The sequence below is a fragment of the Hypanus sabinus genome, chromosome 30 (assembly GCF_030144855.1).
Source record: "Hypanus sabinus isolate sHypSab1 chromosome 30, sHypSab1.hap1, whole genome shotgun sequence".
Classification (NCBI taxonomy): domain Eukaryota; kingdom Metazoa; phylum Chordata; class Chondrichthyes; order Myliobatiformes; family Dasyatidae; genus Hypanus; species Hypanus sabinus.
The window spans coordinates 31,496,825-31,785,182 of record NC_082735.1 but is presented as its reverse complement, the minus strand read 5'-3'; the positions used below and the strand labels follow the sequence as shown (position 1 = coordinate 31,785,182).

Sequence of the window (288,358 nt, the reverse complement as noted above, 5' to 3'; positions counted from 1 at the left end):
CCTGCTGTCACCATGGTAACCCCAGCCTTGGCTGAACAAAGAGCTGCTTTAGGCATGTGATAATGAGACCCCATTCAAATGTAATAGAGACTGAAGCAAGTAAAGTCAAGCAGGAAAGGTAACATCAGATGTGACTGGTTATGAGCCTTTTCGTCTTAGGTTGATCGGGAAAAGTATGTGTGAATAAATGTATATTCTGCATATAAATGTAAATCTTTGCTTAACATTTTAAGCACAGATACATATATAGCTAGGGTGTGATGCACCATCAATAACTCTCGATTTGGGAGGCGAACGATAGGCTTTTATTAGCTGCAAGAGACCACCACACAACATCTTGGAGACTGAGGGAGGAGCAGTGCCTCCAATCGCCTTTATAACGGGGTCTGTGGGAGGAGCCACAGGAGCAGTCAGCAGAGGGGCATGTCCAGACAAGTATATGTAGTTCACCACGGGGTGCCAAAGACTTTTGCACAGTACTGTATTTGTCAACTAGGAGCAGAGAGCGAGCTTGTAAATCTGGTTGGAGCAAAGGATGTTGGAAATGGTGAGGGTGGAGAGCTGCAGGAGGGGGTGTGGAACAGGTGGCAGAGAAGGAGTGCCAGGGGTGGTGGGTGGGATAGGTGCAGACTCACCCAAGACTGATAAACCAGCCAAGGTAATTTGATTCCAAACTCTTGGATTATTGATCATTACAAAATGCCTCTCTGTTGCCTCTGCTTTTCCCAATCATGATTCCCCTTCCCACTCTCAGTCCACAATAGAGACCCATATCAGAGTCGGGTTTACCATCATTCACATGTGTCATGAAATTTGTTGTTTTTTGAGGCAGCAGTACAGTGCATTACATAAAATTACTACAATGCAGTGCAAAAATCTTATCTAAAGTATATGTGCCCACAACATTTGCACAGTACTGTACGTAAACTGCTATGTACAATCGAAAAGCGCATGCGTAGACCACCTGGTAGAAGGACCATGGTTCTCTCCATCTCTTGATGATGAAAGATTAGTCAAATAAATGCATCTGTATCTGCACTGAGATATATATATTTGTAAGATATGTTTGGTAGCCCCAACACAAAGGTTCAATCTAAGGCACACTGTCTTTTCTGAACGTTCATCTAGAAGTCCCTTGGTTCCTCTTGGGATGTGGAGATATGAGCAGTTTCTAGTCGATGGTGGATTTTCCTAAACTAGTCAAGCTTGCGGCAGGTTAGGCTGATGAGGTGGTGAAGAGATGAAAGACAACAGGTGGATGGATTGAAAGCAGAAGATAGGTACAGTAGTTTGAGTATTGTATTGACATGAAGAGGTTGACCAGGATGCTGCCTGGTTTGGAGGGCATGTGCTATCGTGAGAAACTGAACAAACTTGGGTTGTTTTGCCTGAAATGGCGGAGGCTAAGGGGAGATCCGAAAGAGGTTTATAAGATTATGAGAAGCATTGATAGAGTTGATAGGGTAGAAATATATACTGCCAGAGGGCATGCACTGACAGTGAGGGGGATAGGCTCAAAGGAGATGTGAGGAATAAGTTTTTTTCACTCAGAGATTGCTGGATGCCTGGAATGTGCTGCCTAGTATGGTGGTACAGGCTAATATGTCAGAGGTTTTTTTTTAAGAGCTGTTTGAATAGATACATGAATATGAGGAAGGTGGAGGGATGTGGACGTTGTGTCGGTGGGAGGGGTTAGCTTTCGGGGGGGATTTTGATTGACTTTTTAGCTGGCTCAGAACAGCATTGTGGGCCGAAAGGCCTGTTCTATGTTCTATGTACTGTCAATAGATAGATAGGCTGGCAGTGTCATTGCAGTGTGTGTGAAGACAAAGGCATTTGGTACCATTAAAGTAAAAACTTACTGTTTGCTGTTCACCTGAGCTGCACATTACATATATTGTGAATTATATTTTTTTTAACTTATTTATGGTAATATTTTGGTTTATGTACTATGTATGATATACAGTATGTATGCCTTGTGGGTGCACTGTCGTCTGGAGGAATTTTAGACCGTATGATATAGGAGCAGAATTGGGCCATTTGACCCATCAAATGTGCTCTGCCATTTCATCATGGCTGCTGATCCACTTTCCCTCTCAGCCCCAGTCTCCCGTATCTCTTCGTGCCCTGAATAATCAAGAATCTATCAACTGCCTTAAATATCCCCAATGACCTGGCCTCCACAGCTGCCTGTGGCAATGAATTCCACAGATTCACCACCCTCTGGCTAAAGAAATTTCTCCTCATCTCCATTCTAAATGGACATCCCCCTATTCTGGTGCTGTGTCCTCTGGTCTTAGACTCTCCCACCATAGGAAACATCCTCTCCACACCCACTCTATCAAGACCTTTCAACAATCGATAGGTTTCAATCAGCCCCCTCATCCTTCCGAATTCCAATGGGAAGAGACCCAGAGCCATCAGAGGCTCTTTCTGTTTCGGTTGTGTTCACGTGCAGTCAGGTGACAATGAACTTGAACTTAAAGCATCAAGATAACAAAAGAGTCTGAGACTTACACTAAGGTAAAGAAGGTGCTCCAAATAACTACCTATCCCTAAAGCCACTATCGGTGACCAGAGTCAGGTTTAATACCATCGGCATATGTTGTGAAATTTGTCGTCTTGTAGCAACAGTACATTGCAATAAATAATAGAATTTATAAGTTACAGTAAGTATATAAAGAAGGAAATTAAAGTATTTATTATTTAAATGTATTAATAATTAAATATTTTATTATTTAAATTAAACTATTAGCCACACAATCGTGGATGTAGACAGAGCAGAGCAGACGGCTAACCACATATTCTTGAGATGCGCTGGTGCTAATTGTCAGCGAGAAGGAGATGTTATTTCCGATCTGTACAGACTGTGGTTTCCTGATGAGGAAGTCAAGGATCCAGTTGCAGAGGGAGGTACATAGGCCTGGGCTTTGGAGCTTGTCGATGAGAACTGAGGGTAGGATTGTGTTGAACGCTTTTCAGTCATTGTTTTTTGTTTCAAATTGTTTAAATATTAAACATTTAACTCTTCAGATTGTTTTAAGATGCCATTTATTCTGTCTGTCTGGCAGATTCTCATCATAGGTTTCCACCGCTTCTTAGAGAGAAGCCAATGCCAATGCCAATGGGTGGTGGGTGGAGATAGGTCTCTACTAAGGAGGTGTAAGGCACTCCTTCCCTCCAGTAGCCCGCAGGTCACCCTTGGGCAAGGTGTACCGCCTGTTTAGATAGTAACCCCCCCCCCACCCCCGATCAGGGTCACATGAAGCTATGGGAGCAGGTGGTGGATGGTTGTATGAGCAGCCGGTGCATATCACAAGCCCTGGTTATGTGACCACTGACGCCAGGCAGATAACCTCTGAAGATAATGGCTGGGGTCACCCGTCTTGTAAAGACACTGCCCAGAAGAAGGCAATGGCAAACCACTTCTGTAGGAAAATTTGCCAAGAGCAATCACGGTCATGGAAAGACACCAGTCGTCCACATCGTATGACATGGCACATAATAAATGAATGAATCAATACCAACTAACAAATATCCACCTTTCCAAATCTCATTCACCAGACTTGTTCAGTAGCCATCAGCGTCTTGGTTAATAAATGCTTGTCTAGATACTTTTAAACATTGTGTCTCTGCCTCCATCGATCTTGCATTCCATACTGCAAATAGCTTCTGCATGTAAGATTCCATAAGACCATAAGATATAGGAGCAGAATTAGGCCATTCTTCCCATCAAGTTGCTCTGCCATTTCATCACGGCTGATCCATTTTCCCTCAGCCCCAATCTCCTGCCTTCTCCCTGTATCCCTACATGCCCTGACTAATCAAGAATCCATCAACCTCTGCCTTAAGTGTACCCAAAGACATGGCCCTTACAGCCACCTGTGGCAACGAATTCCACCAATTCACCACCCTCTGGCTAAAGAAATTCCTCTGTTCTAAAGGATGCCCCTTCATTCTGAAGCTGTGTCCTCTGATCTTGTCTCTCCTCCACCATTGGAAACATATCCGCCACATGTACTCTACTGAGGCCTTTCAACATTTGATAGGTTTCAATGAGGTCACCCCTCATTCTTCCAAATTCCAGTGTGCATGTGCCTAGAACCATCAAACGCTCTTCATATGACAGCCTCCAGTCCCAGAATCATTAACGTGAGCCTCCTTAAATCTTCTCCAATGTGAGCACATCCTTAATAATGGGCCCAAGACCTGACAAAGGGTTTTGGCCTGAAATATCGGCTCTGTATCCCTTTCCATGAACGCTGCCTGACCTGCTGAGTTCCTCCAGCATTTTGTGTGTGGTACTCTGGGTGAAAGACAATGTTTTTTATAATCCCTCCGCACCTCTTTCACCGTAATTTAAACAATCGGCTGTGCGGAGAAATTTGCCACCATCCACACTATCCAAGCCCCTCATAATTTTGCAAACCTCTATTGGATCTCCCCTGCTCCAGTTTATCCTATCAATGCCCATGATACTCCATCCCAGAAAACATCCTGGTGGATATTCCATGCAACCTCTCCGGAACAATAAATCCTTTCTGTACTCTGGCCATCAAAGCTCCATTCAGTATTCCATATGTGGCCTGACCAATGTGTATCATTACTTCCCTGCTCCTGTATTCTACGCTCTGGCTAATGAAGACTAGCATCTCACATGTGTTTATCATGACATTTACCTGTGCTGCCCCTTTCAGGGGTAGATGCACTTGGACACCAAAGTCACTCTGTTCCTCAATGCCAGATCTGGAGTATTGCTTACAGTTGTGGTCACCCCACTGTAGGAAGGACGCTGAGGCTTTGGAGAGGGGGCAGAAGATGTTTACCAGTATGCTGCCTGGTTTAGAGGGCATGTGCTATCATGAGAGGCTGGATAAACTTGAATTGTTTACTCTGGGAGTGGCAGAGGCTGAGAGCAGATCTGGCAGAGGTTTATAAGATTATGAGAGGCATAGATAGAGTAGACAGGGAGTATCTATTTCCCAGAGTAGAAATGTTTAATTCCAGAGGACATGCAATTGGGGATGAGAGGGGGTAGGTTTCGAAACATAGAAAACCTACAGCACAATACAGGCCCTTCAGCCCACAAAGTTGTGCCGAACAGGTCCCTACCTCAGAAATTACTAGATTTACCCATAGCCCTCTGTTTTACTAAGCTCCATGTACCTATCTAAAAGTCTCTTAAAAGACCCCATCATATCCGCCTCCACCACCATTGCCGGCAGCCCACTCCACACACTCACCACTCTCTGAGTAAAAACCTTACCCCTGACATCTCCTCTGTACCTACTCCCCAGCACCTTAAACCTGTGTCCTCTTGTGGCAACCATTTCAGCCCTGGGGAAAAAGCCTCTAACAATCCACACGATCAATGCCTCTCATCATCTTATACACCTCTATCAGGTCACCTCTCATCCTCCGTCGCTCCGAGGAGAAAAGGCCGAGTTCACTCAACCTGTTCTCAGCAGGCATGCTCCCCAATCCAGGCAGCATCCTTGGAATGTGAGGGGCAAGTTTTTTTACTCAGGGAGTGGTGGATGCCTGGTGTAGTGGTAGAGGCAAATGCATTAGAGGCTTTTGAGAGAGCTTTATGAGGAAGATGGCAGGCTATGGACATTGTGTAGGTAGGAGGGATTAGTTTTGGGGTTTTAAAAAAAAATTTATCTTTTAGCTGGTTTGGCAAAACATCATGGAATGAGGAGCCAGTTCTTGTGCTGTACTCTTCTATAATCTATGTCTAATCATTCATTATGTCCGTCCTGACCTCATTTGAGCTTCCAACACCAAAGCTTAGCTTAATTTGTCACATAAACATTGAAATATACAGTGAAATGCATCGTTAGTGTCAAGTCTTACTAGTAAGGGTATGGTTCTTACCACGGAGCATACCCACATCTCACTAACCCTAACCGTACGTCTTTGGAATGTGGGTGGAAACCGGAGCATCTGGTTTCAGGAACTTATCAGGGAAACCTTTGCAGTCATGGGGAAAGCATAGAAACTCCTTCCAGACAGAGGCAGGAATTGATCCCTGATCTTATACCTGGTACTGTTAAGCATTGCTATGCGCCACCCGTCAGGACTGTAACCTAGGCAGGTGGTTCTCAACACCTTTCTGAATGGTTTTGCTTCACCTTGCACAGTCACAGGGGAAAGGTTCCCAAGCGTTAGCGAGAAGGCAGCTGTTGTCCAAGGAGGGTTTGCGCACGTTCCTGCATCTTCTGCTCGATCTACCTGGAAGTGTCTAATGATGGAGCTCAGGATAGTGAGCGTTCTTCAGGAATCTGGTGTCAGGAAAGTAAAAGATATGCCCTGCCCACTGCACCTGACTGAGTGTAACTGAGGCCTATGCTAGGATGTTGGTCTGGGAGAAGATGCTGACATTGTTTCATTTATCCAGAGCCTGATATACTGCAGGCAATCTTGGTTTCAGAAACATAAAGTACTAGATGAACATAAAGTCCTGACGAAGGGTTTCGGCCCGATACGTCGACAGTGCTTCTCCTTATAGATGCTGCCTGGCCTGCTGTGTTCCACCAGCATTTTGTGTGTGTTGTTTGAATTTCCTGCATCTGCAGATTTCCTCATGTTGTGTCCTGATGAAGGGTCTCAGCCCGAAACGTCAACAGTGCTTCTCCTTATAGATGCTGCCTGGCCTGCTGTGTTCCACCAGCATCTTGTGTATGTTGTTTGAATTTCCAGCATCTGCAGATTTCCTCGTGTAAATACTAGAGGAACTCAGCAGGTCAGGCAGCATCTATGGAGAGGAATAAAGAGTTGACATTTCAGGCTGAGATCCTTCATCAGGATTGGGTTCAAAATATTAATGTAACTGTAAAAGAACCAGGTGGGATAGAGTTTATCAAATGTATTCAGGAAAGCATCCTTCATTAGTAGTAGAAGTCCCAGTGAGAGAGAGTGTGATACTGGTGACAGGGCAGGTGTCAGAAGTTTGTGTTGAGGAACACTTTGCATCCAGTGACCACAATAGATGTTTGTCACCTATATCAACGACCTGGATGATAACGTGGTTAACTTGTCAGCAAATTTGTGGATGCCACCAAGATTGGGGCTGTAGTGGACAGTGAGAAAGGTTATGATAGCTTGCAGAGGGATCTGCATCAGCTGGAAAAACGGGCTGAAAAATGTCAGACGGAATTTAATGAAACAAGAATAACTAGCATATAAACATAATTAATGAAATAAGCATTCCAGTAAGCATAACTAAGTGGTCAACAAAAAATGTCACCCCTGGCTTATCCTCTTTCAACTAGACTAAACTAACTAAGATAAAGGGACATTACATAACTATACTCATTTACTTCTCTACCATGCCCTAACCCTTGTGACAAATTACCCATAATAAAAACAACATAAAATACAATACAGACAGAAAACAGATACATGACTCCTACTGTACAACACTGTGCCTATGAGCCTACAAGGCATCAAAATCGCGTGAAATTTAATTTTAAATTAGAGTAGGAATAGACAGTCACATTTTTTCCTCAATAGTAATGTTCTCCTATTTGAATCAGGTTGCAATTGAAATATCATCCGGAGAAAATGGTAGCATCTTGTTAGGTCTATTGCTTTAGAGTTGTGAGAGAACACCCAGCAGAGGTTGATCTTCCTACGCCGGTTTAGGAAGCCTAACGTCTCAGGGTGTATCCTGATGAATTTTTACTGGAAGTGTTGTCGCCACCTCTTTCACTCTTTTCCATTGATGCTGCCTGGCCTGCAGAGTTCCTCCAGCATCTTGTGGTGTGTCACCTCTGTCACTGTTTGCCTCCCCCCTCTGCAAGTTCAGGTGTCCACTTGGTGGAGAAGATCATTGGCTGCCTGCTGCCAACATTAAGAGACCTGGTCATCGCCAGAGCGAAGGAAAGAGCTGGAAACATTACTGCTGACTCCACCCGCCCTGGCAGTCACTTAATCACTAAATTGCCATCAGGGAGACGCTACAAGTCCATCACTACCAGGACTGTGTCATCTCTGAAGCTTCTTTCCTGCAGCCACCCAGCTTCTCAACAAAACTCACTCAGGTGAAATACCCTAACTGTCCCTGCACAATATCCATTCTGCAGACCCTTCGAATGTTCAGTTATTTCAGTTTGATTATTGACATTTGCATGTGACCATTCTGCTAATTGTTGCTTGCTCATGACTGTTGGCACTATTGTCTTGTAAATAGTTGGTTGCTATTGTCTTGTCCATTATGATATTGTCCTGTGTTTTATATTTGGCACCGGACCACAATCAATTCTGGAAATTTCACATACAGGAAATGAAGTGGTTCTGATTCCAATTCTCATTCCATAACACTCTCGGAAAGGCAGAGAGATTCCCTGTTGTCAAAGTCACCTTCATTTTTTAACAAATTCCAGTACAGAAACAGTCTTTAATCAGCTGCTCCCCCAGTTTGCCTCAGTTCCCAATACACATATAAACACGTCTTCTTTCTGAAAAATACAACATCCTTCATGGTTAATGACTCCTGGGAGATCAGCAACCCCTCCCATAGCAGAGATAATCCAGCCTTCCCTTGATAAGAACTAGACTGACCTTGGTTCCCAGCATGGCTGTCTGCTCACGCCTCACATCCCAGCATGATTTACAGCTTCCCATATTTCTGTGAGATTTGCTTTTGGATAGAAGATGCTCAGTTCTTTTGCTGTTTCTCCCACAATCTGATGGTTGTCTGGAAAAGACCAAGTAGTTTCTGAAACTACACAAGCAGAATTGCACCACATTAACACAAGCTTGGAAACGGGCGACACAGTAACGTAGCGGTTGGCATATCGCATTACCGTGTCAGCTGGAAGAACACAATTCAAATCACAAACAAGAGGAAGCCTGCAGATGCTGGAAATCGGAGCAGCACACACAAAATGCTGGAGGAACTCAGCAGGCCAGGCAGCATCTATGGGTAAAAGTACAGTCGATGTTTTGGCCCGAAACCCTTCAGCAGGACTGGAGAAAAAATGCTGAGGAGTAGATTAGAAAGGTGGGGGGAGGGGATAGAGAAATTTGGAGGGGGAGGGATGAAGCAAAGAGCTAGGAAGTTGATTGGTGAAAGGGACAGAAGGCCACGGAAGAAAGAAGAAAGTGCCCCCCCACTTTCCCCCGGGAGCTCCAAAAGGAGTTGATGGGCAGCAAGGAGGTAACATGAGAGAGGGATAAGGGGATGGGAAATGGTGAAGGGAATTACTGGAAGTTTGAGAAATTGATGTTCAAGCCATCAGCTTGGAGGCCACCCAAGCGGAATATAAGGTGTTGTTCCTCCAACCTAAGTGTGGCCTTATCCCAACAGAGGAGGAGGCCATGGATGGACATTTTGGAATGGGAATGGGAAGTGGAATTAAAATGGGTGGCCACTGGGAGATCCTGCTTATTCTGGTGGACGGGCTTGGTGAAGCAGTCTCCCATTGTACATCGGGTCTCATCGATACACAAGAGGCCACACCGGGAGCACCAAACATAGTATGTGACCCCAACAGACTCACAGGTGAAGTGTCGCGTCACCTGGAAGGACTGTTTAAGGGCCGGAATGGTAGTGAGGGAGGAGATGTAGGGGCAGATGAAGCACTAGTTCTGCTTGCAAGGCTGAGTGACAAGAGGGACAAATGGACAAGGGAGATTATGATTCAACCCTACTGCTGTCTGAAAGGAGTTTGTCCATCCTCCCTGTAACCACATGGGTTTCCTCTGGGTCCTCCAATTTCCTTTCACATTCCAAAGACATGCGGGTTAGAATTAGTATGGAGTGGAGAGCGAGCTTGTGAAATTGGTGGAGCAAAGGATGTTGAGAATGGCAAGGGTGGAGTGCCGCTGGAGGGATGTGGGGCAGGTGGCAGAGAAGGAGTGCCGGGGCGGGCAGGGATTGACGTGAGTGCAGACACACCCAGCCCTGAGACGCCAGGCAAGGACATTTGATTCCAAACAATTGTTTTATTGATCATTACAGAATGTCTCTTTGGTGCTTCCTGCTCCCTCCCATCTCCCTTCCTGTTTTCCCAACCATGATTCCCCTCTCTCTGTCCCCTTCCCACTCTCAGTCCACAATAGAGACTCATATCAGAATCAAGTTTATCACCATTCCCACATGTCATGAAATCTGATTTTTTTTTGTGGTAGCAGTACAGTGCTATACATAAAGTTACTGCAAAAGTCTTAGGCATCTGTGGTGAACTACGTGTTCCTGTCTGGACACGCCCCCTGCTGACTGCTCCTGTGGCTCCTCCCACAGGCCCCTGTATAAAGGCGATCGGAGGCCTATGCTCTCTCTCAGTCCCCAGGACGTAGTATGATGGTCACTCACTTCTGGTTCCTTCTTCCAGTCAATAAAAGCCGATATCTCGCCTTACGTCTCAGAGTGAGTTATTGATGGTGCATCAATTTTATTGACTGGAAGTTTTAAAACATGGAAACCGTTTTACGTCCGGAAAGGTTGGATTTGGACCCTCAAGACCCTGACGCAGCTCTTGCTTTTGAACTCTGGCTTGCATGCTTCCAATCATACTTGGAGGAGGTTCGTGCAACTGACCCTGCCGTTATGCACTGAATTCTCCTCTCGAGGGTCACCCCAAAAGTTTATTCTATTATCCGGGACCTGCCGACCTACGATGGGGCACTGGACGCCCTCGAAAGACAGTACCTGCGGCCAGTGAACACCGTCTACACAAGACATCGTTTAGCTACCCGGCGACAGCAGCCTGGCGAATCGTGCGCTGAGTTTCTCCAAGCACTACAGACACTTGTCCGAACTTGTGACTGCAAGACGCTCACGGCAGAACAGCATGCGGAGCTGCTAGTGCGAGACGCCTTTGTGACAGGACTGAGGTCAGTGTACATGCGCCAGCGGCTGCTGGAAAACGCCGATCTGACCTTACGCTCAGCGATCGAGACGGCCGATGCTCTGGAAGCTGCTTTGCACAATGCTGACGCTGTCCAGTTGCGCGATTCCCCGCCGGTTCCGTGGACACCTCAGACCCCGCCACCGGCGGCTCCCGGGAGCGAATTCACCAACACCACTGCCAGTCGCGATTCCACGAGCTCCCCGAACCTGACCACGGCTGCGGCCCGTCAGAAGCCCGTGCTTTGTTATTTCTGCGGACTCAAAAAGCACCCCCGACAACGCTGCCCAGCGCGAGAAGTGACTTGCTCCAGCTGCGGAAAGCGGGGCCATTTCACCAAGGTCTGTAAATCTACACTACGAGCGGAGTGCAGTGCTGCGGGTGAGACGTGGGGGCCGCCATCTTGCATGCCCGGATGTGGGCGGCCCACGGGTTGCCGGTCTCTCGATGGCAGGAGGTCCTCCCTGAGGCACTCCACTCTATCCGCTCTCTGTTATGTACGTCCACCAATGCCACCCCTCACGAACGCCTATTCTCTTTTCCCAGGAAGTCTGTCACTGGGACCACCCTACCAGTTTGGCTGACATCCCCGGGGCCAGTGCTGCTCCGGAAACATGTGAGGAGTAATAAATACTCCCTGATGGTCGCATCTTCTACATGCGAACCCCCAGTATGCCTACGTGGTCTTACCTGATGGGCGGGAGGACACGGTCTCCATCCGCGACCTGGCGCCCGCAGATGCAGCAGACCACTACCCTGAAGACTCTCCGGTAACTATGAACCCTGCACCTGAGGAGACACCGTACTCACCAGGCCCTACACAGACTCCTCACGACACTTATATACTGGGTGTTTCGTACGCATACATACCAGGCGCCTCGCACATGCGTGAGAGATCACTGGCGCCTAGTGGGCTGGAACAAGCACAACCTCTGTTTCCTGTGCAATCACCAATGTCGCCGGCGTCTGTGCAATCACAGCTGGTGCTACGTAGATCGCAGCGACAGATTCGACCACCTGATAGACTTGACTTGTAAGAAACTTCGCCACATGGGGACTCTTTTAAGCAAAGGGGGGGGGTGAATGTGGTGAACTACGTGTGCCTGTCTGGACATGCCCCCTGCTGACTGCTCCTGTGGCTCCGCCCACAGACCCCTGTATAAAGGCAATTGAGGCCTGATGCTCGGCCTCAGTCCCCAGGACGTAGTATGATGGTCACTCACTTCTGGTTCCTTCTTCCAGTCAATAAAAGCCGATATCTCGCCTTACGTCTCCGAGTGAGTTATTGATGGTGCATCAGCATCCTAGCTCAACATGTGCCTAAGACTTTGCACAGTACTGAATGGGTTAGGATTAGTAAGTCGTGGGGATACCATGGTGGCAATAGAAGTGTGAAGATATGTGGGGGCTATCCTCAGCAAATCAGATGCAATTGAAGAATTTCACTGTATGTCTCAGTGTACATGTGAGAAATAAAGATAATCTTTACCTGTAATCTTTACATTTTACACCTTGTTGTACAGCAAAAAAAATCACTTCATTTTGTCTGTTTATATTAATTGTCAAGTTCAAGGCATTTTATTACTTCAAAAGTCTATTAATTGGGTGGCGGGACATAGATCAGTCTCCATCAAGGAAGGTGTAAGGCGCTCCTTCTCTCTGCTAACCTGCAGGTCACTCCTGGACAAGGTGTCGCACCTGCTTAGTCCCCGATCAGGGTCATGTGAAGCCATGGAGCAGATGATGGATGGCCATAAGAGCAGCTGGTGCAAATCACAAGTCCTAGTTATGAGACCGCTGACGCCAGGCAGACAATCTCTGAAGAGCATTGATAATAACTAGGGTCACCCATCTTTGTAAAACTCTGCCCAGAAGAAGGCAATGGTAATGGCAAAAATTTGCAGAAAAATTGTCAAGAATCATCATGGTCATGGAAAGACCATAACTGCCTGCGTCGTAGGACACGGCACATAATGACGATGAATAATGATCAACACCCAGGTATGTTCAAAGTTCATTGTTTTTCACCTTCCAAAGACATAGGGTAGGGGTACGTTCTCCAGGAAACATTCTCCGGGGAACGATCATTCCTCTCTCCGTGGTGAAGAGGCTGTGAACTAATCCGGCAGCTGGTGCGAAAACTGGGGAACAAGGCCTGGTTGGGGAAGCACTGCAGATACATTGTAACTGTAGAAGTTGTCCTGCCGTTACCTTTGATCTTCAGCATAGCAAAATGTGATGTAATGTTGGGTCAGGGAGCCTCTCTCCCAAGTGACTCCAAATACTGCCAGCTTGTGTGCGCTGAATGAAGACTTTTATACTGCAAGCTGTGTGCCTCTCTGGTGGCTTTCGTTGACAATCACAACAGTCTTGCATTGATTCTTTCATGTTTCTTGGATTTACTGAGAATGCCGCAAAAAAATGAACCTTAGAGCAGCCTATGTAATTTGATAATAAGTTTACTTTGAATTTGAGGGCCCACATCTCTGTTTTATAACATAGTATATTACTTTAGTTATTTGCCTCTACCATGGTCAACCCCAACCAAAGCAAAAAAAACCTTTCCCTTTACCTCCTAATCCACAGACCAGAGATCACTGAGATCAATGGGGTATCAAGTCCAGTCCCTGTCCACCAAGGCTCGAGTGACCGAATCACCCTCTCACAAGACTGGGTGAGAAACCCAACTGGATCGATGACATCTTTAGAACGCCTGGTCACATTACTGCGAAGAACTGCAAAGCATTTCGCGATGTTAATTGCAGTGTGCAAATAAAAGTTTTTGCTGTTGAAGTTCAAAGTATGTGTATTTCACTAAACGCTACATTGAGATTAATTTTCTTGCTGGCGTCCACAGAAGAACAAAGAAACGCCACAGAGTCATCAAAAGGGAAATTACAGGCTACAAACTGCAGAGATAGCAGTTCAGAAGATGTGTATTTAGTAGCTGCCCACAAAACATTGTCATATGTTGTCAGTGGCATCTTAAAATGATGTAAGTGTAGACTCAAAGGAAAATCGGTGCGTGGGAGGATAGTCACAAATATCTGAATCATTGCAGGATATTCAGAAATGACAGTACCTTTTAATATAAAGGAACAATGCTTGATGATTAATACTTCTTTAAAACTAAATTATATGAGATGAAGTCTTATATTTATTAGTATGGACCCTGCACGTAAGTGTAATTGTGAAGAGAGCATGGCAGTGACTCTCCTTCCTTAGAAATCTGCACAGATTGGGCACGACATCGAAAACTTTGACAAACTTTTATCGATGTGTAGTGTGTATTGACAGGCTGCATTAGAACCTGGTATGGAAGCACCAATGCATTTGAATGGAAAATCCGACAAAAGGTAGTGGCTTCGGCCCAGTACATCATGGATAAAGTCCTCCCAACTGCTGAGCACATCTACATGAAATGTTGTCAGAGGAAACCAGCGTCCATCATCAGAGATCCCCACCACACAGGCTATTTTCTCACTGGTGCCGTCAGTAGCAGTGGCAAAAAGGCAACTCGTTCCAGACCAGGGTGGACTTCCTCTTCACGTCCAAGTCACTCACAGTAGGTCCAATGATGTTCTTCCCTGACCTCTATCGATGAGACTGCCACCTCCAGGAAGACCAGAGGTTAGAAAGGAAGTTGAAAGTCATGCTGCTCTTGGCTATCTCGCAGCCCAACTGAGACATTGTTGAGGATCCCTACCCCACCCATCCCACAATCCCTTTGAATCAGGAGGCCCTGGCGGAATGCACAGGTGCGCTCCCTACTAAAAGTCTGATAAGCTGCCTCCAAGTCTGGAGACACAACAATTCTCAGAGCAGCCAGAAGGAACCAGTTCTTAGGCATCAAGATGGCAAAGATTATCTATGCACAAAAAATTCAGGAGCACCTGTCTGGTCACCAAGGGCATTACTGACTATACAAGGGAAAACAGCATTGACTGTATCAGTGGTACTTCCCTCCCTGATGCTCTTAGCGACCATTCAGGGCATGCAACACAACGCCAGCTATGAAAGCCAACCCTTCCCCAGGGGAGCAGCTGCTGTCTGTAACTGCAGCAGACATGAGAAAGACTCTACACAGAGTCAACCCCTGGAAGGCAGCTGGTCAGATAACTTTACAGAATGAGTACTCAGGGAGCGCATGCACCAGCTCACCGATGTCTTCATGGATATCTTCGCTCATCCAGCTTGCTTTTCCCACATGCTTCAAATCAGCCACCATCAACCCTGTAGCAAACAACTCTACACCTTCGTGACTACCATCCAGTGATACTGATGCATTGAATGGCTGGTATGCATCAAAAACTCCATTTCTGCCACACTGGACCCTCACCAACAGAACTGTTCTATGAAAGAATCCTCATCATCTGTCACCCACCTGGCCCTGACACGCCTTGAAAACAAGGACCCTTATGTCAGAACGCTGTTTCTGGATTTTAGTTCAACTGTTGTCCCACAGACCTTGGTGAACAAACTCCTACTCCTTGGTCAAACTACACCACTGTGCAACTGTGTGTTGGACTTGCTAACCAGTAGACCTCAACTAGTTCACCATCCTCGACACAGGTACCCCCTTCAGGTCTGTGAGCTGATCCCAGTGTTGTACTCTCTGCTCGCACGCGACTGCACGGCTAAACACCCGGGTAATCACCTTGTCAAGTTCACTGATGACACGACAGTGGTGGGGCTCATCGCTAACGACGATGAGACGGCCTACAGAGAGGAGGTGGAAGAGCAGGGGGCCTGGAGCCAGGCAAGTAACCACTTCCTCACTGGCGACAAGACAACTTATCAACTTCAGGAGAAATCGCACCACCCACACCCCCGCCCCCTTACAGTGGAAACTGTGAGCTGTTTCAAACTCCTGGGAGCGCACATCACACACAGTCTCTCATGATCCCAGAACGTATCCTACACATTCAAGAAGGCTCGCCAAAGCCTCTACTTTCTGAGGAGGCTGAAGAGAGCTGCATATCTATACTCAGGTGTGCGGCTGAGAGAATTCTGACCTGCTGCACGGTCGGAAAACTGCGCCGCGGTGGAGAGGAAGGTTCTACAACAAGTAGTCAAAGCTGTCCAACGCATCACCTGCACCACCAGGGACAGAAAGATGCTGGAACAGGGCCAGTAACATTGTGAAGGATCCCACCCACCCTACTCATGGACTGCTTGTCCCACTCCCATCAGGGCGGAAGCTACATAGCATCCACACTAGGACTACCAGGCCCAAAACAGTTACTTTCCCCAAGCAGTAAGGGTGACCAACACCCCCATCCCTCCACAACACCCACCATCACAACCTTATCACTTCCTGTCTGTCACCTTACGTATAGATGCCATGTGGATATACAATCAATCTATGTGTGTAAGCTATCATTCTTGTTTTTTTTTTATTATTGTGTTCGTTATCTTCTTGTGTTTTTATTTGCTGCATCTGGTCTGGAGTAAAAATTATTTTACACTTATGTTCCGCAAATGACATTAAACAATCTTGAAACTTGCCTAGCCCGGAAACCATCGAGCAGTTAAAAGAGGGCCTCTTCAGACCGGAGGCAGCGGCATCCATACTTTCTGAGGAGACTGACGCATGCAAGTGTCCCTGTCCCCACTCTAGCGGTTTTCTACAGGAGCAGCGTTGACAGTGTCCTGTCTGGTTGCATCACTGTGTGGTATAGAAACCGCGAGGTGGCAGGCCGCAAGACCCTTCTGGGGATGGTATGAGCTGCCAAGAGGGTCGCCAGGGTCTACCTCCCTCCTGTTTGTGACCTTCAGCAGGAGCTTTGCAGACAAAGGGGCCGAAGCTCGTTGAGGATCCCTACCACCCATCCCACAATCCCTTTGTCCCACTACCGTCAGGAAGGAGGTGCAGGAGCATCAGGACTAGCACTGCCAGACTGGGTAACAGCTCTTTCCCGCAGGCTGTGAGACTACCCTGCCACCAACAAGGTCACATCCATAAGGTCAGTGAGCTCTTTACTGTTCACCTGCGCTGCACACTTCAAATGCATTTTGAATGATATTTTATTAACTTATTTGTGGTAATTTTTCGGTCTATGCGCAGCACGTGATACGTGTATTGCGAGTGCACAGTGGTCCAGAGGAATGTTGTTTCGTTTGGTTCAAAGTTCAAAATAAATTTACTATCAAAGTACATATACTGTGCATCACCATATACAAACCTGAGGTTAATTTTCTTGTGGGAAAACTCAATAAATTCATAATAGAATAATAAGCATAATAGTATCAATGAAAGACTGCACCAACTGTGCGTCCAACCAGTGTGCAAAAGACAACAAACTGCGCAAAATAAATAATAAATAAGCAATAAATATTGAGGACATGAGATGAAAAGTCCTTAAAAGTGCATCCATGAATTGATGGAACCAGTGATGGGACAAGTGAAGTTGAGTTTGGTTCAAGAGTATGATGTTTGAGTAACTGTTCTTGATCCTGGTGGTGTGAGTCCTAAGGTTCCTGCACTTTCTTCCTGATGGCAGCAGTGATAAAAGAACGTGACCTGGGTGATGGGGCTCGTTTTGATGGATGTGGCTTTCCCGTGACAGCTCTCTCTGTAGAAGGCTTTACCCAGGATGAGGACAGGAAGTTACAGGAGGCCATACAGTCTATGGCCTTTCATTGATGATCAATGCTTCTTCTCCATGACAGCACAACTGTAGATGTGTTCAATGGTGGGGAGGGCTTTACCCATGATGGACTGGGCCGTATCCTTTACTTTTAGTAGGAAATGATAACACAGAGGAATTTAAAGTTGCTAACCTACTTCTGATGACCATTGGCTCATGGATCTCTGGTTTCCTCCTCTTAAAGTCAATAATCATCTCCTAGGTCTTGCTGACGTTGAGTAAGAGGTTGTTATTGTGGCACCACTTTTTCAATCTCCCTGTATACTGATCCAACACGGCCATTAATTTGGCCTATGACAGTGAGGTCGACAGCTGACTTGAACATGTCTCTGGAGCTGTGCTTAGCCACACAGTCACAATTGTAGAGCGAGCAGAGCAGGGGGCTATGCACACAGTTTTGTGGTGCACCTGTACTGCTGGAGATGGTGGAGGAGATGTTGCTGCCAATCCAGACTGACCGGCTGTCTGCAGGTAAGGAAATGGAGGATCCATTTGCACAAGGATAAACTGAGGGCAAAGCCCTGAAGCTTATTGAATAGTTTTGAGGGGACGACGGTGTTGAATGCTGAGCTTTGGTCGATAAAAAGTACTTTGATGTTCAGATGTTCCAGGATTGTACAGTTAGATGACAATAAACTTGAACCTTGAAGCCCACCTTTGACTTCTGGTGCATTGGTGGGAAGCAGTCAATGAGAGACTTTTCAAGGATGTTCATACAGTGAGTTCATAGGGAATTGCAAGACCTCCAACTTGCAGTATACTTAACACAAGAAATTCTGCAGGTAGGATCACTTTGGAGGTGGTGGATGTTGCAGAGGGTGATGTGTTGGATGCAGAGGCTCATGGGGTGGTAGATAAGCAGCTGGGGCAGTGGGAAGGTGGGGTGGAAGTACCTTGCCCTTCTGCAGTCAGGGAGGAGGATATTGAGAAAGACACTCTAAGGTGATGAGTTGGAAAGGCTTCGAATTTGCCCTGTAATCACCCAGGTTTATCTTCTAATGCAGAGTCTGTTCCATGTGTTTATTCTTCCAAAAGACTCACACGTACGTTCTGTGATTCACAGCCTCCAGAGAGGATGACTCAGTACATCCAGGGGCATTAAATCCTTCTGTGGCATTGTGTTTGGCAGAAAGGCTGCAGACAGCACAGCCTCTTGTAACTTTCTGCCCTCATTATGAATAAAGCCCACCCTACCATTGAGCACATCTACACAGAGCACTGTCGCAACACCACCATCCAGATCACGCTCTCTTCTTGCTGCGGCCATCAGGAAGACGGTACGGGAGCTCTCTAGGACGAAGTTCCATCACAACCTCGCTAGTAGGGAAAGGACAACAGCGACCATCATGTGCTCAAGGAGAGCTAATTTGCCCTGGAAATTTCTGGCCAACTTTTATCGATGTGCGATAGAGAACATACTGACATACGGAATGACAATGTGGGACTCCAGCTGCAGCAAGACAGATCACAAAGCACTCCGGGGGTGATTAGGACAGCCCAGCACGTCATTGGGATTCAACTGCAGGACTTAGAGATAACCTACAACTCTTGATGCCCACTGTGTGCTCGTGACATTATTAATAAGCCATCTCATCCTGAACGTTATCTGTTCAATCTCCTGCCATCTGGTAGGAGTTAGAGAACCACCTCAGCAAAAACAGTAAAAATGAAAACAGCTTCTTCCCCAGGGCTGTTGTGTAGCTGAATAATGCTACACCCTGGCTTACCAGTGTTATGGACAATAACGTCAGTTGTCACATGTAAATATGCAATTAAAAAAAAAATTAAGCCGTATTGCATGCTTTGTAAATATCAGTTTTGCAAGGACTGGGGTGGGGTAGCAATGCAATCTCATTGTCCTGAGCAATGACAAAGTTCTGTTTTATTTTATTTACCACCAGGTTCAGGAAGTTGTTACCCTACAACCGGAGGGGATAACTTCACTCACCCCATCACAGAACTGATCCCATAACCTATGGATTCATGCTCAAGGACTCTACAACTCATGTTCTCAGAATTTATTGATTATTTATTATTATTATTATTACCATTACTTTGTTTTTTTCCCCACAATTTGTACTCGCACATGCTGTTGTCTTTTGCACTCTGCTTTTTGTCCGTCCTGCTGGGGGCAGCCATTCACTGATTCTGTTGTGGTTCTTGTACTGGCTGTGTATGCCCACAAGAAAATGAATCTCAGGGTTGTATATAATCATAGAAAAGAACAGCACAGAAACAAGCCTTTCAGCCCATCTAGTCCATGCCAAAACCAATGAAACTGCCTACTGCCATCGACCTTCACCAGGATCATTGCCCTCCGTACCCTTATCATCCATGTATCTATCCAAACTTCACTTAAACTTTGAGCACCACTTGTGCTGACAGCTTATTCCACACTCTCACTACTCTGAGTGAAGTTTCACCTCAGGTTCCCCTTAACCCATGACCTTTGAGTGTGGTCCCACCCAAACTCAGTGGAAAATTGGTGAACATATCTATATTGATGAAAAATTTGCTTTGAGCTCTGAACTCTATCGCGGAATTCTGAGAAGCAAGATGGTCTGGATCAGCCGTTGAGTGGAAGGGCTGACAAGTTCCATTGTTTCCCTTGAGGTGAATAAAACTCCTCAAAGTGATAGCTTACAGACTGGTTGTGATCTGGTCTGTGGGACTTAATGAACTCAGACCTGCAGAGGTGTGCAATGCCCTGCTTCTAGTTGGTAGCATAGCAGAAACCATGAGGACGGCTTCATCTCCAAGCAGGAAGAGGGAGCAGACACCAGGGATTAGTAATCCACTGTCTCATTGAATGTGGATGACAAGATGAGGGACGGAACGGTAGTGTAGCAGTTAGCGTAACACTATTACACGCCAGTACTGCAGGTTCAATTCGGCAGCCATTTGTAAGGATTTTGTTCTCTCTGAGATTGGGTGGGTTTCCTCTGCTTGTTCCAGCTTCCTCCCACTTTCCAAAGACGTATGGATTAATGACACATGGGTGTCATCGGGCGGCGCAGGCTCATTATGTCGGAAGGATGGTGCAGGCTCGTGGGCAGGTACTTAGCTACCATGCGGCATCTCTGAATAAACAAAAGATCTTGTCCAAGGTCATTGCCAGCCTAATCAGGCCTACTCTGGGACTAATGACCTACCTAGACCAAATCTGTTCTGTACCTGGCAGGAGACACAAAAGGCTGTAGATGCTAGAACCCGGAGCAACACACGGTCTGCTGGGGGAACTCGGCTGGCCACCACAGGGAAAATGACAGGCATCATTTTGAGTTGAGACCCTTCAGCTGGACTGAGAGAGAGGAGATGCAGACAGACAGACATACCTTATTGATCCTGAGGGAAATTGGGTTTCGTTACAGTCGCACCAACCAAGAATAGTGTAGAGATATAGCAATATAAAACCACAAATAATTAAATAATAATAATGAGTAAATTGTGATAGTGTTACGAAGGATGAACAGCTCTGATGGGCAGAAGGGTGCAGAGTTGCCCACTTCCCCCCCCCCCCCCGGGAGAATCACAAACGGTTACTGTTACCACGCTGCTAATGAGAGAGAAAGAGATGGAACAAAAACATACTGAACTTGGAACATCTGCTACTGATAAGAGAGAGAGGAGAGGCCATTGATTTACTGTTATGGCTCCGGAGAGGGCTGTTTACTTGGTACCAGTCTGTTCATTAAAATTCCTCAGTGGACAGCCGGAGTGGGCTGGTTTGATGGACTAAGCCATTCAAAACTGATTGACACCTGAGACCCCATGAGTGGGAATAAAAGTGAGGTCTGGGGAGACACCCCTCAGACACACTAGGAGACACACTAGTGAGCACTGCTTGAGTGTTGGAACCCACATAAAGGTGTGGGGCATCGGGACCGAACAAAGGATTGGTCAGTTTAACTCACAGTGTTATAGCGGGGCCGGTGGGGGCTTGTGTGTGTGTCCACCCTTGCCTGGGTGACGAGTCCACCACAGAAGAACGGTCTAGCTAAAGGACAGAGGGGTCATACCTGAATGGCCACAACAACACATCGATGGATCAAGAACGTAAAGGAAGGTTTGCCTGGCTGTAGCTGTTACCGTTTGCTCGCTCTCTCTCCAACAATTACAACAAAACCACCAACTACTTCAGCCTGTATGAACTGAACTGAACTTTATATTCACATTTGACTATTCATTATCCCCTAGACATCGATAGAGCTTGTTTATTATTGATTATTATTATACCCACACTTTTAGGTTTAGTATTGCTAATGTGTATTATCTATATATTTGCATTGTTGATATTGATTTGTATATTTTACTAATAAACACTGTTTGAAAATATTACCATCAGACTCCAACGGATTCTTCTATCTTTGCTGGTCAGATACCCAGTTACGGGGTACGTAACAATAGCTAGAGATATCTACTATAGATATATAATGTATGCTATAGAGATAGATAGCTAGAGAAAAGAGGAAGGAAGGGGTGGAGCAAGTGCTGGCAGGTGGCACTGCAGAGGGACGCCATGGCCTACGTGTAGGACAGGGTGGGGGGGTGTGGCAGTGGACACTTCTCTGGTCAGCTCAGACTCTAATCTGGGCTGTGGAGAGGGATCAGGAATTGGATCCATAAGACCATAAAAGATGGGAGCAGAACTAGGCCATTCAGCCCATCAGGTCCATTCTGATACTTCATCATACCTGATCCAATTTCCTTGTCAACCTAACTCTCCTGCCTTCTTCCCGTAGCCTTTCACACTCTGATTAATCTGGAACCTATCAACCTTCGCCTTAAATACACTCAACGACCTGGCCTCCACAGCTGCCTGTGGCAACAAATTCCACAAATTCACCACCCTCTGGCTAAAGAAACTACTCCTTATCTCCATTCTAAATGGACATCACTCTATTCTGAAGTTGTGCCCTCTGGTATGAGACTTCCCCACTACAGGAAACACCATTCCACATCCAGTCTATCTAGCACTTTCAACATTTGATGGGCTTCAGAGAGATCCCCCCTCATTCTTCTAAATTCCAATGAGTACAGGCCCACAGCCATCAAATGCTCCTTATACCACAACTCTTTCATTCTCTGAATCATTCTCGTCAACCTCCTCTGAACCCTCTCCAACGTCAGCAACTGCTCACAACAACCGAAATGCGGCCTCACCAGTGCCTTATAAAGCCTCAGCATTACATCTTTGCTTTTCTATTCTAGTCCTCTTGAAATGAATGCTAACATTGTATTGCCTTCCTCACCACAAACTCAATCTGCAAGTTAATCTTCAGGGAATCTTGCATGAGGACTGCCAAGGCCCTTTGAAACCTCGGATTTTTAAATTTTCTGCCTATTTAAAAACATTAATAATTTTGCTCCTTCTACCAAAGTGAATGACCATACAACTCCTGACACTATATTCCATTTGCTACTTTTGTTTTTTTTTTACAAATTCTCCTAATCTGTCCAAGTCCTTCTCCATCTTCCCTGCTTCCTCAACACTACCTGCCCCTCCACCGATGTTTGTATTGTCCACAAACTTGGTCACAAAGCCATCAATTCTGTCATCCAAATCAATTACATATGATACAAAAAGAATCAGTCGGAACACCACTAGTCACTGCAGCCAACTAGAAAAGGCTCCCCTTTATTTCCACTTTTTGCCTCCTGCCAGCCAGCCAATCCTCTATCCATGCTAGTATCTTTCCCAAAAAACCACTGGCTCTTTCCTTGTTAAGCAGCCTCACGTGCAGCAATTTGTCAAAGACTTTCTGAAAATCCAAGTATGCAGCATTCACCAATTCTCTTTTGTCTATCCTGCTTGTTATTTCCTCAAAGAATTCCAAAAGATTTGTTAGTCAAGATGTTCTCTGATGGAAACAATGCTGACTTTAGCCTATTTTATCATGTGCCTCCAAATACCCCAAAACCTTATCCTTAACAATTGACTTCAGCATCTTCCCAACCAGAGGTCAGACTAACTGACCTCATATACCATTTGGGTCGTCTCCAGCTCCTTGGTATGAACACTGAATTCTCCAACTTCTGGTAATTCCCTCCCCCTCCCTTCCCCCATCACAGTTTCACTCTGCCTCCTCCTCCAGCTGCCTATCACCTCTCTCATGATTCCACCTTCTTCTACTACCCATAGTGCTTTCCCCTTACATTCCTTCTTCACCTTTCCTGCCTATCCCCTCCCTGCTTCCCCTCCCCCACCCCTTGATCTTTCCCCTTACTGGTTTTTCACCTGGCACCTACCAGCCTTCTCCTTCCCACCCTCCCCCACCTTCTTTATAGGGCCCCTGCCCCCTCCCTCTTCAGTCCTGACGAAGGGTCTCGGCCCAAAATGTTGACTGCTCGTTTCTACGGATGCTGCCCGACCTGCTGAGTTCCTCCAGTGTGTTGTACGTGTAACTGGCCTATAGTTTCCTTTCTTCTACCTCCCTCCCTTCCTGAAGACTGGACTGACATTTGCAATTTTCCAGTCCTCCGGAACCATGTTAAAATCTGGTGATTCTTGAAAGATCATTACTAATGCTTCCACCATCTCTTCAGCCACCTCTTTCAGAATCCTGGAGTGTACACCATCTGGTCCAGGTGACTTATCCACCTTCAGCCATTTCGGCAACTGCCCTCACAGCTGCTCCCTTACATCTCAGACATTCGGTATATTGCTAGTGTCCTCCACAGTGAAGATGGATGCAAAACACTTATTCAGTTCATCTGCCATTTTCCTGTCCCCCAGAAACCCCTTGAATCCAAGTGCTTTACAGATGGCAGTAGTGCAGTCCAAAAGAGATAGAAACAAGTAATTAGTCTGCTTGTACGGTGTTAAGCAAGGGCGGCCTCACTCCAGTTCCATCTCTGTGCTGCAAACTCTTGGCCAATCTACCAGGAAGAACTCAGGCATGAGGAGGGTGGAGTTTGTCATTGGCAGGTAACGGTTACATTCAGATCAAAACCTCCCTGTACTTGGACAATGCAATCTCCTCCTGCTCATTCCTTGCTCTGCAGCTTGATAAGAATCTCCGACCAGCCTTCTGTCCCGGTCACTGTAGAGCGGTGGGGGGGGGGGGGGGGTTCCCAAACTCGGTTAATGGTAGGGGGCCATGGCATAAAAAGGGTTGGGAATCCCTGCTGTAGAGTCTGACTGCCTGAAGATGCTGGGAACATGATTTAGAAGAGCCAAGGTACATGGGAGGAGATGGCTGGAACAGATAAACATAATCCAACAAGAAGGGGAAGTGGGGAGTGATGGTGGACAGAAAGCTGGTCATCAGGTGGGCAGTGTATTTGGCATTTCTATACATGGCACAGGTATGGCCCAAACCCCAGTTCTTTCCTGTGGCAGTCACCGGAGACACTTCCCAATTTTTTTTCTGAAGAGCCAAGATAGAGAATGTCTGATGGGTCTTGATGCATAAGTTCCCCGAGAATGGGAGAAAAATTGCACCAGACCTTGCTCTTATCCTGAAGGCCACCTTTGCAAGTGGCTGCATCAAGCCTTATATTGGACCAAGTACGCAAGCACCATGTGCTGAGGTTCTTCCTGTCCCATGGTGTTGTGAAGGACGGCCCTGGCCTTGTTTCTGTGCAGTGCACCATCTGCCCTTTGTAGAAAATTTCTTTCAAAGAAGCACCTTTGATCGGAATCCATCAGTCAATGGTCAGCACAGAACAGCTTGTTCTCCCCATGGAAGTCGAAAGTGATAGGATGTTTCCTGAGTAGACACTCAAAATCATCCGACAGAATTTCCCAGTGTCAGAACTCACCAACAAGCACCAAGATCTTGCTCAGAGAAGCAGCCCTCACCTGTGGGAAGGGGCTGGAGTTGGCAGAATGTACACAAAAACTGTTTGCTAAAATATTATAAGGGAAAACCTTTGGCAGTAGTGCATTTATTGTGCATTGTGAAATAAGGCAACGACATTTTCACCATTGGAAAGTCAGGTATCCGCTATCAGCTATTGCAAATAACTCAATGGAAATATTTCAGCAAAAAAAAATCTATTGCATGAAGCCAATCTGAATCCATCTTATCAGATATAATCTACTAAAGCTATAATTAGATTGTTACAGTTGTGAACCATATTTTGAAATGGAAATACCATTTGTAATAAATTAAGTCTAATAACTGTTAATAACCTAATAACTAAATCACTCAGTGAAGGAAGATGGTTTCGTTTACTTATACTTTTAGGCACTTTTGTTACTCCATACTGGTATCATCAGAGTTTGATGAGCACAAAATCTAAAACTACATTACAAAATGTTATCTACTGTAATACGCCATTCAAAATCAAAGTCGGCAAGTTTGTTTTTTTTAAAGTTAATTTTTACAATAAGTACACTAAAAAAATTTGAGATTATCTGAATGTTCTTAAATCTTCATAGATGCAAATTGGCTACTGATTCTATCTGTCCTCTATCAATTTGTGGGCCAATTAACTGAAAACCACAGCGGTATTACAAAACTGTTTGCAAATAAAACTACATTCCAAATACAACTCTGTCAGTGATAACTTATCCTGTGGAGAATATTAAGACCAGAAGATATAGGAAAATAATTAGGCCATCACTAAGTCTGTTCTGCTATTTCATCATGGCTGATCCATTTTCCCTCTCAACCCCATTCTCCTGCCTTCTCCCTGTATCCCTTCATGCCCCGACTAATCAAGAATTTGTCAACTTCTGCCTTAAGTATACCCAATGACTCGGCCTCCACCGCTGCCTGTGGCAATGAATTCCACAGATTCACCACTCTGAAGAAATTCCTCCTCATCTCCATTCTAAAAGGACGTCCCTCTATTCCAAGGCTGTGCCCTCTAGTCTTAGACTCCTCCACCATAGGAAACGTCCTCTCCACATCCACTCTATTGAGGCCTTTCAACATTCAATAGATTTTCAATGAGGTCACCCCTCATTTTTCTGAATTGCGGTGAGTAGAGGCCCAGAGCTGTCAAACACTCTTCATATGACAAGCCATTCAATCCCGGAATCTTTTTGTGAACGTCCATTGAGCCCTCTCCAAAGTAAGCACATCCTTTCTTAGAAAGGGGCCCCTAGGGGCCTAACACTGCTCACAATACTCCAAGTGAGCTATCACCAGTGCTTTATAAAGCATCAATATTACAGCCTTACATTTATATTCTAGTCCTCTTCAAATTAATGCCGACATTGCATTTGCCTTCCTCACCACTGACTCAACCTGCAAGTTAACCTTCAGGGAATCCTGCACAAAGACTCCCAAGTCCTTTTGCACCTCGTACTTTTGAATTTTCGCTCCATGTAGAATCGTTTGCAATATTAGTTCTTCGCTCTACAGATGGCGTCAGCTTCGTGGTCTCGCTACTCATTTTACACATTGACAGAAAAATACATCTACGGACGTCTAAAGTTTCTGCATCTTCACTTTTACACAAGTCATAAGCAGATTCTATTAAATCAGATTACTATATTGTAGAATTACTTCTGTTTACACTCTCCAAAACATTTTAGGGGGAAATCACTATCCAAACTACTGCAAGAAAACAAGAAGTTGGGAACATAATAGGAACAAAATTTTTAAATAATATTGTGCATTATAATCATTAGCTATATGAAATACAAAAGGAAGAAACTAAACATGGTTATAACAGTGGAATATTCTAGAAACACTCAGGAGAGTCAGGCAGCACTCTGAAAGAGAGACAGAATTAACTTTATAGGTTGAAGACTTTTTTTTAAACCAGAATGGAGGAAGAGTGAAGACCAGTTCCAAGGTGCCTAGGGGGTGTGGAAAGATGGACAGGAAGAATCTGAGACCAGAATTACCATGGAAGCACGTGGTAGATAAATCCACTGGGTTGATAGGTTAATGATAGGTTAAATGCCCAGCGGTCCTAGTATGAAGAGAAAAAAAAAAAATGGATTGATTACCTAAAGCAGAATTAATCAGTTGTGTTGCAAAGAAAGAAAGCAAATTACCTGGAGTTGCAGAGTTGACTCCAGAAAACTACAAAGTGCCCAAATGAAAGGTGAGATGTTGTTCCTCAAGCTTATTTTGGGTCCTGTCAAGACCATAAGTCATAGAAGCAGGATTAGGATATTCAGCCCATCAAGTCTGTTCCACAATGCCATCATGGCTGATTTACTATCCCTCTTAACCCCATTCTCCCCATACCCTTTGACGCCCTTACTAATCAAGAACTTGTCAATCTTTACTTGAAATATACCCAATGACTTGGCCTCCACAGCCGACCCTGGCAATGAATTCCACAGATTCAGTACCCGCTAGTAAAGAAATTCCTTTTCCAAAGGAATGTCCTATTATGAGGCTGTGTTCCCGGTTCTAGATGCCCCCCCCCCACCCACCACTATAGGAAACGCACTCTTCACATCCACTCTATCTGGGCTTTTGAGTATTTGACAGGTTTCAATGAGACCCCCCCCCCCCCTCATTCTTCTAAACTGTAGCAAGTACAGGTGAGGGCCATCAAATGCATCTCATACTTTAACCCTTTCATTCCTGAGATTATTCTCCTGAACCTCCTCTGGACCCTCTTCAATGCCAGCACATCTTTTCTTAGATAAGGGGCCCGGAAATGCTCACAATACTCCAAATTGGGTCTCAGGACAGCCTTAGAAAGCCTCAGCATTGCATCTCTGTTTTTCTATTCTAGTCCTCTCAAAATGAATGCTAACATTGCATTTGCCTTCCTCACCACCGACTCAACCTGCACAGGTTAGGGAATCCTGCACAAAGACTCCTAAGTCCCTTTACACCTTTGATTTCTGAATTAAAACAGTGCAGGAATCCAAAGATAAAAGAACTTGGAGTGGGTGCATGAAAGAGAGTTTAAAGAGGTGGGCACAGGAAGCACAACATCATCCCTGCAAATTGAACACTGGTGCATTGCAATCTCAGTTTGCTCTCCCCAATATACAGACAAAGAATGCAAGACACCAGCTTGAAATTTTTAGCAGAATTGGCGCTTCCCTTGGATGGAGTGCTTGCATCCTCAGCCGATGGAGAAGGAAGAGCTAAACAGACAGATTAAGATTAGTTTTATTTGTCACAATACGTCAATGCATACAGTGAATTACTCCTTTTGCAGCAAGGAGCAGCAGGGTCTGAGGTTGGCCTGGGAACAGCCGGCGAGTGCTGCCACACTTCCAACATGCCCACAACTTTCTTGCCCTGACCTTACTAACTGGGGTACCTAGAGAAGACCCACACAGTCACGGAGAGAACAAGCAAACTCCTCACAGACAGCGGTGGGTGCTGTATCTCCTACAGTGAGTGCAGATGAAAATCACAGACATACCACTAAAGGAATGGTCATCTCAGAATGCTGAAAGGGGAGGGAAATCTATGTCGTGCTGGAATTTGTAAAGGCTGAATCCAGAGGCTCGTGGGGTGGAAACCGAGAGCTAGAAAAAACCCCCATCCTTGTGCAAGGGGATAGGAGGGGTGAGGGCAAAAGAAATAGTATGGTGATGGGCTCTTGTCATCCATGGAAGAGTGGAAACTAGGAAGAAGGAGGACCTACACAGAAAGTCTCATCCGAGCTGACACAATGGGCCTGAGGAGGCAGAGTGGGAATAGTCACGGTAACTGTGGGAATCTGGGGAAGGAGCCTTCACCTAAAACAGCAACTGTTCCTCTTCCACACACACCGCCCGACCTGCTGAGTATTTCCAATTTTTTTTATATTTCAGATTTCCAGCATCTGCATTTTTTCTTGCTTTTCCTAACATTCAAAGTAACAATTGTTTACATCTGAAATGTAACAAAGAAGGTTACACAGTTTTGATCAGTCCTACTTTAGTGGCTTGGGTGAACAATGCAAGAGTCAAAGGTAAAATAAGATGCTTGTTCATTTAGTATGAATAATTATTGGAAAAAATATATAATTGGTTAGCATTCACTGGAAATCCATTTTCTACATAGATAAAAATCTGTAGTTTTTTAAAAAAGATTTATTTTGACCAATAACTTCTGAAATGAACAGCCAACCTAGGCTGAGATGTGTGCCACTGGCTGGGTCTAGAAGCTTAAATGGTTTCTTTCCAAGGCATTTTGATTGCTTTGGTCTGGACCTCCCTAAAGGCAGCACCACAAGTGTTAACATCATTATTTCTCCATTTCAGTCCCACAGCAACACAGATCAAAGTTCCTTTCACAAACCAGCCTTCTTGTATTCCATCTGACTGTCAGAAGGCATGGTGTTCCGTTTCAGGGTGGGGGAGTCCCTCCTTTGGGCCGAGCTGTTTATTCTCCACGGCCCTCATGCTATCAGAGTGCAAACACATCATCTTTTTCTGTGACTCCATTGTCACTTTTCTCCCAGTCCGATGGAGATAAGCATTCGTCCGTCTGCACGTCCTGGGGGCTCACGCTGATGTCCAGAAGCTGAGGGTTTGTTCGAGACTGCGCCAGCCTGAAAGAGATCAGAATTTTACGTTAACTGCTGAGTTGCACAAAAAAAATCAACACAGAAATGTAAAAAGAAAAGTACTACTGAAAACAGTGGTTGCTTAAGCATCAAATCACCCAGGACATGTCCTGTTCTCACTGCAGGAGGTACAGGAGCCTGAAGACACACACTCAGCAATTCAGGAATGGCTTCTTCACCTCTGCCATGTGATTTCTGAATCGACTATATATATATTTACTGTAATTCAATTCTTTTCCTCTATTATTATGCATTACATTGTACAGCTGCTGCAAAGACCACGGATTTCATGACACATGCTGGTGATTCTGAAATGATTCAAATCTCCCTCAAGGAGAGTTGGATGCCAACAGATCAAAAGCATTCACTATGGTAAGAGCGCCACCTACAGGAGTTTTCACTTATTTACATAACATTTGCCAACTTGCGGACAAACATTCTTTAAATGGCAACAAGTCATAGGAATTGTATTGAAAGCAGAGGAAATTTAACTTTAGTTGACAACTGATAATCGGCTTTAAAATATATTTAGAGTCATAGAACAGCACAACACAGAAACAGGCCCTCCAGCCCATCTAGTCCATGCAATTTAAATTGCCTACTTCCCCCATCAACCCACACCAGCACCACAGCCCTCATTACCCTTACCATCCATGTACCTACCCAGACTTCTCTTAAATGTTAAAATCGAGCTCACGTGCACCAGTTGTACTGACAAATCAGTCCGGATTCTCAAGACCCTCTGAATGAGAGGGTCCCTTCCTACAATACTCCGTGCATTGAAATACACACAGCTCAGGACACAAGTCGCACCATGCCCAACCTTTTGATTCCTGACTTTGTCTGAGGTCTTACCGCACTCTGACAACCCTGAGTGAAGTAGTTTCCCCTCATATCCCCCTTAAAATTTCCACCTTTCACCCTTAATCCACGAGCTCTAGTTGTAGTCCCACTCAACCTCAGTGGAATAAAGCCAGCTTGCATTCACCATATCTATACCCCTCATAATTTTGTATACCTCTGTTAGATCTCCCCTACGTGCTTCTATGTGCCAAGGGAAAAAAGTCCTAACCTATTCAATCCTTCATTATAACTCAAGTCTTCCAGTTCCAGCAACAACCTTGTAAGTGTCCTGGGGAGGTCTGTAGTCTAGTGTAGTTGTTTTTTTTTCTGTGTTGATTTTTTTTTACGTAGTTCAGTCTAGTTTTTGTAACATGTCATGTAACACCATGGTCCTGAAAAACGTTGTCTCATTTTTACTATGCACTGTACCAACAGTTATGGTCGAAATGACAATAAAAGTGACTTGACTTGACTGTAATCTTTCAACCTTATTTACTGCAGGTAGGTGACCAAAATAGCACACCCTACTCCTATTTAGATGGGTACATGGACAGAACAAGGTTTTAAGAGAGAGTTTAACTTTGTTTATCAAATATTTGGTCCATTGGCCTTTATAAATCAAAGCATTGAGTATAAGAGTTGGAATGTTATGATGAGCTTGTACAAGACATTGGTGAGGCTGAATTTGGAGTATTGTGTGCAGTTTTGGTCACTGAATTACAGGAAGGATATTAATAAGGTTGAAAGAGTGCAGAGAAGGTTTACAAGGATGTTTCCGGGAGTTGAGAAACCGAGTTACAGAGAAAGGTTGAATAGGTTAGGACTTTATTCCCTGGAGCGTAGAAGAATGAGGGGAGATTTGATAGATAAAATTATGACGGGTATAGATAGAGTGAATGCAAGCAGACTTTTTCTACTGAGGCTAGGGGAGAAAAAAAAAATCAGAGGACATGGGGTTAAGGGTGAAGGGGGAAAGTTTAAAGGGAACATTAGGAGTGCTTCTTCACACAGAGAGTGGTGGGAGTGTGGAATGAGCTGCCAGATGAAGTTGTAAATGCAGGCTTACTTTTAAGATTTAAGAAAAACTTGGACAGGTACATGGATGAGAGATGTATGGAGGGATATGGTCCAGGTGCAGGTCAATGGGACTAGGCAGAAAAATGGTTCGGCACAGCCAAGAAGGGCCAAAAGGCCTGTTTCTGTGCTGTAATGTTCTATGGTTCTAAATGGACATCAAAAACATTCAGTGGAATGCGACAATCTACACAGCCCGAGGATAAGTGCTGGGGGCAGCCTGCAAGCTTCTCTAAGCTACTGGCGCCAACAGAGCACACTCACAACTCACTGACCGTAACTCGTAGGCCTTCGCCACATAGGAGGGAACCAGAGTAACATGGAAGCGCAGCGGTTAGCACGGCGCTTTTACAACTTGTAACGGAGTTCTGCCACCGTCGGTAAGGAGCCTCTGTACATTCTCCAACCGGAATGGTGAGATTTTCCCTCCCACAGTCTACAGACGCACCGGGTAGGTTCATTGGTCATTACGACCTGTCCCGTGATTAGGTTAGGGTTAATCAGGGTTGTCGGGGGTTGATGGGGCGGCGTGGCTCGAAGGCTTGGAAGGACCTTCTCCATGTTTTAACGCTAAATAACAACAAAAAGAAGAATCATAGGGCAAATGTACAAATTCCTTACAGACAGTGGTGGGAATCGAACCCCGATTGGTGATGCTGCTACCGGGGAGCGATTGCACCAACTGTCGCAACCATGCCTTCCTTTTAGAGGGATATGGGTCAAACGCAGGCAGGTGGGACGAGCTCACTTTGAGAAGTCGGGCTGAAGGGCTTGTATTCATGCCGAACCACTCAATGACTCTAACAGTGAACAAGGCAGCGCTGTGTCTTCTGTCATAACAGGGCCGCACTGTCGCACAGTGGTTAACCTAATGCTTTAAAGCGCCAGCCAACCCGGGTTCAATACCCGCCGCCACCCGTAAGGAGTTTGTACGTTCTCCCTGTGATCGCCTGGGTTTCTCCCACAGTCCAAAGACCTACTGATTGATGGGTTAATTGGTCATTGTAAATTGCCCCATGATTAGGCTAGGATTAAATCGGGGAATGCTGGGCAGGGCAGCTCGAAGGGCCAAAAGGGCTTATTCCAAACTGTATCCCCATAGATAAATAAAAATAATAATATTGACACGAAATCACCATGACTACAGCTTGCTTTACACTAGAGACCACCTCTATTGCCGACAGTAATAGAACACACTCACTGATGGGAACACGTCACGATCGGCAGAGCACCCTGGGTGAGACAGAGGGTGAGGCCGGATAGGGCTCCATTTTAAATACAATGACGTCAGAAGAGATTAAAGCATCAGCAGTGGCGGCTAACGTCAAACAAAACGTGTTTGGGTGGTGGTTGAGATGAGAGGTGACATACAAACAAGGACAAACATGGGAAACTCTGCAGTTGCTGGAAATCCGGAGAAACACACACTCAAAATGATGGAGGAACTCAGCTGGTCAGGCCGCATCTGGAGAAGAGTAAACAGTCAACGTTTCAGGCTAAGACCCTTCTTCAGGACCAAGGACACTTCCTTAGTCCTGAGGACAAAGGATGATTAGCAGATGAGCTGCAGGAGCATCTTAGAAAGAAGCTGGAACCATGACAGCAATAGTCAAGCAGGTTTCGGCATAGATGGACATTCCACTGGCCCTGTAAATAGCTGTGACATCTTTACTTAAAATACTCTCCTACAGCAGTGGACAACTCAGAATCTGGTTTCTTTAAAAGCTGCATCAGGTTCATATTGCATTTGTTTCCACAGCAATTAAAATTGGAAGGGAATACTCAACATTGTGCCTCGAGTTTCCTCCGTCTGCATCTTAACCTAACTCCCTTTTCACACTGCGGTTTTATAGTTCCACAATGTTGCAATTCTAGAACTGTTGCACAGACACTGAGCACATCTACAAGCAGTGCTGCCACAAGAAAGCACGATCCATCATCAAGGACAACACCCTCCACCCCCAACCATCCTGGTCATGCTCTCTTCTCACTGCTGCCATCAAGGAGGAGGAACAGAAGCCTCAGGACTCACACCACCAGGTTCATGAACAACCATCAGGCTCTTAAACCAGTGGGGATAACTTCACTCAACTTCACTTGCCCCATCACTGAGATGTTCTCACAACCTATGGACTCGCTTTCAAGGATTCTTCATCTTATGTTCCTGCTATTTACAGCTCAATTATTTAATATTATTATTCTTTCTTTTTGAATTTGCACACCCAGCCCAAGACACCAGGCAAGTGTGCGTCTTCAGGCTCCTGTACCTCCTTCGCTAATAGTAGCAATTATTGATTCTCTCTCTACCTTGCGGCATCTTGTCGTTCCTTTATCAGTTGTCTTTCTTTTTAATGGGATGGAGATGCTAGCTGGATGCTCAACCTAGCAAGGGTCGAAAGCGAGCAAGGAGCCGGCCGAATTCGAACCAGGGACCACACACCTTGAAGTCCTGTGCAGATGCCACAGCACCAGCAGGCAGTTAAACAGAGGAAATACAGGCACCAGAAATCAGTTGACGTTTTGGGCCGAGACCCTTCATGGCCCAAAATGTTGACTGTTTACTCTCTTCCATAGATGCTGCCGGAGCTCCTCCAGAATTTTGTGTCTATTGCTTTGGATTTCCATCATCTGCAGATCTTCTTGTGTTTGCAGTTACCAAAAATACTCAGCAAGCTTACCAGCATCTTCATAAAAAAACATTCTGTGCAAAGCATCAAATCAACAGCGTTTATGACATCACAAAAAAGGAAGTCAAGAAATTGCATTTGGTATTTTCTTATACTCAGTGTGACGGTCCACTTTCGTGTTATTTTCCCCAGATTTAACTATCGAACTAATTTCAGGCTTATGAATAAAACTCATGGTGAATGGATTTCCAAACCTAAAATGAGTGATATGGTAGCAAAGACGATTTTGTATGCAAATCAATTAGTCACATAGATGAGCCACATTCCATCTGCACAACAGGATAACTTAGTCACATTGGCAACAGGCAATGAATGTCAGCAGGGATGAAGCCCGCGTCAAGTATCACAGCACAGACTCAGTGGAGAGATGAAGATGTGCCGAGCTGGCTGGCTGAACAATTTAAAACATACAAGTGATTTATTTACCTTCAGCTGGGTCAAAGCTGTCCAGACTGCAGCTTGGAAAAGTCAGAAGCAGACAGAGATGAGACAGGCACACAGTAATGTGAACTGGTCGGCGTGACAAGTGCTCAGCAGGCCAGTTTACACATTGGTTAGACACTCAAAGCAAAAGAGGAGGGAGTTTTGTTTTACCTTGCAAAAGCCTCATCCAGATCATCATTCATTTCCTAAAAACAAACAAAAGTAGTGTTTTTATAAGACCATCAAGTCTGCTCTGGCATTTGATTTATTTTTCCTCTCAACCCCATTCTCCTGCCTACTCCCCATAACCTTTGATCCTCCTCCGATCAAACTCCACTCTAAATACACCCAATGACTTGGCCTCCACAGCGTTCTGAGGCAACAAATTCCGCAGATTCACCAACCTCTGGCTAAAGAAATTTCCCCTCATCTCTGTTCCAAGTTAGAGATTCCCAACCTTTGCTATGCCACGGACTCCTACCATTAACCGAGGGGCCTTTGGGCCCACACCTGTTCTAAAGGGACACCCTTCTGAAGCTGCGCCCTCTGGTCCTAGACTTCACCGCTCTTTGAAACATCCTCTCCACATCCACTCTGTCTAGGCCTTTCAATATTCAGTAACCTCCAGTGAGATTTCCCCCCCTCATTCTTCTAGAGTCCAGTGAGTAATGGTGGATAGATGATTCAAATAGTACACCTGTGTGACGGAGGGTTAATAGCACAGCATAAAGGAGTTTATTTTGGGCAAGATGATGGTGTGTGCTGGAGAAAGAACATTAAAAAGAATCTGCCTGAAGGGGGTGATCAGCAAGGAAAGTAGCTCATACTTAGAATGATCTCAAAGTCATTCTAGTGGCTACAGACCAGAATTACTGGTCTGGACGTGTATGAGTTGTGTGATATTGGCAGGGGTGGGTGGAAGGTTGAACAAGACACCAAACTAATTGTTAGGATCAGCATTTAGACAGGTGGGGAGTATGACGGAGCAGTCTGCAGGAGTGGAGAAGGGGATTGGGATTCAGAACAGACCAAAGCAGTCCCCTGCCTCCTGGCCCACCAGGAATTCTTCTCCACAACAATTGCCTTTTCTCACTTAACCTTTATTTATTTGTTAGATTATTTAGCAATACAGCATTGAGTAGGCACCTCTGGCCCTTTGCGCTGTGCCATCCTAGCAAACCCACAACTCCAATTAACCCTGACCTGGTCACGGGACAATTTGCAATGACCAATTAACCTACACAGTACATCTTCGTGGGAGGAAACCAGAAAGAGATCACACAGGCATTCCACGGGGAGAACATGCGGCGACTCCTTACGGAATGGTGCTGGAATTGAACTCTGAACTCGGGAACTCCCCGAGCTGTAATCGCGCCACATGAACTGCTACGATATCATGGCACCAAAGGTCTACTGGGAATCCCAAGGTCTGGGGTCACCCGTCCGCCCGGAGTGAAACCTGCAAAGCAGGCATTTTGTGGCCATCCCCTTCAGAACACAACGCATTATCAATGCTAATCTGCCCCTTAGAGTTCCTTCACTCACTTCAGTTACCTCCATAAGGTTCAGCAGCTGCTATTTTGTACCAGGTTGCTTAGAACTCCAACCTATACTCCCAATTCCATGTCCTCAGCTCGGTTAAAATTGCCCCTTGCTGGGTTGAGTTGTTCATGGATCTTGGCAATTTACTTGCAAACATTTCCTCACCGTATGAGGAGGCATCATCTACACATCATCATCAATAAGTCCGCTGCGTCCCCCGAGTGCTCGGCCTTTATATACTTATCATCAGCTGACTGGTCATCATTTCGGAAACTCAGCTGCGACATAGGGAGGAAATCTTGTCGCTGATTGGCTGTGTGGCGAACTTCACAAGCTGCGGTCAGGAATCTTGCCCACGCTCGGTCATAAAGAGGGTCGAGGTCTACAGGTTGGTCTAAGGATTGTTCACAAAAAACCACGCTTCTAGGAATTCCCTTGCATGCCGCTTGCACCATGACTTTCACTGTTGCCCAGTCGAATTTGTGTCCCTCTCGATCTTTATAAGGAGAGACTAGGGAGAGTTCATCATGGCGTTTTACAACTAGATGGTGTTCACAGATCCTTGTGGATCATTTCCCCCTCGTTCCTTGAACAATTCTGCAAACTGACATGTAGATCTTCATCCTATTTGTGAGCCAATGCAGGCCAAATTCCAGACCACAATGCGCGAAGTTCGCCACACAACCAATCATCAACGAGATTTCCTCCCACATCATAATTGAGTTTCCAAAATGCCGACCAATCAGCTGACTGATAGCCATATTAAGGCCAAACATTCGGAGGATTCACCACAATCGACAGCACACCGAAGATGACTCCCCGTATGGTGATGAAACGTTTGCAAGTAAACTGCCAAGATCAGTGAACAGCTCAACCCAACTATCAACTGCCCGAGCTACACATTTTCCAAATTATTGCCTCTTGTGTTTCTGCTTGAGGATCACTTGGGAGCTGTAGCCAAGTGCCTCACAAAAAGAGTATTTACTTCAGAGGCAACCCACGCAAAATGCTGGGGGAGCTCAGCCGGCCAGAGAAGAGTAAACAGTCAGTGTTTCCGGCCGAGACCCTTCACCAGGACTCTGGAAAGGTCGACTCTTTACTCTTTTCCTCGCCTGCTGAGTTCCTCCTGCACTTTGTGTGTGTGGCTTTGGATTGCCAACATCTGCAGGTTTTCTCATATTAGGAAAAGTATTTACTCGTGCAACACTGAGGATCATAAGAATTGAAGGAAACGCGTTCAGGGTTGTGTCTGAGGTGCACCTATTAGTTCCTTCTACAATTCTTTTCTAAGACTTTATTTCAAGTGCAGTGAAGCAGGATTCCTCCAGCTATAAGCTGATGACTAACTATGCTGTCTTCCTTGGTCTTACCCACACAAGGTTGTCACTGATCGAGTACTGTTTATCTGCATTGGAGAGCTCACTTCTGCGGCTTGCTGGCTTGGCTCCTTCTGTTAAGTCCAACAAATCTGCCGTGGCCACTTCTGCAGGGAAGTTTAAAACAACATAATGTATTACTTGTTAACGAATGGCCCAGCCACCACAGAAGCCAAAAAGGAGACGTAATGCGTATAAAGTCTCAACAGGGATTGCCACTCCCACTCCACATCCAAAGAACAAACAGGTTTGACAGTCAGAGAATGCAACCATGAACATCACTGCAAGCTCATACGGAGGTAGGAAAGTGTCCTCAAAAAAATAAAGCTTGAATTAATCATGTGCAAAAGGACACTCACCTCCTGCATTTACCCCCAGTTAAAAAAACTAGTTGAATTTAATAGCAATTGAGCAAGACATTGCAAGGAGAGCAGCATATGTAAATACTGTCTTGTCCATGCCACCTCTGAGCTATAAACATACAGGACCAGTGTGTGGTTAAGTGCCTTGCTCAAGGACACTCACGCTGCCTTGGCTGAGGCTCGAACTAATGACCTTTAGATCACCAGCCCAAAGCCTTAAGCACTTGGCCACGTTGACTGTATGAACAAAATTGCCTTTACTACGAATTAAGAATCCTACGCTGTGGATGGTGAGTTTAAAGATTCAAAATATTACGGCCTTCAGGCTCCGAAGTATTGTTCATATGCTGCAGTTATTGCACACGCCCTTCTTTTAAAGCAGAAATTTGAAAGCAAAATCCACAGACTGCACTGCTTTGTCACTAGACTGGAGCTTCATGAGAGGAAAATGGAGGACAGAGCAAAATAGGAGCCACTTACATTAGCACCAGGGGTTCCCAACCTGGTCCATGGACTCATTAATGGCATTGCTCCATGGCATAAAAAAGGTTGGGAACTCCTACCTTGGGCTCTTCAGATCTTTGCTCTTCATGGTTGGGATCAAAGTTCAAAGTAAATTTATAATCAAAGAACATATAGCACTGTACAAAAATCTTAGGCACCCTAGGTTTTTCTCCCCCATATGGTTTCAGACGGTATGGCCACCACAGAGCCCTGATCTCAACCACATCGAGACTGTCTGGGATTACCTGGAGATTCAGAAGCAAGCAAGACAGCCAAAGACTGCAGAACTGAGGCAAGTTCTCCAAGATGCTTGGAACAGCCTACCATATGATTTTCTTCTAAAACGGCCTGACAGTGTACGGAAGAGAATTGATCCACTTTTAAAGGCAAGTGGTAGTCACACCAAATATTCACTCGATTTAGTTTTTTACTGTTTACTGCTCTTTATAGTAAATGTTTTGATATTTAGAAACTTGTTTACTTCATTATTTTTAAAGCACCTTCACTTTACAGAATTTTTTTTACATGTGCCTAAGACTTTTGCACAGTTCTGTAAATATCACCACGTACTACCTTAAGATTCATTTTCTTGTGGGCATTCACAGCAGAACAAAGAAATACAATAGAATCAATGAAAAACTACACACAGACGACTGACAAAGAATCATAGTGCATAAGAAGACAAACTGTGAACATACAAAAATATATTATTAATAATAAATAAATGGTAAATAAATAACACTGAGAACTTGAGCTGCAGAGTCCTTGAATGTGAGCCCATAGGTTGTGGAATCAGGTCAGTGGTGAGGTGCGTGAAGTTATCCACACCGGCTCAGGGGCCTGATGGCTGATGGATGACGACAGGAATCACAGGTTAAAAAAAAACCCTACCTGTTTTGAAGTGGTTATTGATTGATCTTTCCAGTGGAGGTTTATCAGCTGCCCCACTGACAGAAGACCCAATTGCTGCTCTTTTCTCTTTCTCTACAAGCAAACAGAATAACACAGCCTTCACACAATGGAAATAAAACCATTGCAAATCTCAAAATCAAACGTACTATCAAAGTACGTATATGTTAAGAAGCCTTATGAAATGCTTGCTTTTATTAGTTGAGACACTGAGTTCAAAAGGCAGGAGGTGATGTTGCAACTTTATAAAACTCCGGTTCTGCCACATCTGGAATATTGCGTACAGTTCCGGCTGCCCCACCCTTGGAAGAATGTTGAGGTGTTGGAGAGGGTGCAGAAGAGGTTCACCAGGTTTAGAGGGCATGTCCTATCACGAAGGGCTGGATAAACTTGGGTGCCAAAGGCTGTGGAGAGATCTGATGGAGGTTTACAAGATTATGAGAGGCACAGAGAGAGTATGAGAGTATCTGTTTCCCAGGATTAAAATGTCTAATACCAGAGGGCATTCATTGATGGTGAGAGGGGGTAGGTTCAAGGGGGACGTGAGGGGTAAGTTTTTTACTCAGAGAGTCATGGATGCCTGGAATGCTCTGCCTAGTGTGGTGGTAGAGGCAAATAGAGGCTTTTAAGAGACGTTTGGACATGGAGCAAGGAGGATGCATGGTGTAGGTCATAGGACTTAGTGTTTGGGTGTTTTTGATTTGCTTTTTAGCTGGCTCAGCACAACATTGCGGGCCGAATGGCCTGTTCCTGGGCTGTTCTCTTTTATGTACTATATTATATACTACTTTGAGATTCATTTTCTTGCAGGCATTTACAGGAAAGTAAAGAAATACAGTAAAACTTACCCTGAAATGCCTGCGAAAAATGCTATGGACCTATTTCTTTCCATGAATCCACTAGGTAAAGGCTTAATATCAATCATCCGAGATAAACTAGTGGCCTTACGACGGGCCCCCATGGATAAAACCAAAATGGCCTGGGAGCAGGATTTAAATATCTCCTTTTCTGAGGAGAGCTGGGATTCAGTTCTCAAATCGGTTAACTCAACCTCTCTTTGTGCTCGCCACTGCCTTTTACAGTTTAAGATTGTTCATAGAGCCTGTATGTCTAAATCTAAACTATCTCGATTCTACCCTAGCGTTAGTCCGCTCTGTGATAAATGCAAGAGGGGCGTGGCCTCTCTCATCCATATCTACTGGTTCTGTCCTAGCTTGGAGAAATTCTGGAAAGATGTCTTCACTACGTTATCATGTATTCTGAATCAGCACCTAGAACCAAACCCCTTAATTGCTCTGTTCGGCTTTTGGGGCGAGACAGATTTATGTCTGGGTCTGACCAAATGCCAAATATTATCCTTTGCCTCTCTTCTGGCTAGACGCTTGATCCTCCTCAGATGGAGAGATGCTGCCCCGCCCACTCATGCTCAATGGCTTAACGACATCATGGCCTGTTTGGACCTCGAAAAAATTCATTATTCAGTTCTCAATTCAGATCTAAAGTTCCATAAGGTCTGGGGACCTTTTTCTTTTCGGTCCCTTGCTTTCAGCTCCTTTTTTTATTCTGATAGAAGGCATTATTATCCTCTGTTGCTGAGTGTATTCACAGTCTGGGAGCTTGGCTGTCCTGACTTATACTCTCTATATTGTGTTGTGGTTGGTCTGGAGTTGCTGTTGTTTTTCCTTGTGTTGTGGGGCTTGGGGAGGACACTAAGCTTACTTGTCTTTAATTTAGGTGCCTTTTTTTTTGCTAAATTCTCTTTCTTTGTAGCATATTGTTATTGTATGCTTAATTTTTGCACTATTTTAATGTTCCTCATTGGGATTTGGGGTTTTTAATTTGTAAAATGTTTTGAAAAATTAATAAAAAAAAAATTAAAAAAAATACAGTAAAACTTATGAGAAAACATCATCAAAGACTGCGAAACAACCATTGTGCAAAAGAGGACAAATTGTGCAAATTTTAAATAATAACTGATACCGGGAACATGAGTGGTAAAGTCCCTGAAAGAGAGTCAGTAGGTTATAGAATCAGTTCAGTGTTGTGGTTTGTAAAGTTATCTACACCGGTTCAAGAGCCTGATGGTTGTTGAGTAATAGTTGTTCCTGAATCTCATGGTGTGGGACCAAAGGCTTCTGTGTCTTCTGCTTGATGGTGGCACGGAGATTAGAGCAAGGCCTGGATGGATAGAGGGGGTCCTTAATGATGGACGCAGCTTTCTTGTGGCAGCGCTCACTGGTGGGAGGGCTTTGCTCTCAGAGCAGACACACTATATTCTTAAGAGCGTTCAGCTTTGAAATCGTCATGAGGCATACAAAACAGAACTGTGAATGTGCGACGGGAAAGAAAAAAATTAAACCAAAAATACAGCACTGGAGCTCTCTAGCCAGGGTGTCTGGGGTGCTGGAGGATTTGGCATTACATTGAAACTGATGAGGATCTGCCTCATTCTGAAGACCAAAGAAACAGTTGAGATTGCAATTGCCTAAAATTAAAAAGTAAATCAAACTCCCCTGATAAATAAACGGTGTTTCTTTTTTCAATTCAATTGAATACAGAGATAAGTATAGTAAAAATTGAAAGTTTTAAATACAACAAGATTGCAACATTGGAACAGCAAGTTGCTGGTCTCCCACTCTCGTTGTGGGAGGAGCGACTTCTCTCTTGCTGGAGAGAGAGAGAGCCTGGCTGGGATACCGAAGTGCTGGGTTATGGACTGCAGTTTTGATGGATCCTGGAGATCGAGGTTTTTTTTTGGAGGTGGCTTTTGCTTGTATGGTAGGGGGTGGGGGGCATCAGTCTGCTGGCCCAAGTAGGAGGGAGAGGGGTTTTGATGCTTTTGCTGCTGCAAGGGGCAGACTTTGGGGCACTAATGCTTCTATCATTCATACTAAGTGATTTCTTGTTTCATGGATGTCTGTGAAGAGTAGGATTTTCATTCTCTGATATTAAGATAAACCCTAGAGCCTTTATTAAAAAGAAAGTCACTCTGTAATAATTATACAGTGCATTGCTAAAGATGAAAGCAAAACACCAGTCTGCTACCTAGAGTACACCTAACAAAGGAAAAGGCTTGAACTGTCATCTCCATCTCAAGCCAGTGCATAATCCATCAGTGAACAGCAATATAATTAAATTTCACACCTTCCGACGAGGAGGATGATTAAAAGCATCAACAAGATGTGAAAAACAAGCCTTTCCCGTCACCTACTTAAACACAATTGCTTGGTCTTCTGATGTTGCTAGCATAAGTCAACCTCAAAACTGAAATGATGGGAACAATTTCCCTGATGAAGTTATTTTGGGTGTGTGGGGGGGGGGGGTGGGAGAGACAAATAAACATTATACTGCAGATGATCATTTCTTGCTGAGAGGGCAAGACATGATTCATTGCCCCTGAGACTAAAGGATAAACTGGATCAGCTGTGGTTGCTCATCGCTGTTGATCACAGACAGGAGCAGAGCATGAATCTTTTTCCCGGCCTCTGCGGTTCTTCTCCAGCCTTGGATGAATATGTCAGGTAAAATCAGAGACCTTCTGCTGCCACGTGCTGCTGACCAAGTCTGGCTAAGGCAGACTTTTTCAGGTCAAACTTTAAAGCACAAGAATGTCTGCAGATGCTGAAAATCCAAAGCAACACACACAAAATGCTGGAGGATCTCAGCAGCATATATGGAAATGAATAGATAGTCTATGTTTTGGGCCAAGACCCCCCTCCCCCTTTATTCCCCTCTCCAACCATTTACTTTGTCTCACCTGCCTGTTACTTCCCCGTGGGTTCCTTCTTCCCTCCCCTTTCTCCTGTGGTCCACTCTCCTCTCCTAGCAGATTCCCTCTTCTCACCTTTGACCTTTCCCACCCACCTGGCTTCACCTATCCAGCCAGCCTCCTTCCCCTCCCTCCACCTTCTTGTTACCCGGCATCTTCCTCCCTTCCTTCTCAGTCCTGAAGAAGGGTCGCGGGGCCAAAATGTCGTTTCCGTGGATGCTGCCTGACCTGCCGAGTTCCTCCATCATTTTGTGTGTGATGCTTGTAGTTGTTCAAACCAACTTCTAAAAGTAGAGACAGAGTTGAAGGAGTTAGCATCCTTCATGTGTGGGATCCAAAAGAGCCATCTTCCTTCCTCGTGACATTGAGCAGAGGACCAGGGACGAGGGACTCCTCTCTATCAGCAATGATAACAGAAATACACACAGAGATCTGAAAAACTTATTCTAAATGTAACACATACAAGCTGCTGGAGGAACTCAGCAGGTCAGGCAGCATCTATGGAAATAAACAAACGGAATACGTTTCAGGCCAAGACCCCTTCTTCAGGACGGGAAAGGAAGAGGGAAGACACCAGAATTAGAAGATGTGGGGGGGGGGGGGAAGGGGAACAAGGATAGCTAAGGTGATAGGTGAACCCAAGTGGGTGTGAAAAATATTTTTTTATTTATTCATTGACATACAGCGTGGAGTAGGCCTTTTGGCCCTTCGTGCTGTACTGACCAGCAACCCTCCCCCCCAATTTAATACTAGCCTAATCACAGGACAATTTACAATGACCAATTAACCTAGCAACTGGTATGTGGGAGGAAACCAGAGCACCTGGAGGAAAACCACGCGGTCAGGGGGAGAACGTACACATTCCTTACAGGCAGTGGCGGGAACTGAACCAGAGTTGTTGGTACTGTAAAGCATTGTACTGGCCACTGCGCTACCATGCGATTATCAAAGGGACAACAACAGCAACAAAGGTATCACAACGTTAATGGCACTTGAGTTCAGAGGCAGCTTGTTTTAATTGCAGAACCATTTTGTTGCAACTATAGAGGGGTCAATAACAAAAATCTTTTTTTAAATGTTAATTTTCATCATCATCATTTGATAACGAAAACCCACCTTCTTTGGCAGCTTGCCAGAATTCGAAAGCTATTTTGAAAGCTTGGGCCACGGTTAATGTCACTGCCTGAGCCTAGGAAGACACAACAGATTAATCAGGGTCAGGTAGCATTCCTGCCTATCACAGGCATAATGGAGAAAGGAAATCTCTTCAAATTTTCATAATATCACAAGCTTTTCTGTTGGATTAACCAAAATTGTGCGATCACTTTACCTAAATTTAGCATTGTAACTTTCCACCATCTTCACAACAACCTCCAGCACGGACTGGTGAGGAAATGTAAGATCATGAGCTGACAAGAAACTATCTCTGAAGGAAGGAATTTGGAAAATGTATAATTCAGGTGGACGATGGTTAGGTTGAGTTGGTCTCCTATCTTGTCAATTTACTTGCAAATGTTCCATTAGCATGTCTTATTTTTACAAAATTTCTTTATAACAAATATCGGTGCTATACAATATATACAAAACACTGACTAACACAATGACTTCACTACACATTACACATTAAACCAAAATGTTCCCATCTCTATCAATGATGGCATTTACACCCCGCGGAGCCCAGCGGTCCCGGAACACCTCTAAGGTCGCCGTGGACTGCGCGCGTTCCTTAGCACGTCAGGAGACATCGTCAGAGCACAATTAACAGTGCATTGTTGATGTCTCCTCGCGTGGTGATGAAACGTCTGCAAGTAAATTGCCTAGACTGGAGAACAACTCAACCCAACCACTGAATTTAATTTGTTGACTGATGACACAAAAAAAAACACTACCATGAAAGATAACAGGATTCCACTTTCGTAATTCTACCAGGTATACATTCCAGAAAGGGAAAAAAAAAATCAGAAACTGAACAAAAATGATCCTTGATCTTCGAAAGGCATGCATTTCAAATGTACTGTACAGGCATCTCCTTAGCTGTGCTGCCTGAACTTCTTGCTTCTAATGACAACATCTGCAGTTCTCCTTAGTGACACACTGAGGGGTGGAAATGGAATCCTCGTTACAAATACAGAAATACAGAACCTGATCTGGTCTCATGGGGATCCTTTTGGAGATAACAATGTGATGTATTTTGACAGAGCCCATAATTCAGGCGCTTTTTTTTAAAACAAAAAGAGGACAAGCCCTGTCTGGGATTAATTAGAGACAATCAGAGAAGAATTTTTAGTATTTTTCCTCAATAGATTTAATCTCAGCTCTTTGCAGCCACAGCTGACAGTGGCACAGTTTACATAGCAACTGGTAATCTCCAAAACAAACCAGTACAGGGTGAGAAAAAGGCAGATAATGTCTGCAAGATTGCTTTGAATAACCATTCGCATTGCTCATGCCACTAATTAGGAGAGAAACATAAAGGCTTAGGCTACGTCCACACTACACCGGATAAATCCATAACCGAAGCTTCTTCTCTTCGTTTTTACCCTTCGTCCACACTAAAACGGCGTTTTCGTCCCCCAAACCGAAGCTTTTCGGTAACGCTCTCCAAAGTGTGTATTTTTGAAAATGCTGGATTGGCCGGATCAGTGTGGACGGGGTAACCGGAGAAATCTGAAAACGCTGTCAGACGGCAGCGCGCTATTTCATTGTTTTCCTGAACACAACTTAACAATTTCAGAACAGACAGCAACGAATCTGATGCCAGAAGAGTTAGAGAGGTACTCACCAAATACTTTGACCCATAACTTACTGAATAAGTAAGTATACTCACTTTCCCGTTTTCTGTCCTTGCTCGTATGAAGTTGGTTTGCCTATTTATACAAGTACTTCTCTGACAATAGATGTGTAACAGCCTAATGTAACATTGTATGGAAATATAACACTAATGTAGACGTGTTTTACACATTTAACAAGGTGTTTTATTAATGCAACAGAGTTAGTCAGTTTTTCAATGTTCATCGTCAGCCCGTCCGTGAACTCCCTGTTGGTTGCCTCCGTACGCTCCAGTATTTGTTTTTTTTTTTACTTTTAATTTCTCCTGCGCAAGAGCCAACAGCTGTCCGTTGTTTAAGCTTTTCTAGCCTGTAACTGAACAAACACGCACCGTCTTTCACAGCGAGATTCGACACCAAACATGTCACTTGCTTTCTGTAGATGTGTCCTGCGCATATGCAGTAGCAGGAGATTCACTGAAATTTTCATTTCAATGTGGACAGAGATATTTCTAAAAATGCAGAGTGTGGACGCCTATCGTTTTTACGCAAAACCGGCGTTTTCAAAATTATCCGGTCTAGTGTGGATGTAGCCTTAGAAGCAGAAGAGGACATGAAGGATAGAGAATGAATCATCAATAAACACATGAGAACTTACCAGTTTTTTCTTAGTACAAAGGAAGGCGTGGCATTCTAATGTCTCATTCAACTGGCTCTGAGCAATGTAGGCAAAAACTTTGTCATGCACTTTGTCTGCTGTGCAATAGGATATCCTGGTTTAAAAAGAAGTTTAATAAAATGGATAAGAAAACAAATTTAAGACAAGCAAGAAAGTAACAAGGTAAATAGCATCAATCTGAATCTCTATGCACCGAATTTAGTTTATTTGTTGAAGAAGATGATAAAGGTGAACAAACCTTGGCTTGCAATGCCCAGACCATTAGATGTCAATTTAAAATAACTTTGAGACCTTGCCCACAATCAGTGTGCCTATGGCTGAGTGGACTTCGGAACATGAGGTGCCGGATTCGAACCCGGCTGGCTCCTTGCGTGCTTTCTGCCCCTGCTGGGTTGAGCGTCAAACCAGCAACTCGGCCTTGTAAAGAACAAACACTAAAGAAAAGGCAAGGTTGTTGCCCGAGGCGTGGGGAGCAACTTTACCGCAATCTCAAATGCATTTTCCATTTACATAAAAGTTAATCCACTCTTGCAATATAGCGTCCAGGCGCCGTGAACATCATTGAAAGTAGACTCACGTGGAAAGCTGATGGGGAGGGGGGGCAGGTGAGGTGAAGAGCAGGAAGGAAATGTTTATTTTATTTTAAAGGGGTGGGCCCTCCTGGCAGTGCAGCCCAGCAGTCCCCTAATTTAACCCTAGCCTAATGACAGGACAATTTACAATGACCAAATAACCTACCAACCGGTACGTGTGGACTGTGGGAGGAAACACAGTCATGGGGAGAACGTACAAACTCCTTACAGGCAGCGGCGGGAGTTGAACCTGGGTCGCTGGTACCGTAAAGCGTTGTGCTAACCCAACACTACTGTGCCGCTCCGTGTTCATAAAGGGAGTTGAGCAAAGGGAGGGGTGAAACTTTCTGGTAAGAGCAAGCCAGGAAAAAGAAGCCACAGTAAGAAGGGGGGAAAGAGTACAGGCTGGCAGGTGATAGATGAAACCAGGAAAGGACTTCTTATTCTGGCTTCTGCCCTCTGTCCTTCCCAGTCCTAGTGAAGGGCCTCAAACCAAACTGTATCTACTTATTCTCCTCCACAGTTGCTGCTGAGTTCCCCCCCGGCATTTTCTGCACCTCGCTCCGGATTTCCAGCAGCTGCAGAATCTCGTGTGTTTAAGATCGACAGGTGTACGGGTGGAGAACTCTAGCAGAGGTAAAATAAAGGACCACATGCAGAAGAGCTAAGCAAACAGAACAAATGAGTTTTCATCTGGAAGGACATCTCACTGACCTTGTAGAAATTATTAAGGAAGCTGAAGGTGAAGGAGAAAGTGGAAGATTATACCTTTATATATACTTAGCAAAAGAACTTTAAGTAGGCCCTTCTGGCCGGCTCTTTGAACTGCCCAACCTAGTAACCCCTGACAATCCCGATTAAACCCTAGCCTAATCACAGGACAAATTACAATGTCCAATTAACCTGCCCGGTACATTTTTGGACTGTGGGAGGAAACCGGAGCATCCGGAGGAAACCCACACATTCCTCGGGGAGGACGTACAGAGACTCCTCACACAATGACACCCGCTTTGAACTCTGACCTTTGACACCCCGAACTGTAAAAATGTTGAGCTAACAGCGACACTGCCAGGGAGCCTATTATGTAAGAGCAAATTGCTTACAGAATAAAAGGCCATGGGGTTCAGACCAGATAGCATATCACTTTTAACACAGAACAGAGAAGTGTAGAGCACAGGAACAGGCCACTTGGCCTACATTGTTGTGCTGAACCTGCTAAAATGCCAATCCAAAACACACAAATACTAATGCCTCCTATTATTTTCTCCAAATAATTATCAAAAGAGACTAACATGAATTGGCTGGATAAAATAACAATGTAAGTGTTTAAGACTCCGGTGAATGCCACAATTGATGGTGGCGAGATTGGAAACAGATGCAGAGTGGAAATTTTCGTAGAGGCGTTGAAATTATGATGGTTTAATTACAGCATCCACCTCCTTTCTGATGATCTTTGAGTTCAGTGAACATTCAAGGAGTAAAGTCAGGATTCCAGCCTCCCCGAATCAAGATTCATTAATCATCATAAATGTGATTCACAACATCCGAGGCAAGATTTTCTTTTTTTCTTTAAATTAGTTTTTTTTATACATTTTCTACATCGCTACAGATAAAAAAAAACCCCAGATCAAAATGAAGAACATTGATACAGTGCAAAAATAAACATATAATAACAACATGGTACAAAGAAAGATAATTGAGAAAGCACCCAAATTGGAGACATGTAAAATTAGTATCCTCCCCAAGCCCCGCAACAAAAAAAAAAGACTCCAGACCAACCACAACACAATATAGAGAATATAAATCAGGGCATTCAAACCCCCAAAACTGTAAATACACTTAGCAACAGAAGATATTAATGCCTACTACCAAAAAAGGAGCTGAAAGCAAGGGACCGGGAAAAAAACCTTAGTTAAGAGGAAGGTTATGAATGTACTCAATAAAAGGTCCCCAGACCTTATGGAACTTTATATCCAAATTAAGAACAGAATAATGAATTTTTTTCAAGGTCTAAGCAGGACATAATATCGTTAAGCCATTGAGCATGTGTGGGCGGGGCAACATCTCTCCATCTAAGGAGGATTAAACGTCTAGCCAGGAAAGAAGCAAAAGATAATATTCGACACTTAGTCAAACTCAGACGTAAATCTGTCTCACCCCAGAAACCGAACAAAGCAATTAAAGGGTTAGGTTCTAGGTGGTGATTCAGAATATACGATAACGTTATGAAGACATCTTTCCAAAATTTCTCCAAGCTAGGACAAAACCAGTACATATGAATGAGAGAGGCCTCGCCCCTCTTGCATTTATCACAAAGCGGACTAATGTTAGGGTAAAATTGAGATAATTTAGATTTAGACATATGGGCTCTATGAACAATCTTAAACTGTAAAAGGCAATGGTGAGCACAGAGAGGTTGAATTAACCGATTTGAGAATCGAGTCCCAAGTCTCATCAGATAAGGAGGAATTTAAATCATGCTCCCATGCCATTTTAATTTTATCCACAGGGGTACGTCGTAAGGCTGCTAATTTATCACGAATAAATGATATTAAACCTTTACCTAGTGGATTAATAGAAAGAAATAAATCCATAACATTTTTCTCAGGCATTTCAGGGAAGTTAGGAATTAAAGGATTAATAAAGTGTCTAATTTGGAGATATCTAAAAAAAAATGAGCATTGGGCAGATTGAACTTAGCAGAGAGCTGTTGAAAAGAAGCAAAGCTATTATCAATAAAAAGATCTTCAAAATGTCTAATGCCCTTCCTATACCAATCATGGAATGCTGAATCATACGTAGTAGGTAAAAAAAAAAGGTGATTATGTAAGATAGGGCTAGAAAAGGAAAAACCATGGAAACCATAAAATTTCCTAAACTGAGCCCATATACACAAAGTGTGTCTAACAAGAGGATTAACTATTAATCTGGACAAACTACTAGGGAGTACAGAGCCAAGAAGTGCAGAGATAGATAAATCTTTAGTGGAGCTCAACTCCATTGCCACCCAGTTAGGGCACTCGGGTTGGCCATGGAAAAAAGACCAAAAGGTAGCACAACGTATATTGGCTGCCCAATAATATAAATGAAAGTTAGTTAAAGCCATGCCACCCTCTTTTTTAGATTTTTGGAGATAAACTTTATTAATTCTAGAGCGCTTATTCTTCCACAGATATGACAACATAATAGAGTCTAAGGAATCAAAAAAAAAGATTTAGGAATAAAAATTGGGATTGATTGAAATAAATATAAAAGTTTAGGGAGAACAAACATTTTAACAACATTAATACGACCTACCAAAGTCATAGATAGAGGTGACCATTGTAACAGACTCTGTTTTATAGTATATGAAAGATTGGCAAAGTTTTCACAAAAAAGATCTTTAAACTTCCTTGTGACTGTAATCCCAAGATAAGTAAATTGATTATGAACTACTTTAAAAGGGAGACCACGGAATGTTAATTCTTGTGCTTTTTTATTAATTGGTTAAAGTTCACTCTTATGTAAATTAAGTTTATAGCCAGAGATCTGGCTAAACTGATCAAGAAGTGAAAACATTGGAGGTAAGGATGTAGACGGATTTGAAAGGAAAAGTAATAAGTCATCAGCATAAAGAGAAACTTTATGCTCAACACCCCCTCTCCAAATCCCGGTCAATTCAGGACAATTTCGAATTGCTATCGCCAAAGGTTCTATAGCCAAATCAAAGAGAAAGGGACTTAAAGGGCATCCCTAACGGGTGCCACGTTTGAGGTTAAGTAACTGGGATTTCTGAAAATTAGTCAAAACAGAGGCAGTGGGACATAGATACAGCAATTTGATCCAAGAGATAAAACTTTGACCGAGGTCAAATTTTTCTAAAACTGCAAAAAGTTAGTTCCACTCTATACGATCGAATGCTTTCTCCGTATCGAGGGAAATAACACATTCAGGAATCCCATTTGGAGGTGAATATAAAATGTTAAACAAATGCCGAATGTTAAAAAAAGGAAGACTGTTTTTAATAAAACCAGTTTGATCCTCAGAAATAATAGAGGGAATAACAGTTTCTAATGTATAAGCCAAAACTTTGGCCAAGATTTTAACATCAACATTAAGCAAAGAAATCGGCCTATACGAGGAACACTCTGTTGGGTCTTTACCCTTTTTAAATAAAAGAATAATAGATGCCTCATTAAAAGAGGGTGGCAATTTACCGTAATTAAACGAATCAGATAATACTGAGAATAACTGAGGAGAAAGAAGTGAAGAGAATGATTTATAGAATTCTATGGGGAACCCATCAGGTCCAGGAGATTTCCCTGAAGACAATGCAGAAATTGCAAAAGATATTTCTTCTGATGATATAGGCGAATTAAGTTTAGCTTTAAAATCAGATGAAAGCGAAGGAATATTCAGATTATTTAAAAAATGATCAACAGAGATATTCTCATTCAGAGATTCAGAGGAATAAAGTCGAGAATAAAAATTTTTAAATGCGTCATTGATTTCTAAGTGATCCGATGTAAAGTCTCCGTTCTCCTTCCGGATCTTTGCAATATGTTGTTTGGCTTTGGAACGCCTCAGCTGATTGGCTAGAAATTTACCAGATTTATCCCCATGAATATAAAAGCGGCTCTTACTTTCAAGAAGTTGGCATTCGACAGGTTGAGTAGACAGAAGATTAAATTTAGTTTGAAGTTCTACACGCTTCTTCTATAATTCAGGATTCTTAGTTTGAGCATACAATTGATCCAATTCTTTAATCTGATTAATGAGGTCTAATCAATCTGCACAGGACTTTCTATTAAGATTTGCTGTATAGGAGATTATTTGACCCCTCAAATATGCTTTCATGGCATCCCAAACAATCTGGGATGACATTTCAGATGATATATTAGTGTTAAAATAAAAGGTTATCTGATCTTTAATAAATTTTAGAAAATCATCATCCGATAATAAAGTCGAATCAAACCGCCAGTGTTTATTCCTCTGAGGGAGACCAGGAAAATTTAAAGACAGAGTAATTGGGGCATGGTCAGAAATCAGTATACTCTGATAATCACAAGAATAGACAAATGGAATAAGTTGATTATCGAGTAAGAAGTAGTCAATTCTAGTAAAGGTATGGTGAACATGTGAACAGAAAGAATCTCTCTCAGTAGGATGAAGGAAATGCCATATCTCAGAGATACCATAATTAGAGAGAAACAATTGAATAGCTAAGGCAGATTTAGTAGGTAGTCTAGTAACAGAGGACGATCGATCCAAATTAGGATCTAACCAACAATTGAAATCGCCACCCAGTATAAGAGAGTATGAGTTTAAGTCTGGTAGTGAGGAGAAAAAACATTCAAAAAAATTAATATCATCAAAATTGGGAGCATACAGGTTTGCTAGTACAACTTTAGTATTATATAATTTACCAGAAACAATAATAAAATGGCCATTTGTATCAGATATCTTATTATGGAATTCAAAAGGAATATTTGAGTTAATAAGGATGGAGACCCCCCCCCCCAGCTTTGGCGGCAAAGGATGAATGAAAATGCTGACCCGCCCACTTTGACAAAAGCCGAGAGTTATCAAAACTACGAATATGAGTTTCTTGAAGGAAAGCAATGTCAGCTTTGAGTTGTTTAATATGTGAGAATACCTTCCTTCTTTTAACAGGGTGATTCAATCCCTTTACATTCCAGCTCACAAATTTAAGTGTATTAACCATTATCAATTGTTAGTGCATAGAAGGCAGCAGGCATATAAAAAAATCAAGCAGTACAATAACTATCTGGGAGCAAAAATGTAAACATAGATCCGTAGAATCAAAACAGAGACATGTCCTGAATAACTAAGGAAAGCAAAAGAAATAGTGAGTAGTGTTGGAACTGGAGAACCCACCCCATCCTCACAACCCAAAACTAGACGGCTACCTAAAAAAGCAGCTAGCTCTACCAAAAAAATTAACCCAAGTATGACTTCCAGTTCTGTGTCGTTAACAACAGTTCCGTATAAATACTATAGCAAATAGTAACTAGTTTATGCACTAGAAAATATAATTACAAATAGGAACAACTTCAACAGAACTTTAAAACTTAATACAAATAAAATCAGAAGAAAACCAAAACTAACCTACCTGCGAAAAATTATAGAAGATTAAAAGCAAAAAAAAGGAGGGAGAAAAGGGGGAAATTATAGATTCGAAGAGAGTACTTATCAACCATTTACAGAAAAAAAAAGCAAAACTTAAACTGTGAATCAACCAACAGGGAGGCCCTCAATAAAAACTCAGAAGCAAGATTTTCGCAATCGGCATGTGGTTTAGGGAGTAGACTGCTAAAACAAACCCACATCCTGAAAGGATATATGATCCTATAGCATCTATACATGGCATCTGGTGTGAATGCACTGTAATTGGGTTACTGAGAGGCATGTAGTCTTCCTGCCCTTTGGAGAAGAGCTGGCCTGACGTCGAAGTGGTCAAAGTTCATGCTTCTGTGAATGCCAGGCTTCAACGGCTCCTTCTAAGCTGTGCAGTAACTAAGATGTCCCCCCACACATAGCTTTCATCGTGATGTAGCAGGAAGTTTTCTTCATATATTTCAAGTGTCAGAGTGGTGGGGTCTCTACCAAAGGAGGTGCAAGGCACTCCTTTCCTCCGCTAGCCTGCAGGTCACCCTTGGGCAAGGTGTGGCCCCTGCTTAGCCTCTGATCAGGGTCAGGTGAAGCCATGGGAGCAGGTGGTGGATGGTCGAAAGAGCAGCTGGTGCAGATCACAAGTCCTGGTTCTGTGACCACTGACACCAGGCAGACAATCTCTGAAGGGTATTGATAACGGCTGGGGTCACCCGTCTTGTAAAGACACTGCCCAGCAGATGGCAATGGCAAACCACTTATGGAGAAAAAATTGCCAAGAACAATTATGGTCATAAGATCATGATAGCCCAAGTCATAGGACATGGCACATAATGATGATGATAATTAAAGTGCCGCACAGTTTTCAGGTCTTACAAAATTCCCCGCTCAGAGCAATGAGCTGAAAAAAAAATCAGAGGAAATGTTAAAGACAAGGCAAGATTGTTTCTTGTTTTTAGTCTAGTAGTTCTAAAAGAACCCAATAATGGCAGGCAGTGGAATGGCATGTTCCTCTTTTGAGATGTGGGAGACTGGTGAGCTGTCAGGTGTACAAGAAACCTAACAACAGCACCTCCTCTCCAACCACGTGTATCAGATGGACCCCCTGAGGGCAATAGGCCGATGAGAGTTACATCAGTGGTAGGGAAATTTACTTAAGGCTCTTTGGAACAGGATCTATTCAGAGGGGGGATAAAATCTTTGCTTTATTCAGGATAGTCAGCATGATTTTGTGCAAGGGAGGTCATTTTCTTTAAAACATGATTGAGAATTTTTGAGGAGGTGACGAAGATGATGAGAGTAGAATAGAGGATATTATATATACAAAATTTGGTAAAGCTATTAACAGGGTCTCTTGTGGTCAGTTAATCCAAAGGATTAAGGCACATGAGAGATGCATAGTGTCTTCATGGATTGGATTTTACAATTGCTATGGAAGACAAAGATGGAAGGGTGTTATTCTAACACACGTGGCCTATGAGTAGTGCTGTCCTGCAGAGGAGAAACAGGCAGGTGTGGTCAAGTTCAGTTGTTGTTCAGACCAAACATCAGAATTGGGAAGAAATCTGATCTAAATGACTTTGATGGTGGAAGGGGTGTTGGTGCCTGACAGGTGGTTTGAGTATCTCATAAGCAGTTGATCTCCTGGGATTTTCACACACAACAGTCTCTAAACCAGGGATTCCCAATCCTTTTTATGCTACAGACCAATATCACTAAGCATGGGGCCCACAAGAAACCCCCCCGCTCTAGAGTTTATGGAGAATGGGGCAAAAAACAAATAAAAAACATTCAGTGAACAGCAGTTCTGTGGGCAAAAACAGCTTGTTAATGAGAGAGGTCAGCGGCTAGACTGGAAGGCAACAGTAATTCAAATAGCCACGTGTTACAACAGTGCTGTGCAAAATACACCCATGTTGCACTTTGAAGCAGATAAGCTACAGCAGATGACCGCAAACATATACTCTGTGGCTACTGAATATATATCATTTGGATGAAAAAGTAGATCGACTGGTTAGTAAATGTGCAGATGACATGAAAATTAACGGAGTCCTGGATAGTGTGCAAGATTATAAACAGGTTGAAAATATGCATGGAGCAATAAGGGCATTTGGAATTCAATTTGGACAAGTGTGAGGCGTTGCACTTTGGGAGGTCATATATACAAAGAAAGTGTTGAGTAAATGCCAGGACCTTTGACGTACAGAGGGCTCTTGAATATTTCCAGGCAGATATCCATCGGTCAGGGAACTGAGTATAACACTCAGGAAGTAATGCCGCAGCCGTTCAAAATTTTGGTTGGATTTGAATATTGTTTGCAAGTCTGGTCACCACATTGTGACAAGGATGTGGAAGTTTTGGAGAGGGTGTAACACTGCATTCGGGTGTTTCAGCTGGAAAGGAGAGGTTCAACAAACTCGGACTCTCTTCTCAAAGCGTTAGTGGCTGAGAGGGCAATGTGATAGGTAGTTATAAAATTATGAGAAACCCAGATAAGGTAGGTAGGCAGGGTCTTTTTATACTCTGGGTTAGAAATCTCAAATACTAGCAGGCATATCTTTGAGAAAGGGGTTTCCCAACTCGGGGTCCACAGACCCCCTGGTTAATGGTATGGGTCCTTGACATAAGAAAAAGGTTACGAGCCCCTGCTTAGAGGTGAGGAAGGATAAATTTAAAGGCAATTAACAAGATTTTTTGGGGGGTGAGTGTTAGGTTCCTGAATCGCTCTAGCAGGGGAGGAGGTAGATGGTAGGTACAATAGAAATATTCAGGTGGTATTCCGGCAGATATATAAAGAGGCAAGGGAAGTAACAATTGTGACTGCAAGGATTTCCTCTGGGTGCTCCGATCCTTTCCCCACAGCCCAAAGATGTACCAGATAATAGGTTAATTGGTCATCGTAGATTAGGCTACAGTTAAATGGCTGAGATGCTCGTTGGAACGGAAAGAACCGTTCTGTGCTGAATCTCTACAATGACATATAGACCATGCAAGGGCAGATGGGATTAGTTTAAACTGTCAGGCCAAACTGTGGGCTGGAGGTTCTGTTCCTGCGCTGTGTTTTGTGTCTAAGAACAACTCCAAGAAGAATTTTCACCAATATATCCTCGTCTTAACTGTCATGCATTTTCTTAAGTGATGGAACACCAGAATAATCCGGCTGTTTGGCAGCAGAGCATGCTCTCCAGTTACTTTTGGAGCCATTGAAGAGACTGACTGACTTGGCTTGCTTACTTCTCTCTTCCGGCCCTTCGAGCCACACCACCCAGCAACCCCCAAATTAACCCCCGTCTGACCAGGGGACAATTTACAATGACCAATTCACCTACCAATCAGTACAACTTTGGACTGTGGGAGGAAACCAGAGCACCCGGAGGAAACCTATGCACTCTGTGAGGACACTTTACACATCACATTGAAATTGAACTCTGAACTTCAATGCCCCGAGCTGAGATAGCATTGTGCTGACCGCTACATTGTCGTGGTAGCGGTATCATTTACCGCACAGTGAAGGCGTCAGCAATTCCCCAATTATATCAAGCACTAGTAAATGAAGGCAGCTGGACTTGCCGTGTTGTCTAGAAGACGTCTCGCCACTCATCCGAGAGGCTTCTTCAGTTCCGATCCATGGCGGGTAGTTTTCCGGTTTATAAACTCCGTGAGTTGTGAGGTACAGCAATCACATGAGGGTCGTTAAGAGTTAAAGCAGTAATGAGACCTATCTTTGCATGAACTGAGGTGCAAATTGTTGTGGAGACCCTGGGACAGAGATGTCAAGATTGCATTAGATGTTAGCTGGTAGGTAGTGTTGTACCCCACCCCCTCTGTTCAGGGATGTTTTCCCAGTGCTTCTTTAACCCCTCTTTCAAACCACCCGTCCTCCCTGTAAAAACTATGCACACTGTTATCATCAAAGAAGTGTCCCTTGTCCTTTAGATGTAGATATACGGCCGAGTCTTGAGCTGAGGTGTTAGCCCCCGTGTTGGGCCATCCACTTGTGTGAAGTTGTTTTGTCTCACTGACACACAGATCTGTGCAGTTCTCATTGCACTGGATAACACGTGCAATATTGCTCTGTTTACGACTGGGTGTAGGATCCTTGGGTGGACGAGTTTCTGCCCGAGTGTGCTTGCAGGTTTGAAAAAGACAGGGATTTGGTGTTCGTTGAAATTCCTTCTGAGTTTCTCTGAAACTCCAGCTACGTATGGGATGATGATGCTTCTCTGTCTGCCTTGCTCCTCACCTCGGTTGGGATGATGTCCCTGCTGGTTTTTGTTGACGCCTTGATGAAGGCCTAGTCAGGGTGGCAGCAACAAGTTTACCCAGCATGGATCAGAGCTGAAGAAGCCTCTCGGATGAGTAGCAAAATATCTTCTACACAACACAGCAAGTCCAGTTGCCTTGATTTACGACTGCTTGATATACAATGACCTGTATGACTGAGAACCTTCATAGACATATTGCCAGCTCACCGATCACTTTTTCTGGAGGAGTGATAGGTGTGCTAACGTAAAAGGACCCACAACTTTTAAAAGGTTATCCATAATTTTTCTGTTAAGTTGGAGCCAGGATAAAACAGAGTATGCATCACCAGCAACAGAGCTGCAAGAGGTGCTGTGACTCCAATGACCCAGGTTCACCCTGACCGCTGGTGCCACTTGCACTGCTCCCAATGTGTCTGGGTGCTTCCACTTCATCCCATGTGTAAAAACTTGCAGGTTGTGGAGTCTGAAGACTGAATATAACTTTAATGCTAAGACACTTGGCAGCGTGGAGGATCAGTGAGGTCTTGGCATCTGCATCCACAGGTCCCTCAAAACTGCTGTGCAGGTTGACAGTGTTGTTAAGAAGGCTATCTTGAGTTCAAGAGCCGTGAGGTAATGTTACAGTTATATTGACCTTAGTTAGAACCCTCTTGTGGAGTACTGTGTTCAGTTCTGGTCACCTCACTACAGGGAGAATGTGGATACTATAGAGAGAGTGCAGAGGAGATTCACCAGGATGCTGCCTGGATTGGGGAGCATGCCTTATGAGAATAGGTTGGGTGAACTCGGCCTTTTCTCCTTGGAGCGACGGAGGATGAGAGGTGACCTGATAGAGGTGTATAAGATGATGAGGGGCATTGAGCATGTGAACAGCCAGAGGCTTTTTCCCAGGGCAGAAATGGTTAACAATGAGGGGGCATAGCTTTACGGTGCTTGGGAAGCAGGTACAAGTGGGATGTCAGGGGTAAGTTTTTCACACAGGGAGTGGTGGGTGTGTGGAATGCACTGCCAGCAACAGTGGTAGAGGCGGATACAATAGGGTCTTTTAAGAGACTCTTAGACAGGTACATGGAGCTTAGAATGTTGGGCTATGTGGTAGAGTAATTCTAGGCAGTTTCTAGACTAGGTTAGTTGGTCTGCACAACATTGTGGACCAAAGAGCCTGTAATTTGCTGTCAATTTCTATGTTCTGTGTTGCTAGGTTACTGGCTGCTGCGTGTGGGCCGCTGTGTGCCATGAGGGTAAAATCTGGGAGAGAAACGATGGAAATGCAAGTTGGTTAAGTTATAAGGAAAATATAGGTAGCGTAGTGATTAGCACGATGCTTTACAGTAACGGTGACCCGGGTCAAATTCCCACCGCTGTCTGTAAGGAGCTTGTACGTTCTCCCCATGGGATTTTCAAACACAGCAGTCTCTAGAGTTTACAGAGGATGGTGAGAGAAACAAAACAGAACGTCCAGCAAGCGGCAGTTCTGTAGGTGAAAACGCCTCATTAATGAGAGAGGTCAAAGGAGAATGGTTAGACTGGTTCAAGCTGACAGTAACTCAAATATCCACGTGTTACAACAGTGCTCCTAAAAATGTCAAATGTGCTTGTGAAAAGGAACAATCTATTCCTCACCCCACACCACCAAGATTGAGAACATTACTTCATAAAAGTTGTCACAATTAAAGCCCAGCTCCTTAAATATCTGCTTCTAACAGTCACTTTTGTGTAGACTGATTGCAGGAGATGATAAACACATAAATTAGGCAATCTCTTCCTTTTTCAAAGATGATACATAATAATTTTTTTAAAGAAATGCCACATGACCATAAGAGTTCCTCAACCAATTCGCTAACTAGTGTGTCAAAGTGCTGGAACGGAAATGGCCTGTACCTGTAGATGGAGACGTTTTCTATTAATTCATTACTGGTCCCATCGTGTAGAATTATTCCTCGTGGTGACACAGTCAACACCACTTTCTGAAATTTCTTCCCACTTGCTTTAGCCTATGTGAAACAAAAAGCTTCATTTTCAATACAATTCCTGGTGATGGGATCAAAGAACAGCTCTTTGAACACGTTTCAATAGTTTCAGCATGGCTATTTCCGGCAGAATTCCAGATTTTGAACGTTCACACAGCCAGGAGTGGTGGTGGTGATCAGCTCTCACTACCTATCAAATACTCCCAGTGACAATCGAGTCCAGCTCTTAGCCTTCATGAGTGTCTTGGCTACTAATCCCGACAGAACGATTTCTACTGATAGGAGAAGGGGTAAAGTTGGGTTATCGGCGCCTTAAAATGAGTTGCGTTGGGCAAGTGGGCCTCATCGGCTGTGGTTGGCAGCTCATCTAGAAGGAAAACTCTGATCTCAAACCTCCGCTGCCCTGCGGCTATTCCCACTCATGGGGAAGGCTTCAGGAGTAAACACTGAGGGAAATATCTGGAACTGGAGTCCCTAAGGCAGTCCTACATTAGTGCCAAGCTACTTCAGTGCCTGCCGTTCCTTTGGTTTCATCAGATGCGCGGAGAAGGGGAGCTTGCTGTGTGGACAACAGCTTGTACTGCTCTGGCTTTGGGTAGCTAGACACCAGGAACGTGGCTCCCATGGTCAACCCAGTCCAATGCGGGCCTCAGAAAATAGGACATGACTGGGAGACAAAAAAGGAACGAGGAAGAAATTCCATTATTTCTAGCCTTAATCAAGTTGTCTATTACCCGTAAGCAAAAAGTGAATTAGAATTCTGTTGGAGAAACTGTTAGCATTCCCATGTCATCAAAGTCTAAGTCGAGTTTATTATCACAAGAGAAACACTTTAAAGATAAGTTTTACAAGTTTATGAGTGAGTGAGTGAGTGAGTGAAAAACCCTGTCATGGGTTCATCAGCTACGTGGAGAATGAGAGCCTGCTGTCTGGTCATCAGCTTGCTCTCCATGATGTACTGCCCTGGCTGCGTATTGGTCAACGTGTCATGTGGACAGGTAGGAAGCAATATCCAGGTTCGACCCCGAGCAACGCAGAATCAGTCATTCCAGATTTTGTTGACAGCAGGATATGTTTCTCTGAAACTACGGAATATTATTTAGAAGGTTTAGTGTGCTGACTCCAAGTAATAGCAGAAGCTAGTTTTCAGTAAATACAAGTTTTTGATTAGTTAAGCAGAACGGGTTGTCACAAGAAGAGCATACAATCCACTACCACACATTACATCCGTCAGCTGGGTCACAAGAGATTTAAAAAAAAAGAGAACTCAAGAATTGTCCAGGATCAGAATTGGGATCCACAAATTTTTTTTTTTAAAAAGTCTGCATTTTAAGTTAACTCATTGATTTTAGCAGTGGAGTACACATCACTATAGACATCACTTCGTAGCGATTTGGCCCGCTATATGCTGAACTGAGGTCCAGGCTTTTGGGCCTACGCCAGTAGCCCTGGCGATTCGGGTCTATGGACTCAATTTGGTTCAGGATGCTGTTGCTCGCTTCTACTGGTTGCATGGTTTGTGTTTTTTTCTCTTTCTCCGCGCATTGGGCGTTGGTCCTTTCATTTTTTTAAAAATTGGATTCTTTCGGGTTTCTTGCTTTGTGGCTCAAGCTTGTATAATTTATACATACTTTGATAGTCAATGCGCTTTGAACTACAGGCATTGGGTAAAGGTGGCTGCAAGTGTCAAATATTTAGACCTGGAAAAAACATTGAAGAAATTGGTTCATTTCAAAAGAATGGGTTCAAAGAAGATTGAAATAAGACAGACATTCAGCTACAGGTAATGGAACGAAAACCATGGTAGAGTAGTGGTTAGCGTGATGCTGTTACAGCTCGGGGCACTCTGGAGTGCAGAGTCCAATTCCAGCACTGTTTTGTAATGATGGTCAATCAGGGTTGTGGGGTTGCTGAGGCAACCTGGCTCAAAGGGCCTACTCTGCACTGTATCACTAAATAAATAAATGCTTGATAAATAAATATATAAAACTGTAAAATGCTATTTAAAACAAAGTTTAAGAAAATGCTGGAAATACTTAAACGGGTCAGCCTGCATCTGTGGGAAGTGAAACAGGGCTAATACTTCTGGTCAGAATAGACACACAAACTTGGAATACTTTATACAGAACTCCTGAATATAGCCTTCATATACCATCCACGTACCTATCCAAACTTCTCTTAAATGTTGAAGTTGAGCTCACATTCACCACTTGTGCTGGCAGCTCATTCCATACTCTCAGAGTGAAGACGTTTCCCCTCATGTTCCCCTTAAACTTTTCGCCTTTAACCCATGACCTCTAATTGTTATCCCACCTAACCTCAGTGGAAAAGCCTGCTCATATTTGTCATTTATATCCCTATACAAAATTATGAACTCTTGTCAAATCTCCTCCTTTCATTGCGTATTTAATCAGTGTGCATCAATATATTATTACTAATATAAACAAGGACCATCTTCATGATCTTGTTTAATAATGGGTAAATGCTATCTTTATTTGTCTTTCTGCTCTGTGTTGTTGGAGTTCATAATCTCCAGCTTCAATCAGACTACATTCATTCATATTTTCTTTCTCTCTCTCCCCCCCTCGAAATAAGCACCACTGCAGATTGTAACGTCAAAACAGTGAGCTGTTGGCCTCCTCTCTCGCTGTGGCAGGAGTGATAACTCTGTCTCCCTCATTGGTGAGGGAGAGGGCCTGTTGAGGTGTTGGCATGAACAGTAGTTTTTGACAGGCCTACTGATCGTGGTCTTTGGCAGCTTGCCATTGCTTTGTAGGTAGTGGGAGTCAGAGGCTTTCTGCTGGAACAAGTGGGGAGGGGAGAGGCAGGAAGGAAGGGTTCATCCTTCGTTGTTGCTTGTGCCTGGGAGGGAGGAGTGGGGCATTGGGGTTCTAATATTTTTCTGTCATTCATTCTTTGCTTTTTTTTCCTCTCTGTTTCATGAATGTCTGTGAAGAGTATGTATTTTAGGTTGTATACTGTCTACATTCTCTGATATTTGAGGATGTCTGTGAAGAGTAAGAAATTCAGGTTGTATACTGTATACATTCTCTGATATTAAATTGAACCATTCATTTAGTTAAGGTTTTCTTTTGCAATACCTACAGTACCTCAGTGCAGGATGGTCTGCCAGGATGACAAACCAATGGATGTTTTCCACTGCAACTTGGTACATGTGACAATAACAAATAACAAACCAATTATTAATTTTGGTGTTTGATCTGGTGCTTGGTTCGAAGGCTTAATATGCCAGTTCCTGATAGTGACAGGTAAGTGAAGGTAATTTTGAAATTCATAAGCTCAAGCACAAATGCAGAAGTGGACTCTGCATAAGTGACGTGTTCCACAATGACACATCATTTTGTTCAGGTGTTCACTCCATGCTGGTACAAGCTTGGATGTCTAATCCCAGGAAAACTCCATGTTTTCATGTCCCCCTAATCAAGCATTCAAAATGTACAATGTAGACAACAAATCAAGTATTACCATAGCAACTATCCTTCGGACAGCGGCAGAAGACATATCCTCCCCCTTCGGTTCTTCAACTAGGGTCATGCCCAGATACTTCAGATTAAATATCATTCCTTCCTGGAGTGATTCCCTTGTATCTGTCCAGTTTTCTGGCAACTCTTGGGAGTGGAAGAAAAGGAAAGTAGGTTAAGACATGCAAGTTCAAAGCTGCCGTTAGCAAGCAAGTTCCTTGTTTAAATCAGAGGCTACAAGATTTAACACAACTTTGCAGTAGATTTTCCGCTTGTTCTTGCTGGAGGACTTCTCCAGTTACCCAAACTCAGTGATCCGATGGGAAAGGATTACCTGTTGCACTCATTCGAAAAAACACTAAATGAGAAACGAGTCACCGAATCAAGTTTGGGTGGCATCGTTAGCACAACGATTTACAGTACACGGGTTCACTTCCCAATGCTGCCTGTAAGGACATTTTCCCCCTGACCACGTGGGTTTCCCTTGGGGTGCTCCGGTTCTCTCTCCCGACCACCCCCCCCCCCCCACCACAGTCTGAAGACATACTGGTCGGTTGGTTAATTGGTCATTGTATTAGGCTAGGGTTAAATCCGGGTTTACTGGATCTACAGCTTGAAGGGTCTATTCTGCACTGGATCTTAGTAACTACTAATATCATTCAGCAGCTTTATGAACTAGTTCATTTGTAAAGCCTTGTAAAGGCTTTTAAACCAAAAGCTCTATTTTCTAGGTGCAAAGATATCAATTCAGAAGAGTGAGGGACAACTCATTGACACCTATTGAATGTTGAAAGGCCTCGGTAGAGTGGATGTGGACAGCATGTTTCCTAGTTGGGGAGTCTAAAACCAGAGAACTTTCTTTAGCCAGAGAGTAGAGAATCTGTGGAATTGCTCTATGTAACAAGTTACATTTTGTTAATCCATGATAATCTTTTTGTACTTGCACAGTTTGTTGTTTTTTGCACACTGGTTGAACGCCCAAGTTGCCACAGTCTTTCATCAATCTTATTATGGTTTTACTGAGTATGCCCAGACGAAAATGAATCTCAGGGTTTTATATGGTGACGTATATGTACTTTGACAATAAATTTACTTTGATCTTTTTGAACTTTTGAATAAGGTACACGTCCAGGCGTGCACATCAAAACCTCAAAGCATGCGATTTTCTGAAGTTAACATTCAACCATTTCTACTTCACAACACATTTCTTAAGATAATTAACATGAAAGATACTTCAAGGCATTTTTTCTAGCTTACTCCAAATGATCAAATCATTTATGTACAAATAATATTATCAGGAAGAGATAATCTAATAAAATTGACATTGTTAAAACAGACATACCATTAATTAAAACTTAAATATGTATTCTTTATCTCTTTTCTTCCCTCCTTCCAATTAAGACCACATAATTATTTGCACACTTTATCACGCCTATAGTCAGATTGAGGAATTCAAAAAAAAAGACGCAAAAGCTCATTCAAGATCAAAACACCTCTCTGCATTGTAAATACCACTTATACTGGGGAATGTTTCTGTTGATGAAAATTAAAAACAATTCAGAAGTTGAAACAAAAAGACTATAGAACAGAATTAGGCCATTCCGCCCATTGAGTCTACTCCACCTTTCAATCACAGCTGATTTATTATTGCTCTGTTTCCCTATTCTCCTGCCTTCACCCCATAACTTTTCACCCCATTACTAATCAAGAACCTATCGACCTTTGTGTTGAATATACCCAATGACGTGGCCTCCACAGGGGAGATAACACACATTTGCCACTAAAGAAATTCCTCCTCACCTCTGTTTTAAAAGGGACACCCTTCTGTTCTGAGGCTATTGCTTCCAGTCCGAAGCTCACCCAAAATAAAAACAAAAAATGCTGGAAATACTCCACAAGTCAGGCAGTAGGTGTGGAAAAAAGAAGCAAACATTTCAGGTCCAAGACCCTTTGTTATATTATCTGTTGAATAGCCCTCTCTGGTTGGACCACACACACAGGGAAACAGTTTTTACACTTTAAGTGATCAATGGAAAGTTCCAGCACCTGCAGATTTTCTCTTGCTTGGGAATGGAAAGTACTAGATGACAGTAAACTGGAAAGATTCCTGCAAACCACCTCACTTAGAGAAACTCTCACCCTGCATACAGATGCAAGGTTAAAACTTTGGAAATTTTTAACCTCACATCCAACCCATCATTCTCCGCAACTTCTGCCATCTCCAAAGGGATCCTGCCACCAAACAGATCTTTACCTCTCCTCCACTCTCCTCATGGATTGCTCCCTCCGTGACTTCCTTGTCAATTCATCCCTCCCCATTAATCTCCATCCCCTCCCCCCCAACCCCGGCACTTATCCCTGCAAGCGGCCAAAGCACTCCTTCACCTCCACTCAGGGCCCCAAACTGTCCTTCCAGGTGAGGCATCTGCAAATATGCTGAGATCGTCTATCATATCCCTAATATGGTCTACTCTACACTGGTGAGACCCAATGTAGATTGGGGGACTGCTTCATCGCCCCATCTGCCAAAGCAGAACTTCCCAGTGGCTCAACATTTTAATTCCGATTCCCATTCCTGTTCTGACATGTCGGTCCACGGCCTCCTATTGCGCCAAGATGAGGCCACTCTCAGGGTGGAGGAGCAACAGTTTATATTCCATCTGGGTAGCGTCCAACTTGATGGCATGAATATCAATTTCTCCTTCCGGTAATATTTTCCTCCCCCCTCCCCTCTTTTTCTATTCCCCATTCTCTCCTCATCTGCCTATCACCTCCCCTGGAGTCTCTCCTCCTCTCCTTTCTCCTGTGATCCACTGTCCTCTCAGATTCCTTCTTCTCCAGCCCTTTACCTTTCCCACCCACCTGGACTCACTGAGCCATCCTCTTTCCCCTCCCCCCACCCCTTTATTCTGGTGTCTTCCCCCTTCCTTCCCAGTCCTGAAGAAGGATCTCGGCCTGAAACGTCGACCGTTTGTTCATCTCCATAGAACCTGCCTAACTTGCACAGCTCCTCCAGTGTTTAGTTCAAAGTAAATCTATTATCAAAGTACATATACGTCACCACATATGATCCCGAGATTCATTTTCTTGTGGGCATACTCATCAAATCCACAGAAAAATAACCATAATAAAATCAATGTAAGTCTGTACCAAAAGTGTGCAAAAGACAACAAACTGTGCAAATACAAAAGATACAATAACAATAAATAAATAAATAAATAAACAAACAATAAATATCGAGAACATGAGATGGTGAGTCCACTGGGAACATTTTAATGATAGGGCAAGTACAGTTGAGTGAAGTTTTCCCCTTTGGTTCAAGAGCCAAATAGATGAGGGGTAATAACTGCTCCTGAACCTGCTGGTGTGGGTTCTGAGGCTCCTGTACCTTCTCCCTGATGGCAGCAGTGAGAACAGAGCATGTCCTGGGCGGTGGGGGTCCCCGATGACAGGTGTTGCTTTCCTGCAATAGCGTTTCATGTAGATGTTCTCAATGGTGGGGAGGGCTTTATCCGTGATGGACTGGGCCATACCCACTACTCTTTCTAAGATGTTTCCATACCAGGCTGTGATGCAGCTAGTCAATATACTCTCCACTACACATCTGTAGAAGTTTGTCAAAGTTTTACATGTCATGCTGAATCTCTGCTGACTCCCAGGTAAGTTAAGCTGTTGCCATGCTCTGTGAATCAATGCCTACCCCACCACAATCATTTACTATCTCTCCAGTGCGACAGATACCAGACTGTAATGTTGCCTCAGAGATTATGTTGCATTCAGTTGTACATTCCATAGCAAACACTGTGAATATTTGAATTTCCATCTACTCCAGTACTCAAAGAATGTAAAGGAAAGGAGATCCCTTACCCTTACTGAGGCTGAAAGCAAACTGGTATAGTTTCAGCAACTTTAATGACTGAAAGCCTTAAGCCTGAACTGAAAACACTGAAGATGCCAAACTGGTCCAACTTGAAAACGCATCAAGGGTGCTTCGGACCAGAATGCACGATTAAAGAAGAAATAAGAACCCATTCTATTACAAAGATGGTCGGCACACTTTGAAGCATTAATTTGTGACTTAACCCTACAGTTTTAATATAGAGCACACGCACACAGAAGAGTATATCAGATTTCTTAGATATAAAATTGTTTTTTGCTGTTAATACCTTTCCCATGCTTGCCCCAAAGGCAACTTGAGTTAAAAATACAATTAGATGCGATTCAAAACAAAACTGAGTAGCCAGAGAATCTTTACACACATTATTGATATTAGCAAAACTCATTTTAAGGAATTCATTGGCCTAACACATGTAGCTGGGGGCGGGGTGAGGGATAGTTAGAAGAGAGATAAGCAGCAAAGCCATAACTGGGAGCTCTGCACAGACAGAAAGAGTCAGTAGAGATCAGAAGCATGAGATTCAGTTTGAATATGGGGCAGCATGGCAGCATAGTGGTTAGCACAACTGTTTACAACACAGGCACCCCAGGTTCAATTCCTGCTGCTGCCTGTAAGGAGTTTGTACATTCTCCCAGTGGACCATAGTTGGTTGGGTGGTTGGTCATTGTAAATTGAATAGGCAAGGATTGCTATGCAGCGTGACTCAAAGGGCCAGAAGGTCCTATTCCATGCTGTATCTCAATAAATATTCTTAACATAAAGAAAGATTTGTAAAAAAAATCATTGTTAAAATCCAATTGATGCACAAGAGTAATTATACAATAGGTAATACATGAGTTTGTCTCCCAAGTCAAATGCAAATAAACATTAATTCCTTTCTGCTATTTTTTTTTTCTTTCTGCACTTTATGGCACATTGGGTAGCAACCTTACTGCTTCTTTAACATTTTGTCTATTGTTTTTTTACGAGGCTGAGTTACTAGCTCAACACCCAACCCAGCACTGATGGAAAGTGGGCAAGGGGCCGGCCAGATTTGAACCCAGGGCCCCTCGCCTCGAAGTCCGGTGTGGATGCCACTCCGCCAACAGCCGGCTTTTTGCTATTAGTGATGTACAAACTAAAACGGCGTTGAATGATTCCATCTGGCTATTCACACTGACATTAATAGATATTTATTCCCCCCCCCCCCCCCCGAAGTTGTTACTTTCCACATTTGAGCTGATACCAGAAAGACAGACCCAACAATGTATTAGCTACTGAACAACAGTGTGGACCATGATACACACAGTGGACTTTCCTCTCAATAACCAACCACATATTGATGTCTGAACAGCTTCTGATAAGAAACAACAATTGTTGCTTCCTCCACGGATGCTGCCCAAGTGGATAAAGATGTTCAACATCAGTGATATTGTAAACTAGTTTGCAGTCCACCTGAATTTTGGGGCCAAGAAATAACCCTGGGATATTCAGGCCAGCTCCCCTTGGAAGGTCCCAAGTCTGGCTGCTAAAGGAGGAGAGTTGGGCACGGGGCTAGCTCATAAAAACCCAGAGCTACAGAAATGCCAACAGAAGCTCCAAAGACCTCATCCCTGGAAGAGGAAGGATCTTCATCTAATGCAGGAAGATGAACTACACTTGAGGGCAGCATGAAAGACTGGCCTAGGCTAATGGACTCTGGCAAGCTGCTTTCAGTAGCTCATGTCCCAGTGGGGGCAATGGGCTTAAATCAGTGATACTTCAGGTCAATTGACCTATTCACATCCATCATCATCACCTAATCACAAACAAAAGAAAATCTGCAGATGTTGGAAATCCAAGCAACATCCTGCTGAAGGGTCTTGGCCTGAAATGTCATCTGTACCCTTTTCCATAGATGCTGCCTGGCCCGCTGAGTTCCTCCAGCATTTTGAGTGTATCACCTAATCAACTGCCTTTTATTATTAACTTCTCATGATACTGCTGGCATTTAGGGCAGCAATGAAGGTCCTCCATCTCTATCTGTCCTTGGCCACATAGAAGGATGCTTCATTGCTGTTTCCATAACAATTTTTTTTTGACCAGTAGAAGTTGTCAGCCCTGAGATGAACCCCTGAACCTGGAGGATCGATGGACCACTCTTAGTCTGGCCTCTACCCTTTGAGCATTTCAGGACTGTTGACCTTACTAAGAGTCAACAATTTGGCACAAGGCCCTGACTCCAACCAACATAACTCTCTGGGTCACTGAGGGACGCAAACCTCCAAACCATGACAAGGTTGTGGTCCTCTTGAAGGAATGAACTGTTCTGGGGTTGATGGAAAACAGTCAATGTTGTCTTGGTAATGGATTAGAGCCTACCTTAAAACAGGGGTTCCCAACCTGGGGTCCATGGACCCCTTGGCTAATGGTAGGGATCCATATCATACAAAAGATTGGAATCCACTGATCTAACATAAAAACAAAACTTGGCATTTAAATAAAGTTATAAAAAAAAAGAGATATTAATTAAAGGACCTTCAGTAGATTATTTATAAATCTCAAGAGAGATTCTGATATTTGTCCAGAGTTCTGTTCTAAGGAGATATTGGAAGAGCTTAAAGTAAGGTTTAGATGACTGGTTTAAACCATAACCAGATTTGAAACTTCATCAGCAGATTGGAGACCCAATTCAAAGTTCTCTACGAAAACAATTCAACCTCAAATTTGAACATATTTTGCCACCAAGGGGAACTGGAACATTAATGTATGAAGTTGCAAACTGTAGCAAAAACAGAGAGTCTGCTCTTCCCCATTCAGCCACCAACCACAGTTCCCAACCCAAAAGTGGCCTGGCACTCTTATACAGTGAACCTCTGTGATAATCCAGTGTTCAACCATATGGTTTGGGTGGCGGTGTGGAGATATGTAGATTTCTACCAAATGAGGTGTAAGGCGCTCCTTCCCTCTGCTCTCCTGCAGGTCACCCTTGGGAAAGATGTAGCACCTGATTAGCACCCCCCCCCCCCAGTCAGGGTCACATGAAGCCAAGGAACAGGTGGTGGATGGTCATATGAACAGCTGGTGCATATCACAAGTCCTGGTTATGCAACCACTGACGCCAGGCAGACAATCTCTGAAGAATAATGCTGATAGCTGGGGTCACGAGTCCTATAAAAGCACTGTCCAGAAGAAGGCAATGGCAAAACACTTCAGTAGAAAAGTTTGCCAAGAACAATCATGGTCATCGACCATGATCATCCATATCAACTAACACAGCACACAATGATGACGTCATACAGCATGGAACATAATAATATTTGGTTAAGCTCAAAGTTCAGAACTTGGCCCACTAAATGTTTGCCATTTTCCTTTCCAAGGTGCTGGTGCCCTGGATTCCATGGTCCCTTCCACCTGTTGTGTATTTAATATTTCAGTAACATTTGAGTAATCATGTATACATATAGGTTGATTAAGCATTCTTGATCATTTAAGAAATTAATTACAGGTTATAAGCATAATCATATGAACTGCATATCTCACCTCACTACCACGTGATACGTACATGCCTCGCTTAAACCCAAAGGACTCACGCCTTCCTTTGAATTAATTTAATGTTTCAAAGTAACAAACCATAACACAACAGTGTCATTCCCCGGGCTCTCTTTATCCTTACTGTGTTTGCTGGGAAATTTATATAATCTAAAAAACTGAATTTAGTAATTGTTCTAGTATGAATAGCATCCAATAATTCTGAAAACCTGCTCATCCAGTACCATGCGAATGTCTCAATTCCAGGACAGGTTGGTGGGTAGGATTTTACCACATCTCAAATCTGAGGTAACCAGGAATTAAACTAAGTTCAGAACCCTTTCTGTTCAATTCACAGGTCTATCTTTCATCATGAGAACTACTTGCAGCTCTAACTCGACATTGTCAGAAGAGAAAAAGCTGAACTGAAGAAAATGGTTCAAAATAAATTTACCATCAAAGTGCATATACGTCACCATATACAACTATGAGATTCATTTGCTTGCGGGCATAAGCATTGCTGTGGTTCACTGGCGCCATCATGGAATGCAGTCGCAGCAAAGCTCTAATTCACAAGATATATTCCATTCCATGGGAACCAAGGTGCAACCAGGTACAAACACAGACAGATTAGTGGCATTGGCCAGCATGGGACATTTCAGGATAGGACACATTTGTGGCATATGCATGCAATATGGTTAAATATAAACTGGGGCCATGCAGAGAGCACAAAGTTCTGTATTTCTAAGAACTGACTCTAAAACAAGTTAATCATAGAAAAATAGCTTAACCACATTTTCCTTTATGCTAAAGGCCAAACTTGTAAGATACTTCACCTGCAATATTTCTTATCAGAACCGGCTGAATTATTTAGATTTATTGTATAGATTATCCTCATAAGGAAACAGCCTTATAAGGTAGTCACAAGAAGAATCAAGAGATGATAACAGTATGCTGTTTTGTTTTACAGGGAATGCAGATAATGTGGAAGAACTTGTTACAGATGATTGCTGAAGTCCATAAGGTTATTCCAAAGGAATAACAGAGCTTCTCATAAAATGCTGGCGTCAGTGAGCAGGAATGTAGGATTAAATCAGGAGCTGGTTCGGAGAAAACCAACGAGACAGATCTGATGGCAAAATCGCAACTTTCACTCTTTAATATAACAAAATTCTGAGGAAAAATGTTCTTCAGGGACTGAAAGAGGTCCATGTCCTTTCACAAACAAGAGAAAATCTGCAGATGCTGGAAGTACAAGCCATGCACACAAAATGCTGGAGGAACTCAACAGGCCAGGCAGCATCTATGGAAATGAGTAAACAGATGTTTTGGGCCTAGACCCTTCACCAGGACAGAGTCAATTTTACTGAGCCTACGGATGGAACATACTCGAGGTGCATCTATTGTAACAACACAAAATACTTCCTTTATCACTAGTTACTTTAAATAATAGCAATAGATCAGCAATCAATTAGTATATTCGGTCCATATTTATCACCTCAAACTGCAGTCCAATCTGGCACTAATCTACATCATGAGTTTCTTCATGACGGCAATACAACCAGGAATTCAGATTCTAGGAACTCTGAGAACTTACCCAAGAATAGACTTGTTTTTTTTTCCCCATTTGAACTCCATAAAAACTGTAATTATTTTTAATTTTGTGGAGCTTTCAGGCAGACTAAACGTCTGCAACAGATAATTTACTGTAGACGGGATTTGAAAATGACCTCCAAATCCCAATATAGTCATTATCTTAAAAGCACAACAAATGGCCAACAGCTAACTTTAAATCCACTGTACGTTTAGAAAACAGCTCTTTATTCACCATACTCTCTGAAATGGTAATCACGTTGAATTTAACGGAGCGAGGTGTCTGCACAGTGGGAAAAGAATTAAGTGCATCGGTACGCAGATAAACTAATGTCATGGGTTAAAAATTTATCACAATATAAGAGGTGGAAAACTGAAATTAACAACTGTTAAAACTTTACCCAAAAAGTGTGTAGTGATTTTATTACAATTTTTTAAAAAGTCAAGAAGTCAAGTCTATTTTCATTTCAACCATAAACTGCTGGCACAGAACACGATAAAAACTAAACCATGTTCCTCCAGGACCCTGGTGGTACATGAAACAACACAAAACTACACTGGACTATGCGAGACAGCACAAGGCTACACTAGACTATGTAAAACAACATAAAAACTGCACTAGACTACAGACCCGCACAGGACTACATAAAGTACACAAAACAGTGCAGGGCAGTACAATAATTTATAAACAATAGGCACAGTAGAGGACAAATTACAATATAATAATAAATGATGTAGATCTCAGTCTAGACTCTGGGTATTGAGGAGTCTGACGGCTTGGGGGAAGAAACTGTTACATAGTCTGGTCGTGAGAGCCCGAATACTTCGGTGCCTTTTCCCAGACGGCAGGAGGGAAAGAATTTGTGTGAGTGGTGCGTGGGGTTCTTCACAATGCTGTAGCTTTGCGGGTGCAGCGTGGTCTAAATGTCTGTAATAGTGGGAAGAGAGACCCCAATGATCTTCTCAGCTGACCTCACTATCCGCTGCAGGGTCTTGCGATCCGAGATGGTGCAATTTCCAAACCAGGCAGTGATGCAGCTGCTCAGGATGCTCTCAATACAACCCCTGTAGAATGTGGTGAGGATGGGGAGTGGGAAATGGTCTTTCCTCAGCCTTTGCAGAAGGTAGAGATGCTGCTGGGCTTTCTTGGCTATGGAGCTGGTGTTGAGGGACCAGGTGAGATTCTCCGCCAGGTGAACACCAAGATATTTGTTGCTCTTAATGATCTCAATGGAGGAGCCGTCAACGGTCAGCGGGGAGTGGTCGCTCTATGCCCTCCTGAAGTCAACAACCATCTCTTTTGTTTTGTTCACATTCAGAGAGAGGTTGTTAGCTCTGCACCAGTCTGTTAGCCATTGCACCTCCTCTCTGCATGCTGACTCATCGTTCTTGCTGATGATGGTCATGTCATCTGCGCACTTGATGATGTGATTTGAGCTGTGTGTTGCAGCACAGTCGTGGGTCAGCAGAGTGAACAGCAGTGGACTGAGCACGCAGCCCTGGGGGGCCCCCGTGCTCAGTGTGATCATTAAAGCAAAGAAATTCTTAAATCCACCTCAAATTGACAAGTTAAAAATATCAACTATACATTGGAAATGCTACCATTATTTGAAATTTTATACTGACTTATCTCAAAGTTCATATACAACCTTGAGATTTATCTTCTTGTGGGCATAGTCAACAAATCCATAGAACAATAACCATTACAGAATCAAAGATTCCGTCCAAGTTGGGTGTTTAATCAGAGTGCAGAAGACAACAAACTGAGCAAATACAAAAGGAAAGAGACAATAATAATAAATAAATAAATAAATAAATAAATAAACAATATGCTATCAAGAACGTGAGATGAAGAGTCCTTGAAAGTAAGTCCATTGGCTCTGGGAACTTTTCAATGATGGGGTAGGTGAAGTTGAGTATAATTATCCCCTTTGGTTCAAGAGCCTGATGACTGAGGGGTAGTAACTGTTCATGAACCACTTGGTGTGAATCCTGAGGCTCCTGTACCCTCATCCTGATGGCAGCTGAGAGAAGAGAGCATGTCCTGGGGGGCGATGGTCCCCGATGATGGATGCTGCTTTCCTAGACAGCGTTACATCTTGACGTGCTCAATGGAGGGGAGAGCTTTACCTGTGTTGGACTGGGCTGTATTTGCTACTCTTTGTAGGATTTTCCATTCAAGGGCATTGGTGTTTCCAAACCAAGCTGTGATGCAGCCAGTCAATATACTCCCCACCACACATCTATTAGTTAACTCCCTTCACTGAAGCACTGTAACAAGCTTGTAACATCATTGCTGGAACTCACCGAGACTCATTAGACAGCATCTTCCAAACCCATCGCACGTACCAGACAGAGGGAGAAGGGCAACAAAATCATGTGAACACCCCCAACCAACTGGAAATTGCCCTCCAAAACGCATCGCCAGTTGCAAATACATTGCCCTTGCTTCATCATTGCCGGGTCTAAATGCAGGAACACCATCCCAAAGAGGAGTTCAGACGTTCAAAACACAGTAAAGGTTCTGAAGGTTGGCTGGAAGCTCAACGCAGCACTCACAAAGCGCTGGAGGATCTCAGCAGATCTCTGGAGGGGAATAAACAGTCGACGTTTTGGGCCGAGGCCCTTTTCAGCCCGAAATGTTGACTGTTTTCTCCCCCCCCCTCCATAGATATTGCTTGACAGCTGAGTTCCCCCAGCATTTTGTCTGTGTCGCAGAGGTTCACGAAGAGATATCACCAGCATTTTCTCAAGGGCAATCAGGCTCAGCCATCACAGCCCACATCCTTTGAATGAATATTTGAAAAAACACCTACTTCTACTGCTATGCTAATCTAACAATACCGTCTGGTTCAACTGGCTTCATGATACATGCACTTCAACTTTACAAATAAATAATCTCCCTTGAATCAAGTTGTGTTCAGTACATAGTTAACCAGCAGGCATTTTAAAGAAAACTGCTCAGATGTGCCTAACCGCAGTTATTTTTGTGCTCCAAAGCAGGTGAGGAGCCTTTGACAATCCTGTTGCTTCAGCCAAGCAGGAGCATTTAAGTTTTTGGCTTGCTACAAGCTAGCAAATGGCACCTTCAACTGGATCGTACCACACCCCTTTATAATACTGGTTTATTCATTCATTGTGTGCCATGTCATATGACTTAAGCAATCGTGGTCTGACTGTTCTTCAACAAATTTTTCTACAGAATCAGTTTTAATACCCCTGGCATATGTCGTGAAATTTGTTGACTTTGCAGCAGCAGTACAATGCAATATATAGTAACAGGGAACAAACTGTGAAATAGTATATATAAAAATAAACTAGTTAAATTGCACAAGTAGAGAAAAATGCAAATAAGCAAAAGTAGTGAGGTAGCGTTCCTGGGTTCAGTGTCCAATCAGAAAACAGATGTTAGAGGGGAAGGCGGCAACGGTTTGCGCTGTTGCCTTCTTCTGGGCAGTGTCTTTACGAGACGGGTGACCCCAGCCATTATCAATACTCTTCAGAGATTGTCTGCCTGGTGTCAGTGGTTGCATAATCAGGGCTTGTGATGTGCACCAGCTGCTCATATGACCATCCATCATCTGCTCTATGACTTCGCATGATCCTGATCAGGGGGGCAGGGGGGACTAAGAAGGTGTTACACCTTGTCCAGGGCTAATGGAGCGAAGGAGCACCTTACACCTCCCTTTGGTCGAGCTGTGTCTCCACCCCGTCATCCTTAATACTGGTTGCAAGATCATAAGCTGTACTTTCATAGACTATTTTGAATGAGGAAAAGGGGAAGGGATGTCAAGAAAGACATCATTGCAGTGAGCAGAGATGCAGGTGTACTGGGTAGTGAAGTACAGTCAGTTTGGTGGAACTAAAGATTCGGGGGTGGGGGGAGAAAAGCACAAGTGAGAGTCCTTTATTTGCCCCAGAGCTTTGCCTCACCAGTGACTCAATGTTTCAATCTGATATCAAAGAATGTATACAGAATACAATCTGAAATCCTTGCTCTTCACAGACATCCATGAATATAAGAGAATGTAAACAGTACACGTCCAGAAATTCTTACTCTTCATACAACATCCCTAAAGAATGGAGAAATATTTTTAAAAAACACATTTAAAGGAACTGCAATTTTGAGGGTAATTTTATGTTAATCGTGCCAACCAAATTGGCAAGGTGCTATATGTGGAGGAGTGAAGTGGGGACTCTTTGAATTAACATGTTAGGGAAGATATACAGGAACAGACTACTTTAGATATGGTCTAATATAAGGTGGCCAGATTAATCTCATCTAAGACATCAAGTAACACACACACAAAACGCTGGAGGAACTCAGCAGGCCAGGAAAGGAGTACGGGCGACGCTTCAGGCTGAGACCCTTCATCAGGAGTCCTTTTCTCCAGTCCTGCTGAAAGGTGGTTTTCAAACCGCTGTCTGGTAGTGAAGGGCTAACAAGCCCCCCCCCCCCCCGGTAAAAGGGGGTTTCATATAGATGGTAAAGGGCTGAAGAAGAAGAGTCTGTTAGGAGAGAAGAGAGGACCATGGTCAACCGTATATTCCTGCTTATAGATGCTGAGGTCCTCCAGCATTTTATATATGTTATTCTGGATTTCCAGCACCTGCAGAATCAGCTTAATAAGGGCAATAACAAGGCAGGAAGGAAGAGTTGCTCGAAGTGTACTGGGAAAACGGTCTGAAAGAGAGGTCAGTAGATGAGCAGTGACATATGTTCAAGCAGCTATCTGACAAGACCCAGCAGCAATGCCGCATAAACCAATTAGAAAGGAGGCCTTAATGAGATTGATGACCATCTGTGGCTAACAGAGGTCAAGGAAAATATTGAATCCAAAGCCAGAACAAGCCAAGACGCAGACATTACTGATGGACCACAGAGCTGAGATCATTTTCCAGAGTGCAACACTTGTTTTACTTTTTAAAGTGTGTCATAAATGCAGCTAATGATTTGCTAATTTATTTGTGGTAATATTACTTTATGTGGTGTATGAGACTTATGTGCACTGCGTTATTCACCTTGGTCTGGAGTAATGTTGTTTCGTTGGGTAGTATACCTGTACACAGTTGAAATGACAAAAAACTTAAATTTGAACTTGAAACCGAGGGAAAAAGAGTAGTGGAAAAGCTAATGGGAATAAAAGCAGACCTGTTGCTGGGGCCCAGTGCTTATGTCAGAATCAGAATCAGGTTTAATATCACTGACATAGGTCATGAAACTTGTTATTATGCTGCAGCAGTCCATTGCAATGCATAATAATAAAAACTAAGTTGCATTAACTATATCTATATTTAGAAAGTTAAATAAGTAGTGCATAAAGAGAAAAAAAGTAGTGAGGTAGTGTTCATGGGTTCAATGTCCATTCAGAAATCGGACAAAAGAGGGGAAGAAGTTGTTCCTGAATTATTCAGTGTGTGCCTTCAGGCTCCTGTACCTCCTTGCTGTGTATTTAAAAGTTTTTAAAAGCAGCTCCGGAGGGAGCAGAAACGTGACTGAGGATTTTCAAAACTCACCAAGTTCCAACAGCATGCCATTAAATTGGAAAAGCATGAAGGCAAGGCCCTTGTTTAAATCAGGGAGGGGGTCAAAAAGTAGGAAACTTTTGGCCAGTCAGCTTAAATCTGCTGTCGGAAAGATGTTAGACTTGATCATCATTTCGCTAGTTAAGTTCAGTGCAGTCAATATACTTTACAGAGGGGTGATCACATTTCATTATGTGGCTGTAACCGTCATTAAACATTCTGAATAGCAAAAATAAAACCGCAGATGCTGCAAATCTCAAATAAGAGAAAATGCTGGAACTATTTACCCAATCAAATGACAGCTGTAAAGAGAGAGGCAGAATTAAAACCTTAGGCCAGTGGCCCTTCATGGGAACTAGAAATATAAAAAGACGTAGGTTTAATGCTGCCAGCAGGCCAAGCAGTGGACGGAGCAGGAAGAACATCTGTAAAGGGGTGCGGGGGGGGGGGGGAGGGGGGAGGCAATCAAGGTTGTTCAGGCAACATTTAGTTCTGATGCTTTCCAAGTGAATGATCGGACTGATGGCATGAGGACGGAGGGGTGGGTAAGAACAAGAAAAACAGACCATCCACGGCAGAAATCTGATCTAGAGGAGGATGCTGGAAATACGAGACACATCACAGAGCATCCGTGGAGAGAGAAAAGCAAGGCGACTGTCAGAAGTGTGAGATCCAGCTTTAGAACTGATTAGTTCTGACAATAACGGAAGACTCCTTATCTCTGACCATCTGATTATGTTTTAATGGTCAGCTGTATTTGTCACACTTACATCACAACAGGCAGTGAAATGGATCGTTTGCACTAATGACAACAGAATCCAAAGACTGTCGCTTTGCTTCCGGTGCCAATGTAGTATGGCCACAACTTACTAACTCCTTGGGAACATGGGAGGAAACCAGAGCACCCAGAAAAGTGCAAATGGTCACAGCAAGAATGTACACATCCTTACTTACACCAGTCTGAACTACACCCAATTGCTCTGTAATAGCATTCTGCTACTGTGCCTGGCCATTCATTCATAAATGTTCACACTGACTGTTGCAGGTCCTAAGAGCAGCAAAAGCAGGACGGGGCCATTTAGATTCCCCTTCCTGTATGTTACACCCCGAGTCAAGCAGACTCTAAAACTCAGTTCGTAGTCACTTCAATCAGTTGCAAGACAGATTCACAAATTCAATAACTTCTCTCTCAGCAGGGGAGTACCCACTTTATAATTGCAATCGCAATCATTCTTACACTCAGTTGCTGCTTTAGTTGAGATAAAGCGTAGAATAGGCCCTTCCAGCCCTCCAAGCTGTGCCACCCAGCAACCAGCGAATTAACCCTAGCCTAATAATGGGACAATTTACAATGATTAACTAACCTACCAGCTGGTATGTCTCTGGTCTGTGGGAGGAAACCCACATGGTCATGGGGAGAACGTACAAACTCCTTACAGGCAGCGATGAGAATTGAACCCAGAACGCTGGTACTGTAAAGCATTGTGCTAACCACTGCACTACCGTGCCGCCCTGTATTATTATTGTTAGGTACCTCCTGTATCTAATAAAGTGATCACTGATTGCACGTTCGTGGTCACCCGCTCCTGTAGCCCATCCGCTTCAAGGTTTGACGTGTTGCGCTTCTCCACGCCGCTGCTGAAACTCGTGGTTACTTGCCTTACCATCACTTTCCCATCAGCTTGAACCAGTCTGGTTATTCTCCTCTGATCTCTCTCACTAACAAGGTATTTTCGCCCGCAGAGTGCCACTCACTTGATGTTTTTTTTTAAAATTGCACCATTCTATGTAAACTCAAGAACAGGAGCTCCCATCCTTTTTCATGCCATGGAACCCCCACCATTAACCGAAAGGTTTGAGAAACCTAGGTTTGGAAGCCCTGCTCTGGAGACTGTTGTGCATTAAAATCCCAGGAAATCTGCAGCTTCTGAGATACTCAAACCACCCCATCTGGCACCAATAAACATTCAAAGTCACTTGGATCACATTTCTTCCCCATTCTGATGTTTGGTCTGAAAAACAACTGAACCTCTTGACCACGTCTGCATGCTTTTATTCTTTGAATTGCTGCCTCATGACTGCCTGATTGGGGATTTGCATTATTGAGCAAGTGTACCACTTGGGTACTGGGCGTAGACAAAAATCTAACCTCTAAACTACTGAGTATGTCAGTGGTTACTGCATGTACCAAACAGGAAAAGCTGGTGGTTTGATGCTGTACCCACCACTGGGTCAGAGTATAATGTACACAAATGCAGAGAAGGCAGCATTCAGCACTTCTGGGCCTAAATATACTTTTCCTCAAGGCTGCTGCAGGAAAAGCGCATTTCTGGATGGCACATGAGCAAACTACCTCAGCAGCGTTGAAGCCTCCAACTATATGGAATGCACCTAGTACTGGGGCATGGTGGTCAAACTGCATATCGAAAGCTCTAGGCTACTGACTAGATAATGCAGTTTTAATATCACTGCAATCTTTGGAAACAATTTCTGTTAATTAAATATTGAGAAATAAAAGCTGCTTATTATGGCAAAGCTAATGAGTTGCGGCACGAGCCAATCTGCTTCAAAAATGTCCTTTGCTGAAGGAAACCTCTCATCTTTAACTGCCCTGGTGTATGTGTGTCACCAAATCCACAGTAGGGTTGCAGCAACAGCTCGATGGCAGGTCAAGCTGTCAAATCAAACCACCACAGTAACGTACCTTCCGTCCCTGCATTACACCAGCTCATCCCCGACTTTATCAAGAGCAGTGAATGGCCACAAGTATCAAGCTTGTCAGCAGGCACACACGCCAAGAAATAAAAGTCAAAATTAATGAAACCAGAAGCAGGCAGGTTTACCTAGTCCCCTCAAAATTTTACATCTGCTGAAATACCAAAGCTTTTAACTTTCTACATTGATTAACTAGCTGCTTACTGCAATGCAATACAATACACACAAAATGCTCGAGGAACATTAATTATTAGGAACTAATACACAGATTAGTTACTGTCTGATGTACCACTGGTTTTGGACAGCAATGAAGGTCCTCCATCTCTGTCTGTCCTTGGCCATCTTCTCTATTGAGCCCCCAGCGTGGTTTGGGGTCCTCATTTCTGCCTCTATGGTACAATGCCGTTACTCTTGGTCTCCTCCGTTTCCTCTGCCCTTCAGGGATTCAATGGAGTGCTGCCTTGATGATGGCATTGGCCTCGCTTCTCGTATCATGGACGATCCATCTCCAATGCTTGCTAATGGCTGTGACTGTGTCCTCTTGGAGCGGGGCATGGTTGAAGATGAAGATGATGGCCTCCTGAAGATCTTCTGGTGGCTCATGGTGTGGAATGACGACAGTTTGGCAAGGTCGTTCTCTGTCATGCGCCAGTATTCGGAGTGTGGGCAGAACACAGTTTTGCTGCAGCTTCACCTTGGTGCGGACGCTATGCTTGGTTAATCCCAATATATCGCTCATTGATCTGAAGAGGTTCCTAATCTTGCTGAGTCTGCATCAGATGTACCACAGTACTGTTGCTAATATTCTGATTTGTTCTGTATTTCACTTAAATGCGCAACTTGGTACTCAGTTTTTTTTTATACCTCTAACTATTTCCATGAAATTTCAGCTAATTGGGGCAGCCACTTAATTGGGCCAAAATGTACTGGTCCCAATTAACCAGAATCCACTGTAATTGCTGTAGGAGAAAAAACAGGCAAACCTTTACTACAGATTCGCAATACAAACGGCCATATTGATGTCTTCTCATTTAAGCTCCGGTTTGAACCATTTTATAATTCCCCCCCCCCCCCCCCCCATCAAACTCAGGCAGTAATACCTCTCCCAGCAGATTCCTGTGCTCGAAATGAAAGGGTCCTCTAATTCCTGGCATCTATTTCTCTCTCACTCTCTCTCCATTTCTCTCCCCAGAGACCCCCATTCCAGGCAGCATCTATGGAAATGAACAAACAGTCGATGTTTTGGGCCGAGACCCTTCTTCTGGGCTGGAAATGAAGGGGAGAAGTCAATGTAAGCAGGTGGGGGAGGGGAGAGAGAAGTACAAGGTTTAAACTCTGTGGGTTCAGATCCTTTGATTTCCTGCAGTTTGGATCTAAGCTGTGTTTGCCAATTGTGTGTTATAAGCACCGAGTTGTTCAGGGCTAACTCCAAACACGCCCAGTGAGGCAGAGATTGGAAATAGTTGCCTAGAGATCAGACTTGTCTGTAAACATCAACTTATGCATAAGCTGTTTTTGTAAACACCAGGCTACTGCAGTGAACATTCACATACTTACTCCTGGACATCAGGAAGTCAGTCCCTGTTCCTCCTGTAGGATTAAGAACACAAGAAATAGGAGCTCTATTAGGCCAAAGGGCCTATCAAGCCTGCTTCACTATTCAATGAGATCATGGTTGATCTGGCTGTAGACTCCGCTTCACCTACCTGCCTAACTTTTCTCCATATTCCTTAATCTCATTATTATGCAAGAAATGGGTGGTGGGGGTGGAGATACGTCTCTACCAAAGGAGGTGTAAGGACTTGCCACTCTCCACTAGCTTCATGTGAGAAATAAAGATTATCTTCCATCTTTACGTTTTACACTTAGTTGTACAACAAAAAAAAATCACCTGATTTTGTCTGTTTATATTAATTGTCAAGTTCAAGGTATTTTATTACAACGATAGTGTATTAATAGGGTGTTGGGGTGGAGATATGTCTCTATCAAAGGAGGAGTAAGGCACTCCTTCCCTCTGCTAGCCTGCAGGTCACCCTTGGGTAAGATACAGCACCTGCTTATCCCCCGATCAGGGTCAGGTGAAGCCATGGGAGCAGGTGGTGGATGGTCGTACGAGCAGCCGGTGCAGATCACAAGTCCTGGATATGCGACCACTGACACCAGGCAGACAATCTCTGAAGAGTATTGATAGCGGCAGGGGTTACATCTTGTAAAGACACTGCCCAGAAGGCAGCAATGGCAAACCACTTCTGTAAAGAAATTTGCCAAGAACAATCATTGTCATGGATAAGACCATGATCACCCATGTCATTCAACATGGCACATAATGATGATGATGATGCAAGAATGTGCCTTCAACACATTTAATGAGGAACCTTCTACAGTTTCACTAAAATTCCAGTTTCATAACACTCCAGGAAAAAGTTACTCCCCTTCCCCATCCATTCTCCCTGGTTCACCTAAAGGAGGTGCCAACAATAGGACTGCTCTGGGGTATCAAAGTTGCACCCTCTGCCTCGCTCAGCATTTCCACACTCCTCTTTCTCCGTAAGCATCGCTGCCATTCATCAAATATCGGTACATCAGCTGGACTCGAACATACAACTCACCAACCACAGCTCCCGTTGGAGAGTGCCGAGACAGGTACGCCCACCCCCTCAGCTGCCTTTCCAACTGGGATTAGAAGTGAGCGAACTCCGACCCAAGCAGTGTCCAATTGGAATGAGTCCTTCAATAATCTCCCCCCAGGTGAGCAAAAACTGTAACAGGCTGATGGCAAACACATTTTAGCATGGAGCCCCATAACCCAGTCAATCAGAAGATTCAAACCCACGTAGTTTGCTGATCTCCACTGGATTCTAATGAATGTCCAATCACCATTCAGCAATTTCTACCTACAGTGATTCAAACGCACTGAGATTTCCACAATTGTCATGATTCTACTGAGAAGCTTAGAAGAAACCAAGTCTCTGGTTTGGTTTGTGACTCTAACAGTTGGGTGAGAAGATACAGTATTGCAAACAGAGCCTGATATGGTAACATCACCATAAGACCATAAAGCTATTAGACATAGGAGCAGAATTAGGCCATTTGGCCCATCACGTTTGCTCCGCAATTTGATCGCGGCTGATTTATTTTCCTTCTCAACCCCATTCACTCGCCCTTTTCCTATAACCTCTGACATCCTTATTAACCAAAAACCTATCAAACTCTGCTTTAAATACACCCAATGACAGGGCCTCCACAGATGTCTATGCTAATGAATTCCACAGATTCACCACCCTCCGGCTAAAGAAATTCCTCCTCATCTCAGTTCTATTAGGACATCCTTTTATTCTGAGGCTGTGCTCTCTGGTGCTAGACTCTCCCATTAATGAAAACAAATACTCTGTCATGGTCTTTCAATATTCAATAGGTTTCAATGAGATCCCTCCTTATTCTTCTAAATTCTAGCCAGTATAGGCCCAAACCTATTAAACACTCCTCATACATTAACTAACGGTAATATAGATTTTAAAATGAGCACTTCCTTCTATTTTCTTCAACTTTCATAACTCAATCACATCAAAGGGAGTAGTGGATTTCTTTTATTAAATTTTCAAGTGAAAGCAATTTCTACAAATTTCTACAGAGGCACTGTTGAAAGCATCCGGACTTGTTGCATCATGGTCTACTTTGGCAATTCTAATGTGCAGTGTTGTGACTGTCACCCAAGTCACTGAAGCTGGTGATATACTGTAGAAGTCTTTATTCATTATGACAAACAGCCATTCTTCTAGAGACCCTCTTGTGATGGTCTCAGAAACTCAAAAGTACATCACATTTTTATACCCTTAAGATCAAAGGTAACAGTGGGCGATTCAGTACTATTTCAATAGTTACAACGACATTGTTTACTTCACAATTTTGGGCTGACAATGCTTCCTTTGAATTGCTTATCTACAGTGGAAGATGCCTCTGAATGTTCAAGCACCTTTGCTAGGACAAGGTAATTCACACAGATGGTCCGAAAGCTTCAGGGGATGAGATCCCAGGCACCCAAAATTAATGTTGTTCAGGCTGCCACTGAGTACACAAATATCCCCCCAGTCGATTGCCTATACCTGTGACCATGTTTGATTTGATAAATGGCAACATCTGTCATCTATAATAACATCTGCCAACTTGAACATCTTACAGTCACTTCACTTTGGAAACCACATCTCTTCACAGCCAACTGCCTGCAGTGGGCCAGCCTGTGTTCCACAGACAGCATTTAAAAAGGTGTCCTTTTAACTTTAAACCAGTTTCTACTTACAATTAAGAACTGAAGACTGGTTCCTGTTTGAATTAATATCTGATATATACATGTAACTCCAAAATATTCCCTGGACCAAAAGAAGTTGCAGAGTAGTGGACTCTGGCCCGTACATCATAGGCACGTCTCTTCCAACCATCAGTAGTATCTACAGGTGGCACTGCCTCAAGACAGCAACATCTATTTTCAAGTACCGCCCTCCAACTGTGCCATGCCATCTTTTAGCAGCTACCATTGAGCAGGAGGATCTGAAGCCTGAGTTGCACAACACCGTGTTCAGGAACAGCTATTTCCTGTCAGACATTTGATTCCTGAACCAACCAAGAAAACCGCGATCACCAAACTTACCAACACTATTACCACTTTGATCGCTTTGCACTAAAATGGACTTCTAACTATGTCCTATCTTCTATGCTGTGTGCCCTTTTTTTGCTGCTGCAAGGAAGTTTTCCACTGATGTGCTTACACATGACAATAAATTAGAGTTCGAATGGGATGTAATTTCAGAAGCCTTCCAAAGACCAGACGATGGGAGGCCAAGAATACAGCACCTGTTGTTGCTCTGGACAACTTGATACAGTTACCATAAGCACCAGGTTCCTTACTGTAGTCTAAGGAACACCAGCCAGTGAGGATCCCACAGCACCCGGTCATATAGTCGAACTTCTGTCCATTTCATTTGGATGGGTTGGTGGATGAATCCACTCAAATGATGTGCAGGCCAAATATACACTCACTGGCACTTTATTAGCTACCTCCTGTATCTAATAAAGTGGTCACTGAGTATGTTTATGATCTTCTGCTGCTGTAGCCCTCAACACCTCAGAGATGCTGGTCACCGCTGCCCTCCTCTCGCCTTGAATTGCTCTGGTCATCCCCCTCTGACTTCCTTCACTAAGAAGGCATCTTCGTCCACAGACCTGACACTCGCTGGATGTTTTCCGTTTGTTTCTCGCACCAGTCTCTGTAAACTCTACAGACGGTCGTGTGTGAAAATCCCAGGAGATCAGCAGTTGTCCGAGATACTCAAACCACCCTGTCTGGCACTGTTCCACAGTCAAAGTAGCTGAAATCACAGTTCTTCCCCATTCTGATGTTTGGTCTGAACAACAACTGAACCGCTGGACGTCATCTGCATGCTGTTATGCATTGAGTTGCTGCCACACGACTGGCTAATTAGATATTTGCATTAACAAGCAGGTGAACAGGTGTACCTAAATAAAATGGCCATTGGGGGTAGAATGTCACACTGACTTCACAAAGCACCAGAGCCACATCAGTTGCCACTCACCTTCACTACTTTGGGGATGAAAGGGTGGGGAGGGGGTTGTAGAGAGGGTTGGGGCTGAGAGGTGATGGGCGAACAGTTAATTTGGGAAATGATCAGCAAGGGCTGTGAAGGAGGTCACGCAGAGAGTGACAGGTCAGGCTGCAGGAGAGAGACACTTCACAGGGGGGAAACCTGGCTCAGTTTCTGCCTTGGGTGGAGAAGGGGGTGTTGGAGAGAGGGGCCAAAAATGCAGCTAACTCTTGAGAAATCTGCCATTACTTAAAAAAGTATCAGTGAAAGAACGTCTTGAAACCAGTAACATCAGAATCAGATTTAATATCACTGGCATACAGTATGTCATGAAACTTGTTAACTTTATGGCAGAAGTACTGTGAAGTACATGTTAAATAAATGTAGAGAGAAAAAAAAACTATATATACCTGTTAAGTAGTTAAGTTAAAATAAGTAGTGCAAAAAAAAAACAAATGAAAAAAGTAGTGAGGTGGTGTTGATGGGTTCGATGTCCATTTAGAAATCGGATGGCAGAGGGGAAGAAGCTGTTCCTGAATCGCTGAGTGTGTCTCTTCAGGCTTCTGTACCTCCTCCCTGATGGCAACAGTGAGAAGAGGGCATGTCCTGAAAGGGGGGGTTGGGGATGGTCCTTAATCATGGACGCCACCTTCCCAAGGCAGTGCTCCTTGAAGATGTCCTGGATTCCACAGCGGCCAACACCCATGATGGGGCTGAGTAATTTTACAAGTTTCTGCAACTTCTCCCAACTTGTGTAATAGTCACCCCCCCAACCCCATACCAGACAATATGTGGGCTGCCTGCTTTTTCAAAAAAAAGTTACAAAGACTTATTACTCATCTCAGCCAGGTGGGGGTAGCAACGAAATTGAATGACAGGGTGAGTATCTTTACCCCAGGCCTCTCCACCCTACTGCCAGCAACCCCCAACTAGACACCTTGTGCACAAAACCGAGCCATGACAAACCACTCCACCCGACGCTGAGAATATCAAATGTCACTGGCTGAAAGGACGTCTTTGTTTTCTGCCTCACGTCAGAGCCCAGTCAGTGGATCTTTGTGCAATAAATGTCTATCATCTCCCATCATCTCCACTTAACTCTCCCATCACCTGGTCTCACCTATCACCTCCCAGCTTCTCACATCATCTCCCTCCCCCATCCCCACTTACCTCCCCATCATTCCCCCTTCCACGATCCCCACTTCACCTGCCAGCTTGTATACTTGCCCTCTCCTCCACCTTATTCCAATTTCTGCCCCCTTGCTTTCCTGTCCTGATGAAGGATCTCAGCACAAAATGTCAACTGTTTATTCCCCTCCATAGATACTGCCTGACATGCTGAGTTCCTCCAAGATTGCTGTGTGCCCAAGATTTCCTTGCGTGGCACCGAGGCAAGGTGTACAGGCGAACTGGGTTCAATTCTCAACACTCCACAAGAACACAAGACCATAATATATAGGAGCAGACATAGGCCATTCAATCATGGGCTAATCCAATTCTTCCAGTCATCCTCACTCCCCTGCCTTCTCCCCATACCCTTGGATGCCCTGGCTAATCAAGAACCCATCTATCTCTGCTTTAAATGCACCCAATGACTTGGCCTACACAGCCGCTCGTGGCAACAAATTCCACAGATTTACCATCCTCTGACTAAAGTAATTTCTCCGCATCTCTGTTCTAAATGGACGTCCTTCAATCCTGAAGTCGTGCCCTCTTGTCCTAGACTCCCCTACCATGGGAAATAACTTTGCCATATCTAATCTGTTCAGACCTTTAAACATTCGGAATGTTTCCATTCGATTCTCCCCTCATTCTCCTGAGCTCCAGGGAATACAGCCCAAGAGCTGCCTGGCATTCCTCATACCAGTAACTCCTGTAAGAAATTTGTACATTCTCCCCATGATCACGTGGGTTTCCTCCGGGTGCTCTGGTTTCCTCCCACATTTTAAAGACCGGTTGGTGGGTTAACGGGTCATTGTAAACTGTCCTGTGATTTGGCTCAGATTAAATCAGGGAATTGCTGAGCTGCTTGGCTTGATGGGCCAGTTCAGCACTGTATCTCAATCAATCAACCAATAAACCTAGCAATCAATTCATTAGTTGATATCCAGCACGGGCAGAATCTTTCGTGCCTCTGAAATGCTGTTGGGAGTCCTGATGAAGCATCTGGCCCTGTCTTCCCTGATTTGGATTGTTACCTTATTCCTAATTACTGCATCTCACTAATAGCAAGTTCACAGCTCATTATCACATTGTTAGGCAATTAATTACCTTTCATCTGCAAGGTGGCCATGTATATCATTTAGTATACTTCAGCCAATTAGAAGCAAATTGTTAGAGGTTGAGGGAGTTTTGATCAGTGTTTGAACCTGCCTTTCATTAGAACGTGGAGAAGTACAGACTTTTTACACTGGTTCCTTATGTGCTGTAACAGGTTAGCGAATAATAAAACCACCTTCAACTCCAGCTACACTGGAACTGTTATCAATCTGACTAGCTTAAGAAATGGGGAAAACGATTGTGCAAGGGCAGAATACTTTGCCTATACATTTCCCTACATAGATGCCACCTGACCTGCTGAGTTCCTCCAGCATTTTGTCTGCATTGCTTGGGATTTTAATTCTGCAGCTCTGTTCACACAGTAGCCTGTATTTGACAGTTTGTACAAGGAGGTAGTGTATTGGATAACACTTCCTGAATCCATTTTGAGATGAAATTTGAGGCGGCTCTGTTTCCAACAATTAAAATCGCTCATCTTGTTTACACCATGCCCCATTTTTATTCCAATTTCTTTTTCTCCCCCATAGTAAAATGAATTCAGGTGTCAGTTCCTGCCGAGGAAGTTGAGAGAACAGTTTAGCTGGTGGCCCATTAACTCTTTTAACATTTGTCCATTATACACCATGGCTTATGACGTGAGCAATCGTGGCCTTTTGACCATAATTGTTCTTGCAAATTTTTCTACAGAAGTGGTTTGCATTTCCTTCTTCTGGGCAGTGTCTTTACAAGACGGATGACCCCAGCCATTATCAATACTCTTCAGAGATTGCTGGCTGATGTCAGTGGTCGCATAACCAGGACTTGTGATCTGCACCGGCTGCTCGTACGACCATCCACCATCTGCTCTCTTGGCTTCACGTGACCCTGACTGGAGGGCTAAGCGCTTGCTCAAGAGGGAAGGAGTGCCTTACACCTCCTTTGGTAGGGATGTATCTCCAGCCCTGTTGACAGCACATGCAAAAGCTGGTCTCACGGCTCCCCGCACTCTGTGGAAGCTCAGTGTGCAGAGGATTCACCAGAGTTTGACAGTGTCTCTTCCAGCAGGCTCACAGTAGGTCACATATTACAGCTGCTCTTCTCTGGGAATTCTAACTTCTGCAATGTGTTTCGATCAGTGACCCTGCTGAAGAAAACACAGGGTCAGCAAACAGCAGGAGGGGGTGTTCCGTCCCTTCCGTGGGGGGGAGAGGGTCACAGCAAGGAGCCGGAGCATCTGTCCTGCCGTTGGGAGCTTCCCATCAGAGATACAGATGAGTACCATCACTCAGAGGAGGAGGCTCAGTCACTAAGTATGTTCTAGTTAGATTTATACCTGGCCGGTGGGGAGGTGACATCCACACCAGGCTTCGAGGCCAGTGGTCCCGGTTCAAACCCCTCCAGCTCCCTGCACGCTTTTCCTTTCGTGCTGGGTCGAGCGCCAAGCTGGCAACTCGGCCTCGTAAAGAAAGGGACAAATGCTAAAGAAATGACAAGGTTGCCCTCCAACGTGCAACAAGAGACGGAGGGGTATTAAATAAAAACTGGAAGGGTTATAGAGACTAAGGAAAGGAAGGGATATGGAAGCAGGTGTTGGGACCAGGAAGGAGATGTCGCTGTGGGTGCTAGTTAAGGGGCATGGAAATTAAGGAAGAACGTGACACTGATTACAAAGATCCATCGCTGTCTAATTGAGGGGTTCTCAATGTTTTTTATACTGTGGACCAATACTATTAAGCAAGGGGGTCTGTGGATCCCAGGATGAGAACCCCTGGTCTAATTCAACGGTGAGAATCTGTGTGTGTATGAGTGGGTGGATTGGAGGGAGGGAAGGTTCTTTTTTTGTTCTGTTATTCTGTCGCCGTTGCTTCTGTTGTTCTGCCGAACATTCTGGGCATGCTACTTTGGAGCCGGAGCATTTGATGACATTTGCGGGCTGCCTCCTTCGGTTGTGGCGGTCGCTAATGCAAAAGGCGCTTCTCACCCTCTGTTGGAAATTCTCAGAAGCACGTTTTCCTGCGAACAGTTCTGCAAACAAACACGCAGACCTCAATCCTGCTTGGGAGCTGATGCAGGAAGAACTCCTGCCCACAACACACGAAGTTCACCACACAGCCAATCAGCGACAAGATTTCCTCCCCACATCGAGTTTCCGAAATGATGACCGACCCGCTGACCGGAAAGTATCGACGACGTCTCCGCGCGTGGTGACAAACCGTTTGCAAGTGAGTTGCCCAGATCGGAGAACAACTGAACCCAGCCACTTGTTGTTTCCATAAACGAATCGCAACCTGAGATCGAGGGGCTGCCTCCTGATTCTATTTCTTTTTCTGACCTGCTTCCTTGTGGAGAGAGCTGTAACTTCAGGGGAGCACACACAAAATGCAGGTCAAGCAGCATCTATGGAGAGGAATAATCAGTCGACGCTTTAGGCCAGGTGTTCCCAGCCTGGGGTGCACAGACCCTTCGGTCCATGGCATAAAGAAGGTTGAGAACTCCCGTTTCAGGCTGAGAACCTTCATCGGACCCTCATGTGTGTTGCTCTGGAGTTTCTGCAGAATCTCTTATGCCCTGACAGGATGGTGGCGTGCTCGGCTATCACCATGTAACCAGGTACAGTTCCTGCTCACAGACTGGGTAAGCGCCATCTAATACTTCATTTTTAAAGCAATTTTTAATTTAGCAATATCCTGACTTTTCTTTATAAGTTCACAGTAGGGTGCTAGTCTGACAGACAGCCTCCACCCAGAGCACTCCGAAAGGATGAATTTCCATTGCTACACAAGTGTCCAGTCATGACATTGACACAATGTAATTAATGGGTGAAAGATGTACGATTTTCTAACGTATCTAGATTCTGACCATGCAATGCACACAAGACTTTAAACATCAGATGCTGCCTTTTGTACTCAATTGCATTATTAAAAGTAAAATCATTATACACCTCTTGGGAACCGATTCTGAACATAATTCTCATGGTATAACCACCTTCCTAGAGAATATTTTAGGAATATCATTTGTCTGGACATAATTGACTCCCTTTCTTTTACACAGACATTACCAGACTCTTGAATATCCAGCTTTGATTTACTGTGTTTTCAAATTGTTACATACCCCGTAACTGGGTTGTCAAACCAGCAGAAATGGAACACTCATTGGAATCTGTAGCTACTAGAAACTAATAAAGTTTATTAGTAAATGAAGTAATACAGTACAGTAAATGCAAGGATATGAATGTAACAGGTTAGCAATAATATACACGTCTACACAGAAATATGGGAATCGGAATCAGCCAAGCTCTAGTTCAGTTTAGTGTAGTTCGAGGTAGTTGTTGTGGAGTCGTTGGGGGGGGGAGAGAAGAGAGGAGGAGGAAGGGGAAGGGGGAGAAGGAGGAGGAGGAGGTGGGAGGGAGAGGCAGAGATGTAAATAGATATATTTATTATATATTTATAATATATGAAAATTCAGGCAAACCTTCCATTGTCTTCTTATCCCATTGTGGTCACCGACTGTGAACCCCCCCCCCCCCCCTTCGTTCCAGATGCGACTGTTCTTCCGTGGTGAACCCGTCACCCAGCCAAGGGTGGAGACACAACAGGTTGTACTTTTACACCCTGTGAGCCTCTGGCCGATTCCCGCGAATCTGTCCTCCAAACTCCTACCCACTTGTGGGGGCACAACGCTCTCTCCAGGGTCTCGTGGCCTGTCTCCTTGTGGCTTAGCAAACCCGCTATTTTATCCCCCCCCCCTCCCGGATGGGGTATCACCATCAACCATCAAACATCAACACTTCCTGTTGTCTCAGCAGGAGTGTTAACGAGCAGTTCAGGTTCAAAGCAAATGTCTGTGGCTGTATCACTGCAGACGCTGAATATTCTCTCTCTCCCCCCCTCCTTTTTGGAAGGCTCTCTTTTATCTCTCTCTTATTAGCAGCATCCATTCTGCAGCTCTGCTTGGCTTCACACTTAACATTTAGTATCAGCCGTTTTTTTTGCTCTTGTATCATTATTTATCACACAGAGGGACACGAACAGAAGGAGTTACTGCACAAAAACTGATGGTGGTTTATCTTGAGAAATATCATAGCCACAATCAAAGAGCAAATTCCAGCGCCAGGCTAACTGCTCACTAACAGGAATGTCTGGATTAAAGTTCTGGCACTCAACGTCAGTAAGAAGAAAGCTGATTGTGGACTTTCAGGAAGGGCAAGACGGAGGTACACATGTCAATCTTCATAGAGGGATCATAAGTGGAGAGAGTGAGCAGCTTCAGGTTCCTGTGTGTCAAGATCTCTGAGGATCTAACCTGGTCCCAACATATTGATGTAGTTCTAAAGAAGGCAAGACAGCAGCTGAACTTCATTAGGAGTTTGAAGAGATTTGGCATGTCAACAAATACACTCAAAAACATCTACAGTTGTACTGTGGAAAGCATTCTGACAGGCTGTATCACTGTCTGGTACGGAGAGGCTACTGCACAAGACCAAAAGAAGCTGCAGAAAGTTTTAAATCTAGTCAGCTCCGTCTTGGGTACTAGCTTACAAAGTATCCAGGACATCTTTAGGAAGCAGTGTCTCAGAAAGGCAGCGTCCATTATTAAAGACCTCCAGTACCCAGGGCATGTCCTTTTCTCACTGTTACCATCAGGTACAGAAGCCTGAAGGCACACACTCAGCGATTCAAGAACAGCTTCTTCCCTCTGCCATCCGATTCCTAAATGGACACTACCTCACTTTTTAAAATATACAGTATTTCTGTTTTTGCACATTTTTAAATAATCTATTCAATATGCATAACTAATTTACTTTTTATTTATTATGTTTTATTTTATTTATTATTATTCTTTTATTTCTCTCTCTGCTAGATTATGAATTGCATTGAACTGCTGCTGCTAAGTTAACACATTTCAGGTCTCAATGGTGATAATAAACCTGCTTCTGAGTCTGAAGTACATTAATTATCAAAGTATGCACACATTATACAACCTTGAGATTCAACTCCCTGCAGGCAGGTACAAAACAATGAAACCCAAAAGGTTCTTTATTTTCTTTGCCAGCAGTAAGTACACACTGGGGTACACCAATTTCAGAGGAATTATCCTGGACCCAGCATGTAAAAGCAATTGCAAAACAAAAAGCACGGTAGTGCCCCTGCTTCATTAGGAGTCTGTGGAGATTTAGCATGACATCATAAACTTTGACAAACTTTGACGGGTAGTGGAGTGTGTATTGACTGACAGCATCACAGCCTAGTATGGAACACCAATGCCTTTGAACAGAAAATCCTACAAAAAGGTAGTGGATTCGGCCCAGTACATCATGGGTAAAGCCCTCCCAACCGTTGAGCACATCTAAGTGAAACACTGTCGTTAGGAGAGCAGTAACCATCATCGGAGATCCCCACCATGCAGGCCATGCTCCTTCTTCACTGCTATCATCACGTTGAAGGTACAAGAGCCCCAGGATTCAAACCACCAGGTCAAAGAACAGATACTACCCTCAACCATCAGGCTCTTGAACAAAAGGGGTTATCTACACTCACTTGCCCATCCATTGAGATGTTCCCACAACCAGCGATCTCATTCTAAGGGCTCTTTATCTTGTTATCTCATGTTTTTTTTGGTATTTATTGCTATTTATTTATATTTGCATTTGCAAAATTTGTTGTCTTCTGCACCCTGGTTGATCTTTCATTGATCCTGTTACAGCTACTGGATTTGCTGAGTTTGCCCACAGGGAAATAAATCTCAGGGTTGAATATGTACTTCAACTAAACCAGAAAGTTTAGCTCAGACTGCAGAATTTGTAACATCTCACTACATCGTCACTCATTCAGTCTTACGAATGGCCTGCAGCGCCTACTCAAAGAAACTAGGCACGGGGGCGGGCGTTAATCCTAGTTGACACATCTTCCATAGAATCCAATAATAATAATGTTCAAAGTTTAAATGTATTTGATCCTTTTTTAAGGAAATAGCAAAACAAAACAACCTTGAGGCGATAAAACAAATGAAACTAAAGCTAACAAAATTAAGTGAAGTTAAATGCAAACAATTAAATGGTCAATAAAGCATCACCCTGACCTACTCCCTAGTTCTACACTAACCAGACTGACTTGAAAAAGCATGACTATGTAATTAAAACTCTTCACTTCTACCACGTCCCCCCCCACCACCACCCACGTGACTAGCTGTCATGATAAACGCAAAACACAGGATACAATGCAGAAAGGAAACAGATGCATGGCTCCCATATGGCCTTAAAGTTCACTATTTTTGCTATCACATTTGTCAAGTAAATCAAAAGCACAGCCAACTCTGGGCAAACGTGTTGTATGTCCGCAGTGTTCACGGCAATATCAGACTGAAACACTCTAAACACACGAGCTTCTGCAGATCTGGAAATCCTGATGAAGGGTCTCGGCACCAGCTTCTTCTCTGAAAAATTCTACTTGTATGCATGCAAAAATTGTGGTCATACAATTAAATGTGGAGTAATTAAATTTTTAAAAAAAGATCTGAAAATCAAACCTAGTCATCATTTCAATATCAGCAAGGGGATCTGAAACTCACGGCCTGAAAGGCTGGTGGATGTGGAAATGACCACAATATTTAGAAACTCTCTGTATGAAGGCATGTTGATTCATAACCCATAGAGACTACAAAGCATAATCTGGTCAAAGGGATTGTTCTAAAATCTACTGGTGCCCAGCATGGACACTGTGGGGCAAACCACTGCTGACTGTAAAGAGTTTGTATGTCCTCCCCGTGGCCAGTGGGTTTCCTCCGGGTGCTCTGGTTTCCTCCCACAATCCAATGACATACTGGTAGGTTAGTAGGTCATCGTAAATTGTCCTGTGATTAGGCTAGGGTTAAATTGGGGGTCGCTGGGCAGCGTGGCTCGTAGGGCTGGAAAGGCCTATTCCGCGATATATCTCAATAAATAAATAATAAACAAGGTTGAGTCAAGAACAAAGCTTCAACACAGGAGATTCTGCAGATGCTGGAAATCCTGAGCAAAGCACACAAAATGCTGGAGGAGAATAAACAGTCAACGTTTCATGTCCTGGTACCTCGGCCTGAAACGTGGACCGTTTATTCCTCTCTATAGATGCTGCCTAACCAGCTGAGTTCCTCCAGCACTTTGTGTGTGTGTGTGTTGCTCGAGAACAAATGTTAAGTGATCCCAAGCAGGCTCCAGAGAATCACCAACAAGAGAAAATCTACAGACGCTGGAAATGCAAGGCATCACACACAAAATGCTGGAGGAACTCTGCAGGTCAGGCAGCATCTTTGGAAAAGAATAAACAGTCAACATTTCTGGCTGAGGCCATTCTTCAGGACTAAGAGGGAGGGGGAGAGATGCCTGAATTAAATGGTGGGGGAGGGGAAGAAGGCAAGCTCTAAGGTGATTGGTGAAGCCAGCTGGGGGAAAAGGTCAAGGGCAGGAGAGGAAAGAATCTGATTGGAGAGGAGAGTGGGCAATAGAAGAAGAGGGAAGGAGGAGGGGACCCAAAGGGAAGTAATAGGCAGGAGAGACGAAATGACAGAGTGGGAAATGGGGGGGTGGGGGGGAAGATTTTTGTTCACCAGAAGGAGAAATTGATATTCATACCATCAGGTACCCAGACAAGGTGCTGTTCCTCCACCTGGAGGGTGGCCTCATTTTGCCAAAAGAGGAAGCCATGGACTGATATGTCGGAATGGGAATGCGAAAGGGAACTAAAATGCGTGGCCGCCGCGAAGTCCCACTTCTGGCAGACGGCGTGGAGGTGCTCGATAAAGCGGTCCCCCAACTTACGACGGGTCTCACTACTGTAGAGGAGGTCACTTCGGGAGCACCCGAACAACAGACAACCCCAGTAGATCCAGAGGACGTTTTGGTCACATACTGTAAATCTAATTAAGTGCAAAGTGAAAGCTAGGTTCAAGAATCAGAATCATACAGAATGGAAAACAGCCCTTTGACCCTGCCAATCACAAAACATCCATTTACATTCTATTTTATTCTCCCCCCACATTCCCAACATCTCCACCCCCTCCCCCCCCCCGAAATCTACAGACTAGAGGCTATTAAAACTCAGCAAGTAAATGACCATCTTGCACATATTTGAGATGTGAGAAGGAAATGCAAAGAATGTGCAAATCCCACGGTTAACGCCAAAGAGTCAGGACTGAACTTGGCTTTCTGAAATTGCCTGAGGCACTGGTAAGTCTTCAGAAGAATGAATCGTTCATCTAAAAGCCCTTTAAAGGGACAAAGCAAAGAGTGGTGAACCCCAGCAATCAACGTCCCCATCATTAAAACACGTTTCTGGCTTATTGGCTCAATCAGCACGCAAACACATAGAACTAATACAATATTCTAAAGGACTTAGCAGGTCCAGCAGCATCTATGGAGAGGAATAAACATTGAGTCATAGAGCGTTACAGCACAGACACAGGTCCTTTGGCCCATCTAATCCATGCCAAACCATTAATCTGAAAAGTTCCATAGACTTGCACCTGGACCATAGCCCTCCATGCCCCTACCATCCAGGTAGCTATCCAAATTGCTCTCACATGTTGAAATCAAACCCACATCCACGTCTTGCACTGGCAAGTCATTCCACACTCTCACCACCCACTGAGTAAAGAAGTTCCACCTCATGCTCCCTTAACCCATAACCTCCAGCAATAGTCTCACCCTGCTTTCATTTACCCAATCTATACGCATCATAATTTTGTATACCTCTATGAAATCTCCCCTCAATCTTCTATGTTTTAGGGAACAGTGTCCTAATTTATTCAATTCTTCCCCTATATTTCAGGTCCTCAAGCCCCAGCAACACCCTTGTAACTTTTTTCTGCACTTTCAATCTTACTTACATCTTCCCTCCAGGTGGTTGGCCAAAACTGAATATAATGCTCCAGATTAGACCTCAACAATGTCTTATACAACTTCAACATAATATTCCATCTCCTGTACTCAAAGCCTTGATTTGTGAAGGCGAATGTGCCAAAAGCTTTCTTTACAACCCTATCCACGTTTGACACCACTTTCATGGAATAATGAATCTGTATTCCCGGATCCTTTTGTCCCAACACGCTCCTCATTGCCCTACCATTCTCTCTGCAAGATCCACCCTGGTCGATCCTTCCAAAGTAGAATACCTCTCACTTGTCTGAATTAAATTCCATCTACCATTTTTGCAGCTGGTCCATATCCCACTACAAGCTTTAAGAGTCGTCCACATGGCCCACACACCCCAAATCTTGGGGTCACATGCAAACTTGCTTATCCAGTTTACTGCATTATCATCCAAATCATTGACTTAGATGACAAAGAACAATGGACCCAGCACCAATCCCTGAGGCACACCACTAGTCACAGGCCTCCCGTCAGACTACCATCTAGTACCAATCTCTGGCTTCTCCTGTATGCCAATGTCTAATCAAATTTACTACCTCATCCTGAATGTCAAGTGACTAAACCTTCTTGACCAATATCCTATGCAGGACCTTGTTAAAGGCATTGCTAAAGTCCATGTAGACAATATCCACTGCCTTGTCTTCATCAACTTCCCTAGTAACTTACTCAAAACCTCTGTAAGATTGGTTAGACATGACCTACCATGCATGAAGCTACACTGACTATTACTAATCAGTCCATCTATCCAAATACTCATATATCCATTCCCTTGGAATACCTTCCGATACCTTTCCCACTACTGATGCCGGGATCACTGGCCTATAATTTCCTGACTTATTCTTAGAGCCTTTCTTAAACAATGGAACAGCATTAGCTACCCTGCAGTCTTCCAGAACTGCACCTGTCGCTAAGGATGACTTAAGTATCTTTGCTAGGGCCTCTGCAGTTTCTGCACTTGCCTCCCAGAGGGTCCAAGGGAATACTTTGTCACACCCTGGGGATTTATCCACTCTAATTTGCTTCAAGACAGCAAACGCCCCCTCCTCTGTTAACTGTAGAGTCCATAAACTTACTGCTGCTTTGCCTCATTTCTTTTGACTCTGTATCCATCTCCCAAGTAAATACAGATGCAAAAAAAATCCATCCAAGATCTCCATCATCTCTTTTGGCTCCACACATAGATTACCATTCTGATCATTCAAAAGATCAATTTTCTCCCTTGCTATCCTTTTGCTCGTTTAACATAGCTGTAGAAGCACTTAGAATTCTCCATCGCCTTGTCTGCCAGAGCAACTGCCCTCATGCTTCCTTTCAGCCCTCCCGATTACCTTCTTAAGTGTCTTCTTATATTCGTCAAGTATCTCATTTGTTCCGGCCTACCTATAACTTGCTGTGCACTTCCTTCTTTTTCTTAACCAGGGCCTCAATATGCTTTGAAAACCAAGGTTCCCTAAACCTGTTATCCTTGCTTTTTATTCTGACAGGAACATACAAACTCTACACTCACAAAATGTTTACTTTTGAAGGCCTCCCATTTACCTAGTACATCCTTGCCAGAAAGTAACCTGTCCCAATCCATGCTTGCTGACATCATCAAAAATAATTGCCTTTCTCCAATTTAGAATCTCAACCTGAGGACCAGACCTATCCTTTTCCATAATTGCTTGAAACTAACGACATAGTAATCACTAGAAGCAAAGTGTTCCTCTACACACACCTCTGTCACCTGCCTAACAGGAGATCTAGTATCACACTCCCTCCAGTTGGGTCTTCTATGTACTGACTACGGAAACTGTGCTGAACACATTTGACAAAGGATCTAGCATGATGAATAAACTGTTCTCCAGCTTCCAACCACGTACAGGTATCAATTATAACTGATGTTTCTATGACTAACTCTGCCATCGAAATGTCAGTTATAATTGATACCTGTACCCTGCTGGAAGCCCAAGAACAGTTTATACATGTGACAAACTCTTTCCCATCCAACCCTTATACAGTATGGGAGTCCCAGACAAAACTTAGAAAGATAAAATGATCAACTATTGCAACCTTATCGTTCTTGTCTACGATGTATCTACAATGTATCAAGTCACTCTACGATCTATGTACAAATTTGCTTCTCTAAACCCTGCTGACTACTGTGTGGTCTGTAATATAACCCCATTAACATGGGCAGACCTTTCTCCTTCCTCCGTTCTACTCAAAATTGCTCACTAGATGAGCTCTCTAAGTCCGTCCTGACATTCTCCCCGTAGTTTTGTGTTGTTTCATGTAGCACCATGGTCCTGAAGGAACATTGTTTCATTTTTACTGTGTACCATACCAGCAGCTTAAGGTTGAAATGACAATAAAAAGCGACTCAACTTGACTCGACTAGTAATGCCACCACTCCCCCTTTAATCCCTCTTGCTCTATTACATCTAAAACAAAAGAATCCCAGAACAATGAGCTGCCAGTCCTGCCCCTCCTACAACCAGGTCTCACTAATGGCTACAATATCATAATTCCACATGCTGATTTACGCACCAAGCTCGTTTGCCTTTCCTACAATACATTTTGCGTTGAAATTTACGCAGTTCAGAACATTAGTCGCCCCATGCTCACTCTTTCAATTCTTGACTTTATATGTAGGTTTAACATCTTTCTCCACAACCACTCCAGTATCTGTTCAGCATTAGCAAACCTTCCCACTAGGGCATTAGTTCTCAATTAACTTCAGTACAAACCAGTCTCTCTGTACAAGTGCCAGAGAGCCCAATGATCCAGAAATCTGCAGCTCTCCCTCCTGAACCATCTCCTTAGCCATGTGTTGAACTGTATGATCTCCTTTCTTCTGGCCTCACCAGCACGTGGCATGGGGTGCAGTCCTAAGATCACAACCGCAGAGGTCTTGAACTTCAATTTAGTACCTAACTTCCTAACTCGTCACCCCTCCTACCCATGTCATTGGTAACGCTATGAACCATCACCTCTGGCTGCTCACCCTCGCACTTAAGAATGGGGTTACCATCTTGTACTGGGTGGCGGGCTGGAGATATGCTCCTACCAGAGGTGACTGCTAGCCTGTGGGTCACCCCTGGGCAAGGTGTAGCACCTGAAGCCATGGGAGCAGGTGGTGGATGGTCATATGAACAGTCGGTGCATATCACAAGTCCAGGTTATGCAACCACTGATGCCAGGCAGGCAATCTCTGAAGAGCATTGATAATGGCTGGGGTCACCCATCTTATAAAGACACTGCTCAGAAGGCAATGGCAAACCACTTCTGTAGAAAAATTTGCCAAGAACAATCACGGTCATGAGACAATTACTGCCCACGTCATACGTCATGGCACGTAATGATGATGCTGTTCCCAGCTGTGTCAGCCACATTTATATAATTATCCATAAATACCGTGTGTCTATTGGAACAGCCAGAATCACTGACTTGTATGGCATAAAATTTGTTTGAATTATTTGAAAATATGCTACCTCAAGGATGACAACATGCAACGAACTTGTCAAGGGATTTCCAAAGGTTTTGCACTAATTCGTTTAGATAATTGGCATCAAGCACTAACGTGGAGCTGGGTGACATAATGTTCTATTACCCTCCCTCCTCCAGAATTCCAAGACAAGACCGCGCAGTTTACAATGAAACCCCAGTTGTATGAAGCTAAACTTCAAATCTGAAAGTAAAATTGCCAAATATGAACAAATGCATTGTTTCAAACTGCTGAATAAAAGCTTTTAATACCTAATCGCTGATCACATGATCCGATAAATCTTCCAGCATGACTGAAATAATCTACTTGTTGAAGGACAGCGTGAGGATCCAATCTTGGTACATATGGAGCCAAAAGCTAGAATAGATTTTTTATCCACAGTAATAGGAAAGAATGTTCCTTAAGGTTGTTATAGCCGGGGGTGGTAATCAGGGTAAACTCCCACTACCCATTAAATGCTCCCAATGGCGTGCACCTCAAGTAGCCTCTGACAACCAAGTCCAGCTCCTGGCCTTCATGTGTGGCTTAGCTACTAAGCCTGGTGGAACCCTTTCTACTGACAGGAGAAGGGGAAAAAGGCAGATTCCTGGCACCTTAAAACCAGTCGCTTCAGGCAGTTGGGGCTCGCCAACCGTGATTGGCAGCTGTTTTAGGAGAAGGAAAGCTGATCTCAAACCCCTGCTGCCTTGCGGCTATACCCACGTATGGGGAAGGCTTCGGGAGTAAATCCTGTGGAAAAAATCCAGAGCTGGAGTCCAGCTTTCAACTCAATTCCTGCGACACTGCGAGTGCCAAACTATCGGTCTCCGCCGTTCCTTTGGGTTAATTAGCTTTGGGAAGCGGGGAGCTTGCTACATTGGCAAAAGCTTGCCCTCCGCATCGTACTGCCCTGGCTTTGCGTACCTCGACAGCTAGAACACATCCGCCATGGTTGACCCCAGCCAACCGAGGCCTCAGAATGGGTAAAATACAATACGACAGGGGGAAGAAAAACAGGAACAAGGCAGAAATTCCATTATTTCTAGTCTTAATCAAGTTATCAATAAACAAAACGTGAATTAGGATTCTGCTGGAGAAACTGGTAGCATTCCCATGTCAAAGTCAAGTTTATTTAATCACAAGAGAAACGATAAGGCTCAAGTCATTTTCTCTCCAAATAAATTACTCTCAAACCTACTGGCATCATAGTATAGTCAATATAACTATTCTGTGCCCTTTCAAGTTGTAAGGTATGATTTCAATGCCTGCTCAGTGCAGTAATGCTTAGAATCTGCAGCACTGTGCGAGGAGCTTGTTTAGACATTCACAGCTGGTACTTCACATGGACTGAGCAAATTTAATTCTGTCACTCAACATGGAGGAACTTTATTAATAGATTAATCACCACCCGCAGGAATTTACAATGGACGTTCCATGCATATTTGTTGGGATTATGCAATAAGGGTGCCCTAAAGGCACAAGACACTTTGACAGAGGGTCAGCAACTTTACATTCCTCAGTGTTATCGTTTCAGAGGACCTGTCCTGTGTCCAGCAAGCAAGTCCCATTACGAAACAAGCTCAGCAGTACTTCTACTTCCTTAAAAGTTTGCGAAGATTCAGTGTGTCAACTAAAACTCTGACAAGCCGCTATAGGTGTGCTATAGGCGGATTTTGAGTGGTTGCATCAAGTCCTGGTATGGAAATGCCAATGCCCTTGAATGGAAAGGCCTATAAAAATAGTAGTGAAATACAACCCAGTCCATCACTGAGCATCATTGGAAAGCAGCATCCATCATCAGAGACCCCCCACCACCCAGGTAACACTCTGTTCTGACTGCTGCCATCAGGAGATACAGGAGCCTCAGGGTCCCACAACAGCAGGTTCAGGAACAGTTATGATCCCTCAACCACCAGGCTCTTGAACAGAGGCGATAACTAGTCCAACTCGAACTGTTCCCACAACCCATGTACCCCCTTTCAAAGACTCCTCATCTCATGTTCTCAATATTTAATGCTTATTTATTACTACTGCATGGCTGAAGATGGTAACATACGTACTTTGATAATAAATTTGCTTTGAACTTTTGACATTTGTTCTTTAAACATACAGAAAGTTATAGAAAATAAGTTTTACATTTAAGATTCAGGTATCAAATGCTACTAGTACTTTTTTCTCTTGTAACTAATGCTGACAAGAAGGTATCCGAGGTAAAAACAAATATGGTAATTGAATTCATTCAGACAACAAGCTGGAAACTATCCTCTTCCGTTCTCCAATAACAATGAAAACATTTTTAAGCACAGCACATTTAACAGGTCTCCAAAGCCGCAGGTTCACTGATCCACTCTCGTTTTCATTAATAATCTCATTAGCAGAAGCCGTAAGTGTCATTAGGTATTTTAGGGATGGCTCTGCAGGATTACATTCTGCCATAAACTGCTGTGACAATCTGACTACCCAGTTGGAGCAGGACGGCAGACGGGCCATCACTTTTGGGGGAAAAAAAATGAATTGACAATGTAAAAAAATCTCCAAGGCTTACCATCATAACTCTGCCAAGCTGACAGCAAATTCTGCCATTTGCATTGGCAAATGAAGTTTGTGTCAGCAACCAGGTGCTCTTGTGAAGAGTGTTTAAGATTTAACTGATACAAAAATTACCACCGCGTTTTTATTCTTCTCTTGTAGTGGGGGGGGGGGGGGGGTCCAAACTTTTAATGCATTGGACCCCTACCATTAACCGAGGGGGTCCCCTGGTTGGGAACCCCTGTATCAATTACTCCTATTGTAACTTCATCAAAATGAAATGAGGTAAACTCCTCTTCTACAATGTAACCAATAAACAGTCTCCTCAGGCCTGGAAATTTTAATGCGAGTTTACCATTCCACAATAAAACTACTGTAGTTTTTTTCCTGCTTTTAATACAGCAGTTTTTCAACTTCTGTTTTAGTCACAGACGTACAGGGGGAAATCACACTGGAAACGAGGAGAGTACCGCAGCCCACACAAGGGTTCTCCCAGACCGGTGGGAAACGCTGACCAGACAACACAAAGCAAATTAAACCACCTCATCTACAATATATACCAATGATACACCGCCACATGCACTAGGCTAAACAGCGACAGTTTAGCTATAATCCTAAAGGCAGTCTAACCCTGAAAGGATCGGACCACACACTCCAATGTGTGACAGAGCACTACATATATTGTAAGACCACGTAGTGGTCCAGCCCTTGGATACCAACACCGTTTCAGAGAATTGTGCCATTGTCACATTACAGAATCAACAGTGGATATCAACTTTGCAATGTGGCGGGAGCTGGTATTAAACTTGGAATAAATAGCCGGTGCGTTTGGGGAGGGGGTGTTGTGACCTCGCTCAGCTACTCGCCAAAGGCATACATACAGTACTTGAGATTTCTTTCCGGTTCTGCGATAAAGTACGGGTGCGGGTGCCGGCTGCATGTGCGCCTGGTGGGGTGAGCATGTCAGCCGGCCCGAAGAGGGGAGGAGTCTAAATGCCTCAGGGAGACGCCTTTAAGAACTGCTTCATCTAAAAACGTGTATTTATAGGAGAAAATGGACATGATGAAATGACGATACGGTGCGGAACGGGTTCAGGGCCACAGGGTTGCAGAAGACTTGTAATTGAGAAAGTGGCAGAAGGCTAAACTGACAGTTTCCTGGTTTGTTACACGCGTTGACACGTTAGCTGTAACCGCGAGAGAAAACTGGCGTAGGTTTCTCCACATCCTTCCCGAGTCGCTCTCTGCCTCTCTCCAGTCGCTCTTCGCGTTGCGGTCTCCCAACTGTCTCAGAAAGTTTCACGGTGCCACGGGGGGAAGATTCGGGCGAGCTCCGGCCCCGGCTGCGTGCCAGGGAGGGAGGGACGATGGAACCAGCTCTTTGCAACAAAGATCTCACGCAACAGGTCCGCAACCCGGCAACACAGAGCAATCTGGCGGCAGTCAAACACCCCCCCACACCAGCACGGAATTGTAAATAAACCTACTTTTGTGTTTGCTGCTTCCCCAGCTTTGCTTCGCGATGCTGGGGCTCCTTATGATCGCTCGACCTGCCGATTTCAAAGCGTCCATATTATTAATCACCTCCACGCACACGCACAAAAAAAACAATAGCCCGAATGGAGACTTGCTGGGAGTACTCCGACCGCGCCTTCTCTTCTTTCTGTCCCCCTCGCGTAAACTTTCTCAACCCTCTGCAGAGTTCAGGGGAGGTAACATTTATGTAAAGTACGTGACGCCGCCCGCCCTGACATTACGTCCTTACCAAAGTCCTTATCTATTTAATGGGGCGGAAATTCAAAACAATAGGGAAGCTCACTGTGGCATCTGAAGGGCGGAGGCAAATCCTCGGTGACTTCTGCACCGAAGGGGCATCGGGGCAGTTAGAACGGCTGCTCCTAGCAAACTCCACAATGTTAGGCAAATCTTGAATTTGATTTCTTGTTTTTATTCGCGAAGAGGATTGATGATGACAGGGCGGTAGACGGACCGATATCGTTAAGCAAGGGGTCCACGGACCCCGGGTAGGGAACTCCTGAGACGGTCGGCGGGTCCAGGGCAGGATGGCCAATTGGATGCACAGTTGGCGGTGGAGATTGGAAACCCGGGGCGTGCTTCAGGGATCAGTGCAGGGTCCTCCGTTCCTGCAATCTATAATTTAAAAAAAAAGAGAGCTTGCCTTTATCACGTACGCATCGAAACACACACAGAGTCGCGTCAATTGGCGCCTGCAGTCTGAGGACGAGCTGGGGGCAGCCCGCAATTGTCGCAACAACTTTATTCCAAAATAAAATTATATACAATAACCATTCAAAGACTTTCAATTCTTTACAGTTGGTACCATTACTGTCTTTACATTTTCAAAGTTCTGTTTTGCCACCCACGTGGCACTTTATTCTTTCATATTTACATTCAGGGGGTAGACCCCCAACCCCTAACCCCTCAACTCCCACGGGAGAAGGACCCCAGACTGTGGTCCTTCCCCACCGGGCCCTTGCGGTGGCGGCACCGAGTTTGAGTGCGTCCCTCAGCACGGACTCCTGCAGCCGAGAATGTGCCAGTCGGCAGCATTCCCCCACGGACATCTCCATGTGCTGGTAGACCATCAAGCTTCGGGCCGACTTTGACCGAGTTGATGATGCACCGGATGTTGGTCTCCGTGTGTGTCCCCCGGGGACAGCCCGTAGATCAGAGAGTCCTCTGGCACGCAGCTGCTGCGGATGAGCCTCGACACTGCCCCTTCCATCCTCCTCCGCGAACCCACTGTGTGCAAAGAGGTGGGTCACCGACCTCCCGTGGGCAGAGCGGTGTGGAGGCGACGTTCGGGGCGTACAGGAGGGATCGGACTGGGAGGGCCCCTCTCACCGCCAGCCGGGCCACAACACTTCCCTCATCAACGTAGCGTACCCACAACTCAATGACACTAACTGCGCGTCTTTGGAGTGTGTGAGGAAATGGAAACCAGAGGCAACCCACAAGGTGGGTTGGGGGGGCGGGAATGCCTTCCAGAGAGCGACGGGAGTTGAACCCCAGTCGGATTGCCCTGGTGCTGTAAAGCGTTTGCTCTAACCGCTAATGATTTGGACAAGAACGTCGGCGGCTTGGTATACAAATTTGCGGATTGTAGATGTGCTGGAGGGCGGGAATGGTTGTTTAAGGCTACAGCGGGATGTCGATCAGCTGGAAAAGTGGAGACGGGAAAAGCAGGGAGAATTTTAAGTCAGAGGAGTGCAGGGTGATGCATTTTGGAAAGTTCAAACGGGGCTGGACATACACGAGAATGGAAGGGTGTTGGGGTGTGTTTAGAACAGGGAGAACCCAGAGGACCAATAAATAGTTTCCTAAAGATGGCAACACAGGTGTTGAAGCAGGGATATGGCCTGCTTGCCTACATTGGCCAAGGCTCTGACTTCATGCCACTGTTGTACAAAATGTTTGGCTGAGACCAGACATGCTCCTGGCCCCAGAGGCAACACAACAAATCATCCCGCTGGAGCTGACAGTGCCCTGGGCGGAGCGGCTGCAGGAGGCCCACGAGGTACCAGGACCTGGTCAGTGACGGTTGGAGACTGCGATAGCCAAGGGCATGCCCATTGGAATGGGCTGCTGGGTCTTCACTGGACTGTCTCTTCACGGAGCCCTCAGCGCACTGGACATCTCTGGTACGAGGAAGCAGAGAGACATTGGCAACATGACCGAGGCAGCAGAGAAAGCCTCAAGATGGCTCTGGATGAGGAGAGCAAGTCCACGGGGGTCTGCAGCACCTGCTACCCGACCACTAGACGTGGCTTGATCAACGCTGGCTGGGTCACCTGGGTGAGGTGTCTGATGTTGAAAGACACAAAACACCCGATGACCCCAGGTTACACCACTGATGCTTGTTCAGAGCATCGTGAGATGTATTCTTCCAGCTCTGGTCAACCCTTGGAAAGAGAGGGTGCAGAAACAACGCACAATGATGTTGCCTGGACTGGAGGGCTTGAGTTACAAAAGGTCAGTTTTCCCCGAACAAAGGGAGCTGAGTGATAGCCAGTGTCTGTTCCACATGGTAAGACCATAAGATCTAGGAGCAGATGTAGGCCATTCAGCCCATCGACTCTGCTCTGCCATTCAATCATGGGCTGATCCAATTCTTCCAGTCATCCCTAGCCCCCCCGGCCTTCACCCCATACCCTTTTGATGCCCTGGCTAATCAAGAACCCATCTATCTCTGCCTTAAATGCACCCAATGACTTGGCCTACACAGCCGCTCGTGGCAACAAATTCCACAGATTTACCACCCTCCGACTAAAGTCACTTCTCTGCATCTCTGTTCGAATTGGACGCTCTTCAATCCTGAAGCCGTGCCAAGGGGGTAAAAGTGGTTAAGACTGGGGAACATGGATTTAAGATGAGAATCAGAATCACAATCAGATTTAATATCACGGACATGTTGTGAAGTTTCTTGTTGTGCAACAGCAGTAAATATATATGTATATATATATATTATACACACAGTACTGTGCAAAACTCTTAGGCACATAATCAGCATATAGTTAGTGTGCCTAAGACTTTTGCACAGTACTATATATTTAAGAAGTTAAATTAGTAGTGCAAAAAAAAAACAAAGCAGTGAGGTAGTATTTGTGGGTTTAATGTCCATTCCGAAATCAGATGGCAGAGGGGAAGAAACTATTTCTGAATCGATGAGTGTGCCTTCAAGCTTGAGGTGGAAGGTTTAAAGGAAATCTGAGGAATATTTTTTTTTACAAAAAGAGTAGTTAATATCTGAAATGAGATGTCAGAACAGGTGATGGAGACAGGATCAGTAATAACATTTATGAGTCTCCTAGACAAATATTTAATTGAACAAGGCATAGAGGTTTCTGAGATAATGGTGGTAAGTGGGATTATTAAGCATGGTTTTGCATGGTCAATGGGCTGAAGGGCCTTCTGTGCTGTACGACTCTGATAAAGTTGATGGGGGAGTTACGTGAATACAAGGCAGGGTAACAATGGGAATTAAACCTCCACTGACAGATGCACTCTCTTTTTCCTTTTCATACCCTCACTGGAGCTCTTTACAGCCAATGAAGAACTTCTTAAAAGTAGAAGCGCTGTTGTATTGTTTGAAGAGTGGCAGTCGAGTTATGGACAGCAAACTCCCACAAGCGGTAATGTAGTAATGATCCATTGGCCTATTTTAGCGGAACTGATTGTGGGATAACTATTGGCCACAACACACTTCATAGTTTTCAATAATTCAGGTGTATAAGATAATGAGAGGCATTGATCGCGTTGATAGCCAGCGGTCTTTTAAGAGACTCTTAGATAGGTACATGGAGCTTAGGAAAGTAAAGGGCCATGCAGTAGGGAAATTCTAGGCAGCTTCCAGGGTAGGTTACATGGTCAGCACAATATTGTGGGCTGAAGGGCCTGTAATGTGCTGTAGATTTCTATGATTCTGTGTTCTATGTTCAAAGGTTGAAAGTACATTTATTATCAGTACATATCCTTGAGATTTGCCTTCTCCACAGACAGCCAAGAAACAAAGAAAACTATGTATGGAACCCATTCAAAGAAGAAATTTATCACCTCCCCACCAGAAGCAAGGAAATCAAATCATGCAAACAGGAACATCAACCTCCTTGCGTAAAAACACTTCTCTTTCGGTGAGTAACTCCTTGGGATAGTTTCCAATAAACCCGAGAGGCAGATGTAGTTTGTCTAATGCATCTCAACCAGAAGCAATTAATTTATTTATTTATTCAGCAATACAGCACAATAATAGGGCTTCAAGCACATAAGCCCTCACCTCCCAATTACTCCCTTGTGACCAGCTAATTTACTAACATGTGTCTTTGGACCGTGGGGGGAAACCAGGGCACCCGGAGGAAATCCACACGGCCACGGAGAGAGTATACAATCTTCTTACAGACAGCAGTGGAATTAGACCCAGGACATTGGCACTGTAAAGCAGTACCCTAACTGCTACGCCAAATCAGCTTAGTAGAAATTGATTATATATAGATATTATAGGGGTGGAGTTTCAAGATGGCGACGTAAGCATCTGCCTTTTAGGCGCTCTTTATTTTTTTAACTATAATCACCCTTTAATTAGACCTTTTCGAACTTAATCATATGAGTTGCTACCTTTGATTGACCCTTTTTTCCTAAAATAATAGTTGATCTAATCTTGTCAAACCTAAAATGGCTACAAGTAAGAAATCGGCTAAGGATCCTTTATCCATCGACGCAATTGTTGGTCTTTTGGACACTAAACTGGATGTTAAATTTGCGGTTATGGAAAGTAAATTGGACAATAAACTGGATGCTAAATTTGCGGCTCTGGAAGGCAGACTAGAAGGTAAATTGGACAGTAAACTGTTAAGTTTGGAAAGGAGGATTACTTCGAAAATATCCGATCTTGAAGGAGTTGTTAAATCGCTTGAAACTAAGTTTCAGTCGCAGGCGTTAGAGGTTCAACAGCATGGAAATAAGATCACGACTCTTGAACAATCAATTTGTGAAAAAGCACGTACAATTGAAGTGTTAGAGAAGAAGATAGAGTCGACTGCTAAAACTTTAGATCAGTACAAGTTTAAAATTACTGATCTTGAAAATCGTTCTCGCAGACAGAATTTGCGCATCATCGGAATTCCCGAAAAAGTTGAGTCCGGTGATTTAACTGAATTTTTCTCTAAATTACTGTGGGAAATTTTCGGTGGTGAAGGTTTGAAAAATGAACCTGTTATTGACCGCGCTCATAGAGTTGCGAGGCTTTCGTCTGTGTCTGATAAACCACGAGCGGTGATTGTTCGCCTTCATTATCCTCGTGAGAAAGAGCTTCTAATTCGGTTAGCTCGTAAAAAAGGTATGATCTCCTACAGAAATTATTCATTTCGAATAGTTGAAGACTATTCGTATGAAGTTATGAAAGCCAGGATCGCTTTTAAACCAGTGATGGCAGAGATTCATTCGTTTGGTTTTAAACAAGCTTTAATGTATCCAGCAAAGCTTAGAATGGTGCTGCCCGACAACAGTCTACACTTTTTTATCACTCCTGAAGAAGCGAAGAAATTTGTTGAAGAACATCGATCCTCTAGTGCAACTTGAACTATGAGTTACATTGAAGATTTTTTTTTGGAGAGAGGATGTTATTTCATTTTAAGTTTTAACCCTGGAAGTTGGGTTATAACTTCTTATTTTGAACTATGGGTCTGGGTCTTTTTTTTTACTATTATTATTGCTTATAGATGCTGTTTTAATCTTTATAATATCCTTTTTTTATATACGTTTGTATTTTGTAATAATGAATTATTTTTTTTCAAAATGTCGTTTCTTCTTCCCATAAGTCTTTACTTTTTATAAGCGTTTATTTGCTTGCCTGTATTTAGAAATGGAACAAAGGTTTTGAATTCTTTTTCTTTAGTTTTTTTTTAAATATGTTGTAGTGTCTATTAAATCTTTTTTTTTATTATAAAAATATTCTATTTTGATAACTTTTTTTTACTATATTTTCTCATTAGATTGCTGAATTTATATTCATATTTTGTAATATGGCTTTCTCAAAATGTCGTTTCTTCTTCCCATAAGTCTTGGCTTGTGAAACGTCATCTTTGTATCTGAATATGGAATTTCTTTTTTAAAGGTGTATCACATTTTTAAACTTTAATGTGTATTTTTTTATTAATGATCTTTCTGGTTTTACTATTTTAGTTTTTTTTTGATTTGTCTGATATGGGTGTGTATGTGTATGTGTATGTATATGTATATATATATGTAGGTATATATATATATATATATATTTTTTTTTTTGCAACTCTATATTTTAATTGGGGTGTTATATAGTTTTTTCTTAAAAAATTTTCTTATGGAGCTGCCATCTTGAAATGGGGGTAATATTAGTATTAGTTTATGCGCCTGCCGCTTGGCTTTCTTTCAAAGGGTGGGGGGAGGGGGGAGGGATCTTTTTTCATGCTTTTGCTTTTTATTTTTTTGCTTTTAGTTTATGGGCTGACTTTAAATTGTTAATATTGTTGAGGTGTCAGGATCTCCGGTTGCTCCTGAATCAATTTTCCTTCTTCCTAAATTGTGGGTTATGTGTCTTTTTAACCTTTTATGATACACACAATTAATATTGGTATGATGGATAAATCTATTAACTTTATCTCGTGGAATACTAATGGTTTAAATCATCCGATTAAACGTAAAAAAATATTTAAAGTATTCCATAGATTGAACGCTAATATTATTTTTGCACAGGAGACCCACATTAGGAGGGAGGATAATCAACGTTTTTTTAGGTTCTGGAAAGGTCAACAATTTCACTCAAATTGTACCGCTAAAATTAGGGGTGTGTCTATTTTTATAGACGCCTCAATTTCGTTTACACATTATGAAATTATTTCTGATCCACAGGGTAGATTTTTGTTGATAACTGGTTCACTTTTTAATCGGAAAGTTGTTTTAGTTAATATTTATGCTCCAAACTTTGATTGTCCTGAATTTTTTAAACGTTTATTTACTTCTCTTCCTAATTTGAATGAATATATGTTGATTATGGGTGGAGACTTTAATTGTTGTTTGAATCCTTCGATGGATAGATCTAAACCTATTCGAACTCTTCCGAATAGATCAGCTTTACTTATTAATTCTTTTATGGTTGATTCTGGAATTACTGAAATATGGCGGTTTTTGAACCCTAAAGGTAAAGAATTTTCATTTTTTTCACATGTATATCATAGTTATTCTAGAATTGATTACTTTCTTATTGATCATCGTTTATTAACAGATGTTATTGATTGTAAATACGATTCTATTGCTATTTCGGATCATGTGCCTTTGAAGTTATCTATCAAGATTTCGGATTCTTCTATCAATACTAGATCTTGGAGACTTAATGCTACTTTACTTCAAGATCCAGAATTTATTACCTTCATAAAACAACAAATTGACTTATTTTTTTCAACAAACTATAATGAAGAGATTGATAAAGGAATACTTTGGGACTCTTTCAAGGCTTTTATTCGTGGACAAATTATTTCATATTCCGCTGGTAAAAGAAAACAAAGATATTCAGATATAGCTTTATTGGTGGATAAAATTAAAGAAATTGATAAGATTTATTCCGTTACTCCTACCAAAGAACTTTATAAGAAGAGAGTTGAGCTTCAAATGGAACATAGTTTATTATTATCTTCTTCAATTGAGAATCAATTAATTAAGACTAGGGCTCAATTTTATATTCATAGTGATCGAACTGGTAAATTGTTAGCTAATCAATTAAAAGCTATTTCGACTAAGCGACAAATTATTAAAATTCGTAAACAAGACGGTAATTTAACTACTGATTATAAAGAAATCAATAACACTTTTCAAGATTTTTATAAATCTTTATATCAATCAGAATTTGACGGTGACCGGTTTACGATGGATAATTTTTTTAATAATTTGAATATTTCTAAACTGATAGATGAAGATTGTAGCTTGCTTGATGCTCCTGTTTCTATGGATGAAATAAGAGAGGCTATCTCATCAATGAATTCAGGGAAAGCTCCTGGTCCTGATGGTTTTATTGTAGAATTTTTTAAAACTTTTTCTTTATTGCTTTCTCCTTGGCTATGTGAAATCTTTAATGATGCATTTGTTAAGAAGAGATTACCTCAATCGTTTTATGAAGCTACTATCTCTTTAATTCTTAAAAAAGATAAAGATCCTACCTTATGTGCATCTTATCGCCCTATATCATTATTAAATGTAGACTCTAAGATTCTTACAAAAATTTTAGCCATTAGATTAGAAAAGGTATTACCACAGATTATTTCAGAAGATCAAACTGGTTTTATTAGGAATCGATATTCCTTTTTTAATATTAGAAAATTGATTAACATAATTTATACTTCATCACCTACAACCCCAGAATGTGTTATCTCATTAGATGCTGAAAAAGCCTTTGATAGAGTTGAATGGACATATTTATTTAATGCATTGAGAAACTTTAATTTTAGTCCTAATTTTATATCATGGATTAAATTAATATATTATAAACCTGTTGCTTCTGTTCTTACAAATAATTATAGATCCTCTTTTTTTCAATTATCTCGTGGTACGAGACAAGGTTGTCCTTTAAGTCCTTTATTATTTAATATTGCATTAGAACCTTTAGCTATTGCTATTCGTGAGTCTCCTAATATTTTTGGTATTACCCGTAATGAGAAGTTATACAAATTATCGCTTTATGCTGATGATTTGTTGTTATATATTTCTAATCCTAGTAGGTCTATTCCTGCTATTTTATCCTTGTTGGCTCAATTTGGTAGTTTTTCTGGTTATAAGTTAAACTTAGATAAGAGTGAGTTATTCCCTTTAAACGCGCAAACTTTATTGAGTGATAGGATGCCATTTAAAGTTGTTACTGATAACTTTATCTATTTAGGTATAAAAATCACCAAGAAATATAAAGATTTATTTGGACTGAATTTTTTACCTATGCTTCATCAAATTCAGCAACTTACTACTAGATGGTCTCCCTTATTTTTATCATTAGTTGGTCGGATTAATGCTATTAAAATGATGATTTTACCGAAATTTTTATATTTATTCCAAGCTTTACCAATTTTTATTCCTAAATCTTTTTTTGATAATATTGATTCAAAGATTTCCTCATTTGTTTGGCAAAATAAAAATCCTAGGTTAAGCAAAAGGCAATTACAAAAGTCTAAAAAAGATGGTGGTCTAGCTTTACCTAACTTTAGATTTTATTATTGGGCGAATAATATTCGTAACCTAATGTACTGGAAACTAGATTTGGATTCACCTGTGTGCCCACAGTGGGTAAATTTGGAATGTAGTGAGGTTAAGGGATATTCTATATTTTCCGTTCTTGGTTCTTTTCTTCCTATTGATTTAGCCAAATTCAATAAACAGATATTTAACCCTGTTGTTAAACATACACTACGAATTTGGTTTCAATTTCGCAAATTCTTTAATCTGAAAAACTTTGCTTTGGACAGCCCTATTTTATGTAATTTTTTTTTTAAACCTTCATTGACAGATCAAGCTTTTAGTATATGGAAAAGGAAAGGTATAAAATGTTTTCGTGATCTTTTTTTTGAAGGTACTTTGATGTCTTTTGATCAACTATCCAATAAATTTGAATTACCTAAATCTAATTTTTTTAGATACTTACAAATTAGAAATTTCTTACATAAAATTCTTCCATCTTTTCCTAATTCAACTCCATCGGATTTTTCAGATTTGATTTTTACTTTTAATCCTTGTCAGAAGGGATTAGTAGCTTTTATTTATAACATGATTATGAAGATACAGCCAGAAATATCGGATAGAATTAGACAAGAATGGGAAAAAGAACTTCGATGTAATATATCAACAGATAAATGGGAAAAAATTTTACAAATGGTTAATTCCTCCTCTATTTGCGCTAAACATGCTTTAATACAATTTAAAATTGTACATAGAGCTTATATGTCTAAAGATAAACTTGCCCGATTTTATTCGCATATCAATCCTCAATGTGACAGATGTCACTTAGAAGTGGCTTCATTGACTCACATGTTTTGGACATGTCCCACTTTACATAACTATTGGAAGGACATTTTTGATGTCATTTCCTCAATATGGAATATCGATTTACAACCCCATTTTATTACTGCAATTTTCGGTATACCAAATGAAGATGGCAATCAACTTTCCCCTTCAATCAGACGAATGATTGCCTTTGTAACATTAATTGCCAGAAGGTCTATATTACAAAACTGGAAAGAAGTAAATCCTCCTACTACATTTCAGTGGTTCTCCCAAACTATTTCTTATTTGAGTTTGGAAAAAATCAGAAGCACTATCTTTGATTCTTCAATTAAATTTGAAGAAACCTGGGGACCATTTATTCGACACTTTCATATGAATTAATTTGGCTTATTTCAGATCCTTTTCTCTACTTATACTTGTTCGGGTATGGAGTTCTGGAGTTCTTTTCTTGACACCTTTATATATTTATAAAGTGTTATTATTGCCCATGTTAGTGTTAGTTTAGTATTTTTTTTTCATTATATATTTTTTCTCATATATAATTTCAATTTTTTTTTTTTCTTTTTTCGACGATTATTTTTGTTTTTCATATATATTTACATAGACTTGATTGATTTATGCACCTTTTGTTGATGGATGTTTTAATAGGATATTATTATCCTATTATTAATGTAATCTCAAGTTTATTGAATCTGTAATCTATTCATTATTTTGTGTTGTTTTTTTTTATATATGAAATTTAATAAAAAGATTGAAAAAGAAAGAAAAGAAAGAAACTGTAAATAAATTATCTTAAAATATTAAAAAAAAAGATATTATAATTGTACAAGTGCATAGATAATTGAGAAGCAGTTCTCTTGATTTTACAAAATTGGTAAAACCTGTGACTTTAATTGATCTGCATTCAAATTCAAATCAAAACAAAAAGTGCTGGAAAGACTCAGCAGATTAGGCAGCACCTGTGGTTTAAAGTGGTTAGCATTTCAAATTGATGAACTCTTAGAAGAACTTCTCATTGATGTAAAATGGAATGATGCATAAAGTATATTTTGTTTTTGTTTTTTCAATTTGGGTTTTTCCCCATCCTTTTATTTTTTTCTGGTATCCTGTTTATAGTTAGGGTTTGGGAGGTCTATTATATGCTGTTACCTATCGTTTTTACTCATATGTTAACTGCCAACAATGTAATCTCACTCCCTTTGTACTATTATGACTGTTATGTATCTGTTTTTGAAAAATTCAATAAAAAGGTTGAAAAAGAAAGGAATGATGCATAAAGCATTGTAAATTATCCTAGTACAGGGTAACAGAACACTACAGCAAAGAAACAGGCCCTTTGGCCCATCTAGTCTGTGCCAGCCTGGTTTTCTGTCTAGTCTCATCTACCCGCACTCAGAACTTAGCCCTCCCTTCCCCAGCATCTCATTTCACACTCGTGCCTCTCCCTGAGTGAAGAAGTTCCTCCTCAGATTTCCCTTAATTATATTTCACTTTTCACCGTTAACCCATGACCTCTAGTATCTAGTCTTGCCCAACCTCAGTGGAAGAAGCCTGCATGCATTCCCCCTATTTATATCCCTCATAACTCTGTATACCTCTATAAGCACTCCCGGAAATAAAATCCCTATATCTCTGCTCCTCAGGTCCTGGCAACATTCTTGTAAACTTTCCCCGTGTTCTTTCAAGCTTATTAAAATCTTTCCAGTAGGTAGGTGACCAGAACTCCATACAATACTCCATCAAGGACATACATACAGAAAGGAGGTGGAAAAAGGCCAGTAACATCATGAGCAATACCACCCACACTGCTCAAGGACTGTTTATCCCTCTCCCATAAGGGAGGAGCCTACGTAGCGCCCATGCCAGGACAACCAGACTCAAACACCAAGTAGTCAGGCTGGTCAACACCTCCACCCACTAACCCACCCCAACACACCCCACCACCACTTTATTATTTCCAGTCAGTCACCTTATGTGGAGACACATCTGTGCTTAGCATCGTGTTACAGACAATCAATCAATGTATATAAGCTATCTTATGTATTTATATTTATTGTGTTTTTAATATTATTATTGTGCTCTTTACCTTATTGTGGTTTATTTCTTTCTGTTGCATCAGATCTGGGGTAACATTTATTTCGTTCTCTCTACACTTGTCTACAGGAAGTAACTTTAATCAAATTCCACCACGACTGCATGATTTCCTATCTGTCACCTTAGATACAGCTGAGCATCACTTTAAGGACATTGGACAATCTATGTATTTTACTTAAGTTTTTATGTTTACTGTGTTCATAATGACTATTATAGTGTTTTGTGTTTTTATTTTGTGCTGTATCAGTTCCAGAGTAACAATTATTTCATTCTCTTTGTACCTGTTTACAGGAAATGGCATTAACTAATCTTGAATCTTGAAATTCAGCCCTACCAAAGTCTTATACAACTTCAACGTAATCCCAGGTTCCTTGCTTGTATGGAAGGGTGGGGGTAATCTCCCAGATGAGCTGGAATATACAGTGAAGTGCTATTAATCGGGATAGCTGCTTTGGGACAAACTACATGGAGAAAATAGCTGGATCCCCTTTATTTATTTGGGACAGTGGGTCACTTAATTGGTGTAGAAGACTGTTGCTGAACAGATTCTAACTAGCATCAGACACATGCACTTGTTATGGCTGTTAGACACTTCACCGAGTTTAGAGTGAAGAGTTTTTAATTAGCACCAGTTGTGTCCGTTTGTGTTCAAAAAGCAATGATTTAATCTCTGATAGTTAGCGAGAAATAAGCAGGAAGTCAATTCACTTTTACTCACTGTGGTTTCAAGCGTTCAGGCTTGGAGATGGCAGGAGTGAAAAAATTAAACAATTTCATCACTTCAAGTTAGGCACTGTGAAGAATTTGAAGATATTGACAAGCATCTTTAATTTTCAATGAAAATGAAGACTTGGAGGAGGCAATCATCTAAAGTATTTTGTGAAGACAGTCTATTATCTGCCAGTAAATCAAAGGGATACGGAGGATGAAATGAGTATTGAAATGTTACGTTTATCCAGTTATGTTATCTGGCTCAGAGTGTTGGACAATATCTAGTAACTAAAGGAAATGAATTGAAGCAGCAGAGATGTGGTTTTTGAGGAGGATGCAAAGAATATCATAGATGAAACGAATATCTAATGATGATGTCATGAACAGAACAAGCACAAAAAGAGAAATAATGTATGAGATCATGAAAAGGCAACGTAACTTCATTGGACATGTGATTAGGAAAGCGGAGTTAGGATGCACGGTAATTATGGGAAGGATTGAAGGGAAGAAAGCAAGAGGAAGGCAAAGACAAATGATGATGGAGACAGCAGCCAGAGAACTGGAAATGAATACCAATGAATTGATCCACTTGACCCGAAACGGTCATAAGGTGGGCATTGGGAACGGACCCAAAAGCAAGACACAGACACTGGAGTACCAGGGAGAGGACTAGGTGTGTCAAGAAAGCAAGGGAAGTGGGAAAGAAATGACTCTGGACAAGACACAGGCCCTGGACAAGACTAGGAGACAGGGCATGGGCTAGGACCAGAGTAGGAACGTGGGACCTGGACGAGGAACTAGGAACCTGGACAAGGACGCCGAGCCAGAGACTGGACAGGAACCCGGAACTTGGGTCTTGACTTGGGCTTGGGCTCCGGATCCAGGTGAGGACTGGATGTGGCAAGGCAACAGGACTGGACATGGGAGCTGGATGCAAGACTCCAGGGCTGGATGAGGACATGAAGCTCAGACTTGGTCTTGATCGAGGGAGGGCAGGGACGCAGAGCCTCGGTCGAGGGAGGGCAGGGACGCAGAAGTGGGGAGAGGCGTAGCTGGACACAGACACCAGCCCTGGACGAGACCAGGACTCAGAGCCTAGGCTATGACTTGGATTTGGACACAGACTGGAACCTCTTTGGAGCCTAGGACGTGGACTGGAACACAGGAACACAGAACACAGAGCTGGGACCCTTCCTTGGGAACAGGACATAGGACCAGGGCTTTACAGAGTCAGGGACAGGACGTAGGGCTGGGACTCATATGTGGACACTAAACACAGGGACACAAAGAGACAGTTCCAAGCTCAACAATAGATAGTTCCTTCTGTTGGTCTGACAAGGCTCCGGTCTCACTCCAGCAGCTGAACTTGATGGTGATACAGGCAAGGACGCAGGCGTGGGTTGCCGGCCCAGATTCAGGCGTGGGTTGCCGGCCCAGATTCAGGCGTGGGTTGCCGGCCCAGATTCAGGCGTGGGTTGCCGGCCCAGATTCAGGCGTGGGTTGCCGGCCCAGATTCAGGCGTGGGTTGCCGGCCCAGATTCAGGCGTGGGTTGCCGGCCCAGATTCAGGCGTGGGTTGCCGGCCCAGATTCAGGCGTGGGTTGCCGGCCCAGATTCAGGCGTGGGTTGCCGGCCCAGATTCAGGCGTGGGTTGCCGGCCCAGATTCAGGCACCAGTTGCCAACAGGGCTGCAGGCCAGGCTTCAGAGGGAAGGAAGGGAACAGTCCAGCCTCAGGGTAACAGCAAAGATGGCCTGACTTACCCAACAGAGGCAAGGACAGGAAGGGACAAATCCCACCACAGGGTAATAGCAAGAATGGCCTGACTTACCCCACAGAAGCAAGGACAGGAAGGGACAAATCCCGCCATAGGGTAACAGCAAGAATGGCCTGACTTACCCCACAGAAGCACATAATACCAACAGGACAAACCAGCAACCACGCTTGAACCCAGGGCCACTTATATTCCAGCCTCAATATGAGAATCAGGTGCCTGCGATTAAGCCCAACTGAAACAACGGACAGCCAGAAGACCCGAAGTCCGAGTACACAGACCGGACCATGAACTGGAAAGCGGATTTCACGGTCCGGAGGAATGTTGTTCTGTTTGGCAGTCTAGATGTATGAATGACAACAAACTTGAAGTTCATTGACAGAGGCTGAAAAGTTTGTGCAAGTATTGGAAATGCATACTGGTGATCATTCATAAAAGTATCCATTGTGATATAAGGGGCATTTGATGTGTGAATCTGAAGTTGGGTTACAAGGGAAATCCATTCTAATGTAATATGGGTAGAGATTTGCAAGTTAAGTGCTTGGTCCTGGATAATTAAAGTTATCTATTGCATTGTTTTTGCTTTCAGCTGCCCGAAGTCCTTTCTTGAATGACGATTTTTTTTTGCTATATCAATGGTAGCACCATCAAAATCTTCTATCTAAAGAAGCCAGAGACATTACAAATAATTTATATTGTTACATAGAGTTCCACCAGTATAAACATTTGCAAATAACTTTGAAATTGTCTCTTTTAAAGCTATGCTATTTTCATTTCAGTTACATTCAGAAAAAATATCAAAAGGCTTTTGCAATTTTTTTTAAGGTACCGGTAGGTTTTATTTTCTTGGTAATGAAATCTTCATTTTGCAAACACAGTTCTGAAGCAGGATAATTTTTAAGATCTGTCTGAGCTTTTTGGAAGTCTGGTTTGTTTCAAATAAAAGATTTGTAATAGTTTCCACTTAAAGTTGGGTAAAGCTGCAATTAAAATGTTAACATGGGCAAATTAAGGAAATAACTGGTGATGGGGGCAATGATCTAATGAGTTTTGACTTATGATAGGGCAAACACGATTCTGATATTGTGATAACATTACGAATGGAACGACTGCCAAACATTCATAAGAAACACAGACCATCTCTGAGCTGCAATATACACTGTGCCAGATTATGCCTCACTTAACTTGATTTAAATCTCCTGAAAGAAAATGTCTTATCTTGTGTAAATTTGTTTCCCTTTATTAAAATTTCAAGATTCAAGATTTATTTCCAATACACAAGTATAAAGGAGAACAAAATCATTGTTATCCCAGATCTGATACAGCAGAAAAAACATAGTAAAATAAAGGAACACAATAATAATTACTGTGTGTAAAAAACACACAGTTAATATAAGTACCTAAGATAGCTTATAAAAATAGATTGGTTGTATGTCCATAACATGATGATAGGCACAGGAGTGTCTGTACATAAGGTGACTGACAGGAAACTAAGAAGTGGTGGTGGTTGGGGGTGTGTGGAGAGGTGGGTTAGTAGGCGGAGGTGTTGATCAGCCTTATTGCTAGGGGAATGTAACTGTTTGTGAGTCTGATGGTCCTGGCGTGGGAGTCTCCTCCCTTATGGGAGACGGATAAATAGTCCTTGAGCAGGGTGGGTGGGATCCTTCATGATGTTACTGGCCCACTTTCTAGCTCCATCCTGCATATATATCCTTTATGGTGGGTAGGCTGGTGCCAGTGATTCGTTGGGCAGTTGTAGAGCCTTCCTGTCCGGCACAGTGCAGTTTCTGTACCATGCAGTGATGCAGCTGGTTAGGATGCTCTCTGCTGTCTGGCTGTAAAATGATGAGAGTGTGGATGTGCCTAGTGCAGCTCATACAGAAAGTAGAGGTTTTGGTGAGCTTTCCTGATCGTGCAGAATGCATTCTGGGACCATGAGGGACTGGGTGTGATGTGCACTCCCAGGAGTTTGAAACTGTTTGCAGTTTCCACTGCTGTGCCACCAATGGAAAGAGGGGTGTGGGTGGTTCCAGCTCTCCTGAAGCTGATAACCATCTCCTTTGTCTTGTTGGCATTGAGGAGGGGGTTATTTGCCGGGCACCGGGCCTCGAGCTCTTCCACCTCCTCTCAGTAGACCATCTCATCGTCGTTGGTGATGAGCCCCGCCACCGTCATGAGATCGGTGAACCTGACAAGGTGATGGCTGGGACGTTTGGCCGCGCAGCTGCGTGTGAGCAGAGCGTACAGCAATGGGATCAGCAACCCAGAGCTGCAACTGTGTTGAGGATGATGGGGAGGGAGGGGCAGTTTTGCATCCTGTTGGTTAGGAAGTCCAACACCCAGTTGCACAGTGGTATATTTAGACCAAGGAGTAAGAGATTATTCACCAAGGACTGTGGGACAATCGTGTTGAATGCCAAGCTGAAATCTAGAAACAGTATTCTGACATAAGTGTCCTTGTTTTCAAGGTGTGTCTGGGCCTGGTGCGTGACGGGTGCTTGAGTGGTTTAATTATTTATTGAAGTACAGCGCGGAATAGGCCCTTCTGGCCCTTTGAGCCATGCTGCCCGGCAATCCCCTGATTTAATCCTAGCCAAATCACGGGACAATTTACAATAACCAATTCACCTACCACCAATATGTCTTTGGACTGTGGGAGGAAACCCGCATTGTCACAGGAGAACACATAAATTCCTTTCAGGCAGTGGCGGGAATTGAACCCTGGTACTGTAAAGTGTGGTGCTACTATGCTGCCCTGTTCTGTCGGTAAGCATCATATCTTCAACGACACATTGAATATTCTCAAAATGAAGTCAGAAATTCTGTAGAACTGCAATCAACAGTGAAAAAGTGCCCTCACTTTTATACCGCTACATCTTTTTTTTTCAGATGCTGCCTGACTGGACTCACTTTTCCAATCATTTCTGACTTTGTACCAGATTTCCAGCATCTGCAGTGTTGAAAATGTTATGAATGGCAAGAGCAGAGTTCTGGTAGAGAAGGTCTATCAGGGGCGGGGGGTGATACAGGTGCAGACACACCCAGCCCCAAGACATCATGCAAGGTGATTTGATTCCAAACAATTGGTTTATTGATCTTTACAAAATGTCTCTCTGGTGCTTCTCGCTCCTTCCCCTCTCCCTTTTTCTCAGCCAGGGTTCTCCTTTCCTGCCCTTGTTCCCACTCTCAGTCCACAATAGTGCCCATGTCAAAAAAGAGTTTTGACCGGTGGCCAATCTGGACACTGGACATCAGAAATTTTGAAAGGAGGGGATTTCAATCAGATCCACTGCTGGGGTGCAAAGACTGCACCAGTGGTCGCTACAGTGAAAGAGAGTTTTGACCAGCAACCAACTGGCACCTGCAGTTGATTAGTGAGAGCAAATTAAAGGAAGGTGGGGGCAAACGAGGCGGCCATCATCTGAGTGGGCAGAGTCAGAGTAGTAATCTTGAGACTTTAGCTCTTTGAGACTTCCGTGAAGACAGGCTTCAGCCAGAGAAAGAAAAGCTCAAGATTAAGTCTTTTTCCTTCCCTTCACTCAGCTAGGATGATGGAGGTGCCAGGCAGGATAGTGGAATGCTCCTCTTGTGGGATGTGGGAATGCAGGGAGGCCCCCATTGTCCCTGACGACATCCGGCTGCAGCTTCTGCTAAACTGCATTAAGGAACTGGAGCTGCAACTGGATGAACTCCGTATCATTCGGGAGGCTGAAGGGGCGATAGGTAGGGCATGTAGAGAGGTACTTACACCCAGGGTATAGGACACAGGAAACTGGATGACAGTCAGGAGGGGGAAAGGGGTTAAGAAGCCAGTGCAGAGTACCCCTGTGGCCATCCCCCTCAACAACATGGATATCTCTTTGGATACTGTCTGGGTTGGGGGTGGGTGACCTAACAGAGAAAAGTCCCAGAGGTCTGGTCTCTGGCACTGAGTTGGCCACTGTGACTCAGAAGGGCAGGGGGGAGAAGAGGCATGCTGTGGTGTTAGGGGAATGGACAGGAGGTTCTGTGGACGAGATCAAGATTCCCGGATGGTATGTTGCCTCCCGGGTGCCTGGGTCTGGGATATCTCAGACTGATTACTCAGCATTCCTAGTTGGAGGGTGAACAGCCAGAAGTTGTGGTCTGTGTAGGTACCAATGACATGGGTAGGATGAGTGACGAGGTTCTGCACGGGGAGCTCAAGGAGTTAGGTGCGAAGTTAAAGGGCAGGGCCTCCAGGGTTGTGACCTCAGGATTGCTACCTGTGCCACGTGCTACTGAGGCCAGAATGAGGGAGATTATACAGTTTAATGTGTGGCTAAGGATTTGGTGCAGGAGGGAGGACATAAGATTTTTGGATCATTGGACTCTCTTCTAGGAAAGGTAGATCGGGAATTTCAGGTTGGTGCTGGATTCTAGAAGGGGCAAGTCATGGAGTATCTACAAGGTGACTTATTAGTGCAGCTGGTGGTTGAGCGCACTGGGGATCAGCTATTCTGGATTGTGCGATGAACCAGAATTGATTAGAGAGCTTAAGGTAAAAGTACCCTGAGGGGCAAGTGATCACAATATGATCAAACTCACCCTGAAATTTGAGAAGGAGAAGCTGAAGTCAGATATACCAGTATTACTGTTCAGTAAAGGGAATTACAGAGGCATGCGAGACAACCTCAATGGTTGGGAAGATGTTGGAGTCAATTATTAAGGATGAGGTCTCGGGGTACATGGAGGTACATGATAAAATAGGCCATAATCAGCATGGGAAAATCTTGCCTGACAAATCTGTTAGAATCCTTTGAAGAAATAACAAGCAAGATAGACAAAGGAGAATCAGTTGATATTGTGTACTTGGACTTTCAGAAGGTTGTTGACAAGGTGCCACACATGAGGCTGCTTACTGAGGTAACAACCCACGGTATCACAGGAAAGATTCTCGCACAGATAAAGCAGTGACTGATTGGCAGGAGGCACAGAGTGGGAATAAAGGGAGCATTTTCTGGTTGGCTGTCGGTGATCAGTGGTGTTCCACAGCAGTCTGAGTTGGGACAGATTCTTCTTACATTACACATCAGTGATTTGGATGATGGAATTGATGACTTTGTTGCAAAGTTTGCAGATGATATAAAGATAAGTGGAAGGCAGTAGATTTGAGGAAGCGGAGAGGCTGCAGAAGGACTTAAACAGATTAGGAGAATAAGACCAGATGACTGCTAGGGTGAGGATTGGGTTACAGGCCACACCTGTGCCACATATCGCAACCACAAGTGTATCTCGTTCCTGCAGACCAGGTTTTTGTCCACCTTTTGGGGGGGGGAGGGGTTGCTGCTTACATGTTCCCAAATTCCTATTATCCATTTCAGCCGAATTTTCCTTATGCACTGGCTCCTGAGAACTAGATCCCCAGCAGACTCCAGAGTGATGGGAATGGAAGATTAGTCAGACTTGTTGGCAAAGAGCATAGGCTGGCTCTTCGTACCACTGACTCTGGCCCCCAAGGCCAGCTCAAACTGTTAGCAGATGCTACAGATTGGAAGGCTGCATTCTTCCAGAAAAGCAGCCTGGAGCGAACAATGCTGCTGTTGTTAGCAGTTACAAGATGTGAAACCCTCGCTTGTGGCGGCTGTTCCTGATCCCTAGGTAATTTGCTCCACTGGCTACCTCCAGCAGAATTTATCAGTTTCTGAGGCTGACCCAAAGTTCAGCTGAAACTGACACATTAACCTTTTAGTTACACTTGACACAGCAACAGACACCGGCCAGCACTGCTGATTCAGTCACTTCACCACAAAAAAAGTTGGGAGTTCACTTTTGAACTCCTTTTTCGACTTGTCCACAATCTCCATCAGCACAGGTGCACCACAAGGCTGTGTGCTTACCCCTGTACTGCTCGCTTTACACTTACGACCGTGAGGCTAAACACAGCCCCCGTGCCACATTCAAGTTTGCTGATGACACCACTGTAATGGCCGAATCAAGGGCGGTGATGAATCGGCATACAGGAGGGAGATTGAAAGTCTGGCTGAGTGGCGTCACAAAATGAACCTCTCACTCAATGTCAGCAAGATCAAGGAGCTGGTTATTGACTTCAGGAAGAGGAAATCCGAGATCCTTATTGGGGGATCCGAGGTGGGGAGGGTCAGCAACTTCAGATTCCTGGTTGTTACTATTTAGGAGGACCTGTCCAGGGCCCAGCACGTAAGTGCAACTATGAAGAAATCATGCCAGAGTCTCTACTTCCTTAGCAGTTTGCAAAGATTCATTGTGATATCTAAAACTTACACAAACTTCTATAGATGTGTTGTGAAGAATATATTGACTGTCTGCATCACGGCCTGATATGGAACCACCAATGCCTATGAACAGAAATCCTACAAAAAGCAGTGGATAGGGCCCAGTCCATCACAGGTGAAGACCTCCATGTAGATGTGGTCACATCGGCAAGGAGTGATGTTGAGGGAAGGCAGCATCTGTCATCGGGGACCCCCACCACCCAGGTCATGCTCTCGTCTCACTGCTGCCATCAGGGAGAAGGTACAGGAGCTTCAGCACTCTCATCACCAGGTTCAGGAACAATTACTACCCCTCAACCATCAGGCTCTTCAAACCAGAGTGAATAACTTCACTTGCCCCATCACTGAACTCTTTCCACAATAACCTATGGACTCACTCTCAAGGACTCTTCTTCTCATATTCTCAATATTTACTATTTATTTATTATCTTTTTTGTACTTGAAGTGTTTGTTGTCATCTGTCCACCCTGTTGTTGTGGTCTTTCGTTGATTCTATAATGGTTGTTGGGTTTATTGAGAATGCCCCAAAGAAAATTAATCTCAGGGTTCTATATGGTGACATTTACTCACTTTGATAATAAATTTACTTCAAACCTTTTTTAAATCATGGGTAGCAATTCCAGGTGAACCCAGAAATGGATTCCTGGATGTTTGGGAGATATTTGCATTGTCTCATTTAACTTACAGCTCTGCTGGTTAAGGGAGGGAAGTCAGTCTGCACTTCACCGCTAAGTAATTGAAGATAAGAACTGGGAGGAGACCATAAAGGAATTTGAGCTTGTTGTGCCCTTCAACACAACCACAGTTGATCATGAACATCACCCAGTCTCTTGGCAAATTGTCTTTCCCCTTATGTGGCGAAAAGTCCACTGGCCTTATGATGGGTTGAAATCGTAGACCTCAGACTGGAAATTCCCATCCAGCTGAAGAAAGAAATGTCTCCTTTCTGTAGTGTTTGCAAGCATAAGAACATCTTCAAGAACTACATATGAGATGCTGCATGACTATATTGAAATAGGCATTACTACTGAGTGGAGGATTACAGTCTTCAATAAAGGATATCCTGCTGAGTGTTTTACTAGTGTCTGACCACCTATGCTTGCAAAACACGCAGACAATAGTAGGTAGTGGTTCACACAACGCTTTACAGTACCAGTGACCCGGGTTCAATTCCCACTGTTTTCTGTAAGGAGTTCGTATGTTCTCCCCGTGACCATGTGGGTTTCCTCCGGGTGCTCCAGTTTCCTCCCAGAGTCCAAAGACGTACCGGCTAGTAGGTCATTGCAAGTTGTCCTGTCATTAGGCTGGGGTTAAATCAGGGGTTGCTGGGCGGTGTGGCTCGAAAGGTCAGAAGGTCTGATTCCATGCTCAATAAATAGAATTATAAATGACTACTTTTCTTACTTTTAAGTGAATCTGAGACTTTATCACTGCATATACTTTATTTATACTTAGTTTTGGTGGCTTAATCTGAAAATTAGTTCACTGGAGGATGCCTGTAGTGCGCAAGATTGTAATAAACTGCAGAATGCGGTAAAATTAGTTAGCTCCATCATGTATACTAGCCTCCATAGTATCCAAGACATTTTCAAGATTTAGACATCAAGACATCATTAAGGCCTCCCACCACGCAGGCCATGCTGTCTTCTCAATGTTACTGTTAGAAAGGAGGTACAGAATTCTGAAGGCACACACAGTGATTCAGGAACGGCTTCTTCCCCTCTGCCATCCAATTTCTAAACGGACATTGAACCCGTGAACACAACCTCACTATTTTATTTCTGCTTTTGCACTACTTAGCTATTTAATATACACATATAAACTTAATGTAATTCAGTTTTTTTCTGTATTGATCATGTATTGCCCTGTACTACTGCCGCCAAGTTAACAAAACTTCACGACGAATGCTGAAGATACTTAACCTGATTCTAGAGAATGAGGCAGCAGGAAAGGGTGAGATTGATACAACATCAAAGGGCCTGTATTTAATGTTCTAAGGTCAATGCTTTATGTTTCTAGAAAGACGTATACATGATGAAAATGCTGTTAGAGTCACTGTAGCAAAAATGCTGAAATAGAAATAATTAAGATTAAGCAATAAGTGCTGGATTGCCAGAAAAGCCTATTCATATGCTAACTATGAGTAAAATACATACAGCATAACAATTAAACAAAAAGCAATGTTGAAACAGCAAGATTGGCAGGTCAGAACATGGGTTCCGTGACCTTGTTTTGGCACTGATTCTGCCTTTGAGATTGGCGCAAATTCAAAATTTAATTAGCCAAGACAACCTAGCAGACTTGAAGATTGTGTGCAGCTTTGCTTCTGGTATTGCGCGATTTGCTGTTAATGGCTGCCCTCTGAACCTTGGCTGAAGATGGGCTTATTTTGTTCTGAGAGCGGGTCACAGTTATTGAGTGGTTGCCAACCATCCTCTGTTCCCATCGTCAAACAGAGTCTTGGCTGTACTGGCCACAACACGCCAGTATTTCCTGAGTAAAGCTATCCAGCTTGCTCTAACACGCCAAGATCGCACTCACCAAGGAAAGGCCTGAAGGTTGATGTCACATGCAGCATATAAGGTGTAAAGGAAGGTTTCTTCATCATGTACCGTGTCGTATCATGATCTTTTCACGACCAGGGTTGTCTGATTATTCTTGGCAAACTTTTCTACAGAGGTGATTGCCCATTGCCTTCTACTGGGCAGTGTCCTTACAAGACGGGTGACCCCAGCCGTTATCAATACCCTTCAGAGATTGTCTGCCTGGTGTCAGTGGTCACAGAACCCGGACTTGTGATCTGCACCGGCTGCTCGTACGACTGTCCACCGTCTGCTCCCATGACCCTGATTGACACTGGGGGTGGGGTGGGGGGAAGGATAAACAGGTGCTACACCTTGCCCAAGGGTGACCCAATGACCTGCAGGCAAGAGGAGGGAAGGAGCACTGTACTCCTCCTTTGGTAAAGACATATCTCCACCCCAGCACCCACTTTACACCCCATAACCTTTCTTTACCTTTACTCTCAAGGCTGGGGAAGGTGAGATCATGGATTTTGCACTGCCCCACTTTCGGCGATGGAGGTACAGCAGAGTATCCTGAAAATATTTGAGCCAAACATATGCCTGGAGTTACGCTAACTGACCACTGGAAATTCTCTCGGTATACATAAGTGGCAGAAAAATTGTGCCTATTGAGAATCTATCATTGTATATGGCCAAATATGGAATCCTTTATTCAAGCAGAATTCAGATCTGATTGCAGTCCTTTCCATGCCACACCAGTTGTTAAAACAGATTGGAGACACGACATCATATCTCATTATGATATGGAACAAGACCTATAAAAGCACTCAGAGCAATCCTATTAGTCCTGTTATTGTATTCGTAAACCATTCTCTCTCACGTGCCTACCACCCCCAATCCTTCACATAAACAGCACCGGAGGTCAGATCTAAATCCAGCGTCCTGGAGCTTGTGAAGCAGTCTGCTGCCTTCTGCAACAATCTGCCTGGGATAAACAACAGTAAACTGCCTTTTAGTGGAGTAGTTTTACTGTAATGGTATTGTGGTTGCCTGTCATATCTGACGCAGACAGGAAAACTGTGCAGGAGAGTTTTAAAAGCAGAAAAGCTATTGCTCTGGGGAATATCCACTCTCTCGACCTCAGAAGTCCAGTTACAGTAATACAACCAAGCGACACAAACTGGGGTAATTCTTCAGCAAATGACACTGTGCTCGGGAATCTTTAAACGGAGACAGCTAACTGACCGCAGCGAGGGAACACCACATTTGTCCTGTACAAGCAGTGGCAAATGTTCAGGTCTTATATTAACCTACGAACTTATTCCGTATTTCCTTACTACAGAGAGAGACGCAGACTAAAATTATTTTACTTTTATTAGAGTAACCTTTTCCAGATCCCTAAGAGATTACTAATCCTTGCTCCTTCAAATGTGCTGGTGTTTGTTCATTCAGCCCGATGTTGACGGTGGGAGAGTCCTTAAAGCGGAAAAGCCGTCGCTCTGGGCAGTTCCACTCTCAGAAGTCCGGGTCCAGTGGTATAAACTGGGATCACAAACTGGGGTCTTTCTTCTCTGCAGTGAACGGCCAGGATGTCTTCTGTGCCTCTTCACGTCATTCGTTCTCCACGGACTGTTGCAGAACCACTTTCCTGGCAGTTGTATCTCACTCTAGATCTCATCCTCCCAGTCTGACGGAGGTGATTTCACATGCTGGGACAGGCATGTTCCATCTCACCTGGATATACATCACAGGTAATAGCAAAACGACATGTAAGAACTCAACCTGATCATTTCTCGATCGACATGTCGAATTTAAGAAGTAAAACATTAAAATATGCACACATTATTCTGTTGTATCATGATGTTAATGCAAACATTTATAGGGCCATTGTTCTCAGGAAGATGTTTGCTGGTGGTTCAATTTATGAGGAGTTAGCAAAATGGCTCATTGCTGACTGAAAGTTTCCACAGTATTAATTGAGGGACAAAAACATACAGCATAATACAGGCCCTTCGGCCCACAAAGTTGTGCCGAATATGTCCCCACCCTAGAAATTACTAGGCTTACCCATAGCCCTCTATTTTACTAAGCTCCATGTACCTATCTAAAAGCCTCTTAAAAGACCCTATCGTTTCCACCTCCATCACCGTTGCCGGCAGCCCATTCCACGCACTCACCACTCTCTGAGTAAAAAACTTAACCCTGACATCTCCTCTGTACCTTAAACCTGTGTCCTCTTGTGACAACCATTTCAGCCCTGGGAAAAAGCCTCTGACTATCCACGGGATCAATGCCCCTCATCATCTTATACACCTCTATCAGGTCATCTCTCATCCTTCTCCGCTCCAAGGAGAAAATGTTGAGTTCACTCAACCTATTCTCATAAGGCATGCTCCCCAATCCAGGCAACATCCTTTTAAATCTCCTTTGCATCCTTTCTATGGCTTCCACATCCTTCTTGTAGTGAGACAACCAGAACTGAGCACAGTACTCCAAGTGGGGTCTGACCAGGGTCTTGTATAGCTGTAACGTTACCTCTCGGCTCCTAAATTCAATTCCATGATTGATGAAGGCCAATACATCATATGCCTTCTTAACTACAGAGTCAACCTGCGCAGCTGCCTTGTGCGTCCTATGGACTTGGACCCCAAGATCCCTCTGATCCTCCACACTGCCAAGGGTCTTACCATTAATACTATATTCTGCCATCATATTTGACCTACCAAAATGAGCCACATCCCACTTATCTGGGTTGAACTCCATCTGCCACTTCTCAGCCCAGTTTTGTAACCTATCAATGTCCCGCTGTAACCTCTGACAGCCCTCCACACTATCCACAACACCTCCAACCTTTGTGTCATCAGCAGACTTACTAACCCATCCCTCCACTTCCTCATCCAGGTCATTTATAAAAATCATGAAGAGTAAGGGTCCCAGAACAGATCCCTGAGGCACTCCACTGGTGACCAACCTCCATGCAGAATATGACCTGTCTACAACCACTCTTTGCCAAGCCAGTTCTGGATCGACAAAGCAATGTCCCCTTGGATCCCATACCTCCTTACTTTCTCAGTAAGCCTTGCATTGGGTACCTTATCAAATGCCTTGCTGAAATCCATGTACAGTACATCTACTGCTCTTCCTTCATCAATGTGTTTAGTCACATCCTCAAAAAATTCAATCAGGCTCGTAAGGCATGACCTGCCTTTGACAAAGCCATGCTGACTACTCCTAATCATATTATACCTCTCCTAATGTTCATAAATCCTGCCTGTCAGGATTTTCTCCATCAGCTTACCAACCACTGAGGTAAGACTCACTGGTCTATAATTTCCTGAGCTATCACTACTCCCCTTCTTGAATAAAACAATATCTGCAACCCTCCAATCCTTCAGAATCTCTCCCATCCCCATTGATGATGCAAAGATCATTGCCGGAGGCTCAGCAATCTCCTCCCTTGCCTCCGATCCCGGCGACTTATCCAACTTGATGCTTTCCAAATGACTTTTTTTTTTAAATATTGAGTCGAAAACAGAAGAATTGAAATTCTGCAGTTTAGGCAGCACTTATGAGGATTGATGTTTCAGATGAGGGCACTTTGTCAACATTAGAACAGATTATAAATGGATAGCAGTGTTATAGGAAAATCAGAAGGGATATTACATAGGCTCAAGAAGAAAGGAAGTGTGTAAAATACTGAGATAGGCTGAGTAAACGGGAAGCAAAATTAACTTGAGCCATTAGAATGTGTACCAGGAGAAATCAGAAACACCACAAACAGATGGATTGGTACCAATGGTGAGGTTACTGAGTCACAATCAGTGAATCGTCGGATCACAGTTTTTTATGAATAAGCAGTCGACTTGAATCTTGAATCTTGTTGATCTGTGCCCAGATCTCTAATCTCTAATGCACGTCAGATCCGTCTGATCTACAAAAACAGTTGGGGGCACTGAATAAGAGTCAGGTTTAACATGACCGGCATATTCCATGACATTTGTTGTCTTTGCAGTAGAATAGAAAAGATATGAATTACAGTAAATGTATATATAATTGTGAAGTTAAATAAGTAGTGCAAGAAATAGAAATAAAAGAAGTACTGAGGTAGTGTTGATGGGTTCAATGTCCATTCAGAAATATACAAATCTTATGACAACGTTGTGAGAAGCAAAATTAACTTGAACTATTAAAATACATCTTTCAAGAGGACCACAACATTGTCATAGGGTTTGGATAAGCGGTATCCCCAACCGTTTTTGTAGATCAGATGGATCTGACATGCATTAGAGATCAGAGATCTGGGCACAGATCAACAAGATTCAAGTTTATTTGTCAGGTGTACATCGAATGAGTCCTGAAGAAGGGTCTCGGCCTGAAACGTCGACTGTTTATTCACTTGCGTAGATGCTGCCTCCAGGACTTTGTGCGTGTTCAAAGTTCAAAGTAAATTTATTATCAAAGTGCATATATGTCACCATGTACAAACCTGAGATTCACCTTATTGTGGATTGATTTTTTATTAAGGGAATCGGGTGGATATAGCGGTTAGTGAAGGAAAATGGAATTGAGATAAGAGAACAGCCATGATCCATTTGAACAACGGAGCTAGACAAGGCACGGGGAGGCAAAGGGCCTCCTTCAGCTTCTGTTTCTAACCCTGTGATCCGATGATTCACTGATTGTGACTCAGTAACCTCACCATTGGTACCAATCCATCTGTTTGTGGTGTTTCTGATTTCTCCTGGTACGTATTCTAATGGCTCAAGTTAATTTTGTTTCCCATTTACTCAGCTGCTCTCAGTATTTACAGCAAATCTGTAGAATAGTAACTGCAACAGGATCAATGACAGATCAACCAGAGTGTAGAAGACAACAAACTGTGCAAATGAAATGTAAATTAATAGCAATAAACAATGAGAACATGAGATAATGAGATAAAGAGTCCTTAAAATTGGTTGTAGGAACATCTCAATGATGGGGCAAGAGAGTGTATTTGTCCCCTTTTGTTCAAGAGCCTGATGATTGAGGGATAGTAACTGTTCTTGAACCTGATGGTGCGAGTCTTGTGGCTCTTGTACCTTCTACCTGATGGCAGCAGAGTGAAAAGACCATGATGGTGAGGATCTCTGATGAATGGATGCTGCTTTCCTTAGACAGCATTTCATGTAGATGTGCTCAATTGGTGGGAGGACTTTACCTGTGACGTGCTGCCTTACCTGTGACTTTACCTGTGATCCACTACCTTTTGTAGAATTTTCCGTTCAAATTGGTGATTCCATATCGCAGCCAGTTAATGTACTCTCCACTACACATGTATAGAAGCGTGTCAAAGTTCCAGATGTCATGCTGGATCTCTGCAGTCTCCTAAGGAAGTAGAGGCACTGTCATGTTTTTTTTCATAATTGCTAATATGTGCTGGGTCCAGGACAGGCCCTCTGAAACAGAAACACCCAGGAATTCAAAGTTGCCAACCCTCTCCCCTCTGATCCTCCGATGAGGACTGGCTCATGGACCTCTGGTTTCCCCTCCCCCCCTAAAGTCTATAATCAGATCCTTGTTCTTCCTGACTTTGGGTTGCTTTGGATTTCCAACACCTGCAGTCCTTCTGGAGTTTATACAATTGAATCAATCAGTAGATCAGAAGAAGCACTTCAGTAGCAAAGAAGAGCTCTGGAGAAGGAAAGGTGCAGTCATTATACAGTCACAGAAAACCAGTAAGTGTTCGGTATATCGAAGAGTTTGTGTCATCTTTGCACGTTGCAGGAACAGAACAACGATGGAGCCTCTTCGGGACGTTAGAAAGGAAATAAAAAAGACAATAGCACTCGTCGTCACAGAGTTGGCCTTTTCCTCTCGTAGTGACACCGTGCTTCTGGGCATTGCGGCCCTTCAAATACCAGCCCCAAAATTCTGAAAAGAGGATGCCCACGACAAATACAAGGTTCATTACCCAATGGAGAACCGAGCTGCATGCAAGCTGGCTGTCTTTAAGGCTTAGTTCTCTAATGTATTATTGAAAAGGAAACAAGGGGAGTAAAGAGAATATAAGAAAATAGAACACTGCTCAACATAAAAGGGAACTTAGAAGTATAAATAGTAAATAAGTGTTAGGGGAGATAAAGTTTGATTGTGATCTAGAAACGGAATCTTCTCATAGAGAAAAAACAAGACTGAGGAACTGAGTACTTTGGTCCAGTCATGCCAATACCAGTGAAGGAGGCAATGAAGGAGGAAGTGTAGCGTAGATTCACTAGGTTGATTCCTGGGATGGCAGGGCTGTCTTACGCACAGAGATTGGAGAGATTGGGCTTGTACACACTGGAATTGAGGAGATTGAGAGGGGATCTGATTGAAACGTTTAAGATAATTAAAGGATTTGATAGGATTGAGGCAGGAAATATGTTCCAGATGTTGGGAGAGTCCAGTACCAGAGGGCATGGATTGAGAATAAGAGGTCAGTTATTTAAAACAGAGTTGAGGAAGAGCTTCTTCTCTCAGAGAGTTGTGGAGGTGTGGAATGCACTGCCTCGGAAGACGGTGGAGGCCAATTCTCTGGATGCTTTCAAGAAGGAGCTAGATAGATATCTGATGGATAGGGGAATCAAGGGATATGGGGACAAGGCAGGGACTGGGTATTGATAGTGAATGATCAGCCATGATCTCAGAATGGCAGTGCAGACTCGAGGGGCCGAATGGTCTACTTCTGCACCTATTGTCTATTGTCTAATGAAGATGCTGAATAGGCTAGTTGAAAGGTATCCAAGAATTTTATCAAGTTTACCGTCATCTGACTGTTCAGATATGCAACCCAATGAAACAACTGTAAGGGGGTTTCTTCTTTGTGGGTTTTTTTTGTGTAAGGGGGTTCTTTTGTTACTGCATATGTTAATCAAAATGGCTTCTTTGTTTTGTTAAAAGTACGAATGCTTTTTTGTTATGAAAAGTGCTTTCTCTCGCAGTTTGTTTGGGTTTAGAATTTACTGATAACGAGAATTGTATTCATTTGTTAATCAATTGGGATTAATGTTATTCTCTCTCTTCTGAGTCTGTAAACTATTGTTGGTGGGCTTTTGGGGAGTCGGCGCGAGGGGGTGAGAGAGAGGACACGATGCTGTAAACTGGGCAATGGAACGGACCCCGAGCGGGGGGTCCGAGGCCAGGATTGTCAACGAGGAGAGGAGGCGAAAACAGGGGGTGCTTGGTTGATCACTTTGGGTGGTCCTGAGCCACGAGTCAAGGAGATCTGAGGAGATCGAATGGTGGCCAGAAGACTTCATTAATTGAGCTCCAACGATTGTGCACGGAGTGGTTTGGACTTTAATAAGTTTTGGTGCCTTTTCTTTATTTTCTTTTCCTTCATATATACTGTATCGTTAATCACTTAGTTCTAGTAAGATCTATAAGTGTAATCATTTAATCGCATATGGTGTATTGTCTGTTATTTGGCGGGGCGGGGACATCACACAGCATCTACACAAGCTGATTGTCCAGTTTGGCGGGGCCGAAGGCTGCTCCCCCGGACGGAAGCAAGTTGAGCGAGCCTGAGGCGAGCCAGGGTGCTACACAACATTGCTGCAGATCACAGTGACTGCACCCACAAAATATATATCATATCACACACAGCCCACACCCACAAAATATATATCACACACTGCACATAAAACACAATATTACCATAAATAAGTTAATAAAATATAATTCAAAATGCATGTAAGTGTGCAGTATGGATAAACAGTCAACAGCGCACTGACTTAGTGATGAGACCTCGGTGATGGCAGGGTAATCATTAGTCTCACAGCCTGAGGGAAGAAGCTGTTACCCAGGCTGGCAATCCTAGTCCTGATGCTCCTGGACCTTCTTTCTGACGGTAGTGGGTCAAAGAGATTGTGGGATGGGTGGTAGGGATCCCCAACGACGCTTCAGTCCATTCGTCTACAACACTCCTGGCAAATGTCACGACTGGGGAGAGGGAGGTCCCGGTGATCGTCTTTGCAGTTTTTACCGTCCCCTGCAGGGTCTTGCGGTCTGATGACTTGGAGCTTCCGTACCACGCAGTGATGCAGCCGGACAGGATACCCTCAATGGTGCTCCTGCAGAAAGTTGTTAGAGTGGGGCTGGGGAGCCTTGTACACTTCAGTCTCCCCAGGGTTTAAACTGGAAGAGTAGAAAGACACCTAGTCAAGGTGGCACATCTGGATGAAGAGGGAAGAAGGTGGAAATTATTAAGACTCACCTTTATCTTCCACTCCTCAAGAGATATGGGAGGAGCTGTAGAAGACTCCAACTCCTACACAAAAAGAGCATGATAAATATTGGCCAGTCAATTCATCATCTGTGGCCATGGTGGGTGTCCGTTGGGTCTGACAATGACAGGAAACCTATGTGGGAGAAACCACTACCATTGCACTGGGGCTGTTCCACTCTCTTGACCTCAGAAGTCTGGGTCCAGTGGTACAAACAAGCATCGCAGACCGGGGTCTTTCTCGGTTGTAGTGGATGACCATGACGTCTTCTGTGCCTTGACATGCCCTTCACTCTCCATGGAGCATTGCAATGCTGCTCTCCCAGCCGTTGGATCTCACTGCAGATCTCATCCGCCCAGTCCGCCAGAGCTGACTTCACATGCTAGGAGGACAGGCGTGTCCCTGTCTCACCGGGGTATGAGGCTGCCAGCTACCCCAGCCTGGATTAGCCCGCCTGTCGAAGTGGCGTACTGGGCTGTGGCTGCTGTCACATTCCAACAACTATTTGGAGCTAGAGGTCCGGTGAGCATATAAGGTGAGTGAGCAGCCCTGGAATGGACACAACAAGACGCCTTCGCCAGAGGTGCTTCTCTCTGGACACCGCTTACACCCCAAACTAACGTGGTTCAAATTAATTAGTACTTAAAAAAACCAAAAGGTAAATGAATGAAAACCCCAACTGGGATTAATGAAAGACAAACTGGGGTTAACTAATTAGACGAAGGGTCTCGTCCCGACACGTCGGCAGTGCTTCTCCTTATAGATGCTGCCTGGCCTGTTGTGTTCCACCAGCATTTTGTGTGCATTGTTTGAATTTCCAGCATCTGCAGATTTCCTCGTGTTTGTGATGCACCATCAATAACTCCAATAACTCTCGGAGACGGGAGGCAAACGACAGGCTGCAAGAAACAACCACATAACATCCTGGAGACTGAAGGGGCGGGGAGCAGTGCCTCCAACCACCTTTATACAGGGGTCTGTAGGAGGAGCCACAGGAGCAGTCAGCAGGGGGTATGTCCAGACAGGTATATGTAGTTCACCACAGTTTGCTCGTTAACTAACTGGATGAAACGATTTGACGAATTAAGGGAAAGATTTGATGAAAGCTACAGATATGACATAAGATAAAGGATAACATTTCTGGTTGGGAAATTGTTTCTCAGACCAAAGGGTGGGACTTTCCCAAGGTTCATTCCCACACCTTGTGGCACATCAGGCGGCACCTTGTCCTTTCCTCTGTCTTTTTACAAGGCCATGTTGTTAGCTCAAGGATCAACCCAGCACAGATGAAAAGGCCGGATTTGAACCCAGGACCATTCACCTCAAGGTCCAGTGTTGATGCTAGTACACCACCAGCTGGCTCGTATAGTCATGGTCTCCATCATTCTGTGTGGAGACATCGCATTTTCGCTTTTATATTGATAATCCTGACTAAAGTAACTGCTGGTTAGCATGAAACTTAGAAAAAGGAACAGTAGAAGTTCTCAGTAGACATGAAAGGCAGCTCTCATCAAATTACATTTCATGCAGAGACTTTTAGATATGAAAATAAACAAAGGAAATATATGCTAAAACAGAGTTTTAAAAGGAGTGCAGGAACTGAGAGTCTTGTGGGAGGATGAAAGAAAAATATTTAAGGTGGGAGGACATACTAAAAAGATTGATTTAAAAAAAAGGCAAAACAGGATTGTTGTCTATAAACAGAAACGCACAGTACAAAAACAAGGAAGTTATATTACAGCAACACACACAAAATGCTGGTGGATCGCAACAGGCCAGGCAGCATCTATAGGGAGAAGCACCGTTGACATTTCGGCCGAGACCCGAAATGTCGACAGTGCTTCTCCCTATAGACGCTGCCTGGCCTGCTGCGATCCACCAGCATTTTCTGTGCTTGAATTTCCAGCATCTGCAGATTTCCTAATGTTTGAGGTTATATTACATCCTTATAAACAGCTAAAGTTTTGCAGCTGTTGCAGAATAATAGGATGGTTGGCGAGGTGTTACCGACGATACAAAAGAAAGTTAACACCAGCAAAGAGGGACACTGAATAATCTTTTCGAGGTCAAATTAAGAGCCTTATGGTTTCCCTCCAACAACTCTTATCTCTAATATGTAATATATATATATGTATAAGTCCCTCTTATCAGGCCTTGAGTTTTCCACATCTTTCTGCAGACTCATTTGATTGCCGCACTGGAGTCCAGCCAATTATTTCTTAATCTACTTTTCTTTTCAATCCCACTGCTGGATGATTCTCTCCTTCTACCTCACCTCCTTCTGATTTTCTACCCCCGCGCCCCCCCCCCACCATTCAGTAACTCTGCCCTCCAAAGTCACCGTTCCAACTAAAAGTCGAGCATATTTCAGAGGCACAAATACTTGGACTTACTTACAGCAGCACCACAGGGATATGGCATCAGATAAGTAGCATTCAGAAGAAAACCGTGCATTAAACAGTCCCGATCTCCTGCGGCAGGCCCAGGCTTGTCTAGCCCCCTTGGATAAACCTCTGTCCTTCTCTGTACCAGTGCTGCTGTCTCACTGTGAGCACCAGCCTCAAAGCCCCATCCCAACCACACACAGCTTTAGTCCTATCAATTTCCCTTTTAATAAATGCACACCTCATGTTGGTGACTATGAGAGTACACCCAATGGATCCGGGATCTCTGCCCTCCTCCTCTAGAAAGTCCAGGCACTTGTGAACAAGCTCCTGCCAGCCGTGAGCCAGACCATTGCAGTGCTCTGGTGGAAATTTGGCTGAGAAAGCAATGGCATGATCACCCTAGGAGAATCTTCTTGAGCTGGTTACACACACCACTGCTTGATTGAAAAGACCACTAGGTACCTTTGCTGCCTTTTATCATCAAGCTCTCCCAGTGCTTTCCCCTCACTCGAGCATTTTACCTTGCTCCAGTTCAAGTTTAATTACGATTCAACCATACTTGAATATGGCCAGATGAAACAGCGTTCCTCCAATTTCATGAGTGAGTTGGAATTCGGAGATCCCTCCCACCCCCAGACAACAGCGGCAATCAAGTGGTGACTAAGAATCGAGAGCCCTGAAATCTTTGTGACCTGCCATGGAGTAGTCTGTGTGGTTTATTTGTGCTGGCTGTTTTATGATAATAAATTAGGCTTAAGTTAATTGTTGTGCTCGTACATTTATTACCACATCTCCTAGACACTTGAATTCTTTGGGGCAGATCAACCCAGCCCATTACAGGGAGGTTGAAAATCTGGCTGAGCGGTGCCACAATAACAAGCTCTTACTCAATGTCAGCGAGACCAAGGAGCTGATTATTGACGTCAGGAGAGGAAACAGGAGTTCTGTGAGCCAGTCCTCAATTGGTTGATCAAAGGTGGAGAGGGTCAGCAACTTTAAATTCCTCAGTGCTATAATTTCAGAGGACCTGTCCTGGACCCAGCGCGTACACGCAGTATGGAAGAAAACACGACGGCGCCTCTAATTCCTTAGGAGTTTACGGCGATTCAGCATGACATCGAAAACGTTGTCAAGCTTCTGTAGATGTGTGGTGGAGAGTGTATTGATTGGCCTGGTATGGAAACAACAATCCATTTGAATGGAAAATCTTCCATAAAGTAGTGAATACAGCCCAGTCCATCACGGGTAAAGCACTCCCATCCTGTGAGCACATCTACATGGAGCGCTGTCGCAGGAAAGCAGCATCCATCATCAGGGACGCCCACTATCCAGGTCATGCTCCCTTCTCACTGCTGCCACCAGCAAGAAGGTATAGAAGCCTCAGGACTCACACCACCTGGTTCAAGAACAGTTATTATCAGGCGCTTAATGCAGATGGTATAACTTCACTTGCCCACTGAACTATTTCCACAACCTCTGGCCTCACTTTCAATAACTCTTCACCTCAAGTTCTCGATATTTATTGCTTATTTATTTATTCATTACTTTTTTTTCCTTCTTGCATTTGCATTTTTTGTTGTCTTTTCACATAGATTGTTTACCATCTCGGTGCAGTCTTTAATCAATTCTTATTATGGTTATTGGATTTACTGAGTAGGCCCGCAAGTAAATGAATCTCAGAGTTGTATATGGTGACATATATTTCCTTTGATAATAAAGGTACTGTGAACTTTGAACTTAATGAGTTGTCAGGATTCACATACAGCAGCAGAACTACTCACCATTAGAAGATCATCATTGAAAGCAAAGATACACCCGAGAATCTTCTCTTTATGGCCACCAATTTTCTTTAAGCTCTTTTCCACCCATTCCTTCAGCCTCACCCCTAACAACAGTGCAAGGAACCTAAATGAAAATTAAAATGGAAAATATCAGACAAACTGAAGTTTTTCTAGGGCTATCTTGAGAACAGTGGGCTAAATGGCCTCCTTTGACACTGTATGATTCCATAATTCTGAATTTATACAATAAATGAAAAGAGCAGAATACATTAATCTTAAGTATATTATCAAGGAAGTCTTTGGACAATAATATATAATAGGTTTAGAGTGTTTGAGCCGGAGGTTTCTTCCCTGAGTACATTCTTTCCCTACTCTTCTCCAGAAAGGCCAAGTCTTCTTGTTATTACATCATCTCTAGGAGGATCTTTTTTGGCATCCTTCAAGTACCAGATGTTGTCTGGAGGGTCATCCAGAAGCCAAAATTAACGCTAGATTTTTATTGAGCAAGTTGGTAGAAAAAATTGAGAGACATTATTTAATTGTGTTTTTTCTCCCTTAAACAGATGTTGTGAAGATTAGGCCAATTTGTCAGTGTTTGTAGTTACAAAATCGCCATACAAAGATCACAGTTGTCTCCTTCAATTTTCTGCCTCAAAGACCATTAAGTCTCTCTATTTCAACAGAAGAGAACTATAGCTGGGCTGAGACCTCTTGACCATTGAATTATCCGACTGACTGGGGATGTGAAGAACTACAAGTTATTAATTTTGATAAATGGTAAATTAAAGACATTGCCTGTATTAGGTATTTGCTAGATGAATTATTTTACAGACAACTACTTCAGGTTGTGGGGGTGAGGTGGTGAAATTTGTCTTAAACTCCTGGCAGTTGTTTCACCTCAGTGGACACGACTACCACAAGTTGCCAAAGTTCCTCGCATTTATTGCTCTGAAATTGTCCTCTGTTCTTTTTGCCTACAGGATAAGCAAACAAAAACATTTGGTGAATTTCAATGAGACTTAAAGCAATTAATTATCTCTTATCTGTAGTCCACAGAAGGGATTTAAGGAGAACATGAGGCGGACTTCTTCGCTCAGAGGGTTGTGGGAGTCTGGAATGATTCAGGTTCAATTTCAACAGTTTGTTTGGAACTACAATCAGAGGTCATGGGTTAAGAGTGAAAGGTGAGAAGTTTAAGGGGAACATGAGGGGAAACTTCGTCACCCAGAGGGTTGTGACTGAGTGGAATGAGCTGCCAGCATAAGTGGTGCAAATGAGCTCAATTTCAACGTTTATGGGAAGTTTGGATAGGTACATGGACGGCAGGGGTATGGAGAGCCACGGTCCTGGTGCAGGTCAGTGGGAGTAGCCAGTTTAACTGGTTTTGGCATGGACGAGATGGGCTGAAGGTCTTGTTTCTGTCCTGTACTTTTCTATGACTCTATGAGAAATTTGGATAGTTGCACTGATGACAGGGGTATGGTCCAGATGCAAGTTGATGGGTCTAGACAGATTAATACTTCGGCACGGGCTAGATGGGCAGAAGGACCTATTTCCATATTGCAGCATTCTATGACTTTATTGCTCTATTTGAAAAAAAATTAACTTACTATGTGGGTCTGTGACAGAGTCAATATTTATCACGTGTCCGTAAGCTGTGGCGAATCACCTTTCTGAAGGCTTCCAAGCCTTCCACTTTGGTTTTGAGCTTGCATTCTTGTTTTCTATAACCACATTTGAGCTGAGGTTATGTTTATAGGCTAACAAAGGTACACAACACAGAAATAGGCACATTGGGCCAATTTGTTCTCGTCAACCAAGGTGCTCACTTGAGCTAATCCCATTTGGCTCACGTCCCTTTAAATCAGGGGTCCCCAACCTGGAGTCCACGGACCCCCTGCTTAATGGTATTGGTCCATGGCATAAGAAAGGTTGGGAACCCCTTATTTAAACCTTTCTTATCCACAAATCTGTTTTCTGCATTTTAAATATTTAGATTAACTAGGAAGTCTCAGTTTGTTTCCTGTTATTTTCTCTCCAAGTAGAATTGTATTTATTTTTGTTTTTCAACTCCAAAATTTAACATCAGGTCCTTGACTCATTCTTGCATGTGGATTTGCCTAATAATCTAATTAAACAAAGCATAAACATTGATAATTTCAAGGCAGTACATAGGAAGCTTCAACTCATTCGCAAATTGCAGCTATGGCATGAAATATTGGGACCCATATCAAAATTCAGAAAAAGTGCAATAATTAAAAGTAATTATTAAAGTTCAAAGTAAATTTATTATCAAAGTACATATATGTCACCATATACTACCATGAGATTGGTTTTCTTGCAGGCATTCACAGTAGATACAAAAAAATACAACAGAATCAATGAAAAACTATGTGCTACAACTGACAAACAACCAGTGGGCAAAAGAAGACAAGCTGTGCAAATACAACTAAATAAATGAATAATATTGAGCACACGAGTTGTAGAGTCCTTGAAAGTGAGTCCACAGATTGTGCAATCGGTTCAGTGTTAGCGTCGACGGATGCGGCCAGCTCCCAGCCGAGCACGGATGCCATACTGAACCACCTCTGTCACCTCCTCTCCTAGACCGCGGCAGCAGGCAAGCCCGCGTCTTGAGGCCTAGAGCTGAGGCTACACAGCTTCCCTGCCACCCACTGTGTCACCAAACAAGAGAAATAGGCCTATGCCATCTTACATTATCAATGTCCAACGGGGCCTTGCGATTGCAGGAGAAACGGCCGAGGCAATCACCCACAGTTATGCTGCAGGCTGCCTTCACACACCAACTCTGAGTAGCTGGCAGCAACAGAGTCTGCACCTAGACCAGCTGCTCCAAACCCAGGCCGGCTCTGCCGACAGCCAGACCCGGTCCCTCCAATACCCCAGACAACTCCTCCGACACCCAGTCCAGCTACTTTGATCAACCAGCTGCTCGCTGACGGGGTCAACCTGCAGTACCCAGTTAACAAAGAAAAAAACTACCATACCTCTGGTTGGTCCTCGAGGGGCTGTGACATCCGAACCTGCTGCCATCTTATCGGAAGAAAGCTAGGATAACCAGTCAGGATACTCTCCCACTGTGCATCTATAGAAGTTTGTCAAAGTTACAGGTGTTTTGCCAGATCTGTGCCAACTTCTAAGAAAGTCGAGGTGCTTCTGTGCCTTCTTTGTAATGGAACAAGTCAACATTTTTGTCCCCACTTCCAGCTCTGTTTTTTAATATTCTGTGCTTTTGCCTGTTCTTTCGCCGAAAGGCCTACTTCTGCTCCTATATCTTTTGGTCTTTCTTGTTGCTGCTTGGCGCAATTTGTTAATTTTTTATGTGCGGGAGGATCTTCTTTTTGCTGCTTGTGCGGTTTCCTTCCCGTGCGAGGGGTTGATTGTGTTGTCACGTTGAAGTTAGGTTTTGTTTGTGCGGGGAGCGGGGTGGTTGACCTTTTCTTTGTTTCAAATCTATCTGAAAAAGCTTGCTTGCAGAGTTGAATACTGCAAACATACTTTGATAATAAATGCACTTATGTACCTGTGAGCCTTTGAAATGTGTTGAATGAATTAATAACTTAATAGGGTGAAGATATTTTAGTGATAGATTAAACTCCTACTTTAACACTTTTGCCTCTAATATTCGACTGCATGGGTGCATGATGCTCTTTATCTCAATGTCATATATCCGAGATCTGACCTTTTCTTCGAAGCAATTAGGATGTCTTCTGGTTCTGAATGCACTGCTCTGTAAAGTCTAAAAAGCACTTCCAGTGCCAGTTCATGTACTTACCAGTGATGGGCTTCCCATCCTAGACGCACAGCACATCAACGGCATCTCCTCCTGCCGTGCTCATTAACAGGGGTCAAAGGGTGAAGTTAATTCACATGTTTCTGACGATCCCCCGTTGCTGGGAAATCTCGGCTGATTAGGTTTTGATTTTGCTCCTTTCTCTGCACAGAGCACAGGCCAGTGCTGGAATTCGAGTCACAAAGATTCTCTTTAACATAATTACTCATCCATGTAGAACACAAACATTGCCAAGGTACCATAGCAACTGCTACTATTCCCACCCCCTCAAACCAACAAGCCCTAAAATTACAAGACCTCTCACTCAATAATAATACGTGTACCTTGTGTTCACCAGCCCCAGGCTTCCATCACCTAAACTGATCCCCACTCTCTGAGCCAATCATCTTCTGGTCATCAATCGACACCCGTTCATTCTGACTCACTGTTCTCCATTCAGCTTTAAAATCTCCATCCAGTACTGGCCTTCTTCTCCCATTCACACCCTGATGCACACACCCCTGACTCAGCAAACTGTACCAGCCTCCAGCAATTGGCAGCTTGAACCCACAACCAACCATTACTGATGGCCAACCCACATCTCACCCTTAACATCAAACATGAACCCCCGATTCCTGACAGAGACAGAAGAGTTTTACTTCATGCGTTGCACTCAACTAGCGCTTTTTTTCCTCTTCAGGATCTGGGCAACAGTAACACAAACACGGTTAAGTCCGCTGATGCTGAATTGACTTTATTTCTTCCATCCACATATATGAGGAATAAAAATCTTTGCGTTACGTCTCCGTCTAAATGAGCAATGTGCAATCATAGTAATTTATAATAAATAGAACAGTCAATGTAATATAGAGTACACTCAAGTCGGTGTGAGTTCATCAGTCTGACGGCCTGGTGGAAGAAGCTGTCCTGGAGCCTGTTGGTCCTGGCTTTTATGCTGCCGTACCGTTTCCCGGATGGTAGCAGCTGGAATAGATTGTGGTTGGGGTGACTCGGTTCCCCAATGATCCTATGAGCCCTTTCTTCACAGCTGTCTTTGTAAATGTCCTGAATCATGGGAAGTTCACAACTACAGATGCACTGGCCAGGGATTTGGATCAATTTCAGCTCTCTCCACCACTCCCTGCAGAGTCCTGCGATTAAGGGAGATACAGTTCCCATATCAGGAAGTGATGCAGCCAGACAGAATGCTCTCAATTGTGCCCCTGTAGAGAGTTCTTAAGATTTGGAGGCCCATCCCAAACTTACTCAACCATCTGAGGTGAAAGAGACACTGTTGTGCTTTTTCACCACACAGCTGGTGTGTACAGACCACGTGAGGTCCTCAGTGATGTGGATGCCGAGGAACTTGAAGCTGTTCACCCTCTCAATCCCAGATCCATTGATGTCAACAGGGGTTAGCATGTCTCCATTCCTCCTGTAATCCACAACCAGCTCCTTTGTTTCTGCGACATTGAGGGAGAGGTTGTTTTCTTGTCATCACTGTGTCAGAGAGATGACTTCTTCCCTGTGGGTCACCTTGTTATTGTTTGAAAGAAGGCCAATCAAAGTAGTGTCATCGGCAATTTTAATTAGCAGATTGGAGCTGTGGGTGGTGATACAGTCATGGGTATACAGGGAGCTAAGGAGGGGACTTGGTACACAGCCCTGATGGGCCCGTGTTGAGAGTCAGAGCGGAGGGGGTGAGGGAGCCCACTCTTACCACCTGCTGGCGATCTGACAGGAAGTCCAGGATCCAGCTGCACAAGGGAGGATCAAGGCCGAGGTTAAATCCAAAGCAACACACATACAACACTGGAGGAACTCAGCAGGTCAGGCAGCATCTCTGGAAAAGAAGAAACAGTCGATGTTTCAGGCTAAGACCTTTCTTCAGGACTGAGAAGGAAGGGGGAAGATGCCAGAATAAAAAGGTGAGGGGGGGGTGAAGGAGGGTAGCTGGAAGGTGATAGGTGATGCCAGGTGGGTGGGAAAGGTCAAGGGCTGGAGAAGAAAGAATCTAATAGGAGAGGAGAGTGGACTATGGGAGAAGGGAAGGAGGAAGGGGATCCGGGGGAAGTAATAAGCAGGTGGGAAGAAATGAAAGGTCAGAGTGGGGGATAGAGGAAATGGGGCGGGGGGGGGGGCAGAATTATTTGTTCACTGGAAGGAGAAATCGAAATTCATGCCATCAGTTTGGAGGGTACCCAGATGGAATATACGGTGTTGTGTGGCTCCTTTACCCTGAGGGTTGCTTCATCTTGGCACAAGATGCTTACAGTAACACGAATTACACTTTAAAACTCTCGCTTGCTTGTCCATTTCAGAGTCAACCGCAATTCTGAGTGTCAGGAATCAGACACAGGCTAGACTGGGCAAGAAAGGCAGATTTTCATGCTTGAAAAACGAAAGTGAACCAGACAGATTTTGATAGTAGTTACACTGTCAACATCAGTGAAGACTGACTGAACTTAAAAGAAATCGAGATGATTATCTAAATTTAAAATCCACCTTTGCTACGTTAGGATGGGAGCATGAGTCTTGGAATGTTAGCTGCTGCTTCTGCTTTGGTAACTAAGCCACCACTTCACACAGAAGTGCAACCACTTATAGAAATTTTAAGCATTGGGCCTACCACCAAAACAGTTGAAGGCACGACCTAGGGCCTCTGAGAACCAATGAACTTCTATACTTTTCCTTTTACAAATTAATAACACAAGCCTAACATCGTGTCGACATTGGCGGTAATCATTTCACAATATTTATCTCAGTATCTGCCAAAATATAGCAAGATCTGAGATGAAAATTGTGCTTCACGGGTCTAAACCAAACCTTGCATTGACTGCATATCAGAAATTTAGTGAAAGATACCGAAAACAAAAGAGGCATTATAAAAAAAATGGCTTTCACAAGTCTTCACTGGTTAAAGAATTTCATTTCATTAATTAAAAAGAAGCAGGATAGGACAAGACTGGTGCATTTAAATGCACTTTTCTTTCTTTTTCAATCTTTTTATTTAATTTTTCAAAGACTAATACATAGCGGTCCTAATAGTACAAAAGGAGTGGGATTACATTGTTGGCAATTAACATATGTGAGTAAAAACTATAGGTAACACCAATATAATTGACCTCCCTAATATAGACAAGACACAAGGAAATAAAAAGATGGAAAAAAAACCCCAAATTGAAAAATCAAAAACAAAGTAAGGTAAACTAAACAGAACTAAAACTAAACTAAGCAAAGCCAGGTATTCTATTATATCGGATAGAATCACTGATGTCATCAACTCTGCTCCTCTACTCAAAATAATAAATAAGATAAAGGAATCGGAAAAGGTCAAATTACATTCTATGGAAGTATTGGATAAATGGCCTCCATGTTTCTTTAAATTTAACCGAGGGATTATAGGTACCACTTCTAACTTTTTCTAATGCACTTTTATATCAAACACAGAACGTTGATGGTAAACTGCCAACCATTCAAGACCAAGTTTAAAAAATTTGCTTTCTTCAAGATCTACTTCTATTGTTAAATAAATGCAATCAAACACACTATATTCAATAAAAGCTAATTTTTTGTTTCTCCAAATTCCTATGTGATACAAGTAGTGTGAATTTCTATTTTTGTTCAGCTTCACGCGGTCTATCACAAACAAAAAAAAGTTCTGAGGAAGCTCCACTTTCGGAAAAAAAATTGCTGTCCAGTGACGGCAACAGTTCTCTCTCTTCTTTGCTACTGCCTACCTCTATCTCACAAAAGCCCTTAGAGGCTATTTGGCCCATTGGGTCTCTGCTAGTTATCAACCACCCATTTACACTAATCCTACACTTATTCTCATCAATTCTCCCAGATCCTACCACTCACCTGCACTAGGGACAAGTCGTAGTAGCCAGTCTACCTATCAGCCTGCTCATCCCTGAGACGTGGGAGTACACAAAGTAACCCATTGCAGTTGCAGGGAGAATATACAGACTCGGCACAGTACCCAAGATCAAGACTGAACCCAAGTCTCTGGTGCTGGGAGACAACACAAATCCCTCTCCCTGCCCCCCTTCCCACTCTCAGTCTACAATAGAGACCCCTATCAGAATCAGGTTTACCATCACTCACATGAGTCATGAAATTTGTTTGTTTTTTTGGGACAGCAGTAAAGTGCAATGCATAAAATTATTACAGTACCGTGCAAAAATCTTAGGCACCCTAGCTATATGTGTGCACCTAAGACTTGTGCACAGCACTGTACAAAATATACAGCTTGCAAGTTAACCGGTCACAGTATATTGTTCCTAGTGCCCTAATCTGGGGAGGGATCTAATAAGAACATGGGGAGAATAAAAAATTACTTTAAATGGGCAGTTGATGGTCCCACTGTGCTGAAGGATCTCGTTCTGTGCTACATTTTTCGTGGCCCATAAGAACCTCTTTTTCATTCTGTAGCAGTACTTCATGTTAATTAGCGGTTACCTTGAATTAAATAACATAATGTAGGAAGCGTCTCTGTTAATGGAATTGACGCCTCACTGATCTATGGAATCATTAGGTCTCTGTGTATTCCACTCCCCTTAGCACAGGGGGCCCCAGGCTCTATATGCCATGGACTTGCTTCCATTAACCCAGGGGTTCATGCATTCCAGGTTGAGAACCCCTGCTTAGCATCATTGCAAACTGAAGGAGTAGATATTCTTTATCACAAAATGCCAATTAAGGGGCTGTCTGTCAGTAGGAAGTTAACATATTGGATTTCCTGGCATACAAATAATTAAATGGTCTTGAACTCTTTCTTCAATGATGCTGTTAACCCATTCAAAATTCTTAGATTTCAGTGATAGATTAGATTACCAGATGTCAATTTGTTTGTGAAGTCATTTGTCCCATGGGATATAGATCTGCCTCAGGCTTTTAAAAGGCTTATACTTGCTTCGTTTTGTACTATAAGCTTCATATCTAGAAACTGCAAGGGTTCAAGGCAAAATTCCTGACCAGTGTCCTCATGAAATAAGTGGGGATATTCCTTTTCTGCATGGCGGGGTGGAGATACAACTCTACCAAAGGAGGTGTAAGACACTCCTTCGCTCTGTTAGCCTGCAGGTCACCCCTGGGCAAAGGTGTATCACCTGCTTAGCCCCCGATCAGGGTCACATAAAGCCATGGGAGCAGGTGGTGGATGGTTATATGAGCAGCTGGTGCACATCACAAGTCCTGGTTATGCGACCACTGACACCCTGCAGACAATCTCTGAAGGGTATTGATAATGGCTGGGGTCACCCATCTTGTAAAGACACTGCCCAGAACAAGTCAAAGGTAAACCACCACTGCAGAAAAATTTGGCAAGACAACCATCGTCATGGAGACCATGATCACCCACATTATACAACACGGCACATAATGATGATAGTGGTGATATTTCTTTTAGAGATGGTGATGATCCCCACACTCAATGAAGCTGTTGTATTGCCTTTGAACATTTACATCTGTGAAGAACATCTGGTTAGAAGAGATGATGGAGCCTGATATCCACCTGTGAAATCCAGAGATTTAAACTATGAAAGATGTTTGATGGCAGGTGGTGATGAGTTCCTCCTCTGAACTTCCATAATCCAAAGGCCAGAAATGTAGAACTGAATGAAGTCTGGGGAAAAGAAACATGCATTTCTTTTCAGAAAAGAAGATACATAGTGTGACTTGTTTTGATATTCTTTGGGAACTTGCTTGATTCTGATGGGAGAGTAGTTTTTCAGATCATGACCAGAATTGATATACTGTATTGTTGACATTAGATGTTACATATTAATGGTTGAAGAGAACACTTCAGACATGGAAGAAATGGATAAGCTTCATGTTTATCTTGTTTTTTGTATGTGAGGTGGGAACTGTCAGCAGGATTTGAGGGTGGTTTGGAGGCAGAAATTTAGTGGGAATACTGTCTTGCTATCAGGATTTTGCAGTTTTTTCTGCCCTCAGCGACCAAAAGTATTCTTCCGTGAGTTTGAGTTGGATAGCAGAGCTTGAAGAATTGGGATTCTGGTCTGTGAGAGGTTACTCAGCAATTGGTCATTATTACTGTCAGTTTAATTGTTCTGTATTCATGTTTTAGGTTTTGGCAATTATGTCTTCGGGGCTTCAAAGATTACGGGGAGACAGCAGGAGCGTGGGGTTGAGAGAGATAGTAAATCAACCATGCTAGAATGATGGAGAAGACTCGATGGGCCAAATGGTCCAGTTCTCCTCCTATGTCTTATGATCTTAAAATGGATCTTCTACAATAAAAAAAAACTGGAAGATCTTCTCTCTGTAACAATTCTAACTAACATGAGAGCACTCCACAATAGATTTTTTTCCACATCCATCTTGAGAGGATCCATAGATGTGATGACAGCTGACACCAAAATATTTCAAGCACAACTTCCACTAAATAAACTTGTCTAGGCTAATAACATGAAAACTATTGCAGAATACAGAGAGGAATGCAAATAGCTGCATGAAAGTTGATAACATTATGAGTGGCAGTTACTAACTTGGAATCTCACTCACTGGAAAGGCATGTGGGGCAAATAAGATAAAGGATGAGTGATATGGCCTTTTAGCCGACTGGTGGCGTAGTGGCATCGGTGCCGGACTTCAGAGCGAAGGCTCCTGAGTTCAAATCCAGCCGGCTCCCTTGCACATTTTCCATCCGTGCTGGGTTGAGTGTCCAGCTAGCAACTCGGCCTCATGAAAATGAGAAAGCCTGCTAAAAAACACCATCACGACCGCGTCCCGATGACTCCTCGGAGTTAAGGGCTTTCTTCTTCTTCTTCAGTCTGACCTTTTCTCTCCTGCCCATTACTTCCCCCTGGGCCTCCTCCTCCTTCCTTTTTTCCTATAGTCCACCCTTCTCTCTTATTAGATTAATTCTTCTCCAGCCCTTGACCTTTCCCACCCTGCTGGCTTCACCTATCACCGTCCAGCTACCCTCCTTCCCTTCCCACTTCATTCTAGGTCCTGAAGTGTCGACTGTTTATTCCCCTCCCTAGATGCTGCTTGACCTGCTGAGTTCCTCCAGTATTTTGTGTGTGTTGCTGAATAACTTGCTGCCATACTCAGCTTATTATTGTTATTACAACGCGTTAACTTCCTTCCAACCATTTCTTTTCTCTGTACTTACTTAATAGTGGTTTCAAATAATTGGCGATGGTAAAGAACACGGGTGTTGGGTTGGAGCTATGTCTCTACCAAAGGAGGTGCAAGGCCCTTCTTCCATCTGCTGGCCTGCAGGTCACCCTTGGGCAAGATGTCGCAGCTGGTTAGGCCCCCTCCCACCCCGATCAGGGTCACATCAAACCATGAAAGCAGGTGGTGGATGGTCATATGAGCAGCTGGTGCAGATCACAACTCCAGTTTGTACGACCACCGACGCCAGGCAGACAATCTCTGAAGAGTATTGATAATGGTAGGGGTCACCCGTCTTGTAAAGACACTGCCCAGAAGAAGGCAATGGCAAGAACAATCACAGTCAAGACAATGATCGCCCACATCATACGACACGGCACATAATGATGATGATTGTGTGCGTGGTGGGTGAGTTTGCTGTTTCTCTCTGGACTGACTTCCATGATTTTTCTTCGTTTCATGGCTATCTGGAGAAGAAGAATCTCAGAGTTGTGTACTGCATATCTAAGAAACATTCAATTATGAATGGCCTCTCTTAGGGCTTTACAAGGCTCCGGTAAATATGGAGTAGCAATCCAATGCATTATATGGGACAGACTGAGTTATCTTTCTCTGATTATTTCATAGATTTATAAGTTCGTGATAAATATCGGATACAAATTTTGGGCCAGTTCAAACCGTTGCACTGTGAGTTTTATTCCACTCTGCACTGAACTTCAATTCGTTGCTCCACGAGGTTTCCTCATTTCTGCACAGAATCATGGCTGTGGCCTACTTCTATTGCAATGAGGACTCGCATCTGGGAACTTCAGTTCTGAATGCTCTTCGTTTACTTTTATTGTTTGCACAGTTTCATTTCCCCTTTCTTTCCTCTCTATACACATTGGATGCTTGATGGCATTTTCTTTTTGTTTTAATGGGTTCTTTGAGTTTCTTCGTAGGCAGCACGGAGCACAATGATTTACAGTACAAGTGACTTGGGTTCAGTTCCCACCACAGCCTGCAAGGCATTTGTATCGTCGCCCCATGACCGCATGGGTTTCCTCTGGGTGCTTCCGTTTCTTCTCACAGTCCAAAGATGTACCAGTTAATAGGTTAATTGGTCATTGTAAATTGCCCCGTGATTAGGCTAGAATTAAATTGGGCGATTGCCAGTGGCGCAGAAGGTTGGATAAAGTATACATTGATAATAAATGTACTTTAACTTGACTTTGGCATTCAATTTTTAAAGGGTTCAAAGGAGGTTCATGAAAATGATCCTGGGATTGAAAGGCTTATTAGATGAGGACTGTTTGATGGCTCTGGGCCTGTACTCACTGGAATTTTTTCAAAAAATGGGGGGTGACCCCTTGAAATCTATCAAATTTGAAAGGCTTCTATAGAGTGGATGTGGAGAGGATGTTTCCTATGGTTGAGGAGTCTAAGACCAGAGGACACAGCCTCAGAATAGACGGATGTCCATTTAGAACAGAGATATAGAGGAATTCCTTTAGTCAGAGAGTGGTGAATCTGTGGAATTCATGTCATTGGGTATATTTAAAGAAGAAGCTGATAGTTTCTTGATTAGTCAGGGCATGAAGGGATATGGGGACCATATATCCTGGGAGAGGTGGAATTTTTTCAAATGAAAGAAAGAATCACGTTCGAGGAAACTATCAGGCAGAGAGATAGAGGCAATTGTGAAAAATGATCCCTAGGTTTCACTTCTGGAACAGAAAACTCAAATGAATCATAACTTTCCTCTGGGTCAGGGGTTCCCAAACTGGGGTCCACAGATGCTTCAGTTAATGGTAGAGGTCCACAGCATTAAAAAGGTTAGGAACCCCTGCTCTAGGTGCTTTTCTTTCTCAAAACATATCTTTTGCATCTGAATCTGATTTCTATTTAAAGTAAATATTTCCGAAGTTCCTTTCTTGAAAAGTGGTAAACAATATAAGGTTATAGATGATGTAAGGTTATAGATGATGTAAGGTTATAGATGATGTAAGGTTATAGATGATGTAGAGGAGGCACAGAGGAGTGATATAGATCCATTGGTGGGAGTTGTGCCACAACAACAACCTTGCACACAGCATCAGTAAGACCAAAGAACCGATTGTTAACTTCAGGAAGGGGAAGTTGATGAAACACACACCAATCCTCATTGAGGGATCAGAAGGTGTGCAGCTTCAAGTTCCTAGGCACCAACATCCCTGAGGATCTATCCCGTGTCCAACATATCAATGTAATTACAAAGGAGTCATGACAGCGGTTATATTTCATTAGGAGTTTGAGGAGGTTTGGTATGCTGTCAAAGCCACTTGAAAATTTATACAGGTGGAGAGCATCCTACCTGGTTGCATCACCATCTGGCAACTGCACAGGACTGGAAAAAGCTGCAGAAAGTTGTAAACTCGACCAGCTTCACCATGGGCACTACCCTCCCCAGCATTGAGGACATCTTCAAAAGGCGATGCCTCAGAAAGGTGGTGAGTACATCATTAAGGACCTAAATTACTCAGGACATGTCCTTATCTCATGGGGGAAAACAGATACAGGAGCCATACTCAACATCTCAGAAACATGTCCTTGCTTTCCTCCATCATCATTTTTGCTCTCTCTTTCCACTTCTTAGTTACTATATATATACACATACACACACACATATATATTCCATATGGTATTTTAAAATTATAATGTATTGCAATGTACTGCTAATGCATTTCATGGTACAGGCCAATGATATTAATCCTGATTCAAATTCAAGATTAGATGGACTTTAATCCTAATGAGTGCTAGGTGAGTGAAAGGGGCTAACAGAGTGAAGGCATACACAATGAAACATTTGCCTGGGGGCATATCCAGGAACGGAGGAACCTTGGTGTACAAATCCAACACCTCCTGAAGATAGCAACTCTGGGAGATAAAATTGCCGAGATGTCCATTTGGACAAAAAACAAAACAAACTCAACAAGTCAGGCAGCATCCGTGGAGACAGAGAAATAATTGACATTTTTAGCTGAGAACCTGCATCAGGACTAGGAGTGTAGGGGGATGAATGCTGGTATAAAGAGGTGAGAGGAAGAGAGGAGAGGCAGGAGCTTGTTGTGTATTTATTATATCAGTATTATTTGAGTACTGTTGTAAATATATTGTTTGATTAAGCATTCTTTGCTTAAATAATTCATAATGGGTTATATGTAAAAGTACATGAATGGCATGCGTCATTACACCACCACGTCATAAGTGAACTCCTCGCTAAAGTACAAACAAAGCCAAGAGTAAATACATTATTCTCAGGTCTATGCTTTTCTTTTGATTAGTTTTATGCTTTGATTTACAAAACATAACAGAGCAGGCAGGCAAAAGCTGAGGCGACTTCGTCGTTGATGAACTGGATTCTGACAACTGGCACTTGTTCCTCAATCACTCTATATTTACTTGTGCCCAAGGAGAACAGTATGCTCCTTGTCACCAAACTGTTCTGAACTTTGAATGAAGAAATCCCCGTTTTCACACAGAAAATTGACCAGTTGTATGCAAATGTTTATCCAATAGAAATTTAGTGCATTTCTACATCTCAGCATTTGCATATTTAAGTACCAATTATAATGGTAATGGTGGTTGTCTGCCATATCCAACAATGGCGGGAGAGTTTTGAACGTGGAAAAGCCATTGCACCGGGGTGCCTCTCTCAACCTCGGAAGTCCAGATACAGTGGTACGAACAAGAGTCACAAACTGGGGTCTTCCTTGGTTGCAGTGGATGACCATGACGCCTTCTGTGCCTTGACATGCCCTTCACTCTCCACGGAGCGTTGCAGTGTCATCTTCCTGGCCGTTGGATCTCCGCCGGAGGTGACTTTGCATGTTGGGACAGGGATGTCCCTGTCTCATCAGGGTATAAGGCTGCCGGCTACTCTCACCTGGTTTTGCCAGCCTGCTGAAGGGAGTATGGGGTGACCAGGGAGAGGCAGCACCTCTAAAGCTTGTTGTGTCTGTTCTGGTGGAGGGGGGGGGGGTTCTTTCTCACCTTTGGTCCCCACCAACCACTCAGCTCTCACCGGTGACTCAGAGTGGCTGTTCGCATGTGACATCGGGTACCAATCACAATACATATTGTTAATAACCAATTAAATCTATGTGCTGAAGGCGGAGAATACTTGAGAATGAGTGAAATAACAGTTCAATGGTAAAATTTGCTCTGGAATCCTTTGTTTGCATCGTTGTCTGGTCTTGGAAAGCTCAGGGACCTTAAACTGTATGAGAGTTTGGCTTTCAAGGTCTGTGTTCAGCCTGGGTGACCACACCATGTCTCCATCGTCTTATCAACCTGACTGGTCTTAGTGAGCTTTAGCAGGGAGAAGGATTGTACAAAGAGTCTGCACTCTGCTGGGAGAGCACACGTCTTAACCCTAGCTTCGCTGCTGTTTCTGCAGAGGGTGATGGTGGGCAGGGGCAGGGGACAGCAGAGGTAGATACAGTATCTGCAGGGTGACAAGTGGAATCAATAAAGATTCTGGAATCCAATAAGTAAAAAAGTCAATGTGTGCGAGAGAACCTAGGAGGATCAGAAAGGGAGAGAAAAAGGAACACAGAGACTAAGGGGTTACCTGAAATAGAAAAATTCAATGTTTATACCAGTGTTTATAAATTACCCAGACTGAATACTGTTCTTCTTGTTTGTCCACACCCTTGCAGTGGAAAAGGCTAGGAAGGGCATAATGATGTGAAAGGTAATGGAGTTGAAGTGACGTGCAACTGGGGTCTCAAGATGGCTGTTACAGAAAGAGTGCGGATGGTTGACAAAGTGTCACCTGCTCTCAGCTTGGTCTCGTCGATGTAGGTGCAGCCACATCGAGACCCACCAAACGTAATGGACTACGATGGAGGAGGTGCGCTTGAATCTTTGCTTCACTGTTTGAGTTTCCAGATGGTGGCATGGAGGAGGTGTAGGCACAGGGGTTGCATGAGAGGAACCAGGAGTCATGGAGAGTTGACCCTGCGAAAAGCAGAGAGAGGATGTGGCTGGTGGTGGGAACCACGTTGCAGTTGGCAGAAACGACCAGAATTGTTGAGCTGGAGGTGTGGAAGGTGAGGACTAGAAACTATAAGCAAAGGGATTTCATACAGGTTGTAATCACAGGACCAAATCAACTGATGAACTATTGAGTCATAAAAAGCGCACGAAAGGAACTCCTTAATATTGTTGCACTCGGGCCGAAAAGACAGCAAATTTAGTGAATCAACCTTCAAGCATCTTGAAGAACATTTGAATCACCAAGACATGGAAAGAGATGGACCTTTGCTGAATCAGGCTCACATTTGTTATCAGTGACTTAAATTACCTGACATTTGTTGTTTTTCAGCAGTAATAAAGTGCAAAGGCATTTAATTACTGTAAGATTATAAAAACAAAATAATGCAAAAAGAAGAATAATGTGATACTTCCTCCCTCACCTGAATTCAGGGCCCTAAAGAGTCCTTCCAGATGAGGCAGCTCTTCAACTGTGAATCTGCTGGGGTTGTCTTTTGTGTCTGCTGCTCCCGAAGTTGCCCCCTCTACACTTGGTGAAACCCATTGTAAACCGGGAGACCGTTTCGGCGAGCACCTCTGCACCATCCGCCACAAACAGGACTTCCCGGTGGCTGAACATTTTAATTCCCATTCCCATTCTGACGTGTCAGTCCACGGCCTCCTCTTGTGCCAAGACGAGGAGACCCTCAGGGTGGAGGAGCAACACCTTATATTCCATCTGTGTAGCCTCCAACCTGATGGCATGAATATCAATTTCTATTACTGGTAAAAAAAAATACCCCCTTTCTCGATTCCCCACTCTGACCTTTTACCTCTTTGTCCTGCCTATTACTTCCCCTGGGTCCCCTCCTCCTTCCCTTTCTTTTACGATCCACTGTCCTCTCCTATCAGATTCTTTCTTCTCCAGCCCTTGACCTTTGCCATCCACCTGGCTTCACCAATCACCTTCCAGCTAGACTCCTTCCCCACCTCCCTTTTTATTCTGCTATCTTACTTTTCAGCCCTGTAGAAGGGTTTCGGCCTGAAACATTGATCGTTTGTTCACTTCCATAGATGCTGCCTGACCTGCTGAGTTCCTCCAGCGTTTTGTGTGTGTTGCTTTAGAGTAACGAATTCGTGCTCATGGACTGCCGTACGAAACCTTTAGTGGAGGGGAAGAAAAGAATCTGCTCATGAAGCATCGTCGCATCCAATGGCCAAATCTCAATCAAGGGTTGTAGTGTCGCTGAAGGTCTACCAACAGCCCTGTAACCCTTGACAGAGATGAGAGCAATGGACGTCCTCCATTAAACTATTTAATGGAAAAGGTTCTTCACATTGTTATTACATCAATATCTGTAGGTAGCACATTTGAAGATGGTGAAAGGCTGTTTGGAGTAAGCATTAGGATTTGCTTACACAACATGTCTATTGCCATCCTGAAACTTGTAGTGTAAATCTTGCATCCTTGCTAGCTGTGGGTGATAGCACTCAAAACAACTGTTGCATCATCTGGAGCAGGGGCTCCCAACCCTTTCTAATCCATGGACCAATACCACTAGGCAAGGGGTCCGTGGACCCCAGGTTGGGGGCCCCCGATCTAGGGCAACACACATCGGAGGAACTCAGCACGTCAGGCAGCAACAATGGAGAGGCGTAGACAGTCGATATTTTGGGCCAAGACTGGAAAAGAAGAACTTTCCGGAACAGGTTCTGGCTTCTTCCCCCTTCCTCTCCAGTCCTGTTGAAGCATCTCTGCCTGAAATGTTGACTGTTTATTCCCCTCCATAGATACTGCCTGACATGCTGAGTTCCTCCAGCGTTTTATGTGCTTTGCTGGGTAATTTGTTGCCGTACCCAGCTTACTATTGTTATTACCAACACGTTAATTTTCTTCCAACCATTTCTATGCTTTGCACTTAATTAGTCTTGTTATCAAATAATTTGATACTGTGGATTTCCAGCATCTCCTGTGTTTCTCCTGCATCATCTATACCAGTAATGAAGCTTTCACCCTGTCAGCACCGGTAATTTGTTGCAATGTTAATGAACGTGCCCTGAAGCAACACAGATGACACTGCTGGAGAACTCAAGAGAACTCACCTATAACAAGACTGCAGCCTGTAATTAAGTAGTCTAGACCAAATGGCAGCTCTGACACCTTTGGAAATTATGAAGTATTGTTGAGTAACACACATAAAATACTGGAGGAACAGAGCAGGCCAGGCAGCATCTTTGGAAAGAAATGAACAGTTAAATCTTCATCAAGACTCATGAAGCTTCCCAGCCCGAAATGTTGGCTGTTACTTCCCTCCACAGATGCTGCCTGACTTGCTGAGTTTATCCTGCATTCTGCGGGCACTGTTCCAGAACTCCAGCACCTGCAGGAACTTTACATCCATGGAGAATTTTTGACCTGGTTTAATAGCTGATAAATTGATCTTGGGTGGTGGGGTGGAGATTCGTCCCTACCAAAGGAGGTGTAAGTTGCTCCTTCCCTCCGCTAGTCTGCAGGTCACCCTTGGGCAAGGTGTAGCACCTGCTCAGGGTCATCTGAAGCCAATGGGAGCAGGTGGTGGATGGTCCTATGAGCAGCTGGTGCAGATCACAAGTCCTGGTTATGCGACCACTGACACCAGGCAGACAATCTCTGAAGAGTATTGATTATGGCTTGTAAAGACACTGCCCAGAAGAAGACAATGGCAATCCACTTCTGTAAAGAAAATTGCCAAGTGCTGATTTCATTATGAGGAACAGTGAAGAGGCACACCAGCAAGGTAGCATGCAGGATCTTCAACTGAAATTTTGCTTGTTCAATAAGCGAACCCCTCCCATGAGGTAATGGATAACTGAGTAACATAGGAATAACCTATTAACTACCACAACACCAAGAACAATCATGATGATGTGACTAATTAGGAATAACCTATTAACTATCACAGAGAACAATCATGACCATAATCACCCACATCATACGGCACGGAACATGAAGAACAGTTGAACACAATTGGTTTATTATTGTTGCATATACCGAGGTTGTGTGAAACCTTGTTTTGCATGTCATGTATACAGATCATCCCATGACATCAGTACAATGAGGCCGAACAAGAAGCAGAAATACTGTAAGTGATGCAGGTCCAGATAAAATGCAATGCAGGTAGACAATAAGATGCTGTGCAATGTTATGATGAGGTAGACTGCGTGGTTAAAAGTTCACCTTATTGCACAAGCGGGGTGGGTATTGTCCTTGAGCCTGGAGATACACTCGTTCAGGCTTTTGTACCTTCTATCAAGTTGAAGAGCTCTTTGATTGTGTTGTCTGCTTTTCCGAGGATCGAGTCCAGTGGAGGGAAAGTTGCCTTTAATGATGCACTGAGCTGCACCCACATGCCCTTAACTCAACCTTGTGCAGCTGTATGCCGCTCACCAGTTTCGTGCGGGCTTAGGCACAACGGTCGCCTTACTGTGCTGTGGCCCATCGATACAGGATACTTCCTTCTGTGCAAACGAGGGTCAATGGGATACAGTAGAACATTGGAATACTACAGCATAGTACAGGCCCTTCAGCCCTCGATGCCGTGCCGACCCATATATTCCTTAAAAAACTGTACTAAACGCACACTACCCATAACCCTCTGTTTTTCTTTCATCCATGTGCCTGTCCAAGAGGCGCTTAAATACCCTTAATGTTTTAGCCTCCACCACCATCCCTGGCAAGTCATTCCAGGCATCCACAACCCTCTGTGTAAAAAACTTACCCCTGATGTCTCCCCTAATCTTCCCTCCCTTAACTTTGTACATATGCCCTCTGGTGTTTGCTATTCGTGCCCTGGGAAACGGGTACCGGCTATCCACCCTATCTAAGCCTCTCATAATCTTGTAGACCTCTATCAAGTCCCCTCTCATTCTTCTATGCTCCAAAGAGAAAAGTCCCAGCTCTGCTAACCTTGCCTCATAAGACTTGTTTTCCAATCTAGGCAACATCCTGGTAAATCTCCTCTGCACCACATTCCTTCAAACCTCCTGAGGAAGGAGAGGTGTTCTGCCTTGGCATCTACATGGTTGGACCAGTTCCGGCTGCAGGTGATGTTCACTCCACAAAACCTGAAACACTCGCCCCTCCTGACCTCAGCACCACTGGAGCAAATTCTTGTGTTCTAGGTACACCCTTCCAGCAATTATAAGGCAAGTGTTTCTTAGCACACACCTCCACACTCCACTCCTGAAGAATCAATTTCTGTGCCCCTGCCTCTTAAAAATCAGCCATTTCACATGAGGTACAAAAAATACTGCTCTGCAAGAGGGACAGTGTGGTTGTAGAATCTGGGTATTTCCAGTCATTTTGACGCAAAATGCTAACATTGGCTAACTGTCAGAAGGGGTGGTGTGTAGAGGGGGTTATCGCAGATGGAAAGAGAAAGGCTGAAGTCCTGTTAAATCCCAACAGAAAAGCTTGGTGTAGAACGAAAGGGAAACTAAGGTCAAAACCTGGAGAATGGCCTTAGTTTAATTTGAACTTGTGTATGGACTATTAAATGTGTTTTCTTTTCCTTTTCGAGTGCATCACTGTTTGTCTTGGAGAGAGTCCAAGAGATGTTTGCGCAATAGATTCCTGGGAACGGCAAGTTGAGATAGGGTGACGTTTGATCAAAGACTGAAAAAAGCTAATCCTACATTCCCTAGCATTTACAGATAAAGAACTGATCTAATTGAACTGCTATCTGTTTTTGAGGTTTCTACAAGGATCATACTGGGGAGATATTACTCCCGACTGGGAAATTGAGATCTAGGATTCATAGTTTCAGAATAATAGGTCAGCCATTTAGGGCTGAGGAAAGCCTTCACGTTATTCCACCTTTCATGAACGTCTACCCCAGAGAACTGTTAAATTCATGATGTAGATAGAGTAGACAAGGAATATCTTTTTTCCCCAAGGTAAAAATGTCTAAAACTGGAGGGTGTGCATTGAGAGTAGGAGGGGGTAGGTTCAAAGGGGATAAGAGGGGTAAGGTTTTTACTCAGAGAGAATGGTGGTAGAGGCAAATTCATTAGAGCAGTGGTTCCCAAACTTTTCTATGCCCCACACCCCTCGGAAATGTTTGATTAATGTTCGCACCCCCTACAAAAGTAGTATCACATTTGAAGATGAAGAAGTCTAATTTAAAATTTTTGAACCACAAGTTGAACCACATACAATACTGCGGGTGAACAAATTGAACTTAAAAAAATAAGCTTTTAACTCAGTGCATAAAATGCAAATATTAATTGAGCAATTAGATTCTAATTTATTCAGAAAAAAATTGTAAACAGCAAATTGATGAGACTTTTCAACTCTGAGGTGTAACTCCCAGGTAACACTGATGAGAATCCTCAATGCTGACTCAGGCAGCGGGAGACTGGAGTGAGTTTACGTCTCTCTCGACTCGGGCAGTGGGAGACTGGAGTAAGTTTACGTCTCTCGACTCGGGCAGTGGGAGACTGGAGTGTGCTTGGGACAAACCTTACTACCACTTCTCAAGGCACACTGGCAGCTGGCTTAGTGATGACTCGTGATTCATCACTCAAGCACACAAGCCACTCTTTGTTGCACCCCCTGAAATTCCATCTTGCACTCCCTGGGCCCGCACCGGGCACCCCAGGTTGGGACCCCTGCATTAGAGGCTTTTAAGAAACATTCAGATTGCCACATGAATAGGGGGAAGATGGAGGGATATGGGCATTGTGTAGGCAAGAGGGATTAATTTTACAGATGGCTGGGGTTAATTTACTTTTCAGCTGGTTCGGCACATCATTGAGGGCTGAAGGGCTTGCTCCTGTGCTGTACTGTTCTACATTCTATAAACTTTGGACACAGAAGTACGATGTCAGAATCAGACTGGAGCAATGCAAGGTGCTGGTTATGCAAACACCACTTTGCCATTGCAACTGCGTATACATACACTTGGGCTCATGACAATAAACTCGACATTGACTTGATTTTGACACTGAGGTACAGCAAGTCAAAGTTCAAAGTAAAGTTATTATCAAAGTGCACATATAACCCTTGCACGTAGGCTCGTAATGAGCTAGCTAGTACTATGAATGCCCATAAGAGCATCATGATAACGCATACGTGTCATTGTTCTGTCTTCCTGGCCTCTATTTAAAGCTAAAATCAGAGACCGACAATGCCACCAGCCAGCGATGATAGAGGCATCTAATTTTGCTGAGATAAAAACATAAGTTAGTAGATTGTTGTCAGTTCTCGCCTCAAACTTAACACCATATACCAGGCCTATCCTCAGTCAAGAAACTCTTGGCCGCAGCAATCCTCTGCTTTCTGATTCTCACAGGTGGGCCGGGTTTTCCAGTGGGTGCGTCGTGTGTAGCTGCAACATTAGCAGACAACAACTGCGTCATCCCAGCTCGAATGCTTTCACCTCATTTATTAAATGCTCGTCAGGGGTCACTTTAACAACAGAGGCTACATCTGAAGATATTACTCGGCTTTTGGAAACATTTCGGTCCTCAGTCCTCCTCTCTAACTTCTCTCAGTACCTCAGTAGAAGATGGAGGATCATGCGTCTTGTGGGTCATTTGAATACGTAGAGCAACCTTGTCTTGTGACAGCTTGCTCCACTCTTAACCGGTTTATGTCAGACAGCTGAATGCTGCCTTTGTGACACAAATAATGCAGCAGTTTACCTGACATGAAATAGGCAGAGAGTTACTCTCCTTCCTCTTGGAATTTGTGTCTGACTTCAGCTTAAGATCAGCTGAACTTTCAGTAGTGCCAAAAGCATTTTCCAGAGACTACAGATAGTTAGCTGATCTTTCTGCCTTTAGGAACCTCACTATATCAGCGGCAGGAGCCTTTAAATTCTCTATCAGTCTCTGCTTCTTTATAGTCTGAGCACTACCATTCATCTAGTAAACGAGATGTCTGCTCAGCCCAGGCCTCATATTCTCCCTCTCCATTTGGTGTGGGTTTGACATTCTCAGCTTTTGATAACCTTGGATTTCAGCAAGTATGCTATGGAATTTATCGACTAGTGATGTGACTGCAGGAACCAGCTGAGAATTTAAATCAACAGCTGAAGGATTTAATAGATTTTTAACATCAGTCAGAATTTCCCTTCGTTCCTCAGAAGAGAGAGCAACTTAAGCTGAAAATCTCCATCCTCAGCAGCGTCTGGAGTTGTATTCTGTGCAAATCTAAACACGTGAACTGCACAGGCCCCCCTTCTCCAGATATTCCTACCACATCAGGCAGAGTGAATTTAGTCACAGCATTGAAGATCTGAACTAGCACAAAATACTTGCCAAATGATTCGTTCAAATGCTGCTCAGTGTTTGAACGAATCCTAGAGCTTTCACAAGATTCAGGGCTTTAACTAAAGTCTCATTACTAACGTCAACAGAAACATTACTCGGTACACAAGTATTGCGAATGGATAATCTCTTTTTAACACACCAAAGCTTAATCTCTGCAGCATCCAACTCACAGTATCTTAATTATGATGCTCCTTAAATTGTACAAAAAACACAAGTGTAACACTGGCTTGAACACAAGTAAACAGACTTTCCAATCATTACACATCCATGGGTCAGTATTCATACAGCATTAAATCATACAAACACCTATCCCGGATGAGCCCCCAGAATGTGTAACCCTCTCACTGTAGGCTCGTAATGAGTTAGGTACTACTGTGAATGCCAACAAACAGTAACATAACTCTACAATGCATGGGGAACAACAATGAAAATGTAATTTCCAATAAGTAAGCACATCTAGGGTTAATATGATTCAGGTAAACACAAAACATAAATGTTTGAATATTCCTTTAAGGGAACACTAAAAAGTATGAATACTGACATGCCTATGCAAACTTACTGTTAGCCAGGAAGCAATAATTTAACTCACACCAACATAAACTTAGCTTAAAGTTCTATTGCCAAAATATTTTCAACTATAACAAACACTATGAAGAAAGGGGCCCTTTACACATTTATTAGTTAGCCAATAGTGTGCATATAATTGTTGGCACTCATTGTTGCATAATCAATCCAGTTTGCTTCACTTCATTTACTCACGGTACTGGACAATTGTGCCTGAAACACAGTTCAAACAAAGCATAAATAAACATCGAAGGAATGTCCAAGGACATAGCGTTGAACTGACTCCAAGATCGTGCAAGATCCAAGCTAGCTAATTAAAAGTTTTCTGTAACTTCTCTGGGAGGCCATTGAATGCATGAGGATTTTTTCACAGTTGTATATGTCCTCCCAAATGAGTTCATGTTCTTCTGCCAAGGCTGTTGTCCATTTCCATTTTCCTCCTTCCTCCATCCTCCAAAACTCCTGCCCTCACTCCAGAAAATGGCTACACTTGATCCTCTAGAATGTTCTAGAGCATTTTATTGGACAAAATGTTAACAAGACAAATCCTATTGGCTATTACAACAAGTCCAGCTTAATCAAGTGAATTATCATTTTAAACAGCAAAAAAAAATCAACTTCTCAATTTTACAAAGTAAATAAAGGAACACGTTGCATTTTGAGACAATCTGCAGAAAATAAAGTACTCAAAAGCATAACTGTATAAATACAATACAGTATGGTCATAAACCAGGGTATTACACATATATGTCACCCTATACAACCCTGAGATTCACTTTCTTTTGGACAGTCACAGTGAATGCAAGAAGCACAATAGAATCAATGAAAGATCGTACCCAACAGGATGGACAACCAATGTGCAAAAGACAACAAATTGTGCAAATACAAAAATAAAGTAATTGATGGATTGGCGGATAGTTAAGTAAATGAGCAAGCAAGAAATAAATATTGAGAACATGAGATGAAGAGTCCTTCAAAGTGAGTACACAGGCTGTGGAAACAGTTCAGTGACGGGTCAAGTGGAGTTGAGTTGAAGAGCTTGATGATTGAGGAGTAGTAACTGTTCCTGAACCTGGTGGAGTGAGTCTTGAGGCTCCTGTACCTCCTTCCTGATGGCAGCAGAGAAGAGAGCACAGCCTGGATATTGGGGTCACTGATGATGGAGCTGCTTAATGATAGCAAATGTTCAGCAACAGTCTGAATCACTGTCAGAACTGGTATGAGAGGCCCAAAGGCCTCTTCCCACTCATTTCTTATTAATCATGATGATTTAACCTCCAGTTGTTTATACAGAAGACCATTCATTCAGGAAAAAAAACACTGAGGTCAGTGGGAAACTTTCCAGTGTCTGCAGCGAGACCTCACATAAAGGAAGGTATGTGAAGTTTTTGGAATTCTATTATTCCAGCCCCAGAACATTGTTAAAGATGGATTTCAGGCCAACGTCCTGTCCCCAACTACCTGCAGACTTCATCAATAATTCTCCTCCCACAAGGTCACCTTTGCACAATTTTCATTTGTGTTTGCAGCTCCTCAAAAAATGAAGCCTTTCACGCCTGCAAGCAGCAAGTCTGAGGGGAGTTTTACTCATGAAGTAATAAATACAGTAAAATTTATTCCAGACAGGTCGGGCAACGGCCATCTCCATATGTGAGGAGTCTAACCATCTATCTTTAACATTCAGTAGGATCACAATTGCCAAGACATGCTGAAAGTTACCACTGACTAGAAACTTAACTGGAGTGGCCAAATAAATACTGCGATGTCAGGAGAAGGTCAGAAGCCGCATGCACTGGGGCAGGTGACCCAGCAGCATTATTCAGGAATGTGACAGAGTGCTGATTCTACCTGCCTGACCCACAGCACGTCAAGCAACACAAGGAAGTTCTTACCACCCAGTACGCGTCGACTTCCCCATCACAGGCACGCACTCCGCTGTACGTGAAACGGAAGAAGGCGGCACTGGCAAATAACCCTACCTAGGGCAACATCCTCCTGAGGGCTCACTAAACTACCCAGCATCTTTTTTGACTTTCTACTATCAGGCAGGAGACTCCATGCATCAAACAGCCAGAATGGTTAACAGTTTCTTCCCTCAGGCCAAGAGGCTTCTGAACTCCCTGCCACATCACCTTCAAAGTATCACCGGTTAATCTGTTCTGTACCTGACAGTATTTAACATATGCACTTTCACTTCTTTATTTATGCAAAATTCATTTGTAGATTTTATCCTTAGTTTCCTGTTACTGTGTGTTATGTGTACTACACCTGACTCAGAGAAGTGTTGTTTTGTTTGACAGTATACATGTATATAATTAAATGACAATAAACTTGACTTGACTTGAAACTGCTTCTTTCACGTCTTCTCTTTCTTTCAAATATGGTTCAGCTCCTTTTGGAGACTGTGATCTACATTTTGGTGGTGTGTTTCCGAACCAATTCTGCAATCTGGTGCTACGCAGTCTCCGAGAGGGTTCCGTGAGGCTTTGATCAAAGCCTGGAGAGGGGGCTCGAGCCCATGATTCACTCCATTCCTCTCTAATCTCACCGATTAAAGTGCAAGAGCAGAAGGTGAGTGGGTGTTCAGCTTATCGCTCGCTGCTGCTGGAGAAAGGTGTCTGTGTGTGTGACGGTATCTCTCTCTCGTGTTCTCGCTCACTGCTCCCAAAGGGAGCTTCCTGAACTCAAAAGATCTCTCCCTCTCTCTCCCTCAATGCTGTTGGGGGATGGTGCCAGAGCAAAGTTTAATTGACACAGTTTGTAGATGGGTCTCTGCAGTTCACGTTATGACACGTGTCTGATTCCTGGGCGTTCCTTTTCATTGCTGTTTTGGGCGATTTTGAATCTGCAGACAATGACCACCACTGAGCTGAACTGAATATGCCTGGACTCTTTCGATTTTGTGTTCTATATTCCGTGTTCTTCACTCTTCTTTTTGTTGCCGTTTGTGTGATTTGCTCTTCTTTGTGCATTGATGTTTTTCTTCGAATTGGTGCTATGGTTTTTCTTTGTTTCACGGCCACCTGAGGGGGAAGACAAGTCTCAGTGTTAAACACTACATACTGTCCATACTTAGATAATAAATGTACTTTAAAACTGTGAAACTATGACCTGCAAAACCAACTCGGTAGCCTAGTGGTTAGCACGACGCTGTTAAGTCAGAATTCAGAGTTCAGCTCCAATGTCATCTACAAGGAGTTTGTACGTTGAATGCGTGGGTTTCCTCCTGGTGCTCTTGTCTCCTCCCACAGTCCAAAGACGTACCAGGTAGGTAATTGGTCATTGTAAATTGTCCTGTGATTAGTTTAGGGTTAATGAGGTTTGTCGGGGGTTGCTGAGACGACGAGGTTTGAAGGGCCTACTCCACACCGTATCGTGAAATAAAAATAAATACACAAAAAGCAGTCTAATTCCTTGCCGAGATGATTTTGACTCCATCTGATAAACTCTCAACCTCTGTTAGGAGAGAACATCTTCTTGCATGTTCCTTCCCGGACACAAACCATCCTCACTTCGGTATCCTGGGTCCGGATCTTGGAACTCCCTACCCAACAACGTCACGGGAAAAGCCTCATCAAAAGGGCTGCACTGGTTCAAGGTAGTAGTTCAAGGAAGTTCGGTATGAGCAATAAATAGCCTAGTGATGCCCTCCTGCTGAAAATTAACTGAACCCATAAACACGAAAAGTTCTGCAGATGCTGGAAATCCAAAGTCACACACACACACACACACACACACACACACACACACACACACACACACAAAATGCTGGAGGAACTCAGCGGGTCAGGTACCATCTATGCAAATGAATAGGTAGTCTATGTTTCAGGCAGAGACCCTTCTTCAGGACAAAGAAGAAAGGAAGAGGGACAAAGTCAGAATAAAAAGGTGGGGGGAGGGGAAGGAGGACAGGCAAGAAGTGATAGGGAGAGAGAAAGGGCTGGAGAAGGAGGAATCTGATAGGAGAGGAGGTGGACCAAAGGAGAAAGGGAAGAAGGTGGGGTTAACCAAATTCATATCCTAGGTATTTTCAACCTTGACAATGCACAGATATTCCAGTTCTAGTCATGATCATGATAAATGATTTTCCTCACTTTACTCAAGGAGAATTTTAGGTGCAGTTAACTATGCGGGTCCAAAATTCATTGAAAGCGATAGGTGGATAGGGTTGTAAAGAAAGCTTTTGTCACATTGACTTTTTAAAAATCAAAGTATTGAGTTCAGGAAATAGGACATTATGCTGAAGTTGTATAAGACGTTGGTGAGGCCTAATTTAAAGTATTGTGTGCAATTTTGGTCACCAACCTTCAGGAAAGATGTAAACAAGGTTTGAAAGAGTAAAGAGAAAATTTAAAATGATGTTGCCAAGTCTGGAAGACCTGAGTCATATGGAAAGATTGAATAAGTTAGAACTTTATTCCTTGGAACATAGAAGATTGAGAGGAGATATGATAGAGGTATACAAAATTATGAGGGGCATAGATGGGGTAAATTCTAGCAGGCTTTTTCTACTGAGGTTGGGTGGGACTACAACTAGAGGTCATAGGTTAAGGGTGAAAGGTGAAAAGTTTAAGGGGAACATGAGGGGAAACTTCTTCACTCAGAGGGTTGTGAGAGTGTGGAACGAGTGCCAGTGCAAGTGGTGCATGTTTGATTTTGATGTTGAAGAGAAGTTTGGATAGGTAGGGGTATGGAGGGCAGTGGTCCCGGTGCAGATTGATGGTAGTTTAAATGGTTTTGGCATGGACTGGATGGGCCAAAGGGCCTGTTTCTGTGCTGTACTTTTCTATGACTAACAAATTCCATAACAAGTGTCAGTGATGATAAACTCAATCCTTCAAAACTAATTCTGCAGCATTCATTTTAGCTCATTTTCTTTTCATGCTAATTACTAATCTCAAGTACCGTAGCAACATATACAAAGATAAATCTCAGTTGTGCATAAACCGAGAGAGCAGAAATTTCACAAATTCCAGGTAACTTCACTTCTTGGCCAACTGCGACATTGGCTCAGCTTGTTCATTCTTTCTTTCCCGCCAGAAGCAGACAACGTGCCCAGCCTAGTTTTCCAAGAATGCATTTCCTGTTTCTGCATTTCACAACTCCTACATTCCTCGGAGATGACCTCACCATTCACTCACTCACCAATCATTTTTTTTAAACAGTTAATCCCAGTGAATTTTATCCTCTCAGAGATACCCCGTAAGACTGAAATGTTAACTCTTTTTCTCTTCCTACAGATAATCTGGCCTGATGAGCATTTCCAGCAGCGAATCCACCCCAGGTCGGCGTCTTCCGGGATCTGAGCTGCGTGCGGGCGGGAGGCACGAGGGTCAGTGAGACTGGGGTCCAAGGCCTGGTGATCAGGGCCCTGTCATCAGCGAGTGCAGAGCTCGGGGCCCTCACTATCATCATTATCGGCGAGTCCTGGGGTCGATACCGAAGGTTGATCAGAAGTCTGGAAGTTGAGGCCCAACGTCCGAAGCCCTGGGTCCGCCAGAGCACAGGGGAATTCAAATGCCCGATGTCTGTGAGTCCGCTGGAGGCTCAAGGCCCGGGCCCAGAGGCTGAGATTAGAGGACTGTCCTCATGTGTGCGTGGGTGTGTGGGAGGAAGGGGTCTAGTTTTGCTCCTTGTTACGGATATGGTGGGCATGCTAGGTTGGCGTGAGAACCTGAGGCGACACTTACAGGCTGCACCCATCACACATCCTTAGGATGTGTTTGTTGTCATTGCAACAACACATTTCACTGTGTGTCTCAGTGTCCGTGTGATAAGTCAAGTTGCCTCAATCTGAATCTCACACGAGAGTATCCCGGCTTCAGTCAGGAGAGACCGCAGCTAGCCCTCAGAGTTGACAGCCATCCGCTCCACCAGTGGAAGATACAGGATGTTGCTAGGCCCCTCCCCATCTCGAGAAACCTTCGGCTGAACTGACAGACGGATTCAAGGGCAAGGCTTGCCACGTCACACAACAGAGAACTCGCCTTTCAAGCCGATGCACATCACAGTCAGATCCCCTCAACCATAAATACGAAGAGTACCTACAATTTTCCAAAATAAATCAGTAACTGAAATCTTGGATCATTCCAAATAATAGTTATGAAACACGATGGTGTGCACAGCTTTCTCCAGCTCTCGAAAATGAGGCTGGTTTTAAATTCTTAGATAGTGCTTCAAGGTTTCCAGTCAGGGATATCAGTCAACCAAAGTGCTGCTGAATCCTCAGACAAAGTTACTTTTAATCTGGCAGCCATACTAACAGTTGTGCTCAATGAACTGGGGATTTTAGAGACACTAGACTCAGCGATAGCAACCTGGTCTAGGGGCTCAGCCGAGGGAGGGGCAGGCACAGGGCAACTCAAATGGAAGCAGAAACAGGGCCAGGGAGCTGGGGCACTAGCTCGGCTGAGAGATAACTTGGCCAAAGTTCGAAGTAAATGTATTATTAAAGTACACATATGCCGCCAGATTCAACCCCAAGGTTCATTTTCTTGCAGGTGGGCATACACAGTAAATCCAAGAAACACAACAGACTCAGTGAAAGACAGCAGCCAGCAGGATGGACAAACAACCAGTGTGCAAAAGACTAAAAACTGTGCAAATAAAAAAATAAATAGTAATAATAAATAAATAAGCAATAAATATGGAGAATATAAGATGAAAAGTCTTTCAAAGTGAGTCCATTGGTTGTGGGAATATTTCAATGATGGGATCAACTGTATCATCACTTTATTGGGCCAATGTTTACTTGCTGGAGAAAAAAATATGGATTTGCTGAGATTGAAACTGAACTCACAGAAAGAGATGAGAAACTGCCACATTCTAGTTTTCACTGAAACATGGCTAAGCAACAACATGCCTGACTCGGCGTTCCACGTGGATAGGCACTCCCTATCGCTGAGGAAATCTGGAGGGAGTGGATTCTATGTATACATTAACAAAGGTCAGTGCACAGACTCACCTGTAGTTAGCAGGGGGGAATTGACCATCTTACAATTAAATGCCCGCTACATTCTCAGTAACCCAGGGAGTTTACTGTTGTGTTCATCACTGCTGTCTTCATCTCCTGAAGTGTGAATGTCAAGGGTACACTTGGAGGGCTTTACAGCATCATTAGCTCTCTCCGAAACAAGCATCCAGACAGTCTCTTCATTAGTGCAGGAAACTAAAATCATGACAACCTGTAGGACGTTTCACCCAAGTTCCAATACATCACACTAGGAACAAGCAGGCGCAGTACTCACAAAGCCATCCCCCTCCTGCATCTTGCCCTCTCTGACCACAGCTCCAGTCAATCGCAGCATAACCACCGCTGCTGAAAACAGAGAAACCAGTGAGGGGGACAATCACTGTAGGGCCCAAAGAGGCAATTGCTCTGCTCCAGGACTCTTTTGAACTGACTAGTTGGCAGATGTTCAAAGAGGCCCCCACAAATGGAGAAGACACAGACCTTGAGGAATATAAATCATCTTGGGCTGCATGCCCCGAAACAGACATCTCAGAGCCCAACCTGAAACGGTGGATGAATACTAAAGGCACTCTCTGTTGAAAGCCTGGGACACTGCCTTCAAATCTGATGTCAGAACAGCTTTCAGAGCAACCAAGTGAAACCACATCTTGGCTATCAAGACTGCCTACACTCAAAAGATTCAGAAAAAGTCGTCCAATAACAATACCCACTGTATGCGGCTGGGCATCAAGGCATTATTGACTGAGCAAGAAAAAACAACATCGCATGTACCAGTGACACCTCCCTCCCTGAGGCGTGCAACATGTCCCAGACATGAAAGCTATCCCCTTCCAGTGAGCAGACACTGTCTGGAACAGCAGCAGACGTCAGGAGGACTCTGCAGACAACCCCCATCAGGCTAGACAACATCCCAGGCCGAGTACTTAGGAAGCACACACGCTGACATCTATACAAACACCTTCAAAGCTTCGCTCATCCAGGCTGCTGTCCCCACATGCTTCAAATTAAATTATTTATTCTGATTCCGAAAATCATCTCTTCGGTCATCACTAATTTCTTCAATTTTATTGCCAGTGAGTAGTGAATCTGTATGGTCTTGCTTTCCAGCCCTGATGAAGGATCTCGGCCCGAAACGTTGACTGTTTATTCATTTCCATTGAGGCTGCCTGGCCTGCTGAGTTCCTCCAGTTTTTTATGTGTAAGTGGCTTTGGACTTCCAGCATCTGCAGATTTTCTTGTGTTCGTGAATCTGTGGAATTCGTATCCACCGGCAGCTGTGGAGTCTTTACATATATATTGAAGGCAGAGATCGATAGATTCTTAATTCGTCAGGGCATGAAGGGATATGGGGAGATTGGGGCTGAGAGGGAAATGGATCAGCCATGATGAAATGGCGGAGCAGACTCAATGGGCCAAATGGCCTAATCCTGCTCCTATATCTTATGGTCTAAATCAGTCACCATCATCCCTGTACCAAAGAACTCTACACATCCAGAATTAAATGCCGGTGGCCCTGACTCCAATCATCGTGAAGTGCTTTGAATGGCTAGTGATGGCAGATATCAAAAACTCCATTTCTGCCACACTGGACACTCAGCTTTACCAACAGAACTGCTCTACAATAGATACCACAGCATCTGACGTGCACCCAGGCCTGACGCACCTAGAAAAAAAGGTCACTTATGTCAGAATGCTGTTTCTGGATTTCAGGCCTGTATTCAACACGATTGTCCCACAGGCCCTGGTGAACAAACTCCTACTCCTTGATCTAAATACACCCCTGTGTATTGCACTTCCTAACTGACAGACCTCAGATAGTTAGGATGCACAACTACACCTCCTTCCCAATCATCCTCAACAGGGACCCCACCATCCACTGACCTGTTGCTGAGCCCAGTGCTGTGCACTCTGCTCACACGTGACTGCGTTGCCAAGCACCATTTTCAAGTTCGTTGACGACAAGACAGAGGTGGGGCTTGTCACTAACTATGATGAGACACCCTACAGAGAAGGGGTGGAAGAGCTCGAGGCCTGGTGCCAGGCAAAATAACCTCTTCCTCAATGTCTATTAGACTTCAGGAGAACTCACATCACCCACCCCCTTTCTTTACATCAGCGGCACAGCAGTGGAAACTGCGAGCAGTTTCAAGCTCCTGAAAATGCACATCTTGTACAATCTCTCATGGCCCCAGAACACATCCTACACAATCAGGAAAGCTCACCAATGCCTCTACTTTCTGAGGAGGCTGAAGAGAGCAGGACTATGCACACCTATAGTCACGTCATTCTACAGACGCGCGAGAGTATCCCAACAAGCTGCATCACCACATAGTACAGAAAATGCACTGTGGCGGGCAGGAAAGCTTTACAACCACTAGTCAAAATTCCTCAACGGTTCACTGGCACTTGCCTACCCACCATCAAGGGTATATATACAGGAAGGTGCTGGAAAAAGGCCGGCAATGTCATAAAGGATCCCACCCACCCACACCATCCACACTAGGACCACCAAACTCAAAACCCCGTTACTGACCACCACCTTCAACCACAAACCCACCCCATCACATTCCCCCACCACCTCTACTTTATCATTTCCTGTCAGAGTCACCTTATATACAGATACCCCTGTGACTAGCATCATTTTATGTACATATGATCAATCTATATAAGCTATCTTATGTATTCATATTTATTGTGTTTATTTTATTATCATGTTCTTTAGCTTTGTGTGGTTTTTTCGTACTGCATTCAATCCAGAGTAACAATTATTTTGTTCCCATTTGCAGTTGTACAGTAGAAATCCAACCTTGAATCACCACTTAGCAAAATGCAATGGAAAATGGTTCTATAAAGCAAAGTGTTATGTTAGTGTGCATTATATTACTCAAAATTTGGAAATTTTGGGACTTTCAGGTTTTTTATTTGTGCTTTTTCTATCCTTTCTATAATGCAACAATATTTATTAGGGGTGTACTTACCATTATTTTAATTATTCAGAAGAAACAATCCTAGATTCTCCAGTTTCTAAACGCATTGTGGATCATTAATTCATATCTTACATTCATGAAATAGTGCTTTAACTGACACTAAACTTAAGAAGCAATAGCATAAAATGACACTTCAGGCTACACAGTTGTATGACAATCAAATAAACCACAGTTTTTTTTCCAAGCATATTTGTTTAGCAAAACAAATAGATATACATAATGACTTCAAGGTTATTTTTTCGATAAACATTCCCCAAGCCTATTATGCCAGGAATGTGCCATATTAACCATATTTCCTTATGACAGCTGCCATCAATTGCTCAGCATTGTTATTTGCATTTTTGCATCCCAGTGAAAGCAAATAATTTGATTTTCCACATTTGGGCAGGTAACATAGATAGGAAACGTTTTGAAGGACATGGGCCAAACATGGGCAAATTAGGTTAACTTGTAATGGGAATCGTGCTCAGCATGGACCAGACAGGCTGGGACTTGAATGATATGACTATAAATATTTACTTTGCTCAATATGGAACCAATTTGCTCAAATGTTATTTTACTTTAAATTGTTATGCTCAAATTTCCTTCTAAGTAAGAGATAATAGATCTTTTAAAGTTGCAGTAGCCAGGGATGGTAATGGGGCTAAGCTCTCACTACCTATTCGATGCTCCCAATGGCAATGCATCCTAAATAGCCTCTGACAACTAAGTCCAGCTCCTGACCTTCACATGTGGCTTTGCTACCAAGCCTGGCAGAATCTTTTCTACTGACAGGAGAAGGGGCAAAGATGGGTTCCATGCACCCTAAAACCAGTCACTTTGGGCAGATGAAGCTCATGAGCGTGGTTGGCAGCTCATCATGGAGAAGGAAAGCTCTGATCTCAAATCTCTGCTGCCTTGCAGGTATACCTACCCATGGGGAAGGCTTTTGGAGTAAACTCCAAGGAGAATCCGGAGATGGAGTCCATAAGACAGTCCCATGTGGAGTTCAATGCTCACTGACAACTCCTACGATGTTGCTGGTACCAAACTGTATTGGTCTCTGCCGTTCCTTTGGATTCATCAGCTGCATGGATGGAGGGAGAGTTTGCTGCATGAGCAACAGCTTGCTCTCCATATTGTACTGTCCTGGCTTGAGTATCACATAGACAGTGGAACGAAATTTCCATGGTCACTCTTGATTTCTCCATTTAAAAGGGGTCCAAGGACTTCATCTTGCAGTTTCAAGAACTCTTCACCTCATTCTCTGGATATTTATTGCTTATTTATTATTATGATTTTCTTTTTTAAAAATTTGCAGATGGAGGGCCTCAACAATTGCTAATGATTCAATCCATTCAAAACCAGAAATTCCTACAAGAATATACTTACACCAGATGCAGTCAGGTTTCTTACTTTTCTTTTCCCTGAATTGTAAATATTTTGTATTTGCTCATTAAAACTCAACCTAAATTTGTTGAAAATTCCAAACCATGGACAAATGTGAAATTTTGTTGTTGGTAGATATGTGTTATAATTGGTTTTCAGAGGAAAAAGAAACATGCAGCACAACTGAATCATACTTCAAGTAAAGATTATACCAGGAAAAAATTATTTCTAACCCACACAATAACTGGAATACCTGCAGAGTTTTGGATTAAAACTTTCAGATACTCCCTGCATTACATTAAGTACTTCACTAGATGGCAACCTTCACTCTCTTAAGTACAACAGTCAACTGAGCATAATTCCTGGAAATCCTGAAGCTGATGTCCACCTGTGGACAAATCAGCAAACTGAGAGAATGTGTTGCAAACTTTTCACAGGTTGCTACTTCACCACACCCTCAGCAGACATTCTTGCTCAGATGAAGGCATTAAGGCATTCTGTGTGTAACGAACAGAAGTCAAGCCCTTATCAAGTCAACTTGGGCAAAATAAGAATGTTCTAAATTCAAGTCCTGCCAAAGGGTCTCAGCCCGAAACATTGACTGTACTTTTTTTTCCATAGAAGCAGTCTGGCCTACTGAGTTCCTCCAGCATTTTGTGGGTGTTGCTTGGATTTCCAGCATCTGCAGATCTCCTCTCGTTAATGCTCTAAATTTGAAGTTTAGATATAAAGAAAAACTCTCTGAAAGATTGACGGAAGAGATACTGAGACATTTTTCACCTCCACGCACCTACAGACTGGGAGTGCTCAGGGTAGATTATTATAGAGGAAATTTCTCCATTTAAAAGGGGTCCAAGGACTTCATCTTGCAGTTTCAAGAACTCTTCACCTCATTCTCTGGATATTTATTGCTTATTTATTATTATGATTTTCTTTTTTAAAAATTTGCAGATGGTTGTCTTTTGCACAACCAAGCTGGTGCAGTCTTTCATTTATTATAGTTATAATGACATTATAGATTTATTGAGTATGCCTGCAAGAAAATTAATCTCAGGGTGACATACCTGCAGGTTGATAATAAATTTATTTTGAACTTTGAATTTTAGAAATCTTTGATCCATTGGCCTGTGCCTGATCAGCTGCTCCCCAAATAAGACTATGTATGTTTATAGATTAAATAAAAAGGAACAACAGAATATGGGGGATCTACAAGAAAACTAGGACTGATAAAATTGGCCATAATTGCATTGAATGAAGAGGAAGGCGTATGGCTAGATACTCCAGACCAGCAGGCTGTTCTTCTTGGCCCTGTTTACAAACGGAGCCAGTGCAGTGCTGGTGTGAGCAAATAAAAGTTGCGTCGAGTTTGGCGAACTGGTCCCTATTCAAAGACTCAGCGGCCGCTCACATCAGAGATTTCATCTGCAAGTGTGCTGAGGACTGCGTGCCAAGGAGATCGATCCGAGTGTCCCCCAACTAGACACCACGATCTGGGTAATCGTCTCTGTCAATACAGTCCAGGGCTTACCTCTAAAGCAAATCCATGTATGACTCTGTAAAGCTATCAGAGATGTCAAGAGACCAGTCGCCATTTGCGCATGCTGTGACGGGCTACAGAGCGAAACCGGGCAGTATGGCGGCAATGATACATACCCCCCAAATTAGTTTAATGCATTCAATGCACGTTTTGACAGATGGTCAATGAATTAACTCTACGTGCCCGACGGCCTCCATCTAGACGACATCCACGGTTCCATGACAGATACTGCTCTAACCCACTCTGTGCAGATGACACAGGATCTCCACGAAATATCAGACTGAGCTTTGGAAGAAATGGCCTTTTTCTCAAAGTCAGCAAAACAAAATTCGCTTTAAGAGCAGGCAGCCGTCTGCATCGACCGTGCTGAGGTGGAGGTAGCCGGGTGTGAATATCACCAATGATGATATACTTGCTGATGATATAACCATTATTGGCAGAATTTTGGATGGTGGCAAAAAAGTGGACAGGAGCGAGATATACTAGTTAGACCGGGGGTCGGCAACCCGCGGCTCCGGAGCCACATGTCGCTCTTTTACGTCTGTGCTGCGGCTCCCTGTTGCTTTGGGAAATAATTGGTTGTGGCGACCCTTTTCCTGGCACATCCAAACCGACTCACAATTAGATAGCCTACGGGCGTTTGCGAGCACAGAGCTTTGGAGCCTCTGCGCCATGGGGGGCAGGTTGAGGGAGGCTTAAAAGTGAGGCTGAAGATTTCGAATAAAGTTTTTTCCTTCGACTGCAGTTACCGACTCCGTGTCATAATTTTAGCACTGCGTGTAGCATACCGCTACATGGTCAGTATTTAATTAAAATGTATTTTATGTTAGTTTGTTAGTTTTTGAAATGTAAATCTAAATTTGAAGATTATGGTGATCTTGTACAATCTAAATAAGACGTTGTGGCGACCCATTTCCTGACACATCCGAACCGGCTCACAATTAGCCAGCGTTCAGGCTAAGTGAGATAGCCTACGGGGGTTTGTGAGTACGTGTCTTTTGCAGCATCCGCGCCCATGGGGGGCGGGTTGAGCGAGGCTTAAAAGCAAGGCTGTTTAGTTCGAATAAAGCTATCTTTGACTGCAGTTTACTGACTGCGTGTAGCACACCGCTACAACGTGTTTTTATCGCTGGCTGTCCAGAGGGGAGGTGCTGAAACGCTTTGTCGCGTGTCTGGAAGAAGTGAAAACTTTCCTGGGCAGCAAAGGGCTCACCTTTCCTGAGCTGGAACAGCCAGAGAGGCTGGAAAAGCTACACTTCATGGTAGACATGACAGCGCACCTGAACACACTGAACACACTGAACACAGCTCTTCAACGGGGTAAGGACGTACAGCCCTGCACATGTTGGAGGATGTTTTGGCATTCGAGTGCAAGTTGACGTTGCTTGCCAGAGATTTACAGAAAGGCACATTGTCTCACTTCCCCAATTTGACAGAGTTCAAACAAGGTCACGACATGATAAATTCGGAGTATTTACATTCTGCAATCATCGCAATGCAAACATCGTTTGGGAAACGCTTCTGTGAGTTCAGAGAGGAAAAAAAGCACATTATCTTTCCCGGTCACTCCCCTAAGCATCGATCCATCCCTACTGAATACGACTGCATTGTCAGGTGTGAGTCAACCTGACCAAGTATGATAAATATTTTAATTGCCTATTATTTTACGTATATTCATATGTTTTCATTGTTCAGTGAAATAGTCCTTTTATTTTTCAGGTTGACAGCTGGCTGACGTTATTTTTGGTTTGCTGCTGGCGGCAAATTTAAGTTTGGCGTTTTTCATAAATACAAGAAGGACTCAAATAGACGTTGAGTATTTTACTTAAAAGTAACCTTCAACCCAACGTCTTTTTTTCGGAGGTCAAAACGTTTTTGTTGCATGCAGAAATGTAATTTCGTTTTCTCTGCAGGAGTACATCAATTTCATAAATGCAACACATTATAGTTTGTTTATACATAGCATAAAGGCAAAACAAAACATTGTATGCAGTGTTATTTCATTTTAAATGTCAAACGGGTTTTGCGGCTCCCAGTGTTTTCTTTTCTGTGGGAAACGGGTCCAAGTGGCTCTTTCAGTGGTAAAGGTTGCTGACCCCTGAGTTAGACCAAAGAGCCGATTGTGGACTTCAGGAAGGGCAAGATGAAGGAACACGAACTAATTTGTATAGAGGGATCAGAAGTGAAGACAGTAAGCAATTTCAAGTTCCTAGGTGTCAGTATCTTTGAGGACCTAGCTTGGATGCAACATATTGATGCAGCTGTAAAGAAGGCAAAACAGTGGCAATATTTCATTAGGAGTTTGAGATTTGGTTTGTCATCTAAAACTTCTACATATGGAGAGCATTCTGAGCGGCTGCAGAATGGCGGAGTGGGGGGGGGGGGCGCTACTGCACTAGATTGAAATAAGTTGCAGAAACTTGTAAAATTAGTCAGTTCCATCATGGGCACCACCCTCTGTGGTATCCAAGGTATCTTCAAGGAGCGGTGCCTTAGGAAGGTGGCATCCAACATTAACCAGGCCATGCCCTCTTCACACTGTTATCATCGGGAAGGAGGTATAGAAGCCTGAAGACACACACTCAGCGATTCATGAACAGCATCTTCCCCTCAGCCATCCACTTTCAAAATGGACATTGAACCCATGAACACTATCTCCTTTCACTTCTGTTTTTGTGCTACATATTTTAACTATTTAACAGACATATACTGTATTTAATGCAACGCATTTTTCCCTCTATATCATGTATTTCATTGTACAGCTGCCATAAAGTTCACAAATTTCACAACATATGCCAGTGATATTAAATCTGATTCTGATTGAATGTGGAGACTGGTGGGGTGCAAGGAAAGGATCAGAACTCTATCCATGCTTAGACCTGCCCTATGAACAGATTCCATCAGTAGGCACATCTTCCTCTCTCCCCCCCCACCTTAAGCTTTTCACAGGGACTATCCTATTCATGACTCTCTGATCCAATCTTCCATCTCACCAACCACCCCTTTCTAGTAGACACTTTCTCTTGCAACCGCAGGCAAAGCGACACATCCTTTTATTTCCCCCCACTCTTCCCCTTCGCCACCATCTAAAGAACCAACCTTTCCAAGTGAAGCAGCGATTCTTACAGCCTAGTGTACCCTGGTCACTGCTCACAGCAGAGTCATCGCTATACTGGAGAAACCAAAATGCAGATTGAGTGGCCACTTTGCAGGGGTGACCCCAAGTCTGCCACTTTAATTTACATTCTGAGCGGCTGCAGAATGGCAGAGTGGGGGGCGCTACTGCACTAGATTGAAGTAAGTTGCAGAAACTTGTAATATTAGTCAGCTCCATCATGGGCACCACCCTCTGTGGTATCCAAGGTATCTTCAAGGATACCACTCTCACCTTTATGATGAGGCCTAATGCCAGTTCAATGAAAAGCACTTCACCAACTGTCTGGATACACTGCTGCCTTCCAGATTGGATATTAAATTCTCTAATTTCAGGTAATTTGATTTCTGTGTAACAACTGTTCATCTGAAAGACTGACTCAGCTTCATTTTATTCTCTTTCCCACCCCCACCGTCAATCAGTCCTGGAAGACAAACATGCCCAAATTGACCTGATGGGCATATCTTCCCACTCCACATTTTACGACTCCTACATTCCTTTGACCACATTCCAAAATGCCCTCACTTGCCATCTACTCACATTTACTTATTGCACAGATCATCTTGCCTTCAAATTACTCCAGTCATACGTCACGCTTCCTGCAGCTTAACAAAGCTTTTTCCATCTCCTTCCCAGCTCTGATGAAGAGTCTTCCAAAATGTTCACCGCTTCATTTCTCACAAATGTGGCCTGACCTGCTGATTATTTCCATTTTCTATTTTGTTTATAAAATTGGATATTTAGTTGAATATTCATGATATTTATAATCTGCTTAAATTAAAATGATACATTCTAATTAAAACAGATTGTAATTGTAATATATTAACAGCTTGGCATTCAAGATGCTTTTTTGGTGAATAACAACTGAATATGGCACACAATACCAGTTTTGTTGTAGAAACTAGATTAAATTCCATCAAGAATTAAATTCAGGCCTCGGAGTTTGCAACCCTTACTCAAGACAAAGCCATAGCTATTTTGAGAAAACACTAATTTCAAAATCAGCATAACAGAAAAGCTTTTTTTGTCAAAACCAGAAATTGAATCACTTGTTTTTAGTCAAATAGTGTTGCCCTTGGCATAAGCAGCACTTAGTCATCTAACCGTGTACGTCATTTCTCTTGCACCAATTGGTGTGAATGAACTCAGGCATGAATTTTGCAATTAATGAAACACAGCAGAATCCATCTGCAAGAAAAACGTTTATTCCTTGTAAACCCCACAGAAAGAGAATGCAGCCAAGACTAGTCATATAAAGAAAAGTGCCAAAGTGGCGACAAGGGGAGTAGGGATTGTTAACTTCAACACAAAAAAAGTCAGTGACAATACTCCATGTTCTGCACAATGCTCAAAGAATCCATGAGACAATTTTCTGCAACATTTTTTTATAGTGACAATTATACAAGGTGATTCAAAAATCAAAAATGACAGCCAAAGCCTCTCTGATCTGGTTTGAGCTACTACCCAGTCAAAGAGAAAATAACTTGGCAATATGTGTTGGTTGGAACAGAATCCTGTCATTAAAATTAAACAAAATGTCTTTTAAACAGGGTCTTCATTTTGAATGATGGGACGAATATCGGAAGATTTTTGAAAAACAAATCTGGAAACTGCTAACCCATTTGAGGTCTACTACAAGTATGTGGTGCTCTTGTAATAGTTTTAGATGCAGAAAAACAAAAATCATCCAAACCAAGAGGAGTGTGGCTGGGGAAGGTAAAATTTAGACATTACTATTCACTGCATACTTTTGTAGGCTTCAATATTTTAAAACACAGCAGCAGTGCTACTAGTGTAACGTACAAAAGTATATACTCAGTTCTCCAAGGTTATAAAATGTAACACATCTGTGTAGAGCAGGGCTTCCCAACCCTTTTTTATGCCATGGACCCCTACCATTAATCAAGGTGTCTGTGGCCCCCAGGCTAGGACCCTGGTATTGATGGACAAGAACAATATTAAAGTTAGCTCCTGACCAGAAACTTATTTGGATGCAATTGAAACAATTTTATTTAAACCATTTAAATATGCCTTATGCAGACATTACTGATAATGTTTGAGGTTCCTTTGGATTAGACCGGGACAGTATCACAGTATAATCAATACTTAATATTGTTCAACACTGTTTAAAATATCAAATGCTAAGTTTTTTGAAAAAGCAAATGTAACGTTTGTAACTTGTCAAGATCAATAGGAACAGTTGAATAGCTATTTCATGTTAACAATTGAATAGCTATTTCCTACCTATACAAGTTCAGAATTCCAAGACAGCTTGATGTACGATACGTCTGCCACAATGGAATAGTCTGCACTAGTACGATAATAGTTGTACTTCAGAATTATGGGAGAAAAATCTGAAACATGGGCCACTAGACTACATGGAAGAGTAGTCAATAAATCAAGGAATCATAACTGCAGAACAAAAAAATTCTAAGGGATTTGAACAGAATTCTAGCATTACAATACCACATGGTAAAGATATACCACATATTCACTTGCTCTCAAAAGTATATTTCATTAACTCCAATAAGTTTAATTGGGGAGTGAACTGCAGAAGTCCATTGTGTCTTCTAGACACTCGCATCTTACTGGAAAGCGGAAAAGAATTACGAGTCAACATTGATGCACAAGATCTCATGGTCAAAGCCTTTACTTTTGGGCTAAGATGATTCGATGGATGCAAGGTTTTTTTTCATTACCGCAGTACTTCCTTACGTTCATCAAACACAAATTATAATCATTCTAAGCACCGATGATGCACTATTAAATAATAGTAACCATTTCAAATTATTAACTCATGTTCTGTTCTTCAGTACAAAATTTCCTCAAAATTTAAGCAAAAGGCTCTTAAGGAAATACATTAAACAAAAGATACTTTTGTTGACTAGAATAATCTCAAATGATATTCAAGCCTAACACAATTTGAAACAAAGCATTCACTGGTAAACCCATACTTTGTTTTATAAACCACTTTTCTTTCTGTAGAATTTATTTCTCCTTCCACTACTTCACTCATAACAATCACATTCTGGCATACTGTTCAGGTAATGACAAGGTAAATGTCTCACAGGAAGAGAAGTAGGCAATTAAGCATTGAAGAACTGGATCTCTGGATCAGTTCAGATTATACACTGGAATTCTCCTGCTTTCAGGATAAATTTACATTTCGTCTGGTCTGTATATTGTCTTCTGCACCAAGTTGTGTAGTACAGTAAATATAGAATAGAAAATAGAAGTCAGCCTTAAATCAGTGGTTTTAATTAACACCTGCCCTTAACTGATGAATCATGATCGTCCATACTAATTCCACAGATCCAGCACAATCCAATTTTTGTAAAGTGATAAATATTCAAATTGAAAGAAAATAAGGGTTCAAAAAAAAAACATTCCTTAACAGAAATGCCAAATAGTAAATGAGAATGACAAATACAAAACCTCTGTTGCTGACCTGTGCAAAAAATACCAAAAGAATCTGTAATACTTAAAATTGAGGCAGTGATGTCAAGTATACATGAAGATTGTTGGGTCAATAACTCAAGGTTATATAAATCATTGCACTTCAGTTTCAAAATGTGTCAAGTAGTCCTGACTGGAATTTGACTTAAATGCTTGAAAAGGACAAAGGAAAAGGATGTGTGCATTATTGAAAAAGTGGTTTCCTCCGGCTACAGATTTAAAGGCACTATGATCACTACCTTTTCTTTTAAAAATGGAATAAAATGCAACATCTTAATTATGAGGCTTATATTTGGATGCTGCTATGCATTAAAGCCTGCAATTGTATTTTAAATTTCAATTTATACTGGAGTATAGGATTGTTAGGTATTAAATGGTAACATGCAAAATATTTTGGAAATACTTAACGAGAAATCACTGAAACTGAATTTTGATGTTAACATGTTTGCATAGGATAAATGAACTATTTATACTTTCAAGAACAGTAACATTACAAAGTAATTTGGTGGTACTTTAATCAGTTACTCACAAATGTATACTTTAATGACTCTCCCATTGATGAAGGAATGGCACCTTTAAGCATTTGTTCGTGCATTTGATTTTCCTATAAAACAAATCATGTGATTCCCCTCCTCCCCTTTGGTTATGCTGTTAACCAATTGCCAAAGTATAATGCAAAACTTTATGGGATCAAAATAAACTTGGCAATCTACAGCATTATACCATATGTTGACAAAATAAATTTATGCTTTTTTTCATATTGAGAATTATAGGGGTAATTATCTAGAATACAAGGGTAATTTTAGATGAATCAATTGTATAAATAATCAATTCACCTTCTAAATTATCCACTTACACAAGTGAAATGATAGATTTCTATATTTCATATCCCACTTAGTTGAAGTATGAAAGCACTGAACATCAGGTGTCTAATGAAAGGTCATACCAAACACAGTACAATCCATTGTAATCTGGGCATCCAAACCACCTCACTCATTTTCCACCTTAGTCATTTTCAACTGCTTGGACACTTCTACAATGTCTTGACATGGAATTATTCATAAATGGCACGCTGTTGAGTTTTTCCTACTGCAGTGATATCAAGGGCACGATTAATAACGAATGTAATCTCAGAACAGTATGTACATATTATGGGTAAGAGCTGGGGAAGGAGATCTGAGTGCTGACAAGTCTCCTTTCAAAAAACCATTTTTTAATAGCTTGTTGAGTACTTAATGTTACTGTTATGTAAAATATAAAATTAAGCCATAAGGGGAGGGAACATTAATATTTTACTCAACATTTTACTAGAAAAGGTTTTTCATGTCTCATGGGGCATCTTTAGTTCTATTCTGGATAAACTCTAATTGAAAGCATGACCAAGAAGTTGGATATGAACAAATCAGATCTCACAATTTAATTAGCAGATTTAATTTTCTATTCCCATGTCTAATTGGCACTGTATGTATTCCTAACACAAAGGGCATCCTCTCCTCATTTGAATTCTGCAGTCTTCTTCAATGTGGAATCAAAACACACTTAATTTCCAGCATGTAGTGAAATATTCACCGTTAAAATGTATATATTTTTACAATACTCAACAGCACCAAAAAGGTTTAGAGCTAGAAATGTAAGTTAGCACTGATCTTGGAGAGGCTGAGGTTAAACAGTCCAATTCAGGTGATTGACACACATGAACACGGAGAAAACTTACTCCAAACTCTGAACTTCTACACTTATGGTAGGACAAGTGATATGGTATTCAACACATTTAATGGGCCCTCAGTGAAAGAGCTAGTCAGCAACAATGAGTCAAAATCAATCTGAAATTTATTGCTGAGTTTCCAACCCTATCATTATGCATGAGTGTGGGTTCACAGATCTGTTTTTTAAAAAAGAATTTTCCAAGAGGAAACCAAATGAAATAAAAAGGGAAAAAAAAACAGGAAGTTATAATGCACTGACCAGACTTTTCAAAAACAAACTGCAAAGTTCTGGGAATTTCCTAAAAATTTACAGGAAAAAGAAGCAGCCATTAGGCAGTTCTAGTCGACACAATGATGTCATTTTTTGTATTTTTGTTTTTTTTTGACTACAGCTAGTACGTACAGTCACACGTTACATTGTCATCTTGACTGCAGAACACTCTTGCATGATGTCACCACATCGATAAAAGTTCAGGAAAGAGTGGGAGTTGGAGGAGAGGAGAGGAGGAAGGACAGGAGAAAGAGGCGCGCAGTCATTTTTTCATGGGCTGATAAACTGAGGCATTGGGATCAAGTCCTGAAGGGCTAGTCTCCACAAATTTGGAGGAATAATGTGGCGTCACGGGGCTCAGAGTGCTTGTTGCTGCTGTGTAGGCAATACTGGGCATAACAGCCATGACTTCTGCAATTTTCTGTTTCAACTCCTTGATCTCCTGATCCTTCTGAATGATTTGCCCTAAGAAAGACAAAATGCAAAAAGATTAAGCTCAGAAAATATCTTAATCTGCACATCAAAAATGTCTCCTGGCGCATAAAATAAAAACAGTTTCTGAAAAGAATCAAAACTTTTAAGATCCATTGAATCAGGTTTAATATCTAAGGCATATGTAAAGTTCTTAACTTAGCAGCAGCACCACACAGAACTTGATAGTATATCAATTACAATAAGTATATATATGCGAGTGTGTATATGTATACATACAATATAATGTATTAAAGTTAAATTAAAAAATAGTTCAAGCACAGAAATAATAAAAGGGAGGTATTGTTTATAGGTTCAACGTTCATTTAGGAGTTGCATGACAGAGAGGAAGAAGCTGTTCCTGAATGTGATAGACACGTTAACATTAAATTGGCTAACAGAAGACTACACAGGTATAAAAAATTGTCTGTTGCAGAAATAACGATTAAAACGCTGAAAAGTCAAATTCATAAATTATAATCATACAATACAGTGCAATATTCTTAGGCACATATATAGCTAGGGTGCCTAAGACTTTTGCACAGTACTGTAGTAATCTTATGTTTTGCACAGTATTGTAGTAATTTTATGTATTGCACTGAGCTGCTGCGAAAAAACAAAATTCCTGACATACGTGAGTGATGATAAACCCGATTCTGATATGGGTCCCTATTGTGGGCTGAGAGTGGGAAGGGAGCAGGAAGCACCAAAGAGACATTCTGTATTGATCAATATTGTTTGGAATCAAATGACCTTGTCTGGTGTCTTAAGGCTGGGTATATTAGCACCTTCGGCATCCTCCCTTCCCAGCCCATGGAACTCCTTCTCTAACACCTGTCCCACAGCCCTCTCGCGGCATTCCATCCTCGTCAACCCCAATATCCTTTACTCCCGCCAGATTACAAACTCACTCTCCGCTTCAGGTTGATGTACCTTATCACATTCATTATATCCATATTCTGAAATGTTCAATTTTACTGAACGGGAGACAAGACAGTAAACAGACCCTGCACATTCTTAAGACTGGCACAAAGATACTTCATAAAACATTTATAGTAGCATGCAAAAGTTTGGGCACCCTTGGTCAAAATTTCTGTTACTGTGAATAGCTGAGTGAGTAAAAGATGACCTGATTTCCAAAAGGCATAAAGTTAAAGTTGCCACATTTCTTTAATATTTTAAGCAAGATTACTTGTTTTAAATTTCCATCTTTTACAGTAACAAAAAAGGTAAAGGGCCTGAAGCAAAAATTTGGGCACCCTGCATGGTCAGTGCTTAGTAACACCCCCTTTGGCAAGTATCACAGCTTGTAAACGCTTTGTATGGCCAGCTAAGAGTCTTTCAATTGTTGTTTGGAGATTTTCACCAATTCTTCCTTGCAAGAGGATTCTAGTTCTGAGAGATTCTTGGGCCATCTTGCATGCACTGCTCTTTTGAGGTCTATCCACAGATTTTCAATGATGTTTAGGTTGGGGTACTGTGAGGGCCATGGCAAAACCTTCAGCTTGCACCTCTTGAGGTAGTCCATTGTGGATTTTGAGGTTTGTTTAGGATCATTATCCTGTTGTAGAAGCCATCCTCTTTCATCTTCAGCTTCTTTTTTGTTTTTTTACACACGGTGTGATGTTTGCTTCCAGAATTTGCTAGTATTTAATTGAATTCATTCTTCCCTCTACCAATGAAATGTTCCCTGTGCCACTGGTTGCAACACAAGTCCAAAGCATGATCGATCCACCCCCGTGCTTAACAGTTGGAGAGGTGTTCTTTTCATGAAATCCTGCACCCCTTTTTCTACAAACATATCTTTACTCATTGTGGCCAAGAAGTTCTATTTTAACTTCATCAGTCCACAGGACTTGTTTCCAAAATGCATCAGGCTTGTTTAGATGTTCTTTTGCAAACTTCTAATGCTGAATTTTGTGGTGCGGACGCAGGAAAGGTTTTCTTCTGATGACTCTTCCATGAAGATCATATTTCTGCAGGTGTCACTGCACAGTAGAACAGTGCACCACCACTCCAGAGACTGCTAAATCTTCCTGAAGGTCTTTTTCAGTCAAACGGGGGTCTTGATTTGCCTTTCTAGCAATCCTACGAGCATTTCTCTTGGAAAATTTTCTTGATCTTCCAGACCTCAACCATTCCTGTTAACTGTTATTTCTTAGTTACATTACAAACTGAAGAAACGGCTACCTGAAAATGCTGTGCTCTCTTCTTATAGCCTTCTCCTGCTTTGTGGGCATCACTTATTTTAATTTTTAGGGTGCTAGGCTGCTGATTGTTAGGACAAGGTGTGAGGAGTCAGGGAATTTATAAAGCTTTAAAATTTGCGTCACCTGGCCTTTCCTAACAATGACTGTGAACAAGCCATAGCCCTAACAAGCTAATTAAGGTCTGAGACATTGGTAAAAGTTATCTGAGAGCTCAAATCTCTCAGGGTGCCCAAACTTTTGCATGGTGCTCCTTTCCTTTTTTTCTCTTTAAAATTGTACAAAACAAAAATAATACACTAATATTGCTTAAAATGTTGAAAAGAATGTTTTGTAGCGGTGTGCTACAAACAGCGCTAAAATTACGACACGGAGTCGGTAACTGCAGTCGAAGGAAAAACTTTATTCGAAAACTTCAGCCTCACTTTTAAGCCTCTGTCAACCGGCCCCCCATGGCGAAGAGGCTCCAAAGCTCTGTGCTCGCAAACCCCCGTAGGCTATCTAATTGTGAGTCGGTTCGCATACGCTAGGAAATGAGCCGCCACATAACCCCCCCCCAGAACCGGCGATACACCCCCCAATGTCCACAGCCTGGGCCAGAACCTGCTTGGGAGGTCGGCCTCTGCGCCGAGGCGCCGGAAACTCGGCCGGTTGCGCCAGGTCCACATGGGCCGGCTTGAGGCGGTCCACCGTGAAAACCTCCTCCTTCCCCCCAACGTCCAGCACGAACGTGGACCCGTTGTTCCGGAGCACCGTAAACGGCCCCTCGTATGGCCGCTGCAGCGGTGGCCGATGCCCGCCCCTTCGTACAAACACAAACTTACAGTTCCGTAGGTCTTTGGGTACGCAGGTCGGGTGCCGCCCATGCTGTGAAGTGGGTATGGGGGCCAGGTTACCGAGCTTCTCGCGAAGTCTGCCCAGGACTGCAGCGGGTTCTTCCTCTTGCCCCCTCGGGGCTGGTAGGAACTCCCCGGGGACGGCCAGGGGCGCGCCGTATACCAACTCGGCCGACGAGGCGTGCAGGTCGTCCTTGGGCGCTGTGCGGATGCCGAGAAGGACCCAGGGAAGCTCGTCCGCCCAGTTGGCTCCTCGCAGGCGGGCCATGAGGGCCGACTTCAGGTGACGGTGGAAACGCTCCACTAGCCCGTTCGACTGTGGGTGGTAGGCAGTGGTGTGGTGCAGCTGAGTCCCCAAAAGGCTGGCCATAGCTGACCACAGGCTGGAGGTGAACTGGGCGCCTCTGTCGGAGGTAATGTGGGCTGGTACACCAAAGCGGGATATCCAGGTGGCGATCAGGGCTCGGGCACAAGATTCGGAGGTGGTGTCGGTGAGCGGGACCGCCTCTGGCCATCTTGTGAACCGGTCCACGATAGTCAGAAGGTAACGCGCTCCGCGCGACACTGGCAGGGGGCCCACGATATCCACATGAATGTGGTCGAAACGCCGGTGGGCGGGATGGAACTGCTGCGGTGGGGCTTTGGTGTGCCGCTGCACCTTGGCCGTCTGGCAGTGCATGCACGTCCTGGCCCATTCACTGACCTGTTTGCGGAGTCCGTGCCAAACGAACCTGCTGGAAACCATCCGGACAGTTGTCCGGATGGAGGGATGCGCCAAGTTATGAATGGAGTCGAAAACACGTCGCCGCCAGGCTGCGGGGACGACCGGACGGGGCTGGTTGGTGGCGACGTCACAGAGCAGGGTCCTCTCACCTGGGCCCACGGGGAGGTCCTGGAGCTGCAAACCAGAGACTGCAGTCCTGTAACTCGGAATCTCCTCATCTACCTGCTGTGCCTCTGCCAGTGCCTCAAACTCTACCCCTTGGGAAAGGGCATGAACGGTAGGGCGAGAGAGCGCATCCGCCACGACATTGTCCTTACCCGAGACGTGCCGGACATCCGTTGTGTATTCAGAGATGTAGGACAGGTGGCGTTGCTGGCGGGATCGTGGCTGGGAGATCTGTGCGACGAACGCCCCGCTCACCTTTTTGGCGTTCCACAGCAAGTCTGCCCGGGCTGCCACCTTCCGGGGGTCACTGAAATCCGCGTCGGACAGCAGCAGGCGTATGTCCTCAGGCAGCTGCTCCAGGAATGCATGCTCAAACATGAGGCCTGTGTGTCCCTCGGCCAGAGACAACATCTCGTTCATTAAAGCCGATGGAGGTCTGTCGCCCAAGCCATCCAGGTGCAGTAAACGGGCAGCCCGCTCGCGCCGTGAGAGTCCGAAAGTCCTGAGGAGCAGGGCTTTGAATTCCGTGTACTTGCCGTCTGCCGGGGGCGACTGTACGAACTCCGCGACCTGGGCAGCTGTGTCCTGGTCGAGGGAGCCCACCACGTAGTAGTAGCGGGTGTCTTCTGAGGTGATCCGGCGAACGTGGAATTGGGCTTCGGCTTGCTGGAACCATAGGTCCGGGCGCTGTGTCCAGAAACCCGGCAGTGTCAACGAAACCGCATGAACAGAGGCGGCGTCGGTCATTTCTGGTCCAAAAATCGTTTGGACCGTCGGGGTCACCAATTGTAGCGGTGTGCTACAAACAGCGCTAAAATTACGACACGGAGTCGGTAACTGCAGTCGAAGGAAAAACTTTATTCGAAAACTTCAGCCTCACTTTTAAGCCTCTGTCAACCGGCCCCCCATGGCGAAGAGGCTCCAAAGCTCTGTGCTCGCAAACCCCCGTAGGCTATCTAATTGTGAGTCGGTTCGCATACGCTAGGAAATGAGCCGCCACAGTTTCATCTTTAATTTTATGACTTTTGAATATCAGTTCATCTTCTACTCACTTAACTATTCACAGTAACAGAAATTTTGACCAGATATGGGGCCAAGTGTCGGAGGGGCTAGAAAGGGCAAAAAAGCTGGTGGTAAATGAGGCAAGTGCATGAGGGGAAAAAAAATCATCATCACTCCAGTAATACCACTCAAACTACCCAATGTTTAAGAGCTGAGGAACTAATAAAATTATTGATACTTGAGAAATACTTAAAACTAGAATGAACTAAATTTGTTTTACGCATCAAGAATCTACTTAAATTCTTCATCTGCCCCTTGAAGCTATCAAATAAATGAACAAATTAGAGCTTTAAATTAGAAATAATATTACTTTTTCACCTGACAAAAAAAGGTTATAAAATTAAATGTTGATTGTTTAGAACTTTCAGTTGTTGAAATCCGTAATGAACTATGTGACTGGTATAGTCAAAAAATTAACTATTTCAATTTATCAATCAGCTCGAGGAATACCTGTGCCATACATAAAAGTTACACAAGTGCCTTAATGTCAGATCAAGTGTCTTAAAATGTCAACCTAAAATTGACAGAGCACTAACAATGACAATATTCCTAGTGCTGATTACCACAGATGGCACAATAACATAATGGCTAGAGCAACACTTTACTGTGCCAACAATTGGGAGTTCAATTCTCTTCACTGTCCGTAAGGAGTTCGCACGTTCTCTTTGTGACCATTTGGGGTTCCTCTTGGTGCTCCGGTTTCCTCTCACATTCCAAACACATATGGGTTAGTTAGCAAGTTGAGGGCCTGCCATATTGGTGACACTTGCAAGCTGCCCCCAACACATCCTCGGACTGTGCTCATCATTAACGCAAATGACGTACTTCACTGCATACTTCGATGAATGTGTGATAAATAAAGCGAATCTTTAATCTTTCTAACAAAAATCCATTTTAAGTCTTTCATAAAAGGAAAGGAATGGTGCTCAGACTTCACTTCTTAATTTGATTACTACCAACAGGAGGTGGAACAGGAGCATGAAGACCAAAACTTAGAGTCTTGACAACTTCTCTTCCTTTGCCATCAGATTTCTGAACAGTCCATGAAACTACAAACACAACCTCGTTACTTATCTTTCGCACTATATATTTTTGTAACTTTTATTAGTCAGTTTTACTACTTGCACTGTATGTCTGCCGCAAAATAACAAATTCCATGACGCATGACAGCGATAAAAAAACCTGATACTCGAAGTACCATAATCCATTATCTACTACAGTTATTTTTTTCTAATCCTGATAAAATTTTAAACTTTCTTTCCACAGAAGTTGCCCAAATTTCCAACATTTTGTTGTCAGAAATCCCCACATCCACACTTTTAGTTCTTCTCTTCTCACAGAAGCCTTTCCCAAGCACAATTTGAGCCCAGGCTCAACTCTACAGGGAGATATAATCTTAGAGGAATGAAAATTTACCACACTTGCAATACAATAAAGTGTCATGAAAGCTGGGTGAAAATACTTCACACAACACTCCTACAGCCCACTGAATTTTAAGAAATCCTTTCTAAAATGGATTCTTCAAGTCTTTATGGCTGTACCAATTTTGGGTTAAGCACTGATCCACAACCTCACCACTGAACTAGACGCGAGTACCATAGTTATTCTGGATCACAGGAGACAGTCTATATATGAAATCACCATTTTATTCTGAACATAAAGTATTGGCGGAAAAGCCTACATTTTAGCTGCAAGCAGTAGTTTTACTATATTTTATTATTTAGAGATACAGCACAGAGTAGAGCCGTACAGCCCAGCAACCCACTTATTTAACCATAGCCTAATTACATGTCAATTTACAATGACCAATTAATCTACTAACCAGTACGAATCTGGAGCGTGGGAGGGAACTGGAGCACCCTGTGGAAACTGATGTGGTTCATGGGAAGAACATACAAACTCCTTATAGGCGGCACTGGAATTGAACACTGAACTCAAGAAGTCCCAAGCTGTAATAGTGTTGCACCAGTTGCTATGCTACTAATTTTACCATGAATCAAGTTCTCCAAAGCCTTTGTTTCCAGTCAATCTATTCATTAAACACGCATACAAGGATTTTGATAAAAGTTAAGTTGTGCACATTTCAGAATTATTGTAGGGTATTTAGAATTAAACCAAGCAACCAGTTTCTTACCCTGTGCAATTTCCAGCTGCCGTTTGGCATCTCCTAGTGCAGAGAAGAGATCCAACTTAATCCGGGTTTCAGCACTCAGACTATTCTCTAAGTGTTGTGTTTTATCTTGCATGGCTGAAAGTGCCGACATCAATACTTCTGTGTCTTTTTCATTTTCTTTATATTTACGCAGTTCCTTTATTAAAAATAAATGAACAAAGTGAGATGAAGAACGTACAAATTAATGACATTTTAAACCCAATCAGCACATTGTATCATGCAATTTCATATTTTTTGACTAAAAGTGAAATCTCAATTAAAATTTAATTCTTCCCTCCAAACCAGCAAACATTTTCACTGATAGGAAAGTTTGGTTTGGATATCTGCAATAATATTTATTATTTCCAGTTCTGACTGTTGGTCTAAAATGCCCGTCGAACAGCAGAGTTACCTGTACTTTCATCTCTAGCTCACGGATTTGGTCTTCTTTGACTTTCATGTCCATTGTTAACTTCTTACACTCTGCCTCCAGGTCTCGAATACGAGTTCGTAGAGTTTCTGTACATTCCCCTCTTAAAAATACAAGTAGTTAAATTTGTCACTTTCTACACAAGTACAAATCTTTAAAGCTCTAAGGTGGAAGTTAATATCTTACATCTGTTAGATGACAGTCTTAGGTCTTTTCAGCTAATATAATTGTCAACCCTTGCTTATTTAGGGAAAAAATCTTATTCCTTTTTCTTCATACAATACAAAGTTTAAACAATGTTTTTGAAGGCCATCTGTGCATTGATGAAGGTAATGGGTAAACAGTTTTATCATCCTTTATGAATAGACAATATTACTCAGGTTTCAGGTTAAAGATAATGGATTTTCTTCACATTGTGGCCTCAATTACCTATGAAAACAATTATTCTCTAATGCATTGACATTTTTGACCAATCTCCTGTATAGCACCTAAGTGAGTTAATGTATTCTTAGATAATAGAAACAGTTCCACAGCTCAGGCAACTCTACATAGCACAATGAGGATGGCAAATGTGCATCCAGGTCTCTGTTATTATCTATGAATCTTGAATCATCCATTTGAATGCCCATCACATTCTGTGACCTGCTGTGTAAAAGCCATTTTAATGCCCACTTCCATATTTACTATTTGACCCTCGTATCAAAGAAAAGGATGACAATATTCAATTTTTAAAAAGTAATAATGTATTTCAATTGCACAATGACGTAATTGCAGATTTAAAATAGCCAAAAAATGATTAATAGACAAAGAAATAGGGAGGCTAGAATTGCTTCATAGGACTGCTCATTAAACACATTAAAAGATCTGTGTATTTATTGGTCAATAATTTACATGGCTAATGGGAGGTGTGGTATTGTTACCTAGTGGCCGCAGCAAGTGCCACAGCTCGAGCTGCAGATGCCTCTTCCAGCTTCTTCCTCTTCTTTTCTTCCATCAATTGTTTTTCAAGACAAGTTTTTGCCTCTTGTTCAGCTTTGAGTTTCTTCTCTAACTGACTGATGGTTTGTTTATCCTTCTGTTTGGCTTGCACTGCAGTATGTAATCTGGTTTAAAAAAAGAGCTCAAATTGAACCAAGTAGCAAAGGAATCCAAGCTAAGCCCACTCAACTTTTCCACCAAAAATAGGGGAACGCCACAGGTGTGACTCTACACTGCTTAAAGGGCTACATTGCCAAACTTCTGTTTTCACTTTTATTTCAGTACACAAATATGTATTGTCTCATAAATTATGTACAAAATGCTTTCACAATTGAGGCAAACAGTTCTTTATTACACACCAACTTTCAGACATACGACGAACTGGCCAGTTATCCAGGAAAATGCGCCAAAGATATAAAGCTAACATAATCTACCTTAAAGGACTTCACCTACCAAAAGTACTTCACAGTTTGCAAAGTTTAGGCAAGATCATGATGGTGTGGATATGAGCAAGACCATGGTAATTCAGATCAGAATGTTTAAGAAATCAGGTTAAAAATGTTCACAATTTCATAGAAATATCCTCAATTCCTTACTTGTTCTGTAGTAGCTCATTCTCCTGTCGGAGCTGCCCTACTTCTGAACGGATACTACGCTCAGTGCTGGTCAGGGAGTTGATCTGACTGCGCAACTCCTGTTCACACTGTCTGCTTGCCTGCAAGTCTGCTTTCAGCTTCTTAATATCCTGTTCCAACCTAAAGAGAGCAAAATCAACAGTATATTAGTAGTGTTGCTTCATTTAGCCACTACAGAGATAAAGCAGTAAGTTAAAAAGCTGAGAATAGGAACAATATTTAAATCACTCTGAAGAAAGTGTAATAAAAAGTGAGATCTATAAAAGATTAAGGGAGTGGAAAGAAATAAATACCAGTGCCTTGGAGAAGTATTTGGCCCCCAACCCTTTGTTCATGCAAATGAGTATTATAGCCAGGGATTTGGATCAATTTAACTGAGAATTTTTATTTGTAAACCACATGCTCATTTTTTTTCCCCACAGTAGAGCCAAAAGGAGTGAAAATCATAAATCATGAAAACTAAAAGTTAAAAATCATAACTCAAAAGTATTCAACCCCGTTGCTCAGTACTTAGGTGAACCACCTCTCGCAGCTTTACAGCCAGCAGTCTTTTTGGACAAGTCTCTATCAGCTTCGCATAATATCTTGGAGCAAGATTTGCTCATTCCTCTTTGCAAAATTGTTCAAGCTGTGCCAGGTTATTTGTGAAACAGTGGTGGACAGCAATATTAAGGTCTTGCCAGAGATGTTCGATCCAGTTAAGGCCAGGACTCTAACTAGACCACTCAATGACATCAATTTTCTTCATTTGAACCAACTCCATGGATGCTCTGGCAGTGTGCTTTGGCTCATTGTCCTGCTGAAAGATAAACTTCCTTCCTAGTTTAAGCTTTCTGGCAGCAACAAGCAGGTTTTTATCCAGCATTTCTCTGTATTTAGCAGTATTCATCATCTCACCAATCCTGACCAGATTTCCAATTCCTACTACTGAAAAGCATCTCTATAGCATGATGCTGCTTCCACCATACTTTACAATAGGGGTGATGTTACTTGGCCAATGCACAGTATTAGAATGATGCCCTATATTCCACTTAGTGTTGAGGTCAAAAAGTTCCACTTTAGTCTTATCCAACGACAAGACCTTCTTCCGCATCTTCTAAGTAACACTTTGCAAAGTCTTTACAGGCAAGGATACACATTCTTTTTTAAACCAGGGATTCTTCCTTTCCACTCTTTCATAAATACCCTTTTTTATGCAAGGCCTTAAGAGATTGTGGACGCATGAACGTCATCTCCAGTTATAGCCATTGTGGCCTCTCTTACAAGTGCCTTATTTTCTGACCTAGGCAGTGTGGCCGTGATTTCATATTTTTTCTACTTTTTCCACAACGGAGTGCACTGAGCTCCAAGGTATGTCCAGTGCCTTTGAGACGGTTTTGTACCATTTCCCAGATCTGTGCTTCTCTCTTATCATTTCCCTGACTTGCCTTGAATTGATTTCATTTCTTACATCCTTCACATACATGAGGAGTAAAAATCTTTATATTACGTCTCCATCTCCCTTTGCAATCATAGTAATTTATAATAAATGGAACAGACAATATAATATAGAGTACACTCAAGTCGGTGTGAGTTCATCAGTCTGACGGCCTGGTGTAAGAAGCTGTTCTGGAGACGGTCTGTCCTGGCTTTTATGCTGCCGTACCATTTCCTGCATGGTAGCAGCTGGAATAGATTGTGGTTGGGGTGGCTTGGGTCCCCAATGATCCTATGGGCCCTTTCTACACACCTGTCCTTGTAAATGTCCTGAATCATGGGAAGTTCACAATTACAGATGCGCTGGCCAGGGATTTGGATCAATTTCAACTCTCTGCACCACTCTCTGCAGAGTCCTGCGATTAAGGGAAGTACAGTTCCCATACCAGGCAGTGATGCAGCCAGTCAGGATGCTCTCAATTGTGTCCCAGTAGAAAGTTCTTGGGATTTGGGGGCCCATACCAAACTTCCTCAACTGTCTGAGGTGAAAGAGACACTGTTGTGCCTTTTTCTAACCACACATCTGGTCTGTACAGACCACATGAGGTCCTTGGTGATGTGGAGGCTGAGGAACTTGAAGCTGTTTACACTCTCAAACCCAGATCCACTGATGTCAATAGAGGTTATCCAATCTCCATTCCTCCTGTAATCCATAACCAGCTCCTTTGTCTGTGCAACATTGAGGGAGAGGTTATTTTCTTGACACCTCAGTGTCAGAGAGATGACTTCTTCCCTGTAGGCCACCTCATAATTGTTAGAGATAAGGCCAATCAACACAGTGTTATCAGCAAATTTAATTAGCAGGTTGGATCTGTGGGTGGTGATACAGTCATGGGTATACGGGGAGTAAAGGAGGGGACTCAGTACACAGTCCTGAGGGTCTCCTGTATTGAGAGTAAGAGGGTTGGAGGTTTTGAATGCAATTTTGAATGCTCTTTTGTCTTCAATTTGATTTGGTCTGTTGAAAATCTACCATGCTGTTGGACCTTACAGAGAGGGGTTACTTATGAATTCATTGAAAATAGGTGATCCTCCCATTTTCTACACAAACTGGGTGAGTTGATATGGTCATACAGTATATTGCACCTGAGGAAAGTTAGCATAACTACAGAAGTGATAAATACTTTTTTAGCCTCATAACTTTGGTTTTTAATTCTAAGTAAATTGTTATCAGGTTTTGGATTTTTTCTTTTGATTTGATATGATGCACATTTTGTAAATTAGCAAAAAAATTCAGCTTCAACATATTTTAAGTCTAGAAAATGAGCCAGCAAAATGTGAAAATTGTTGTGGGGGCTGAACACTTTTTCCAGGTACTGTATATAATTTTCAGAATGTCTCTGAGGAGTGGGAAGTGTTCTTTCGGGTGACCCCTACCTTCTCATTTTTTTTAATACTTCAGTGTTTATTCAATCACAAAAAAGATTTTGCAAACCATTAAAAACTTAGGTACAACCAAAATTTTACTTTATCATCAATTATTCTTCGACATTGTGAAGAGTGGATAAATCAGATCAGGAATTATCAGTAACAATTGATAACATCTGTAAAGGTTACAACGGTACCCCATAGAGATGTCAGATAGGGTGGTGAAGAAGTAAGCATACAAGGGGAGAGTATAGAATATAGATGTTAGCATGTCATATTGTAACTTTAAAAGTACTGGTTAGACTGCACAAGGAATACCCTATATGGTAGGAAAGATGCGATTGCTTGGATTGGAAGCCTTTAGTTAAGGAGATATACTAGACAAGTTGGACTTGTTTTTCCCGAAGCAAAAAGGTATTGGGTTTGAAGTGCATTGAAGCAATTTTAAAAAGGGACCTGAGGGGTAAGTTTGTTTTTAAATCAAAGAGAATCACATATATTGATAATATTTCCAAGCTATTTAGCTAGACACCCTGAATAAGCAAGCACAGAAAGGTATGGACCAAACACAGGCAATTGGGATTAGTGTTGTTGGCAGAAAGTCAAAGTGCCTGGTTTCTGCACTGTACAATTCTCGAACTCTGTGACAGAGGAAACTTGTACCATAGGAGTATTTCCTCGATTTCTATATAGAATTGCACATATGGATGCCAAAAGTTCCTGTCAGTTTACATAGTACAGATAGCACTCAAGATAAGGAGATGGCTTGTTTAAATTTTAGATGGAAGGACTTTTTCCTCACTCAGAAGTTTTCATATTCTCTAATACTCAGGACAGTGAGTGCTCAGATATTAAATAAATTTAAGGTTAAGATAGGCAGATGTTTTGCATAATCAAGTTTTAAGGAGATTAAATAGCAAGATGTTAAAGACCAAAATTTGTATCAGCCAGGATCAGACTTGAAGGGCTGTAGGTATTTTTCCTTTGGTGTTTATAATTTTCTAAGATTTTCCTCTTATTATAATCATAAATCCAAGGGTGCTATGTTATAGAGTGACCAATGCCATATGATTAGCAAAGAACAGAATAAGGCATCACTTGCTTTCCAAATAATAGTTGAGCATCATTTTTACAGGCTACAACCATGTTTAGCAAACAAACTCAAAAGTAAAACAATGCTGCTTCAACGCTAATTACACAAATAATAAAAAAGCTTTACTATATTAAAGGCAACATGTAAATAAACCAAGTATACTCACCACCATATTGTGTGGCAGTGGCAGTGTGCCAAATGTGATATACCAACAAAAATCTGGAACTTCAAAACAGGACTATAGGGCACTGTGAATAACCTTATACCCTGGCACTGTAGTCATACCAAGCAAAGAAACTTGGTTCAATAGGCACAGATGAGAGTGCCAGGAGAACGTGGAATGCCAATCTTTCAAAGCTTCCACACGGGATTATACAGTAAACAAAAATGCAGCCAGCTAGGTGATCCCACAACCAGATTAGATCAAATGCTCCAAAATCTAAACGGATCTAATTTTGAATGGTAGCTTACTATTAGTTAACAGGAGATGGATGGGGTGAGAAGTTCCAAGAACCTTCCCATTTTTAAATAATGGCAGGAGAAAATATAGGAATTATTTGCAAATATTTTCTTCAACTTTAAGTGTCAAGTGGATTAACCTTCTTCGCAAATCTAAAGCACAGAAGCTAGCCTCCAGCTAATTCAATCCAATTTCTTGATTCAAGTACATTGGAAACAGCACGAAAAAAAAATGGGACACCAGGAAACTGTCACACCAAACACTTGCACACCAGAATTCACCACACCTCTGACTAGTCCGGATCAGTACAGTATCATCATCATCTGACCATCAATATGGAAGATGTTTAGGTGTAACTTGTTCATGGCAAGTATGACAAATCTAATTAGTGCAAATGTCACAAATATCTATTACATGTTCACAATCATCAGCAAAATAAGGAAAGGCTATTGACATTCTTACCTAGTGGGATCATTAATCTAACAATTTGTCCAATTTGGCTTTTGCAGGGCCACTTCACTCCACATCTCATTAGAGATTTGGTCCAAACATGACGAGGATGGAATTGTAAAGAAATGAGAACAACTAAGAGATCTTCTTCAACATTGCGTAGTATTTGACAGAGCCATAAAGAAACTAAAGACAATGGACATTATGAAAGGTTGGAACCATACCTTGGAAATTTAAAAGGGAAGATGACTATGGCGAATGCAAGCCAGTCAGCTCTGCCTCAGTACGTAGCTGCAGGGATTCCTCAGGGCAAAGGCCCTTCATCTTAGAAGAGATGTGCTGAAACTGGACAGGGTTCAAAGGAGGTTTATGAAAATGATTTCTCAATTAAATGGCTTGCCATATGAAGAGCGTTTGATGACTCTGGGTCTGTATTCATTAAAACTCAGAAGAATGAGGGGCAACCTCACTGAAACCTATTGAATGGTAGAAGACTTTGAAGGAGTGGATGTGGAGAGGATGTTTCCTATGGTAGGAGATTCTAAGATCAGAGGACACAGCCTCAGAATAGAGTGGCGTCCTTTTAGAATGGAGCTGAGGAGAAAGTTCTTTAGCATGAGAATGGTGGGTCTGTGGAATTCTTTGCCACAGGCAGCTGTGGAGGCCAAGTCTGTATATACATTTTAAGGCAGAGGTTGATTGATTCTTGATTGGTCAAAGCGTGAAGGGATAAGGGGAGAAGGCAGTAGATTAGGGCTGAGAGGGAAAATGAATTGGTCATGGAGTAGACTTGATGGGCCAAATAGCCTAATTCCGCTCCTATGGTCAAAAAGCAAGTCAGAGGGTAGGTCTATTGCAGCAGGATTATCTTGACAATCCACTAACCACAAGCAGAATGTTATACTCCATGCACTTTTCAAGTCAAACACTATTTTGACTTGAAAATAATTTGTTCTTTTTCCCCCCAATTTGAGTCCAAATGGTAGAACTCGCTATCAAATAGTATTGTGGGTGTACACTCAACCATAAGGACTACAGGATTTTATAATGGTGATTCACAACCACTTTCAAGAATAAATGTGACAACTGCATCCCAGAAAACCAAGACTGAACAAAATATTTTCAGAAAAGACAAAGTGGATATTTCCCTTTTCTCTGGTTATCAGCCATGCTCTGTAATGAAGATATTTGCAAAATTTCAGAGCCAGTTTTTGAGAATTAGTCCTTTTAAATTCAGCAAGAAAATTAAGTCCATGGCAAGTACTAAAACAGGAATTATCGTTAAGGATTAACAAACTTTACATAAATGTAATATTTAGATTCTAAGTACAGCTATTTAACATTCAAAACACATTCATTGGAATGTACAAGCAAAACATTGCCTTCAAGAAAGTGGCAATCCCCCTTTAGCAGCAGAATGGCACCAAGGTAAAAGCAAGTCAGACACAGGCATTGAACTGCTCCCATCCACATGAAAACTGGATGGATAAGTTTTCACCTTGTCAGGCCCAACTGTATTCATACACAGTGGTTTGGCAACTCACTTTCCCAACCCATTTCCTTGTGAAGACTAGTGTGAACATTTGGTCCACATTAATGCAACTTTAAAGCTCCAGATTACTAACAGTTGGGGTGCCAGAATTCTTATTTTTCCAAAACATACCACACTTTTTTTGATATGCATAACTAAGTTCTTATTTAAAGCATAAAAGGTATGATCCACTGCTTTAAATGTAACCCTAGACCCCACAGGTGACCACAGCTGCTGCATACTCACCTATAATAAATTCCACCTAATTTTTGTGACTGAACTAAAACTTTTTAATCAACTTCACACAAGATTTTAAAACAATCCTTTATATTAGAAAGTTATTGTTTTGTTCTTTGGCATTGATATCAAGATTGAAAACAGATTACTCTTGCAAATATATCAACAGCCATCAAAGCACATCAACAATAAACAAAAGTCAGCTTGTAACAACACACACAAAATGCTGGTGGAACACAGCAGGTCAGGCAGCATCTATAAGGAGAAGCACTGTTGACGTTTCGGGCCAAGACCCTTCATCAGAACTCTTCCGTTCTGACGAAGGGTCTCGACCCGAAACGTCGACAATGCTTCTCCTTATAGATGCTGCCTGACCTGCTGTATTCCACCAGCATTTTGTGTGTGTTTGAATTTCCAGCATCTGCAGATTTCCTTGTGTCAGCTTGTAACACTCTTTCTAAGAAGCTCTGTAACAATAAGTTATAAAAATTGCATGCAATGAAGCCCTGAAGGGTCTTGGCCGAAAAATCGACTATTTATTCATTTTGATAGATGCTGCTTGACCTGCTGGGCTTTTCCAGCATTTTGTGTGTGTTGCTCTGGATTTCCAGCATCTATAGACTTTGTGTTTACACAAGACATTTTCCTTTTTTTGTCATTCCAACAAACTGGTAGGAACTTGCAGAGTCAAAGTTTGAAGGCTAACAGCATCCATGCAAATATAACAGTTCACCAACAGAAGCATAAAAATTGCATAGCAGCACTTTGCACATTGTACCTACCACAATGAGTACATGTGCAGCAGGCTGAAGTATTCAGTAGGCTTTTATTAAAGAGTAATAAACACTATTTGTTGGAAATTTCTGGTATTAACAGTCCATGAGAATCACTGAAATTATTTTCTGCTTACTGGTAGAATCTTGTGCTTGTAAAATATGCCCTTAAGAAATTTCTCAAATACTATTTTGGCCCAATGCATTTTGTCTTTCACACCAGAATCTTAATAAACTGTTAGCACCAACTTGCTTTTATGTAGATCAGTAACAAAAAAAGGCACAGGATGCTGGAGAGGAAGGTTTTTGAGAAATTACGTGCAAGAAGATAGGTTTTGAAGTATATCCTGTAGGAGGAAAAAGCAAAGGCACAGAAAAGTTTAGTGAGAGAATTAGCTACCAAAGATAGATCAAAAAAGAAAGAAGGAATGCCACAGTTGAAGGAGCATGGAGTTCGAGAAGGCAGCTGGGTCGGGGCACCAGTGGTGTAGCGTTAGAAAAGGTCAAAGCAATGGAAGAATTTGAAAGTTAAACATTAAAATGTTATTAATATAAACTTTTTAAAAATCTAGAACCAAACGTACAGTGCCTATAAAAAGTATTCACCTCCCTTGAAAGTTTTTATGTGTTGTTATTCTACAACATTGAATTACAGTGGCTTTTTTGACACTGATCAAGATTACTTTTCATGTCAAAGTGAAAACAAATTTCTACAAAATGGTCTAAATATATTACAATTATTAAACACAAACTAATTGATTGCATAATTACTCACTGCCTTCAAGTCAGTATTTAGTAGACACATCTTTGGCAGCAATTACAGCCTTGAGTCTGTATGGATAGGTCTCTAACTGTTTGCACATGCAGACACTGCAATTTTTCGCCATTCTTCCTTACAAACCTGCTCAGGCCCTGTCTGGTTGCATGGGGATCATGAGTGAACAGTCCTTTTCAAGTACAGTCACAAATTCTCAATTCAATTGAGGTCTGGACTTTGACTTGGACATTAACTTGTTTTGTTTTTAATCTATTCCTGTGTAGCTTTGGCTTTATGCTTGGGGTTATTGTCTCGCTGGAAAACAAATTTTCTCCCAAGTCGCAGTTCTCTTGTAGACTGTATCAGGTTTTCCTTCAGTGTTTCCCTGTATTTTGCTGCATTCATTTTACCCTCTACCTTCACGAGCCTTCCAGTGCCTGCTGCAGTGAAGCATCCCCACAGCATGATGCAGCTACTACCATGCTTCACGGTCAGAATAGTGGGTTTTTGTGGATGTGCGATGCTTGGCTCACGCCACACGTAGTGTTTAGTCTGACGGCCAAAAAGCTCAATTTGGTTTCATAATATGATGGCAGAATATAGTATTAATGGTAAGACTCTTGGCAGTGTGGAGGATCAGAGGGTTCTTGGGGTTCAAGTCCATAGGATGCTGAAAGCAGCTGAGCAGGTTGACTCTGTGGTTAAGAAGGCATACAGTGTATCGACCTTCATCAATCGTGGAATTGAATTTAGGAGCCGAGAGGTAATGTTGCAGCTATATAGAACCCTGGTCAGACCCCACTTGGAGTACTGTGCTCAGTTCTGGTCACCTCACTACAGGAAGGATGTGGAAGCCATAGAAAGGGTGCAGAGGAGATTTACAAGGATGTTGCCTGAATTGGAAAACATGTCTTAAGAGGATAGGTTGAGTAAACTGAGGCTTTTCTCCTTGGAGCGACGGAGGATGAGAGGTGACCTGATAGAGGTGTATAAGATGATGAGGGGCATTGATTATGTAGATAGTGTCAGAGGCTTTTTCCCAGGGCTGAAATGGTTGCCACAAGAGGACACAGGTTTAAGGTGCTGGGGAGTAGGTACAGAGGAGATGTCAGGGGTAAGTTTTTTTTACACAGAGCGCTGAGTGCAGCAGGGAATGGGCTGCCGGCAAAGGTGGTGGAGGCGGATACGATAGGGTCTTTAAGAAACTTTTGGATAGGTACATGGAGCTTAGAAAAATAGAGTGCTATAGGTAAGCCTAGTAATTTCTAGGGGAGGCACATGTTCGGCACAACCTGGTGGGCTGAAGGGCCTGTATTGTGCTATAGGTTTTCTATGTTTCTAAGACCATAGAACCTTCTTCCAGCTGACTTCAGAGCCTCACAAACTCTAGCCAAGATTTCATGAGAATTTTTTTTTCAACTATGGCTTTCTCTTTGCCATTCTCCCATAACGCTGTGACTGGTGATGCACCTGGGCAACAGTTGTTGTACGCGCAGTCACTCCTGTCTCAGCCACTGAAGCTTGTAACTCCTCCAGAGCTGTCATAGGTCTCTTGGTGGCCTCCCTCACTAGTCCTCTTCTTGCATGGTCACTCAGTTTTTGAGGATGGCCTGCTCTATACAGGTTTACAGCTGTGCCGTATTCTTTCCATTTCTTGATGATTGACTTAACTGTGTTCCAATGGATATTCAGTGTCTTGGAAATTTTCTTGTGCTTTTCAATATCCTTTTTGCAGACAAGCTTGGAGTGTTCTTTTGTCTTCATAGTGTAGTTTTTGCCAGGATACTGACTCACCAGCAGTTGGACCTTTCAGACACAGGTGCATTTTTACTACAAAAAAATTGAAACACCTTGACTGCACACGAGTCGATCTCCATTTAACTAATTATGTGACTTCTAAAACTAATTGGCTGCACCAGTGATTATTTTTTTGTGTCATATTAGGGGGGAGGGGGAAATACTTATATAATTAATTATTTATTTACTGTTTTATATATGTAAATAATTTAGATCACTTTGTAGATATCAGTTGCCTCTTTGGTACAAAAGAATCTTTTTCTATTTATCAGCGTCAAAAAAAAAGCCATATTAAGTCCACTGTGAGGCAATGTTGTAAAACCATAAAGCATGAAAACTTCTGGGGGGGGGGGGGGGAATACTTTTTTATACTTTTTATATGATGGATGAGCTTCTTATATTTGGTAGTGAAAACAAGACAAAGATGGGGAGAGAAAGTTAAACAAACTGTTGCTAGGTTCATATTTGCTCATCACTTTTCATAATGTACAGGCAGTATTAAACATGCTAGCAAATTCAGGTGAAACTATCCATAAGACAAGATACAGTACCATTCAAGGAATAATCAGCCTTGCTTTTCCAACATCTATGAACTTTTGAAAGCTTGGTCTCCACTCCAGACACAAGAACACAGTAAAGTAGAATAGAGAAATGTTGCTTCAGAAAAATCAGTCATACCATGAAAATCATTTTCAAACTACTGTTGAATTTTTCATTTCATATTTCAAAAGATGTGACATTTGTCTATACTTTTCAAACAATTTACCGATTTATACAAGAAATTTATATAAGCACTTTTGAAAGTTAGAAACTTCTGTCAAGCAAGGAACATCTGCCAACTTACACAATATTTAGGAATCTGAATGAGGAAATAATCCCCTACTCTTTCTCAAAATAGGAAGATGGAATCTTTGGAGAATCCACCACTTCCTCAGTGCATCTTGATTTGTGTGCTCCAATCTCTGGAATAGCTATGGATCACCAGAGAATCTCAAACACAGTGCTACCAGCAGAACCACGGATGACATACGGAATCACAAAAAGGAATGCATACATTAAGAGATGCAATGTGTTGCTACAGAGGCTATTGTAGCATATGAAACCCATTTCAAGAAGTGACTAAAACTGAACCCGATTCAAGAAAACCTAAACTAGCGGCATCACAGCCTGGTATGGAAGCACCAATGCTCCTGCATGGAAAATCCTACAAAAAAGTAGCGGACACGGCTCAGACCATCACAGGTGAAGCCCTCCTCACCACCTAGCACGTCTACTTGAAATGCTGTCGCAGAAAAGCAGCATCCATCATCAAGGAATCCCACCGCCCAGGACATGCTCCCTTCTTGCTCAGGACTCACACCACCAGTTTCAGGAACAGTTATTACCAATTAATCATCAGGCTCTTGAACCAAAGGGGATAGCTTCAATCACCCCATCACTGAAATGCTTCCACAACCTATGGACTCACCTTCAAAGACTCTTCATCACATATTCTTAATATTTATTGCTTATGTATTTATTATTACTTCTTTTCGTATTTGCACAGTTTGTTGTCTTTTGCACAATGGTTGAATGCACAAGTTGGTGCGGCTTTTTATTGATTCTGTTACAATTATTATTTTATGGACTTACTGGGTATACTCAGAAGAAAATGAATCTGAGGGTCATGTATAGTGACATAAATGTACTTTGATAATGAATTTACATTGCACTTCGATCATAATAAACACAGAATTGTGCAGGAACACACAAAGTTGGGATCAAGCTGGTAGAGAATTAAATTGCTTAGTTTATTTGCTTATCACCACCATTCTTTTAAAAAAACATAGCTGCAAGCAACAAGATCCTTATCGTCAAGGACTAATGGAAAAGAAAAAAGTCTGGTTTACACAATGGAGTAAATCACACAGGCTAAACTTGACATCAAAAGCCTAGAGAAAACAAGTGGGGAAATCCTGGCCATGAGATATATTTTGGGAATATAACCAATTATATAGCAGGACAAACAGTTTCAGATCATGTGCAGTCATATAAAGGTCAGAGTGCAGATTTAAAGCAGCCATTGATGTTACTAATTCAACATTATGTGACCAGATCAACACCAGTCTCCAATTCATCTGAATCTACCGTCACTGTCATGAACAAAAGATCAGTCTTCTGGAGGGTGAACCTACAAAAACCAATGGGGCTGGATGGTGTCCTACCCATGTCATTAGATCCTGTGCAGATCAGCTAGCAGGGTGTTTGTAGACAATTTTCACCTCTTCTTTTCTCAGACCGTGGTTCCCACCCTGTTTTAAGATTGCTATCATCCCGGTAACCAAGAAAATTAAAAACACTAATGACTAGTGCCCAGTAGCTCTAACATCTATCATTATGAAGCGCTTCAAGAGGTTGGTCTCAGTGTGAATCAATTGTAGCTTTCCAGATAGCCTCGACACACTGCAATTTGCCAACTGCCAGAACAGATCTATGCTGGACACCATCTCCTTGGCCCAACACTCCTCCCTGGAGCATCTGTATAGTCAGGAAACCTACACCAGACTATTGTTTATTGACTACAGTTCTGCCTTCAATACTATTATTTCAAACAAACTCATCAGCAAACTCTGGTCCATGGTAGTTAATGCATCCTCCTGCAAATGACCAACAGACCACAATCAATAAGGAAAGGCAGCAAGAACTCTGCCATGATTATTCTACATACTGGTGCTCCACAAGTTTGCATCCTCAGCCTCCTACTATACTTCTTGTATGGTCATGACTGCCTGGTCAGATTCTGTTGTAACTTAGATATCACTGTAGTGGGCCGCATCTCAAAAGAGTACAAGGAGAGAGACTTTAGGTAACAACAATTCTTCCCTCAACTTCAACAAAAAAATGTTGGTCATTGACTTCAGAACGGGGGTGGGGGGGGGCATTGCACATGCTCCTGTCTACATCAATGCTGATGAAGTTGAGAACTTTAAGTTCCAAGGTATGAATATATCCAGTATGTCACGATCAAGAAAGCTCACCAATGACACTAAATCCTTCAAGCAGCTAAAGAAATTCAGCACTTCCCCTTTGACTTTAAATGAGTTTTATCAATGCATCATAGTAAACATTATGTCTGTATGCAAAGTATGTGACAGCAAGAAACTGCAGTGAGTTGTGGACACAGCTCAGCACATTACAGGAACAACCCTGCTCTCTATGGACTATCTCTATACTTCGCTGCCTCAGTAAAGCAGCATATTCATAGACTCCACCAACCTCACTTCTCCCCTCTCCCATCAGGCAGAAAATACAAACTTCTGAAAGCATGTACTACCAGGCTCTAGGACAGCCTTGACGCCACTATTAATGAACTCTCGAATAGGCCTCTTGTACAATAAGATGGAGTCTTGGCCTCAGAATCTACTATGTTATGATCTTGCACTCTTTTTTTGGTAGTTTTTACGCTCTATTCTGCATTGTTATTGTCTTACCTTAGCTTCTAGCTCAATACACTGTGTAGGAGCCATGTATCTATTTTCTGAGTCCGTACTGCATTTTGTGCTGCACATTTATTATGGGTAATTTGTCACACGGGTTGGGGGGCATGGCAGGAGAGTATAGTTACGTATTCATACTTTGTCTATAGTCCAGTTTTAATCTGGTTAAGGTTAGAGGCAGCTGGGAATAATTTTGTTTTGGTTGATTGCTTCGCTTAGTTATGCTTTGCTTCATTTATTGTTTAAGTATGTTTAAACCTGCCTGGTTTAAGTATGTTTGAATACACTAAGACTGTACACCTTGTTATATTGCTTGTTTAGTTTCAATAGTTTTATCATTAGAAGATACTTCATCTTTGCTAGTTTCTCAATTAAGTAACAAGTGCACTTCCCTCAACGTTGGAACTTCAATATTGTGGAAAGTGCATCATACAGCATCAACACCCCCCCAACCCCAACCACGCTTGGTCTCCTGAGTGGTTTTGGACTGCTTTAAAGTAACTGCTACAATCTGATCTGTACAAATAGTAAGACAAACTTTTCAGTGTACCTTGGTACAGGTGACAATAATAAACCAATACAACACAAAAACATGCATTAATATAGAATAATTATAAAGAAAAAAAAGAGTAATTATTCTATTCTAAAACAAAAAGCAAAGACCTAAAGATATTCCACTTCAGCCTACCTTCATGCCCAGGCTCAACTACTCAAATGTTTTCCTGACCAACGTCTACCTTTTAGTTCTTCTAAATGCATTTTCATTCCATTCCAGTTGAAATTTAAAGTTTCAGCCTTCTGTTCAAATTCTTACCATCTTTTCTGAAACCTCCACAATTCTGTCTTTAAATAACTAAGCCTCTCCAGTTTCTTTCTTCTTTGGGGCCCTTCTTAAAAGCCTTTTAACCACCTTTCACATCATTTTCCATTAGCTGTATTGTTTTACCTTCATAATGTTAATTACCTGAGGCATTGTTATCAGTTCACTACAGATGCCTTAAGTTAAAAATACTGCTATCATTTTCCTACATGTAATCAAAAGTTAGTATGTTTTCAATATCGTGAAGGATGCTGTTTGGGTTTTTTAAAATTACTGACAAATATTGCCAAACCAGTTAAAATTGCACAGGAGCCACTGACTCATTGGTGATCAACCAATACGCAGAACATCCCACTAAGCAGCTCTGTGAATATAACATCCATTCAAGTTCAAACCAAAGAATGCAATTTCATCCATGAGACTGACACAGTGGCCTGCTGTGTGATGAGTTGAGATTGAGGCTATGGGCCTACTCTGGCTGCACCAGGACCCGGGTCTATGGGCTGTTTGATTCAGAATGTTGTTGCTTGCTTTTATTGTTTGCGTGAATTGTGTCTTTTCTCTCTCTCCCCCCCTCCCCCCCGTATTGTGTGTTGGTCTTTTTAAAAAATTGAGTTCTTTTGAGTTTCTTGCTTCATGGCTGCCTGCAAGCAGAATCACAAGTTGTACAATTTATACATTCTTTGATAATAAATATACTTTAAATCCTTTGGTGTAGTTTTCAGTCATGGAGCTTTCACAGGGAAAGAAACCCAAGTTAGATCCTCCCTCCATGTGCTGTGTGGAGTTTGCATATCCTTTACAGCAAATAAACAGCAAGAGGAAACCTTCAAATTTCTTGCTTACAGGATAACACATCTGATTAAGCAGTGATAAGCAGTTTATAGAGGTGCAGAAGAGACATAATGATGCTTCACATTGAGTGGTTCAGCAATGTGGGCCTCTCGAAAGAAAGTAAATTAATTGACCTTATTGTAAGAGGTTTACAATACTTAGCATTCTTAATGCAACTTTATAGGAAGTAATTGAATTAACAAAAAATCTTTCAAGTCAATCAGTTTTCCAAAAATGTAGAGCATCATCATGCAGCACTTCCACAATAAAATATTGTTCATCACAGTACTAGGGTCCACCTCAAGAGAGGCACATATAAATCCCAAGTCATGAACTGTCAATTTCTTCTCCTTCCTCTGACATGGTAAAGATTTTAGACTCTTTCAATCCCCAAGCATGCCCACTGTCTCTTGCTTCCTTTTGTACATAATCTCACTCCACTTTGCCACTTAACAGCATAAAGTGCAGTCTTTAAAAATTGTAAGGTTACATGACCTAAGAATGCATAAAAGGAGCTAAAAAGTTTTAAAATTACTAAGATTAACAGAAATATTCCAACATGTAAAGATTTTAAATGGCTGGCAGTTGACCCTCTCATCTCAGTTGCAAAAATGTAATAGCATACAAGCACTGTAACATCCACTCCAAAGTGGTATCAGGGATATTTCCAGTATGAAAATTCACAAAGGCAGTATGAAAATTGACCTTTGAAAAAAGCAAAACAAAATAAAAACATATGTTAACATGTTTCAGTGTGTTAACGTTTACACTTTTTACATTGCTCCGAAATGAACAAAAAACAGAATTATTTATTTCAAGACCATCTGCAGCATTGACATACAGAAAAATACACCAGAGCCAACTGCTCTCGAAACTGAGAAACCTACTTCTTCAAAATTTTTGGCAAGCTAAGTGTCTTCTAAAGCAGAAAATTTATCCTTAGCAGATAAACTGAATTCAAAGAAGAGATTAATATTTAAAATATGGAGGTTGCTCTCAGCAGGTTCCTGTATCCTTGGAACAAACACACTTAAAAGACTTTGAAACTGTCACTCAGCAGCAGCTACTTTGATTTTTTTTTTTAAATATGCAAGACAACATGGGCATTTCACATTCAAAGGTACAGATATGAATTAGTCTACTTTAACTGGGGAACAAAGCAAACAGCTGATAATTTTAACCTAGCAACAAGAAACATGATTTTTTACATCATGCACTGATTGAGAACAACCATTTCCTAACAAAAAAAAAATCAGAAATTAGCTTCAAACTTTCCTTCTTTTAAAACTGGAAAATAGGCATGGAAGAAATACAGATAGCCTTAAACAGTTTATTTACTGGCTTCTTTGATCAAGGCTCTTACAAATCAATCCGTTAATTATGATATACTGATTATTTTGTTCTGTACCTTACAATATTTAACTTATGCATTTAAGTTTGTTATTTATGTGTGATTCATCTGAAGATTTTATCCTTACTTTCGCAAATGATTTTGTGTTATGTGTATTACTGTACTTTACACCCTGGTTCAGAGAAACAGCATCTTGTTTATTGCACACATGTATATAGTTAAGATTTCTCATAAAATATCCAAGTTACAAACTTAGCTCTGGTTAGCTGCAATTATACCAAGTCATAAAACAGTACATGTTAAATACTGGCTAGTAATAACAACTTTAGTCCAGATAGTCTGGAAAAAAATTCACCTTATGGCTGATACCAAAAATTATAAATAATTTTGCACACACTTGCTTCATTTTGATTTTTTTTGTCAGAATATTGTTGCAAAACAGCATATCTGAAAAACTGTGATACCAACTATGCCTTGAACAAGCAATATTGCCATACAAAGGAAACACAAGTAAGCTTCAAATACTAAAATAAAGTTATTACCTTAATAATGTGTCTGGCTTGCTGAGCTGATTATTAGGTATACAGTTTTCCATTATTTCCTTATGTGTACTCATGCTCTTGCTAGTGCATTTTTGCTTCTTTTCATTCTTAGAGGAAGAGGAGGAAGGAATGCTGCCATTGGACGTGCAGTGACTTCTGGGTGAAGAATTTACTCCCCCAGTAGCGTTCTTGTAATTTTTTGAAGAAGCCGTAAATGAGTCCTCTTTCAAGAGATTCTCTGTGCTTCCTACAAGCTCATTATTCAATCTTTTATTGATATGGTTTTCCATGTACTCAATTTCTTGTATTTTTGAGTCTACAGGTTGCAAAATATTATTGTTAATCCCAAGGTTGGGTTTTTTGGCTTCTTTGTCCTTATCTTTCCCTTTTTCTTTGTATTCTAGTTCTGGTAAAGCTGTTGCTAATTTTCTACCTGCTGGAATTCCTCCATTGTGTTGGGGGAGTTGCGCAGAATCCATATCTGTGATTCCTTTGGCTGCAGCAGCTGAGAGGAGAGAACAAAGTGAGTACACCAAAGAAAAGCAAGCTTGCACAAGACCCATAAGTGAAAAGTTATGCCCTTTCAATCCCAACTTAGAAAACTGAAATATTTAAAATAGTTCATAAAGGAACCTACAGGGAGAAGCACAACAGCTATTACGATTAATGAAAGATTTTATTGCCATTCCACTTACGTTAAAAAAAACATATTACAAACTACTGCGTATTTAATAAAGAATTTTTTTTTGATATTTGAATGAATCTCAATTCTAACTTTATATTCTTCACATTCTCAGTTCGCTCAAAAGATAGCTTCCCTATGAACAATTCATAAACACCATTTGAACATTTAAAAACACTGCAATTAGATAATTTCTCAGTCTTCTACATACAAGTTCATGCAATCTGTGCTCGTAGTTTAAACAGAAGCACCAATATTATTCCAGCACCGTATACAAATAATAGAATTCTCTACCATCCATTTAGAAGTGTGTTAAGTATGCCAAGTCTGGACACTGTATAGGCCTTGCAACTTTATTACACGATGCGATGTTCCATTGACAATATCCAAATAATCAAAAAAATCCCTCACGTTTGATCTTGAGATGGCCGGAAGGTTAATAAGGAATCAAATGAAAACATTATGGCCTAAGGCACTGTCACAAGTGCAGGGATGATCGACTTCCAGCCTTCACTTGGCCTTTTCATGATACAAGCTGGAGATGAACCACTCCCACATTCCCATTTTTTCCTTCCTTTCTCTCTCCCATCAACAATGTTTCCCAGTAGTTTTATTCCTCGTTGCCTTGTTTGATCAAAATCTTCTTTTATGTTAGGGCACACTTACCTCCTGAATTGAGATCCTTTGTCCATGGTAGAATGGATCAAGCTTACAAGTGCTTCTGGTAGAACCCAAAATGAGTACCATGCTCTACTCACTTTAAACTTCTGACTGTGCTGCTAAGCACAGCTCCAATGCAAACCAACATTACTGCCATTAGCTGAATCAAAGGTGATGACTAATCAGCATAAATGAGGGAGATTGAAAATCTGGCTGAGTGGTGCTACAACTGCTCTCTTTCACAATGTCAGCTCATTTTTTGACATCAGGAGGAGGAAACCAGAAGTCCCTGAACCAACCCTCGCTGGAGGAATCAGAGACAGAGAAAGCCAGCAGCTTTAAATTGTGTGGGAGACATAAGTCATGGCACACTAATAAAAATGGTTGAACTGCAGGAGTGTGTGTGTTCTGGGCCTGGTTATTTTAGTTATTTTATCATCGGCAACCCTTTTTTTTGTGTGCATGCCTGATGCTGCAGCTAGCATGCTTTCGTTGAACCAGAATTGGGCCTCCGGCAAGATATTAATCACAGATTGACGAATATGCCATATAACAAGGTTACAACTGGTGGTCCATTACAATTCTGATGACTCAAAGCCCTTCATGGTTGTCCAGTTTTAAGCTGTGAGATCCGTTCTGAAATCATCTCAATTAGCACAAAGACAGTATCATGCAACATAACCCAGGGTGCCCTGAGTGTGCAGGTAAGACATTATCTCCACAAGGCCTTGTTAGGATAATTTCTAGCAATATGATGGGCAGATGCAATTGTGTGGGTTGATTAACTGCCCTTGGTTCTCCTGCCACTCTGTTCAACAGTTACAAACTTCAAGACAAACTACTACGTCACTTGGCATGCCTCCTCACAGGATATACTTTATGCCACTGCTACACTCAACCCAAGCAGTGTTCAATATGAAACAGTTTTTTGTGCTAATTTTCCACTGGTAATCAACAGGTGATTCCCACGCCTATGTTTGACATCAAGTGCTCCTGAGGTAACACTGAGCACACACAGAGACACTCCTATTCTACCAAATACAGCTGAAACTTGCTATGTCGGGTTCACTCAGCTAGTAAGGTACATGTGGAATTCTCAAGAGGAGTCTGGAGCACTGGCTGTAAGATGAGGTTCTGTGAATGAGTATGACTATATCAAACTGTGTGCTTTAATTACAAGGCCAGTCACAAGTGCACCAATAATTGAGCCATGTGTACTAGAGAAATGGAAAAAAATGTTGAAGCTTTGCAAGTGACAAAACCAAAAGGAAGAAATTCTGGTAAAATAATTGAAAAGAATATACCTGGTAGCTAGCCTACACTCAAGCCATTAACAAAATCTGAATATAATATAGACCCTTTCGAATTATCTCTATTTCTGCATAAATATGACCTAAAATGTGATCAGATCTTCACATGTCCTAAAACTAGATAAAGAGAACCCAATTAAATAAATAACAAAAAAAACATTATATTTGTTCACTTATTTATTACGAAAATTATCCATTACATGTACTTCTTGGAAAAAGCATGTGAACCTCTGGGGTACTGCCTTCTACAAAAGCTGATTGAAATGCCTGACTCCAAATAATGAGATGAGATTGGAGGTGTGGGTTGTAGAGTTGCCTTGTCCTATAGAAAAGAGAGTCAGGTTACTAACAGAGCCTGCTCTTCAAGAAAGATCTGTTTATGTGCACCATGCCTCAATCAAAACAACTTTCAGAGGACCTCAGAAGAACTGTAGAGATGCACGAACCTGGAAAAGATGACAAAGCCACTTCTAAAGACCTGAGTGTTCATCTGTCCACTGTACGAGAAATTGTATACAAATGAAGGAAATCCAATACTGTTGCTACTCTCTCTAGCAGTGGCATCCTGTAAAGATCACACCAAGTGTACAACGTGCAATGCTGATGGATTTGAAAAAGATCTCAAGGGTAACAGTAAACACTTGCAGAAATCTCTAACACTTGCTAAAGCCTCTGTTCATGTGCCCACTAAGAAAAACAGAAAACAAGAATGGTGTTCATGCAAGGACACCACGGAGGAAACCACCGCTCTCCAAAAAACATTGCTGCATGTCTCAAGTTTGGAAAAGACCACCTTGATGTTCTATGTTTCTCGGACAAAGCTTGGTGCTCAGATGAAACAAAAAATTGAACTTTTTGGCAGAAATGCACGTTGCTATGTTTGGGGAAAGAGGGCACTGCAGACCAACACCATATCCACATCCAAACTGTGAAGCATGGTGGAAGGAGCATCGTAGCTTGGGACTGCTTTGGTTGAAGTTATTGCTGTACAAGGGGGGTCACAGCAATTACTAAAAGCAAAGGTTTACATAGCTTTTCCAACAAATGTAATTTTGGATAATTTTTCACAATAAATAAATGAACAAGTATATTTTTTGTGTTATTTATTTAATTGGGTTCTCTTTATCTACTTGTGCAAAGATCTGATCACAATTTAAGTCATATTATGCAGAAAGAGAGAAAATTCTGCAGGGTTCACAAACTTTCTAGCACCAAGGTAGTTCACTCATTTCTGTGCCATGATATCTGGTAACTTTAATAATACATTTATTTTAAATGCACAGAACATGTCAGGAGCCTACTGCAGATTACTCAAGAATCAGGACTCTCCTGACTAAAATTGCTCAGTTAATGCAGGTGCAACACAAGATGAATTTTTGGGACCATTTCTGATTTAGTGACTTTTGCTAATAAATAGCTGATTTCACTAATGAAATACAAAAAAAAACTCTGCCATCTTCACTTTACGTTAATTAGTAACTTTTACTAGGAACTATTTAAGGAGTACCCTCAATCACTATCTTAATATGCCAAATGACAGGTTTAACTTGTTTAAGAGGATACTCCTTACTGATTTTCAATGATAAGTAAAGAATTACTTCTATGGTCTCAATTCTCTTTCATTAAGTTCACCAGGTTTTGTCAACTTCACTATCAACTTTGCCACCGTATTCTGCAGTATCATTTAGAAATTCACCTAATGGCACATCTAAGTTCTCAACAAAACTAACAGATGTGATTTTTCTTAAGAAATAACTATTTATAATTCATTGTACTAGGATTCAACAATGGATGAGATGTAGAGTGATGTTTTGGCTAAATGGAGTTTTATACAGCTGACATGTCACTGTTGCAAGACAAAAGTGGAAAGAGGCATCTTTTCACCTCACCTCTTTAAGGTCACTAAACTAGAAAATGTGCTAACTTTAGAATGGGGGTGAATATTTTGCTAACTTATTTTATAGTGCATACAATTCTGACGATTAGCACACTGTCCACAAGCAGTATCTCAATAAATGCTTACCTTCTTCAGCTTCTCTTTCTTGCCTCTGTAACATCTGTTGCTCTGGAGGCAAAGCCTGTTGCAGGAGCTGCATGTAGAACTCATTCTCCTTCTGGACTTCCTTCTGTTTTCTTAATCGCATTTTGTAGCTTACGTAACTTTTGAAGCCAAATCCCAGTGTCACCACAGGATAGCCAATGCTTTATTTATGGGATGAGAACAGAATAAGTCAATCCTCTGAACAAGTTAATTCACATTTTCCAAGCAGTTATCAGCTTTTAAAAGTCAGACCAATAAGAATAATTTTCACATAGTTTTAATCACTTTTCCATAAAATAGATGGAATGGGTTAAATTTCTATTCAATTTTGTTAAGAATATATCTCAGTCTTTTTTATTAAATCTTTTCAGTTTAAGATGGCGCTGGTGAAGCGCAGTGATGCCTTGCTGGCAGCAAACAAAACTACTGGCTATGCTATTAATCATACTTTTCCTGGAAAATGATCACTGCAGTCAATAACCTGTAACTTCCCTTTTGGAGTTGAGCTTCTGAACCGCCTGTATGACCTGACATTTCTGTGGTGTGAACTGAAGTCTCAAAGATGCAGAACAGTTGTGGCGTGGTGTGTATGGACTGAACTGAGGTGGCAAGGCCCAGGCCCAAGGACGAGGAATGAGCCATTATTTGGCAATCGCAGGAGTGGGCTTGCAGCTGCTTCAAAGTGGCAGATCTGAGATGAGGCAGCGTCAAAACAGAAAGGCCCGAGCCCGAGAGCGAGGAACAAGCCGATGTTTAGCTAATTAAAGTGCCGGACCAGATCAGAAAGGTCGGGTACAGGCTGAATCAAAGCGGCAGGGTCCAAGTCCAAGAGTGAGGAACGACCCGAGGAGTGGCTGATTTAAGCGCCGGGTTAGATTGACCTTTTCAGGGTGGCAGGGCCATAGACGAGGGACAGGCTGGCATTTAGCTTGCTGCTCGGTGAGGTTTACTCGTCTCTGCACTGAACTTAGGCTGTGGATTGAAGCTAACGGGCTCCCGGACTAGATGCAGTGATGACTGGCTTCATGGCTGTGAACTCGCTTTCGTGAACTTTAGTTCTGAATGTTACTTGCTTACTTTTATGGTTCGCACAATTTGTTTTTTTTTTGCATATTGGGTGGTTGACCGTCTTCTTTTTTAAAATGGGTTATAGGGTTCCTTTGTTTTGTTTTGCCTGAAAGGAGACAAATCTCAAGGTTGTATATTGTATACATAAATGCACTTTGAGTCTTATACAAAGTAGACATCAGAGAAATGTAGCGAAGTTACCTGGGGAAATAATAATGAAACCCAGAAAGCACAGAAACAGAGCTGGATAATAAATACGTATGAAGTAATTTTCCACCACCTTTCAATTTCTCCATTACTCAAGGTACCAATTCTTGCTGGTCTATTCTTGCACATCCACAAGAAATAACACAGGCAGTCATTCTTGTATGCACTTTTCAGCAGTTAACAGGTTATGGCAAGGGAGATTTCTCCAGCTTTTCAAGATTCAGAGTTAACCAGTAGTATATTAATTATGAAAAATATGCCCAAGGCTTAGCTTGACAACCTTTAAGACTGCATGGTTCACCATGTTATAGAATATATCTGGTGATCCCTCAAATTAGATCCAATATCATGGACTTGAACTTTTGGGGAAGAAAAAAAAAATCAAATGATTGTATCAAAAACTTAAATAGCTCCAGGACAGAGTTTGGTTAAGACTTAAACTATCTTTATCACCATTCAGAATGCACACAAGCTACACAATTACAAAATGAATCTGTCCACCAAGTAAATGCCAACCATCAAACATATACTGATCTGATTTTTAAAAGCACTTTGTACGAGGTTCCCAACCTTTTTTATGTCATACAAATCAGCAAGGGGTTTGTGGACCCCAAGTTAGGAACCCCTGCTCGACGCAGAGGCCCTTGATTACTGGTGTTCATCAGGAGTCAGTGCTAGGCCTATTACTATTTGTCAGTCATATCAATGATTTTGATGAGAATGAACAAGCCAAGATTACTAAAGTTGCAGATGATCCTACAGTGGGCAGTATCATTGACAGTGAAGACGGTTATCAGAATTTACAGAGGGATCTTGATTACCTGGGTAAATGTCAAATGGGTGTTTAATTTGAATAAGAGCAAGGTGTTGCATTTTGGGAAGGTGAATCAGGATAGGATATTCCGTCACGGGGGAGTCCTGGGGATTGTTGCAGAAAAGAGGGGGTTGGGAATATAAGTACATGGTTCGCTGAAAGTGGCATCACAGGTAGACTGGGTGAAGGTTTTTGGCTTGCTAGCCTTCATCAGTCTGGGTATTGTAGAGCTTGCATTTGCAATACAGAATGGCAGCAGTAAAACACAAGCTTACTCAAGCTGATCATTTAGGGATATTGCACTCATGTTACTGGATTATACACAGATCCTGAAAAGGTAATCATAATTAAATACACTGTCATCGATGGATGTTAAGAAAAATACTAACTTACCAGTGTGCAGCAAAAGGGCGACAAAGATCCACATGAAAATTTTTTAAATCTTTAAATCTGATTGCTGCTTCTATATAAACAAATAATATCCACAGTGATACAGTTGGTAAACAAACTCCCCTTTCTGAAAAAGAAAAATAAGTATTACCTCATCACCAAAAAATAAATACAATACAATGGCTTGTCACAGATATAAAAAGCAAAAAGTGATTAAGGTAACTTCCATTTATTTGTTTATCAACCATGACTTGATGCAAAATGGAAAATCAGATTCCAATGTAGGAAAATGCAAATTTGCTGTGTATCAAACGGAAAAAAAGGGTCTTTAAAAGACATTCCTTGCTGTGCTCTGTGTTAAAACAAATTTGGATAAGCTGGATAGCACCAAATAAAACTTTGTATTTAAATTTCAGAAACCAGAGACATCAAATAAAGATGTGAATTGTTTCAATTCTTTAAACAATATGACATTAATATTTAATAAACTTATTTGTTTCAACTTCTTCTTATGGTGTGATTCCTAAGATAACATCTATCTCCAAATTCAGCAGTTAGATTAAAAAAAAAATTGCAGAAGGTACTGCTACTCTAGTGTACAGCAAATATGTTAGAGGAAGTAATGAAAACTTTTTTTTAAAAGGAAGCTTGCGTAAGTTAACTGAAAATTAAATGAAAAGTTAAGAGATGATATAAAGAAAGACCCATATATCAATACAGATGTGATTGCTGAGGTGAAATTGAAGTCTCTGTAGTTTCTATCTTAATTTATTTTTTTTTTAAAAGAAGCAATTTTAATTCTGGCACTTCTGAATTAATCTGAAAGCTTTTGAGTACAAATTTGCCTGTTCACTCAGAGGGATTCAAATGAGGTAATAGACATGTTCATATTTTATACTGCAGACACATCTGCAACTTACACTTTAACCAAATCTGAATATTTAGTTCACATCACAACTGTGGAGATCTGTACTCCTCCCTTCATATTAACTTCTTTTATACACACACTGCAACACAGTCACAAAACTTCAATTTCTTGGAGTTGAAAAAGTGAAAAATTAAAATTGATTCAGCCAGAGTTATCCTTCTTGACCCTTTCAGGATTAACAGCTTGCCTCAATGCACTGTTGTCCCAGATGAATTAGTTGACATTAACGGCATTATCATAGAACTTCTGGCCAACCTGTGACTTGAATACCTTTTTACATTGTGTTAAAGCCAAAGGACTCTATGCACGTTAGCACTGTGGATACGATTGTTAAAATGATGGAGGTTAAGAAACATTTAAAAAAAGAGCAATCAGATGCTCAGGAAAGGGGATGTGCCAATCAAACTTGAAATCTATCTTTCATTTTTTTGTTGAGACTTTTCACTCAAATTAAAACCAACTTAAAAATTAAAGACTTTTAAAATTGAGGAAGGACTCTTTGAGATAGAGCTGGACAACACAGAAATAGACCATTTGCCCATCCAGTCTATGCCAAACTGTTACTCTGCCTAGTTAACCTGCACCTGAACTATCACCTTCCATACCCCTCACACCTATATACTTAACAAACCTCTATTAAATGTTCCAGTTGAACTCTCATCCACCACATCTGTTGGCAGCTTATTCCACACTTGCACAACAGTGAGTGAAGTTCCCCCTAAATATTTCACCTTACACCCTTAACCCATGACCTCTATTTTAGTCCCATACAACATCAGTGGAAAAAGCCTGATTACACTTACCCTAACTATATCCCTCAAGTTTGTATACCTCTAACAAATCTCCCTGCATTCTCCTACTGTGCCAGGGAATAATCTCATAACCTATCCAATCTTTCCCTGTAACCAAGACCCTCAAGTCCTGGCAACATCTTTGAAAATTCTCCCCGTTCTGTTTGCTTGAATAGAAATCTGTTACTAGACAATAAAGATTAAGGGATCCAATATTGTGGCATGAAGTAAAGTAAAAGGCAGACATCATAATATTCCATCTGATTTCCTACATGTCAGAATTGTTATTTAAGATCTGTTTGAACTGCAAATTATGCATTCAATTAATACATCTTTGTCCTACAATAAATTAACCCTGATGGTAACGTAAGTGTTTTTAGTAGTTTTAGCATTCCATATCCTCGCTAGAGCTAGCAGATCATTTTACAAGCTGAAAGAGAAACCTACCAGGTCAGCCAGAAAACCTACATCAATGAAATTCAGCACATTAATAGATTTTGGTTCCATTAAAGGATAGTATTTTATCACAGAGTCACAGATTACTGTATCATGTAAAGAGGCCTCATGGACCAACTCTGTGGGGCCTGTTTCCAAATAAATACCTATCTAGGCTGGTAAAATTTGCACATGTTTGGTCTAGCCACCTAAAACCTTTCCTATCTATATATCTGTCTAGGTATATTCTCAAAGTTTTAATAAGTTTGCCCTTCTCTGGTAACACACTCCATATATCCACCAGCCTTATCGTGAAGTTGCACCTTAGGGCCCTTTTAAATCTATCTTACCTTAAACCAGGGGTTCTCAACCTTTTTTATGCCATGGAACTCTACCATTAAACAAGGGGTCTGTGGGCGCCCAGTTGGGAACCCTTGCCTTAAACCTATGCCCTCTAGTCTTTGATTCCCTTTTCCTCAGAGAAGGGTTGTATACATTCAGTCTATGCATCATGATCTTAGCAAAGCACGTGACTGTAAAATAACAATGGATTTTTATAAATTATTAAATAATTGCTGCGGAGGACAGATTGACACAAAGGAAAGCCAAATCCTTCTTGGTTATACAATCAATTCAAGCTAATTGCCTTAGTCTTCACCTTCATAAAGGACTAAACTGAATCTACATTTCATTATCAAAAATAGAACTGTACAGCACAGTATAGGCCTTTCAACCCACAATGTTGTGCTAGTCTTTTTAACTTACTCAAATATCGATCTAACTCTTCCCTCCCACTGCACTTCATTTTTCTCTCATCCACAAACCTACCTAAAAGTCACTTAAATGTCCCTAACATATCTGCCTCTACCACCACCCCTAGCTGTGTGTTCACACATCCTCTACTCTATATAAAAAAACTACTTCTGACATCCCCACTACACTTTCCTCCAATTACCTTATAATTAAGCCCCCTCACATTGACCATATCCTCCTGTGTCTGGACGTGCACTCGATCTATTCCTCATCATTTTAACTGGGCTCTATCAAATCATTTCTCATCCTCCTCTGCAAAGAGAAAAGACATAGCTCAATCACCCTATCCCCTCTGATCCAGGCAGTATCCTGGTAAATCTCCTCTGCACCCTCTCTGAAGTTTCCACATCTTTCCTATAATGAGGTGACCAGAGCTGAACAAATGTGGTCTAACCAGCGTTGTATAGAGCTTCAACATTACTTTATGACTCTTGACGAACGAAGATTAACACAGCATATGCAATTTTAACCACCATAACAATTTGCATGGCAACTTTTGAGAGATCTATGAACATAGGCCTTGGATCCCTCTGTTCCCCCACAATGCTAAGAATCCTGCCATTAACCCTATATTCTGCCTTCAAGTTCAACCTTTCAAAGTGAGTCACTTCAGTTTTCCAGATTGAACTCCATCTGCCACTTCTCAGCCCATCTCTGTGTCCTATCAATGTCCTAATGGAATCTACAACAACCTTGCACACTATCCACTTAACCACCAACCAGCATGTCATCTGCAAATTTACTAACCCAATCTTCCACTTCTTCAAAGTTACTTAAAAAAAAAATCACAAAAACAGCAGAGGTTTCAATGACTTGCCAGCAGAATATGCTATATCTACGACCACTCTGCCTTCTGTGGGCAAGTCAATTCTGAATCCACACAGCCAAGTTTCCTGGATCCCTCTTCTCATTGCTACCCATCAGGAGGGAGGTACAGAAGCCTGAAGGCACACACACAATAATTCAGGAATAGCTTCTTCCCCCTGCCATCCGATTTCTGAATGTACATTGAACCCATGAACACTACCTCACTAATTTTCCCTCTTCTTGCACAACTTATTTACTGTTAATATATATTAAAATATAAATACTACAAACATATTAATATATACATTAAAATATACACTTCTTACTCCAACTTATAGTATAATTATGTATTGCAATGTATTACTGCCACAAAACAACGAATTTCACAACATATGCCAGTGATATTAAATCTGTTTCTGATCCCATGTCTTGACTTTCTGAATGAGGAACGTTATCAGACACCTTACTAAAATCCATATACACTTATTCACTAAACCTATTTTATTGTTACAGTGATAGAGGCTAGAATAGGTCCCAGAATATTACAGAAACATACTTTTGATACACCACAGAAAAACAGATTTAATAAAACCATGGAATACAGAAAACACATGAACTGAACAACCAATCTAGCTGAACCAGGACAGTGAAGCAAAATTCCCTCAACAACATTAACCCATTGAGCCCAGTTGTGACTGGACATTATGCCTGTGAAGGTTGTTGAAACTGATCCTCTGCTGTGATTCAAAAGAAGTGCATTTCAAAATGTAGTGTAGTAAACATCTATGCTACTGATATTTATGAACGAGCGACCACTTAAGTCCATCAGTTGGAAAAGTGGCTGCTCTTTTACAGATCATTTTAAAACTAACAGTAAATTTAAGACTGATAGGGTAATCTACGAAAGGTAATGGAAAAAGGTTAAAAAGTGGAATTAAATTCTTCCACATGGAAAGGACACGTTAACCAGGGGCTTACAGCTAACATTTCAGTTAATGCCCTTCATCATCACTTCTCTCTTTATAGATGCTGCCTGATCTATTCAGTACTTCTGGCAATTTGTGTTTCTGTTTCAGCCAGGGCACTCCCTAAACAACTTAAGCCACTTCAAACTGAAGAAAATGTTTTGCTTGAGGAAATCTACAAAGGGATTGGGAGGAGTACTGGGGGGAGGTGGGAAGACAGAGCAGGAAAAAACAGAATATATATTGTTGTGCTTCAGTATGAATAATGAAGCAGTTTTCATAGTTGACATTTTTTTACTAAAATTATCATTGAATATCATTACTCCAACTGTCAACTTTATATGGTATTGGTCAGACTGCGCTGAAGAGTATCGTGAGAAGTTTTGGGCCCCTTATCTAAGGAAAAATGTGCTGGCATTGGACAAGGTCCAGAGGAGTTTCATGAGAATGATTCCAGGAATAAGCAATTTGAGTCTGGGCCTCTACTTGCCAGAGTTTAGAAGAATGAGGGAGATCTCGTTCAAACCTATCAAACATCGAAGGCCTAGTGGGTGTGGAAAGGATATTTCTTTATAGTCTAGGACGAGAGGGCATAGCCTCAGAACAGATGGACATCCATTTAGAACAGAGTTGAAAAATGTCTTTAGCTTAGAGGGTGGTGAATCTGTGGAATTCTCTGTCACAGACAGCTGCAGAAGCCAAGTGATTGGGTATATTTAAAGTGGAGGTTGACAGGTTCTTGATTAGTCTGGGTGTCAGAAGTTACGAGGGAGAGCAGGAGAGTAGAGTTGAGGGGGATAATAAATTATCTATGATGGAATGGCAGAACAGACTCAATGGGCTGAATGGTCTAATTCTGCTCTTATGTCCTTATACTGATAAAGCAAAATACATAATCTATTTTAAGCTTATTTTTCAAGCTCTGATATGTAATAAGAATGTAATTTCAATGCCCCATGCAGCAGGTTTCTAAGTTATTACTGTTTGATCAAGGATAACTCTTACAGAGTGTTCATTTCAGTTCTCAGCAGTAATCGTTTTATAGCTATTTGGCATGAGATGCTGTAGTTAATGGCCCAACACACATGATATGGGTTTGCATGGAACATTAGGGGTTTTAAGCACATTTTAAATGGCTAATGATAATACACTTGTGTGTTCATTCAGCTGTGCAAAGAAACGCAGTCAGAACAGAGAAAAAAAACATAAGTTAATAAAGTTAGTTAATATTTAAGTCAAAAGCCACCAAGATGCAACTCATCTTAAGCAGGATCAGAATCGCAAGAATGCCAAATCATCTGCTGCACAATCAATCCAACTGTTAGTTTTTTTTGAGAAAGTGTATTAAAAATGCTAACTGTAGTTATTCTATTTTCTAGTCAGGAGGAACCTTCCTTCTTATGGTAATGCAGAAATGTGCCTGGTCAGTAAGGCTAAAGAGACACTTAGACCTTTCAATCATCCAATATTGATTTGTATCAAGTCTTAAGTTTGATCATCTACAGTTTATTTTCAAGTATAAGACAACATCCATTGGGGAAAAAAAAACATGAACATACCTGTGTGCCAAACATACTGAACCCATACATAAGTACTGGCAGCAAAGAAAAGCCACTGCACTGGTATGAAGAGTAGGCATATTATATCTGATGTGAAGGCTACACAAACAAAAAATACTGAAAAGGCCTGCAAGAAAAACAGAGTAAAGCAATGCATTACAAGCTTAATCCATGAAGTCTTTTAAATTAATACATTGAGCTTCCTGAAGATCAATTCTAAATTCCTAGGGACAAAATAAATTGTTAAACTGGATTTCCTATCAAAGGAGATCATTACAAAGGGGAATGGCAAGAAGGTACCCAAAAAGAAAAATGATGTAGGTTGAAGGGTGTGGCATTCCATAGAATCATATTTTACTACGTCAATATAAGCTGAAAGAACTTTAATAAGCAACTTCATTAGGTAAACTGCTGCTTCAAGTTTATGCATTTAAGAGAAAATTGGACATTTTGTCAAAAACAGGTGCATAATTTGGAAGAAATTCATACCACAGCCAAATATTAACATGGGACATCTGTACAGTAATCAACATGACCTTGTTAAACCACGAAGTATGTTGGACGATAACAGCCTGTCATAAATTTAAAGAAATATTTTCATTTGAAATGGCTAGAGTGAAAGAAACCAGAAAAAAATTAGTCATTTCACAGACAAATTTTCCAATGGAAATTACATGATTACAAGTTCTTCCCCTCCCCTCCCTACATACAGTCTCCCCTGAGCCAACTGAAAACAAGGTGGTGAGTGAAAACTCCTAAGATACTTCTGGTAACAGGTCAACAAATCTGTTCCCCAAAAGGATTCATATGAAATTTGACATAGAAGGAAATGGGTATTTGTCACAAAAGATGACGTTTCCTTCATGGAATATATTCAAAAGCACCACTTTGGCTACCTTATGACACAAATTATATTTGTTCAGTCAAACATTAGAAATTTTCCCCATTTAGTTTGTACTTTGTACTTTTATAAACTGAACTTACTATTCATGTTTCCCAAGTTATATCAAATTTCTCATCAAATGAAGCTAGAATAGAAAGTTCTAAGGTAGCTTCATTTGATGAGAAATTTTGTCAAGTCTAACTTGGGAAAAATTATATTCCCAAGTATATAAAATTTTATATTTTATATAAAAATTATATTACATAAAACTACATTGCCCTGACCACAGTCCCAGAATTAAAAAGGTTTCAGAAGTTAACCTTTAACACATTCCTTGGCAGAGTGCGCTGAGGAAAGAGACACATTGTCAGACTCTCTCTACTCCAACTGTGATTAACTAAATTATTATTACAGATCCTTACAGTAGATGAATACCCTGCTGAAATTAACCCCACTAAGGTACAAATTATTTGACTGCAGACTGAAGTCAGGTGTCAATAGAAACAGTAGTGGACCCAGAAAGCAAGTGAGAAATTTACACATCATATAAGATGGTAAGTAGAGATGGCCAGATCTTTCATGTGACAAGTTTTCATGTTCAAATCAATGAATCATTCAAATGCCTATCTCAAGTATTCGCTTCCAAAGAGCAACACTACACTAATTTTAAAACAGGTATCCCCTCTGTCAAGTTTGCCACAGTTCAGATCTTCAAGTAAACTTAACAAGGCAAGCATATATACAGCAGTACTGGAAGATTCCCTAGTTCAGCTGACGTACAGCACTAAACTGCTAAGTGGATATTACTTCCAAAAGATTACAATGGGCCTGACTGCGCCAATTTACACATTCCTTGAACTATTTTACAGTTGTGGTGACGATGAAACTGGACACTTTCAGTGAAATACAAAATTCCCCAAATTGCTGAAATCCAGCTCCTCTAAAGCGTGCCCAGCTTAAGTCTCGGCAGAGTGGAAATCTTTTAAAATAACTGAACTGACAACTACTTCAACATTTGATGCAATGGCCTCTGCCATCAAGTTAAAAGAAATACAACTGAGATTTTCAGTGGCTTGCAAAGATATAATTATTGTGGCCTTGAAATAAAATTTTATGAGCAGAATTTAATTCTTTTAATTATTTTAAAATGCCAGGTTTATTAACCTTTTAACCTTAATATCTCAAACACATGTACGCCCCAAAACTTCAACATAACCCAAGGATGATTAACTGCCCATCTTGTTAGCCTTGCTCAGATCCTGTAAATGAATAAACAAAAAAAAAATCTTCATTTCTGCTCTCTGTAATATATGGAAACGCTCATTAAAAACTACAGCATTTTACTTCCAAGTTTTCCATGAGAGAGTTTTTAAATACAACTTTCTGCATAGCTTAATTGATGACATGATGGTTGCTGGACATCATAGATGTTTTATTACTGATAGATGAAAGTCATGCTAAATTGGCAAATGCAAAAGAATTTACTCTATTATTGTGGGCAGCTTTCAAGGCAAGCAATGCAGTCAATCTGCCACTAAGATTTTTCAAATTATTCTTGATACTTGTGTTACTTAGTATGCAACTGCAAATGCGTACTCAAGATCCCAAACTGGACAAACATCCCATGTCAACATTTTACACAGATCTACTGAGGAATTTTAAAACAGAACAGCCAATTCCTACACTTAATTAAAAGATTACAGAACTTAAGATGCATTCCACTACTCTATCTTACTTTCCAAGCAACAAATTTCTGCAATAACCAATTATTCTGGCAGATAGTTAAGGCAAACTAAATCTAGATTAGGCGGGGGGGGGGGGGGAGGAAATTAACAGAAACACAATGTTCGGGTTCTCTCCGTAAGTGTTTCTGTTTTGTGACTCCTTTTAGATATAATTCCTTCTGTCCAACAATATTTAGACTGGATTTTCTTGTTTATTTGTATATGTAAAGTTAATAGCTATATATTTGTTGCTGCTTATGTGCGATTCCTTGGCTTTGTTAGCATATGTTTAGTGTTTCTGTTTTTACTTGTGTTCAATAAAAATTAAAAAAAAGTGAAAAAAATATACTTCAGTACAATTACCATACAACTCATTTTATAGTAAACATTATGCAGTCTCAAATGTATTGTACATAAAATCATGTGAATTGCACATTAGATTTTGTAGTACTAGCAGCCATGGTACTGATTTTTGTAGGAAGAATGTAAAACCATTAAGAAATATAAAAATGTTAGCATACAGTTGTACTTTGGTTAAGCAAATACAGCAAGTAGAATGGTGTCAGGTTGAATATTTTTTCTTTATTATGTAATCTTCATGAGGTAATGAAATGTAGATTTACTAAATGTACAAGATCCTGGCTCACTAGAAACATATTTAGAGTTTCCTCTACTCAGGGAACTACAATCTAGATAAAGTTTCAGGGTAAGTAGCTGACTGTCTAAAATGAGAAGTGGAGAAATTTCTTCAATGTGGAAGCTTGTAAATCCCAGAAGTTATAGCTTCCAGTTTATTCGAAATAAGAATCAACAGATTTTTCTATGCCACCTGAAATAAGGGACATGGGAATACAGAGCAAGGGGATTGTCCACAAGCTTACTGAATGACAGAGAAGGTGTGAAAGGTCCTGAGGTCCAATGATAAACACATGAGATTCTACAAATTCTGGAAATCCAGAGGAAAACACACAAAATGCTGGAGGAACTTAACAGGTCAGGTAGCGTCTTCGGAAATGAATAAACAATCGATGCTTCAAGTGGTGTTCCTTTATAGCAACGATATTTCTATTTCTTCTGCTGTTCTATATTCTGCAGAAGGCTTTACTATATAGAGAACCGAGGTGCAATTCATCCACTCAATTTCCAAGTCTACACAGAGTTTTTTATCGAGGGAATTAAAACGGTTAGAGTCAAATTCTATAATATCCAAGTGTGAAGGTGCAATAAAAACAAACAGAATAAATTTGTGTTGCATTAGCACAAGAGCAGCACAAAACTTGTCAAAGTAATTTGGTCAAAATTAAGAAGTTTTGGTAGGAAATATTTTTCTACAGATTTTTTTTTGTTTGAAAAAATACATTCAGGAAAATTGTATTTCCTCTGAAGACTGTCTTCTCTTAGTGTATGTCACTGTCTTCTCTCAGTCTATTTATTGATACAAATGGACAGGCAAGTAAATCTTAAGTACATAATTTGGGTGAAAATTCCTGTTGGTAACCTTTCTGATGAACAATTTGAAAAATAAATAAACATATTACAGTTGATTGAAATATGTATAATCCTCACATGACTAAATTTTTGTTCATTTCTACTCATGGGTGGTTAAAGACCTTCTCTTAGAGCTGTTGCAATTCCCGTAATGACAATGGTAATTCTGTATTTTGAACTACTGACGATGAACAGCTAAAATAGTATCTTAGTCAATACAGTGCATGACTTGGAGGGGAAAATGGAAAAGATCTTTATTTCAGAAACCTATCGAATTCTAAATGAAATTGATAAAGGGAAAATATTTTAGAAGTTAAAAGTCCAACATCAAGGATCATAACTTCAGGATGTGGATATGCCATTCAAAAAGAAGATTAGGAGACATTTCTTCATGCAGCAAGCCATGAACTTTTGGCATTTACTAATACAGAAGGCAGTAGAGCACATATATTTTTTCAGAATAAAAATGTCAAGGCTTACAGAGAAAAGGGAAGGACAGGGTATTGAAGAGGACGGAACAGCCATATGGCCCACTTCTGCTGTTTCTACAATAAAAAACAAGACGCTGGAAAAATATTAGCAAGTCAGATACCATCTAGGTAAAGGGAAACAGTTAATGTTTCAGGTTGAAGAGTCCTTCATCAGAACTAAGAAACAGAAAACTGAAAAAAGAAAAATGCTGAGTTCCTCCAGCATTTTGTGTGTTTCTCAAGATTCTCAGCATCTGCAAAATATCGGGTTTAAGAGAAAAAACAAGTTAATCTAAATCAGGGGTTCCAACCTGATGCCCATAGACCCCTCGGCTAACGGCATAAAAAAGGTTGGTATAAGAGATGGGTGGGGGGGGGGGCAAGAAGCTTAATAAAAGGAATGAATGTAACTGGATAGAAGAATATTACCATTAAATTCTCATGTAATGTATTACTAATGTTGTGAAGTTTGAGTGATACTGTATAGTCTGGCCGATTGTAACTTGCCCAGCAGACCAAAGTATACAAATGGAAGGAAAGGAGGAATAGAAACACAAATGGCCAACCCTGGTACAAACAGAAATGGGTAAGTTACTTAAGTTGGAGAATTCAATGTTAAGTTCCTTGAGTTTAAGTTGGCCATTACTGTATTAGGAGACCACAGACATCGAGAGATCTCAGTGAGATGATGAATTAAAACAGCAGTCAAGGTAACGGAGACTGAGTGCAGTTGCTCCACTAAGTGGTCACTCAAAATACGTTTAATTTTTCCAGTGTAGATGTCAGATTGGGCTGTATGGGGTGTCTAGGGAGGGGTAGCACCTCTGATGGGGGGGGGGAGGGGGCCTGCCGTGCCCTTTTCAAGGCAGCTCGTCCACCTTTGGTCCTCACCTGGTGCTCAACTCTCACCTGTGGCTCCAAGTAGCTGTAACACACACAGCGGCCACACCCCAGTAAACCGTCTCAGAAGACGGGCCAAACCAGGTGAGAGTAGCCGGCAGGTTTTCAACCTTTGGTGAGGTAGGGGATCTGCCTATCCCAGCATGTGAAGTCTGGCCCTGACAGATTGAGTGGAGGAGACCGATTAATGGTTCAACAGTCAAGAAGACAGGCCAGAAGGCGTTTGTGGAGCTATAAGAGCACAACAAGGCACTTAGACATCCTGGTCATCCACTACAAGAGGTGGGGATCTCTTTAAACTCACCCGGCAGGAGGCAAAGGCAAACCCCTGCTGTAAACTGCCGAGTATATGATTTCCCAGTATGTCAGAGCAGGGTGGAGGGAAATTGTCCACCAACTGGAATTTCCAGATGCGACCTAACGATGACGATGACGAGAAGTCAGATTGGAAAAAGTGCCGCACCTGGAAGAAATAATTTGGGTCTTTGGATGGTGGGAAGGGAAGAGGCGTAAGGACAGATATTGGACATCATGTGTTTATGACAGAGGATAATACATGGGGTCAGAGTTCAAAGTAAATTTATAATAAAATACATACATGTAACCACATACAATACTGAGATTTGTTTCCTTGTGAACATACTCAGTAAATCCAAGAAACAAAACAGAATCAATGAAAGACCGCACCCAACAGGGCACACAAACAACTATCGTGCAAAAGACAAACTGTGCGAGTACAAAAAAAACAATAAATAAGCAATAGAGGACATGAGATTGAGAGTCCTTGAAAGTGAGTCCTTAGGTTGTGGGAACAGTTCAGAGATCGGAGATGCAAAGGGATTCATCTCTTTGAAATCTGAAAGAAGAGGAGAGAAATGCATTTCTCATGATGAAATCTTGTTCAAGCTGATGGAAATTGTGCAAGATGATCCATTGAAATGCACTGGCTGGTGAAGTGAAACTGAGTACAGTAGAACTCTGTTTTTGCTTTGACAAGAAGGGGTGAGAGCAGAGGTGTGTGAAATTGATTAGATATATATTTTGGTCTGCTTGACACATCCATTATGCCAAGCTACACAACATCAGTCAGATTATACAAATTAGCCAACACAAAGCTTACCTGTCTTTTAATGGAAATACTACTTCACCATATTTAGAGACAAACCCTTTGTTCCACCCATTACCTTCCCCCACCCTCTGCCACTTAGACCAACTCATCTTCCTGGATTTAACTGAAATATTAACTATTTCCTCAAACGCCTTACCTGTTGAGTTTAAGATTTTCTGTTTTTATTTCAGATTTCCAACACCTGCATTTTTTTTAAATTTTCACCCATTTTTAAGTTCTAGTTCTTCCTTGCTTTGATGACAGAGAATACAAATGATTTGTTGCAGCAAATCCTACAAACAGCCAAAACATATGGCCTTGAGAAGTCTTTGTAATAAGTATACTACAATAACATGTTATCATTTTGTTGTAGGACTATCAAGTTATCTCAACACTCTACATTGTGTCACTTGGTGGGATGCTGCCTTGATCAGGACAGATATTCTCACACTGTTTGCCATTCAAACTTTTGTGCACATTTGGATCAGGATAAGTATGAGCTGAATGATTCTGATAGAACCCAATCAGAGACCCGATGAGCAGATTTAGTACGGTGATCCCTTCAACCTTTTAGCAAACAACCAACAAGTGCATCATAAGGCAAAAATTGGCTGGATGAAGAAAATTTATCTAGATTTAAATAAAACTGAATTTTCCACAGTGCTGGGGAGATATAAATGTCACTGAAACAGAATTGTTGGAAAGCCCCAAGATCTGGTGCATGGGTCTTGAACATAACAATAGTGATATTTATTGAGATACAGCACAGAGAGCTGTGCCACCCTGCAATCCCTCAATTTGATCCATGCTTAATCACAGGACAATTTACAATGACCAATTAACCTGCCGATCAGTACATCTTTCGACTGCAGCAGGAAACCAGAGCACCCGGAGGAAACCCACACAGTCACAGGGAGAACGTACAAACTCCTTACTGAACCTTAGTCACTGGTACTGTAAAGCTTTGCACTAGCCACTATGCTACTGAGCTGCCTAGCCTATTTTATAACCCATTTCATTTGTCACTGTAATTCTTCAATACTGCACAGACAGAATGAGATTAAGTAACAGGATACCAGCAATGGTAATGATGTAAATCACAATATGAAGTTGCGGTTTCATCCATCTGGCATTTTAGATTATAAAATTTATCGGTGAGTTACTTTGCCAAATTTCTTTCTTTCAAATGAATGATGATATTATAGACCTTTGGTTGATTGTTCTTCAGCTCAGGTGTCTTGCTCATGCTCTAATGCAAAGAGCATTGCGCTAGGATCTCACTTGCACACAAGGTCCTGCTGCTAGTAGAGTCCAAATGTTCAGTCAGCGTTAAAATCAACAAGTTTTGTGTCAGGCTAACAGATTTTAACAACTTTAATAGTAAATCACAGCTTCAAGGCCCACAAGACAGATAATGTCCTGTCTAATCCGCTCCATTTAACAGTAATCTGTCCAATAGAGGGTAGTTTTATGGTAAAAATATTATGCTTTCTAAATGGCTACATGGCAGTGATTCCCACAAATGTTTTGATGGGAAAAGGTCTCTATACCAAGGTGATAAAGACAACACTAAATAGATTATCTCCATGTCAGTATTGTTACCACTTGGCACTTGCAAAATCTAACGTCTATTTCCATCAGAGCTGATCCAATTTCTGGCAGAAAGTCCTGCCAGAGCTTCTATCATTGCTTCCTCCAAATCAATGGATGTTTGACACTATCTAACCTGAACCCTCTAGACTCCAATGCAATTGGACTCAGAGTTATTCACATAACAACAAATACAATGGCTCAGAGATTGGCAGCAGCAAATCCACGCAATAGATAGCACTGCCACTGTCTTGAAGAATGCTGTCCACAAAGGTATAACAATCAGTGTGGCATACATTTCAGCTCTTTCTACAATAGCTGTAACTAGTCATTAGCTCTAGGAATCTCTGGCATCTTGCACGTAAAGCAGCCAATCAAAATGAAATGATTCTCTGGCAATAAACCAAGCAGTATTAAAAACAATTCTAAACTAACTTTACAAATCACAAAATAAGTACTAAACATCCATGATTAAAATAGCTGAAATATCATACACTTGCCCAAGGAATTTATAAATATTTCCTAGAGAATGAAAAAAAGTGTATGATAAAAACTAGTTTAAGTCCGTGAAACAATTATTGGGCAACTTGAATTGTAAGTACAGTGGATTCAGATTAATTGGGCCATCAGATAATCAGTGCAGCTGCTTAATTGGGACAACTCAAAGAACAAAAACTAATCAAGAACATTGCCTTCATTTCTTGGGGACACTATGCTGCTTAATTAAGACAGGAGACTGTTACTGAACAGTTTCTAACTAGCATCAGTCCCATGTACTTATGTGGCCATTGGACACAACAGAAAGAAAACAATCTTAAATACCATCAGTTATGTGCATGTGTTCAGGAAAGTAACTTCAGTCACTGATAGGTGGGAGAAGTAAACAGTAAGACAATTCAGAACTGCTTTGCTCATTGTTTCAAGCATTCAGGATTAGAGATGCCAGAAATGGCCAGGAGTGAAAATAAAACAATTACTTCAATGGGTTAGGAACTAAGAAGAATTTGAAGGTTTCAACCATAATCTTGAATGTTACAATGAAAATTTGGAGGATGCAATCGTCAAAAGCATTGTATAAAGGCTGTCCATTATTTGCAGTTGATGTCTCAGCTGATTTCGTTAATTTACAGTGAATTAAAAGAACACAGCAGCATACACTGGATGAATTCCTCTGTTGGTAACTACTAGGAACTAACAGTTTTATAATTCTGTAGTGTTGGTAGTGTTCTAATTTGTTCTGTTTTCAATTAAATACATAATTTGTTACTCAGTTAAACGGTAGTTTGTCTGTTTTCGTAATAATACCTTTTTAACCATTTCCATGGTTAATTGGGGCAACCTTTTAATTGGGCCAAAATGTCCCGCTCCAATATGTCCCAATTAACCTGAATCCATTATCCTGCCATTACAATTTACGAAACTGAAGGTTTGGGGTTTCTTTCCAGAAAGAGTTGTTTGCAATTACCTGAATACTGTGTTATTCCAGAAAGTTATGTTAGAAAGGTTTGCAAAGCAGTAGATACTGTAGATTAAAGATGGAAAATTGTGGACATATTTTGTGGTTATAATTTATTTGTAAACTACAGAAGCTGCCACCAAATTTCCTTCATTATCGCAATGACTGTTACTGTATTTCCCCACTACAAATTCTCAGCCATAAACTACAAGCCTACAAAGCTTAATTTCATTCCTCTAATATCCTAATATCCCTATTTTAAAGATTACATGCACATTTGTGAGAAATTCTGCTATAATTTTATTCTTTCAAATGGAATTTTAATTGACTCTACATTAAAATCATATTCTTTAATTGTCATTTTAAGTAATAATGTTTGTTTGCTACCCAAGTGTAATTGGCCAAAGTTTCCACTGTTGTTTTTATTTTGATTTGCCACTGAAATGCATACTTGGGAATTTGAAGGGCACACAGAAAAATTCATACCAATTTTCCCCAGCCACAAATCATCATAGATCCTGATCTTCATATTAAGAACCAACAAAAGTGAATATGTTCAGATGAGTTCAATTTCAGCACACCTGGGTATGGTGGAAGGGGAAGTGACCAGAATCTGAGAAAGACATCATTAAATGTGTAAAAGAACAAAGAAAAACTTTAAAAAAAAAGTCAAAAAAGTTACATGGAAAGTGGGATTATGTGGATTGAATAAAAGCTTAACAGTCATCACAAACATTCTTGGCATACCAATATAAAAAGAGCTAACAATGAGGGAGAAGGTACAGAAAAGCTTGCTTGAGTTATGTCAGGAATGGTATGTTAGGGAAGCGGGGGTGGTGATACGTCTCTAACAAAGGAAATGTAAGATGCTCCTTTCCTCCACTAGCCTGCGGGGCACCTTACAGCAAGGTGCAGCACCTGCTCAGCACCTCCACCCTCCCCACAAAATCAGGGTCACATGAAGCCACGGGAGCAGGTGGCAGATGCTTGTATGAGCTGCTGGTGCATATCACAAATCCTGGCTATGCGATCACTGATGCCAGGCAGGCCATCTCTAAAGAGCATTAAGAACAGCTGGGGTCACCCGTCTGGTAAAGATACTGCCCAGAAGGAGGCAATGGTGAACCACTTTTCTAGAAAATATGCCAAGAACAATCACCCATGTCATTTGACATTATTATGTGCCATGTCATAGGACATGGCATATAATAATAATAATGATGATGATGATGATGATGATACAATGGTTCTCAAGCAAATTTGAAAAACCGAAGTTCTTCCCCCCCCCCCCCCCCCACCCAAGAGAAGCAAGGGAAACTTTTCAAAGATCTGAAAGGATGATTAGTGAAAGGAAGCTTCCAAATAGGTACCAATGAGAAAAGACACAAAATAAGTCACATAATAAGAGAAACAAGAACTTGTTACCATTATTTTTTGGGGGATTTGAATTTCCTTTGCAATAAATGATGATTATGGCACTGATGGTTAAAATACTTCACCATGATTTGAAAATAATGCAAACGCACGCAGAACTGAAATGGAGTCAAAGTGCATGCTTGCAAATGAGATGAGAATTACAAAGGGGCACAACAGACCAGGGTCCTCTCTGTCATTCTTCAATAATCATTATTGTCCTAATTTACTAAGTTTACATTTATTCTAACATATTATTAACATAGAATGCAACAGAAGAAACATTAGTGAAGCCGACTTTACCATTTTACATACTTTAATGTCACATAAGATTTAACTATAAGATCTAAACATATGAGACAATGTTTTATGGGAATTCTTCAAAAAAAAATCCAAGGAAACATGCTTCAAACTTAAAGAAAAATCTATTCCAATTTGAATAGTTTTAGCTTAGAGGAAGATGCCTACATTGGCTCCTTAAAAGAATCAGCCAATGAGTTCCATAAATCTTACTTTTTCAATGTCTTTTTGAAAATTATCAATCTGATTCCACTATCCTTTGGATGCATTAACTACTTAATGCAAAATATATTTCTTCACATGATCTCTCTGCCGAATGCTCTGTCCTCATGATAAAGATTCTTTCAAAACTGCACTGAAAATTACCATTTATTAATGCCATTCAAGATTTTGATATTCTTCTATGTAGTCTTGTGTCTATAAAGAAAACACCACCAGATCTCTAACTTGCATGGAAATTTGGAAGTAGTACTAGCTAAAGTGGAACTGTTTTAGTAAACCTCTTCTCTGACCTCTACAAAGTTTCGAATGTTTCCGAAAATATGATACCCGGAGATGACCACTCCAACTGGGCCATAACTAGTCCTGTACTTTTGTACTAGCTGAACAAAGTGAGCAGGTTGTACAGCCTCTCAACTCTGCCATTCAATGAGATACTGATTGATCACGTACCATCAGCCCACTTTATGACCTGATCTACACCACTGCCAACCCCCACCAATTCTTAACAACCAAGAATCTCATCTTCCAGCATTCACATATTCAGCAAAATGTCCACAACAATGTGGCAGGAAGTTCCAAATACTTACAATCTTCTTTACAAAAAAAAATTACTTACCACAGTCCAAAATGGCTGACTCAGCCTCTCAACAAATATTCTACTGACCCTTTTCAGACCCGTATACTTCTCAAAGATCTCTCAAGTTCCAGTGAGGGCAAAGTAATATGCATTTATAATTACAGAGCAAAGCATGTTGCATTTTGGAGAAAATAAAGCCCTCTATGTGAATTACCGCCCCCACTGCTTTTCTAACATTGATTAAAATTGCATCATTTAAAAAATAAAATGGGAGTTGATCACAGCTTCTTAATTAGAAGGTTAGTTCAGTAGTGGGTTCAAACATAACAGACCGAACTACTACATGTATAAACCATCAGAATTCTCCAACCAACTTACCAGACCCTGGTATCTGAAGGAATCATAAACACTCCTGATGAAGAGCCAGAAAGGCCAAAGATATTCAAAGCGGAATTCGAGGACAAAATCTGCCAGCAACACCAGTGCCCACACAACAAGGAACTTAAGGTACAAGAAAGTGCTGCAAAATGGGAAAAAGAAAACAATTTAGGCATTGAACTACAGATTACATAATTTGATTTTGTCATCAAGTACTCAAAGTTCAAAAAAGTCATCCATTTAATCAGACCAATTGATGGAATTACATAAAAATTATGAAATTTAGGCCACTCAGCCTATTTTTGCACTCATCATCTTACACTAGGTTCCCAAACTGTTCCTCCGTCCTTTGCCTTCAAATACCCAACTAGCTCTTCCTTTAAATTATGGTGAAGCTTTTTCTGCACCATTTATTATGAATACTACAAATAATCTTGTTCTTCTGCATTGTTTTCCCTTTTTGTTCTCAGCCAATTGCTGAAACCTGACTATCTCTCCCCATTTTGCCACTACTCAATGGAAAACTTATCAACCTTTTTACACTATGAACCAATTATTTAGTTTTCATACACTTCAAAGAAAATAATAAAATTCAGTTAGTTCTTCCTCATTACACAAGACAGAATCAGCACTGTGAAGCCTCCTTTGACTTCACCACCTTGCACTTCATTATACTGCATTCAAGGTCTTATTGCAATACAATAAATTTTATTTTATATTTCTTGCTATAAAATGGATTTGCCAGTTATTTATATTTTTAAAAAATTGCCACTGACATTCCTCTTGGGATAGAACGTATTTTAGTCAGCAAAATTTTATAAACTACTGAGCTCTCTGCAATGCATGGTTAAGTTCAAAATCTGGTTCAGGGTGGTCTTCAGGTAAAATGTGAATCAGAAAATAATTTGTTAGCTAAGTAACTTTGAAGGGTCACAATAAAATCTAGAATTCATTTATTTCAGTATTTTCTCTTGTTATTTCCTGCCTTTTCTTTGTTTCTTAAAGGTTACACATTCTTCAGTAAATAGAATTCAACCAACATGGATCACTCAATCACTTTTCAAGCAGACTTCAAATCTCAACAAGAATGCATCGTAATTGCAGAATGCATTTGATCGGTGATGCAGCAGTGTTATTGTGGAAAACAAATGCTCAGTGGAGACAACACTTTAGCCAAGATAGAAGATTGGCAACAGGAAACAGTTGGTATTAATGGGTCTGTTTCTGGTTGGCAAGTGAGGCATGACATAGGCATGAGGCCTTGTGTTCAGCAGTGCTCACAAATAGTGTTCCTGCCTCAAGGCCCAGTGACACAAGTTCAATCCTGACTTCAACTGCTGTCTGTGTGGAATTTCCACTTTCTTCCTGTGACTGTGCAGGTATTCTTGTATCCTCTCAGTCCAAAAGATGCTGGTAGGTTAATAGGCCATTAATAGGTAAAACAATGCCTTATCAAAAGAACCAAATGGGATTTGTTGGGCTAGTGAGTGAAAGCATGCTGTAGGGCTACAAGAGAATGAGATTGTTCTGCCTAAATTGGTGTGGACTCAATCGGCTTAGTGGTTTCATAGGGTTGGGTCGGGGACAGGAAAGAGGAGACAACTTGCAACTGGTGGAAATTAGAAGGGAAAAGACAAATTGATTAAAACAAATCAAGATTCTGCGGGGCTGAATTAATTTTGAAAGGATGCTTCTCTTTGTTGCAGAATCTAGAACTAGATTTCACTTCACCGTTTAAAAATAAAGTTATGAAGCATCATGGGTTTCCTTTTTTTATGGTTATGATCTTTTGCAGTTCTCCAATGTCTTTAGGAGTCATAGAATATTTCCTAAGGCAGAGGGAGACAAGGGAATGAAATGTTCCTGGGGCAGACAGGAAGGCAGAGGTGTGATTGCAATCAGTTTAATGATTGGTTGTAACCTTTAATGAATGGAAGAGTAGATTTGAGGGGCCATATAGCCTCCTCCTGATTATATGGTTGTGTAACTGATCTTTAACCCTTCCTCAGAGAATCTCTAAATGCTCAAAGTTCACAAAATAATCAGTAAGACAGACAAATCTTTTCCTCAGTTCAGCCATGCTTTGGACAAGTAAATTAATTCGACAAAGATTTGGGAACAAATTTAAGATATTAGTATTCCAAGAACTCATCTTAAACTACAGGGTAATTGGGAGTCCATTTTTTGATGACAATGAACAAACTGAGGATTTATTGGTCCTAGTTATAAGAGAACGTGCATTTAAAAACCAGGGCACATAGGAATACCTTGTCATAGAAAGCAAAGATTGTCTAGAATTCATTTCTGTAGATGACTGTGAAAGATACATGTTGGAAGTAATTACAGAGGAAGCAAGATATATTTCTGAAGCATCAGGAAATTGGGGACATTGGAGAACTGGCATAGAAACGAAGAAAAGATCTAAGGCATACAACTATGACAACATTGAATGGTAATACAGGCTTGAGGCTAGAGGATCAGATAATATTCTGATCTTAAGTACTTTTAACAAACCAAAGTAACAGATATTTTAAAAGGAAGTTAAATCCTTTTCCAGCATATCACAACCATCAACTCTCCATTCACAATGTCTTTTTCAGTAACTGCCATTTACCTCAGCTAGTTTTAACTAAGTGTAAACAAAAACTTTTAGACAAAATAATTAATATTTGATGCAGATCAATGACTGCGGAATAAGGAAAATATTGATGTTTCAGGTTAACGACCTTTCATCAGTTCAAAATCAGCTTTTTTCTAAATTGCAGGGAAGGAATCTCATTGACTGGGTAGAGGCTGAATAGCGAAAGGTGGTACAAGCCAAGCACAGATATTGTTAGATCTGAATGAAGATCGTCAACCTCTTTCTACCATTGCTACCTGTTCTGCTATTTCCAGCACCTTGTTGTTATTTCAGATTTTCAGTATCTATATTTTTCCTTTACTTTTCAAACAACTTTCAATGATTGCATTAGGATTGAGTATTCAACCAGAGGTTTAGGTAGCTCCAATCTTAGTTAGTCAGACAAAGAGGAAAGGCCTTTGTGCTTAGAGTTTACAAGGCCTGATCTATTATGAATGCCATGGGCACACAGAATTACTGTAGGAGGTTGTGCACAGAACAGACATGGGCCCTTGTTACTTCAACATTTTGTACACCTTCCAGTCCATTCTACTGTAATCATACATGGCTTTTTACTCAACTGTGAAAACAATTAAATCACCTGAAATGTTGACAACCTTGGAATAATAAGATTATGGACATACTCATCCCAGCCAGATCCAGAAACCTAAGAGAGGAACATTTATGCATTGTTTCAATGAGGAAAGGAGATTCATCTTCCGTCAACACAAAGATCAGTTCCCTTGCCCTACATTTTCCTTCTTCAATATGAAGAATACAAGTAGGGTTAAGTCATTCATCCATGTTGAAAACTCTAAATAACAAAATCAGATTTAAATATTTCAAATAGATAATTTTACTTAATAAAATTTGTTAGAAGTTTAAACCTTAAGGCCAAATTCCAGTATTTGAAAATCCAAACCAGAGTATAATTAAATGGGTTTAGTTCCTCAGTGTCAGGGGAGGGGGTAGTGGGATAAGCTCCCACCACCTATTAAATGCTTCCAATGGCGTGCATCTCAAATAGCCTCTAAAAACCAAGTCCAGCTCCTGGCCTTCATGTGTGGTTTAACTACTAAGCCCAGCAGAATCATTACAACTGACAGGATAAGGGGCAAAGACTGATTACTGGCACCTTAAAATCTGTTGCTTTAGGGAGATGGGGCTCGTCAGTCGTGGTTGCTAGCACATCAAGAAGGAAAACTCTAATCTCAAACCTCTGCTGCCTTGAGGCTATACCAACTCAGTTCCAGGAGTAAACCACAAGGAAAGATTCAGAGCTGAAGTCCCTAAGAAAGTTCAATGTTGAGTTCATTGCTGACTGGCAACTCCTGTGACCCTGCTGGTGCTAAGCTGTATCAGTCACTGCCATTCCTGTATATCCATCAGATGGATGGAGAGGGGAGCCTGCTATAGGGGTAACAGCTTGCTCTCCATATCGTACAGCCCTGACTTGCATATCATGTAGACAGGTGGGACGCAACATCTATTGTCGACGCCGACCAACTGTATCAATAATGGGTGATCACAAATGATCTAAATACTGCATGCAAACTTAACAATATCCAATTTGTCTTAGTCATTTTCACCTCCAACACAATAAATTAAATTTATATAGAGAAATTAAATTATTAAGTTAACTTGACTTACATGAAGAACCAAAACGACAATTCAATTTGCACTAAGACAGACTATGTTACAATAGAGGAATGACTTAGCACAGGGGTCGGCAACATTTACCACTGAAAGAGCCAATATGGACCCATTTCCCACAGAAAAGAAAACACTGGGAGCCACAAAACCCGTTTGACATTTAAAATGAAATAACACTGCATACAACGGTTTTTTTTTGCCTTTATGCTATGTATAAACAAACTATAATGTGTTGCATTTATGAAATTGATGAACTCCTGCAGAGAAAACGAAATTACATTTCTGCATGCAACAAAAACATTTTGAACTCCGAAAAAAAGACGTTGGGTTGAAGGTTACTCCATAGTTAGCCTACCTTGGATTGAAGAATTAAAAGAAAGCGCGCACTGGCGGGTGTCAGGCATTGGCAGTGGTGATGTATATTAATAGCGATAAAAAACACGTTGTAGCGGTGTAGCGCTACACGCAGCGCTAAAATAAAGACACTGCAGTCAAAGGTAACTTTATTCGAACTAAACAGCTTTGATTTAAAGCCTCCCTCAACCCGTCCCCGTGGGCGCGGATGCTCCAAAAGACACGTACTCACAAACCCCCGTAGGCTATCTCCCTTAGCCGGAACGGTGGCTAATTGTGAGCCGGTTCGGATGTGCCAGGAAATGGGGTCTCCACAACGTTTTTAGATTGTACAAGATCACCATAATCTTCAAATTTCGAATTACATTTCAAAAACTAACAAACCACGGGGAGCCGCAGCACAGAGATGAAAGAGTCACGGGTTGCCGACCCCTGACTTAGCACATTAAAAGACTGCTGAAGAAACTCAGCAGGACAAGCAACATCTGTGGGGTGGGGAGGGAGGGGAGGAAAGAGAAAAAAAGTCTGTTTTGGGCTGAAACTCTACAGCAGAGAATGGAGAGATGGAGAGAGAAGATAGCTGGCTGTTGGTGCTGGTGGGAGGGGGAAAGATGGGGAAAAGGGCAGAGAAAGATGGAACGCATAACACCATAAGCACTTCACTCCACATCGCCCCCTCCCCCCAAACAAAAGTCAGATCTGGTGGGCCAATCTGCCTGCAATCACCCATACTCTAATTCACCATGCAGTGCCTGATGAGTTTTGGATTCCAGCATCAAAGCTTGAGTGGTAGCAAAGCCTCCAACAGATCACTGGAAACTCCTGCACGCTACTCCACTCACAAATTCCCCTGAAAGCTTTCAACATCTTGCACCACCCAAACCTCCTTGATAGTTCTGATAGCTACTAAAAGTACAGTTAAAAAGCTACTAATAAAACAGCTCAAAGCATTTATATGCTTCAATTATTACAAACAATAATATTTCACTTTAGAGAAACTCTTACTTCTCTCATTCCCCCCCCAACACACACACACACAGTCCCCAAATCCCATATGAAATTGATGTCATGATAAATTACAGCAGGGTGGAATCTTAACAACAAACTCCATGTTTGCCAATTCTAGCAGCTTCTTTTGTACATTTGACCGAGCATTTATACATCCCAAAAAAAGGTACTTAAATGGGTTATATTCCAGTGGTTTCACCTGGCGTTTACCTTCAAACTCTGTGCAAAGAAGAAACCACCCTGCATACTCAGGGCCATAATCTCATTTTTCAGGATGATCCTAAGATAACCCTGGAATGAAGAGTTTTAGTTCCTTTGCTCCATTGCCAACAATTTTAAACTATTTTCCTGTTGCCTCACTTCCCAACAGGTGTATACAGTTCATGATTTTTACCTCCTGTTATGACTAAGACTATCCAGGGAGTTGCCTCCAAATGTGTCCAACCATTTCCCTCATGCACAAGCTCATCCTCTTTAAGGTTTCAATCCTAGACTGCAATCAATGTAGAAATATTGGCTCAAATCCTTTACTCCCTCTCCAGATATGTTGACGAATTAGGTATTTCCAGCAGTTTCTATTTCAGGTTTTTGGTTTATCTGACTATTACCTTCTCCATCTCTCCTCAAGCCATTTGAGCATATCTCAGGCTCACAATCCTCCTTCCATTTCAACCAAATTGCTAGCCATTATTATATATTTGTCAGTCCACATTATTAGTCATCAGTTATATTGCTTAAGCTACTACTCCCAATGCCTCAAGCAGTGATTTCCAAATATTCATTTCCACTGCATAGGTCTTTATAATTTTACACTGCCACTCCCAAATCCACCTCAATATTTTACAAAACTACAAATAAAAAATTCCCTCCTTTCAGGTATCCTTGGCCCATTTGCTGCTTTTTATAAGTTAGCTGTACTAGCTAACTTGTGGGAGAAAGCAGGAACGGTGCACTGATTGTGGATGATCAGCCATGATCACAGTGAATGGCGGTGCTGGCTCAAAGGGCCGAACAGACTACTCCTGCACCTATTGTCTATTGCACTAAGCTCCCTGAACATCTGTCCGCCATCCTCCAAATGCATGTAGTTGTGATCTATTCATATGTATCAAGTCATAGCTTGAGAACCACCTACAATATGTACTTACCTTAATGTTAACCCCGAACTATATTGCTAAAAATCATCTTTGTCCCTGTTTCATTTACATGTTGCCCTTCAGTAATGCCCAAACCTATGTGAAGACAACATCCAATTCCACCTCATGGCTATCTCTCTCAATCCATAGACTATCAGCAAATTATTAATTACAGACTGTTAATGTACAAATGAAAATTTGCCCCATTCTCTCTCCCTGGGGCTAAAACTTTAAAAGTTTGAACCAAACCAAATCTACGGTATAAGTCATGTCAGATATACAATAGATTCCCATTAATTTGGACACATCAGGACCCAATTAAACAGCTACCCCCAATTATCAGTTTCTTGGAAATAGTTAAAAAAGGTATTTTAAAAAAGGGACAAACTACGGTTTAGCTGAGTAACAAATTATGCATTTAAATGACATTCAGAACAAATTAGAATACTACCAAAGTTACTATAGTACTATAAAACTGTGCATTAGTTCCTAGTAGCTAGCAACGGAAGAGTTCATCCAGTGTACACTGCCGGGTATAGGGCGTCCAGGGAGGTTTAGCACCTCTGGTGAAGTGGCTTGACACATCCATCCCAGGAGAGCTCACTCATCTTTTGTCCACAATGGACACTCACCTATGGTTCCAAGTAGCTATTTGCATGTGACAGCAAGCAAATACACTACTTCGACAGGCAAGCTAAACTAGGTGAGGGCAGCTGGCAGACCTCATAACCCAGTGAAATAGGAACAAACCTGTGAAGCCAGCTCCTGTGAACTGGGCAGATAAAAATCAACAGTGAGATCCAATGGTCAAAAAGGTGGTTTGGCAACGCTTCAAGGAGAACGAAAGGCATGATAAGGATCAGCAGCAGCTATGGTTAACTACTGCAACCATGGAAGACCCCAGTCTGTGATGACTGCGCCTACCACAGAACCCAGACTTACAAGGTCAGGAGTGGAACTGTCTCAGTGGAACAGCTTTCCTCCACTTTAAAAACTCTCTTGCACAGGTTTCATTAACATCGTTGGATATGATGGACAATGAACACACTGCTGTACTCTTTTGACTGTAAATGAACAAAATTAGCATAGATAGCTAGTGCAGATAATGGACTGACTTCATATAATACTTCTGACGATTGCCTCCGCCAAAGTTCATTTTCATTGTAACATTCAAGACGACTGTTGATAACCTTCAAATTCTTCATAGTTCTTCACTTGAAGTAGTGAAATTGTTTCATTTTCACTCAGCATCTTCAAGCCTGAATGCTTGAAACCACAGTGAGCAAAATAATTCTAAACTATCTTACTGTTTATTTCTTGTCAACTATCAGTGACAAAAATCACTGCTTTTTGAAAATAAACACATGCAACTGACACTATTTATAAACTGTTTGTTCTAAGCACGGTGTAGTGTCTAATGGCCACTCAAGTGCACATAACTTAGACTCGCTGGAATCTATTTGGCATCAGTCTCCTGCCCCAATTAAGGGGCCTTGTGTCCCAAATAAGCAAAGGGAATCCCGGCTATTTTCTTGATCAGATTTTATTCTTTAAGAATTGTCCCAAATAACTGTGATTAATCAATGGACCAATTAAGCAAAATCCATTGTATTATGCACCTAGTTCAGTTCTTATGCTGCTAAAATGTCTCATTTATTCTTTTTATACCACCATTCTTGACTATTTCAAAGCTCCCAGTAAGCAAATGATGAATTTTTAAAATTCAACATTGATTTGAAATTCTCCCTATGGTCTTGTATTTCTTCACCTTTGCAATTACAATCTTTTATTTTAGACTACAAATCTTACTCCATAACTGCGCTCTTAATCTTTGATTTTATTTGCAAATAATCTAGACTTAAAACGTAAAGGTCCTAAGATCTGAAACTTCCCTCAAATTCTCTGCCTCACTTCTTCAAGATGCACAATTGAGCAAATCTCTGACAGTCATCTGTATCTCCTAACATTTGATGTCAGACTGTTTGATAATATCACTATGAAATGCCTTGAGAATTTAATTGTATTAAAAGGGGTCACAAAAATGCAAATGTAGAATTTTAAAATTGGCTAAAATCAATGAACCAAAACTGTTATGCTGTACTGATACGGCATTTTGAAAATTTCCATTTGTGGAGCTTTTTCTCTACAAAAAATCTGGCTCATATCCATAGTCCATTAGGTTACAAACAATATTAGAATGCCATTTAGATATGAAAAGAAAAATAATTTGCATTTATGTACCTCAAAGAAAAAAACCTCTAACTTGCATTAGTCAAAGTGACGAGAGCAACAGTGATGAAAAAGATGAATGCCAGGTGTAGCGGTTCTTACATTTGGAACCATGACTCTAATGCCGTGAATTTAATGTTATAGTTAACAGGATTAAATAATATCACAGAAGTAAGGCAGACTAAAGAATGTATCATATAAGCTGACTAGATTTCTATCAGATTGTTTCAGCAGCAAAAATGCTACTCCTTGTGCCAATCTGCAAATACTTCATATAATTATTAAAATAGTCAACCATTGGGAGATAATGAGATAATCAGCTGCCAAGATATTAAGCAACTGCTTTAAGATTATCAACGTGATTACAGGTTTTCACACGTATATTACATTTTTCAGCCAATTCCCATTCAATGACTAAATTTTCACACCAATGCTAGATTCTTAAACCATTTTAAAAACCCAACCTAAATGTGGTACAAGTAAATCAAGTGAGAGAATTAGAACTTCAACTTCTATAGATGTGTAGTGAAGAGTATATTTACTCTCTGGCTGCATCACAGTGGATTCAGCCCAGTACATCATGGGTAAAGCCCTCGCAACCATTGCACACATCTACATGAAACACTGTCTTAGGAAAGCAGTATCCATCATCAGAGATCCCCACCACCCAGACTATACCCTTTTCATTCTGCCACCTGCCATCAGGTAGAAGTATGCCTCGCACCACCAGGTTTAGAAACAGTTTCTACCCCTCAATCATCAGGCTCTTGAACAAAATAGGATAATTACACTCACTTGCCCATCCACTGAGATGTTCCCACAACCAATGATCACTCTTTAAAGGACTCTTATCTTTTTATTATGTGCTCTCATTATTTGGTGCTGTTTACTTATATTTGCATTTGCACAGTTTGTCATCTTCTACACTCTACTTGATCTTTCATTGATCCTGTACAGCTACAATTCTATAGATTTGCTGAGTGTGCCTACAGGAAAAATGAATCTCAGGATTGTACGTGGTGACATAAATGTACTCTGATAATAAAAATTATTCTGAACTTTGAAATTAGAGTTCTCTTATATCAACCACATCAAGGTAAACAAATTGCTTAAACCAGTGTTTCAACACACAGACCAGCGGTTGGCTGACACACTTCAGTTAACAAATTACATAACCGAACAAGGAAAATGATATGCACAAGTTCATCATGACCCAAAAGCAGAACATTTCACTGGAAAGCCAAGATGAAACTGAGGCTTATTACATCATTAGAACAAACATCAATTCAGCTTCCAAATGGAACCTAGGAAGGAACAATGGAGACACTAGAGACTGCAGGTGCTGGAGTAACAAACAAGGTGCTGGAAGAACTCAGTAATGACTCAAAACTTTGAGCCAAAATATTGATTATTTCTTTCCTCCCAAAGGTGCTGCTTGACTAGCTGAGTCCCTCCAGCATCTTGATTGTTGCTTGGTGAAGTAACAAGCCATTTTTCATCTGAAGCAGAAAAACCTTAACTAAACTTCAGTTTAGCCACTAAAATGCCTCTATCTATCTTAAATAGATGGCTTAGAATTGTAATCAGCGTTGGTATATTGTCACATGTACCCTGAATAGCTTGTCTTACATTCTATTTATACTGATCAAATCATTACACACTGCAGTGAGCTAGAACAAATTAGAATAACAATATAGAACAAATTGTAAAAAGCTGATGAAAAAGTGCGATACAGGTAAACGATAAAGTACAGGGTCATATCAAGGAAGATTGTGAGGCCAAGAGTCCATCTTATCATACAAGAGGCCTCTTCAAGTCTGAAAACAGTGGGATAGGAGCTGTCCTTAAGCCTGGTAGAATGATCTTTCAGGCGTTTCTAATCTTCTGCCTGACAGGCGGGGATGAAGAGAAATTGTTCAGGGTGGGTGGGGGTCTTTGATTATGCCAGCTACTTTACTGAGGCAATGAGAAGTATAGAGTCCATATAGGGGATGTTGGTTCCTGTGATGTGCTGGAATAATGCAAACATAGAAAAAAAATTCTGAATTTTACTGAAGCTCAATTCAAGCAGATTTACTCTACTCAAAGGAACAATCATACATGTAGCAAAACTCTTCATCTGGGACAGTCAAGACTATAGTGTTGGTGGATAAGCAGATTTTCCATGTCATCAGATGTTATTTTATTAATACTTTACCATGTTTACATTTTAGATTTTTTTTAAAATATACAGACAAAATTCAAAGGGAGCATTGGAACTGGCAACAAACCAGATGCCAAACTGGGATTTCTGAATAGTCAGCTACCAGATCAAGTGGAATTTTACTGGCAAATACACAATTACCAAGAGAGAGGTTGGTTCTAAAACAACTCTTACTGTCTACTTCTCTTTTTCCACTCTACTGATAACAACTGAATCTTATTTTTGTTTTAAAATAAATGTACCTTCTATGTAACTTTACAATGAATAAAGTATGAGAAAAACAACTTAACTCCTTTCATCCACAACATTTACCTTACCAAACACAAAATAAAGCGTACCAAATTAAATATATTTCAAGCCCAATTATAGCTATTTGGGTGGTGGGGTGGAAATACATCTGTACCAGAAGTATAAGGTGTTCCTTCCCTCTTCTAGCCTGCTGGTCACCCCCAACCCCAGATCAGGGTTATGTGAAGCCATGGAAGCAGGTGATAGATGGTCATATGAGCAGCCAGTGCACATCACAAGCCCTGGTTATGCGACCACTGACACCCTGCAGACAATCTCTGAACAGCACTGATAATTGCTGGAGTCACCAGTCTTGTAAAGCCACTGCCCAGAAAAAGACAATGGCAAACCACTTCTGCAGAAGGATTTGCCAAGAACAATCATGATCACTATGATTGCTCACGTCATACAACACAGCACATGATGATGATGATATCGCAATTAGCCTCTTCCAAGAATTTAAAACACTGATTTCCCACATTTTGTTACATAATTACTTGACAAAACTTCCCAGTTTGCACTGTCAACATCTCTCTTCACTCACTAGACTTAACTGAACTCACACTGGCTTGTTCCATAAACACACAATATTTCACCAATAAGTCATAAAAAGTCTTTTTTTTTGCCCTCTCCACACAGCCCTTCTTGTACTTAATGAACAAAACTCTACCAATCTTAAAATTAAAACTAGCAATAGACTATCATTTCAAAATTTCTACTACCCTTTGTGTTCAGAAGTACTTATCTTGATGCCTGACATCTCCGGACTAATTGTTAGACTATACCCTTTCAATTAAACAGTGCAAACAGCTTATCAGTTTTTTTTCAAATTTCTTAAATTTAATCATCAACCCTTAACCTTCAAAACACCAGCATAAGGTCAATACACCCTTCCTAACATGTTTTGCCTAGAACTGCATGTGTACTCAAAGTGCGATTCAATCAGAATTGTGTAACCTTTACCAATTTGTTCTTTATAGCTTGCAATGTAAACAAACCTAAGTTTTAGCATGCCAGCTCCCGTCTTAATCAAATGAGTCTTCCAATGGATTTAATTTTTTTGCTTTCATGAATAATGGTCAAATTTTATACACACAGTCGGCCCTCCTTATCCGCGGATTCCATATCCGCGGTTGGTTGAATCCGCGCATCGGGAAAACCCGGAAGTTCTCTCTCCAGCACTTGTTGCTTAAGCATGTACAGACTATTTTTTCTTGTCATTATTCCCTTAACAATACAGTATAACAACTATTTACATAGCATTTACATTGTATTAGGTATTATAAGTAATCTAGAAATGACTTAAAAGTACAGGCAGTCACGGGGTTATGAATGAGTTCCATTCCTGAGTCTCTCTTTAAGTCGGATTTGTAGTCGAAACAGGTACATCTGGTATTATTTAGCGTAAGTTAGTCAAACGTTTTTCTTAGTATATAGTACATATTTTACCTTTCTATGCATATAAAACACTTAAGGAACATACATATTTCAATAATTTAACCACTGCGTTGCTTAGTAATAATTGTAGCTTTCATCAGGGCAGGGCCTTACGCATTCTCCATTAAAATTGTTCCAATCATTGACCGACTGTAGCTTAACTCTTTTCCAATGACCAATGGCATTTCACCTCTTTCCGATCGCTCTATTACTTCCACCTTATTTTCAATCGCGATCGTGATTATTTTCGTGAACAGCAACACTGCGGATTCAGAGCTGCGCCACCAGGTCCTAATGTCCACTGCACGAAGACAAGTTAAATAAAGTCCGGCGTTCCGCTGGGTCCTAAAGACCACCGCACTGAGATGTTAAATAAGGGACTTGAGCATCCGTAAATTTTGGAATCCACAGGGGTCCCAGAACCAATCCCCCACGGATGAGCAGGGCCGACTGTACTTTAAAATCAAAGGCTCCCACAGAGCTTATACCATTCTAAACTTCAGATTGTGGCAAAAGAAAGTTCAAAGTAAATTATTAAAGTACATATATGTCCTCATATACAACCCTGAAATTAATTTTCTTGCAGGCATTCACAGTAAATACATGAATCAATAAAAGAGCACACCCAACAGGATGGACAAATAACCAATGTGCAATAAGACAAATCGAAAATATAAAAGTACAAAAAATAATAATGATAATAATAAGCAATAAATAATCAAGAACATGAGATGAAGAGTCCTTGAGAGTGTGGGAACACCAGTTCAGTGATGGGGCAAGTGAAGTTGACTGAAGTTATCCCCTATGGTTCAAGAGCCTGATCACTGAGAGGTAATAATGGTCCCTGAACTAGGTGGTGTGGGTCCTGAGACTCTTTTACCCTCTTCCTGATGGTCGCAGAGAGAAGAGTGCATGGCCTGAATGATGAAATTTCTTGATGCCACTCTCCTGCATCAGGTAGATGTGCTCAGTGGGGTGGGAAGAGCTTTACCCATGATGGACTGGGCCACATCCAGTACTTTTTATAGGCTTTTCTGTTCCAGGGCATTGGTGTTTCCGCACCAGGCCATGATGCAACTAGTCAATAGACTCTCTACCACACATCTACAGAAGTTTGTCAGTTTTAGACGTCATGCCAAATTGTTGTAAACTTCTAAGAAAGTATATATGGTTTTCTTACATGTGTGTTGATAAGATGAGGGAACTCACACTAGTCCTTGTCAATGGATCAGAAGTGGAAAGGATGAGCAACCTCAAAACATGCCTGAGGATCTATCCTGGGCCCAACATATCAATGCAGTTAAAGAAGGTAAGACAGCGGCTATAGTACATAAGTTTGAGGAGATTTAGTATGTCACCAAAGCTGCTCACAAATTTCTACAGATGCCCGATTATTGAAGGTTCTTGAACCTGGTGGTGTGGGTCCCAAGGCTCCTTTACCTTCTTCCAGATGGCAACAGTAAGAAGATTGCATGAACTGAATGGTGGGGGCCCTCGATGATGGATGCTGCTTTCCTGCAACAGCGCTCCATGTTGATGTGCTAAATGGTGCAGAGGGCTTTACCCATAATGGACTGGGCTGTATCCACTACTTTTGTAGATTTTCAATTTTAGTCATAAAATCTAAGTCCAAAGTCCTTGACTTTTTCTCTGCACATGCTGTGAGTAATTACTTACAGAGATCACAGACCATGAGGAGCATTCACCTTATGACCAATAATTGGTTATTTACAACTTTAAAAAGTTGGAAAAATTTTGTTACAAGTTACAAAAAAGCACAGCCAAACTTAACTTTCTAACTTCCCATCTGCTGATGCACCTTCTACGTTCTGTAATTATGTCTTGTATGCACTTCAGTTACAGCTAAAATCAATGCCATCTTGCCACTATTTCAATTTCAGCCAGTTGTATGACACACATTGTCTAGTACAAAGGCCATGTAACTGAATACTGAAAATTGAGAAGCTTTGCATACAGACATAAATATAACACATGCAGACAGGCAGCTTTTGATTGAGATAAATCAGTGGGAGTGGACAGCTTAAATGATTTGGCATGGACTAGTGGCCCGAAGGGCCGGTTTCAGCACCATACTTTTCTATGACTCTATCACTAATATTTTTTAACATCTGAATTTAGTATTATATGCTAATATGTTACTTGAGAATTACAATGTCTTTGTTTAAAATACTCTTTTTATACAAAGATCAGTAAATCTGAATTATATGAATATATTGCATTTTAATATCTTCTCGGGAAAGATGAAAAACAAAATCATGTTACATAGACACCACGATTAGTTTATATAACACTGAAGCTTCTATAAACATCAGCTTTAAAAGGCGTTGCATGTTTTAGCTGTTTACCACATCTCCTTGTGCCAGTGTCTTGTGTTTATCTTTGGTGCAGAATCCCAAGTGTTCAACTTAATATTACCACAGTATTTGAGATATCTATTATTTTCAGAGATTAATCTACACAGAAAAAAATGGAATATAATGAAAAATACATTTGCTGTATTAGTACTCCAAAGATAGGTTTTGATGTATGCTAATCCTTTCTCAGATGTGGAAACTTGGCCTGAGCAGCTCCCTTTAGAGAACTGATTCACCAGTATTGTAAACTAGTTTATTTTCCAATATTTAACAATACGCGCAAATGTTTCAGAAGATATCTGATATAAATTAACTTCTCAAGGTCAGAAAATGGAGATACTCCAGTATACAATGATGCATTTATTTGCTTGACATTTTGTTCTGAATGTCAAAACATTTGACAAACATTTGTCAGTTTTAGAACAGTTTTTTGTTGATAATGTATTAATGGTCAAATGAGGTTTGGAATTTGGGTCCTAGGAAGCTACAACATTCGATCAGGTTAACAAATCTCAAACTTCTCAGTTCGTGCATCTAACTAACTAGCCATTTCAGGATTTGTTTCTTTATTGGACATTGCTTTAAACAAATTAGACGCATAATTACTTCAACCAAAGTTTAATTGATAATTTGATCAAAGATCTTCTACATTTTCATTTTTTGTCTTTCCTAATCCCCAGATTACTTAGGTTATTAGAAGAGCTTCTTTCTTTGAATATTTTGTTAAGGAATATGACAGAACAGCCTTTTCTCTCCAGTTCTGCTGAAGGGTCTTGGCCCGAAAATTCTAATGTACTTTTCTCCCCCAAAGATGCTGCCTGGCCTGCTGAGATCCCCCAGCACTTCATGTGCGTTGCTCAGGTTTCCAGCATCTGCAGATTTTCTCATATTTGTGACAGAACAACTGGACATTTTTACAACGCAAAGAGAAAATATACAAACAATGGAAAAGGAAAAATATGAAAATATTAGATCACAGAAGATACAGTATGGTACAATCAATTCAGATAAACAAATGATGGGATTTTCCCTGTAATAATTTACACTACAATTAAACCTTTACCAATATATTATTGACAAGAAGTGTGTGTCTCTGTGCCTCTGTGTCTGTGTCTCTGTGTGTGTTTATACACATAATTCACTGCCCTGTCCATATGCCCAGACCAAATTTCTGTAATTTCACATGCTGTAGTTATTTTAACAGATACACAATTACTAGGCCTCTGGCGAAGCTGTACAGGCCAATCCGCTTACAGCGGAAGCAATGGATTACAGAAACATTGAAGAACGCCAACCGTACCATCAACTTCAGAGGATGATGGAGATGGGGTATCATTGATGGCCAACGCTCCACTGGGAGCTAAGGACCCAAGTCAAGACAATCACTAAATTAAATCTACTTTGTAAGTACCAAAAATTGTGAAAAAGGATCTAGTACTTTCCAGGTATATGTGACAAATAAACTTTTCTCAGTCTTCCTGCTGGGTACAGGTACTGATTATAAGCACACGAGTGAATTTGCAGATGCTGGAAAGAAATAAAAACACAAAATGCTGGCAGAACTCAGTAAATTGCTGATGAACTCTCAGCAACTCCCAATGAAGGGTTTCGGCCCGAAACGTCGTCACTACTTCCTCCCATAGATGCTATCTGGCCTGCTGAGTTCTGCCAGCATTTTGTGTTTTTACTGATTATAAGTGATGTTTTGATGACAAACTCTGCCATCTTCATGAGGAATGATGTCTAGTCCGGTGGTATTTATATCCCCATCATCCATCCCTCCTGATTAGATGAAGACTAACCAATCATATTTCCACTCTCACACCTTGTTTACAATCAAATTCCATTTCTTACTTAGAGCGAGACCTTCTGTCTTGGTTAAAGTTCTTTTTCTCTTGTTATATTCCAGTGGCTTCCTTTCCCAATCGGTCCCAAAAGCCGTTGGTGCCACACAGTCATTTGTCCCGTCAAAGTCAATCCTACGGCCACTGCGAATGCTGTGTTCTGCTACTGTCAAGTTTTTTCAGACAACCCAAACAGATGCACCTCCTGTGCACCTTAATGAGGGTTTCTATCATGCTGCTCCGCATTCACAGGGAATCCTGTTAACACCAGCTGACCCAAATCCCAAGTCATCTTTGACCCGCATAAGTAGTTGAAGACATTACATAACAACGTTAAATTTCTGCCAGCTAATTTATACTTTGCATAAACCTGCATACACTATTCACAAATATTAAGAGATCTCACTATCAAAGATATTTCACCCAAATACTGGAAATTAATATAAATGGAAATGTACCTTATTACACCGATGTGGTTCCACGTGTATCTATATTACACTAAAACATTACAAGTCTTTTCTAAATGACACTGGATTTCTCATTTTCATGATAAGCAATTCTCTGAAGAAGCCAAAGGATAATGCCTCCATTCTCCAAGTCATTCTTCCATCTCCACTCCACCATACTACACCTCACTCTTTAACCTATAATTCTATGCCCCATCCCCTTTCATGAATTTCAAGTAACAAAAATATCAAAAATCACTTCTTGTGGCTGTGGCAGTAAAACTACTAAAAATCAGGAAGGTAAGTGTTTAAAGATACTACAATAATCAAATGGTTGAAACAAATCTAGTCATCAAAAATTACAGTCAAGCTCAAATAAAACATTATTCCATTGTTTGCAAATTCTAATGGTTTGGTATCTGATACACGAGTCCTGGTTCCCACAGTCCCTTCACACTCACTGACTTTACTGCAGAATTATTATACAACTATGTAATATCCAAAAAAAACTAATTAAGTGGATGAAGTACAAATAGTAATTACATCCAAGAGCCCAGAAAGTCTGCCAGTCTTGCACCAAAACCCTTTGTGCCAAATTAATGGAGTTTTAATGCATAAAACTCCTGTACAATGTAAGGGTTACAATATCAAAAAAATGAAAGCAAAAAAGTACAAAACGATTTTTTGAATTCATTTAAATAAAAGATAAACAAATTCTATTTACATGATTCCAGCTTGAACCTTCTCAAAAGGTCAAATACCTAGACATTTGGCAAATGTCTTTATGCTCAAAAGCTCCAATTGGTTTGTACATTTAATAATTAATAACTGGCTTTTCTATGCTGAACAGAAAGATAGTCCAGACAAACACCAATTCAGACATGACTCTTTTCCAAGAATTTCACTGCCAAGAACCAGATGTGAATGGGAACACTGAAACGCTAATATTTGTTGCTACTAAATCTCCAGAGTCTGATCAAAAGAATAAAACTATTTTTCATAAAATCAAAATTTCAATAGAACGGTTACAGCTCCCATTTTACAGTAAAGCATATTATAGGCTTATTGCAAACTTATAAAACAGATAAACATTAATTTTGTGAGGCGGACACTGAAAGGGGGAAACCTTTCAGAAATCCCTTGATCCATTACAATATCTGGAAAAGAACAGACTTTTTTTTAAAATGAATACATAAGCACTATAGCCCAATAAGATAGACTAAATCGATTCTCTAGGCTAAAGTGCAAAAATATTACTACCCAACTGAGAACTTGACAAAGCAGAGCAAAGATGCTGATACAAAGCTAAGTTAGTTTGCACATACAGTGCCTTGAAAAATTATTCAGTCCCAAAACTATCTTCACATTTTACTTTCTCATTTTCTAAACTTAAAATATATTGAATTAGGATTTTTGAGTTAATCTGCAGAACATTGTCCATCAGGTCAAATCGAAAGAAATATTCCAAAAACTGTCAACAATTTACTAAAAACTTAAACCAAAATTTTGAGACTGAAAATCAATTCATCCCCTTGTAATTACTACACTCTCACTCCTCAGGTGCGATATACTACAGTCGGCCCTCTTTATCCACAGCGGATTGGTTCCAGGAAACCCCCCCCCCCAAGGATAACAAAATTTACAGATGCTCAAGTCCCTTATTTAACATGTATCAGTGCAGTGGTCTTTAGCACCCAGCGGAACCCCGGACTTCATTTAACATGTGGACATTAGGACCTGGCGGCGTAGCTCTGAATCTGCAGGGTTTCTGTTCACGAAAATAATCACGATCGCTACTGAAAATACAGTGGAAGTAATAAAGCGATCGGAAAGAGGTGAAACGCCATCGGTCATTGGAAAAGCATTAGGCTACAGTCAGTCAACGATCAGAACAATTTTAATGGAGAATGTGTAAGGCCCTGCCCCGATGAAAGCTACAACTATTACTAAGCAACGTAGTGGTTAAATTATTAAAATACATATCTTTCTTAAGTGTTTTATACGCATAGTAAGGTAAAATATATACTAAGAAAAACGTTTGATGCTAAATAATACTGGATGTACCTGTTCCGACTTCAAATCCAACTTAAAAGACGTACTCAGGAATGGAACTCGTTCATAACCCGGGACTGCCTGCACTTTTAAGTCATTTCTAGATTACTTATAATACCTAATACAATGTAAATGCTATGTAAATAGTTGTTATTCTGTATTGCTTAGGGAATAATGACAAGAAAAAAAATAGTCTGTACACGCTCAAGCAACGAGTGCAGGAGAGAGAACTTCCAGGTTTTCCCGATCCGTGGCTGGTTGAATCCATGCATATGGAATCCGTGGATAAGGAGGGTCAACTGTACCTTATCAACTCACCCAATTTATTATGATCTGCTTCCGGGGCACCCTGGGAATGGCAATCACATGCAGCACAGCTCAATAGATAAGGTTAAGTATTCCTGTTTCAGCCTGATACAGCTGAGAATCACAACTGCTTCCAAAGTCAGTACGGTCAATAAAGATGTCTTAATACAAATGAATAAACTATCATTGCTTAAAACCAATGGAAACAATGCTGATAGTAGCCGTACTTCTCCCTGGACTCCTCATAGGAAATGTAACTGCAGGTCAGAGATACAGGTGTGTAAGGGGTTTCTTCTTTAAGTTATTGTATATGTAAATCAAAATGGCTTCTTTGTTAAATTAGTAAGAATGCTTCTTTGTTATGGTAACTGGTGAGAGTGCTTTCTCTCACAGCTTGTTTGGGTTATAATTACTGATAACGAGAATTGTATTCATTTGTTAACCAATTGGGATAGATGTTATTCTTTCTTGTGGGTCTGTGAGTTGCTGTTGTGCGGACTTCTGGGGAGTTGGGAGAGGAGATTGCGAGGAAGGCAGATGGTGCTGGATGCGCTCTGGTCGACCACCCAGGTTGTCCCAGGCGGCGGGTCTTGGAGAAGATTGAATAGTGGACCGAAGACTTCAATGGTTCAGCTCCAACGATTGTGCACTAATTGACTGAACCCTGATAAGTTGTGGTGCCTTTTCTTTCATATATATTGTATCGCTATTAATCACTTAGTTCTAGTAAGATTTATAAAGTGTTCTCTGTAAACCTACATGGTGTGCAGTTTGATATTGTGTGGGCGAGTTTATACCAGTGTACAATTCACAGCATCCATGTATACGGGAGGACGAATATTCCCCCAGACATACACCAGCCAATTGCATTAGCATTACAGGTGCATTTAAGAAAATAGGGTTTTAGACTCCCAATACCGACTATCTTGCAGGCAAATGTAGAGTTTCTAGTAAATAAAATCGAAGACCTCAAAGCTAGGGTGCCATATCAGAGGGACATTAGGACAGCATGCATCCTTTGTTTCATGGAATCCTGGTTAACCCCTTCCATATCTAATGCAGTGATTCAGATTGATGGATTCACTATACACCATCAAGATAGGACTGTCGAGTCGTTCAAAAGCAGTGGTGGAGGTGTATACCTCATGATCAACTCCTCTTGGTGCACAAATGAATCAGAGATGTCCCAATTCCACTCACCAACCCTGGAAATCTCACAATTAAGTGTAGTCCATTTTACCTGCCATGGGAGATTTCTGCGATCATTTTGGTAGCGGAGTACATTCCACTTCAAGCCAACGTCAAACAGGCTCCAGATGATCTGAACAATGTGATCAACATGCATGAAACAGCACACCCTGACTCCTTCACCATCAATTTAAGGTATTTTAAACAGGCCAGCCTGAAACTGTCACTAAATAATTACCATCAACAAATTACTTGTAGTACCAGAGGAAACAACACACTGGATCACTGTTACACCACCATCACTTTGTAAAATCTGATCACCTGGTTGTACTTCTACTCTCTGAGTATAGTCAGAGACTGAAGTCTGCAGCACTAGTAAAGGCCAAGAAGGTATGGACAAGAGAACCACAGGAGTGCTTACAGGACTGCTTAGGATCGGTGGACCGGGTTGCATTCAGGGATTCATCTTCGAATCTGGATGAGTATGCCACAGTTGTTACCATCCTCATTAAAACCTGTAGATGAGTGTGTACCTATGTAAAACTTGCTGTACATTCCCAAACCAAAAGTCATGGATGAACTAGGAGGCATGTTGTCTGCTTCAAAAAGGCAACAATTATACCAGAACCCAAGAAGAAGAGTGCGAGCTGCCTTAAACAACTTTCACCCAGTAGCACTCAAATCTCCAGTGATGAAATGCTTTGAGAGTTTGGTCACAGATAGAATGAACTCCTGTCTCAGCAAGGACCTGGACCCACTGCAACTTACCTATGGCAGACGCAATCTCAATGGCTCTTCACACAACCATAGATCACAAATACCCATGTCAGGATGCTGTTCGTTGACTGTAGCTCAGCGTTCAACATCATCGTTCCCAGTCCTGATTGATAAGCTACAGAATCTGGACCTCTGTACCACCCTCTGCAATCGCATTCTCAACTTCCTAACCAGAAGACCGCAACCTGCGCAGATTGGTGATAATATCTCCTCCTCGTTGACGATCAACAGTGGCTTGTACGCTTGGCCTGCTGCTCTAATCCCTCTACTCCCATGACTGTTGGGCTTGGTATATCTCAAATGCCATCTATAAATTTGATGATACAACCATTGCTGGTAGAATCTCAGATGGAAATGAGAGGGCATACATGAGCAAGATATACCTGCTAGTTGAGTGGTGTCGTAGCAACAACCTTGCACTCAGTGTCAATAAGATGAAAGAGCTGATCATGACTTCAGGAAGGACAAGATGAGGGAACACGAACCAATCCTCGGAAGAATCAGAAGGAGAGAGTGCGAGAGAGCGAGAAGAGAGTAATTTCAACATCCTGGGTGTCAAGATCTCTGAAGATCTAACCTGGTCCCAACATATCATCGCAGCTATAAAGACAAGACAGCAGCTATTTTTCATTAGGAGTTTGAAGAGATTCGGTTTGACATTTAAAACACTCGAAAACTTCTATAGATGATCTGTGATGAGCATTCTGACAGGTTGCATGACGGTCTGGTATGGGGGGGAGGGGCTACTGCACAGAACCGTAAGAAGCTACACAAAGTATAAAATTATCCAACTCCATCTGAGGTACTAGCCTCCACAGTATTCAAGACACCTTCAAGGAGCAGTGCCTCAGAAAGGTGACGTCCATTATTAAAGATCCCATCACCCAGGACATGCCCTCTTCTCATTGTTACTGTCAGGAAGGAGGTACAGAAGTCTGAAGGCACACACTTAGCAATTCAGGAAAAGCTGCTTCCCTTCTACCATTCAACTCCTAAATGGATACTGAACCCATAAACACTACCTCACTTTTTTAAAAAATATAATTTGATTTTGCCATTTTTGCAATTTTAAATCTATTTATATATTTACTTATCAATTTTCTTTTTTTTTCTATATTATCAGGTATTGATTGTACTGCTGCAGCTAAGTTAGCAAATTTCACAATATATGCCGGTGATAATAAACATGTTTCTGATTCTGGTGATGTAGAAAATTGGAGGATCACCAGTTTTCAATGAATTCATAAGAATAAATACCCCTCTCTTTGTAAGATCCAACAGTATCATAGATTTTCACCAGATCAAACCAAAATCAAACTAAAGAGTATTCAAGGCAAGTCTATGAAATAATAATAGAGAAACAGAAATCCAGAGAAAGGTACAAGATGACCTCAAAGGCACTGAACATACCTTGGAGCTCAGTGCAGTCCACCACTCTCCTAAAAACTTAAGTCAATGAAGAATGGCACTTGTAAGGGAGGCAACAGGATGCAGAAGCCAGTGGCTGCCAATGGTAGTGCAGTTCGTGGCTCCAGAATCTGTTATGGAAGAGTGACAAGAAAGAAACCCTGGCCAGTAAAGACTATGCAAAGCATCATTTAGAAGATACTGTAAAGATGTGAGACTAAATGGAACTTTTTGGCCTCAGCCCTAGGTGGTACGTATGGTGTAAATCTAATACTGCGCATCAGCCAGGTAACAGTATCCCTACTCTAAAGTATGGTGGTGGCAGCATCATGCTTTTCAGCTACATGGCCTGGAAATCTGGTCAGGACTGATGGAAAGATGAATGCTGCTAAACACAGAGAGATCCTGGATAAAAACCTACCAGCCTTTGCCAGAAAGCTTAAGCTGGGGAAGAAGTTCATCAGTGCAACCATGGAGTGACTTCAAATGAAGGAAATTAATGTCCCTGAGTGCCCCAGTCAAAGTCCTGACCTTAATCCAATCGAATATCTCTGGCAAGACCTCAAGAATGCTGTCTACCACCACTCCCCAACTAACTTGGTACAGCTTGAGCAATTCTGCAAGGAGCAATCGGCAAATTTTGCTCCATCACACAATGCAAAGCTAATAGAAGCTTATTCAAAAAGACTAGCTGCGAGAGATGGTTCAGCTAACTACTGAGCAAAGGAGGATAAATACTTTTGACATTACAGTTTTTGGTTTTTAATGTTTTTCATGCTTTACATTTTTGTCTGTGTTTTGGTCTCTACTGTGAAAAAAGGAGCAAGTGATTTGCAAATAAAATTTCTCAGTTAAATTGATCCCTTTCTAATGGCTAAATTTAAAAGGTACTGTTTATGTGAACTTGGTAAATTTTAGAATGGAAAGAGACAGGGGCAGGGAAGGGGACAGAATTATTCCGCATCTACGTGATTCTAAGCTATGCCAAAACAACTGGGATATTTTTTTTTAAATGCACTGACCAATACAGTGGATTCAGGTTAATTGGGACATATTGGGACCAGTACATTTCGGCCCAATTAAGTTGCTGCCCAAATTAGCCGAAGTATTGTGGAAATAGTTAAGGAATAAAAAGACACTACTGCTTAACTGAGTAACAAATTATGTACTTAAATGAAATACAGAACAAATTAGACCACCAATACTGTTACAGTACTATAAAACTCCAAACTTCATTTCATTATGACATTCAAGATTATAGTCGGTACCTTCAAATTCTTCATAGTTCCTAACATTCCTAAACCATTTCACTTCCACACCCAGTTGTTTCTGGCATTTCCGTGCCTCAATGCTCGAGTCAACAGTAAGCAAAACAGTCATGAATTTTCTTATTGCTCATTTCTCACCAACTATCAGAGACAAAAATCATTGTTCTTTGAACAGAAACATGCAACTGATGCTATTGAAAAACTGTTTTGACAGCAGTCTCCCATCCCAATCAAGCAGCATACTGTCCCAAATAAACAAAGTGAATGCCAACTATTCCCTTGACTAGTTTTTGTTCTCAAAGGGTTGTCCCAAATAAGCCGCTGCCCCTATTAACTGATGGCCCAATGAACCAGAATCCACTGTACATCTGAAAGAACAAATGTGATTTTGTTCTGGTTAATAGTGAGCACAAGGATTTTACAATCACATTGTTATGTTGAAATCTTAATAGCAAACTTGCACTTAAAACACACTAAAGACACTGGAATTCAGCTGTTATGAGACACATCTAATTCTTCACCGCATGTTCAATTACTAAGAAAACAAATGGGATAAATATTGAGTGTGTCTGTATTTGATCAGCACAAATCAAGCTGTGAGTTAATCTAACATGGATATGAAGCAACTGTCAAAGTCACAGAAAATCCTTTCATGTTCCTCAAAGACTCTTGTGATCCTTTGCAGCATATAGACAGGAGACACCATACAATAGAAGAAAAAGAGAATTTATTGCTGGAGTTTTGAAGATCTCCAAAACAGATCCACAAATCCAACCTGTGGGATATCTATGCCCAGACTGTCTTGGCATACCATCCACTCTCTCCCTTCTCACCATCCACTCGCTCTCTCCCCACTCCCCAATATATAATTACCCCAACTTTGCATAGTCAGATCCAGAAATGACTCGACAACAAATGGGACTGGCTTCCATCTACTAAAATAGTCAACTGTAATGACTCTAGACACTCAAGTTAAGAAAACCTTATAACATTGCCAAGATACATTAAATTGATGAAACAAAGATGGCAGACTGGGTGTATGAGTGTAAAGTTTCTGTAACACAGAAACAGTACTCCAAGTAACCAAAGGAGCCCTTAGAAGCAGGAGGCAAAAGAAATTTTGACATTTGGTTGACATACAAAACAAGAATTTAGCAACCATTTCCACAGTAGAAAACACAAAGAACACCAAAAATTGCTTGAAATATAGGAAACATAAGAGATTAAAAGCTGGGAAGTCCCCTTCAGTGTCTGCAAAAATGCTGCTGGAATCAGTTTTCTCCAGAGGCATAATGGACAATCAGTGCTATGTATGAAGTCCAAGAGAAACAAAGAAACTGTCAACTGCTACAAGTTTTTTCTGACTTCACTGACTTGGTCAGTCAAACGGACTGTAGAGTATCCTTCCCAAAACTGGCTCTCTACATCCACCTAACATCTGCTACATGATGGCATTACTATGACTGTGTGACTAAGCACAGCTCCAAAGTCATCATTAAATTTCCTTATGACCCCACTATCGGTGACCAAATCAAAGGTGATGACGAATCAGCATGTAGAGGGAGATCGAAAATCTTCGTGAGTGATGCCACAACAACAACCTCTTACTCAATGTCAGCAAGACCGATTATTGACTTCAGGAAGAGCCAAGAGCCAGTCCTCACCTGGAGATCAAACGTGGAGAAGATCAGCACCCTTAAGTTCTTCAGTGTTATCATTTTAATGGCCCTGTCCTGGACCCAGCATGCAAGTGCAATTAATGAAGAAAGCACGACAGCGTCTCTACTTCCTTAGAAGTTTGCTAAGATTCAGCATGATATGCAAAACTTTGACAAGCATCTATCGATGTGTGGTGGAGAGTATACTGACTGGCTGTATCTCAGCATGGTATGGAAACACCAATACCCTTGAACAGAAAATCCTACAAAAAGTAGTGGATACAGCCCAGTTAATCATGGGTAGAGCACTCCCTACCATTGAGCACATTTACATGAAACATTGTCGCAGAAAAGCAGTATCCATTATCAGGAAACACCCCTCCCCCACCCCCAACCACCCAGGTCATGTTCTCTTCTCTCTGTTGCCATCAGGAAGGTACAGGAGCCTCAGGGTTCACACCACCAGGTTCATTACCTCTCAACCATCAGGTTCTTGAACCAGTAGGGATAACTTCACTCAACTTCACTGATATATTCCCACAAGGATTTTTCCTCTCATCTTCTCAAAATTTATTGCATATTCATTATTCTTTTTCCCTTTTGGATTTGCACAGCCTGTCATCTTTTGCACACTGGTTGTCCGCCCTGTTGGGTGTGGTCTTTCATTGATTCTATTATGGTTATTGGATTTACTGAATATGCCCGCAAGAAAAAGAAACTCAGGATTATATATGGTGACGTAAATACTTCGAAAATAATTTTACTTTAAACTGTGAAGCTGCCATGTGGGTCAATTGGGGCACAAGAGATCAATACTCAGTGCATATCGCTCAATATCAAACATTTTTTCCCTCCATCTTTCTCACTGTGACACTGCATCTCACCTCAAAAAACTACCTTCTTCAGGTGAACTAATCCGCAAAAGTGGAAAACAATGAAACTGACCACTTGCATTCCACAACCCAAGTCACCCCAAGTTTAAAGAGTCAAGAATTGTAGAACACAAATGATGGTTGTGTATATTCACATCCAAAGGCCAAACTCCAAGTCATTAATGCCTTGTTCACTTAAGCAGAATGGGCTTTACACTTTACATACGCCAAACAAATGTCCTCTAGCAATCTTTCTCCACAGTACCTGACAGCAATAGGGTCTGTGGAAAACATTAACAAATTCCCCATCTTGAGAAGTACACCCTCAATGAACACAGCTTCATCAAAAGCACTTCCAAATTAGGTTTCAGGTACGCTACTGAGGAAAAAGCTGCCCAAAGATCAAGACCTCAATCCTGACATCAAACTCATTCTACTGATCCCTACCTTCTAGTAAGGTTCCATGCCTAAAAACACCAAAGTTCAAATTACACATTGTCAGCCCAAGATGCTCATAAGCCTATTACCAAAGTCCTAAAAATCTCTTTGGAGCTCTGACATTGCAAAAAACTTTTTTTTTTAACTTAAAGAATCAGGAATCTTGTTTGCAGTACCTATTAAAAAGTACAACATTCCCATTGATTCATAGGAATCCATAATCCACCATCACTCAAAATGGAGAAAAAAAACAGATGGGATGGTATTGACAATCAGGTCCAGTTGGCAGGAGCATAAAAATCTTGCATTCATGGTAAAGAGAGCATACCATCTCCAACCCCCCTCCAAACTACTCGATCAAGTTCATCCTATACCAGAATCTGCAGGTCCTACAGTGATTTCTTTGGCCACCTCAGAAGTACAGTGGATGCAAGTCATCCTCAACCTCAAAGAATTGTCTACCAATTGTTTTACAAATATAATTGACTTTAAAGATGAAATCGGCTGAGTAGATTAAGGGAAATTCATTGGATTTAGTAAATTAGAATTTTCAAATAGGGGCCACAAATAAATTGCCACAAAGCTCAACAGCTTGGGGTAGTATATTGTCATGGACTAACATGACAAAAAATAAAGTGGGGGAATAATTAGTTTAGAAAATACTATCCAGCTAAGTCCCATCCTGAGTACCCACATTAGCAAGTTAGGTGAAGAAACAGAAAGTACTGTATCCAAGTCCACCAAGAATGCAAAAGCATAACGGGGAAATGAAATGTGAAGGGGTGGTGGACAGCCACCATCGAATTCTCTACTCCAGAGAGCTGCAAATGCTGAATTGATGCAAATAATATACAGAGAAATAGAAATGGAGATGAAGAGGTACAGGAACACAAACTTGAGACATAGAATCTGAATGGCAATGAATGGATAGAATGACTTCCTCTGACTTCAATATTACTAATTAATATTTTTTCATCAAAGTATAAAAGGAGATAACCACAGTCAAGTTTGTAAATGGATACTTAGTTACATGCACCTGAACAACGCTGACATTAGGATCATGCAATAGATCAGCAGCAAGAAATATTGCACATACGAGGGTGAAGGTAAAGGAGGCTGAAGACCCACACTCAACAATTTATAATTATTTTGTGTTTTTGCCCTGCACAGATCATTGTAGAAAAAACACCATACAAGACAGTAATAATAAACCTAATTCTAAAAAGCTAGACACCAATGTATCGAGATGCAAACATCAAAAATGAGCCCTGTAATATTTATGTCTGCAATAAATTACCTAATGAAGCCAGATAAGAAGGAACTGATGAAGCAAAGTGGATCATTTAATACATTTTTATAATCTGCAGAATACTGAGGGCTATAATTATTGATATAGTATCAGGATTAGCTGATGATGATGCAGAAACAGCAACTTATCACATTGGAAAACGAGGGATTACTCATGAACATCATTAACAAGTGAATGTTTAAATCATGTCACCACAACATGCTAAAATGGTTCAGACTAACCGTTGACCAATGTAATGTACTTAATCTTTACAAGAGCTGCAAGTTCTAGCTGAGAGCCTGCAACCCGACAAATCACAGCTATACATGATAAGAACAGAAAATAATGGAAATACTCAAAATTAGGTGATGCCTGAACCAAGAAACAGTTAACATTTCAGGGCAATGACCCCTCCTTAAAAGCAAATTGAACCACAGAGTATCCTCAGCACTGTGTTTTTTTGATTGCCAACTATTGCTTATTCATAACATGCATGCCAGATTTTGGCGAAGTAGATATTCTGGAAAAGCATGCAGAGTCACGTTATGTGGTGGTGTGCAGTCCAGCTCAATAATCCAGGATGATATAGTTGGCATGATCAAGATTGTCTATTTACAGCAATAGTTCGATCAGATATGGAAAGAAAAATTAAGGATTTTAGTATTAAGTCAAAGAAAACCTTTACATCCAATCTCCGAAATAGATTATGCATATTAATGAAGCTATCCTATTAGCCTACAATTAATGGACTGGTCAAGGTTAAATGGCCACAACAGAAGCTATACACAAGAAAATTTGTTTTAAAATCAATATGGAAGGATTTGCTGAAGTAATGGATAATTACTGGCTTAGACTTAATTCTTGGCAGACTAAAAGAATGAATACTTAAATTAGGCATCAGTCAAGTATCAATCAGTCTGCAAAAGTAAAATTAAAAATACGCCAGACAGCTGGAATGCAAGATGAAGCTTTCATGGTTGTGAAGCTTGTTCTCCAACTTCCACTGAGTGAAAGAGCTTGACAATTTTCACATATCAAGCGACAACCCAAAACAATTTTTAATTTATTTAGAGAGACAATGTGGAACAGGCCACTCAGCAACCCTTGTTACATACTCCATGACCGGGTTACGGAACCAGCAGAAATGGAATATACGTTGGAGCCTGGTACTACTGTAACTAATAGTTTTCATTAGTAAACTAAGTAATACAGTACAATAAAATGCAAAGATATAAAACAGGTCGAGGCAGTTGCTGGTGTACTGTTGGGTGGGGGGGGGAGAAGAAGAGGAGGAAGAGAGAGAGAGAGAGCGCCATTGCCATCGAACCTTCAGTTGTCTTCCTGTCTTGTTATGGTCACCGACTGTGACCCCCTACCAGGCACGACCATTCTTCAATGGTAGACCTGTCACCCAGGCAAGGGTGGACACACAAACAAGCCCCCACCGGTCGCACCTTCACACACTGTGAGCCACTGATCGATTCCCCCGAATAGATCCTCCAAATCCCCACCTTCACGTCGATGCACAACACTCTTTCAGTGGGGGGGGGGGGGGGGGGGAGGGAGAGAGAGAGTGAGAGAGAGCAAATGCCATTGTCAGCGAACCTTCAGTTGTCTTTCTGTCTTGTTATGGTCACCGACTGTGACCCCCTACCAGGCACGACCATTCTTCAATGGTAGACCTGTCACGCAGGCAAGGGTGGACACATAAACAAGCCCCCACCGGTCGCACCTTCACACACTGTGAGCCACTGATCGATTCCCCTGAATAGATCCTCCAAATCCCCACCTTCACATCAGTGCACAAAGCTCTTTCAGTGTCCCATGGTGAGTCTGCCTGTGTCTTCGCAGACCTGCTTTTTATCTCCCCTTGCAGGGTACCGGCTGTCCATCACCTGGGCCCGCCTTGCTGTCTCAGCAAGAATCCTCACAAGCAGGCAAAGAAAGTGTCCTTGGAGCAAAGGTAAACAATCAGCCAAAGCCATAATATCAAATCATGTCTCTCTCTCTCTCCCTCTCTCTCATTAGCAGCATAGTTCACAGGGGGGTCAACTCTGGACTCCATCTCAGCCTGGTTTGCTCATCACACCCTGGATTTAACCCGAGCCTAATCAAGCGATAATTGACAATGATCAATTAACCTATTAACCAATACATCTTTGGACTGCAGGAGGAAACTGAAGTGCCCAGAGAAAACTCATGCAGTCACTGGGAGAATGCACAAACTCTTTGTGGAGGACACTAGTATTGAACTCCTAACTCTGACACCCCAAACTGGAATAGCTTTACACTAACTGCTACGCGACAGTGGCATCAAATACAACATGACGAAGTGCAGACCAACAGCAAAAACTAGAGAGAAGACAGCACAATCTACCTCATGAATAGGAGACAACACTTATGATCAAATTCTGTACAAGTTACAAGATTTGCGTATTAGACAAGTCTTGCACTGAAAATGTGTAATGCAATATAAATCACAAAAGATAGATAAGCTTAATACAGAGCAATACATTTTAATATTCACTAGTTTCAAATACTGCCAATATACAGTCAATTGAATGAAAAAGAAAATTGACTTAAAGAGGATCAACTCCAGATCTTCAACTCAAATATTTGGCCAATATTTGATGGATTTAACAGTTATGAGTCAGTCATTAAAAAATAAATAACTCAAATGTATCTTTGCAATCTAAAAGGATTACATTGCAGAATTATTTTAGAATATCAGAGAGGAAACAGTAACGAAGACAGAAGAGCTGGGGCATGTTTCATCTGCTGTAGTACGGAACAAATGTGGAATGCAACAATAGAATTTCTTGAAAACCAATTTGAACGGGAACATTTATCTCACTTTTAAAGCGAATTTTGAAGCACATTTTGAAACAAATTTCAGTTTATTTAGATGCTCACAGAAGCTAATTAGATAATAGATGTTCGTAAATATAAAACTGTTGTGTCTTTGAAGATTCAGATTGTTTGCATTTAAAAGATCAAGGAACATGACAAGGGCTCATTTGTATGGAACAAAGTCAAGAAAAGCTTTAAGCTTCAAGAGCAGCAAAGTCAGCTAATAATATTTTGTTTCAATTAGCTTCTCAAATTACAACCGCAATGAAATATTAATAGGTCCACCTTGCAGCTGTAAAAATTTGTAGCTTCTGCAGTAATCCCTTTTAAGTAGTTTTTAAATACATTGCAAATCTTCTTCTTTAGGCAATCCCTCAAGGTCAAGAATGACTTACTCTGGGCTCCAATATTGTGGGTTATGAGGTCAATGTGAGAACCACAGGACCTTCCACAGACGAAACAAGTTGTGCTCGACAAGGTGGACAAAGAGCTGGGCATTTGGAAACTGCTCCATCTTTCTTCTATTTATGCAGTCTCTGGGTACTCCTAATGCATGGCCTCAAAGTTCTGATTACTATCCCAAATGCTGCTTCCCAACTTGGATCAAGCATGGGCCAGCCAGAGATCCCCACTGGGAATGTTGTATTTCTTTATGAAGCTTTTTTATGAGCACATCACTGAATCTTCTCCTCCATCCACTTGGTGATACTTTTTTTTGAGCTATCATGGGAGTGTGTTTTAGAAACTGGTTGCCTGGAATGAGAATAACTTGGCCTACCCTTTGTAGCTGATGAAGTGTAACAAATGCACATTGGCCTGGAAGGGATATTAGCTAATTTCTCCTTCTAGTAACTTGAGGATTCTGTGAAGACATTGTTACTAGTATGTTTCCAAAGTTTTGAGATGCTTGCTGCAGATGGTCTCAACAGCACATTTTGAAGGGTAAAGATCAATGCTGCTTGGTAAGTCAACTTTTGGGTTAGGTCTGCCCATTCACTTCAAGTTTCGATATGTTGAGCATCCAGAAATGCTCTACTGCACACCACTGCCATAACGCATGGCTATCTAAGCTACTGTCAGCATCCTGTTGGCTTAAACCAGTCTGGCCTTTCTCCTCTGACTTCTCTCATTAACAAGGCATTTTCACCCACAAAACTGCCACTCACTGGATACCCTTCATTTTTCACACCATTCTCTGTGAACTCTGCAGACCGCTGTGCGTGAAAATCCCAGGAGATCAGCAGTTTCTGAGATCTCAAATCACCCTGTCTGACAATCATTCCACGGTCAAAGTCACTCAGATCACATTTCTTCCCCGTTCTCGTGTTTGGTCTGAACAACAACTGAACTTCTTGGCAATGTCCACATCCCTTTGTGCATTGAATTGCTGCCACATGATTAGCTGATTAACTATTTGCATTAACGAGGTATACAAGTGTCCCTAATCAAATAGCCACTGAGTGTATATTTACATTCTCTGGGCTATGGAAAGGGACACAGATGGAGGGGGAGGGGGAGGGGGAGGGGGAGGGGAATTAGTCAACGATAACTAACAAGACAAACAGTGAAGCAAACAGTTTCAAACTTACAAACTGTTGCTGCAGTTGGACTGCAACAGGTGAATGGCCAAGTCACATTTGGACCTTGTAAGTAATGAACAGATCTTGTTTTGGGGGGGGGGGGGAGGAAGGAAGGGGAGGGGGGGGAGGAAGGAAGGGGAGGGGGGGGAGGAAGGAAGGGGAGGGGGGGGAGGAAGGAAGGGGAGGGGGGGGAGGAAGGAAGGGGAGGGGGGGAGGAAGGAAGGGGAGGGGGGGAGGAAGGAAGGGGAGGGGGGGGAGGAAGGAAGGGGAGGGGGGGGAGGAAGGAAGGGGAGGGGGGGGAGGGAGGAAGGAAGGGGAGGGGGGGGAGGAAGGAAGGGGAGGGGGGGAGGAAGGAAGGGGAGGGGGGGAGGAAGGAAGGGGAGGGGGGAGGAAGGAAGGGGAGGGGGGGAGGAAGGAAGGGGAGGGGGGGAGGAAGGAAGGGGAGGGGGGGAGGAAGGAAGGGGAGGGGGGGAGGAAGGAAGGGGAGGGGGGGAGGAAGGAAGGGGAGGGGGGGAGGAAGGAAGGGGGAGGGGGGGGAGGAAGGAAGGGAGGGGGGGAGGAAGGAAGGGGAGGGGGGGAGGAAGGAAGGGGAGGGGGGGGAGGAAGGAAGGGGAGGGGGGGGAGGAAGGAAGGGGAGGGGGGGGAGGAAGGAAGGGGAGGGGGGGGAGGGAAGGAAGGGGAGGGGAGGGGGGGGAGGAAGGAAGGGGAGGGGGGGGAGGAAGGAAGGGGAGGGGGGGGGAGGAAGGAAGGGGGAGGGGGGGGAGGAAGGAAGGGGAGGGGGGGGGAGGAAGGAAGGGGAGGGGGGGGGAGGAAGGAAGGGGAGGGGGGGAGGAAGGAAGGGGAGGGGGGGAGGAAGGAAGGGGAGGGGGGAGGAAGGAAGGGGAGGGGGGGGAGGAAGGAAGGGGAGGGGGGGGAGGAAGGAAGGGGAGGGGGGGAGGAAGGAAGGGAGGAGGGGGGAGGAAGGAAGGGGAGGGGGGGAGGAAGGAAGGGGAGGGGGGGAGGAAGGAAGGGGAGGGGGGGAGGAAGGAAGGGGAGGGGGGGAGGAAGGAAGGGGAAGCAGGGGGGGAGGAAGGAAGGGGAGGGGGGGGAGGAAGGAAGGGGAGGGGGGAGGAAGGAAGGGGAGGGGGGGAGGAAGGAAGGGGAGGGGGGAGGAAGGAAGGGGAGGAGGGGAGGAAGGAAGGGGAGGGGGGGAGGAAGGAAGGGGAGGGGGAAGGAAGGAAGGGGAGGGGGGGAAGGAAGGAAGGGGAGGGGGGAAGGAAGGAAGGGGGAGGGGGGAAGGAAGGAAGGGAGGGGGGGAAGGAAGGAAGGAGGGAGGGGGGGGGAAGGAAGGGGAGGGGGGGGAAGGAAGGGGAGGGGGGGAAGGAAGGGGAGGGGGGGAAGGAAGGGGAGGGGGGGAAGGAAGGGGAGGGGGGGAAGGAAGGGGAGGGGGGGGAAGGAAGGGGAGGGGGGAAGGGGGGGAAAGGAAGGGGAGGGGGGGGAAAGGAAGGGGAGGGGGGGAAAGGAAGGGGAGGGGGGGAAAGGAAGGGGAGGGGGGGGAAAGGAAGGGGAGGGGGGAAAGGAAGGGGAGGGGGGAAAGGAAGGGGAGGGGGGGGAAAGGAAGGGGAGGGGGGGAAAGGAAGGGGAGGGGGGGGAAAGGGAAGGGGAGGGGGGGAAAGGAAGGGGAGGGGGGGAAAGGAAGGGGAGGGGGGGAAGGAAGGGGAGGGGGGAAAGGAAGGAAGGGAGGGGGGGAAAGGAAGGAAGGGGAGGGGGGAAAGGAAAGGAAGGGGAGGGGGGGGAAAGGAAGGGGGAGGGGGGGGAAAGGAAGGGGAGGGGGGGAAAGGAAGGAAGGGAGGGGGGGGAAAGGAAGGAAGGGGAGGGGGGGAAGAGGAAGGAAGGGGAGGGGGGAAAGGAAGGAAGGGAGAGGGGGGAAGGAAGGGGGGGGAAGGAAGGGAGAGGGGGGAGGAAGGAAGGGGAGGGGGGGAGGGGGGGAGGAAGGAAGGGGAGGGGGGGAGGAAGGAAGGGGAGGGGGGGAGGAAGGAAGGGGAGGGGGGGGAGGAAGGAAGGGGAGGGGGGGGAGGAAGGAAGGGGAGGGGGGGGAGGAAGGAAGGGGAGGGGGGGGGAGGAAGGAAGGGAGGGGGGGAGGGAAGGAAGGGGAGGGGGGGAAGGAAGGAAGGGGGAGGGGGGGGGAAGGAAGGGGAGGGGGGGAAGGAAGGGGAGGGGGGGAAGGAAGGGGAGGGGGGGAAGGAAGGGGAGGGGGGGGAAGGAAGGGGAGGGGGGGGAAGGAAGGGGAGGGGGGGGAAGGAAGGGGAGGGGGGGGAGAGGAAGGGAGAGGGGGGGGAAGGAAGGGGAGGGGGGGGAAGGAAGGGGAGGGGGGGGAAGGAAGGGAGGGGAGGGAGGGGGGAAGGAAGGGGAGGGGGGGAAGGAAGGGGAGGGGGGGAAGGAAGGGGAGGGGGGAAGGAAGGGGAGGGGGGGAAGGAAGGGGAGGGGGGGAAGGAAGGGGAGGGGGGGAAGGAAGGGGAGGGGGGGAAGGAAGGGGAGGGGGGGAAGGAAGGGGAGGGGGGGAAGGAAGGGAGAGGGGGAGAAGGAAGGGGGGAGGAAGGAGGGGAGGAGGGGGAGGGGGGAAAGGGGGAGGGGGGAAAGGAAGGGAGAGGGGGGAAAGGGAGGGGAGGGGGGGAAAGGGGGAGGGGGGGAAAGGAAGGGGAGGGGGGAAAGGAAGGGGAGGGGGGGAAAGGAAGGGGAGGGGGGGAAAGGAAGGGGAGGGGGGGAAGGAAGGGGAGGGGGGAAGGAAGGGGAGGGGGGGAAAGGAAGGGGAGGGGGGGAAAGGAAGGGGAGGGGGGGAAAGGAAGGGGAGGGGGGGAAAGGAAGGGGAGGGGGGGAAAGGAAGGGGAGGGGGGGAAAGGAAGGGGAGGGGGGGAAAGGAAGGGGAGGGGGGGAAGGAAGGGGAGGGGGGGAAAGGAAGGGGAGGGGGGGAAAGGAAGGGGAGGGGGGGAAAGGAAGGGGAGGGGGGGAAAGGAAGGGGAGGGGGGGAAAGGAAGGGGAGGGGGGGAAAGGAAGGGGAGGGGGGGAAGGAAGGGGAGGGGGGAAGGAAGGGGAGGGGGAAAGGAAGGGGAGGGGGGAAAGGAAGGGGAGGGGGGAAAGGAAGGGGAGGGGGGAAAGGAAGGGGAGGGGGGGGAAGGAAGGGGAGGGGGGGGAAGGAAGGGGAGGGGGGGGAAGGAAGGGGAGGGGGGGGAAGGAAGGGGAGGGGGGGAAAGGAAGGGGAGGGGGGGAAAGGAAGGGGAGGGGGGGAAAGGAAGGGGAGGGGGGGAAAGGAAGGGGAGGGGGGGAAGGAAGGGGAGGGGGGAAGGAAGGGGAGGGGGGGAAGGAAGGGGAGGGGGGGAAGGAAGGGGAGGGGGGGGAAGGAAGGGGAGGGGGGGAAGGAAGGGGAGGGGGGAAGGGAGGGAGGGAGGGAGGGGGGGGAGGGAGGGGGGGAAGGGAGGGAGGGGGGAGGGAGGGAGGGGGGAGGGAGGGAGGGGGGGAAGGGAGGGAGGGGGGGGGAGGGAGGGGGGGGGGAGGGAGGGGGGGGGAGGGAGGGGGGGGAAGGGAGGGAGGGGGGGGAAGGGAGGGAGGGGGGGGAAGGGAGGGAGGGAGGGGGGGAAGGGAGGGAGGGAGGGGGGGGAAGGGAGGGAGGGAGGGGGGGGAAGGGAGGGAGGGAGGGGGGGGAAGGGAGGGAGGGAGGGGGGGGAAGGGAGGGAGGGAGGGGGGGGAAGGGAGGGAGGGAGGGGGGGAAGGGAGGGAGGGAGGGGGGGGGGAGGGAGGGAGGGGGGGAAGGGAGGGAGGGGGGGGAAGGGAGGGAGGGGGGAAGGGAGGGAGGGAGGGGGGGAAGGGAGGGAGGGGGGGAAGGGAGGGAGGGAGGGGGGGAAGGGAGGGAGGGAGGGGGGGAAGGGAGGGAGGGAGGGGGGGGAGGGAGGGAGGGGGGGAAGGAGGGGGGGAAAGGAAGGGGGGAAAGGAAGGGGGGAAAGGAAGGGGGGATCAGGTGACAGAACTTATTTTTCCTGCTTTTGTCTTTACAATGTTGATTTAGTTTCTAAGAGCTCTGTTTCTGAGCAGTACCAAAATTCAGAATGTTCAACAGAAAAGTTATTCAGCTTATAATAGTTGTAAAACATTGATAGGCATTTAAGTAGCCCAAAAATTATCTGTGGCTCCCACATTTTTAGCCAAAACATGACGCAAGTTCGGATGGTTAACTTCATGACTTCAGAAGCTGTCAGTGGAGCCAATGCATCACAAAATAAAAAACAGCTCGTTCCTGGTGCCTTAAAAGGAGTTGGTGGTGGTCAGACCGAGGATGCTACTGACCACCACTGTTGGCCACCAGTGGGATCAAACAGCACCATCAAACACCACAGCAAATTTAGTGCATCAGGTACAACTGGAGAATATTCCCCTTGATTTTAACTTGCTCAAATTCCTTGGTACCATAATTAAATGCTATTCTGATACTAAGGGCAGTCACTTAATTCTCCTTTCAAATTAACCTCATACACATCACTCACTTTTATTGATGCCACAAAAAGTAGCTTTTTGCAGCACAGCACAGTTCAAGGATAGAAACAACTAAACATAAATTTAATTAACGTAAATTATACATAACTTACATGTATGCAAAATAAACAATGACAATAACACAAGATAGAGAGAAAAAATATAGTCTGAAGCAGCGTCAAATATTTTTCAGTCGGTTCAAGAACCTGATGCAGTGGAGTAGGAGCTGCTGTTGACCCTTGATGTGTAGGTATTCAGGTTCCTGTACCTCCTCCCCAATGGACCAATAAGAGAACTTGGCATGGACGGTGAAGATCCCTGAAGATGGATGTCACTTTACTAAGATAACACCTCCTGGATGGTGGGAAGAGCTGTACCTATGATGGAGCTGGCCAAGTCCATCAGTGAGGCCTCTTGTATTGGAGTTTCCATACTCGTCTGTGATATAACCACTCAGAATGCTTTCCACTGTACACCTGTAAAAGTCTAAGTTTTTGGTGATATGCCAAATCTATGACACTTCTAACGGAGACACTGTCAAGCTTTGTTCATGGTTGCATCCATGTGCTAGGACTATAGGCTATGATAGTGTATCTATGTGTCAAGTATATAGGTTACGAGCTTCGAGGGGCTATTGCTCAGGATCAGAAAAAGCTGCATAATGTTTGCAAACTCAGTCAACTCCATCATGGACACCAACCTCCCTAACATCAAGGGCATCTTCAAAAGATGATCCTCAAAAAGGTGACATCCGTCATTAAGGGAACCTCATCACGGAGGACATGTTCTCTTCTTATTATTACCATCACAGAGGAGATACAGAAGCCTGAGACATACACTCAACATCTTAAAACAGCTTCTTTCTCTCTGCCAACAGATTGCTGAACAGACAATGAACTGACTCATGAGCACTATCTCACTATTTTTGCTCTTTCTGTGCTACTTAATTTTTAACATATATTTTATTATAATTTATAGGGTTTTTTTTTAGGTAATACTCTGTACTGTTGCTTCAAAGCAACACATTTCAAGACATATCGGTGATAATAAACCTGATTCTGAGCCCAGTATAGTCGTTTCATTCAAGGCTGTGAAAAGGTTTGGACCTAAAAGGTCTGGGTGAAACCTAAACTATGCACTACCAGGTTACTGTTGACTAAATATCTTGCTGAATTATTGATATTTCTAAGTTTGATGATTTGGAAGAAACCAAAATGTGGTTGTCCTGTTGAAGACCAAAGTTCAAAGTAAGTTTATTATCGAAGTACATACCTGACACAATATACAACCCTGAGATTCATTTTCTTGTGGGCATACTCAATAAAGCGAGAGAGTAACATCCATAACAGAATCAATGAAAGACCGCCCAACTTGGGCGTTCAACCAGAGAGCAGAAGACAAACTATGCAAATACAACAATAAATATCGCTAACATGGGATAATGAGTCCTTGAAGGAGAGGCCATAGGTTGTGAGAACATTTCAATGATAGTGTGTGAAGTTGAGTGAAATTATCCCCACGGGTTCAAAAGCCTCATGATTGAGGGGCAATAACTGTTCCTGAACCTAGTGGAGTGAGTCCTGAGGCTCCTGTACATTCCTCCTGATTGTAGCAGTGAGGAGAGAGCACGTCCTGGGTGGTTGGGGTCTCTGATGATGGATGTGTCAGTGCTTCATGTAGATGGTCGTGAGGGGTTTACCAACCCACTTCTTTTTGTAAGATTTTCCATTCAAGGACATCGGTGTTTCCATATCAGGCTGTGACACAAGCAGTCAACTTTTTAGTATGTGATATATTGTTGCTGGGCAGGGAACAACCTTATTATTACTACAAAGGAATAACTTAGCAGGGATTTAGTCCACAAGTCTTCATGCTACATGTTATGGACTAAAGCAGTTGTTCCATGTTGTATACTCAACTGAGAGTCACATTTCTGGACAAAGGCCATCATCTGCAGAGATGAGCAAATTGGAAAGATTAGTGATCTCAAGAATGGGTTAACTATATTCTCTCCCTCAGAGATGAGATGTTCACCACTCAGCTGGTTCACAAATAAAACATCAAGTTGAACTCCAGAATTTTATCTTCCAGAAAGTAAGAAAAGTCAAACAAAAACAAGAGATTTTGAAAATAGCATCAATTTTAAAAGAATCACAGTATTTTTTCAACAGTTGGCCTGAGAAAAATAGTGATATTCAGACAGGAATGAAATGTACTTAAACTTCTAAATGCCACTTTTAAAGAAAAATATGGGCAACGGGCATACAAATAAATTGAGCCGACTAGTTGTGATTGTGTCCCTCTTCTCTCAGAGCTTCAAGCACTCAATGCAGAAGTTCGGATGTTGGATCCGAACTTTAGGTCACCCTCTCAGGCTACTGGACCTATCACTTCACAACGTGGTGCGTTGGATGGAGAAGCAAGCCTCAAGTTCACTCCACTATTGAACAATATTACAATAATCTTCAGTCTCAACACCATTTACCTGCTTTGTCTTCATACCTTGGTTTTCCTAATATCCAAAGCTCTATTGATCTCTTCTGAAAGTACATACTGACAAGAGTAAGGCAAATCTATCAAGGTATTTGTGAATTTAGTGAATGGTTGATCAAAGGGTGTACCTAATCAACCAAATTTAAAGACTGTGAAAGACAATGGATGAAAACAGATAAAAATGGATTTTTAAAAACAGACTATGCCAGGCATTACATTAATGACCATATTGTCCAAAAAGGTAATTATGCAAAGTTTTAGCTCTCACTTGCTGTTGTACATTTACTGTTGAATTCATGCGCAAATCATGTGAACAGGAGAATGTCCTGAACTCTATTGTGCCATGCCATAGGGTTGGGATCACATCAGGATATGATCTGTGACAACTCCTGGCTCTTCCATCATCTCTTAACACTTTGAGCTAGGAAACTATCAATCTCAGAGTCAAAGGAAATAATTGGTCTAGCATCGGAATCATGTTTATTGTTACCAGCATGTGAAATTTGTTAACTTAGTCACTCTTTGCAATACAGTGCCCTATTTCTAACCACCCTTGAGAGGTATCCCCACGAATTTTAGATCTTGTTTTCTAGCCCAACATCTTACAAATTAACCTTAATGCCATTAAAATTTTCATCACGTTTCCACTTTTCTTTCTAAATTCCAGTAAGATACATTTATGCAAATAAGCCCTGTAAGTTCCTAAAATTATTAAGTGTCCATCGCAAAACATCACCTGTTCAAAGTTTACATGGAAGCAGTGGAAATTAGCTGCCAGCAGCAAAGAATTTCACAGCATTTGCTGCATCTTGTAATCCACTGAACCTGCCAAGATTTGCTTGTTAGTAAAAGTATGTACCATTAACATGGATTTTTTTGGGTGACATACATCTAATTTTCCCAACACTAGGACACCTGTCCTGAAATGCTCTGATTGACCACTAAGCATGAATTACTTGAATTTACGTAGTGAATAAATCAAAATCCAGCCTGTTGGCCAGATTTTTGTCACACATTCCTTTATAACATTATTTATGATAGAAAGCAAAAGCATTCCAAGCATGAAGTTCCGCTGATTGAAATTCACTTCAGCATGACATTACAAAGTTAAAAGTTTCAACATATGTTTACATTGAAGTTCAGAAAGGCTAAATATCAACCAAGTTCCAATAGTGCAAAATAATATGAAATCTGTGCCAGGTATAGGGAAAATGAAAACAACCTGTACTGGTAATAAATGCACTGTTGAATCAGTTTCTTTCTCTACTTACACCCTTTCGCTAACAGAAGCAGGTATGTTTTATAGTAACATGGAATCTCAGAGATACTTGACTAACTCAAGCAATGTCCACTCAGAATTGCGGCAATGAAAATAGTTAAACCATAACTTTTCTATTAAAAATAATGCGAACACCATTAGATGAATATACAAATTAATGCATACAACTGAGTTTCAATTTTAAAAGTAACTAAATCTACATCACAACAATGAAGTAGATTCAAATTGCTGACCACTTTGTCATCGGTACAAAATTAGGAAGGTTTCAGAATCTGTTTATTGTCAAATCAAGTTAGATTCAAGTATTCTTTTGGCTAACTTCAGCTTTCGTAACAAAGCAGCATCCATCAGAGATCACCTGGTACACCCAGGTCACACTCTCTTCTCCCTACTGCCATCCGGTAGAAGGTACAAGAGCCTCAGGACTTACACCACCAGGTTCAAGAACTGTTATTACCTCTCAACCATCAGGTGCTTTAAAGGGGATAATAACACTCACTTAACCCATCGGTGAAATGTTCCCACAACCAATAAACTCATCTTAAGAATCTCACGTTCTCATTATTTATTGCTGTTAATTTATATTTGCCTTTGCACAGTTTGTTGTCTTCTGCACTCTGGTTGATCTTTCATTAACCCTGTTACAGTTACTATTCTATAGATTTGCTGAGTACGCCCGCAGGGAAATGAATCCTAGGGTTGTATATGGTGGCATACACGTACTTCGACTTCAATCTTTATTACAATAGACAGTAGGGGCAGGAGTAGGCCATTCGGCCCTTCTAGCCAGCACCGCCATTCACTGCGATCATGGCTGATCATACACAATCAGTATCCCGTTCCTGCCCTCTCCCCATATCCCTTGACCCCGCTATCTATAAGAGTTCTATCCAACTCTCTCTTGAATGCATCCAGAGACTTGGCCTCCACTGCCTTCTGAGGCAGAGCATTCCACATATCCATCACTCGCTGGGTGAAAAAGTTTTTCTGCATCTCTGTTCTAAATGGCCCACCCCTTATTCTTAAACTGTGGCCTCTAGTTCTGGACTCACCCATCAGTGGGAACATGCTTCCTGCCTCCAGCGTATCCAATCCCTTAATAATCTTATATGTTTCAATCAGATCCCCTCTCATCCTTCTAAATTCCAGTGTATACAAGCCCAGTCACTCCAATCTTTCAACACATGACAGTCCCGCCATTCTGGGAATTAACCTTGTGAATCTACGCTGCACTCCCTCAATAGCAAGAATGTCCTTACTCAAATTTGGAGACCAAAACTGCACACAATACTCGAGGTGGGGTCTCACCAGGGCCCTGTACAGCTGCAGAAGGACCTCTTTACTCCTATTCTCCTATTACAAATACCCATTTTAAACAACTTACTCAGGAACTTGTAAATTAATCTCATTAATGATGCTCATTGCAAACACTTGGAAGAACATAAACAATGTTTAGACAATTACATGCTACAGCCATCACACAGGATTTGAGTCTAACTTGCAATCAAACTCTCGATTCAGTATGATCCAGAAGAGCCACTTCATCATAGTCAAGCATTACAAGTCAGATGGCTGGGGTTGCCAACACAACTATAGTCCACATCAAAGTTCAATCCAGCCCACAGCTGAAATTCAGTGCAGCAAGGGCTCAATTACTTGATATACAACTGGAGCAGATTTTTTAAAATTTCTTTATTGAGATGCAGCGCAGAATAAGCCCAGCAACCCTCAATCACAGAACTATTTACAATGCCCAGCTAACCCCTACTAACCGGTATGTCTTTTGGACTACGGGAAAAACCAGAGCACCCAGAAGAAACCCACACAGTCACAGGGGAAAACAAACAAACTCCTTACAGTCAGCAGAGGGAACTCGGGCAGGGTATGATAGAACAAGATACAGTTTCACTGCTAGTAGTTTGAGATGACATTTTTGATTCCATTTGTAGAATGCTAGTGATCCAGCGGACCACCACTCACAGAAAGGATACGCAAATTTTCAACTTCTAACATAAACCACTTTGAACTTTATTAAACTACAGGTCAAAATTTCAGTGTTATTTTCAGCACTGAAGTGGGCCACCGTAAGACTTACTATAGCGGTCCAATTTCTGTATCAATACTTTGCTGCAGTTTCTACTGATAAAAAGTAAAATTTGCTTCTCAGGAACCAATTTTTTCTTCTTGGATTATCAAGTTACTAACTCATACCTTCAACAACTACGTAAAACTCTTACCGAAGACTTTTGGAAAAGTTATTAACAAAGATCATAACACGAGGAAATCTGCAGATGCTGGAAATTCAAACAACACACACAAAATGCTGGTGGAACACAGCAGGCCAGGCAGCATCTATAGGGAGAAGCGCTGTTGAAGTTTCGGGCCGAGACCCCGATGAAGGGTCTTGGCCCGAAACGTTGACAACAAAGATCATAAGTAGTGTATGGTAAATATCACAGCACAGGAAACACAATTAAAAGTTATCAGCTGAAGGTTTATTCTTCTGTTGGCAACAGCTCCTCAAGCTTTACTCAACAAGTGCAAATAACTTTCAAAGAAATAAAATTTTGCTTAGCTTCAAGCTAGAAATCGCTTGTGAGAGAGAAGGATGCCTTTTCAAGGGTAAGGTTTTCTTTAGGCTAACATCCCAGTACAACATGCTGACAGTGTTACACTTCCAAAACTACAATCTTTCCCATAAGGTACTGACCAAGTAGCCCTCAGCTACACAGAAAAAAACTAACAGTACTAATATAAGGACAGCAGTTCTGAGAGTCAGCCCAGTGTTTCTCTTTCAAATAATTTAAAATAAACAAATATTATCTGGTTATTTACTTATTACCATTTGGCATTGGTGGGGGAAGGGAAGGTTGCAAGTTGCAGACAAATTGGTTTCCAAGATTCTGTATATTATAATACTGGCAATGTTTAAACAGTGTTTAATTGGATTTGAATTATTCAAAGTTCAATCTTGCCCTCATTGAGCATTACACGTCAATCAGTTATGAAAGTGTTTCGTTATAACGATACACAAAAGTAAAGAAACTTGATTCTCAATTCATGCAAAATAGCACTAACTTACAATTTCACAAGACACTTGTGTAACAGTAAGATACTATGTTTTGGTCAACTTACTATGACTATTAGCAAGATTTAATTTTCATAATATTTTAATTTCAACCAAGAGTCGACGTAGACTGAATTTCTTGATACACTTTCTATTTCACATCCTTACTCAAGGAAAATAAAAGATCAGATTCCAAAGAAACTAAAACAAAATTCTTTTGCACAAAAAAAAGATTACAACTCCGTAAAATTATCCTAATTAACAGCACTGACAAATGTAAACAATGACAGATTCTGCATCATCAATTATGTGTAAACCTATGAGAATGATAACTAAACTTAGTGCTGGGGAAAGTGAGAACATAACAAAAAGCTGCTGATGAAGAACAAACAGAAAGGAAGTAATTTCATGTAATAACGAACACATTCCTTTGCTTCCTTTCCTAAATTCTTTGTTATGCCCTTAATGGATAGTGTTATTCCCTAAAATGGAGAAACGTTAATATTGTACTTCAGGGAGCGCGAAGCGCAGAAACAAATGTCACTGTGATGATTGTACGCTCTACTATCAATTGTTTGGTGACAATAAAGTATTTGTATATCCCTAAGTAATTTCTAAAACCAAAATTATCTGAATATAAATAACACTGTTGAGAATATTCCAAAAATCAGCGCAGTAGTGTCCGGTAGTAACTTTACCTGACGCCCTGGCAGGCTGAAAAGCACCTCATGACAGCTCTCCCTGAAGTATCTCACAGCCCGACTCTGCTTTCATTACAATGTCATTAGAAACAGTGACACTCAATTCACTTTGCTCAGTGCTATTTCTAATACAATAAAAACATTCTATTTATTTAATTAAAGACGCTTCCAGAAGCTTCGCAAGGCCTTGCCTTTCATATCAGCAACCACCCCAAAACCACCACCCCACACACACACACACACTTTCCCCTCACGCGAGCCCCAGGCTTCTCTGCGGCCTAGGCCAGCCAGAAACACACCCAGCCAGCCCCCCTAAGGCACTTCCCTCACCCGAGCCGGATCAGACCATTTATTTACATTATATAAACAATGCGTGGCGTGCTGCATTTTGCTCCTACCTGCCATATATCCCCTCGGTGATCCTGTTCCGTTTTAACGGCCTCCTGATCTTGCTGCAATCAGCATTGCGCCTCTTCATTGTCCTTCGCTGCCTTTCCCTTCTTCAAATTCCGTTTCCTCCTTTTTTAATATAATTTTACACAAAAAATGGCGAGAATTAATTCGAGACCGTTTAAAATTGTGGAAATATAATTTTTCTCCTCTCCCTCCGTTTTTCCTCCTCTTCTTTCAAACAAAGAATTAAATGAAATGAAACCAACCCCTCTCGGTCCAAACCAATATTTTCTCTGTCTTTGGGCTCCAGGCTGGCCGAGGGGCGGGACTAGCTGTGCTTGTCTACCTTAAACACCAAGATTAACTCCGCCGGCAGCCCAATAACGCTGCCGCTTCTATGATTGCCAAGTCCACTCACCTATAAAGGCTGGAGGCTCCCGCACCAGGTAGATGCCCATCACGCAGGATGACCCAATAGAGGGACGCAAAGGGCGGGCACTTGGGGACGTCAAGGAGGGCCGAGCTATCACGCAGGCGTGTTGGTCGCAAGGGGACCGCATCAGCTTAATTGGCATGATTGGCTCCCCTTCTGTGCAATCGTTGCCCAGAGTTTGGTTCTTATTGGTGCCAATCATCGCCGTGGATCCAATCAGCAACAAGCAGGGGCGGGAAGAGTAAATTTGGTTTGGTTGAGGCTTATTGGGGAGGTGCATTGGACTTGTAAGCATGCAAAGGCTTCCACGTACGCAGGTTGTACGTTAAGTCGTAGGCCGGGGTTCTGACATTAAAAAAAGTGTCCTTTCTCTCATTGAGGAAGAATAATTTACTCCACAGAAATAGTTTAATACCCTGACATATTACATCACCATCTGATCCAAAAGTGGCTTCCTGTGTTGAACAAATATGCCTGCAAGACTCTGTACAGAAATCATTTAGAAAACTATTTCATGTTGCTAACTGTTCGATGTTCTTATAATATTTAAGTTTTAATTGTTTAGGATTTTTTTAACATGATGTCATTGTAGAATGCTCATGTTCCCAAAATGACATCTTTGCTCTATAGTATGGCAACATTATAAGGTAGGTTAGAGAAATGCAGTGGTAACTACAAAACATAAAACTAATTGGAAGAAAAACAAGGGAGCCGGGAATTTTGAGACTAACTTCGTTTTGAGGCACTCACATATAAATAAATACATTAAAGGTATTCTATAAAACACAACTATATAGACAGCCACAGCACAGTAAATACTAAATTGTCTCATTCAGTTGGTTCAAACTCATGTCCTCCCCCCCCCCCCCCACCCTTGAACATCTAAAACAATCAAATGTCATTTGTTTTACTTACCTAAGGCAGGGGTTCCCAAACTTTTATCATGCCACAGACAAATATCATTGAGCAAGGGGTCTGTGGATCCCAGGTTGGGAATAACTGACAGGGAGGTCTCCATAATCCTCATTGTAGTTTACATACCACCAGCAGCCAACTATAATCAAGCACTTGAGATACTGCATGATGCTGTCTCCAACAAGAAACAGGCCATCCCAACGCATTTCAAAACATAATCAAAGACCTGAACTAGGCTTGTTTGGGAAAAAAAATTCTTGCGCTATTATCATCAGCGTATAACCTGTAGCACCAGAGGTCCCAACACACCAGACCGCTGTTATGCATAGATAAGGAATGCCTATCATTCCATGCCCAAACCGCAATTCGGTAAATCGGGTAAGTTGGCTGTCCTTCTCCTACCTGTATTCAGGCAGAGGCTATAGAGCCAAGCCAGAGGTTAGGGAAACAAAGAGATGGTTGTGGGAGGTGGAGGAGAGGCTATGGGATTGCTTCAAGTTGGTGGACTGGGCCGTGCTCAAGGACTCATCTGTGGATCTGAATGAATACACAGTTGTAGCAGACTTCATTAAAGCAGCTGTAGACGAGTGTGTCCCCACAAAATCATTCGGAGTCCTCCCCAGTCAGAAGCCCTGGATGAAACATGAGATCATCAATCTGCTGAGGGCGTGGTCAGAGGCATTCAAATCTGGTGGCCAAGGAAGTTACAAGAGGTCCAGGTATGATTTCCATAAACCCAACTCATGAGCAAAGTGCCAATTCCAGACTAAACGAATCAACAAAAGATGTTCAACAGCGCTGGCAGGTTTGGAATACTCTCACATCTTATAAAGTTAAATCAAAGTGACATAGATGACAGCAAGGTTTTTCTTCCAGATGAACTCAATGCCTTCTATACTCTCTTTGACCATCAAACCATCACAAACTCCCACAGCCCTCAAGGATTCTACTATTGCAGCCTCTGAGGTGGACGTGTGTGCAGACTTCTGGAGGGTAAACCCACCCATGAAAAGCATCCGGCCCAGATGGGGTACCTGGCCAAGTACTAAGGACCTGTGCTAATCAGCTGGCTGGAGTGTTCACTGAGATCTTTAGCCTCTTGCTTTGGCAGTCTGAGGTACCCACCTGCTTCAAGCAGGCTTCATTTATCCTGGTGCCCAAGAACGTGGCGACCTGCCTCAATGACTATTGTCCAGTGGCATTTAGATCCACAGTGATGAAGTATTTTGAGAGGCTAGTGCTGAAACATATCAACTCCTACCTGAGAAGTGACTTAGATCCACTCCAATTTGTCTACCAGCACAACAAGTCCACGGTAGGTGCCACCTCATTGACTCCTCACTCACCCTGGAACATCTGGACAGCAAAGATGTACACATCAGGATGCTCTTTATCGACTACAGCTCAGCATTCAATACCATCATCTCCTCAAAACTCATCAATAAGCTCCTAGACAATGGCCTCAATGCGTCCTTGTACAATGGATCCTCGATTTCCTCACTTGCAGACTCCAGTCAGTTTGGATTGGTAACAACATCTCCTCCACAATCTCCATCAGCACAGGGGTACCACAAGGTTGTGTGCTTAGCCCCCTGCTCCACTTGCTTCGCACTTACGACTGCAAGGCTAAATACAGCCCCAGTGCCATATTTAAGTTTGTTAATGACAACACTGCCATCAGCCGAATCAAAGGAGATGAAGAATCAGCATATAGGATTTCTATAGCTGGGATTTCTGCTGCATATTCCAGCCATTTTGAGTTGCTCTGTAGACCTGAGACTGTGTAGGGTCTTTTCTGGTTTCCCTTTGAATCATCTCTGCCATAACAGGGAGATTTTTGATTTGCATTAGGAAGAATACATCAAGAGGAGTCTCCTCTTCTGTAAATTTTTCAACTATTTTCTTTTCCAAGGGTGAACGGGAAATTCCATTTACATTTCTGTGATTAGCTGTCCTCTTGAATTCAGTTTTATGATTGTGTCCTCCAAAGAGCCCATCTCTGCATTCGTGCTGCTGCTGCTGTTAGTGGAACACCCTTCTGTGGACTGAAAATCAACACTAGTGGTCGATACAAGGAAATCTGCAGATGCTGGAAATTCAAGCAACACACACAAAATGCTGGTGGAACGCAGCAGGCCAGGCAGCATCTATAGGAAGACACACTGTCGACGTTTTGGGCCGAGACCCTTCATCGGGTCTAACTGAAAAACAGTAAGAGATTTGAAATTAGGAGGGGGAGGGGGAAATGCGAAATGATAGGAGAAGACCAGAGGGGGCGGGGTGAAGCTAAGAGCTGGAAAGGTGATTGGCGAAAGTGATACAAAGCTGGAGAAGGGAAAGGATCATGGGACGGGAGGCCTAGGGAGAAAGAAAGGGACAGGGGAGAACCTGAGGGAGATAGAGAACAGGCAGAGTGAAGGGCAGAGAGAGAACAAAAAGGGGAGGGGGAAAAATAAATAAATCAGGGATGGAGTAAGAAGGGGAAGAGGAGCATTAATGGAAGTTAGAGAAGTCAATGTTCATGCCATCAGGTTGGAGGCTACCCAGACAGTATATAAGGTGTTGAGTTGTTTCTCCAACCTGAGTGTGGCTTCATCTTGACAGTAGAGGAGACCATGGGTAGACATATCAGAATGGGAATGGGACGTGGAATTAAAATGTGTGGCCACTGGGAGATCCTGCTTTCTCTGGCAGACAGAGCCCCAGAGAGACACCTACGCTCCTATCATCTCGCATTTCCCCCTCCCCCTCCTACTTTCAAATCTCTTACTATCTTTTCTTTCAGTTAGTCCTGACGAAGGGTCTCGGCCCGAAATATTGACAGTGCATCTTCCTATAGATGCAGCCTGGCCTGCTGTGTTCCACCA

The 288,358-nt window shown here is 42.2% G+C and overlaps 2 protein-coding genes across 2 annotated transcripts; both read right to left on the bottom strand.

The window, feature by feature from the left end:
• Window positions 1-27,909: 27,909 nt before the first annotated feature.
• Window positions 27,910-104,950, bottom strand: ldlrap1b (low density lipoprotein receptor adaptor protein 1b). Its single transcript, XM_059954552.1, has 9 exons — window positions 104,736-104,950; window positions 63,276-63,418; window positions 59,701-59,813; window positions 46,851-46,965; window positions 44,541-44,613; window positions 39,638-39,730; window positions 37,875-37,987; window positions 35,134-35,168; window positions 27,910-29,920 (listed from the first exon to the last, which is right to left on the bottom strand). Exons 1-9 carry the CDS (start codon window positions 104,818-104,820, stop codon window positions 29,776-29,778), a joined length of 915 nt encoding a protein of 304 aa, XP_059810535.1. The 5' UTR covers window positions 104,821-104,950; the 3' UTR covers window positions 27,910-29,775.
• Window positions 104,951-181,576: 76,626 nt separating this feature from the next.
• On the bottom strand, window positions 181,577-284,484 carry maco1b (macoilin 1b). The gene is made up of 12 exons (XM_059954551.1): window positions 284,410-284,484; window positions 284,149-284,269; window positions 238,431-238,572; window positions 225,922-226,048; window positions 219,627-219,750; window positions 217,127-217,305; window positions 212,452-212,956; window positions 195,448-195,606; window positions 194,794-194,976; window positions 193,856-193,976; window positions 193,426-193,600; window positions 181,577-186,291 (listed from the first exon to the last, which is right to left on the bottom strand). Exons 2-12 carry the CDS (start codon window positions 284,226-284,228, stop codon window positions 186,089-186,091), a joined length of 1,998 nt encoding a protein of 665 aa, XP_059810534.1. The 5' UTR covers window positions 284,229-284,269; window positions 284,410-284,484; the 3' UTR covers window positions 181,577-186,088.
• Between the last annotated feature and the right edge of the window lie 3,874 nt (window positions 284,485-288,358).

Bases quoted from the DNA above. Each gene is read 5' to 3' on its own strand.
- ldlrap1b (XM_059954552.1), bottom strand. From the start codon at position 104,820: ATGGACGCTTTGAAATCGGCAGGTCGAGCGATCATAAGGAGCCCCAGC. The intron at 59,814-63,275 runs GTAATACTTGAT...TGTTTCACATAG, and splicing joins TCCGAAGGATAGTTGCTATG to GCTAAAGCAAGTGGGAAGAA. The intron at 46,966-59,700 runs GTACAGGCCATT...TTTTTAAACCAG, and splicing joins GAAAACGTCTCCATCTACAG to GATATCCTATTGCACAGCAG.
- maco1b (XM_059954551.1), bottom strand. From the start codon at position 284,228: ATGAAGAGGCGCAATGCTGATTGCAGCAAGATCAGGAGGCCGTTAAAA. The intron at 194,977-195,447 runs GTAAGGAATTGA...TTTTTAAACCAG, and splicing joins AATGAGCTACTACAGAACAA to ATTACATACTGCAGTGCAAG. The intron at 193,977-194,793 runs GTAACAATACCA...TGTATTTTTAAG, and splicing joins GCACTTGCTGCGGCCACTAG to AGGGGAATGTACAGAAACTC.